The sequence below is a fragment of the Azolla caroliniana genome, unplaced genomic scaffold, assembly GCF_043228905.1.
Source record: "Azolla caroliniana isolate FFs.n. ecotype wild unplaced genomic scaffold, voAzoCaro1.0.p SCAF_2, whole genome shotgun sequence".
Taxonomy (NCBI): Eukaryota; Viridiplantae; Streptophyta; class Polypodiopsida; order Salviniales; family Salviniaceae; genus Azolla; species Azolla caroliniana.
This window is the reverse complement of record NW_028230437.1, coordinates 3,745,737-4,034,094: the sequence shown is the minus strand read 5'-3', so window position 1 is coordinate 4,034,094 and position 288,358 is coordinate 3,745,737. Positions and strand designations below refer to the sequence as shown.

The following is a 288,358-nucleotide window of genomic DNA, read 5'->3' as shown; positions in this document are numbered from 1 at the left end:
AAAGCTTGACTTCACATCACATCATGTGCTCGCGTGCCTTACCGATGAAGACAACATCATAGGCAAAGGAGGGTCTGGGACCGTGTACAAATGCGAGACCCCATCGGGCTATGTGGCCGTGAAGAGATTACCTTCGGGAACATACGGTAAAGAAATAGGGAGTGGTGAAGTAGGAAATAGTGATAGTAACAAGATGCATATGGATGATCATGGGTTTTCCGCGGAGATTCGAACCTTAGGCAAGATAAGGCATAGGAACATTGTAAGGCTTTTGGGTTGTTGCTCAAATAAAGACACTAACCTTCTAGTTTATGAGTATATGCCTAATGGGAGCTTAGGTGAGTTGTTACATGGCCCAAAGGGAGGTACTTTGGATTGGGAGAAGAGGTATAAGATCGCGGTCGAGGCCGCCCACGGGCTACGCTATTTACACCACGATTGTTGTCCGATTATCGTGCACCGGGATGTGAAGTCGAATAACATTCTTTTGGACTCGGGGTACGAGGCTCATGTGGCTGACTTTGGGCTCGCAAAGGCACTCGACTATCCCGAGTCTATGTCTTCGGTCGCGGGGTCCTATGGCTACATAGCTCCAGGTAACAAATTCTTCCGTGTGTTTCGCATCATTTTGATATGAAAGAGCAGTATTTTTACATAACCAAAAAACCCTAAATACTAATCTTCTAAACTTTGACCATTGCCTCCAAGCATGTGTGCTCATTCTTTTGGGGGTACATTTTGTTTGCAAACCTAAACCTTGCTCCCATGTCATAATGTTTGTTATTTTTACTTGCTTTCTTGCAACCCTAAAACATCCCTCCCATGTCATAATGTTTGTTGTTTACTTGCTTTCGTGCAACCCTAAACCCTAAAACATCCCCACCATGTCATAATGTTTGTTGTGTACTTGCTTTCTTGCAACCCTAAACCCTAAAACATCCCCACCATGTCATAATGTTTGTTGTGTATTTTCTTTCTTGCAACCCTAAACCCTAAAACATCCCCACCATGTCATAATGTTTGTTGTGTACTTGCTTTCTTGCAACCCTAAACCCTAAAACATCCCCCCCATGTCATAATGTTTGTTGTGTACTTGCTTTCTTGCAACCCTAAACCCTAAAACATCCCCCCCATGTCATAATGGTTGTTGTGTGCTTGCTTTATTGCAACCCTAAACCCTAAAACATCCCCCCCCCCCCCCCCATGTCATAATGTTTGTTGTTTTACTTGCTTTCTTGCAACCCTAAACCCTTGTAAAGCCTAAGGAAAACCCTAAAAAAAAAACCTATACCCTAAAATCCTTGATATGTTGAACAATGACAAATAAATTTTTGGGTTTCCAGAGTATGTATACACATTGAAGGTGGATGAGAAGAGCGACATCTACAGCTTCGGGGTAGTGCTCTTGGAATTACTGACAGGGAAGAGGCCATTTGAGCCAGAGTTTGGGGAGGGTGTGGACATAGCTCAATGGGTGAGGAAGAAGGTCCAAACCAGAGAAGGGGTAATGCAAGTGTTGGACAAAAGGATGAGTGTGGATCTAAGCCAACACATGGTGGTCTCCGAGATCATGCTTGTGCTCAAAGTGGCTCTCCATTGCCTTGTAGACTTGCCAATGCAGAGACCCACAATGCATGAAGTGGTACAAATGCTCACCGACCATCGGCTTCCGAAGAAGACGAAATGCGCGAATTCTTCTTCGTCTTCTTCTTCTTCGAGTGCTTCTTCGTCTTCGTCCCGAGGTCTTCCTCTTTCTGGGGATCTAGCTCAGGCATCATCGGCACCTGCACAAGGGGCATCCATAGCCATAGCCATGTCCACATTGGTGTCCCCTGCTCCTGACCTAATCTCTATATGACTCTTGTGTGTGTGTTTGTGTGAGTGAGTGTGTCTCAGAGAGAAGAAAGACAAGTTGAATCTGATTTGGGTTGCCTTAGGCCTAGGATTCCTTCTGAGGTCAATGTTAGATTCCATTCTATGCTGGATTCCTTTTTGGGCAAGGTTAGATTCCCTCTTGGACACCTTCAGATTCCCTTTCGGGGTAGAGTTGGATTCCGTTCTTCGGACACAAATCCGTTCGGGGTAGAGCTGGATTCCTTTTTGGGCAAGGTTAGATTCCCTCTTGGACACCTTCAGATTCCCTTTCGGGGTAGAGTTGGATTCCGTTCTTCGGACACAAATCGATTCCTTTTGGTAGACACGAATTCCATTTGGACACCTCAATCCCTAAACCCTAAACCCTAAACCAGCTTCATATTCAATTTAGGCACCCTCGTATTCGAATTCATTCTAGGAGTATGTTGGGTTCCGTCAAGATCAAAATTCGGGCACCTTTGGATTAAGTTTGGGCATGTTCAGAGTATTCCAGATCGGGCGACAGATGGTCATCAAGATTTTGTTTGGGCATTGGTTGGATTCCGAAATTGGGCACCCAGGTGGACATTGTTGTTGTTAGATTCCTTCACTCTAGGAGTATGTTGGGTACTCTCGGATTAGATTATGGGCACCTTTGGATATGTTGGGCATGTTTGGATTATTCCAAATTAGGCATCAAATCGTCATCAAGATTCTATTTGGACATTGCTTGGATTCCAATTGGGCACCCCTTTGGACATTGCTCTTGTTAGATTCCGACATTAGTGATGTTAAATTCCATTATTCCATGTAGGGCAACTTGGACGATGGATAAATTTTGGACGCTCTCTAATCCCACATGGGCATCATCCACAGATTCCACGTTAACATTTTATGGTAATTCAATTATGGCACGCATTGATTTCATTCGGACAAGTTTGGATCGAATTACGCTCCATCATATAATATTGCAACATGATTTGGGGTTTGATTCAAGGCACACTCAAATTCCATTGGACCCAATTCAATTACTATCAATTTGAGCTCCATTTCAATAATTAAGACACCTAAGGTTCCATGTGGATCTAGTTTTTCACCAATCTCCGATACTTTCGAGATTCTAGCATTTTGGTCATTTGATACACATTTGGGAACCAAAATGATGTTATTCTATTATGTACATCATATATGCTTGAATGTGAGATTGTAGCCCTAGTCTCAACCTTACCCCTACTAAACTATATTTCGACACTATCTACATTTGGTCCAAGAAGGTCCATGTATAAAGATACATATAAAAAATTAGATTCTACATTTGTCTTTATAAAAAAGTGTCTACCACTTTTTTTCGATTCCCAATATGTACTAGAATGCTTTATAGGATAGGGAAAAATAAATAACAAGAAGGAATATGTGCTCTCGCGGTGGTATGTGTGAATCTTGTTTGTAGTAACCAAAATCCGTCAAATTGTAAAAAAACAAGACCGAAATAATAATAATAATAATAATAACGTTTGTTTCACAAAGGCATATTCGAATAACATGGATATATGTTACAATCTTTGATAGACGAGATGAATGTCCTTGCTAGCTTTCTGGTGCTCTTGCGAGCACAACATTTTTTACCATGTGTGTGTGTGTGTGTGTGGGTGGGCATCTTTAATTTAAAGAAAAAGAGACAAGCGTGTTTCGTTCGTCCTCGTCTTTGGTGTAGACCTAGTGGATAGGTTGTGTGAAAAAAGTAAATGAATTTCAGAAGAGCATCTCTACTATGTCAAGATTTTGGGGAAGTGCAATGCCTTTCTTGTTTGAGCTCTTGCTCGACTATATAACACATATTACATATACATATTTATATCTATATATAACACTTTGTTTAATGTCAGAAGGGGAGAGGAACTGTTCGTGAGTACTCATGTACGCAATTTTCGCATCGCGCGTTTTGCCCCCAAATAACCCTTTTTAGTCGCACATTTCTTGCCCCTACAAACACACGCGTCTGGTAAAAAATCAATCCAGGCTTTTTGCAATCTAATCGTTTCCTTGCCTATGGACATAACACATGCAATGCATCTCAAAATAAAAACCACTCTTCACATTTCCATGTATGCATTGAGAAGATTAGATGCTCCACTCATTTGGAAGACTCTTTGGATGTTCTACATTGCAATTTGCATATGTTGAGGACATGATATTTCATAGCCGCTCAAAAGTTATCAAAATAGAGGAGCTCTAGAATGAAGCACGGGAAAATGATCGATTTGTATGTATGTGCATATACGGGCTTTCATCTCATTCAATCACACAAGTTTATCCAATATAATTATTTCTCTAAGTGAAAAAATATGGAGCCTCTTTTTACTTCTTCATCTTGTTAAGTGAAAATGGGGGAATCTCTATTTGGAGCTTTTCTTTTCTTGTTTGAATGTATGTGTAATGATTCTATTATTTGTACCTTTCACTTGCGTCTACTATCTTTTATATTTGATGGATGTATTTCTAGTTTCGGAATCTCTTAGATAGTCCTATTGGACAGACTTTTATCCCTCGTCGATTTCTCGAGCTCCCCCCATCCTCAGTATTGCTAATCTTTCGGGGATATTTAATTTTTCTTTTTTCACAAATATCCATGTGATTGCTATGTTTCGAATCGTTTACTTCCAACCTTAAGGTAAAACCATTAGCTTTACCACTACACCGTTGTGTTTACATGTCCGAGTCCAATGATTTGATAATGATGTGAAGTTGTATACCTACAAGCAAAGACGTGGTAGATAGGGACATCTAAGGTGTATTATATGTTGCATACAACAACACATTCACATGGTGTCCATGGTTGGCATGTACAGTCCTTGTTAATTTCTCTCAATTTATCCCAAAGTCCATTTTGCCCCATTAAATACCAATTATGAACTTTCTCTCTTTTCTCCCTCAATAATCCTTAGAACATCTGTGGGGAATTTCATCTCACCTTGTTTCATCTTGGTTATCAGTTTCTTAGTTTTGTTATACAATTCTTTTAATCTTCCTTAATAATTGAATAATCGTCCTAGGTTTATTGAACTTATTCTCTAACTATCCATGCCTCTTAACGTTGTGGATTTCTACATTGTTATGTTTGTGGACTACTAATTGATGTAATGCTAACAATGTGCTTGTAATGTTCATTCTAGAAGTTTTAAGTTCAATTCTAGTGTCTGTTTTGTCAATAGGTTTTTATTTCCTCTACCTTTCATGTAAGGCCAATGCTTTCATTTTCCATTCTTGTATTATGGTGCCCATGAGCACAACCTTAAACCCTCTGCTTGAGAATTGATGCAATGCTTTTCATTTTTCATTTGGGACGCGCAAGCTCAACTTTATCCATTGAATTGTGTATTGTTTTGGGAATGCCAACCACTCTTAGCATGTTTTTAGGAAATCCGATTGCCATCCCCCAAATAAGCATGAAACATATGCCAACATACTCTTCTATAAGTCAATATGGCTAAATTCTCACTATAATACTTAACACGTGAACCTTGAAAATGGTCATGCAATTATAATAGCCTATACAATCATCTACATACTCACTTGACTCGAAACTTTTGCTTGTGTTACACTACTCAATTTGCACACTAGAACTCAAAGAGTACACAACATCAAATGGTTCCAAATGCCTTATTTCTTATGTTCTTGTATCAAGTTTCACATATGGGCATAACAATAGAAATACTACAAAACATTCTTTCATATCTTGGTATAACTCCCAACTCTAGGCACATGAGCTTTTACACCATCTACCCTTAAACATGAATGCCCCTAAAGATGAAAATTCTTGTACACTTAAATGCCCATTCCGATAACATGAGGATAATGGCACATAATAGAGCCGTTTGGGAAGATATTGACTTGACTATCCTTAGTTGGTATTTTTATGAGCTCAATTTGCTTATCCTCATGATATTACATGGATATGCTCCATCTTTTAGAGGCTACAACATTTTGTCCTCATGCAATGTGGCGCAAGGAAGCTTGTGGTTATTGCTAAAATAAGTATCTATTGGAATTATAAATGAAACTGCTCCTTTGTAAAATTGCTTTGCATATTGTGCTTTGAAGGTTGAGAGAGACATCCAACAAATCACTTCATCAACTTATGTAAAGAGAGCAAAATGACATCTAGCATTGCAAACATTTTTGCCAAATAACAATCTATGTGCCCCAAAGTCACCAAGGTTACAGACATCATAGCAAAAAATTGAGATGTAGGATGTTATTATGATATCACAAGATACCTTTAATTGCTACATTATGTAGTTAACTACCTTTGTACATAGCATGATTCACTCACTACTACACCCATGATGTTGTAAAGATGGGTATGTACAATGTGTAGGGATGTTGGGTTTATTAGTAACATGTGATGGCCACTCCAAGGATAGAGAGTGAGTGAGTGAGTGATTGTGTCATAAATGGGAAATGTGTAGTGATTTTTTTATTTGGCCAACATGGAGTTAGAGTATATCTACGAAAGTTGAAGGTTGTATTGGTGTGACAATTTGTTTGTTGGAGTAAGTCGAAAATTTTCCCTTAGTGGAGTGTTTGTCTTCCCTATTGGTAGCGATTTAAACACATCACTATCCATATCGCAGTAATACCACTTAGTTGTAGTATCATTGTGGTGTTTTTCACACATTTATCGCTATATTTGTATGTTTTCACTTGCAAACAGAATAGTTTTATCACCGATGAGGAAGCCAATTTCGACCTATGGGACCAAACAACATATAATCTTGTATGTGACTCCTTCCTAAGAAGGGGGGTTACTACTCTCTAGTAAAAAACTTTGTGTGTGTGTGTGTGTGTGCTCATACATATTGAGATCTATGAGAACCCAAGTTTGGTGGCCTAGTCATGGAGAGGATCAAAGGTTCTCACAATTGTTGATGCTATGATGTAAACCACCAAGTACATTTGAAGATGTGGTTGATAATTAATCTCAAAGGTTGTCGGAATTTGAAGATGCCAAACAATGGTTATGTATTCCCCCAAATTATGGATTTATTTGGGAGAAACTACAAGATACAATTGTCGCAAGAATCTTTCCCATTGAAAACAAATGTTGCACCTTGGGTGGATTGGCAGTTACAAGATGGTACACTACAAATATATTGTATCATCATGCAATGACATCATTATCTTGGCTATCTCCAAAAGCAGAGAAGTTGTGGAATGTATGTAAGTCGAATACCATGTGGTAGAAAATATTACAACGTGGTTGGCATTCCCATCTACCATTTCGTGCAAAGGTATTCATATGGAGAGTCATGATTGGTGGGCTCCCATTAGGTTCGGCTTTACAGAGACAAGGACTAAGGTCTTGCACTTGTTTCTTTTGCACCATTCTATTAGAGGATAGTACACATAGGTTCATTAAATGTCATATAGCATGTACCATTTGGAAGTACTTATTGGACATTTGGCAAGTTTTAACCTATTGTTATTTGAGACCTCAACAATGGGTTTTTTCTCAATATGTTCAAAATGGTTCAAATGATGATGGAGATATTGTTCCAATTTTTACATTATTGGGGACTATAACACAATTGGAATATGTGTAATGCTTTTATGTTTGATAATAAACATGGGGTGAAAGCCTATATAAAGAAACTAAAAGGTATTCTCATATGGACTTTTTGGATGTTAGAGCATGTGGGGATCATTTCCTCAAATGCATATTCAAGTTTTTTAATGGCATTACAAGACGTCTCTCTCCTTACATAGGCATATGATAGATAGAGGAGACTAAGAAGTGTTGTAACTAAGTGGGTTTTACCTACAATTAATTTACAGAGAGAGGTTGATCCAGAAAGGAGATGTCTCTGAAGCAAGGGAAGCACTTGCGATCTATATGTCAATGACAAGGGTGGTGAGATCATCGTCCATGGGGCCAAGGCCTATGTGCCCGACAAATTGCAATTGCCCAATCTATTGTAACCCCTTTGTTATAAATGTTACTAAGTAAACAAAAAAGTAAAGAAGATAAAAAGAGACAAAAGAATCTTGTTATTAGCACATAAGTTAGATATATTGTAATTTTTGTCTTTAAAACGCTTCTAGCATAGGTTGATCCAAAAAGGAGATGTCTCTGAAGCAAAGGGAAGCACTTGCGATCTATCTGTCAATGACAAGGGTGGTGAGATCATCGTCCATGAGGCCAAGGCCTATGTGCCCAACAAATTGCAATTGCCCAATCTATTGTAACCCCTTTGTTATGTCCTGGTCGGGAGCCCATATGTGTAGCCCTTGATTGACCTGTAGCATTAGGAGTGATGGGGTTAAAGAAAGTTGTGATTGTTCTTTGTGGATGAGCTTGTGTGGTTGTATTGTTGTCCTTCAACAATTTTCCCCTATCTCTCTTGAGTTCTAGCAAGAAAAGTCCTAGGCACCATTGGTTCTCATATTCCAATACTTTGCATAGTGGGCCAAAGTCGTTTAAAGAGGCAATGGTATCTCCCTCTTATTTCATAAAAGATGATACAGTGACAAACATAGTGTTCATTGAATTCCACCCCTTGATGACACAATTGACAAATTCTTTTCTTCTAGAGGTATTCATGATATTTGTGTACCTTTATCTCCAACCAAAGTGATGAAGTTCACAACTGCCCTATCACAATAGATGTATGTCCATATAAGATGGCATTATGATTAATCCACCCTAGAATGTGTGTAAAAAGTACCAAGTGATATAGCACATGTTAACTTTTTTTCAAGGTTAATAATATCATGTTGGATTACTATATTCTTTTCCACTTTGGTCATATTTAGATGGGGACAATCCAAGCAATATTGGAACAAGGGTAGTGCATTTATGCTTATGCCATGTGGCTCAAACCATTGTTGCATTTCAACATACCAACAATGAATGCCTCCATATTTAGATAATATTCTTGATGACATAAACACCAACTTTGACTACCTTACTTTAGGGAGCTCCCAAAGATTTTGGATGTAGGTCAATAATTGGAATAATGCCTCGGTGATTATAGCGGTTGCTCCCATCTCTGCCCTAATTATATCATGGGACATGGATGTTGTGCTCCTTATCATACGGGTAATCATTGACACTAAAGGTCTCTCAAAATCTTTCCAAGTATTTGCCTTGTTAAGACTCAGTCACCACGTTTCTACGCCATAGAGAAGAGTAATTGTCACAAGTGCATCAAATAGCCAAGTTTAGTTTGTGACTCTTGGAACTGCAAATGTGCACATTGTCTTTCGAGAGCCCCAAGGGCTAAATATCCACAAGAAAGTCAAGCACAGACAACCTCCTGTAAGGAGAACCTATGCCCTTTAAATGATATTCCAAGGTAGGTGTATGAGCATGTGTATGCCACCTTTTCCCCTCCCAAGAAGAATTCTTGTTATGATCTTGTTCATCATGCTTGAGTGGTGTTAAACACCATAACTTTAGTTTTATCTATGTTTATCAACAAACCTTTGTCCGTAAAAAATAGTTTAAAGGTATGTATATGTCTTTGTAGTCCCTCCGGAGAGTGAGAAATCAACACAATATCATCAGTAATGATGATAGTTGTATAGTTATACCCGCTAGGCATTCTTTTGAACCCCTCAAAGCTCTCTATGTAATGTGATACCTCATCTAAATAGAGATCAAAGAGAGTGTGTAAAAGTGGGAATCCTTGTTTTACTCTGATTGGCTAGATATTGCCTCTAGCAAACCATTGGGAGACCACACTTTTCTTGACACATATTCATATAGATTCCCCTTTGCATATATGTAGGAACACCAAGGTCTTCTAGTCATTGCATAAAATGAGCATGTGACACATTGTCAAGGCTTTTTGGAAATCCACAAAGTAGAAAATCCTCTTATTACTAGCTCTACCCTCCTCAAGGGTCAATATGTGATCCAAAATGGTGAACCCCTTCCGAAAACCTACAAGTCCACTTTGCACTACCCATATACTCAATTCTAACTATAGGATCAAACCCATGTAATTTAACCATCATATAGTTGTTTGGCATCATGGGGTCTTCAATCTTGAGGATTGGCACAATGGTATGTTCTATCTAACTAGTAGGAAAACCTTCATGCATGGCTCCATTACAGATGTGTGCTAGCAATGGGAACAAGATGTCATGGGTATAGATAAAGTGCTCACCATCCAACCCATCATGATCGTGGGCCTTCCCAAATTGTAACCGATCAATGTCATGTCTTACATTTTGTGGAGTAATAAAGGTGGATTCAGGTGGGCATGGGCCATGTGGGTGGGGAAGTCAAGGCCCCCACGAGATATCATATAGTACCTTTGCATATTCATGCGATACAAATGATCTTTAATTTTGTATAGTACATCATGAGGTGTTAATTCACAATGCAAGCATCTCCTGGAATCACGACATTCCTCATCATACCAACTATTTTGTATGACAACACCAAGTTTTTGGGTGCATTGGCTGCTATATGGGGAAAGGCATTTGTGGCTTTTCTTTATGCAATGATTTTCACAATCCTTGTGTAACTTCATCTTAGGGTCCGAAAGGATCCAAATCTTGCATGCCATTATATACTCCACAGCTATACACATCAATTGCTTGTTCATCTAGAGAGAGAGAGAGAGAGAATTTGACATGTTACACCACCTTACATATAATTAAACAAGAAAGTCTTTACCCTTTCAATTGGTTACCACTCAAGGAGCCAAAACTTTGCCCTCCATGTCATTCATGTAGACTACTTCAAAGATTGGTGTTTAAGAATCTTGGTTTATGGTCTCCATGGAATAAATCAATATGCTCAACAAAAACAAAATTGACTTGACAATTTTCAACACTTTGGCATCTTAAACCTCAATGGACTTACCTTTTATGTCACCTAGCCTAACAAAACCTTCGAGGGTGTATTTACTATACTGGGACGAGCACGTGGGTTTACTGGGACGGGCTGATTGTATTGTCACATGTGCATGCACACATGGGTACACGTTGGCGCGCGTGCGCGCGTGCGTGCGTGCGTGCGCGCGTGCGCGGGTGCGCGGGTGCGTGCGTGCGTGCGTGCGTGCATGCGTGCGTGCGTGCGTGCGTGCGTGGGTGTGTGGGTGTGTGTGTGTGTGTGTGTGTGTGTGTGTGTGTGTGTGTGTGTGTGTGTGTGTGTGTGTGTGTGTGTGTGTGTGTGTGTGTGTGTGTGTGTGTGTGAGAGAGAGAGAGAGAGAGAGAGAGAGAGAGAGAGAGAGAGTTAAACGTTTAGATATCCTTTCATATATTGATGCAGATTTTCAATGAACAAAAAAATGATTGTGGTGCCATTTAGCAATGGAGATGTTGAGGTTAATAAAGATATTGTTAGGACTTCTCGCTATATGGGAAAGTAGGCTATCTTTTGTTGTACAGATACTGAGAAAGTAATGTACACATATTTCTCTTTCATGACCTAAGAACCTGCGTTCTTGAATTAATGATCCAATCCAAGGCCAAGACCTAAGGGAACAAATTTGGAAGAATGTTCATGGTTGTTTAGGCTACTTGATGATGCATGTTGGTGGTGATGATGTTGATATTTTGCACTACCATTTGAACTCACAACACTCGAGGAAGAAGGAACATTTGAATGACCTGAGAGCTGAAGCATATGCAACCCACCATTGTGTTGCAATGGTTGTTTCAAAACCTCTATGTCCTCCTTGTACCCTTGTATAAGGAAATCACTACAATTCTTGCGGCATCCATGATCATAAGGGTTGTGGAAATGCCCATCCGGACCTTTTAAGTAGCTATATCGCATGGCATTTGTAAGTTCATTAGTGGTAATGTTTTGTGCAACCTGCAATGAGGAAATAACCCATGGAACATGAATCAGTCAGAAAGCAATAAGATTTTCACGGTCTCAGGAACAATCACACAGTGAAGTGAAGCAACACAAAATTTCCATCCTAGTTTGTGCATATATGTATAGCCCTTGGGGGTCTTCAGGATAGAGATTGACTCACCAATTCACAGACCAACATCAGACTCTAGTGGACGCCAATGTAGCATTATTTTATTTCTTTCTTTTTATGGTTAACACTAAATTTCCCCAGTTCCCGGATAATCATGCACCTTTGGTGAAGAACAAAAAAAATCCTCGCACAACCCCTATGAGTCCATAGAACTGGATATACCAATGGCAAGGAGAAAAACCTAGATTTTTTATGACTACATAAACGGCTATCTACCCTTGTCTGCTCACCTCATCTGCTTTCTCAGTTCTCTCCATCATGAGTAGCACTTGACTGCCATAGCCAAATTTGAGCTTATGGAAATTTTCAGTATAGTTTTTGACGCATCCATGCCTCAAACCAGCTGATGGGAGAGTCTGTTTTTGGCTTCCCCTCTTATTCAATAAACTTTTTATTAATTAATTCTTCGATCTTAGACAGATAGATGCTTACTTAAGATAGCACCTTATGAGGATCTCAATGTACATTGAGAAACACAAGCCAAATTCACATTGACCAACCATCAATGCCAGAGTCCAAAAGACAGTAAAGTCCCCAAGGGTAAGGGTGCAAGAGCAGCGCTCATCGTTGATCAAAATGAAGGCCCTATATATAGGGTTCCTCAAAACACCAACCTCCTCCTAATGATACCTTCATGCACTATAGGTCTAATCCTTTATTATGGAACTTTCACATTAGATTGGACATTGCAGGTAAGCAAGCAAGAGTGGTGAACATTTAATGATCAAGAGGAGGGCGTGGGGTCCTATTTATATACTCAACCTCCCTCTAATTAGGGGTTCCTTCACACACTAGAGGTCTGATCTCTATTTACAAACCTTCTGCACCAGCTCGGCACTGACTACACCCATCAATCTGTCTCGTGACATAAAATGTGCTTATGGGGACAAAAACAAAAAAGGCTGATAACAGAGTATATCTCTCAGAAGTGAGATACCTGATTTGCCTGCATCACTGTCAAGGTTGAAACACCTGTGAATAGGAATATATCAACAATAAGAAAAGCCAAAGCACCAGAATGCCGTGCCCCAATGAAAGCAATCCATCCCCCTACTGAGGTGGGAGCAGTAGGATCGGTCCATAGCCCTGCAATGGTATTGAAGGAAACATCATATCCATTACAATAAGTAACACTACCATAGTACTCTCAACATTAACATCCACATAAGCCACTGCACTCCTTGATATTGACATTTACTTTGGATAGTTATAATTCCAGTGAGGAGCATTGCCGCGGTTTCTAAACAAAGGAAAATCATAAAGTCCCATTTATTTTTCTGCACCCAACACCAAAATAAGTATGGTTATCATAGGATTCATAGAGTACAATATCTAAGTAGCAGATTAGTAACTACCTTGCCAACACAGTTGGAAATCCACGGGCAGTGATGATCAAATTGTTCCACACATCTGTTACAAGAGGAGCAATGTTTGGAACGTGGAGGTCGTACTACCTGCATATCAGATATAAGAAAAAGTTGAAAAACAGTTATCATTGCATATCATTTGTTTCAAAATTAACACTCAAACAACCTTGCAAGTTGGGCATAGTTGTGACCAATGCCCTGCCCAAAGAGCTGCATTGCTGAATTCACTCTTCAATAATGGTTTCTGCAACAACTCGAGCAAAGCAAACAATGAGGGATATGGAAATAGGTGCAAAGCCTAATATAGCAAAAAGCCATCATTGTGCCATCCATTTGTATATAAAAAATTATGCATGCCAAAAATGGATATGTACAGTGGCTCAAACTTTATCAGAACACATGCACATTAAAATGTGCCTCATCAAGAACATCAAAGGAATGACAGAAAAAGCTGATACTAGGAATGATGCTTAGCTACAATGACAGCTGATTGTATGAAAAAGATTGTAGCGGAAGCATCAACCAGAGCAAATACACACTAATATACATAGAGAAAAAATAGTAAAGTCTGCAGAAGAGCAATAAACAATACAGATGTGCAGTGGAAGCATCAGACAGAAAAAGAGTACAATCTGGAGGCTTGATACCCATACATAAAGCTTGGAGCTTATATGGCTTGATAAATAAAATGAAGGTTCTATTAAAGGGTCAGACATAAAAAATGAAATGATCAGTTGCAAAAACACGTCTTGGATTATAAAATACAAAAAGTGTAGTCCGGAAAAGAAATCTCACCGGACCTATTCATCAAATATCATAGCACACAGATTAAATGCACCTAGATACTGAGGCAGTGATAAAGCCAGTGGCCACATGTTAAATGCTATGAAGCCAGAAGCCAGTAACCACAAAATAAGTCATTCGTCGGTGTTCCACTGATACTTGAGGATTCAACGATACCTGCAAGAGTACAACACTTGCTGCCCAGGCTGCGACAGAGAATGCCATATAGAAATCACTTTCACCAATAAATCATGACTATTTACCATTTTTACCATCACACAGTGTTATCATGTGACATGGCCTCATGAAGATGGAGTTTGTGATCCCAAAAGGGCTACAGGCCCATACATGCCCTTATGAGGATGCATCATGCAACCCACTAGGGCTACTGAGTTTGGCTACTGCATTGAAATAGGAATGAGGACATGGGGTGAGTGTATGATGGGGTACTGTATACATATGTGTGTATGTGTGTGTATATGCACACATATATATTTAAGTATATGTTTATACCAAAAAGTCACAAAATTTGTCATACCAAAGTTTATTTCCAAGAGAGAAATTTTTTTCTCGCTAACATATATATGAAGTATATATTTTTGTGTACGTATCACAAAATTTGTTCCGCCAAACGGCTATTTCACATCTTTTTCCACTGTTAGTATCAACAGGGCACTTCCAGAATGATCCAGCTCCAGTTCCATGCTGGAACTCGGATTACAGGTTCCACGTATTCAGAGTAATAATTCATAGCATATGTGTGGAAAGGAAGCACCACTAGCATACCCTCTAGTAGCATTTTGAATCATCCATCCTTGACAATGTCAGGCATGTACCTTTTTCGCTTGCTCAAACATAATGCACAACTCACAAAAGTTAAAGTTTATCCTGTACCATACCCACTGACTGCCATATAGAAATGGGGATGAGGATTTTATCCGTTACACAGATGTTAATGATATATCACCGTCATCACACCTATCTCATGATTTGCATTTCAAATATAGTGATACCGAATAAGTATTAAGAACTTACATCTTCTTTCTCTTCTTGAGATCGAAAATCAGATGCGTTGATATAACCAGGATCCTTGCTACAAAGACACAAATTTCATATCAGAAAAAAATCTTGAAGCTAATATTGTTTCGGTAGTTACATTTCAGAAGATTTAATTATCTTAGTAACAAAATGAAGAAGAAATATTCAAAACTATAGTGTTTCAGTTTCTGATCATCAATAACTTGTCGACAGATAAACCATTAGTCAATTGAAGTTTGCAATATCACATCAAACATAAACAGCACCTGATTCCTTATAAACAGACCTCCGCTCGTATGATATCATGCATATTTCAAGAAAAATGCTGGCAGCTAATTCTTGAAGCTATAAAGTTGGAAAGCACAGTCGCTTGAAGTAATTAGCCATTCTAAATTTTGTTTGAGAGTGAGAAACCTCAACGTGAAGCTAAAAACCTACCCAAAAAACTAGAATAAAGATTGCCTCAAAAGAACTATGTTAGGAGTCATGGTGCATGAATCTAGACTATACATGACGCCTAAATTTTAATCTATGAAAAAAGGATTGCCAAACGTTGGATACCCGTGTCCACACATCCAAACAGCATCCAAAATACCCTTGAAATTTGTCTCCCATACACAAAAACAAACAGAAAGATCATCAGTGGTAAATATATTAATGGTCAGGCAACTAGTAACCTTTGGACTTTGGATGAGCTCCAATTTGCTCATGTTGACCAAGACACCTGGGATCATTTCCAAGTCTCAACAAGTACATAGCACGAACTAGCTATGTACTTTTCTTCAAGGGGTCGTCCTAGCAAATGTAGATACTTTTTAGAGAATCTGACAAATTTGATCTGATCAGTGGACTATCTTTATATGTTGATCATTGGGCATATATATCTTTAAACTTTTATCTGATCAGTAATCTTTGCATTTGGACAGCCATATAATGTGTGGCAGCAATTGTATGTGTACACTTGTGACACTCAAGTATACCTGTCTCAAGTTATTTCTTTTATGCATGAGCTATTTAGAGGTGCCATGTGAAATCAGATACTCATGCCTACACTACCTTTTCTTCATATCCACAATATAAGGTTAGACCAAAATATCACTGAAACAAAAGTTAATAAAAAAACTAATCCACCGAGATTTTATACCCAAACATGATGAAAGCTAGGATAGATAAAAAGAGAAGAAAAGGTGATCCAAAAGAAACTAATGATAACAAATTTGAGATGGAACCAATAGTTGGCATGTATCTTTTCTGATTTTTGAAACCACCCGGAATTGTGAGCAGTCAAATAGAAACTTCAGAAGGGCATGATTTTTTATTACATTCATGCTCTTAGAGTGGATTTACTGGCTTGACTATGACAAGATTAATTCCCATGCAGCTTGGAAATCACCTGTCACCAAGTACCTAACAGCCTGATTTGAATAGTTGAAACCCAAACTATTAATAGATCGATTGAAGTAGCCACAATGTCCCCTTACATCATCTCTAGTATACCTTCCTGTGTGCAACTAATCAATGAGTGACTCTTGTGTCTGAAACGTTTATCCATTAGGCCATTTCCTATCACCCTGTCTATACTCCATCTGTTAGGTAGACCTTTAGAGCTCTTGAGTTCACATTATCCTCCCTTATTTACCTTCCAACCAATGAGGACACTGACAAAGATGTTCACAGTTCTAAGGCCCCAACCACAAGATCACCCTATGTCAACAAAAGCTTCCCTACCCACAAGGCATTCAGAGGAGAACCAAAATGATGCAAAAGAATGTTACGATGTGTATGTGCAAGATGCTGAAACAGATGCTACGTCACTTTTAGGCATTCATTCATGACGCTCAAGCTACACAATCAAGTTTGGAACAACTTGCCTTAATTACATTTCATGGCATTTATCAGCGCTTGATTATATTGCTAATATCTAATGCCTTCAATGTCCACGGAACGGAATACATTCACAAGTTGTTCTCACTTAACATAGGAAGAACACCTCATTCATATTCAACCCCATATTCTGAAACATTCTAGCACAAGTCAAACTAAACATCCATGTGTGAGTGATGTGCTGTAAATTTCTTTCTTCAATGCAGGGAGATGATTTCCTTACTATCAAAAAGAATGCAAATCGCATTGTTTATTTTCAAAATGTCGTGCTAGGCTTTACCTGCTGCATCTGTATAGCAGAAATAAACCACTTGTCGCAATGAAAACTGCTAGCCACGCCCAAAGGCCAACAACAGTTGGTATTCTAAAGAATGTTGGTGCTGCACAACACAAACAGTGACAGACAATGAAGTAGAAATATATTTTATTACAATATTATTCTCACATTGTTCTTGAATCTCAAGTTGCGCCATTTTAAAGAATGAACTTACATATGATAACAGAATTGACATAGGTTACAAGCAATCCAATTATTAGGACCCACAATATTGGGACAAGCCCAAACTTCGTTATTATCCTTATTCCACTCTTGGCACCTTCCCGCTTACGGAAAACCTCTTTTGCATTTGACTATATAGAAAGTAAACAAAGTCAATGCATACTGATAACAACACTTTTAACGCATTTGTAGTTTGTTATCACTTACAAGGAAAAGGGCTACGTGTCGATGGCCTTTGTCAGAGGCGAGTTTAGCTGGCGTACACCCAGTATTGTCTGTAGCTAATAGATCTTCTTTTGTGCCTGATTGTACCAGCACAGTGCATACTTCTAGCTTCCCTCTAATGGCAGCCCAGTGCAAAGGACTGCAACCTGTTCTTTAACATATTATAGAACATCATTGGCAATCCTCACAATAGGATATTACTGTCTCTCTTTTAACAGCGCTCAGAATAGGATAGTACCCCCACTTGCAACAAAAACTGCTGATTACAAGTAGAATTGTATGGCTTACCTTCTTTATCTTGTCGACTCCGGTTTGAATCCATGAAAAGGAGCAATCTCACACAATCCGGAAACCCATTGTATGCCGCCCTATAATGATTCACCTTACATAGTCAGTTTCATTATAAGGAAAATGGAGCAATTAGAAGCTGATTAAAATGTGAAGGCCCATCATTGTGAACAAAGACGCTACCAATGAAGAGGGCTTCGGCCATCATTGTCAAGAGCATCAATATCAGCACCCCATTTTAAGGCTACATGATACAAAAAAGCTGTCTGTCCATATTGAGCTGCAACATGCGTTGCCTGGAAATTTAGTTCAAAAATGCAGCTTATAAGCATTTTCCATGTTCATCTACACAGAATACTCAAGAGCATATGCAATGTCTGATGAAATGCATGGAGGTAGAATCCTAAATCACCGCCAGCATGATCACACTGCTTAAACAACCTTGGACAATATCCAGATTATTTAAGCATACAATGACAACAGATCTTCCAGAGTTTACACTTGCAAAACCAATGGCTACTATCTTTATATATTTCATTCATGTATTCCAAAATCCCAATATGATTGAAAGCATACATCATCGCATCAAATTAACCCATAATAAGCAACCACTATCCCTATACCAGACAGAGAACATTGCTAGAGTCGTATCTAGAGTCTTCCTGACCAGAGAATAATGCCATAATGCACGCTTCCTTCTTAAACATTTAGCAGGGCTCTAGAGCTATCCTTGTAAGGACCTCAATTGACATCATTTTCTGAAGACAGATCTTTGAAACTGCACAAGGAATGCGTCATAGCACAAACATATAAAAATTGCGAGTGTAATTTCTCATCAATTTCTTATTATTTTCATGCATGAAAAGAAAATTTGGGAAATAAGTGAAGAAAACTATATTCCCCGAACATTGTTTGTACCCGATATCCATGAGAATCTGCGTATTCAAGTTGAGCTCCATTCTGTAATAGAAGTTCTGCAACCTGGATCGATCCCCGGACAGCTGCCCAATGTAGAGCTGTTTGACCCGTACGATCACAAGCATTCACATGTGCTCCATGCTGATGTGATCTCCACACAAAGGAAAATTAGGCAATATGAAACAAACCATGACACATGGCATGGCTATGATAAGATGCATAGAATTGTCATCCATACAAAACAATATAAGGAAAAATCTGTTCCTTTTCAAGAAATAACGTTGATATCTGCAACCATATAAAGTTAAATGAAATAATTTATCATCCATATGAGTTGATGAATAAAACTATGTCAATTTAGCAATAAATGAAACAAATGTACATCCATATAAGACAAAATTTTGAAATAGATGAGAGATATTACAATTTTTTCCACAAAATTACGGCTTTACATATTCATACAGACATGAAATTTCAATGAAATGAGAGCAACATGCAAGCATACATATAATTTCCATACAATGATAGCTAGATATATAAATCCATTTGTACAACTTCCACGCAATTTTCATGAAAAGAGAGCTATATATACACACAATTTCCCCAAATTGAGAGGTGGAAACATACAGACACACAATTTCCATGAAACGAGATTTATGTATTTACAATTGCATGCATACATCAAATTTTGACAAAATAAGAGCTATATAAATACATACATGCATACAATTTCCATGAAATGAGCGCCATACATCTATAAGTAAATGCATATAGCTTCAATTGAATGACAGCTATATATACACGTGCATACACATACACACTCTCGCATACCATATTATACATTAATACACATTTATTCGTACATATATATGTGTAAAACAGAAAATGAGAGTATGAAGAAGGAAAGGGATATGCACATATCATATGCATACACACACTCACACACCGTGCCATAAATTAATACAAATGTATACGTACATATATACATGTAAAACAGAGAATGAGAGGGTGAAGAAGGGAAGGGGAAGCATACCTCGATGATGTACTGAGCAGTAGCGACGCGATTATTGAGAGAACTCCATTGCAAGGCAAAGAAACCTCCATTGTCGGGGCGAGAAACAGAGCAGCGTTCCGTCTCGACGAGGCGATGGAGCTTCTCTAGATCTCCATAGGCTGCAGCTGTGTAAATGTCTTCACGAAGGGCTTCGTCCGCCCCTTCTCGGGGTAATCCCTCCTGCTGCTTGGAGACGAGAGATGATGATGATGATGCCGGCTCTGAGACGACCTCGATCTCCGATGAGGCCATAGCCAGCAGGATTCGAACCTTCGATCGACCGAAGAAGAAGAAGAAGAAGCAGGAGGGACGAAATCCTTTAAATGAATAAACTACAAAAATAGGCCTCTTGTTTGTAGATTATTATGTGCTGCGTGTTATGTGTTATGTGTTTATGTGTTATGTGTTATGTGTTTATGTGTTATGTGTTATGTGTTATGTGTTATGTGTTATGTGTTATGTGTTATGTGTTATGTGTTATGTGTTATGTGTTATGTGTTATGTGTTATGTGTTATGTGTTATGTGTTATGTGTTATGTGTTATGTGTTATGTCTCATGTGTCATGTGTCATGTGTTATGTGTTATGTGTCATGTGTTATTATGTGCTGCATGTTATGTGTTATGTGTTATGTGTTATGTGTTATGTGTTATGTGTTACGTGTTATGTGTTATGTGTTATGTGTTACATATATGTGGTTAAAGAGTGTCTTTGTGATGGCTTGTGACCCCTCCTCCATCTCCTCTGTCTAGGTTGACCTTCAACCAATAATGTCAATCATAGTTTCTAGTCCTTGGGTTGTTAGCTATCTATCCCTCAAGAACTGTACGTCTAGGTAGTAGTACCCCATGTCTGAACTTGGTTGGTTGACTGGATTGTAGCTTTTTGTGGTTATCATATTTCACTCGTAGGTTCTATTCTTAGTCCTCAAACGTGGCATGCTAGCATTTGCTCGTGTGAACTTATGCTTTGCATATGAGTTGTGGCTAGAGTACGGTGTTCGTTGCCCATCTTTTGTGGATTTCTTCCTTGGGATTTCTAACTTTCATAGACACACTGCACTCTGTACTTCTCTTTTGTGCAACAACTTAGTTAGAGCACGTGAATCCCTGCCTCTAATTCCCTTTCTAAACTTGTAATTTAACAAGGACGTCTTCTCATTCCACGTAGAATGCCCTCATATTCATGTGTGAGTTCTCTAGTGTTGGTGTTACTATAAAGCAAGGAAACCCAACTTAACATGCGAGAGAGGGGGGGCTACATTTATGTAACACTAAGAATGGACGAGGTATGAAATGCCATTTATTTTGAATGTGATATTTATTTTCTCTCTACATATGACAAGATGACAAGGGTGGTTACATTTTTTTAAACCAAAGGCGTGATAAAGGAGGTGGTTTTTTTAGTGCACACGTATACCCCACCATGTGCATGTTCACTCACTCACACTACACAAGAATCGAGTTTGCTATCTTGACATAGACAACATAAGCTTCTCTTATGCTTTAGATGTTGCCGACCATTTCTTCATTCTCGAGAACAGTGGCGAAGACGAGACAAAGTGCAAATTCTCTTCACCTTATGACGATTGACGTGTGTTCTATTGCCATTTCTTGGGAAGGACAATGAAGGCTAGGCAACGCCACGTCTCTTTGGCTTATGGAGGAGGGGTGGGGTTGTGTGTCACATGATGGGCGTAGTCGTTGTTGGTGCATGAGCATTCGTTTTTGAGATATGCTCGACTAACTCTTAAGCGGTCGAAAAGATGTCTGGTTCGTTTTCAAGATACGTCAGCCAGCTTTGAGGCGGTTGAATGGATGCATGGTTCGTTTCCAGGATACACACGACCAGCTCTCGGGTGACGGAATGGTCATAATATGGCACCGTGCCGCCATACAATGGGTGTAGAAATTTGTAAGGAAGCGTGTTTATTTTCGAGATACGGTTAGTGTTGGGACAGGAGTGTTGGTCATAATATGGCACTATGCCGCCATACAATGGGTGTAGCAATTTGCAAGGAAGCGTGTTTATTTTCGAGATATGGTTAGTGTTGGGGCAGGAGTGTTGGTCATAATATGGTGGAGATGGAGTAGAGAGCAGAGGGCCTCTCATGCATGACCAATGGTTCATGGTCTTTGGTTCCTAATTCCGATTGCCAATGTCCGCTCGTGTTTTCATGGTCTTTTGGTTCCTTGCTTCCTGGCTCGGGCTGCCGATGTCCACCCATGTTTTCATGGTCTCTGGTTCCTTGGGTTGCTGGCGCGGGCTGCTGATGTCCGCCCCCGTGTTTTCATGGTCTCAGGTGGTTCCCTAGTTCCTGGCTCTGGCTGCCGATATCTTGCCCATGTTTCCATATATGTATGTACATATAGCTCACCACCTGAATCGAAGGAGTGAAGAAGAAAAAGAATGAAGAGGTTTGAATATGAAGAAGCTCAAGCCATTCTTCCCTCTAAATCCTTTCTTTTGCTCTTGTAAAAATTATGGATAATTAATTGATTAATTACAGTAGAAAATTAAAATAATATTCATTTACTGTATGTATTATAAATTATCCCATCGAGTGTAAAAAAAAGAAGAAGGAAAAAAAGAAATTTAAAGAGCCCTCTCAAAATTAGGGTTTGCTTTTTTCTTTTTTTTCTCTGTGTAAATTTCTCTGTTGCTTCTTGTCTAGGGTTTGGCTATCATCTGTTGGATTCCCTGTTTAGGGTTTCCATCCTTACGCACCCAAATTTTTTGTGCAGGGAAGGAAGACTGGGATTTTGCTCTGCAAATTTCCTCGCTTCTGCAGGCAGGGATAGCTTCGATGCAGACATTCTCCGTGGAATTCTTTGCTCTTACCTCTGCAGACAAAGTTGGACAGTATTTCTGTGCGAAATTTTAGGGTTCTCTCTCTTTTTTTTTTTTTTTTCTTTACAGTTCTAGGGTTTCTTTCTATGCATTCCAGGGTTTCTTTCTTTCTATGAAGACTAGAAACGTGATTCGCAAATTCCAGGGTTGTCTCTTCTCCGCAGAAGGTTGAGCAAAAGTACTGCCTGCAAACTTAGGGTTTGTTTATTCTCTGCAGAAGAATCTAGTGATTTTCTTACTGCCCTAAGCTAGAATAAATCTAGGGCTAGGGTTTTACCCGTTTCCTCCGAGGAAGCAAAAAAAAATTCTGATTCAGTAACAGACAAGGTTTGCTTTACAATACAATATAAAACAGTGTGTAATACAGAGCTCTTGGCAAAAAAAGAACGGTCATGGCAGCTTCACAGGAGCCTGTTTTGGTTCTTGAGCTTGAGCCGAGCTCTGATCCTAGCGAGTATCAGGAATTGTCTGGAGAGAATAAGAAGAAACGAGGTAGACCTAGAAAATATCCTCTTGTGGAAGGAATTCCTAGCGTTTCCGTGAAAAGGAAACGTGGAAGGCCCCCAAAGGCTCGTGTTGAAGAAGAAAGAGAAGGAGGAGAGGAATTTGACGAACCAGAAAAAGAGCGAAAAGATGTGGATGACGAGGAAGGAGAAGAAGACGCACTGAAGAAGAAGAAAAAGATGGTAGCGATGGACACGAAGGAAAGAATGGAGCAGAAGCGACGCGGGAGGCCTCGCAAGAACCCAGTTTCTGCCTTTGTTCACATTGCTGGTTTGAAACAAGGTAGATTTTTTTTTGTTTAATTCACTTCCCTTTTATTTGCTTATCTTAGGGTTTCTGTCATGGTCATCAAGATTTGGAGAAGGAGAAGGAAGAGAAGAAGCAGAAGATCAGAAAGGAAGAGGAGGAGAAGAGGGAGAACAAGAAAGAAAAAAAATAAAAGGAGGAGGAGGTGGAGAAGAAAAAAAGACTGAGGATGAGGAAGAAGAAGGCTTTGTTTTATTTAGCATTTTTTTTTTTCCTTCACAGAAGGAAAGAGAAGAAGAAGGTCTTTGTTAATTTTTTTGCAATTTTTTTCATCCACAGAAGAAACAGAAGAAACAGAAGAAGAGGAAGTTTTTTTGGCTACTACTTCTTTCAGAGACTGTAAAAGATTTTTATCTATATTTTCTGGTCTATATTTTCACGGTTCAGAGACTGCAAAACAGTCTTTTTTGCATCTTCTTTTGCTGTTTAATCTTCATTCAGAATTTGTTTTTTTGTGAGTTTTTCCTTCCCTTGTTTTTATGTTCGATTTGGCCCATTTTCCTAAACTCAGGGAATGTTTTGATTTAGAGTTTGTTTTAACTAATTTTCTTTCATCTTTTCTGTATTTTTTTTCACATTTCGTGAAAGAGAATAAACTTTAGGTTCCCTGTTCTGCAGATGGTTCATCGAAGAGGGGAAGGGGGAGGCCTCGACTGAATCCAATTTCTACTTCTTCTTCTCCTGGCCATTCCAAGATTATAGAGAGCTCAAAGAAGAAGAGAGGTAGGCCTCGCCTGAATAACACTGCTTATGTACTAACGACTGTGAAGAGGAAACGAGGAAGACCTCCCAAAAATCTTCTTTATCGACTGCTAGAGTTGGCTTCATCGAAGAAGAGGGGTAGACCTCAGAAGCACTTTATTGCTAGTGTTGGAAAAGGAAAGAAAGCAAAAAATACCTACGGTGTCGTTGATGAGGATAATATGGAGAAAACAAATAATGGTAGTGAAGGTGCAATGGTGAGCTCGGTGAAGCGGAGGGGTCGACCACCAAAGCAAGCTGTCCTTCTCAGACATGGCAATGGTTTATCAGGAAAAACAGAGGTAAAATTGCTTGAAACAATCAAGAACGATGAAATCCATAAAGAAAAAGCCAAGCATTCTTCAGACAAAACCATCTCTGTACGAAGTTTACATTCTCCAATGTCTTGTCAGGAAGATGTGATGATGAAGGATGTTGTGAAACGTTTCCCTTTTATGGATTCAGTTGTGAAGGTCTTTTGTATCCACACTGAGCCCAACTTCTCCCTCCCTTGGCAAATGAGACGTCAAGTGAGCTCTAACAGTAGTGGGTTTATTATCAGTGGTCGGAGAGTTCTTACCAACGCACATTCAGTCCAACATCACACACAAGTGAAGGTCAAAAAACGAGGCTCTGATACCAAATATTTGGCTACAGTTCTTGCAGTTGGAACTGAATGTGATATTGGTATGTGTGTCTGATCCTTTTCCATGGTTCCACATTCTCAAAGAGTAGCTCAGAAACAATGAGAGAAGATGTTATATGTGTTTCTGATCCTTTTCTATGGTTCCACATTCTCAAAGAGTAGCTTAGAAACAATGAAACACACTAAAGAGTAGCTTAGAAACAATGAAACACACTAAAGAGTAGCTTCTTTGGTTCAAATAATGAGTATCCTTTTATGGGTGATTGTAATATTCCATGTGTTTACAACCTCAACGAAGAAAGAAAGTACTGGAAAGATTGGAAGAGAGCACATACCCTGTGAAAGGCTTCTTTAGTTCAAATAGACAAGTACTCTTTCTTGGGTGACTGAATGTCTTCACATATATCCCCTCCTTGTCTAAGAAAAGGTCTACCAAAAAACCCAGGGAAAATTGAAAACACACCAAAGAGTTGCTTATTTGATCCAAATCACGAGTATTCTTTTCTAGGTGGTCTTATTTAATCTTGTGATAATTGTACTCTTCATCATGTACCATCCATTGCCAAGGCACAACAATCTCAAGCAATGGAGAATAAGAAGCATTTGTAATGTTTGGCTCTTGTTTGAAATGCTAAATGTCTAGGAAAATGGTTTGGACTTTGAGCATCAACATGGTTCTATTTCTCAAGTTTGCAACTCAGAAAGCTGTAAAATAACTTGAAATAATAGCAAACTGTAGAGGTTTCAGCATTTTCATGTGCATGAAACTTGGTCACAGAGAAATTCATTGATAATTGTGGAGATAAGAGTGTATGTACATTTTGGCTATTTTCTATGTGCATTACTGTTTAACGAGTCAATCAGCTTTCCTTTTGCAGCTTTGTTGACCGTAAAAAGTGATGAATTTTGGGAAGGAGTACCTGAAATGAAATTTGGCGGTTTACCAAGCTTGCAAGACTCTGTTACAGTTGTTGGTTACCCAATAGGTGGTGATACGATCTCAGTGACAAGTGGAGTTGTATCGAGGATTGAGGTTACATCTTATGCCCATGGAGCAACAGAATTGTTAGGAGTGCAGGTATGTTCTTTATAATAAGTAGGGAAAAACTCCGAAATACCTGCAGGTTTTTCTTTGTTTCCCAAATGTGCCCAAGTTTTGGTTATATCACCAAACAATGTTTAGGAAACCCTGATAGAAATGGAAAAAAAGAATTGATTAACCCAATCAACCTTGAGCAGAGGACAAGAATCAAATATAAAATGCCATCGGCTGACTATGGATTTGCATTATACTTTGTGTATCAGCAAGGCTATGGATCTGAAATATATTAGAGCTTTATCATACTACCAGAGTCTCAACAGTGTCTCTAAGATTCTGTTTTGAAGGGTTTAGCTAGTCCCCGTTATATAACTGACTCCTTAGGTTCCCAGATTACCATGTATTCTCAAGGGTCCTAGATCCTTAATGGTTTGCCTCAACTAACAAGATATATTCACTATCCCAATTATCCTACCCTTAAATCCATTGAAATTAGCCTTTTAAATTGGTTATTAAGGTTATGATTGTAATGTCCCTGTTTTCAGAACATTGCACTCTTGTAATGAAAAATCAAAGTCATGGAGGTTAGATTTAAGAACGTGCTCTTTCTCCCAAGTGGCATCATCTATATAGCTTGATTTTAGCTATTTATTTTTTAATTCTCGAATTTATTTAGTGTGAATATCAAGAATTTGTTTTGGTGTATGAGGCTTAAAAGATAAATTCTTGAAAGTTACCAGATCTTTAATGGATGCTATATTGCTGTCAGAATAAAAAAGTTCTTTTTAGACGACTTCCATGAAAAACTGGATGACTGTTGACACTCTTAACACATATGGGTCTTAATTCTATTTATGAACTTTATTATCAAAATCTGTGGATTTCCTTGGAAATATTGGTTCTCTGTAGTAGTCATGTGGTTTAGAGTTTGCTTAATGTTTATTTGGAAGAGAAGAAAAGTATGTATATTGAGAAATACTTACTTGATACACTCTTTCTACAAGAAACATGGTAAAATTTCCAGTTTGTATTTCTAATTTTGGAATACACTCCTCATAATACCAAAAATTCAGTTTGTCTGTGTGCTGAAGTGTTGTTTTGTTAGTTTATTTTACGGCAACTCTCCATTGTAGTTGAGTAATTCAGACTCTGTTGCAAAGTTTATTTGGAAAAGAAGAAGAATGTATTTATTGAGAATATACTTATGTTGTGCGTTCTTCCTAGAGGCAACATGGTAAAATTTCCTGTTTGTATTCCTAGTTTTGAAATCTATTTCTCGTAATAAAAAATTGAGGTGTATTATTGGTGGTAGTTAAGTAGCTCTCCGTAGTAATCAAGTAGTTTACATTTTGTTTTAATGCTTAGTTGGAAGAGAAGAAAAGTATGCATATTGACCAATGCATGCTCGATACACTCTTCCTACATGAAACATGGTAAATTTCAAGTTTGTATTTCTAATGAGTATACAGAATGTTGGCTGGCATAGACAAAATCCATAAATTTTGAAGTTAACATGTGGATAATGTCCTGTACATTATTCCATTATCCATAATGTGCGAATATGACTCATTACTCAAATAACATGTCAACATACAATTAAAAATGCTGCTGTCTACACAACTCAAAAGTTACAATCCACTGTAAAAGTCAACTGCCATCCATAATCTTCTCATAAATCAACTGATTCCATCCAACTTGAACTATCCTCCCAAGAACTTGGGTTAAAAAACAAATACAGAAATTGTTAGGAACAAACGAACATTGACCGCCCTAATGGCTCACCCTTGCTCATTTCTGTCCTAATTCTGTTTACTACATCAAGTGTGAGTGGGTGACCTTCCCTCTTTGCCTTTGGATGCTTTTTGAGTCGTGGTTGGGAAGAATATTTAGAAGCAAAGATCCATGTTTGAAATGCTTTTCTGGGTGTTGGACTATCATGATACTGATGTAAACAGTCTGTGTCATATAGATTGATGCTGCCATAAATGCTGGTAACTCAGGTGGTCCTGCCTTTAATGCGAATAGTGAATGTGTGGGCATTGCTTTCCAAGCTTTAAAGCAAGAAGATGCAGAAAACATTGGATACATCATCCCCACACCTGTTATCAGTCATTTCCTTAGTGATTATGAGCGCAACGGGAATTATACAGGTTATCTACTTGTTCCTAGTGTTTTTCAAATATGGCCTTCTGATTGCCTTGGGATTCATAAGACAGTGAAACTCGAAAGCCTAAAATGATACTGATTCAAAATAGGAAAACATAAAATAACCCTGTAAAGAAAGGTTTTTGAATATGTTCTATTTAGAACATTATTCTTCATACATTGTTTATTAGGCAGTTATCCTGAAATGTTTGTCAAACAGGTTTTCCGATACTTGGAATAGACTGGCAAAAAATGGAGAATCCAGACCTGAGAAATGCACTTGGAATGGAAGCTCATCAAAAGGGGGTCCTCATTAGAAAGGTGGAGACAACAGCTCCTGTAGCAAAATACCTTCAGTCATCTGACATTATATTGAGCTTTGATGATATCGATATAGCAAATGATGGGACAGGTCTGAATGGGTTGGTATTATAGCAGGTGGTTTATTGTGTCTATAGAAGAATAATACTTGGATTATGTTTGTAAATGTCTCACTATTCCTGTTCATTTTTCCTTCAATAATCCACAGTTACCTTCCGTCATGGTGAGAGAATCGGATTCAGCTATCTTGTTTCTCAAAAGTTTTCAGGGGAAAAAGCAAAACTCAAAATCTTGAGAGATAAGAAGTGCTTGGAATTTAGCATAGAACTTAAAACCCATAAACGTGTTGTTCCAGTTCACATCAAAGGCCTACCCCCTTCTTACTATATCATTGCTGGAATAGTGTTTGCTGCAGTCTCAGTTCCTTATCTACGCTCAGAGGTAGACTTGAGTGATGGGTTTGTCTAGACATAATGTCTTTGTAGTAGTTGCATAATGCATGAAATGTTGATTACAATGACACAATGTTTTTGTAGTATGGCAAGGATTACACCTTTGATACACCTGTAAAACTACTCGACAAGCTGCTATATTCAGTGGCCCAATCAGAGGACGAACAATTGGTTGTCATCTCACAGGTTTCGTTGTCTAAAATTTTTGTATGAAGCTATGAATGAATATATGAATTTGTGTTTCACATATAAGAAAGTCTAAGCTATTTAGAGATATCAACTGAAGCAGTGTTTGTAAGGTTTGGAAGTTATATTGCGACTCTGTATCTTCCTAGTTCTGTATAATACAAGAAAAGGAAAAAAGAATAAAAATAAAGTCTGAGCAATTTAGATATATATCATATGCAGGTCTTAGTGGCTGATATCAACATTGGATACGAAGATATTGTCAATACTCAGGTTATATACTTGGCCAATTTCACCAAGTATTGCTGCTAATTTTTTTTTTGTATGGCTATGTAAATGCTATTCACCATTTTAGAAAATGCTAGGATAAGTGTTGTCTTGATAGTTAGATTATTTCTTGAGAATATTGATATTCATTGTAAGGTCTTTGTGACAAATTCAACACTTGGGTTGGGGAACTTTTTGTATGTCTGTTTGCATTTGTTTAGCATGTTAACATTTTATTTTTAACAGTGCAATTGTTTTCAATTGTTGGGTTGTGGAATGCTCATATGTAAATCCATGTGCTTAGGTGTGAACTAGGATATGTAATCTTCATCTGAAAAAGGAAAGTGTTTTGTAAAATATTTTAACATCAGGTCCATTGGTGTTGCATTTGAACTAGCAACGTTAAGGTTGCAAAATGGTCTTTTCTACTACATTTTAAGAATTTTTTAGTAAGAAGAAGCTTATGAGCATAAACTTTGTTAGGATAAATTGTTTTGGATCTGTAAAAAATCTATTCATAATATATATGTATATATATATATATAAATGCACATTCCATTTTATCTTCTTTTTCTGTAGATTCTAGCCGTGAATGGGGTGAATATCAAGAATCTGAAGCACCTGGCGAACATTGTTGAGAATTGCCAAGACAGATTTCTGAAATTTGAACTTGAATATGACCAGGTCTCGTTGCCGATTCTTTCTTCTTTTCAATTTCTAAGAAAATTGTACTGTCAATTTTGGGAAGATTTATCAAAGTATCCCTTGTATTTTATGAAATTCACAAAATAAATCCCTCATTTTTTGAAATTCCTGAAATACTGCTCTCTTTACGAATCTCTCTCTCTCTCTCTCTCAATAATATCACTCTACAATTTTGAAAAACATTGTACAGAGTGGGAGATTGAAAGAAACAGAGATAGATATATTATTAACCACATGAGACCAATGCAAGCTTATTGGTGGGGCTGATCCCATGGTTAGGATTGAACTTGGGTTCTCTTAATCTTATGACTTGATGCTATGCTGTAAAACACCAGGCCAACAGCCAGAGAGAAAGAAATTGGTCTTCTAAGACCAAAATTGGTCTATGAGAGAATTGGTTTACAACAAAATGGGGTGTGTACCCAATCATTGAAAAATAAAAAATAAAAAATAAAACTTCGATGTTGCAGCAATGCTCATGGGGCCTCAACATGATCATGAGACCAACAAATCTTTACAAAGCATTCAATGTGATAACATGTCTCCTATGATTTGTCAGCATGGGTGTCTGGATGTGGGCTTGAGCATCGGCTTGAATTTTCTGAGATTGTGTATTAATGCAGCTGTCATAGTACTTGATCTATGTTGGGCTATCCTCCATTTCTCTGAAGTGATTCCAGTGTGGCTGACTAAAACACGGACTCATGTTCTCCTGTCCTTTTCTATTCCTCTATGTGCATGTTCAAATATTTTTCCACATGCCGTCTTGCAAACCATTTCCAGATGTCTTGGACTGACATAGATGAAAGAAGTTTGTTTCTGTAATTTTTCTGTGGTAAGCGTCCTGTTCCCCCATGTGGCCTCTGGGAGGCAAATGTGAGGCATTGTCCTTATTTTCAATATGTACTTGTAAACTTGTTAGGGGGTGTAAAAGTCAATTGGCCTTCTTCCAGGTTCTAGATGCTTTATGGAGTACAGGGTTGTGCTCTTAATCCCCAAGTGAAGCTGTAGAAATTTCTTTTCATGAGCTTGCTGAGTTACTTCCTCCCCAAACCTCGTTTGCAAATAGTAGAGTTTGCACCACGCATGTTAAGTACTATTAATCTAATCTTTTCTTGTACTGCTGTGCCCAAGTGTCACATATTCTCAAATTCATAGTGTTGAGTTGTGCCGGCTTTCATTCTTAAGTTAGATACCTGTTCCAACTGTGCTGAGGTTACTCTTCATTGTACACCATGGGCTGCTCACTTTTTGAGGTCAAATATGATATATGGAACTGAAGTGATCAATAGACAGATCTTATTTTAATATAAAGTTGCCAGCATGTGAAAAGTGTCGATTTGATTGATTGATTGATTATTTCTTGTGACAGATTCTAGTGCTTGAGACTCAAAAAGCCAAGGAAGCAACACCAGATATTCTTACGACTCATTGTATTCCGGCTGCAGCATCTGAAGATCTTAAATAAAATTCTTGTTACTTACAACACCTATTAACCAACACTTATTAGTTACTCTTAATTATTATCAATCGGTGATAAGTTAATGAAGATGAGACAAAAGCATTCTCATTGATGCTTTGTCTATTGTATTTTAAGATTATTTCTCTCTTTTAGAAAAGCATTGCTATAACCAATCCAAGGTTTCAGATTGAAGGGTTACATTTGATTTATTAAACTAGTGAAACAATGCACTCGAAGCTTTGTCTATTGTAATTTAGAGTATTGCTTTGCTAGAGAACACCTCACCTTCATAGCAAATTCAGTGTAAACTTTTGCGCAGATTTACAGCAAATTTAATGTACAAATTCATCTGGTTAGATTATAGAGAATAGTTATTATTATGCCTAATTTTTATGTGCAGAGAATGTAACTGTGCCATCAAGTTGCTCGTGTATTGTATCACTCGAGTAATGGAAACTTTTCATTAAAATCAGTCTAACTTCCAAAATACCTGTTTTTCACTTTCCTTCCAAATGTAGTTTTCTTTAATTCTACAAAAACGATATTGTTCAATGCATCGTAAAACCCTAAACCCCTCATGCAAATGTAATTCTTTCTGAGCTGCTTGACATGTCTGATAAAATAATTTTATGATATTTCTTTTGCATATTGGGAATGAAGAAAAACTTGGCCACCCCTAATCATTAGTTTTCGAAACAAATTATATGAGGCTTCTCTCTTTCTGAGGTTGATTGGTACGGTTGAATGGTAATAAAGGGTCACATTGTGGATAAATAAGACCTGGGTTTTTTGGATTTTGACCCCTACTTTCAGGGGATGAAACTGCATATAATTTTAGTTTCTTTTAGCAATTAGCAATCATTCTCCTCCAAACAGTTAATCACATCCTTGTTTCTTTGTTGATCCAATGCCACTTTGTCAAAGGATATTTATTTCATTTTCAAGGAGTAATATTATATTTAGATTTCAAACTTTCTTGCATCAAAGATAGGAGTAAGTTTTTGGTGGCATATTAAGGTTTTCTCTTCATTGAGTGTTTGCTCCCTGAAAGATAGAGAGTGCTAATCTAGATAGCCTTGTTCTACAAAAATGGCACAACCCTCAATTCATGCCAACATTTTAAACACACACAAAACTCTCATTACTATAAAGATAACAAAATCAAATGATTGAATTTGGAGTATTTGCCTTAAATCCATATTCAAATGCTACAAAAACTGGAATACAATGTCAGGAACATTAACGCAGTTAAGGGCTGTTGGACATGATGCAATTATCAAGGAAGAGATAGATCGTGTGTAGAATATGGAGCTGCTAGCACATATATCGAACACTTGAGGCGGAATAGTTAGCTAGAAATTTCACATAAAAATATCTATATGCTAACCATTAGTGTGCCCATTTGGAGGCATTGAATAGAGGACTTGAGGGTTCTTCCAGTTGGATGGTCCCAACCCGCAATAGAACCGGAAAGGACCATTGCCCTTCCCCCCCTTCGCTTTGGGTGAAGGAGTTCATATATGCTACAAAAGTTAAAGCCATTCTATTAAAGGAACAACAGAAAAGGTACATAAGAAAAGAAGAAAAATTCGTCAGACATGGTGGCCAATACCTCTATGGTTGGATGGGACACATGAAAATTGTTGGAATTATGTGCCACCACGATGGTTGTTTCCTCCACCTAGGCCTTTCTTATTTCAGTCTTATAGCACATAACACCATAACTTGTTGATAAACATAATAATTCTTTTCTTTGTTGGAAAAGGATGTTGCTATGGGAGGAAGAAGTGTTCCTATGGTGTGATAGGGAGATATTTATATATTTCTATTCAAAGTAATCTGTATTGTTTGATACTTTTCGGCGGGTTTTGTTACTTACCTAATGGACTATGAAGCAGTGTCGTTGGACATGATAAGTGATTATGTTGGTGCAAATCAAGGACATGGCAAGCCAAAATTTGGTGCCGATTAGCGAGATGCCGAGATGATTGTTGTGGACATAAGAAGCAAATTCTTTTTGAGCGATAAGGATGAGTGTAGATGGTGTGGGGGTTGAAGCATATTATTATGAGCAGGAATTTGGTGGTAATCGGCGAGAGGGTTGATGTGGAATTAAGAAGCAAAATTCTTTTGAGGGATAAGGAGGAGTGAAGATGGTGTGGGGTTTGAAGCATAGTATCATGAGTTGGTGAGGGAGTTTTTTACACTAATATGTTTGCTATCTATATGTCAGGATGCTTGATGGAATCTGAAAATGGACAGATGGTTGATGTTGAAAATGAAGCAGATTTTCTATAAAGATGGTGTTGGAGGGTGAAGCAGATTTTTATGAGTGTCTGAGGAGAGTGATTCATTCTATTTTTTGATGGTGTAGGGGCTGACGCATACTTTCATGAGGGGAGAAGGAGAGCACATTGGATGTTGGTCATCGTGTCTTCCAATCTCAAGGACCTTCATAGTAAAAGATGACATTGTTGATATGGACAACGAAGCACATTATCTATTTTTGACAAGGATGAGTGACAATGGTGTTGGGGGAAGAAGCATAATTTCATGAGGGGATATAGAGAGTAGTGTCATTATGTTTTTTGTATGTACAAGGCTTTCGTGGTCTACGATGAGAGATGGTTGAGGTGGACTTTGGTGGTAACTGGCTAGATGTTGGATGGGGAAAATAAAACAGATTCTTTGTTTGATAAGGATGAGTCATGAGGTTGGCGGGGGCTGAAGCATACTTCACGATGGGAGAGTACACTCATTTTCTTTTTTTGTTCTATGAGTGTTGATGGTGTGGACTTGGAAGCATTTTCTTGAGGGTCGACGAGAGTACATATTTTGAAGCTTGGAGATTTTTAATGTTTTTAAGACACAACAACTCAAGCCAAATGTGTTACTGTCATCAGAGACATTGCTTAACTTCAGACATTGGAAATAGTTGATAAACTGATCACATTACATGATTTATGAAGCTGGTTGATTTTGTAGGCATTTTTGTTGTCAAAGGTTGAGGGCAAATGTGGAAAAATGAAGTTTGAAAAAGCTGGATACTTTGAGATGTTGTTTATATGTTGACTATGGTCTTCAGTACTTTTGTCTACAACATGAAGTTTTTAGAAACCATGACAAGGGGCAAAGGAAGATGTGTTTCAGACGCTTCTAACTACAAATGTGGCCATTTGGAATGCAATCATGATAGAATGGACTTGTTTTTACATGCTGGAGATTGTTTTTACCTTTACATGTGGTCTCCTAGCTTGCCGTAGCAAAGGCTTGTGGAAGTGTAGAAGCTATTGACAAGGGAAAATAAATTCACGGTGACATTGCAGATATGGTTCTAGTGGATAATGATATGATGGTATTGGGAAATGCTTCGATGGAGATGTATGACAAATGTGGTAGGTTTGGAACAACCAAGGAAGTGCTGGAAAAGTTTGTTTTTCAAGATGTGTATAGCTTGGAATGCACTCATTATAACATATGTCCAGCATGGACAAGGCCACAAAGCACTTGATTCATTTGAACAAATGCAAAGCATGGGCATTTCTTTGATTTGGATATTGGTATGGCATCATTGTAATTTTTTTGCCTATAAAGATTGGCGAGGTTTTTTTTTCTTACTTATCTTACCTAGAAAGACTGGCTAGAGTCATTCGGCATGGCTTTACAATATTCAAAGTAATATTAGCCTATTTTGTACATGGTCTTTGGCCACTTTCATTTTAATACCAATGGAGGATATTTTTTCAGGAAAAAAGAAGAAAAGAAGTTAAAGCCATTCTAGCGAATTTAAAATCATAATATGAGCCAAAGACACATGCAACTCACATACAAACATGTGCTTTTGTATGCTATCAATGAAAAAAGAACATGTAGGTAAAGTCCTCATAAATTGGTAAAAGAAACTAGATGATACAATCAAGTTTGGATTAGAAATTGCTTTGTCTCAAGGTAAACACATGGCATGCACATATTTGTATCGACAATGTTTTGCCTCCATGCCAATATTTTAGGTAGAGGGGTCTAAACTATTGTATAGCCTATCAATGACGTGTTGGGTGAGAGTGATTGTCAAGTACTCTCAAGCTTCTAACCTTGCTGGCCCTAATTTTACGAACTCTAACTCACCTCTATCGAAGCACAAACTTCGCTAAGAAGCTCACTAATGCCTCATGTAGGCATAAATGCTAGATGCTACAAGGAAATAGATCACAAGTAATAAAACTATTTGCATTTCGATTAAAGAGAGAAGTCATCATAACATATACAAAAGGAGGGGCAATTAGGTTTTGGTTTAACACTTAACACTAATACGGAAATAGATCACAAGTAATAAAACTATTTGCATTTCGATTAAAGAGAGAAGTCATCATAACATATACAAAAGGAGGGGCAATTAGGTTTTGGTTTAACACTTAACACTAATACTCCACTTACAAGTACGAGACGAAGAGTCAATATCTTCAAGATTTTCCTCATTTCAACATTTTTCTCACTCTCACTCACTCTCATACTAGACTCTCTATGGATGCTAAAGAACCTCGCTCCCTCTCCCACTCCCAATCAAATAACCGATTGAATTGAGATTTTGGCTTCTCTTTTCCATGCCAATACAACGCTCGAGAAGAAACAAGCAATTCATTTTGTAATGAATTACAAAATTCTCGATTACTTGATGGTGCCCATTCAAAAACAGATAATGCATCTTGCCATGACCTTACCAATGATTGTTCGCATATAGAATGTCAAATCTTTAGAGGAATAAATCAATTGAGTAATGGCCACCACAATGCCTTAATCTTTGTTTTCCCATGCACCAATCCATCATGCTCAATAAAATATTTCATCATAGATATCCATGGTTGATTGATCTTGTTGACACATATCTCGTCATAATGCAAACCTACGAGCCATCAAATGCATTTCCAAATCCAATATTGTTGTACCACCTAACCGTTTGGGAGTAGCCAAATAGTCCCAAGAAATCCATGAACTCCCATTGCTTCTCCCTCCTGCCACAACATGAACCAATGAGGTAGCAACAATATTTGTAATGCCTTCTTAGTCCAAGGAAGATATGGTGAAGTAAAAAATATAATAACATGGGTATCTAGATACATTTACTCTCACACAATTGTGTGTGTGTGTGTGTCTCTCTCTCTCTCTCTCATCAACAAGTTAAACATCAATTACAAACTAAGATATCTCAACCAAGTGAGTCAAAAATCAAATAAAGACAATACACCAAAATTGTTGGATAGAGAACCATGTACATGCATCACTCATAAATGTGAATGAATCTCCTACTACTTAGTTTGCTTTCCTTTTCAAATGGATATGACCTCTACTAACTTTTCATTTTAATTATGTAACATTCCTGCTCATATTACAAACTACGTTCAATTATCCAATTTTTTTTTTTAACCACACCCTTATTCTTTTACCATGAATGCGTCTTTAACCATGTTGTTGTACTATGAATGAGAACCAAATCAGAGATTTATGTAATATATCATAATTTAATGTTATAAAGATAGATTGCCCCTCGGGCACCTTGACTTCATCATTTGAATGCTTATTGGTTGTCATCATTTGTATCAATTTTATGGTAATGGCTTAGGGCTTGAGTGACAACAAAGCTATGATAAATTTTGAATTGTGGTTAACATAAGGTGTGGTTGGCTTCTTCATTTGAATGCTTATTGGTTCTCATCATTTGTGTCAATTTTATGGTATTGTCTTGAGTGACAATAAAGCTATGATAAATTTTGAATTGTGCTTTTCAATATACAAGTTATAATAAGATTTTGAAGTCACCACTAAAACAATACATCATTCCAAGAATGAGGTAAAGTACCAAAAAAGAAAACAAAATTGCCAACACAAATGCATGGAAATTTAAATCTTGTAAATCACAAAGAAGTGGTGATCTGTCTTGCATAACATTGAAGGAAAAAATCAACATCAAATGAATATAATGATATTTAAAGTCTTACTCATAGGAATGTACCTAAACAAGCATTTTGGATATATTAGTAATGTTGCACGTGTAGTTTTTAATATTTCTCTATGTCAATGATAATTAGCCTAATCAAATACCTAACTGTTTAATTGATTTGAAATCACACATTTATCTTCTTACAACTCTTTAAAATCTCTATAAAGTCTTGGATTTGATTCATCACAATATAGGCATGTGTGAATGTGTTGATTAAACTTATGTTGTTGCTCAATGAAAACAAAAGCTTTTGTAAGATTAATATCTACCTTTACTATTATCAAATTGTAACCATACATCAAAACAAACGAACTTCACTATGGTACATGGATTTGTTGGTCATTCAATATCTCCAAGATCAAAACTTAATAATTCCGTTTTTTGTTTACATGTACTTGTGGCCTTGAATATCCAAGTGAAGATCAAAGACAAGGATTTATTGCTATTATTATTATGAAAATGAGCATACAAAGTTACCTCTCATGAAGGCCAATCTTGGGTACAAGCATGAAAGTGATCTTTAGGTATGGCTCGTGGGTCTTGAATGGAAGGCCCAGTTTTTTATGCAACATTATGAAGAGAGCAAGGGTACAAATTTGTGAGATTTCATTGTTGTTCATGTAATTGTAGACTTATTACCAATACTGAGGGCATAATAAATGTTATTTCTTCAAAGTAATATGAATATGGGTCCTTATGGTATGATACAAGTTGTTTGTTGGTTTGACATAAACTATGAGACATTTCTCCTAGACATAGCTTGATTAAGTCCCTATTATCAACTTGCTGAACTTGCTTGTTTCTCAAACCTTAAAAGCAAATGTTGCTAATGTGTTGTATTAAGAACATTCTCTTTTTCTCGGCAACATTATGTTATGTCAACAACTTTCTCCAAAGTGTGCACATCTTGTAGAATCTTCAAGTGTTGTGACTTGTTGTTGAAATGTGCATACACATCTCATCACATGATATTACAACCACAAGTCGAGTTAAATGCCAATCTTGGTTGACCTTTGTTTGTTGACGCCGCTAGAGGGAGAATATTTCTTTCCATATCTCCTCCTGCCACAACTACAACGTTATCTCTTTGATCTTTGTGTGACAGATTTGAAGGAATTTCCTTTGTTGGCTTTACGATTAGTTTCTTCAATATCTTTCCTTTCAATGAGCTTACATTATAGTCAGAATTAAAGAAGTGTTTTCTTTCTAGAGGAGATATGCCCAAATGAAGGTATTTTTCTTTCTCTTTTTCTTCACCTTTACTTACTGCCTCGTAAACAATCTCATGTACAATAGAAGTACATAAAAGTAACTTGTCACTTTTTTCTTTGAATGACATATTGGACAATGAAGAAGATTTCCAATCGGTATTATAATTCTTTATATTATTATTATTATTATTACATTTATTGCCTTCCAATGATATAATATTTGATGTGTTCGTTTTTGTACCTATATTGTCAACTACCTCCTCAACAACACCAATACTTGGATTTGGATCGATATCTGGTTGGTTGAAATTCGATATAATCCCTCGTTTCGGTTGATCGACGATGTTGCATATGTTGAGAGGGCTTTGCGAAAGAGGAGTTCTTGTAACATCGTCTTTCCCATCATGATTCTTCATTGAAATAGGTGAGTTAGTTTTCTTTTGTGAACCTAACATAGCATTCCCGCTCAGCTCTAATCCACTTTCTTCCACATTATCATTATAGAATTTGGATCTAGCACAACTTGGATTAACTTTCTTACCATGGTTTATAGTACCCTTCATAGAAGTGTCCTCTTGTATATCAATGAAATCCTCATCTTTGATTTCAAGTTGATGGTTATGTGAGACTATATTCTGATATTTTTGCATTTTGCATCGTGTTTGGTTATTATCTATATTGTCAAGTGTTTGATGATGAACTAGAGTGAAGTCATTCCTATTTTTCTCCATTAATTCATTGAATGACGTATCAACGTTTACATTGTTAGAGTTGAATCTATCAATGTGACCATTCCGTTTGTCCATGTATTCCAAACTCATCCTAATGGTCCCATTCACATTGATAATGGGTCGACTCTGCATCCTTTGCTCCTCTTCATCATTAGATAAAATAGGGCACGATAATATTTGAGAAATAGATTGTTGACGATGATGGCTCCCCTACATTTAAAGCTTAAGGAATTGAGTTACTTCCTAATTAAGTTGATAATAGTTATAACATGTACTCACAAGAAGGTTTAGACATATTTTGCCATGGGGGAAAGAGAGTTTTATTTGGTGAGCTTTTTTGGCTTTCCTAGTTTTTTGGGTGAGCTTTTCTGCGTAAATGGTGATTGTAAGGTTAAGAAAACAATTAAAAACATGATCTTTTCCTTCTTTTCTTTTTAAACTTTCCTATAATGATCTAGTGCTAAGAGATACCATAGTTTGTTTCCAATAAACAAACACAAAAAGAAAGCTAACCCAATTTCTTTTTCCCTCGAGGGAAATATGAGCCCAAATTGCCTGTCAAATTTCCCTACAATATTCAACATTATGAGCTCCACAAAATAACTTACCATGGATGGCATCTCCATGAGGGACTTCTTTACTGAAGCACCAAGGAAATTACTTGAAGTTTCCACGGAGCTATTAGACTTTTTATGTTGTTTTACGGTTGGACGACATATGTCCCTTACTTCATGATTATCCGACGATAATCGGCTTATTGGTTTAGTATGCTCCTCCTTGGAGCAGAATGGACCTAACCTCATGTTGAAGTCATGAAAATGTGGTTTCGCATTTGTGATGTCAGTTCCACCATCGTCAGATGAATATATTATACAAGACCCTTTAGTGCTCCAATACTCTTGGCTACTTAATACCGAGGTAGCATTAACTCTACATCCAGAAGAGTACCTAGGAGTACCAGACCTTGAATTTAATGTTGATCCTCTAGAGTTTGATAATGGTCTATCTGAGAAGGATGTGCGTAAATTTGGAGGAGGCTCTGCACTAGAGAATCCAAGTTCGGGTGATTGCCATGCGTGATTTTTTGGACCTCTTAGATTAGTTACTCCTCTAGGTGTAGAGGCAACATTATTTCTCTCAGTAGAAAATGATCGAGAACTTGGGGATGTATTCATTCTTCGCAATATTGTAGGCGATAACCTTGCAGATGATGCTCTATTCATGCTTGTGGATGACCTTGATAATGTCCTTGTTGGTGTAGGTGGTCTAACATTTATTAGCATTGGGCTTAAATCTTCCCTTGAAGGGTTCAACTGTGTTGTCGCTCCTTGTCTTATGAATATTGAATTTTGGTTTCGTTGTGTAAATGTGGTTCTTGTACTTGGTGGTGTGGGAGGGCGTGTTTTATTTTGCATCTCTCGCGTGTTTGGTCTTGGTATCTGCAACCATTTGGCATTACAATTGTTTGAAATTTTACATATGTGTAGAATAAGTTCCCTCCTAGTTATAGAGATAATTAGGACGCTTTTATTAGCTATGATGTTCTTATTGCGTGAGGCACGATTATGTTATACCCTTTGTCTCTATCAATTGTCCCCTCTTGGGTGATGTATCTTCTTTTTTAGATAGTGGAAGCATTTTTTTATCAGATATATTAGGGTAAAATACAAGAAAAATTGGCTTACTCTTGAAGGTTGAGTAATGCATGTGAGTATTGGTTCCACATGCTCCAAAGGCGCTTCTTTGTCGAGCGATGGAAACAATGGAGTCTCTGGGGGTGTTAGAAGCCTACATTAAATGCAACAATGATTTAGGTCAAATAAGCATTCACACAAAAGTTTAAGACACATTTCCCAAGAGGAAAAGACAAGACCCCATGTGGTAAAGAAATTCTCACTTTCCCTTATGTTTCCCATAATGCATAACGTTTTAATATGAGCTTGTGTATGGGAGGTTGACCTAGCTAGCTAGTGGTATGGAAAACCACTCTAGTTAAATGCCTAATCATCAGTATATCATGGTTGTGCAATTCTTCCCAAATACGTAGTTGTACAGTTCGTGCTCAATACATATATCGTGAAGCAATTGCTTCACGACAACATGGCCACTTGCATTTCCATGCCATTACTCGCTCTCGGTTATTTTGATTGAAGTCACAATTCATAAATTCCCGCAATAAGAAACTTCTCAGTTACTCAATAGGCAAAAAAGGTTTGAATCCTTGTGCTTGTTTAGGTGAATTCATTGTGTGTGTGTGTGTGTGTGTGTGCATGTTTAAAGCAAACGAGCTTGCAAATTTAAAAGTGATTATTGAATTTAAGTAAGCACAAATTTAATGAATATAGCCTTATACGACAAAATATGAACACTCACCAATCATAATCATTTTTTCCGGCGTCGGTTGCAAGAAGATCATTTCCTTTAACCCAAGGGGGTGTCGATGAAGGAGAACTAATGAAGCCAGTGAGACCTCCAAATTTACTCTCTAAAGAAAGTGTTAAAACAAATTTGATGCTTTGTCACTCTAATACAGCTCTTACATTCATGAATTACATGTCATTTAAATCTACACAAATTTGACGTATTATTTACAACCTTACATAATACATGCAATGTGTATTCACATTGGCATTTATTTTGTGCAGAATGTTCTCTATGCATAATGTAATGTGATATAATCTATTACATTTACATGCATGCATATTAACACATCATGTCTATTTGAGGATTATAATGTAGACTCACTTAATGAAGCATCGATATCATCATTCGAAGGATGGAGAAAGTTTTTGTTCTCATTTCTTCTCATGTCATGGAACAAAGCGAGGTCCTCATCTAAGCTTCTCTTGTTATGGTCGATGTTGTCGAGTGGCGAATGGCTCTCGCATTTCAATGGCCATTTTCCTTGTGTTTTAGGACCACAATTCCTTGTTGGATGCATTATCACAACTCTTACTAGGGATCTACACAACTAGATCTTGTTTATTTTCTACCCAATATGGTTAATGATGAGGTATGCAAAAGCTAATCTTGTTTGAAAGGTTATAAACTCCAACAAATGACATTGATCTTATGGGACATGGAATTGTAAGGTCGAGTATAGGCTTAATAAGTTATTTGGTTGGCTTCATAAGCAATGAAAATTCATTGGATATGCCTATTTTTTGTATGGTCAACCTTAAGATCTTCTGTTGGGGATGTGATGAATCTTACTAGGAGATTAAGATACAAGTTGAGCATTTAGAATTTATCCTTTCCAACTTATCTAGAGTTAAAAGATTAGGTTACTATGCTAAGTTCATTGGAGAAGATTTGCACAAAGGGCTTAGAGTGGTATAAGGGATGCTATTAAATTGTCCAACAACAAACAAATAGAAACAAAAAAATAACATTACATTTGTTTACACCCCCGAGAATTTGATAACCAAGTTGTGGCGTGTTTTGGATGAACAAGTTTCTTTGGGATTACAAAAATCCCAAGCTAGTTATAAGACACACACATACAAAGAGCTACCATGGCGTTTTGGAAAAAGAGTTCTTATTTTGCCCAAAAGAACAAAATTAATCTCAAGAGGAGCTTAAAGGGGTATAAATCTCCGATCCCAATAAATAACGATAAAAAAGAAAAGCAAAAAAAACAATAAACACTTCTTTTGTGATGCCACATATAATGGAGTTTGTAAAGGGGGAAAAAGATAGTACAAAAGGAGCAGGAGAAGGTTTCTCTCATGCCCTTGCTCGACTCCAATTGAAGAGCTTCAATGGAGGAGTGTTTCTTGGAAGGAAAACAAATGCCCATTAGCTTTTTGTCATTGTTTGCTTCAATGTTTGAGAGAGAGAGAGAGAGAGAGAGAGAGAGAGTATGTGTGTGTGTAATGTTTGTATTGGGTTGGCACATTTGCCAATATTAAATGGTTTAATTCTTTGGCAGTTTATGCTTGATGTAATTAGTCTGAAATCAGTAACCTGTCTAGATGGTCATTCCCAATCTTGTGATTCCTCACTTGGCAACACCCTTGGCCAAGTGAATCTTCAATGTATTTCTTGGTCCCAATGACATTTTCTATGGAGACCAAGTGATTTAATACTGAAAAAAACTCTTTGCAAATTCCAACAACATGAACTTCCATGAGGTTAAGGTTTCTAAATATGTCTAAATGTTATACATTCTTATCGATTTAAAATATATGTACTATGGATGGCTATTGATCTTACACAAGCCCTTTGTTAGCTTACGTTTTGTAACACACAACTATTTGATTTCAACTCTTTGATCTACGTTGTAAAGTCATTTGTTTAGGAGAAAAGTGTTCACTAATTGTTAGAGAAATTATTTGTAGCCATTACTTCCGACCTTGATGTTATAAAGCGTAAGCTTTTACTAGTATACCATCACATTTGTACACGTTGTATGTAAGCATGATTCTTAATGAATATGTAAAGTCAAATTACGCTTTGATATCGTGTTTTAGCACGTAATGTCTAGTTATTTCTTGAAAAAGGGGTTATGGATATGGCCTAATAAATATAAATAATTTGTGTTTTTATCTTCTAAATTTGAACCAAACATGAAATATCACATCAATATTTGTGAATTCTTTGAATCACAATCCCAAACTTTCGTGGTAAAGTTGTCTTGTAGCATTGTGTTCATGAAGCAACACATGTTGCATGCAATGCAAACAACATGAATATTTTTAAATATTTCCTAGGCATGCAAGATGTATTTCTTTGATGTGGTTGGATGATTATGGGGGTAGCGTAAAAGCTTATGTGTAGGTAGGAAAACTAAGTACCAAATTGAGATATATGTTCAATCATAGTTTATTGTTCATGAGAGTTAGGCTCCCCCTACCTCAAAACTGTGTGGTCATCGTTATTAAAATTTGCTATTTTAGAGCATATTTTAGGGTGATTCATCATCCATGAGAGCTTCAATAAGTCCACAAAAGAGAGCAAGTAATCGTTCTGAAACGTACACTTTAATGCTTGATGGCATGGGAAAGATACAAATAAGACTATTTATATTTTGTGCAATGTTTGCTTCTTCTCCTAAGTAATCTCTTTACTTATTTAGCGGAACTTTGTTCACTTACTCAACATTTTTTAATGTTTGATCCGAGGGTACACTTCAATTTGGCGTGACTTTAACCACGTTGCCATGCTAGGAGTGAGAACCAAATTAGAAACAAAAAGAATGTACCATAAGTATGATTTGAATGTAGGCTAGTGAAAAAGCCAATGGCGTAATTGAAATGCGGTTACTATATGCGTAAGTAAAGGCACTATTTCAATGTTTGGAACTTTATGAGCTTTTCAATTTGTGATTTTCGATTTTCGGGAACCCCCAAGTATATTATCCATTCCCACAACTAGCATTATATACCGTTTCAAGAATGTGGTAATGTACAAAAATTAAAAAGAAATTACTATGTAATGAAAACAACCTAATAGAGGCCATATCGTACCTAAAGAAAAAGAACATCAAAAGACATTTACATATTTTTAGTGTTCTTGTTAAAACACACGGGCATACCCCAAACTTCTAGGGACATTAATTCAAGGAGATGCCTAATACATGTCCTAGCATGTTGGTACTACCATGCAAATGAACCATATAGAGTTGTCACACCACATGAACATAATCATATGTTCGTTTATCATGTCAACTTCCATCATTGAGGATAAGAAAATCGAGTTGGTAAATGCAGTCACATTGACATGGAGACTTCTTATCCGAGTTGGTAAATGTAGTCACATTGACATGGAGACTGTTCAATTATCATTGCTGCTCAAATAGCTTTGGCATGGAGATTGTTCATCTACCATATCAGCATCCATCACTTGTAACAAGATTAAACCTTGATTAAGATCGAAATACACTATTAAGGGAATGTACAAGAGATTAAGACAAAATGTGACCAAAAATATACAAGGATCTCTTTACAAATTAGGCTTTACAACAATTAGAGCTAGAGTACCACGATTTTGGTGGGTTTTTACAAAATGATCCTACGATTATAGCACAAATGAAAACAAAACGAACAAAAGTGATGCTATGGAGTTTCCGGTGAAGGTGAGTCAAGTGCGCCACCAAGACCACGACTACCATTGTTGCCTACAACGCTCGGATGATGATGTAGTGTTCCCATGTCAAATCGCAACAACATAGTTTTCTGTGTATATTTTGTATGCTTTTAAATCTTGAAGACAATCAATAGCAATTCCCAAGCATGGGAGTATATAGATTGATGACTGATTAACCTTGAAAACAAGACACAAAATATATTCACTTTGTTGCCAAAGATGTGAAAGTCATTGTCCATAAAAAATTTAACCCGGATCAAAGAGGCCGCACAATAACAAAGTGGATCACAAGATTGTGATAATATAGGCATTGGGTAGACTGCCCACATTTGATTCACTATGCTGGAGAGGATAAATACTTAAGCCAACAAGATTGACACAAAGGGCAGCAGCCAATAGCAACATTGACAACATTTGCACCATACTTGGCACAAAGAGTTTGGTTGTTCATTTAGAGACAAAGATGCATTTTCCTTGTAGATGGTTTAACCCTGATTATTTACTATTCTTTATAATATTGGAACATGTACCCCTTGCTTGCTCAAACAAGATTGTTTACTTTCTGTAGCATGTGCAAATGTGCAAATGGTTGCAAATTGCATTTGACATTTCTTTTCTTGATCTGTTTGCAATAATGCAGGATTAAGTATGAGCCTTCTTTGTTTCATGGTGAGAGGACATTTTTATCTAAATTATTCTAGGTACACTATTTTCTTTGACTGAAAGCATTGAAGACGTCTTCACAATATATAATTTATCAGGGAGCTTACGATATAATCCACTGAAAATGAAAAACATACTTGGCACAAAGAGTTTGGTTGTTCATTTAGAGACAAAGATGCATTTTCCTTGTAGATGGTTTAACCCTGATTATTTACTATTCTTTATAATATTGGAACATGTACCCCTTGCTTGCTCAAACAAGATTGTTTACTTTCTGTAGCATGTGCAAATGTGCAAATGGTTGCAAATTGCATTTGACATTTCTTTTCTTGATCTGTTTGCAATAATGCAGGATTAAGTATGAGCCTTCTTTGTTTCATGGTGAGAGGACATTTTTATCTAAATTATTCTAGGTACACTATTTTCTTTGACTGAAAGCATTGAAGACGTCTTCACAATATATAATTTATCAGGGAGCTTACGACATAATCCACTGAAAATGAAAAACATCAATGGGTCCTTTAACAACAAAAGTATACCTTTCATCTTCTTTCTCCTAGTAACTTCATAATTCTACGACTTACTCTTACACAATGAAGACATTTTCCCTGAATTACATATATAAACAAGCTAACAATATAATCCATTGACAATGAGAAATTATAACAGGTCTTCTGGCAACAAAATTATACATTTTTCTGGTTACACAGTAGCTGTACAATCCAAAGTTGACATCATTTGCCCACAAGATTAACTTATTGTCCATAATTCTACATCTTAGGCTTGCACAACATTAATCATGACAATCATGTCAACATTAAGTAGATGACAATAAGCTTTTTCTTCATGAGTAAACCATAACATTTTTATCGAGGAATTGGACAATAAATCTGGCTTTTTCATTTGCTCTTAGTTTGGTACTGCTAATTACCTTCATATTTTTTACAAGGAAAATCACAAAAATTACGCCTAGTTTTTCACAAGATGCCATCCCTAGGTTCTCTTTAAGATTCATTTGGTTTTGAAGTATGAGCCACCCATTTTACACTCCCACTCAAGAAATTCTAGGGATTTATTCAAATACATTTTCTGCAAACATGCCAGTAAAACTCGACATTTCTTGCTTCCAGCGCATAGTCCCCAGTATGTAATGAAATACACAATGCTTATAATATCAAAATTTCTTGCTTTTATCGTACCGTTGAATACATGATGAAATCAGGTGATGTGAATTCGAATTGTTGACCTATTACAGACCGTCTGCATTTATAATAAACAAGTGAAGTTATTTTAACCCAAATAGTGTATTCACTTTAACAATGGTGCCTTTGGAAGTTACAGAAAAACACCAAAATACTACTAATTGTAAGAACACATCGACTTACTGTCGTGGACCATAGATTTTGATCTGGCGAATGTGAGTATCCCGCCCATTTTGATGATTTGATAGAACTGCAAGTTGAACTAGAAATGCCCGAAGAATTTCACTGTCCATTGAATCCCAAGTTTCATCAAATGTAAAACTTTATAAACATAAAACCACCCAAATATCCTGCATTTTTGGGGTATTTCAAGAACAGTAAAGACACTCTAATAGCTTTGAAAATTTTGGGTTATTTGATGGATCCCCAGCAAGTTAGGGTTATTTTGGTTTTTCCATTCTAATGCATGTGAGGTGATCAGAGCCATTGAAACCAAAGTTAATCAAATGCATACTTTGAAATCAAAAGTTCTTAGTAAGATTTGATTGAATACATGTGAATTCACAATTTAATTATTTGATCTTCTTCTAGGTCTTAAATTGACCAACAAAAATAGAATATGATAATATTTACACAATTGGACAGATTTGTTGACCTAGAGTTACACATTGCATTAACTTTCAATTGATCATATCTTTTAGAAAACTTGCTAGTTATGTTAGTACAAGTGTCATTAAAACAATACTACAGATTGCCTCGATTAGCACCTGTGTCATTAAAAAAGTTGGCAGAACAAGGAAAAGCTTATCGTTGGTATGCTATATGCAGGAATTGTCCCAATGAAAGATTGTAAAGATAAGTACTACCCCAGTTCCAGTTTAGTTTAGATTGTCCAGATATGGACATGACCAAAGTGAAAAAGAATAGGGTGACCAGAATATATATCATTAATTTATTAATGAAAGAACGTGGATGAGCCCATAATAATGCTTGCTCAGAAGAGGGTCCACTAGAATGCCCTAATTTTTATACTTAATTCTGATCATCCTCCTGATATATGGATACACATCTCTTGGGCATTCCTTAGTATGATAAGGAAGCTCAGGATCAGTTAGGGATTTGAGACAAGCAAATATAAATGAAAAGCTCAGGACTGCCAATTGTGTCATTGCGATGTTCAACCTAAGGAACACCAAGGGAGAGCTATCACTACCTCTTCAGACCCACCCTGCAAGTCTACAATAAAACCCTTTTTTTATACTTGTCATGGAATGGATACATGTCTCTCTTATGCACTCCAGTGTGGTAAGAAGCTCAGGATCAGTGAGAGATTGAGACAGGTAAATATGGACAAAAGAGAATGGGAATGGATCTGTCATGTGTCTTTGGGTTGTCGAACCAAATATGTATTAAGTTTGCCATTGTAGTTGTTTTTATAAAGGGAGAGCCCATTCCCCATGAGGTAATTGAATATATAGACCAGCAATACTTCAGAAATGATATTGTTCTTGTTAGAAATCAACAGACAGTGAGAAATGGTTGAACGATAAGATTATGGCCACAAACACTATCAGCAGAGAGCCAGCATAACCTTCTTTAGCAGCATCACTCCCTCTCTCCCATGCCATAGGTCAATTCAGTCATGAGCTACACAAGTAGGATCTTGTCACAACATTCAAAAGGGATTACAACATAGCAACCAACAGTAATTTTCAATGCACATACGAAAAATCCATCAAGACCCCAGTCCTAACTCCATTTTATTGACAAATCAAGGCCATTATCATCCAACACCAAATATGTGTCCCTTGATTTGGTGATATCGCAATCTTGGATCAGTCCATCAGGCAGAAGTTTCAATCCATGTAAGCTCACAATGTTATGGACTTGGCTGGGATCAGCCCACATTGGGGACCTTTCAAAGGCAGAAGTTTCAGTTGATATAAGCTTACAATAAAATATGAACTTGGCAGGGAGGAATATTTATTACCTTTGGTAGTTTCACTAATCTAGTTCCATTTATTTTGGTTTATTCTCCAAGAAGAAACAACATTTTCAGATGTGATATCTCAGTCTGTCTCATAGACAATTTGGGCCCCTTAGAGATGTTAAGTTAGGGTTAAGGTTTGTGTCCATTGTATTCTGTTTTACAGTTATAATACTCAAGGCAACATTCTCAATTCAGCTTCGTCGGCATCTGCTTGCCCTGGAGTTGCAATTTTTCGGTTCCACAAAAAGAATGATTATAACACTCCAGGTTAACTAATTCTATCCCTTAATTTTTCAATCCCTTAATTGAGTATCTAAAAGTCTAATGTAACATGTCAAATGTAGAACACTACTCCATACTCTATTATAGCACATCCATACAGACTTTAGAGAAGGACATTCATTATAGACATTAAAATACTTACATAGAATCGTTTGGGGATAAAGAAACACGAACCCATCCAACAGGTTCAATCAATTCAACCTGTTTTATTTCCTGAACGCAACCAAAAAGAAATATGATTTTTACTTTCAAGTTAATATACACACGACAGATATTCATACACTCGAATCATGAAATATGCACTGTATAAAAAAACAGGCATACCCTCAAATCATGAAATGAATTCCCAGCTCGAACTGATATTTTATTGGGAGTGTAGCTCTCATCATGCTTGAAGTCTACATAAATCGCAAGTTGCTGCAGTATAAATATGAAGGCGTTATACATCACATCTCGAGGACTTAATATGATTATTCTTATGCATTAGATGCAAAGCGATGTTGATCTAATGGCAGTGGAGAACACCTAATGGATTATATGGTATTGATATATATGCATAAAAAGCCATGAGCATTTGAATGATGCTAATGGATGAACTTTAGTGTTCTATTTCTTCATATGTGGTGCCATCCTCTACATTGAAGATTTCGTGATTAACTTTTGTTTGACATGTCAATGGAAAAAATATCAGTACAATCATATGGAAGTCCAAAACTACGTGACATGTTACAAATCATTGCATTATCATGATTAACTTTGGTTTTGAACAGAAAAAAACACCATCACATGGAAAGTAACAAATGATTATGTGCATTGAAAGAGCAAAGAGTTAAGTCCAAAACTATGCAATAAAGATAATCACCATATGATTGAGCAATTTCTTTTATGTTTGAAAATGCATGTGCAAATTCAGCAGCGCATGATTTTATGGCATTACTTGAACATGAATTTATAGCTATGTCAAAATTATATGAAAAAAGCAGGGGCTATTGACTTATGTTTCAAAAGTACATGTACAGTTTCATAAGAAAGAAATTGATCTATATCTTAAAAAAGAATCTAGAATTTCACAACAGAGCACGATATTTATGTTTTGAAAATGCACACTCAAAGAAAAAGGGAGCAAGTTCATTCACAGTCCAGAAAACACATGTACAAAGACAATTGATGTTTTGAGAGCACGTGTACTAAAACAAAAAACGAGCATATTCATTTATTTTTCAAAAGAAGACACAAGAACAAAGTCAAATGAGATCAAATTGATTGAGAAAACAAATGTACAAAACACAAAAGGGAGCAATTTGATTTATGTTATACAAATGCATTTGGCAAGATATCATGGTCTTCTTTTTTTGTAATGATGAGATGGTTTTTGTATATCGAATTCGAAGGATGCAAAAGAAGAGGAAAAACACCTGCAAGCGAACTTTCTTTTGGAACTGGATGTTGACAAGGTGAGGTTGGGCACCATCTGACCTAAAAAGAAGCATTAGAATTTAAAAGTTGGAAAGGTAATGGGTTATAAGACTGCACAAAACAAAAACATTAAAAAAGACGTACAACAGGATTTATGTTGATTCATCAGGTCGAAACCAAGCATTTATCGTTGAGCAATCCTATACGGAATTGAGAGCATAAAAGATAAGAGAAAGATAAAAAATACAGCGAAAATAGATCAATCTCAGCATAGAAGACATTTCTTTGAAACAAAATGAATTTTACCAGTGGGCAATCAAGAATTCATCTCAATATGTTGAAATTACTTTTCTACATCTATATATTTCTCTATCCATCTCCCTTATGCTTATTTCCTTTTTTACTTGTAATATTAATGGGCCCAACCTAGTTGTAAGCTATTTAACCTCTCCAAATCCTTATACTTTAACATACGGTGTATCAAACCAACACCTCACAATCTCCAAACAGTTAGGGTACATCCATCTCAACACTGGCCCAATTCATCTCACCTCTATTTGTCTCGTCTCTATCAGTATTGAATTTTTTGCCTCTATTATTTAGGGGAATCCATGTATATCTATAGCATGTATCTCAATTATCCAAAGATAAAACATCTTGAGAGCTTCTGAGGAAACAGAAAAGATAAAGGAATTAGGATTATATCAGACTTTAGCGTTCACTTTCTTACCTCCATAACTCTCGAAAATAGACATAACATAAAATAACAGAGAAAATAAAGGGATTAGGAGTCTTGTTAGCGGCTATGTGCTTTTCTTCTTACTGCCAGTATGTTTCAAAAACACACAGATCTAAAACCAGAAAACAAAAGAAAACATGAAGTAAAATCGGTTCTTTTTTGGGGGTTTTCTTGTTCCTGGCAGTAAGTTTCGAAAAAAACAGAAAAAAGAGGGGAGCACAGAGAATCCAGTAAAAGGAGGGAGAAAAGAAAAGATAATAGGAATCAGTGTGTATTGCTAGGGTTTCTCGTGCTTACTGCCAATAAGTCTCGAGGTTGGAATCACGAAGGAGATCGACGCCATTGCCAGGCTTAGCAGAGCTGACGCTCCAGACTGCGAGCTTCCCGATCTCACGCTTCTCGCTCTCGTCTTCCCGCTCTGATCCTTCTTCGGCCATCGCCATCGCCATCGCCATCGCTATCGCTCTAGCTCCACCTCTCTCTCTCTCTCTCTCTCTCTCTCTCACACAGAGGAAAACCAGAGCAGAACAAAAAATACAAATAATAATAATAATAATAATTGTTATTATCTTTTTCATTAATCTTTCTTATTTCTAATTCTTTATTACTTATTTTGATTTCTAATTCTTTATTAATTATTTTGATTTCTAATTCTTTATTACTTATTTTGATTTCTAATTCTTTATTAATTATTTTGTTTTCTAATTCTTTATTAATTATTTTGATTTCTAATTCTTTATTAATTATTTTGTTTTCTAATTCTTTATTAATTATTTTTATTTCTCATTTTTTATTAATTATTTTTATTCTTAATTTTTTATTAATTATTTTTATTTCTAATTCTTTATTGATCATTCTTATTTCTAATTTTTTATTAATCATTTTTATTTCTAATTCTTTATCATTCTTATTTCTAATTTTTTATTAATCATTTTTATTTCTAATTCTTTATTGATCATTCATATTTCTAATTTTTTATTAATCATTTTTATTTCTAATTCTTTATTGATCATTCTTATTTCTATTTTTTATTAATCTTTTTTATTTCTAATTTTTTATTTTTTTTATTATTACTACTTCTATTAATATTATGTTTTCTTTTACAATTAAATGTTTTTATTTCTACTATTATCATCAACACTGTTAATATTATGTTTATCTTTATTATTACTTTTTTATTTCTAATTTTTTTTTTTTTAATTTCTACTATTATTATTTATTATTATGTCTATTATTGTTGTACAATGTAGACTGTAGTGTTGTGGTTGTTTGAATTTGTTTGGTTTTTTGTAGTGTTGTTGTTTGTTTGAATTTGTTTGGTTTTTCCCTCCTTTTACAGTTTCTTTTCTTCCTTCTTTCAGAAGCCCAACACTTCAATCTCTTTTAATCCCTAAATATGTACGTACGTACGTATATATGTACGTATGAATAGATATGCCCGCCCGCCACACGGCGTTGTGACCATGGTATGTATGGTTTCAATGTATCAAACCCATAGTCTAGTGACTAGTCAAGTCTGGTTTGGTCTGGTTTGGTTAGGTCAAGTCATGTCGGGTCTTGCCCTCTGTGCAGCAGGTTTGACTCTCGATGCCTCGTTATTGTCTTTGTAACTACTCTTCTAGTAACTTTCATTCTTGAGCCCAATTTTTATTTTCTTTTTGTCACGAACCTTACAGAAACCTAAAGGTGGTTGACATCTCGAACAATTTGATTTGTAGATCTAGAATCTGTCTTCCACCAAAATTTAAGTCTCGCTCCGTGCACATATCTCCGAAGCCGAAAATTCTTCTGTGATCCTTGTTTGATAACGAATCGGATGAACCTAGTTTACAATTCCATTTGTTTTCCCAAATACAAGAAATATTGGTTCGTAGATTTTTGAGAAAATCCTCAACCCATTAATTTCAAAAGCTAAAGGGAAAAATACATATTAATTTAACAACAAACTACCCTATGCCAGTAATTTCTAAACGTCCAGATTTCAAGAGACAACTATGGATAAAATCCTCAACCTTGTTAGATGGTGTGGCAAGAACAGGACATCGGTCAATAAGATAGAAATGGATCAATGATGATGATAGAATGTCGGGAGGTGATGCTCTAGCTTCGATTTAGGCGGCCTACAATAGATGACCACATCACCTTTTGCCATTGTACGTCTCTTGCACACCTTCTTATTTCACAGTGGTGAATAAGGTTGCAAGAGAAGAAGGATTGAATTCCCCCAAATTGATGCAACATGTTATCTTATTGCTTCTATATGAAGATGATGTGGTACTCTTCTCGCACGATGTTGATAGTATGCAAAATTTACTTGGGGTATTAGAAGAATTTTGCCATAATAGTGGACTAGCAATGAAACCATACAACCTCATCATTATGCTCACATATAGAGATGAACATATACAATTTGTTTGAAGCTTTAAATATCTTGGTATTGATGTACCTGCCACAAATAAATTGAGTGCATGCTTTGATTCTAGGCTCCAAGCCGGTTGGAAATTGTATTACCTTTTGGAGAACCAATGCAACCAAAGTGATAATTGTGGATGGGAAGTAAAACTAATGTTGTTCAATGCCATGGTAACTCAAGTATTGCTTTATGGAGTAGACGTATGGGGTGGCACCATCTCTCTCAATGCATGGAATCAGATTGAGAAAATTCAAAAGATGTTTTTAAGGAGGCGATTAGGAGTTAAATGCACTACCTCTTACCAGGTTATGCTCTTAGAAATTGGTGTTCGACCCATAGAACTGTTGGCACTCCAAAGAGTATAGAAATACATTACAAAAGTCAAGAATATGCCGAATCATCGATTACCACATATTGCTTGGAATGTTGGATGTAAGCTACAAAAGAATCGTAAAAGTAAGATTCTCTCATCCGGTTGGATTGTTGACATAAGGCAATGGTTTAGAAGATGGGGTTTGGATGATCTTTTAGAGCTTTCGGGCAATGCTATGAAGAATGTAATGATCGAGGAAAGCTTGATGGAATCATTAAGGATGAAGTGGAAAGATGCTAAGAGGAAAATGCTAGAATACTACATTGCAAATGTCAACCCTGAATGTTGGTCTTAATATAAAACAAGAATGCTTATTGATCATATCCAACCTTATCTCATTACCGATATGAGTAGTAATGCTCGTAGAGCCCTTACAAGTTAGGTATTGAAGTTGCATCATGGTATCAAAATGTAACTAATTTGAAGACATGCAAAGTATGCTATGAAGGCATGGTAGAGGATGAATGTCACTTGTTCTTCACATGTGCGACATATAGTGCAATTCGTTCAAGATATGTTGACATACTAAGAGGGAGTGATAACTTAAATCCCATACTTAAGACACCACCGAGAAGGTTGAGCTCATATGTGTATGCTTTATTCACACATATAGACCTTGTGCTTCAATGTGTGAATACCCCTTCTTAGGAAGGAGACACATATCAATAACACATGTATACTCTAGTCCCATAGGTCAAATTTGGCCTCTTTATGGACAATAAAAATTCTAATTCACTGAAGCCCATCTACTAAAATAGTAAGTTTCTTTTTGTAGCACTCGACGTTCTCAAGACTCAATTGACTCAAAATTTATAATTTCCTTTTTTGTCTTTATAACATACCTCGCTCATACACCTTGCTTATTGTAGATCACTTTTGTCCATTTGTCACCCCTAAGGAGAAACAATGGAAAAAAACAAAATCGATATACTAACAATTCTCCTTCAACACTTTGTGTTGTAGATTGATATACATAGATTTTTTTCTATTTTATTTAGCGCCATTACCACTAAACCACTTTGTTGCATGCCAATGGCCGAATCGAGTTTGATGTAGTTAACTCTCGCAAATTGAACTATAGCTTTTTGTTGTTTTGATTCACATGAAGCTAAAACTCATCCTTGCTACTTCTATGAACACAACTTTGACTTATCATAAACGTGATTCCCAACATTTTCCTCCACTATAGCTAGCAATGTGCAAACATGTGGTGGGCTATATAAAGGGAACTAGCTGCATGCTTCATTACAACATTTGGAGATGTCGTTCAAACTCCATTCGTGATTCTAAGCTCTCTTCGTCATATTCATTATTCAACAACCAAGATATAACATGCGGTAATATTCAATGTCATGGGACATCGATGATATTTTATGTTTGTCTTGTGTTCTTCACTCGGGGGTAGTTGGTGGGGTTAAGCACCCTTAACCTATTCTTCTCATTAATCTCATACTCTTTTTTCTCTTCACTAATTCAAATGTAACACACCCTCCTACTTTGATTATAAAAGGAGATAATACAAGCCTTGGATGGTAACTCTTCCATTGATGTATTAAATAGTTGAAACTTACAAAGGTGGGTCTGCCAATGTTTTCAAGTTCAATTTGTTAAACACAGTGCTCGGCCGCAACCGAGGAATAGGATCAACTCACAGAAAACAGGAAATACCAAAATGCACGAAGACAATAGAGAGAAGAGTACACAGGATGTTTTACGTGGAAAACCCTAAATGGGAAAAACCACGGGAGTCCTCAGACTCCAACTTTCACTATGCACAAGGAATGTACAATGGCGAGCTGCAAGGCGACGACCTTGAGCTCGCTGTCCTCGCCACAGGCGGCGGTATTACACAGAGGCGTCGACCTCTTCCTTTCTCTCTCTCTCTCTCTCTCTCTCTCTCTCTCTCTCTCTCTCTCTCTCTCGGCTGCTCTCACTTCGCTCCCTCTAAGTGGAAAACAGAAAAAAATGAGCAACAACAACAAACTGTTTGCCCTAAGTCATATTTATACACATATGACTTTCGGGCTATTTACAAATATAGCCTCGGGGGCCCTTGCCAAACATATTCACAAATATGTCCCCGCATCCAGATCTCTCTCCTGGTACATTCGTCATCCGGCTCCGTAGTCGGGGTCTTCATCATCCGGCTCCGTAGCCGGGGTCTTCATCATCCGGCTCCGTAGGTCTGACCATCCCATCCGGAGGGACCGTAATCCCAACAAACTCCCCCTTCACTTCGGCATGGGATGTCTTTCCAGTCCGACCCTCTTCCGGCACGCTTCCAGCTTGTCGGGTGTGAGCACTTTGGTCAGCATATCTGACCCGTTCTCGTCCGTGTGGATCTTCGTCAGCACGAACTCCCGGTCTTCTATCCTTTCCCGGATCCAGTGATATCTTCGCTGGATGTGCTTCGTCCGGGAGTGATAGGCCGCATTCTTCGCAAGGTGGATGGCACTCTGACTGTCGCAGTAGAGTCGGTACTCCTCCTGCCGGATACCGAGCTCTCTAATGAAGTCCTTCATCCATATTATTTCCTTGCTGGCTTCAACAGCCGCCATGTACTCCGCCTCCGTGGTTGACAACGCAACCGTCTTCTGCAGCCTCGACTGCCACGAAACAGCTCCCCCTGCATACGTCATCACATACCCTGATGTGGACCGGCTGGTATCTGCATCAGCCGACATATCCGAATCGGTAAAGCCGTCGAGTTCGGGCTTACCGAAGCCGAATCGGAGGCACACGTTTGTCGTGCCCTTCAGGTATCAGAGTATCCACTTGGCCGCGTTCCAGTGCTCTTTGCCGGGATTGCTCATGTACCGGCTCACCACTCCGACTGCATATCCTATGTCCGGTCTTGTACACACCATTGCGTACATCAAGCTTCCGACGGCAGAGGCATATGGTACTTTCATCATGTCCTCCTTCTCAGCCTTTGTCTTGGGGCTTTGCTTGCTGGACAACCTGCAGTTTGCCGGGAGGGTTGACCCGACCGGTCTTGCTTCCGACATGTTGAACCGGTGAAGCACCTTTGTCACGTACTTCTCCTGTGACAGCCACAACTGCTTCTTCTTCCGGTCCCGGATGATGTGCATCCCTAGTATTTGCCTTGCCGGACCCAGGTCCTTCATTGAGAAGGTTCGGTGAAGCGCTTTCTTCAGCATCCGTATCTTGACCTGGTCCCGTCCGACGATCAACATGTCGTCCACGTACAGGAGGAGTATTAGAAAGTCTCCTCCTTCGAACTTCTTCACAAACACGCAGTGATCGGACTGCGTTTTGTGGTACCCTTCGTCGGTCATGAACGAGTCGAACTTCCGGTACCATTGCCGGGGAGCCTGCTTCAGTCCGTAAAGGCTCTTCTTCAACCGGCATACCAGGTGCTCCTTCCCTTTCTTCACGAATCCTTCCGGTTGCTGCATGTAGATCTCTTCTTCGAGGTCACCGTGAAGGAATGCCGTCTTCACGTCCATCTGTTCTACCTCGAGGTCCATGCTTGCCGCTATGCTCAGCACCGTCCGGATGGAGGTCATCTTCACTACCGGGGCAAATATCTCGTCGAAGTCGACGCCCTTCTTCTGCTGGAACCCCTTCACCACGATCCTGGCTTTGTATCTCGGGGGGTTTCCGGCATCTCCCGGTTTCAGCTTGAACACCCACTTGTTTCGAAGTGCCCGCTTTCCTTTCGGCAACTCCACAAGTTCATATGTGTGGTTCTCATGCAGGGAATCCATCTCCTCCTGCATGGCACTTAACCACCTGCGGCTATGGGTGTCAAGCTTTGCTTCTTCAAAACTCTCCGGCTCCCCCTCGTCGGTTAACAGCACGTGCTCTTGTTCCGGAAATCTCCGGGGGGCCCTTCTCTCTCTTAGAGGATATCTCCGTTCCGGAGCTTCGGTAACCGGCTCCTCCGTTTCCTCTTCATCCGAATCCATTTCGGGATCGGGGCCGGTTCCGGTATCAGTTTCATCTTCCTCGGCCGGTTCTGTTTCTTCACCGTCTTCGGCCGGATCCTCGAGTGCTAACCGGTCCCTTGCCGGTCGGGACTGCTCCTCGTAGAGTTGATCCTCACCGGTCGACTTGGAGCTCTTCATCTTCTTCTCCGACTCCCAGTCGGCGAGTGTCTTGTCCTCCATGAAGATGATATCACGACTCCGGAATATCTTTTCGTCGACCGGGTCCCATACTCGGTAGTCGAACTCGTCATCGCCGTAACCGAGGAATATGCATGGCCGGGTCTTTGGATCTAGCTTTCCTCTCCGGTCCTTTGCCACATGCACATATGCGAGACACCCGAACACCTTCAGATGCCGGTAGGATACTTCCCTACCGGTCCACACTCTCTGCGGCGTGTCTCCGTCCAAAGGTACTGAGGGTGATCTGTTTATCACGTATGTCGCCGTCGACATTGCCTCGGCCCAAAACCCCTTGGGTAATTTCGCATGCGCCAGCATACTCCGGACCCTCTCCATTATGGTCCGGTTCATCCTCTCGGCCAGCCCGTTCAGTTCCGGCGTCTTCGGCACAGTAAACTCGAGCCGGATTCCCTTCGAGCGACAGTACTCCTGGAACTGCCCCCGGTATTCCCCTCCGTTATCCGCTCGTAGTGCTTTCAGCTTCTTGCCGGATTCTCTTTCCACTCTCGCGTGGAGTTCTTTGAAGACGGACAATACTTGGTCCTTTGTCTTCAACGGTGCCGTCCACAGCTTCCGGCTATGGTCATCTATGAATGTTACGAAGTACTGGGCTCTGCCATGTGACTTCGTTTCTACCTGACACACATCAGTGTGTACCAACTCCAATGGTACACTACGTCTCATCGGTGGTCTTGAGCGAAAGGAGGTCCGGTTTTGCTTACCGGCCAGACAGTCTGTACACTTCCCCAGGTGTACGTGCTTTACCGGTATCAGGTTGTCTTCGGCAAGCCTCTTCATCCCCTTCTCGCTCATGTGGCACAGTCTCTTGTGCCACAGCTCACCGGTAGTGTCAGCTGCCACGTTCAGCTCCTCCGGACATAGCCGGGAATTCATCAGGTACAGTGTGTTGACCTTCCGGGCCCGAGCCACTATCAGGCTCCCTTTGCTGAACTTCATGACACCGTTCCGGATGCTACCCGTGTAGCCTTCATCGTCTAGCCTCCCGGCCGAAATCAGGTTCAATCGAACCTCCGGAACGTGTCGAACATCCTTCAGCAGCATCTTGCATCCGGTTGATGTCATCAGCCACATGTCTCCTATGCCGGCAATCCGGCATGTACCTTCATTTCCCATCCGGACACAGCCGTGCTCACCGGCTGTGTAGGATGAGAAGTATTTCTTCTCCGGGGTCAGGTGGAACGACGCTCCGGAATCGACCACCCAGGTCATCTCTTCACCGGCAAGGTTCAGCTCCCTCTCTTCGGTAATGAGCATTATCTCTTCTTCACTTGCCGCGAGTGTCGTCGTTCCTTTCCGGTCCTGCCCTCGCCGATCCGGACCTCTCCGGTCCGTGGCTCCCCGGTATGCACCGTTTCGCTCCGGTGACTTCTTCGAATCGGTACCGTCGGTTCCGTTGTCTTTCCGGAAATGCCGACAGTTCTTCTGGAAGTGCCCCGGCTTCCCACAGTAGAAGCATGTAGGTCTTCCCCTCGACTGCGACCGTGTCCCCGACTTCTCCCGTCTTTGCGGACTCCGGTTCCGTTGTCTTCCCCGTTCCGATTCGGTAAGCAGCGCCTTCGAGTCGGAGGCCGGTTCTTTATCTCTCCGACGCGCTTCTTCATTTAGAATACTTGTCTTTACCGTTAGTAAAGACAAGTTCTCTTCCTTACAGGAGGTGCTGAGAGTAACTACCAAGTTCTCCCAGCTCTCCGGAAGGGTACACATCAGCATGATGGCTTGCATTGCGTCATCCAACGGGAACTTGATCGCCGCAAGCTGGTTCACGAATCCCATGAACGTGCTGACGTGTTCGACCATGCTCTCGCCGTCCCGGTACTTAAGATTCACTATCTTCCTCATCAGGGAGGTCCGGGTCAGAGCATTCTTCCTCTCATACAGTCCGGACAGCTTCTGCCACATCTCATAGGCGTTCGTATCGTTCGCCACATGTTGTAGAACACTTACATCGACATATTGCCGGATCGTCGCTACAGCTTTCCGGTTCAGGAGCTTCCACTCCGACTCTATTACCCCCTTGGGTATCTCGGCATTGTCGATCGGTTCGTACAGGTCTCGGACGATGAGAAGGTCTTCCATCTTTATCTTCCAATCGGCGTAGTTCTGTGAGTTCAACACCATCATGCCCGGAGGCCCACTACCGCCGCCTTCCATTTTCTGTGTTAACCTTGCTCTGATACCAGTTTTTTAAACACAGTGCTCGGCCGCAACCGAGGAATAGGATCAACTCACAGAAAACAGGAAATACCAAAATGCACGAAGACAATAGAGAGAAGAGTACACAGGATGTTTTACGTGGAAAACCCTAAATGGGAAAAACCACGGGAGTCCTCAGACTCCAACTTTCACTATGCACAAGGAATGTACAATGGCGAGCTGCAAGGCGACGACCTTGAGCTCGCTGTCCTCGCCACAGGCGGCGGTATTACACAGAGGCGTCGACCTCTTCCTTTCTCTCTCTCTCTCTCTCTCTCTCGGCTGCTCTCACTTCGCTCCCTCTAAGTGGAAAACAGAAAAAAATGAGCAACAACAACAAACTGTTTGCCCTAAGTCATATTTATACACATATGACTTTCGGGCTATTTACAAATATAGCCTCGGGGGCCCTTGCCAAACATATTCACAAATATGTCCCCGCATCCGGATCTCTCTCCGGGTACATTCGTCATCCGGCTCCGTAGCCGGGGTCTTCATCATCCGGCTCCGTAGTCGGGGTCTTCATCATCCGGCTCCGTAGCCGGGGTCTTCATCATCCGGCTCCGTAGGTCTGACCATCCCATCCGGAGGGACCGTAATCCCAACACAATTATCCCATTTCTCTCCATGTTTAGCGAAGCAATATGTAAGCTTTTGTCACATGATTCACTTAGGACCGATTAAGCCCTAAACATAAGATATCCAATTGGTAATAAAATAAAGTAGTTTGCTTAAATGCATAACATGGAAGCTTAATCAAGTATGCGCTTGAGCAACACTAGCCATGTTCACTCATCCCAAAGCCCCATGAGACTCCTCATGTCAATAGTACAATAGATATTTCAATATTAGTCTCATTCAAGTGTTATATAAAACAAATAACCAATTAGTGTCCTTTGAGTAAGCAATATGGAACAAATAATGCATAAAATAAGTTTGATGATGGTTGTGCTCAATGATGATGACGACAAGATATGTGGTTTTATATGCAATATTATTTATGTAAGTAAACATATTATAGGGGAGTGAGTGAGAGAAGAAGTAGTGGCGTATTAACTCCTACAAAGAGGTCATTGACAATTGTGGCCTACAAAACATAAAACTTCTCTAGAGTCTAGAGGCAAGAATGGCCTATGATATGACAAGAAGTCTCATCTATTTATACATCTAAGGAAGAATAATGTTGAGAGTAAATGTGATGACAATACACGAGATTAGTGACGACAATGACGATGAGATGAGGTACATCCCTATATATCCTATATGATGATATGATGTGTGATGCACACATGTTGTGTGTGTGTGTGTGTGTGTGTGTGTGTGTGAGAGAGAGAGAGAGATGACGTTGATTATAAAGATATTTTAACCACATGGAGGGGAGCCTGGAGGGAGGGAGTTCGAGGGACATGAACCAAGGAACCAAGTTCCAACAATTGCTACAAACCACTCTCTCCAATAATGGAACAAAAAGAAAACATAATCAAGAGTTTGAGAGAGAGAGAGAGAGTATTGTGCTTCGGTAATGCAAGCCAAATCCAAAGACACGAACAATTGCTACAAAGCACTATCCTCAACAGTGGGAAAAAAACAAATCAAGATATTTGGAGAGAGTATTGTGCTTCGTTAATACAACCCAACCCAAAGAAATTGCATAGAATGAACGTAGATGACAAAGCGATGACACATCATCAAATTGAGTATTAGGGTTATTCATATGAATAAGTATATATCACATAGTTTATGTTGCACATTCATGGATATTAATCTTGCTATTGTACAACAATATCCAATTGTCATTGTTGTGTAATTTATGAGGGATAAAATGAACAATGAAGTAACTAACATTTTACTGTTATTTGCTCTCAAAATTCACAAAGCACCATTCAAAGTTTGAAACCGATAAAAAATGTGAAGCAATAGTTTGCATCCTATTGTACTTAATTAATATTAAAGTAGAGATGATTTATTTCTTCCAAAAACTAAAGTAGAGATGATTAACCTCAAATAAGATGTGTCCAACTCAACTGGAGGTGATTTGTGATTAATGGGATATGATGTTACCATTAACTTGGTGTGTATAGGTGCGACAAGTGGAACTTATTAGTGCTCCACTATAAATTATTTGTACTTGATTGGGGCATTAGCATTTGCTCAACGATGATTAACAGTAAACTTTTAATGCTCATTCACAGGTGATTATTTATTTTGTGGTATGGTCTTATGACATTTTGGTCCATTGCAAGCATTTTGGGTTTTTTTATGGATGAGATGACACACATGATCCGACACTTATAAGTTTACACTATCCTCAATTGTGAAATGGCACCAAGTATAATTATGTATAGTTGCATATGTATTGAATGTACAATTATTAGAGTGTAGACATTTGAAAACATTGCAACCACTAGATCATGTAATCAAGATTTGACAACAAATATCTAGAAAAAATATGAAAGATTTACAGTCAAAAGAATCTTTTTTTGAACCTTGTAAATGACCCCGAAGAAAAGGGTCAAAATACCATTTGAATAAAAAAAAAAAGGACAAAGGAAAATGGATGTAGAGTAATAATTAGACTCTCCTCACATCAGATGGGAATAAGAAATCCTCAACAAGTCCATCATTTCACACTCCTCCAAATAGGTTGCAATTGCAACTTGAAAGAGAATCACATTTACATGTTTTTCAAAAGACAAACAACTCTAGGTAATAATTAGACCTTCCTCGCACGAGATGAGATAACAATCCTCAACAAGACCATATATCTTCACACTCCTCCAAATGAATTGCAATTGGAACTTGAAAGATAGAATCACGTTTTCAACTAACAAAATATAAAGGGCATGCCTCAACCTTAATAGGTTCAGAGTTTACGTTGCCTCTTTCCCACCCTACTTACGTCCATTCACAAAAATTCTCCTCCACGACAAATTGACCATCTTTCCATCTTTATATGAACTCGTACCCCAACATCCTATTTGCTCGTTTAATAAAAAGCAATGTTAGTAGTATACACAACATCTAATACACATTCAAAATACACGATAATTTCATACATGTAGTAAAAGTACAAGATGCATGATATGTTGACACCTTGTCACAGTTGGAAATACATGGAGCTAGAGAAACAAGTATGAGGAACAATAAACTAACCATAGATTACTTGGGAGTACATGGAGCTAGCGAAACAAGCCCTAGGAACAATAAACTAACTATGGAATACTTGGGAATACACCGAACTAGAGAAGCAAGCCCTACGAGCAATAAACTAACCATAGAGTACTTGGGAATACACAAACCTAGAGAAACAAGCCCTACGAACAACAAACTAACCATAGGATCACCTTAATTGAACAAGCAATTGTGAAGAAAAATAAAGGAAGGATCATGACTTGTGAGAATCAATGTATGCACTCCAAAGAAAAGTGGTAAATCAAAACAATCCAAACATTAAGTGCAAAGGGCACATGAATTGGTTTGCAATGCAAAAAGGTCTCCTCACCATCACATCAATCATGAGGAGAGAAAAACTTGAATACCTATAGAAAGGTAAGTAAGGAAGAAGAAAGAAAGAGAAGCGAGAGAGGTTTAAGGATTGTTGGTTGTTATAGAAATCTTATATAGATTAATATGTAATCGTACTCATTAAGGTCATGATTTGTTGTCGTAAGGATTATTCCATCTTAATGACCATACATGCATGTTTCTTGTAAAGCTTACTTTATTTAATGAGAGATTGAGAAATAAAGAGTGATATGTTTGATGTTTAAGAAAAATCCCTCGTTGGAGTGTGTTGGGTTTAAGAGGGAATAAAAAGAATCTCTTAAAGAAGCTTAATCAAATAAGGAAAATGAGTGTATAGTGGTGTGTGTGTGAGTCGTAAGAAGGAAGATGCAACGAAGTGAGATTTGATCAAGATCTATCAAGTCATATTGAGGATGATGACTAAACTCTTGGTCACCACCCATCTTGAACCAATGTGTCCATCAATAAGTTGGGTTAATTATCGTATGGAACACCATGTTGGATTCTAAATGAAGTATAATGACATTTTGAATAGCTAGGAAGAGATTTCTCACTTATAGAAACTATAGGTAAATTTGTTCTAAGATATAGGGAGTGATAGCTTTGTGAAACACAATTCTAAAACTCCTTGAGTCTACACCTACAATTGATTGGACATTGGTGTCTTCCCAATATAAATCATAAAACCATTCATAGGAATGAGTGGATGGATGAGAAGGTTATGAGGGTATGAGTTGCAAAGTGTGTTAGGCATGGGTTGGCCTTCTTGTCTTCCATTTTTAAGAGCTAAGGTTTTTCTTTTGAGCTTATGGTCTAGGTGTTATTACCCATGGGAGATGCTTTAAAGAAGAGGGTTTGTGGAATGTGTTTCTTTTGTACCATGTCATTGGAACCTAGCAAACGTCCCTTGATCACTTGTCTAGTGTCACAATATGTCCATATACACATACATCCATCCATATATATACGTACGTACATATGTACATACATACAAGGCTTCCATAAATGGGGTTTCAAAGTCCTCACTTCATGTATGTTTCCTTGGTTGGATAAGAGATGTTATCACAAGTTCAAATGGTTTTTCACTTCTTGAGATATTGGAGGTTATGGAATATTTTGCCCAAATGAAAGGAATTTGTCTTTGAGGCACAACCTAGGGTGTAGAGACATATTTAGAGGTTGAAAGCTAAGTTGCTATGACAATCTCGTTGTTAGGAACTTCATGATTGTTTTTGCTTTAGGAGGTTCAAATGTCAGTTATATTGGTAAGACCATATTCACCAACTATGGTGGTTGTTAAATAATATAGTTATGTAGGTCATGAGATTATTTATATTATCTTTAATTGTTCATTGGAGTCCTTTGTGATTAATACATCATTGTTCATGAAAAGTTAAAGGTAAATATATATACAAACAAGGGGGGTCGACATAATGGAATTCGACAAACAAAGTTAAGAGACCAAGAAATGAGAGTGTAGGGGAGACAAGAGCATAAAATGGAGTAGTGAGACATATGATAAAACAACCGTTGGCAAGATAACAATACAAAGAATGATGACTTCAACTAGTGTTTATCTATTAGAGATCGATTAGGGGGTCACTAGCTGAACGAGAGCCTAGGAAAGCTTATTTTTTAGCAAAGAGAGGGCTAAAATCAATTGCAGATGTGCTAGACATGTCGTTATACACAAAACGTACACAAAATGGAACCTACACAAAACGTAGTCCTGGTGGAAAAACAGGCTTACAAGCTTATGGAGCTCTAGTCTTCCACTTAAGCAACGAGTATTCCTATGGAGATGCCTATTGGGTGTGCTCCCGACTGGGTCAAATCTTCAAAAGAGATTGATAGCCTCGCCGCATTGTGCAATATGTGGTCGACAATTGCAAACGATCCCACACTTATTATGGACTTTCTCATTCACTACAACATTTGTACAAAGACCAAGTGCATTTCTTTATCATAGATTTCTTGGTCGAAGGTTTGGGAAACACTTTTGGATATTTTGACAAATTCTGTGTGCCCTATCCAACAATGCTTATTTTCTCCAATGGACACGATTTTGGGCACTCTGACCATTTGGACAACCCACAATAATAAGGTATTTGATCGAAACCAACTACATGAAGTTAGCTTCTTTAAAGCAATCCCTCAGGCAATCTCTATTTGATTGTCTGCAACTTAGAGACATCACATTGCAAATTTACAATCTTTACTTTGAGTGCTTTTAAGCTCTTTAGTGTCTAACTGACACTTGTATATTTTTCTTTATTCTTTGTGTGTTTTCACCTCACTTTGAGGTTTCCCACAAGTAATAAAAGTGTTACTAAAAAAAGATCGATTAGGGGAAACCCTCCTTTTTATACATTACATACGTAGGGGCAAAAAAACTTTTTTATTTATTGAATTGGGAATCTATGTGTTAGCATGAGCTTTACTTTTATTCTAAAAATAGAGAACCCTTATGTGATATGTGAGCATGATCTATGGTTTTCTCCTAAAAATAAAGATGTATTTTTTCACTTGAAAATAGTACATATTCTTTTGGAGGATGGATGCCACACCCACCAATTCAAAGCTTTTGTTGTGTTTTGGTATGTCTATTATTTTTCAAGTTTCGCAAAATCAACTTACAGGTTCCTTCATGAATGCCATGAACAAAGTGCTAAGAGATTGTTGTCTTGAATTCACCATGCCTTTCTTGGATGATATCATGATAAAGGGTTTCTTAGAAAAAGGAAGATATGAGTTTGTGAAAGGTAATGGGTGTAAATACATCATGGCTAAGCACATTGAAGATTGTGAAAAAATGTTACAGCAATTAGAAAATCTACACCTAATGTTTTATGGCAAATAGTCAAAATTGTAGCAACCCAAGATTCCAACATGTGGATAGTTAAAGGAAGGCTGATTCTAACTAATTGAGTGATAGATTATTTGTTGTGATAGTGGATGAAAACCTCATAAGAACTAGTTGGTTCATCAACCAAGAGAGCTTGGATGGAAACCATTAAGCACACCAATTTGGAGCAACATTATTAAGTTGAATTCAAAGAGGATACGTGCAAGCTATAAGAGATATTTATGGGGAATCATGATGACAAACAAAGTGATCAAACTACTTCGTAGAGACGGAGGTAACCATTAAAAATGGATTGTCTCTCTCTTTTATGGGATGATCTTTCAAGTTTGAGTCTACATATTCCCATGTTTTGGTAGATCTTTTGTATGGAGGGCATTTATAGAAACACTTGAGGAAGAGGATTGGTTCCGTATAAGAAGGAACATCGTTCAAAGCTAATAGCTGAAATCTATGACAGTTTGTGTGTTGGTAATAGAGGAATTTGGGCCACATTTGTGAACCTAAAGAAGAATCATGAATGCCATGGGATGAACAAGGGTATGGTGTATTCTATAAAAACATGTGGAATTAGCCAAATGTATTCTAGCATAAAACATAGAAAAATAGATTGCATCCACTTATCCTTCATGTTATAGACATAACCATAAGAACCATTCCTAAAGCTAATTTTAATGTTTAAGAGTATGAGGACTCTGAAGCAAGGTGACCCTCTTACTCAAGAAAAAACCCATACGGAGTGGAGACTTAGATTTTGTGCCATATAAAAGGTACTAACTATTGAATACAACATATTGAGATGCTACTGAGACTCTATTGATTATATATATGTTATTTAAGTTCCAAGTTATGACATGAGGTAATATTCAATGGTGGTTAGTGTAGTCAACTACTTTTCCTTAATATCTTGTTATATTGCTTATCATCAATATAATTCATAACGATTAGAACTACAAGTGGACGATTGATACATTGATCAAGCCCATGAGTTTATGGTCGATGAAGTACTTTCAACTTCAAAAAAAGAACTAACATGATTTCATTAATGTAACTCTAATCAAAGGACATGTTGGAAATGTATACCCATGACCTGTTAGCTAGAACTTAGAAGTCGCATATGTGCTGATTTTAAACTTCCTTAATTGTGTGTTATATCTTAAATTTCCCTTGATCAACAACATAAACTTTGACCAAGCACAACAAACCTAATTTTGTATAAAAGCAACACATATAAGCACATTTAGGCATATCATTACCATTGCACATTAATATCAATTATCATAATATACAATGTGTATATAGATGCAACCAACATGTATTAGTTGGTAATTGGCAACAATCTGGACATAATGTCATATATAGCATATAATATAGACCCTAGAATCTAGACGATGCAATCCCCAAATATATAAGTGATACATAACACATGCCACTTATTGTAGACACATGAGTGCTTGACTGTTGAACATGCACATACACATAGAAGTAGCTTTTGCATGTACACTTTTTATATATATAGTTCTAGATGTATTGTATGTACAAAGGTTTAAAATCGTTAAAGTACACACAACCTTTAAAAATGTCACAATCCTTGGATCTCATAAAACAATCAATTTCACAAGGAATACATGAAGGAAATATTAAAGGCAAGGGTTCAAATATTTTTGAATGGTCAAAACGACAACCAAAGCGAAAGAATGAAGAGACCGTTTAGACCAAAGAAAAAAAGGACATAGGAGATTGGAGCCCTTTGATAGCCGTTTCAAAAACCATTCAACTTTTCAAGTGACATAATAGTTCATGTGAGACGAGCGAAGCGCGGAACCATCATCTTCCCAATTCCTTGTAATGCTTTTGAATCACTTTTTTTTGGGGGGGGGGGGGAGGGGGGAGAGTATCATATTCTCGTCTCGAGTGCCCATAGAATAAATTTTGTTCACGGGAAAAGAGTAGAGTTAAAACGCGCATGTTTTATTTATTTTATTTAAAGCTTTAATCCCAACATTAATCCCCGCGTAAATCATCCTTGTATTTTACCTCATGTACTTACGAGATGTTCAATTTCGTCTATCGATGTGGAGTCTGGACTATGGAGTATGTATATCTACATTTTTTTCTTTTGTGTTTACCAATGGCATGCATATAAGGTGATGTTCTCCAAAGATGCCGAGAGGATTGGACCAATATTACCCCCCTTAATGTGAAGATTAATCTCGAGATTTCCCCTTCAAATTATTTATATGTACATGGAACAATTTAGGAGTCACATCACGACATATCGATTAATTCTTGGAAGAACCGACAAATTTCTTTCTCATGTTTCCTTATTTTTTCCGATTATTTTTTCCATAACAACTTGTTTCCAACTTTTTTCATGCTTGTGAAGGAAACTTAACTCTATGCCCAAGAAAATCTCCCCTGATATTGATGATATTAATCGTCCTCTAGAGCCCCTTTGTATCCCTCGTGTGTACTTGATGATTCCATTTGAGTGCACTTATAGTTGTCGAAATGTATGTGCTTGTATGTGTATATGTATTTGTCTTTTGTGTTTGCATGTGCATTTCCATTGATGTTTGTATCTGGCTTTGTATGTGTGTATGTATCCGCAAAAACTCTACAAAACAAATTTCACACAACCTTTTTGTCACCGTGCTCACCTCATCGCCCCTTAATCACATCTTTTGCTCTTCTATAGTTTAATAATGCTCTTCATGTTTTATTCATTGCAAGTGTGTGCATGCATAAGGTCTCTTCCAAAGTATGTGGGCAAGAATATGCCATCCCATTGAGTTAGATAGGTGATGGCCTATCTAGTCGTCAAAAGCTTGATTGTGCACATGAAATGACATGCATAAACTATATGTGAAAATAGATGAATACACCATGAGCAAATATAAGCCATTGTCGCGAATCGGTAACAACACAATCTCAAATACATTGGATCTCACACATGCCAAATTGTGAGCAATTACCAACATCTACCCTACTGTTGTATGAAGCCTAACATGCTTGTGTGTATTTGTGATTCCCAATCAATGTAGTTTATATTTGGACCCCCTTTGTATGGTATTGGCTTCTTTACTTTACATCGACAATCAAGGTTGCAATGATGCACATATGGAGGATGATCAAGTAGCTTCAACGCACATGTTCTTCACGTGAGCTTGGCTCTAGAAATGTTGTTCAAAGGGGTTAACTGTGCGGACAATCTAGAATTAACACATCATTATGATGGTATGACAAGGAGAAGCGCCAAGAAGAAGGTTTGATCAAGGTATTATTATGATGGGATTCTTGGAGGAATTATGTTATTGGAAGGGTAGGGATGGTTATTAAGGAGAAAGGTATGGAGGGGTATTCTCAGAGATTTCTCATAAACCCTCCACTGTCTACATTTGAATGAAAATTAAAAAGTAAAACAATTGGAGTCAATAGATTGCTAAATGAAGAACTAGAAGTTAATCCAAATAATTCAATTACCCACAATTATAGTCATAAGTAAATCAATTGAGTCATAGATTAGCTTAATGGGGAACTAAAATTTAGCCCAAATAATTCAATTAACTACAATTATGTCATAAGTAATTATTGAATAATGATGGAATTTCGTTGACTTTTAAGTTAGTTTTGGACTCAAATTTGAGATTTTCTTGAAGATTTCGTTCAATAAAAAAAATCTTTTGGGGGATAATTGCAGCAAAAGAAAATCATTCAAAAATTTTTTTTTTCTGTTTATTTTTTATAGTTTTTTTAATTCAATAAAATAGAAAGGAATTACTCGTTCGGGCAAAAAGAAGGAGAAAAAACACAAAAAAATAAATGAGGAGAAGAAAGGAAATAGAAAAGAAAATGCTTAGAAAAAAAATCGGAGCGGAAAACGGTAAAAAAACAGGAAGTTTTATGACTATAAGTGAAAATCGAGAAGAAAAGCAAAACAGAGGAAAGAGAAACGCAGAAAGCAAAAAGCAAAAAGCAAAAAGAAACCAAAAAAGCGCAGCTTTAAAAGAAAAGCAAGAAATCAAAACAAATAATAATTTTGAAAAAGCAGGAAATCCAAAAAACGAAACAGAAAAACAGTAATGATAGGATTTATTTATTTATATTCTTTTTTTTTTCCTATTTAAAAAAGATAAAACTGCAAAAGAACGAAGTGGTGGGATATTTATTAATGTATTTATGTATATACATATATTATTATATATATACATAAGACCCAGAAAAACAAACAAATAAAATTTGCTTCTTTTTTTTTTTTAAAGGAAAAATTTAAAAACATGATTTTATTTATTTATTTATTTATTTATATTTGTTTCTCTAGTCCACTAATATATATATATACATATATATAATTTTAAGACTTGATTATTTTGTTTTTTTAAATAAATAATAATATTTGTATTAAATTTTTTTATTGTTTTTTTATTATTTGAACAAAATGCAGGATTTTGGGAAAAGGCAAGAATAAATAGATCATAGTATGAACCATACGTAACATACGCACATGCGCATTCGCGAATGTTTCAACCATTCGAGTCTGGTAAAACACCCTCGAAGTATGGTAAATACCATGCTTTTATATTTTCATTATTTATATTATAAGATAAAATTTTTTAAAGGTAAGAATGTTAAAGTAAAAAGTGTAAAAAAAAACAACACAAGAATGTTGTGATAACATACGTATTCGTATGAAAAAGAATGTTTGCCAATGCATTTGAATATGAAATAGATTTAGAAAATGAGACCATATGTATTTTCGGAAAAAACATAAAATAAAAAAATGAAAATGATGGGGGATTTTTAGTAATTGCTTTAAATTAGAAAATAGAATATAAAGCAAAACATCTCCCGAAAAAACAAAAATAAAAATAAAAAAACTGAAAATGCTGGGGTTTTTAATACATTTGTTTGCTTTTTTGGCTCATTATTATTGTTATTTAATAAATAAAATAAATAAATAAATAATTTTATTTTCTTACCGTTGCGATAAGGATTAGCTTCCATGGCCAGAAAGACATCTGCAGAAAAAGGAAGAGAACAATAGGAAGAAACAGATTATGGTTAGGGTTAGGGTTAGGGTTAGGGTTAGGGTTTCCTTTTCCTGCAGAGCAGAAGAGACCGCGAAGACGAAGAGTAGAGACAGAGAAAGAAGGCCTTCGCATACACAGGTTCTTCTGTAATCGCCCCCCCTCCCCCCTCTTTTGCTCTCTAACCTAGCTTTTTCAAAGCTTCTGTATCGCCATAGCTGACAGCTTCTATTCTAGCCGCAGCTTGTAATCAATTGATTAATTGGCCTCAACTTCTGTCGCCATTCGCTGATTCATCAAGTTTCTCTGTCGATCGCTCCCATCGCCACTAAAGCTTCTGTGATTTCCATAGCTACTTAAGCTCCTGTGAGTCTCCTTAGGGTTACTTTTAGGTTGTTTTCCTCAGAGAAGAAAGGAAAATTCGGTTCTTTTTTTATCTCATAGCAGAAAGATTCGATCGCCATAGCTTCTAATTAAGCTCCCTTTGTACCGATACAAGGAAATCCATGGTTACTACGCTGCTTCTCTCGCAGATCTCTGTTGTCTTCTGAAAAATCATTACAGAAGAACCTTTCATCATCGCCATTATCTTTTAAACCATGGGAGCTTGCTTCAGTAAACACTCTCAGACAAAAGTTGAGGATCTCGACACTCACCCTACTACTGCTGCTACTGCTGCTGTTGTAGAGGAGGAACCCTCTGATCTGAAGAATCAATGGCGATCTCCAAAACTAGATCTTACGAAGCAGCGGAATGAAACAATTCCTGCTTCTCCGGTGATTTATCCTTCTTCTTCTAAACCTAATTCTTCTTCTGTTTCTCTTTCTTCTTCCGGTCATGCTAGATGTGATCGCCAGAAACAAAGCTGCTATGGTGTCAACAGAAACAAAGCTTCTTCTCCCCTCAGACCCATGATGCGTACCGTTCCATCATCGCCAGATCAAAGAAAATCTCCGATCTCAAACACAGACGAAGACGAAAACACAGATGGCGATGATGACGAAGAAGAGGAGGAAGAAGAAGGAGAAGCAGAAGAGATAAAGGACTATAAATTCCCATCATTTGCAAGGAAGCAATGGCTTTCCCAACAAGCAGAAAGCTTGAAAAAATCATCGTCTTCATCTTCTCACACAGCCATGAAAGCAGAGATTCATCCTTCATTAAGACGTGGCTATGGCGGAGATGAAAACCTAATGTCATACCAGAACGGTCTGCCTTCTTCTTCTGCGACAAGAAATACTGTTACAGGAAAAAAGAATACGTCTTCTCCTCATACTGAGAAGAACTCAGAGCTAGTAAACAACTCCATAGCTCTTACTCCCAAGAAGAAGACCTTTCTTCCAACATCGTTACCATCTTCATCTGCAACAACCGAAGTAGTAGCATCGACTCAGAGATATTCTTCTCCTTCTTCTCCATTAAAACGAGTTCAGAGTGTTAGAGATAATCACCCTGGAAGCCCTCGCTTCTCAAAGAACTCGTCTCTCAGAGGATCTATAAGCCCTAACACAAAGCATCAAGAAGCCATTAAAGCTCGCCCATTACAATACAGTAATAACATAACCAAACAAAATGCTCCATCAGATCATCATCAACATTATCAAAATCCTCCTTCCTTGTCATCTTTCAGTGCTTCCCATAGAAGGCATCCTAGCAGAGAATTGGCTGAGCTAGCTCCACTGACAGAAGGATATATGAGAAAACCTTCACCGCCAAAGAAATCATCTCTTGTTGTTATACCACCACCACCATCATCATCGACATCATCATCATCATCTTCTGCTTCTGTTGGTCTAATGAAGAGACAAACTCAACAGAGTAAGGTATCATTAGGCCATGAATCCTTCACTTCCTCGTGTGCTGCACCCAGAAAAGGAACAATTACCACATCATCTATGGCTGGAATTGACCAGAATGATACTAACCAAAAATTCTTGAGAAAAAGAGAGAATTCACCTCTTCGAAGAACCACAAGTGCAGCCCGCATTGTTGATGGATCGATGGAAAACTCAATCAATTCTGAGATTGGCCATCTTGATTTGATCAAGGTAAGTCTTTCTGTCTGTCTTCTTTGTAAACCACGGTTTTGTGCCAAGACCAATTCATCTGTATGTATCTTCATGGATTTGTGTCTAATGCATATTTGTGTGTATTTGCATTGGTTTGTCTACAGCAATGTTTATGTGTATGTAAATCTATGATTGCTGTCAAGATCAATGCCTATTTGCATGAATTTCCTTGGATTTGTGTTTACATGGACGCTTATTTGTAAGCATTTCCATGCATTTGTGTCTTAATTCAGTGTATAATCATACGTTTTTCATGAATTTCTATTAAGATGTGGCCGTTTATATCAATCAATGCTATTTGTAAGCGTTTCCATGGTCTACATTATCGAGTTGTGTTAACAGCATATCTAGATTTGTATATGTATGTCCATTAATTTGTGACTAAATAAATCAGTGTTTTTTTATGTATTTTAAATGGATTTGTGTCTAAAATCAGAGTCTATTTTTGCGTGTATTCTCCATGGGTTTAGTCTAAAAATTCCATGCTTATTTGGATGCCTGTTGATCACATTGACATGGTATGATAATGTTCTACAAACAGGATAAAGAGATGGGAACAACTGGATTGAAGAAGTCATATAACAGGACACCTCTCAGAGAAATACAAGTCTCAGAGAGAGAGACTGCTAATGGAGTCCATGCAAGATCTAACAATTTACTAAAGCTCCAAGCATCATCAAAAGAGAAGTTTTTGGTCCCCATGTCCAAGACAAATGATGGAAATACCAAAGAAACCATGCCTACAAATCTACAGAATGATGATCCGAAGAGAGAGCATAGAGACGACGAAGGGAAATATATCCAAGAAAATGACTCGCTTGAGCTGAAAGCAGAGAAATTAGTGAAGGGTGGGAAATCCGTGCTGAGTGCGTTCAAAGCATTGGAAGAGTATCGATCGAAGAATCATCATCGCATGTTCACTGAATCCGAAACATTACAAAGCAAAGAAAAAGAAGATCATATTGATGATGATGATGATGATGATAATGATAATGATAATGATGAGAACACAAAGTATAGGAGGCAACAAAGTTATTCAACAATTATCGAGCCTCAAATTCAACAGCAAAAAATCCCAAATCATGATAAACAAAACCAACATCTACATCTACAGCAGAACCCAAATCACGCGCATCATCCGACACGAGATGCCGAAGCCGAAATGCGGAGGCTTTTCACTAAGAAAGAGAACGGGGTTCCAATGCAGTCTTCTTCACTATCAAGCAAAAGGTCTTCTTGCGAGCCTTTCGTGTTCCCCGACGTGCAATCCGGAGGTCTAACCATTCCGGCATCGGTCTCTAAAGCCTGCTCGATCCTCAAAGCTGTCGCCGACCTTAACATGGGAGGAGGATCTTCCACGTATTCTAAGGAAACGAGAGATGAAATCGAGAAGCCGAATCTGTCGAGTTTTCAATTCGAGTGATCCTCATCATCCATTCAATCATCTTTTTCTTCTTTTATGAGCCCTTAGCATATAGCAAGCAGCATAGCATGGCTTCAAATTTTTTCCAGCTTTGAAAATTTGAAGAATGTATGGATAGATGATACAAGGTGTAAGTTAAATCATTTCATATTGTCTAGTTAATCATTTCATTGACTAGTTGGATAGATGATTGTGAAGGTTACTGTATCATCATCATTAATATTAATGTATTGGATTGAAAACTTAGTGAAATTTGATTCAAAGTTATTAAAGATAAAGAGTGAGTGAGTTTACTTCATTCTCACATTGATCACACCCTTGGTGGGCATCCTCTTGTCCCATAAAAATGATCCAATCCTACAAAAGTTTCGACAATAATTTTCAATTATATACCTGCATGTTTTTACAGTAAAATCCGGTGAGTCTTTTGTAAGGTTTCCATATATATCATGCTTATCGACAAATGTCTTTCTTGAATCATTGTCAATGTCAGTGATTTTACCGCAAAAAAAAACACTGCATGACATGAATGGAGAACATGGTTCTGTTCCAATTGAATTATTGACATAAAAACATATAACCATATGACTGTGTTTTGATACCCATGTAGTGATTTTTAACCACGAACAAACATCCAATCCCTTCATGTGAAAGTTTCTATTCTATGTATACACAACGTTGTTCTCTAGACTGAGGAATTGCTTCGATCGAATCATTGGCATAGTAAACATGTTATCATGGATAGAATCTTGTAACATTGTCGCCTACAGTAAAAATCATTTTGACATAATCATTAAATCTTAGAGCCTTTGCAAAGACCGTGGTCTTCTTCATATATAGGTGTGGTCTTGATGTATAATGCTACCTCTTTAACAAGGATTTAAATTTATTTTTTTAAGGGTACACAAAGCTCGATCAAATGGTAATCACGTAATAACATAACGCGTACAAACCCATTAAAATCTTAATATTAAAGTTGGTCAATGTCGTTATAATAGAGATTTTCATATCTTTGTGCTGAATCTTCTTCTCCCACTCCATTAACTCACTAGCTTTGATAGCATTCAACACACATAACTTCATTGAATGAGGTCTTACCTCTTGTACTTTAAGCCTATGTAAGGCTCTCTCATTTCATGAATCCAAGTAACGTTATCACATTTTATCTCGCGTCCATATGAGTATGTACTCTTGTAATGTTATTACATTTTATCTTGATTCCGTAGGACTTCGTACCCTCACCGCGATTAAATGACATTGTGTGCACTGTTGAATGACTCGTAACTTGGGGGGAGCTAGACTTGAATAAGCGTTTATAGTTCAAATCAATAAATTGCGGAGGATATGTAATCCATCTAGAACTATTGATGAGAGTCACTTCTTAGCCAAGCTCTTAGATAGCACATTGTACTCTTTGCAAGGAGTTGCTTTTCCTTTACTGGCTGTTTAGTCATCATGATGAGGTAACCAACACTAGTTGTACGGTCATCACGGCCCTGTGCACGACAAGTTGTTTCTTTGTTTGGATTTTTATGCATAAAAAGAAAAAATGCAAGCACTCCGTTTCGAATTCCAACATAAAGTGGTACTACACCCATACCAATGTAAATGTGGGCATTTGTTCTGATATCAATGTGAGAAGGACATGGGCTTTTCAGCTAGGAATTGGTGGTTTGGCGGTTTGGTTTAGGCTTGAGCTTCCTCAATTGCTTTGAGCTCAATTTGGGATTGCTCAAACCGGTTAAGCCTAAACCGGCTACCAAGCCATTTAAGGCTAAACCGGTTTAGGCTTAATCGTTTTGGTTTGGACAAGGCCAAACCGGTGAAGCCGAAACCGAATCATTGCTGATCCCTATTTTCGGCCCCCCCTTCAGGCGCCAACCATGATCTTTATTTCCTTTAGCTACTATTAGCTAGCATTGGTGGTGTGTTCATTATTCATACCAATGAATGTGTGCTTTTTTTACCCATGAACCCTGGGTCACACACAACCTGCCCTACTTCAAATCATCACTTCAAAACAATTTGTAGTGAAACACTCAAGTGGGTGTTTTTTGCCATCTAATTATTACTATATATTTATATGTTGGTATGTTTAATCTCTGCTAAAACAGATCTTATTAGATGTGTCCATGGAAGGACAGTACAATGAATCTATCTCTGTATTGCAAATACAGTAAGAAATGCACAGGTCAAGCTAGAGTTTTAGTTTGTTCATGCCACATTTTGTAATGAACAGAGTGTTAACACTAGAAAGGGATCAAACAAGCTTGGAGAAATTAAGGTGGTTCATGACTTAATCCCCAAATACCAAATAGTTTAGCAAATGTTTTTCAAATTCTCACCATTGATCAAATAAAGCTTCCACCCATCAAGAACTAGCTTGGAGTAATTAAGGTGGTCCATGATGACTTAATTCCCCAAATCCCCAATATAATTTAGCAAAATTTCCATAGAAGCTCACCAATCTCTCAAACTTATGATGAAATGGTTAAATATGGATGTATGTATGCATGGTAATGGGGATGCATTCAAGCTATTGCTCCAAGCCAGCCACAAAGCTAAAAGACATAGAAAACAGCATGCCAACATGCATGAGAGGATTAGCAAGGAACAGATTTGCTGAGAAAACAAGCCTTTTCTTAGTACCACTTTGATTAGATATGTATGCCAAAAACCTGGTTTCTTTCTCTAAAGCAAAAGATTAAAAGCATTTGATGTTTTGTTTCTATGGAGTTGGGTCAAGAGTAATGGTTAATGTCGACCATGGATGTGCCCGAGAATGCATCGGTTCGTTTTGAACTATGTCATGTGTTTGTACGCCGAAGGCATGTGTTTCTCTAAAAACTTTGTGTTATGTACACATAACGTGGACGAGGGTAGATAGCTAATATTTACAAAACCTAAGTGAAGGGTATGTTTATTGATGTTAGAAAGGGGACTCATGTGATTGGATAGAGGGAATGATAGATGCATGTAGTGTTCAATGGATATATACTCATTTAGAGGAAAAACATATCCATTCAAGGGGCCTAGGAAGAAGTATAAATACGAGAGGCCTAGCTACCCTCATTAGACACATTACATTGCAAGACTCGTGGTGCGGGCAAGGCTTTCATCATGATGATCACATTACCACTTCTAAGGATACTAATCATCCGAATATCTGTCGGTACAAGAGGTTGGTGGTAGGCTGGCTATGTCTTGATCATAACTCAGGGGCGCTCTGGAGGATGGGGTCCTACTATCCAATCTATTCACAGTTTTTTTACTTTAATTTGGTCTTTTGATCACTAAGAGATTCTTAACAAAACTAGATGTTGAGGACAACAATTCCATGCTCAACAAGTTGGTACCAAAAGAAAGTGGTCAAAGTTTTCCTAGAAGGTGGTGTAAATGTGGTTGAAAAATGATCTAGATGAGTATTTGAAAAGTGGCCTAAAAGCAGGCTTAGAACGAGGTGATTAAAAAGTGGTTTAGAAGTGGCCTAAGAGAATGCCCAAAAAGTGCAATGTTGAATATGTCAAGAGTAAAGAAGGACTATTGTGCTTTGAGAATATGAGACATGAAGAGGTTGCTTCAAATGTTCTAACATATGTTGGCATCTTGAAAGCTTGCGTTACAACTGGAGTCAAAATATCCATGGCCATATTGAAAAGAAAATCTTGTTAGTACTATATTGATTGTTATATATGCTAATCTTAGTGCATTGGGCATGTGTTCCACAAGTTTCAATGTCAAGACAGACTTTCATGAACTATCCCTATTTTAGCTTATGCTAAACATGGCCATATTGAGGAAGCTAAAAAGAGGTTTTTGTGCAAATGTTGAATATGGCCTTATTCACCTTGTGCTAAACATGATGACCATGTTGCCAAAGTGATTGTAACATTACCACTCCTATAGTATATGTACATGGAAAATGTGGCTTATTAACTATAGTTTAATATTGATTTGACAAGCTTTTAGTTTGTAGTATAATGTCATGGACAACACTTATAGTGAAATATGTCAAGAATAAGAAAGATGTAGAAGGATCCAGTGCTTTACACAAATGAAGCTTGTTGGTCTTTCTCCACATGTTCTTACTTTTTTTTTTCAAAAGAACATATCCTTCCATTAGTTTTTAGAAAAGTCATAACAACAACATACAAAATATTTTTCCCAACTCATCTTTATAAGATGATGGTTTGAGGAAGGCAATCTATGTACTCCAAAGTAGAGAAAACTAGTCAACTAATCTGAAAGTTATTCTGTAGACACATTCCAAGCTATTCCAAGCTATCCTGTAGACACATTCCAAGCTACTTGCAGTCCCATATATCTTAAATAACTTGCATCTCCCAAGTCCACATGTTCTTACTTACATTTGGTTGAATCTTGAAAGCTTGTGAAAAAATGGCAAAAACATGAACCATTTTTTGAGATGTTTCATTTTGGGATAAGAACCATCATTCTTCTTGACAAAGAAGATTGGTGCACCTATTGGGCTTCTAGAATGTTGGATACATCCATTTGTCAAGTTCTCATAAATATCTCCTTGAAGGACCTCGAGCTATGATGGTGACAAATTCTAGATTAACCCCCATGAAAAAGACCTCAAACTCTTTGGTTGTAGGTTGATAAGACAATCATAAGGGACCTTCGCCTTGTTAAAGACATCTTGATAGTTGATGATTCATTCTTCAATAGTCCACAACCAAAGAAAAATATTTTTCTTCATGATAAAGAGTATAGGTGTACCCACTAGTCTTCTAGAATCTTGGATACATCCATTTGATAAGTTCTCATCAATGTATTCTTTGAGGACCTCGAGCTTTGACAATGATAAATCATACATTGGTTCCCATGGCATCTCTTTCCTTGGTTGCAAGTTGATAAGATAAGAATAAGATTGATGCATTAAGAGAGTATTTGCCTTCACTTTGATAAATACATCTTTGAATTCTTGATACTTTTAACCTTTATGATTTGGGAGATGGGATTTGTGAACATTGCAAATACAAACATTTCCTTTGTTTGGACTCTTTGATTGTGTGGCTTATCTACTCAATCTTCAAAATATGAATTTCAAACAGAGGCAGTTGTAGAACAGTTGAACTCTTAGAACTACTACTAATGTTAAAGGAGATTATACACATCAACCTACCTACTACCACACAAACTAGCTTAGATTTGTCAAATATGTCTCCTGGCGTGATGGAATGTCATCATTTACTATTGTAGAAGTTGGGCAAGGACACTTGCTCAAGAGGATTTGTCGTGTCAAGGCAATATTCCAATCCATAAATTAAGAGTTGGCTTCTAAATCTAAGAGAGAAAATAGAAGGACTCCATGAAATCAAGGTTTATTAACCTTCTTAAACACATTCCAAACTCGATTCTATGAAATGAAATCAGTAATAAGGATAAACTCTACAAGTTCTGGATTATCTAACAATGGTTCCAATGTTAGCATGACTTAGTTATCTAACACCTCATGTAGTTGGCATTGAACTTCAAAACATTTGGATTGGTATTTTAGAGATGAGGTTATCCTATACACTTCCTTGGTCATTCGAGACCAATCATTGTTACATGCCATGGATCACCACATTACAAACATAAACAATTTGTTTTTGTTGCTTCTCCACTTCAAATAACGGTCTTTGTTGATATGTTGCTCTTATGTTTGTCAGAGTGGGACCATCCACAAAAATTGGGTTGGCTGCATCCATTGGCCCTGAGGGTGAAGCTACTTCCAAGCATTTGCTTATGTCGACTAGAGTGTGACATTTATTGGCACTCGGAAACTTGAAATATCACATTGCTCTACTCAACTAGCCTATGTAAGTGACTGGGGTCTTCATGGAAGATAACAGGCAAGTCTTTTACATCATCATGACAAATTCCTTGTAAAAAATGATCCATTAACACTCCCTCGCCCCAAGAAGGAAAAAAATTGTCACACAAGTTGTGGCTACAGAATTGGCTTGTCATAACCTTCGAATAATATTGATTTATGTTCTCATGATCGGAGCCTGGAGGCATATGGCATGTAATATTAGAGAGTGGCTTGTAATATCAAGTTGGATTTGATATCGATGAAGGATTCAACAGGAATCTAAAATTACAATCATTACCTGACATTACGAGCCCCAAGTAGCTAATAAAAAATAGAGATAATATTATTTTGAAATATAATCCCATTTTCTTTTGCATATTTAGTGTAACAAATAGTTTATGAATGGGTTCCGGCTTTTGGACCATCTGGTACTCAAGGTGGCCTTTGTATCGCACTTAAAATGCAATGGCAGTCTAATGTACAAGCTAAAGGAGTATTGTTTGGTGGTAGAGTTCAATATATGCTTATTCTTATCTCCGGAAAATTGATTGGTTTTTTGAATGTATATGCTCCGAATTCTGTTACTGGAAGAATTCGTTTGTGGAATAAGTTATTGCAAGATCTTCCTGTGGCACAACATTGGTGCATGTGTGGTGATTGGAACATGATTGAAAGCCCTAGTGATAGATTAGGTGGATCTTCTACTACTATATCGGGTTTAGAATTGCGTGAGTGGGAAAAGTTAATTTTCAAATATGAAGTTACTGATTTGTGGCATATTCCAACCTTCTCTCGCATGCCCGATTCCTTGTTATACTCACGTTCCAATCGAAGAAGTGTTGCTCTTAATCTGTCGAGAATAGATAGGTTTTATGCAGATTCTTTTTTTTGGGATCGTGGAGGATATGTGGGTATTATATCAGGCACTTCGTTCTCAGATCATGCCCCGATTATGCTCAAATTCTGTATGAACAGCCATACTTCTATTTCTCGATTGTATGTGCCAAGGTTTATTGTTGATGATATGAGTTTGCAGAATACAGTTTTGTCAATTTGGAGAATGGCTGTAGGGGATTCTAATTGTCAAAAATTACAGAATGCTCTTCTCGCAGTTTCCAACTTCTTTATACAACAAGTTAAGTTAAAACAAAGTAGCTACACTAGAAAATTGCTGAATGCTAAGAGAGGTTTGGCTTCTCTTCAAATTTTGCAAGAAAAACAGCCTCATTCTCAATATATTCATTGTGAATTACAGAATGTTATGATGCTTATTTCTTTTCTGCAGCAAAAACGTGCTCAATTTTTTCTTCATGCATCTGCAGCAAGATGGTGTACAAAAGGAGACACCATGTCAAAATTCTTTTTCCAACATGTTACGCCTAAAAGAAATAAAATTCAGATTGTACAATTGAAAAGATCTGATGGTACAATTACTATGGATAAAGATGAAATGAGTAACATTGTTGCCACTTATTATGAGTCGTTGTTATCAGCAGATACTCCAAGTGTTGAAACTCAACAAATGCGCCAAAAAGTATGGGCTGTTACTGTGGTTAAGGTAACATCTCGGATATCTCTTCAGCTTCTTCGTCCATTTTCATCCTTTGAAATATTACAAGCTATTAAAGGTGTTGGGCCAGATGTGTCCCCGGGAGTAGATGGAATGGGAAGAGATTTTTTCATTACATATTGGGACTTGATTGCCGAAGATCTATTGGCAGCATTTCAAGAAATGTTCAATACAGGTATTATGCCACAAAAGTGGAAAGAGGGATTAATATGCCTCATTCCGAAAGGTGAGGTTGTTACGGATGAGGTGAAGGGTTGGCGGCCCATTACTTTATTGAATACAATTTACAAAATCTATGCTAAGTTATTGGCTTTGAGATTACAACCTTTTCTTTCAGAGATTGTGCATGACTCACAGACGGGATTTATGCAAGAACGTAGTCTTTTTGACAATATTTTTTTGTTTTGGGAATTAACAGGGATGGCAATGAAAACTAAAGAAGATCTAGCGGTACTTTTATTAGATTTTGAGAAGGCATATGATAGAGTTGATTGGGACTTCATGGAAGGTTCATTATTGAGATTAGGTTTTCCTGCGCAGTGGATTAGGGCTGTAGCTTCCTTGTATCGTGAGGCCTTTAGTTCAGTGTTGGTCGCCGGTGGGCAAACTAGAAAATTTTCTATCTCGCGTTCGGTTCGTCAAGGTTGTCCATTGGCCCCATTCCTGTTTTTGCTAGTTATGGAAACATTCTCAATGTATTTAAACTCCTCTCAAGTTGCTTTGAAGGGTTTGCCTTTGCCTGCCACGCAACAACAAATGTTGGATGCAGAATTTGCAGATGATACTGCAATTTATGTTCAAGGTAATGATGAAAATTTAAGTAAATTGCAAGAAGTAGTGGAGGAATTTTGTTTGGCCTCTGGAGCAAAGATAAATTGGCATAAATCTCTTGGCTTTTGGGTGTCACAAAATTCCTTGCCTAATTGGATGCCTTCGCAGGAATTCAAGTGGGTTCCTAATGGAACCACTACTCGTTACTTAGGCTGTCAAGTGGGACGTCATGTTACTGCAGATATGTTAGTTGCTCCTCTACTTGTAAAATTAAGAAGAAAATTGTTGCTTTGGGATTCGGTTAACCTGTCACTTGCAGGTCGTATACTTGTAGCTAACCAAGTGTTGTTAGCGACTATTTGGTATGTTGCTTCAACTACATTGTTTGCTAGATCATGTATTTTACAGGTGCAACGCCTCATTCGTAACTACATTTGGGGAGGGAAAACAGGTCAAGGTAAAAGGCCTAAAGTAGCTTGGGCAGTATTGATTGCTCCACGACAAAATGGTGGGATGGGGCTGGTAGATCCAGATGCACAGTGTAAGGCTTTGCTTTCTAAATTTGTGTGCAGAGCTATGCTGCCAATGCAAGGTGTTTGGAGTCGTTTGATGATGCATAGGTTGTCTACTATGTGCCCATCAATAGGAGGAAAGTGGCAACCATCTTTAAGATGGGGTTTTATTCAGAATTTTCATTTGTTTAAAACAACCTTATTAGAAGATAGGTTTTTTAATGGAATTCTCACAAGTTGGTCAGCTGTCAAAAAGTTTCTAATTCGGAAGGTACCTTCGACAACGGATGACTTGTTGAGACAACCCTTGATCTGGAACTTTCTCTTTTCAGATTCAAGGGGTTTTCTGCTTGGTAGCCGTCCTCGGTTGAATTGGGCTTCTATGGATGCATCAATAGCAGGTAATGTTCAAGCATGGGGATGCTATGTTATGAATCAACAGTTACAACCTTTGTCGAGGCCTTCAGTTCGAGGAAGTGCTATTATGTGCGATAATATGCAAGTGGCATTGGGACAATTTATGGCTTCATGGTCCCCCTCTAGCAATCAGATTTGGTTTGGTTATTTCTCTCCTCTAAAAGTGATTTTAGGAGCTAAAGTAACTAACACTATGGGTGATGTAATATACTTTAATGTGGATGATGATGGTAGGTTGTGGCATGTATTTTCTGAATCAGAGGTGTGGATATCCGCCAATGTTTCAGCGATTCGAGTAGTTGCAAGATCGGGAAAAAAATGGCTCTTGGATCCACCATTTCAAGAATGCTTACGGTGTTGTTCGTTGTGGGTTTTTCAAAAAAAGCCGCTTTATAATTTGGATTGGGATCCAGCTGATTATCAATGGAAAAAACCGAATGCTAATGGAAATGGTAAACACTTAGAGTTCTTTCAGTATTCAGTTAAGTTAGGTAGAAATTTATTATTGCAATCAAAGTATAAATGCCCGGCTGCCATGAAGCATTGGATTGCAAATAATGTGAATGAACTACAACTTACAAAATTTTGGAAATGGTTGTGGAGTATGCAGTTGCCGAAAAAAGTTATTTGTTTTCGTTGGTTGTTGATACATTATGCTCTTCCTGTTGGTGATTGGTTGAGGCAAAATCAACAATATGCTTGTGGAATGCATTGTGGTGAATCGACGGAATCTATTTTGCATTTGTTTTGGATGTGTCCCAAAATCAAGCAATTCTGGAGTAAGTTGTTTTTATTACTAAGAAACCACTATGCTCGTTCTACTTTCTCGTGGGGTGCAGTATTATGGGGTGTCCTTCATGGAGATGTTATGAATTACGAACGTATGCATGCTTCTCATGTTTTTTACTTTTGCAATGGGTACATCTATCTCACTTCATTTCCATCTGTTATTCCTCGGTTTAGAACTGAAAATCTGGTTATTTGGCGTACTGTTACGTCACTAGCGCTGTGGACAATATGGAAAACGAGATGCGATGCTGTTTTTAATAATGCTCACATACATCTCAATAATATGCTTATTGAATTCTGGTGGTTATTTGTCCACACCATACGTGGACAATATGATGATTTGCAGGGTACAACTGATGCTCAAAGGCAACGTCAAGTGGACTTTAAGAAACGGTGGCGAGGGCTTCACTTATTTTCAGATACGTCTCCTGGTATGAAGTGGAATTATTCCATTCCTCCTTTTTTATTGCATAGCTTGTAGATGGTGTTCCATTTGTTCCTATTGTGATATCATCTGTATCATCAGATGTTGGTATTAGGTTTTGTATTACAATAGAGGTGAGATGAAATGTCTCCCTCTGTTTTCTATATGTACATTTCTCAAGTAATTTACTAAGGTGTATCTTTTAAAAAAAAAAAAAAAAACAAATAGTTTAGGAAGAATATTGGTATTACTGTTTAAAAATATAACCTAAATTTATTATACCTATTTTTTGTTTTACTCATCTTTTATTTCTCTAGCCTACTTCCTACCCAATATTACAAATGAGTTCCTGATATTACAAGGAACCAACTTTCTTTGAACCCCTTGAATTATTCTCATGCTAGATAGGGAGGATGGTGCATGACAAGGGATCATAGTAGGTTTGTACTACAATGTAAAGGTTTTGTTGCCATATCGATGCTTAAAGGAATTGCTCATAAAAATATCGTAACAATGATAGGCGTATAAAGGAGCAATAAAACATGGCATCAAAAAGCACAATTACAAGCACTACAAAAATGTTGTTACATTTATGTTGTTCATGTTCTCGTTGTACCAATTAAGCATATGGTAAAAGTCATGATAGAAAGGATATGTTTTATTGAGAGACGAGTCAAAATTCCTACGTGATGCAATTTAAGCCATGTTTGTCAGTTCTGTAATATGCCCAACTTGATTTGCCAGACACGCTAAAGACATCATTCAACCACATAGTTTGGTTTGTTTGTTTTAATTCAAAGACGCTCAAGTAACACGGCCGAATGGTTATGGTAAAAAACGTCATGGTGTGGTTAATGACACTTGAGTTAGAATCATGTGTCACATACTTTTACAGTATGTCCACACGTTCCATATATATTTCTTGTTCATATCAACAATCATTATAAAAAATTTAAATGCATCAAGCATGATTTTCCTAGAACCAAATAATATGTGCCACATATACTAACTTGATGCATACTAGCTTAGTTTGAGTGTACATGATTGATGATTGTAGGATAAAATTCTATTTGGTTTCAGAGTCATGAATATGGGCAATGTATGGCGCCACTCAATCCAAGCATTTGTGTGGCTTGTGATACCAAAGAAACTTTTTTGACAATGAATATGCGCCACATTTGCTTAAGGCAACAAACAAACATACATGTCTATATGCGACCAAATCATAAAGAGGTCAGGCAAGGGAATTGTGGCCGCAGATGGTTCAGGGCGCTCAACTGAGGGTGTGTGTGATTTGCATTGTCTGATCTTTATCCAAAAAAAGTGTGCCATCCACCAAACGCTTGATGCTGATTGCGTATGTCACTAAACACCCTACTCTTTGACTGTAGTCGCTCGACTGTCTTAGGGTAGGCGTTGCTCAGAGGTAGACGCCCGACTCAATTGGTGTAGAGTTAGAATTTTTGTTCCATATCGAAAAGAGGGCTTATTTTGCATATTGGTAAATTTTGGGGTCTTTTTGGTTTTCTTATTCTTTTTTTTTTTAAAAAAAGATACACCTTAGTAAATTACTTGAGAAATGTACATATAGAAAACAGAGGGAGACATTTCATCTCACCTCTATTGTAATACAAAACCTAATACCAACATCTGATGATACAGATGATATCACAATAGGAACAAATGGAACACCATCTACAAGCTATGCAATAAAAAAGGAGGAATGGAATAATTCCACTTCATACCAGGAGACGTATCTGAAAATAAGTGAAGCCCTCGCCACCGTTTCTTAAAGTCCACTTGACGTTGCCTTTGAGCATCAGTTGTACCCTGCAAACCATCATATTGTCCACGTATGGTGTGGACAAATAACCACCAGAATTCAATAAGCATATTATTGAGATGTATGTGAGCATTATTAAAAACAGCATCGCATCTCGTTTTCCATATTGTCCACAGCGCTAGTGACGTAACAGTACGCCAAATAACCAGATTTTCAGTTCTAAACCGAGGAATAACATATGGTTTTCTTATTCTTTAGCTTGTTTCTTTTTAAGGTTTCAACATTTGGTTTCTAATTCTTATGCAAATGAGTGTGATCTCCATATTATACATACAATTTGACATTACACTATAAGTTTCAACATATTTTTCAATGGGTTATTTACTAGAAAATTCCTTGCTTTGGACTTCCACAATTGTTTGCAGTGATTCCCCTAATTAACCAATTATGATCAAATTAATGTCTAAATTCAGCCTATGTTCCTATATATGCTAAATCACCTACAATATCTTCTTTGATGTACCTTGCATATGTGGTAGATTAGTAAAACCACCATTATTAGTGTTATTCTTGGTGGGGTCATCTCTAGGCATTGTCTTCTTAACTTCGATAATCTCTAGCACCGATTGCACATGAACCACATCACAACCTCTATAGCCTCCTCGGCGATGGAGAAGACGGAGAAGAAGGAAGGAAACCAAAGAGATTGTAGTTGGGGCATGATTTTGCTGTCCATGGATCATGTAGCATCCCCAATTAACTAACCCTCCGAGTTGAAGAGCTTCTAAGACCTCTGAGTAGTAGTTGAACTATACATCCATATATATATATATATATACATAGAACGTAATATTTGTTTTCCTTAAAAGATATCCTTTCATTAGTGTAAACAATTTACAAGGTTTTGAAGACTATGTGATCGGCGAATGAAACAACCATTTTGGTGGTTGAAAATGCCAGAAAGGAGTGTCATTCTTGAAGGTGATAAGTGGAGTAGTTGTCCACAAGGTAAAAAACTCATCACATTGATCAGTTTTATCGTCACAATCTTCAACAATACAATCCCCTTGACCCTTTAAAGTATGAACCATGTCCAACCAAATACTACTCAGTATCTCCCATACTACTGCAAAGACAGTAATGGAAGTGGACGAACACTTCTAGATTTGGTGTAAAACCCATGGTCCATACATTCAACGTCGTAATGGAAAGTAGAGCGAACAAGTGACGTCCAAACCACCAGGCTCCATGTGAAAACCAATGCGGGAAAGTACTTAGCAAATATTCTAAGGAGGCATTGCCATACCAGTAGAGACTCAATGGAGTCCCATAAACAATGTTTTTGAGTTTCAGGTTGTAAATGATAGCAATCACAACTAGAGGATACACCCATCTTACACAACCATGTGCCAACAAGTAACGCTCGATGTACAAGTAACCACTGTACATGCAATATTTTGTGGTTGAGTTCTTGCCCATAGATCAACCCAGAACTTCGGAGTAATACCCTGCTGACTCCAATATTTAAGTGCAGTTGGTAACACATCCCGTCTATCCATCCGAAAGCACATGTCTTCCCAACTATACAGAATACTTGATAAAAATTAAAGTTATTACCAGTGAATGGATCTGTCCACTAATTGTCAACTGGTTCCCAATCTAATCTGAACAAAGGTTGTTTAGCCAACACCTACAACTTCCAATGTGACCTTATATCCTCTGTTTAACATTGAACGTAATATTCACATTCTTCCGCTCAAACATTCTTTTTCATACGTTTGCTAACGAATCCGTATGTTATGAAAACATACTTAATGTTTTTTTTCTTGACATTTTTAAATCTTTTTATCTCACTTTTTTACCTTAGTACAGTGAATAATGAATACAAAAGTATGGTATTTATCAGACTTCGAGTGTGTTTACCATTACTTGAAGGATCGAAAGCTACTAATGCACCTATGGTTCATACAAATAAATAAATAAATAAATAAATAAATAAATAAATAAATAAATAAATATATATATATATATATATATAAATAAATAAATAAATATCAAAATAACATATATATAATGCTATCATTTGTTTATTTCCTCCTTTCAAAGACATAGCAATCTGCAGACAGAAGTCTAGTGACCACAGTAGAGATCACCACATCTTGGGTATGGAAGAATGTCCCTTGATATAGAGAAGGCTCCCCTTCTCATCCATCAGACAGATCTCTTGGACTTGATCAAGAGCTGTGGCAGACAGAAGGATCTCCACAAAGCCAGAGGTTTACACAGTTTTCTCCTCCAGCATGGCTTGCTTGTGAAGCGCGATACCAGAATCAGCAATGCTCTTCTCAGCATGTACGGTAAGTGTGGTTCTCTTCTTGATGCGAGGAAGGTATTCGAAGATCTTCCGATGAAGGATGTCGTCTCTTGGAATGCTTTGCTTAGTGGCTATGCCCAACATGGTTTCTTTGATCAAACCCTAGAATGGTTTAGGCATATGAAAGATGCGAGCATTTCACCAGATTCAGTCACTTTCAATTGTGTTCTGAAAGCTTGTGGAAATTTAGGGTTTATTGAGATGGGAGAAGAGATATACGGTGAGGTGAAAAAGCAAAATTTATTGAATAGAAACGTATTTCTTTGTACAACAATTGTGGATATGTATGCTAAATGTGGCATGTTGGAGAAAGCACAAAAAGTGTTTGATGATGAGATTATTGTTCAACATGATATTATAGCATGGAATGCTCTCATTGGTGGATATGCTCAACATAGATATGGTTATGAAGCTTTGAGAATTTTCAAACAAATGCAAGAGCAAGGTGTCTTGCCAGATGTCGTCACTATTGTTTGCATCTTGAAAGCTTGTGGAAGTGTAGAATCTTTGAAAATAGGGGAAGAAATGTATGCTGTGATTATCAAGCAAGGGTTATTGGAAGTGAATATAATTCTTGGTAATGCATTAGTGGACATGTATGCAAAATGTGGTGTGTTAGGCAAAGCACAAGATGTGTTTGAGAAGCTTCAAGTTCGTAATATAGTGTCATGGAATATATTGATCTCTGGCTATGTCCAACATGGCCTTTTTCATGAAGCTTTGAATTGTTTTAAGCAAGTTCAAAACCAAGGTCTCTCACCGAATTCAGTCACATTTGTCTGCATTTTGAAAGCTTGTGGGTGTATAAGATTGCTTGAGCTGGGAGAGGAGATACATGCTGATGTCAGAAAACAAGGTTTACTTGAAAATGATGCTCTTCTAGGTAATGCATTAGTTGATATGTACGCAAGATGTGGTGCTGTTGATAAAGCACAGAGGGTGTTTGAAACGATTCGAGTAAAGGACATTGTATCGTGGAATTCGTTGATAACTGGGTATGTGCAACATGGACTCAATGATGACGCCCTAAAATGTTTCAAGCAAATGCAGGAAGAGAATGTTTCTCCTGATGTAATCACGTTTACTTGTATATTGAAGGCCTGTAGCAACAATAGCTGTATTCAAATAGGGGAAGCCATACACACTGAGGTCCAGGAACAAGGGTTGTTAGAAAAAGAAGTAGTGCTTGGAACAGCTTTAGTGGACATGTATAGTAAATGTGGGGCGATGGAAAAAGCACAAAAATTGTTTGAAAAGCTAAAAGTTCAAAATGTTGCATCTTGGAATGCCTTGATTTGTGGGTATGCCCAACATGGATCTAGTCATGCAGCTCTAAAATGCTTTCATGAAATGCAAGATCAAGGGGTTTTTCCAGATGTAGTCACGTTTATGTGTGTTTTAAAAGCTTGTGGTAACATAGGATTAGTTGAGTTTGCCGAAGAGATACATAGTGAGTTAAGCAAACAAGGGATATTAGAAAAACATATTGTGGTTGGTACAACGTTGGTGGATACTTATGCGAAGTGTGGTGCTCTAGGGAAAGCACAAGAAGTCTTCAATGGGCTTCAAACCAGAGATCTTATAGCTTGGAATGCATTGATTTCAGGGTATGTTCAACATGGTCGATGTGTTGATGCTTTGAAACTCTTCAAACACATGCAAGACGATGGCATCATTCCAGATATAGTCTCTTTTATTTCCATTTTGAAAGCTTGTGCAGATATACGATCCCTCACGGCAGGAGAGGAGATACATGTGGAGATCATTGAGCGAATGCTATTAGAAACAGATGTTTCACTTGGCAATGCATTGGTGGATATGTATGCAAAGTGTGGTGTGATGAGAAAAGCAGAAGAAGTGTTTGGAAATCTTCCAGTAAGGAATGCTCTGACATGGACTGCATTGATATATGGTTATATCCAACTTGGTTTGAGTGAAGAAGCACTTCGTTGCTTCAGAAAAATGCAAGATGAATGCATCATTTTTGATGTGGCCATCTTAGTTGGCATTTCAAAAGCTTGTACAAGCATAGGATGCCTTGGGATGGGAGAAGAGATAGCTGTAGAAGCGTGCAAACAAGGATTGTTAGGAAAAGAACTAATTCTTGGCACAACATTGGTGGATATGTATGCCAAGTGTGGTATGTTCAGGAAAGCTCAAGAAGTATTTGAGAAGCTTCCACGACGAGATGAAGTATCGTGGAATGTTCTTATGGCCGGGTATGCCCAATTAGGGGAATCCAAGCGGGTTTTAAACTTATTTAGAGCAATGAGACTAGAAGGTAACATGCCGGATCTAGTGACTTTTCTTGTTTTGTTGAATGCATGCAATCATGGAGGCCTAGTGGATGAGGGGATATTGGTCTTCGATCATATGATCAATGTCTATCATCTTAATCCAACTTTAGAACATTATACGTGCATTGTTGATCTCTTAAGCCGAGCAGGACATTTTGATAAAGCTGGAGCTGTGATTGATCTTGTGCCATCATATAATTGTCTTCAACTTTGGTTGTCTATATTAGGTGCATGTTGCAAACTGGTGAATCTGGAGCTTGGTATATGGGCCTTTGAGCAATCGATAAAATTGGACCAACAGTGTGTGGTTGCATATGTCTACCTTGGGAATATATATGCAACTGCTAGCATTAGGGCAATATGAAAATGTTGCATGGAAAATGGTTTCGTATGTTGATTGTATTTGAGCGACAACAACCATGGGTAATAGAGAGATGAACTGATCACAAAGGTAGAATGTTTTTGCCCAGGAAAAGGAGAGAAGGAATTCCCCACGTCATCAATGTTACAAACAATCTAAGAGGTGAAAATTTGTCTTCACATATACCTTGGCATTATTCATGTTGATCATTACGGATGGAAGAGAAAAATGTATTTATGAGGAATTTGAACCAAAGTGAGCCACTCAAGGTGTGTTTGGCTGTTTGTTCCCAAGGCTTTCTTACATTGACCCTTGTGTAGCTCCTTGCCTGGTCTCCATTAAGAATGGTGATATCGATCCCTATTACTAAGCAACAAAGTGTTGCTATTATAAAAAGTAATAGTTGGAATTTAAATCTCACTCTATATATCTCTTCCTGCCCTTAGTTTCTGCAGTAAATGGGATTAAGAGAAAACTATGTTGCAAGTGGACCCGAAGTATAAATATTTCGTATCCGCCAAATGTACACACCATTCTGAAGTGATGAAGAGGATAGTGTATGTGACAGGTTAAGAAGTTTGCTGGTTTTATGTATGTTTGGATCAATATGTGGCACTATGGCATATCCGCCAAATATCAAAGACAAAGGAATAAGTATCTTTGAGCATTGAAAGCTTCATAGATTTTTCTCTCCAACTTCAAGTAGCACACAACATCACAAACATGTGTATTGTCTTTCTCAGTTCCTAAATCGTTACGCCTTTCATGCAGGTTGGGGCTTTCTGTAAACCATAGGACCATTATAATTAAGGTTGCCGTTCATTAGAGCTTTGCTGAGAGACTCCATCATCGGATCATCAAGACTTGTATTTATGGTGAACAATCGCATGGGATTAGTCAACATGACCTGTTGTTCGAGAATACCTAGGATCATGCTCCTAGGTATATTCTCCTCCTACCCAAAAGGGCACAATTTGAAGTTTTTAAATTTTAGAAGAAACAAATCTGTATGAAAAAAATAAGGAACATGGAATTTTATGTCAATATGTTCATAACAGTCCACTTTAGTCGTGTGGAATTAATTTAAAGTTAAATTTAAATCACCTTTTTCTTATAAATTTGAAGTTGATTGTTTTCTATTGCACGTACTTGATCCATGCTGGTTTCCTAAGAAATTTTGCAAGCAATGGTTACGGTGAAAGTAAGTAATGTCCTCAAGAGTACTTGTGTCGCAGTTTTATTTTTTTTATATCTTACGATTCATCACACAATTTATTTTTTAATTTTAATTTTAATTTTTTCCACATCTTATAGTTATTGAATTTGAGTTGTGCTTATTCATATGCCCTCAATAGCCATTGATGCCAAGTAACCTTTCGTTTTATGGTTTGAGGAGTCATTAGACCACTAATTTGTATATAGTGATTTGTTGGTTTAGATGTAATTCTAGATGTTGAATTGTGCCTAGTGTCAATCTAGCTTTGTGGTCCATTGTTAAAAGAGGCGTTTGTCAAAATAGAATTGCATCCCACTAACTTGGATATAATGATATGTTGGTTTAGATGTAGTTCTAGTTGTTGAATTGTGCTAGTATCCATGTATCTTTGATATCCATCATTAAATGCGTGTGTTAGCATTATAAAACTCTTCAAAAAGAATCTCGATTTTGTCACTATCCAAAGTTGACTTTATCCTATGTGAAGCTATTTCCTTCTTGTATGCTTTAGTTAAGATCATGTTGTGAAATATGGGCATGAAAACCCTATTAGAATCCCCATTTTGTCACTTTCCCAAGTCTACTTAGCCAACATTGTCATGAAAACCCTATAAGAATCCCCATTTTGTCAATTATTTCCTATGTGCAGTTATTTCCTTTTAATATGCTTTAGTTAAATTCATGTTATGAAATATAGGCATTTGAAAATGACATTGAGAACTCAGTTTTTGTGATATCTAGAAACATGAGATTGTTTTTACCGAAGTTTCAATGTAAAACATCATCTCATTCATGTAGACAAATTTAGTTGGCCAAAGTTATCTGAATAATAACCACCTTGAAATGTTAAAGAAACCCAATTCCCAATTTCCAACATCAAACTATTGGATCTCACATGTATAAATAATTGTAACAAAATAACGACCTTGAAATGCACCAAAAGTTTTCAATGATGGATCTTAATCATGATAGTTATCAAACATTTTCTTCTATTTACATTATTTGGAAGAGCAGAGAATTATGGAAGAGTAAAGTTTTGCAAACATTTTGAACTTATTTATGTATGTATTCACCAAGATGCAAATTAACTCTCCATACCAATGGAAGGTGTATTGAAGATGTGGTATGATATATAACTAATTGTAATTTGTATAATTAGTACCTTCTTATATATATATATATATATATATATATGAATCACATGTATGTAAAACGTAGTTAAAATTGAATGATATGTATAAACATATGCTTTTTGTCAAAATTATAGCCTAAACATGAAATTCTTGTTAGATTAACCTTGGGGTTAGTTGTTGGCTAATGAAGCTAGTGAGTAGAAAAGAAAAAGAAACAAGTTACTGGACATGGCACATCTGGCCTAAACAAGGTCAATTGATTTATTTTGGGCCAATTGATTGATGTGACATGTTGTGATTCAAGAATATAATATGATGAATGCAATGTAGATTTCGTTTTCATCCTCTAAAATTGCAATAAAGAATACCTTTTTCTTATGCATGACCATTGTTCTAAAGTCACTTTTGAGCAACACACTTGTGGTAGGGCCGAGTTACATGAAACATTTAACATTATACATACCATTATATGTTTGTAAAGTCACTACAAAAAGTTGGGCCACATATCCTCACATAGAATTTTGTAATTATATGCAAGTTTGTAGTAAATTCTGATGTGTGTACTTATATACATTAGTATTGATGTAATGTGCATGCACATAGACCTCATTTAATTCAATGATGCTATAACTTATCATTTGGCTGATTTGAGGTTGATATGACCAAAACAAAGTGCAATTAGCAACTACAAAGTATTCGGGTTTGCCTTAAATTTTAACAACCAACCTTTATGGGAAAAAAACGTTTAGAAACATAACAACTTTGCCCCCCTCCCCCCGAAACACACATCGATGATTGGCCAATATTGCATAATTCAACAATATGCTTTCATGTTCTAGCAACCTTTGTGGCTTTAATGAGTATGTCAAGTGGTTTCCACTCCACCTACACATTTTTTAGGTGTTTGGGATCCTCATAAACATTGAAACATCACTCGATTGAAGTATCAGTGTGTAAACTTAAATTCTTTAGGAAATCTCGATTGTTACATGTCTTTATTATTTTTCATTAACTTGTACATTTGCATGTTTCACAATAATAAGCAACCAACAATGTTTACTTCATGCACCATGTTAATAAATTTCTTCCACTTTCATTATGGATGACATATTAATCAAAATCATGTGCTAAAGGAGACTACAAATTTACATTGGGGGGGTATAATTTATAAAGTTGGAAAAAGGTTTCTTACTAGCCAAATCCAATACGATGCTCTGTCAAATAAAGAATGTTATGGTAGAAGGTGGTAGCAAGGTGTGATGAGACTTGGTTGGTAGGTACATGTTAGCATTGCATAGGTATAACATAATATATAAGTTCAATATGGTATGACCTTCACATAAGTTGCCACGAGGAATGATTACCATCACATTTGTAAACAAAGCTACTTACCAACCATGTACTCTCTAGATCAAAGTTGTTAAAATTTGTAATATCCAAAGGTGTAAGTGTGTATGTTAAGCTTGAAGCATGATATGAAGAGGGTATTTCATGATATGTAAAGGGTATGTGTGTTAGCTTAGACAAGAGATGTAACTAATAGTTTTGTCGTCTTCGATCTGAAGTCGTTTTGGAGGAGACTATGGGCATTGGATACGCCAGAAAATATTAAGGCTTGGTTGTGGCTTCTTAGCCACAAGGCTGTACTTGTAGGCGAGTGGTTGAGTTCCTGTGGTGGCGAGGCTAGTTGTAAGTTATGCGGACATGCTTTGGAATCAATCTCTCACAGTTTTTGGAATTGTACAAAGGCGATTAGCATTTGAAGTAGAAGCCTTCGAATTGTGGCAGCCTGTGGTGTGAAAGTTGACAATTACAAAATTATTTGGTCTTACCTAAACTAAGACTAGCAAATATCATGTTTCTACAATCAATAATTGGTGTATTACAACTCCTCTAGTAATGTTGTGTAATTACCTAGCCAATTACGTATCGGGGGAACACTTATAGGACCAAGAAAGTAGTAAAGTGTTGAGGATTGCAAAGGGTTTTTATTCATTGTTTCAACTAAGGATCATCAACAATTGGATTGATATTGCAATAGTGGACCTTAAGAGATATCTTGGTAACAAGAGGAAAACAATTTCAATAAGTATGAAACACATTGCAATGGAAGACTCATTTACAACATTTGATTATATTGTTTCACAACCTATTGTCACCTCATGGAATTTACAAAATTCATCCTCTTCCCTTCTTTTATTGGGTGTCAGTCTCATTTAATGATTTTTGTGGTCTATTGCCTCATTGTTGACATTATTGCCCTCATGTTCATCCCTAGGATGGCTCCTTAGTATATAATGGAATATATTTCCCACTCTGGATAGAAAGTTCACACTACTTGCATCTAGTTCCACATTTCTTAGTATAATATCACACATATAGACGATTGCACATAAATTCAACTACATTGATGAAGTTTAAAAATGAGGTAAAACATTCCAAAAAACTACCCTTGTTAAGTATCTCAGGAGTGTAACTTTTTTATATGAAAAGTTTCCTTGGGTGTCAAATTGAAGGCGTGCTACAAAGTATTGATGAGGATGAGAATGTATTCTTGGACATGTCATTTGTGCTTTGCTTGAGAAAGAAGAAGAAGAATTTCTGAGAAAAGGGTGTCGAAGTGGCTATAGGCATTATTAGGCATTATTATGTTGTAAAGTAAGATCGAAATAAATTGTAGAGCATCTTCTGATACAAATGTATTAAAGATCCAAGAAGCCTAGACCAATTTGAATTAGTATCTACAAGAATGCAATCCTCATTGATATTCGTGTTTTGTTGTGTTAACCGATCACAATGTAGAAGATGCTCCGAATAACCAAATACACAATGAATTAATGAATCAATGAAATTTAGTTATTACTAATAACAGAACTAAGTGAATGGCTAGATCCACAATATGTTATGCCAATGTTGTGTCCTAGCAAACTAGCAACTTCATTGAGTGATGTTTAACTCTCATTCTAGAGATCGATTCCCCCAATCTAGCAATCCCCCTGCCCAATGTAAAAACAACACTAACAAAGTCGTCTCATGCCAGTAAACAAAGCCCACAACTTCAAAGTGTCGACCGACCACAAGAAACTCTACAAATATATCGACAGATCATTTTTTGTGTTGGCTGCAAACCGAAACATATCAGGGAACTCGCTCGTTTTTTCTTGAGAAAACAATCGAGAGCTCACGTGTCATCGACCGTCCCGTCCATTATCTTCTTCTTCTTCTTGTCCGAGGTTGCGATTTATCTTGGCAATGAGGCCCTCGAGAGCGACATCGAAGGCATCGGAGAAGCGCTCGAGCCGGCTCTCGGGGTGGGCATAGGCCAAGCGGGGCACGAGGCCGATAAGCGTGTCGCGCATGGAGCGGGCACGGGCGGGGGGGATTGCGCGGAGCACTTCTTCGATGACTACCGAGCCATTGCGGATCGAGTCCTCGGGTATGAAGACTGAATAGGATTCGGGGTCCTTGGGGAGGTGCCATAGGTATTGGGTGTAGGCGGTGTGTGGGTGGAAGAGCACGGGGATGCACCCGCACATCATCGCGTCGAACACGGAGCGGCGCGTGTACGAGTCCCCCGGTGGCTGGAGGCAGAACACCGAGTCCTCGAACAAGCTGAAGACCGCGGTGGCCGAGAAGCGGGGGGCCGTGGCCCCCCGAACAAACTCCAGGAGCTTGCAAGAGGCCCCGGCCGATCGGCATTGGTCGATGAGGTGGGAGCGTATGGACGAAGGCATCTCGGGCCGCTTGGCGCCCGCGAATGAGAAGAGGTTTGGGCGGGGGGACTCCCGGAGCCGGAGCTGCCTTTGCATTATGTCCGAATCCGTGCGCGGGTGGAAGTAGGTCGGGTACGGGATCGAGTCCTCGTACCGCTCGTACTCCGGCATGTTGGTCTTCTCGACACCTAGCACCGACATTGTCCGGCCGAACTCCGGCAAGCTCAGGAAGACCGTGCCCCAATCCTTCTGGTCCGGGTCCGGGTCCGGATTCCTCCGGAAATCCCAGCCGATCTTTCCGGTCACCACGAAGTGATCCATGCCTCTCCTCCGCTTCCACTCGTCTTGCTCCGGCAGCCACTTGGCTAGCTCCCTCGCCAGTCGATCCCTTTGCGTCGCATTAGGGTTGAAAAGGTTTATGTTGCTGTCCACCCCTGCATAGAATGGCACATACACAACCTTGGCCCTCGAGGAGTCGCTCGTCAAGCATCGGTATCGCTTCATTCGGTTATGGAAGATCACGTCTAGGCCGAAATGATCGGTCTTATACCAGATTGCATCATCATTGCTCCTGTTTTCATTGCCATCCAGCTTGAGTATAGGTCCTAGGCCTTGATTCGATGTGATCGAACAAACATCTAACCAATCCAAGGACATCTCTCGGCATTTCGAGATCATCTCTTCGTTGAACATCGGTGGGAGCTGAGTATACATGTATACATACTTCCCATGACACGGCGATTCATGGTCATCCTGTAAATGGCTAGAAATCGTGGTATTATCATTCGATGCCGGTGATTTTTTATCATTATCATTAGGAATTGGCATGTAGGCCGATCGACCATCATCATGGGACAAGTGAATTTGATGGGTAGTTGGTACGTGGGATGTATCAATAGATGTGGGTGAATTGTCATTTGAAGATGTGGGTAAATGATCATTAGATGTGGGCAGTTGAAAGGGATCAATGTGAGTGATGAGGTTGGATGAGGCTAAGATCTGGTTTTCATAGTGGGAGGATTGGAAAGGATGGAAATAGAGCAATGGAGGCCACCACAGAAGCAGCAAAGAAGCAGTTACAATGAACTTGCTATAGGAATGTGGAGGGATCTTGAAGAGAGGTTTATAATGATGATACAATTTTAGGAATGGCTTACAACATTGGTGATCCATGAATATGTACACCTCTATGGTTTGGTTTGGTTTGATTTGGTTACCTGATTAATGAATCAAGTGAGGATTTTTGGTAATGGAAATGGTGAATCTGGTGATGAATTAGAGATGATGATAATTCATGTAGATGTCATGTATATATGTTCATGATTGACCAATGGTTGGCAGATTTCTCTTTGCATTGCCCAATGTTTATAGGTGAGAAATAACTAGGAAGCTAGGATGATGAGGGTGTGGATGGCAATGGTGATGGATGTATGCATGCATGTATTGTATAGTATGTATGTATGTATGTATGTATGGTATTGTATGTATTGTATAGTATGTATGTATGTATGTATGGTATTGTATGTATGTATGTATGTATGTGTGTGTGTGTATGTATGTGTCTATGTATGTATGTATGGTATTGTATGCATGCATGCATGTATGTATGCACGTATGTATGCATGTATGTATGTATGCATGCATGTATGTATGTATATCTGTCTATGTATGTATGCATGCATGGAGTCGGTCACCATCCCATGATGACTGAAAAGGGCTTTTATATAGTCAACACGTATACTATTGTAACAAGGTCTTTAGACGTTTTGTTTCCATTTTTTTGTCACTATAAAGTCCCACATGAGAGACCTTTTAATTCATTCTTTATGATCACCATGCCCTGGCTTCCCCCTCGCTACACTTGGTCATTACAGATTAACCCAAATCACCTCCAAAGCCTCGTAACACATTAAAACTGCAGTCTTTCTAACATCGTCGGGGGCCTTCGATTCACCCACCACACCCACTTAAGTATGCCAAGCCCTCAATGAGGTCAATCTCTCTCCTCATCTTTTAAAGCCTTCATTGTATACATTCTTTTTTACAACACACACGTGTACAATTCAAAGGGGGGTTATATACAAATTCTGCCTTAAATGTACGAGACATTTAAGGCCAACTATTGCACTTAAGAACGTAGGGTGACTCTCACCTTGTGATGGACATTGTGTGGTTCATCCCCATACACATCTAGAAGCTTGCCATTTTATGACTATAATAGGGAAACTAGGAATTGTCCTTCCGTTGGACCCCCACCACACCTACCTAGGCATACATATCCTCATCTTCAAAAGCTTGTAATATTGAACATTGTAGGGAAAGAAGATGACATGAACCCGCACCACACCTTATAGTATGTGGAGCCTAGGATACAACATGTCTGAATGTTGTAAGTGAACATGAAGGAAAGAGTTGTCTAATGGGTCATCCATCTTAGCAAGTTACTCTAGGAACATCAAGTAGGATGCGTCAAAACTATAACTATGTAATATTACTACATTGAAGTAAGAAAAACATCAAGAACACACATATTACATGTGGATCTTAAAAACAAAAATCTATCTAATTATAAACTCATGTGTAAATTTCTTTAAGATCTAGGAACTCCCTTTTCATGGTTCTCATCATTTGGCGTTTTCTTCCACCACATTACCTATATTTCATATCGTTCGACATTTGCATGTGAAATTTGTGCTCATATTCTTGTCATTTGATGTTTTTTTAGAACTGTAGCATTCTAGTTTTCACTATAGTCAAGGCAAATGTGTGATAGGAGAAATATAAATCATTGAACACAAAAAGGGGATTTGCTCAAATATTATATACTATGGAAAGAAAGTGTCATAGGTTGACTATAACCTCAATCATGCAATTCAAAGAATTTACTAGGAAGCTCTTTCAAAAAGCAAGCCAACTCGTCACACATAATAACAACATTATTCAAAACGAAATACATGGGTACATGTGCCTATACTACTTTTCTGTAGTCGGTTCTCTCTACTGTCCTCAAAGACTATTTAAACATCAGTTTCTCGTTAAACTTGGTTGCATTTCCACGGGGATCGGTGTTGATAGCACACTTACAATTAATATATTACGAAACAATGAGAATTATGAGTACATGCACATGTTCATTCGACTTCAAAGTCATGAATAAATGTACAAGTGAGGTAGCAAAGTCGCAAACTTGCACATATTAACATTAAACTATATATGCATGTAGATCGATCTATCAAGAATTTGAAGGTTTCAAAAGAGACGGAGACAATTTTCAATCCAAAGCATCACTTATTATACAAATTTGCATAAAAAAAGGTTTAAAAGCTTGGCCTTGTTTTGAGAACATGCAAGACCCATTGAAAGGTGTGACCTCTTCCATGTCAAGCAAACACTAAATAATAGAAAATATGTGTCCTCACTACGTGTTCACATGTGTTTTCACATAACATTAAAACAAACACATAAACATCCAAACTACCGAGTCCAACTCTTCAATAATCCAAAGTGCAAGTTAACATGCAATCAACCCGATCAAATACATAGCTATATATTAATTTCGTAACAAGTGGAAGGCAAAACAATATTATATTTACGTGGAAAGCGAAGGCATACTAGTAATGTTTGTCCCTTTAGGCTTTAAAGGTGTCTAGTCTCTCTCAAGCTGACTAAAGTATGTTTTATAGCAAAAATATCATAAAGGTAATCGGCCCTCACATTTAGGGGAGTATCAATTCCACCCACCCCTAGTTCGAGTGATCGACCCAATTTACCCATGCTAAAAGATATAATATAACTAATTTAGTTTAGCAACAACTCATCATAATGAATCAAAATCTCTCTCTCTCTCTCTCTCTCTCTCTCTCTCTCTCTCTCTCCATACATATAAAATCTGCTTTTAGCTTGAGAACACAATGTCATTCTTTTGTTAACCTTGCATTTGTCTTTGCCTTGTCCATACAATGATCGACCCAATTTACCCATTCTTTTGTTAACCCTAAACCCTAGCGGTAAGTCATTCACACTATTAGCACTACATCTTGGATTCGAAACCTAAGTTCCTCACCCCTCTATTACTCCATAGATATATCTTATTTCCCTAGATACCACTATGGAATGTAGGGGTTGAGCCCATGACCACCTGGTCTCCATTGGGCAACCTGACCAACTGAGCTACATCTATCTCTCTCTCGTTACATACAAATTTCCTTTTAGCATGAGAACACAATTTCATTCTTTTGTTAACCTTCCATTTGTCTTTGCCTTGTCCATGAAGATCGTTTATAACTTGAATCTTTCGACAACGGTAAGAAAGTGGCATTTGCATTTGAAATAACCGAGTTCATAATAAAAAATGGCTTATAAACTAGAGACATGCAAGCAACCAAAGTTAACAAGAGCATGTTACATGCAATCAAACATAAATGATCAAGATATTGAACCTCGCAAGAAAACTAAACCTGTTGGTTATATTTCAATAGTTGCCGCCAAAGTACTTATGGTTTTTTTGGACATATTTTAATAGTCATAGAGAAAAGTATGCATAGATAATCATTCATATATTACATCTAGGTGTCAAGAGCATGCACAACATGGTGTGAGATGCCTTTATATTATTACATCCAAATGTCAAGAGCATGCACACCATTGACAATTGTCTCATATAGATTTGTATGTTAATAATATAGTTAATAAGTAGACCAATATCAAAGAGATATTTGATTCAATTTAGAAGAAAACTCTTTCTTTCATTATTACACTAATAATCAACAAACATGTGCTTGTAAGGTCTATTTCATGAATTTCAAATAGCCAATGATGTTTAAGTTTTCCTTTGAGAAAATAAAACTTATGGATTGTTATAAACAATCATCTCGTTCAATATTTTTATCACCATGTGAGATCCCCATTTAATATAAAATGTCCAAATTTCCATACAATTCTAGATTTAATACTTACCATGTCAACATATTGAAATCAACTAACCCATCTTTTCTTTCTTAAGAGTTACATTTTTCATATCAACTTTTCATTTACAATTATCATTATTGAGGAAACGCAATCTTCCTGTCAATATATTTAGTTACAGAGAGGATTCACAAACTATGTGAAACCCTAAGATAAACCTTTTGTATCCTACTTCCAAAAGAAATACATGTCCATACTACCCTAAGTCGACATAATTATGCTATACAATATTTGAGGTCATGGATACCACCTCAAAACAATCGAGAAAGTTCAATAAATAATAGTGTACAATCATCAAATCCAAAACAGCACAATGTTCCACAATGGCACAATAATTGATAATGTTCCACAATGGCACTACAATGTACAAAATGAAGGGTGCTCTTGCGGGTTGAGTTTGGGGTATGCAATCTCCAACCTTGCTATCTACTAACGTGAGAAAATCATCTCTGTGCGTACATGACTAAACCATAATACAATGTAGATTGTTTCTTAAAATGGATGTTGGATCGCCACTACAATGTTGAATTTTCTGGCATAAGACATACAAGTACTTCAGCTGTGCAATTAGGTCTATATTTATGCATCTCCATAATATTGAGAGAATTCTGTGAAACCTTTGTGGCATCATTTATATAGATCTGATTATGTTGAAGATTAGTATGTACCTTTGTTAAACAGCGACCAACTTTTCATGAAGCCATGATTTCATGGCCAGAAAGGCATTTTCAGCATCTCCATCCTCCTCAAGAGATTTAGGACGATGAGCAAAGCCATGACCACGTCCTGAATACAAGAGTGTTTTGGTGTTCCTCATCTGAGTTGCGATAGATTCGAGCATATCTGGGGAACACTTGTCATCATTGTCACCACAAACAAACAACAAAGGAACATGTATCTTAGTAGTTATAGTTGAGTTGAAATTCGTCGGATAGAAGCATGCTGCGGTAATAAACCGTCGGCCATCATCTCTGGCCAACACCTCAAATATAGCGCCACCTCCTAATGAGAAACCAATGAGTCCCACTTTCATGTTCATTCCTGCAGCAGCTATCTCTTCCACCAACCAATTTGCCGCGGTGTCTATGTCCTTTACAATCCTTTCGAGAGGATGAGTAGCCGCCCAATCCTCATACACGTTCATTGGGTTATCTTTCATCCATGGCCTTCCACGAAATAGATCAGGCACAAGAACACTACGATATAGCAGAGACAAAATTTGGTCATTCTGTTACCGCAAAACACATTGAACTCAAGAGAGAAATCCTTAAACTCAGAAATCATATGGGTTACAAGCCATTTGTGTATTTAACATTTTTATTTGTAGTAGTGAGTTTTCCAGGTGTAATGGAACTTTGTTCACTAACATCCTCATATTGTAGTAGCATAAGTTATCACTACAAAAGTAGTAGCATAAGGTATCACTACAAAAAAGATGAAGTAATTATGGGAATTTTTGTACATTTATTATTCTTTAGTGGATCAAACACAAGTGTAATATAAATTAATATGAACAAAAGAAAGAAGCAGAACATACTTGTAGCCGAAACAAGACAACCGATAAGCGAAGTCCCGGGTATCATTGTCATTATAACCGAAATCATCAGTTAAGAGTAACACAGCAGCACCATTGTTGTTCTTCATGGCTTTCACTAGGTAAGCATCCATTGCATCTTCCCCTGCCCCTAAGGTAAGCTCAAGCCTACTCACAAGTTCACAAACATCGTCATCATCATTTGTATCACCCCTGTTCTCTAGATCATTACCCAAAGCCTGTTCCACTGTTGCTCGAACCGCATAAGCATTTTCTTCTTTAACAAGTCTCATACATGGCCCAGCTGTATGTGAAAATATATATTATGAACATATAGTATGACCATATAAAGAAACACGACCATTCTGCTATGAAATGCACACACAAAGCAACCTTGGTTTTTTCTACGTACAACATCGCTGGAACTCATATCTAAAAGAAAGCACGCAGATGAGGCTGATTTGCTACAATTTAGATACAAAAAGGGAAATAAAACTATGAAAAGTAATCTCATATCCGCCTGATGGAAATGACTCGTTATATTTTCACATGCATGCAGAAAAAACCATTACCATTTGCTAACTGCCAAGATACCTATGGCTACAATCTCCCAATTAGCCCTAACATTTTGGACATTTGCAAAACGTTAGGGATAATTTGGAGATTGTAGCCATAGGTCGGAGTAAGCACAAGTATTGAGCTCATCCTAAGTCTACAATCTCCAAATTACCCCTAACGTTTTGGACATTTCCAAAATACCGTTCTATGGTCCAAAATTGGGGCATTCTTGTAAAGTTTGAAACCTTAGGGCTATTAAATGGATAGGCTAAACTTTAAGATTATTTTGGTGTCATTCCCTTAAGTTAATTTTTCACATGGAGGATATATACTAGTTGTAAAACCAAAATTTTTACAACCCTGTAGATTCCCACAAAATTATTATATCAAGGTGGATCAGGTCTCATCATGGTTTCAAATAAGGTTTAGGCCCAGTACATTGTTTCTTAATGTGATAAACTTTACAAGCTACATGTCATGATTGTCATCCAAAACCATAAGTTTCAGTGGCAAGTTCTTACGTTTGCCCAACATGTTCTTCTGTCTATCCGATTAATTGGTGTAATACTGCATTGTAACGCATCCAACTATGTCAATGACCTTTTTCCAACAACGAGTTGCGAAACATATCCAATATTGACATACCAAACATATTGCCATTACACTTTTCATGCAAAGCATCACACACTATCATTTAGTAGTAGTCTAGTATGCATGACACATTAATGTTGGCAACAATAATTGCCAAATTATTTATTAGAGGTCGGTCAACTAGGTCATCGGTCATAGTTTGGACTCTATACAGAGGCAAGGTTAATCGGTATATAAAGGGCTAGCTACCCAATCACTACTGGTATCTAGAGCTCCCTTCTCTCTAATAAGAGAGTTTTTTCGAAGCATATAGAGTCTTCTTTTTGTACTAGGACTTCCTCTTGACAAATGTTTTCGGGTGTTAAATCAACTACATTCTTTCTGGAGTCGTTTTTTTGTGTAAGGTTTGTTTTTCTATAATTACTAAGTACTTGAGTTTAGAAAGTTATTTAAATACTTTGTGGTGAGTCAAAATGCATTAGAATAAAATTATGCCATTTTAAAAACATGAATATATACTGTTGTCAACGACAACAATTTATCATCATGAAAGATCTTGATCTAAATATATATACATAGATGTATATTGGTACTCTATAATTAGATTTTACTACTATTACTAATTATTGGTTATTTATTAGATTAATGTTTATATATCATTGGATCAATATTTAATTTTTACCAATGAAACCCTAATTAATCCCATTGATTAAATACAGCTACTGGCATATAATTGTTATTACTATTCGTTGAATCCTATGCATATGATATCCTTATATATACATATCTATTTATGTATTTATGTATTTATGTATTTATGTATTTATGCATGTGCATATGTATACACATATATAGACATGTGTATATATTCTTTCAATCATTTGGAAACCATAGATTGAAAGCCCCATTTCTGATGCCCACATAATGCTTATGCAAAACTTTCACTGGCTTTTCTCTCTTCATTAGCTCACTAGAATGAAATTGTTTACAAAGACCCTGATTCAGGATGTCTATACAAATACTAAATTCCTTTAGAAACACAGAAAGAGTGATAAATCAATTTTTAAAATGGGTTATTGGGAATAAAATAAGAAACAATCATATATTTATTTACTCACCTGTGGACAGAGCAATATTGGTCAGAGAAGAGACGGGCATGAGCTTTGGCCTGGAGTGGTGGGAGAAGCTGAGGAAATCCGGAGGAGACCATTTTGTGAAGGAGCTGGTAGTGGCCATGAGGGGATGAGCCCAAAGCTAGCTCTAAAAAAACAAAGAACAAACAAATATCACATGAAGAGAGAAAAAAACAGAAGGACCAATGGAGAAGGAGAAGGAGAAGGAGAAGGAGAAGGAGAGGGAGAGGATAACATATTGCCATGGAATATCTCTTAAAATATCACGTCTAAAAGGCCATGGGTACCTTTTGGTCCATGGATGTATGTACACGCGAGCGTGTCCCTCACTCACCACACTTGTCGCGCACACCTTTGCCTTGGGCACTTTGCCACTCGAGGTGATAGAATCGATCTCGAGTACCATGCACTGTGTGTGTGTGTGTGTGTTGGATAACTGTATTCATCATGAATGCAAAGTGGGTGTTCTGTACTCCAGGCATATGTGCATGCACGCTCTTGCAGCTCATGCATGATATGGAGGAGTCCCTTTGGAAGTGCTTACCTAGAGCTTTGCCTATATGATCATCTTCACATATATGTTTGTGCACGAGCGCGCGCGCGCGTATGTGTGTGTGTGTGCATGCTCTTGTGGGTTAAGCACAATATCGAAATGCTTACATGGAGCTTCTCCCTATATTATCATCTACATGTATATGTTTGTGCACAAATGTGTGTGTGCACGCTCTTGCGGGTTACACACAAAAATGATTGAGCTTCCTTGGAAGTGCTTAACTAGAGCTCCACCCTACACGATCATGTGTTGCTACAATCATGTAATTGTTGTTACTTATAAGATATGTGGGCATGGAGATGAATCAATACTTCATCTATTATGCTCTTGTTGAGAAACAACTGATCTACTACAACGAACTGTTCCTTATCTCCGATTATAGAATTCCCTCATGTTGTAAATTTTCTAAATGGTAGGTGCAATCACCCCAATCAAAGACTCAACAAACCTCATCATGTAACCAATATGTTGAGATGGTATGACGGCAAAGATTGTCTAACTAAGTGCACATGGGTGGGAACGTTTGACTCTTGGTGCTATTACAACGGTCCAACATTTCTCTAGGTCCTCCATGACTTCGCACTTAACATTTAACACTCTACACGTGCCTTTGAAGCTATGGATGTCCATGGAAACTTCTAGCACAACATAACTAGTTGACTTCTAAACTTATCTCGCTTGGGCTCATGGTGGGGATGTTAAGAGCAAACTTGCAGCAAGATTAGCACGCGTAGTAGTAGGAATGTAAAGACCCGACAAATTGACTCCACATATTGGATATACATACAAAGGTATACAGAGATAGCAAGGAAATTGACCCTACGATTATATACCAGATATATGGTACAATATAATGCATTTTACAAGAAGGCCATGATCATCTTTCATCTTCAATTGAAAGGAGGATAATAGTATGCTTGCATCATTTGACAATTTGTAACCTCAGGGAGGCAGAAACAGTAGTAATGTTACCATAAAATAGATCACAATCAGGGAACACAGAGATTGAGCAGCTGCTGGAATATCATTCCATCGCATATATCTCAGCAGCAATAGAATTGTCACTGATTCATCAAATGTCACATGATGTTTCTTTCGTTTCTACCTAGAATACCAGAGAACATAACAAAACACGGAACAGCATAGTACTATGCGGACAAGACCATGAGTGGTGAAAAACTATAACTAGCAAATAATCCCAGAAATAGTGAAGCCAGAACAAAGTAAGCAATACAAGATTGAAATAATGAAAGTGTTCAAAAATGTTACAATTCAATTTCCTTCAAAGGTTATGTATTTGTCATATCCACCCCAGTTTCGTTTCTCATGGCAATCAAATTATACCAGAGAATATTATAATCCAATTTTAAGTAGATTATTCTATGAAAATGCCATATCAGAAATATTTGTAAAAGCTTCCAAGATCCGGCTGAAAACTAAATCAAATTCAGTGCTACATAGATGATTTCACATTGAACTTGGAGCCATGTTTATATCAGATTCAACTGCTCTTAAGATTTTTGGACGTCTTCTGCTCTTCTCATATCCAACCCAGATTCATTTCCTAATGGAAAGTGAAGTCACACAAGAAAGAAGATCATCATCCGAATTTAATTATATTATTGCATAAAAAAATGTCATTTCAAAAATGATTACAAACCCGCTTCTCAGCTTTGGCTGTAAGTTAAATCAGCCTAGTTATATGCTACTGAGGTGATTTCATTCTCAGTATGAAAGCTCCATTATACCAGATTTTTTTATTTCATGTTCAATATTATACCAGATTCAACTAGGCTTACAGATTTTTGACCTCTTCAATGTGTTCTACTTGTATATTGGACATCTCCAATAATGTAACCCTAGTATATTGTACATCTCTGTATGGATTCTTCAAAAGAATGGATTTCAAGAGTAAGCTTGCCACCCAACATCTTCCAACCTTTCAGCTTTCTCCAGCACTGTACTTTTCATATTGTTTTGGTGCACCAATATTCTGCAACATACTTTAGTATGAGCAAAGATTACTCTCGTGAATTGATTTGAAAGCATAAGTAAAGATGCATACTTATTTCTCAGATTAACATCGGAGGAGCTCAGTATTCGAACTGCCAGTAATCCTGCATTCATTGCATTATTGATTGCCACTGTAGCAACAGGTACCCCTGTTGGCATCTGTGCTCATTCACAAACTTTACTTAGATATATTACGGTCAAATATCATGAAATAGAAATGGTTTAAAATGTATGCATTTTATCAATCCAAGAAATTGTTATTTTTCTAGTATCAGATATAGCTGCCACTAATAGCTGGCCACTAATCTTATTCAGTGCAGAAATAGATGTTTAATATCAAAGACCTACATTGTGGAAAGTATAGTTAGACGTATGAGTAAGTATAGATAGTTGCATGGTAAGTGTAAACAGATATATGAGTGTGCCTAGATTTTGGTAATACCTAGAGCTATTGTCAACTTTTCTGTTAATCAAAGATGTGAGTACCTGAACAATAGATAGAAGTGAGTCTAAACCATCCAGCGATGAGCCTCTGACAGGAACACCAATAACCGGAAGAGGGGTCATTGCTGCTACCATGCCTGATGAGAAATTTTCAAACCCAGTCAATTGACTTTATTATGTCTTCATACACAGACCATCTATCAATGGCAAGTAAGTAGCGCAAGCAAGTCATATTTACCAGGTAAATGAGCAGCACCACCAGCGCCAGCTATAATCACCTTAATTCCTCGTACATGTGCACTTTTAGCATACTCAACCATTCTTTCAGGTGTCCTATGTGCAGAGACTACAGTCAACTGTACAGTTCACAAAATCATAACAAGACACCAGTTTAGGGCACTCAACCTTGTATACACATGAAAATAATGGAATACAAATGAAATTTGCTTACTTCATACGCTACATTAAATGTTTCAAGTATCTCTGCTGAAGCTTTCATTACTGGCAAATCAGAGTCCGACCCCATGATGATGCCAACTAGCACTTCTGTTCCAGATAAAATGCTGTTTTCTCGCATCATCAAGGATCGGAAGGTTAACAAATTTCGTTTCCACACATATTGCCTAAATCATTTCTTGAAAAATTGAAGGCAACAAATGAGAGTTTTAAACCAATGTTTATATATACATAACCTGCAACATTTCTTGAAAGAAAACAAAAGCCAATAACATACTAATTGCAGCCAACAGAGAACCTAAACAAACATCAATACAATTCTTGATAACAAAAGCGGAAAAATGCAACAACAAATGGAGAGTTTTAAACCAATGTTTATATATACATAACCTGCAACATTTCTTGAAAGAAAACAAAAGCCAATAACATACTAATTGCAGCCAACAGAGAACCTAAACAAACATCAATACAATTCTTGATAACAAAAGCGGAAAAATGCAACAACAAATGGAGAGGTTAAAAAACATCATATAAATATTACCTGCAATTTTGCTTGAAGAAATGGGGGAAATAATCAACAAAGAGTTTTAACAAACTTCATATACATATAGCCTGCAACATTTCTATAAAGGTAGGAAACAGAGAGTTCTAACAAACTAGGAGGTTCAAAACACATGATATACGCATATCATATATAAATTGCCAACAACATTTCTGAAACAGAGGAGGAAACAACATTTCTTTGAGAATAAAGCAGCAAATTGAGAGGCTAAACAAATCACATTTATATTACCTAAAACATTATTTGAGAAGATGGAAAAAAGGGCAACAAACTAGGAGGTTCAAAACACATGATATACGCATTACTTGCAACATTTTCTAAAAAAAGAAGAAAAAAGGCAACAATATAAAATGAGAGTTCTAAGAAACATAGATCTACTAAGAACAATATTTATTTATTGAGCAAAAGAAGAAGAATAAAAACAACAAAAATAAATGTATCATATACTACTAACCCAAGTTATGCAAGAAAACACACAATCATAGTACATTAATCACACTTCCTCTTTAACTTCCTAAATCATGAAGTCTACTCACTCTCAACCTGTCACAAAAATAATCCAACTACGGAAAACCTAGCAAACACCCTACCCAACCTTCAATAATGAAGCACCAAACCATGAAATTATACCCAAGTAAGATATACTACTCGAGATAGCTTCCAACCCACCCTAGAATGAAGCACCATACCATGAAATTATACCCACATAAGATATCCTACTCGAGAAAGCTTTCACCAAACTCTAGACATTCAAATTTCAAGACAATTGTGAAAACAAGTCACAGAACCACATGGCTAGTATGCTCTAATAAGTGGTTGATTCGATGAACAAAGGCTTATCAAGGGCGTGAAGAACCTCAATGGGAAGTGGTAATGAGATCAGAAATGAATTCTACTAACAAAAAAGATACATCGATATTAATCAATCACAAAGTAGTCAAATTTACAAAAATGACTACTGAGAAGAAAACTCGACCACGATGTACCTTACATCGACATCAAGCTCTTCTAATTATTCTCCAATACTTTCAATGACAACATTTTGTGTTCTTTTAGGTATTTGTATCAACTAAACCTGTTGATTCATCTACTAGACATTCAAACAGCCTTTCTAAATGGAAACCTAGACATTGCAATCTATATAGAATAACCCCAATACTTTGAAGATCCTATGTTACCAATTATGATGATGACATAATATATCTTCGCAATTATATTGAAACCATCAAATAGGTCCAATTAGAACTTTCAATAAGATTCAGCGACATCAACTTTGCCACAGCATAGGTATGGAGGTATACTTACGAAGCATGACATGATGGATTGCAAACAAGCATTAATTCCTTCCAAGCATGGTCTAAAACTAGGGTCAGATAAATTCTCAATAAAAAATAAATATAGAACTGAAGGCAATTCCTCATGAAGAGGAACTAAACAATATATGCTACTTTGTTTCCTGTAGAAAACTTGATCTATGTTTCATCAGGAGATATCTTTAAGATGTATGAAAAATCAAGACCACCTGATTGGAATACATTAAACAAAGTAATAAGGTACCTCAAACATGCACATCATCGAGTAAACTTGTCGGAACATTTTGGCCTACATGGATGGTGTGAATGAGACTACAATGGCAACTTAGACACGAGGCAATCCACAACAGGTTTTATGTTTACTTTGGCTGGAGGATCAGTATCATAGCAATTTCAGAAACCAGACAGCGTAAACTTTCTTCCACAGAAGCAGAATTCATGGCAGCTGCTAAAAAAGAGTATGGCCACAGTAATTTAAATTGGCGCTCGGTCTTGTATTACACTTATCAACACACCAGAGGATAGAGAAAATACAAAACACGTTGACTACAAAAACTCATCAAAGAACTTGTAGAAGAACCAATGTTAAACCTCCAATCCTCACAATCAACAATGCACCCACATCCACCCCAAGTAGAATACTATGTCACCAAGTTCATCCCAGCTCCAAAGTAGAAATGGTGCTCACAAGCTTCAAGCTTATCAATTCACAAATAACCATCTAAATTACAAATTATATGAGCACTATAGAATACCCCTTCAAGTCCATTGTACTTGTACCCATGTAGCAATCATTAGATTTTAAAAGGAAAAATAGGGATTCTGTGAAAAAAATGATTTTAACTCTTGTTCATGGGAGGCAAAATGCTTGTATAATAACCAAATTAATTGAACATGTATTTAAACCAGATTTCCGTCATAAATCATTTGAGTTCTTCCTTTCAATACTTTTTCCCTCAGATGTGCAACATTTATCGAGAAAAGAAGAGAATATAAAAAAGAAAAAATTATCAAAATTTCTTGGAACAAGAAGAGAGAAAGAAAACATGCAAAACCATCAACTTAAAACTGAGAAAGCAAGGATGCGTTTTGGAGAGGTACAATGTCTGTTGTTCACCGTTGGAAACGGCTCTAGGAGATACATGATCAGCACAAGTACTCATTTTATAGCGATGATGATGATGACGACGACTATGATGATGATGATGATGATGATGATGATGTTGTTGTTGTTGTTGACAACGATGTGGAGAGCTTCTGATCAGGCTGCTGCCATTGCAGAAGATACGCTGAAAAGAAGTCGGTTTTGAAGAAGAAGCAAAAAAGCAGGAGGAGGAGGTTGAAGAAGTTACAAGGTCGCCAAAGCTCAGAAATAGCGGAGGATGGCAGCAAGACGACTCCATCTCTGTCTTGCGCTCTTCCTTTCACTCTAAAATAATCCTCGAATGCAAACCCTAACCCTAACCCACAGGCTCGTCACTGTTTGATGAAATAATCCTCAGCTAAAATCAGAAGAGAAAGAGAGAGACAATCCTTATTTTGGGCTTTTTGCGTTTTGCTTTCTGCGTTTTGCGTTTTGCGTTTAGGGTTTAGGGCTTTGCTTTTTGATTTTAGATAACGAGTATTGGACGGCTCTGATCCGCCCGCCCTTAGTTTTGCCCAAAGTTAGGGTTTTCTTTATCTCTCTCTCTTTTAGAACTCTTTTAGCTTAAGCTATTTTTACTTTACTTTTATTTTAGTTTTGATGATTGGATAAATACCCATTTTTGTTGTAAACCAACTGTCTCATGGGCCAATTTTGGCCTTAGAAGACGTTAATATATCTTTCTTTCTTCTTTCTTTCTTTCTCCCTCTCTCTCTCTCTCTCTCTTCTTCTTTTTTCTTTTTTTATTTTTAGTTTTTCTTTTTCTCGTTTAGTTTTTTTCTTTTCTATATTTCTCTGTTTTATTTCCGGTTTTATATTATTTATGTAAATATTAATTATGTGGACGGCCCTGATCGTCTAAGATTCCCCCAAACCACTTTAGGGCCGTCCGAGCCCTAGATTACTTCGTTCTTTCTCCTTTTTCCGAAACAACAATTCGTGTAAATTACCAAAATGCCCCCTATATACGTTTGTAAAACTACCAGAATGCTCCTACATTTTTTGTATAAATTACCAAAATACCGCTGCATTGTCATATAAATTGCCAGGATATCCCTATATTTTCTGTAAATTTTCCAAATGCCCCCACATTTTGCATAATTTACCAGAATATCCCTATTTTTCTTATATCCTGCCTCTACATTTTTGTAAATTACCCAAATTCCCCTTCATTTTCATATAATTTAGCATAATATATCCCATACATTTTCCTATAAATTACCATCAAAACCCCATTGTAAGTTACCATAATACCCTATATTGTTGTAGATTACCACAATACCCCTACAATTTCGACTAAACTACCAAAATACAACTATATTTTCACATAAATTCTCAAAATGAAAAATAAATTCACAATCGAACAATAATTTTTTAGGTCCTTGGTGTACGCTTCACTATCAGTTCTTTATCGATCTACACATTTAGAAGCCTTTGTTTGCGTTGGAAGCCCGTGTGCTCCCGATCAGAGGCTCACTAGTGCCTACGTGGGTGTGTTAAGAGCTGGAAGCTTTGTTACCAATAGACTCCAAGTGTATCTCCCTCTATTACAAATTTAATCGATTATCTTTCCGTATTTCTCTATGGTGTTGTGCGTCTCTCTGTTTCTATCCACATTCTCACCTCCGCTTCCTCTTGCTTACGTGCATATCCGAGTCTCCGAGCCCGTTGTCATGAAGGATTCCGGCCATATGGAGAAAAGGGAGTCGGGTTCGCATGAACAGGGGTGTACACGAATGCACACCAACTAGTCTTTATGTACAAACATGTGTAAGTATCATAGTGTTAGTTTGAGTGTTAATGAATACTACGTAGGAGTGATTTAATAGGTACTTTATGGCCAAATAAATACGGGAATAAATGTAATTGACCGGAGGAGATTGAGGAGAGAATCAAGGATTGAAAGCGACCGTCTTAACGGCCTGATGTAACGACTCCCCTCTCTCTCCTTGAGATATAAAAAGGGGAGAGAAGACTTAGAGAGGTATCCACGATTTTGGAGAACGAAGTGCTACTGGACCGAGCTCTAAAGATTTCAGTTCTCTATTTTCTATCATTGTGTTATGAGGCCTCCGTTTCGCTCTGGTAGCCTGTGTGCTCCCGATCGAAGGCTCATTACCGTCTGTGTGTGTGAGTGTGGGAAGCTCGAAGCTCTGTCACCGGCCGAGTCCGGTTGTATCCCTCTTCCCTGTTAATGCCATTTCGTTTTTGTTGTATCCAATTGGTCTCTCTGTGTTGGGTTCGCATCTCCATTCTATTCCCATCTGCCTACGCGTTTGTCTGAGTCCCGAGTCCATGTGCTCGCCGCTTGCTACAAGCAACAAGTTTGGAACAGTACTCGTGTCTAAGCTCGTGTGCTCACCATCCTGCATCCGGAGACTGGTCCGGATCGGATATGTGTCCAGACCACGCTCTGGCGAAGATATCCTAACAACCTCTCTTCCCTTGTCGGCTCCTTTGTCCGAGATTCCGGTGGTTCCACCTTGTTTCAACGCATACCCCAGGATTTCTTCGACACCATGTGCTCATTATTCGGAATCCTGTAATTGGTCCGGATCAGATTACATGTGAGGTCCCATTTGCCTGCGAAGATATCTAGTGGTCGAACCGGACAATCTCTCTCTCTCTCTCTCTCTCTCTCTCTCTCTCTCTCTCTCTCTCTCTTCGACTCCTTGGTCCAAGTCCCTGGTGGTCTTGTCTCATTCTGACACGTACATGCGGAATACTATGACATCTTTGGTGAACCCGACGTGAAAGAGGCGCCAAAGGAGTCGAGATGAGGGGAAGCAAGCTTGCGGAAACGATGGCGGTGTTTGTCGATCGCTTGGTGAATGCTTGGGAAAGCGCGGGTGGCCTCGACAAGGCTATTGAAACGATAGTCGGCACAACAGACCGATTTAATGGTAAAGACGTGGCATGCTACTTGGAGGCCTATAAGGCTGAAATGCTAATGTGGGACATCCTAGAGGACATGCGGCTTTCCAGATTTCCCCAAGTCATCACGCTGAGCATCCACGCGAAGGTGCTTTAAATAAAAGCCAACTTTCGTAACTGGTCGGAGTTCGAGGAGCAAATCCTCAAGAGGTACGACATCAACGACTCGCTCCGAATGTCGAAATGGGGGCTCATGGAGTGGGTCAAGAGCCCCAAAAAAGGAAGGAACACCTCAACGCTTCTCTAGGAATTTAAGAAGCGGTTTGCACTGTCTTTCGGCGTTGGAATGAACCGTGCTCAATACGAGCAAGGTCTTTCTTTTCATAAAATCGATAGACTCGCGTGATCGCAAAAAGGTAGGTCTCCTCCTCGAGACAGACGACGGCCTCACAACCGATTGGGTTGTAGTTAAGAGAATATGCAGTTGTTTCGACAAACGGAGGGATTGGAATGATGAGGGGTCATCGTCGATCGGCTTGGCTGCGAGAAGGATGGCGGAGGAGATTCCAGCTCTATCGAATGAGACAAGAAGACGGCTCGAGCCGGGCCCAATTCCGACCAACGTGGTTGAAGGGTCATCCGGGAGCGCGGCTCTTGAAGAGTTGAGATGTTATCGATCACATTCGAAAGGAGTGTGCTGACTTCACCGACGCACTTAAGAGCAATGTCATGTACCTATGGAACGGTCAGGTACATGCAAGCGAGACACGCAAGCCCCTCGAGATGAACATCGGTTGAGGAGGGATGAAAATACTGATGGATGAGACTGTGGCGCGTCACGTAGAGACCGTCCATTACTCGGCGCCGACTGGCATTCGTGTCGGCAAAGAGAAGAGCATTGGCTCTAGAACCGACACCGGATTTTGGCCAGTGGTGCTTGAAGACTTCTCAAGGGAAGAAGCTAAGGAAGGAAAAGGCAGACCATTGTCCCAGTATTCCATGAGTACGTGTAGGATCCACGACAGGACCACCAGGGTCACCATTGAAGGGGTCGTCATTTTGTCGCTAGAGGTAGACCGTTAGGTTTTCTTCTTCACCTTATCCTTATTTCGTTTTAGGGTTTCGGTTTTAGGTTCCCCTTTCATATCATTTTCCTTCCTCTCGATTACGGTTTAGTTCTTCTTCCTATCCGGTTAGGTTTTCTAGTTGTGCTTGAGTCCGGCCTATATGGCCGTGATTGTAATCATATTGTGGCTTTGTGCCTCGGTTAAGCTCCCATTTTATCCCTTCTTTTACTCCCTAGTCAAAGACCCCCGTGGTCCCGCCCAAGCCGACACGCACGCGTGGATTTCCACGACAACGTTTCCAAAAATGGGAAATAAATGGTGCACCATGATGGAAGAAAATGTCAACATGTAACCCATGGAGGCACACAACATTCGCTAAGATTAGATTCATTGTCTCTAGGCTTGAGATGACTTTGGAACATGGTATAAAATGCGCCATTTTGGTAAATCAGTCCACGACTACCATGATGCAATCATGTCCCTTAGATGGTGGCAAGTCGATGATCAAGTCCATCGATATGGATGACCACGGCTGATCCGGGAGTGGGAGAGGTCGAAGTAGTCCATATGGGCGATGATGGGTTGTTTTGGATCGAGCACAGATGTCACAAGTCTTGATGAAGTCTTTGACTAGCTTCCACTGTTGGGGCCAACAATAGGTCCGAGAGATCAGTTCTAAAGTGTTGGCGACCCCAAAATGGTCAGCAAGCGAACCATTGTGGCATTCAGTTATGAGGCAAACTTGGCACAACCCTTCCAGGACGTAGACTAGATTGTTCCTGGTGTAACCCATCTCGAAAGGAAACTTTTTCAAGGTCATGTCGATGTGATCAATGAGTTAGGTCATCGAAACATGCATTGATTTCTTGAGCAAAGTGATCGATTGAAGTGGTCGTGATGATTTCAACAAGGAGGGTCTCGTCTTGGAGTACATATGTTGCGAAGATTTGAACTTGGCTAGGTGTCAACAGACATTGGGACTGTTGGTTGTATGCCTTGTCCCCGGGGCAAGGTGTTAGCATCGGCCACCTAGAAAGGGCATCAGCTTTGCTATGTGTGTCCTAGACGAAATGTGATTTCGAAGTGATAGTCAGGCAAGAAATTTGACCATTGAGCTTGTCGATGATTCAAGGTGCGGGTAGAAGTAAAATAGAGAAGGTTTTTGTGGTCGGTTAGGTGGGCCCCAGCTAGGTGAGGCCTCCATTCCTCGAAAACATATATAATGATTGCAAGTTCATTGTCATAGATTGGGTAGTTGATTTCAGGAGTTGTGAACTTGCACGAGTCATAAGCTACCGAGTGGTGTACCCCATCGTTGTCAAGCTTTGAGAGGAGAACGCCGATAGCATAATCTAGCGCATCTGTTTCCACTATGAATGGCTTCATTAGGTCGGGGTGAAGGAGTATTGGGGCGGTCATAAAGGCAAATTTAAGCAACATGAATGCAGTTTGTTCTACCAACGTCTGATAGAAAGGTTGGTCCTTACGAGTGAAAGCAACCAACAATTGCACAATACTGGAGAACCCTCTAATAAATCGACGACAAAAATTTGCAAAACCAAGAAAGCATTGAACATCTCTTACCTAGGTGGGAGGTTTCCATTGTTGAATTGCAGCCACTTCCCATTGATCCATGGAAATACCATCGGGGGACACAATGTACCCCAGAAATTCCACAAAAGGTTGAATCGAACGTGCACATTTCATATTTGGCATAAAGATTGTGTTCCCAAAGTCTTAACACCAAGCAGACATGTTGCTAATAGGTGTCGAGATCCAGAGAATAGATGACAATGTCATCTAAATAGGCCACCATGAATTGGTCAAAATACTCCCAAAAGATATCATTCATCATGTGTTGGAATATGGTAGGGGCGTTGGTTAGACCAATTGGCATGACACGATACTCGAACAACTTATATTGACTTTGGAATGTCATATTCCATTCGTCTCCCGAACAGATATGCACTAAATTGTAAGCCTCTTGTAGATCGATTTTTGAGAACACTTGTCTGATCCGAAGGTGGTGCAAGAGCTCTGGAATTAATGGTAATGGGTAGTGATTGTGGATCGTTACCTTGTTAAGTCCTCAATAGTCGACACATGGAGACAAGGAGCCATCCTTGTTCTTGATGAACAAGATTGGTGCCCCAACCAAAGATTTTGAGTGGCGAATGAACCCTTTTGTCGTGTTTTTGTCGATGTATACACGAAGCGCATACAACTCCGGCTCTGATAACCCATAGATGGGACCAAAGGGGAGAGAGAGAGAGAGATTATATTATCATCTTTAGTGGTCAAATATGACCTATAAGATTAAAAATATTACATTTCACGTTATATGTGTAAAAGTGAGTAGTGACTCTCGATGTTCAAGAATCGTACCAATGAATGTTCCAATCGAGAGTGCACATTATGGTTGTGAGAGAAATTAATGCAAGGATTAGGTTTGGTCAAAGATGTGTGGAAAGCATGGTCGAATATGATTAAAGGTAGAACATTGTATCAAAGTGTGATACTTAACTTAAACTATCAAACTTGTTTAAGGCAAAGTGTGCATCGTCGACCACTCTCATCACTTGTGCACCAACGCCCTATCTCACATCACAATGCATGAAAGCTAAGTTGCATGGAAACAATGGTTCAAATGGAAACCAACAGAATGGGCTCTAACATGTATCGTTGTGTACGATTTCCCAGTTCCGCAAAGAATACGATTTTGTAGTTAGGTTCAACATGTGTAGTATAATGTGTGAAGTGTGAGCCTCCACATTTTTCCTATATCATGATACATTCGCATTGCAAAAAGCCTTGTTTACATAGGAATCTAGTAATGCATCATGAAGCAAATGTGTTACTACCATCTACCAAAACCACTTTTTTATATCTTGCATCCAACGAGAACACAAAATTTTGCTGGATCTATTTGCTTACTTCCCATGCAATTCTAGGAAGTCGATGTGAGGGACTTTTTTGAGCCTTAACCATGTATTCAACAACCCGTTCCATGGCCATGATCTCAATGGGAAGTGATCCCGTCTCAAGGAAGACAAGGACGTATGGTGTTTGTTTTTTAGCTTATAGAAAATTTGTAAGAAAATTGTTTTGGACATTTTCAAACTCTTTCCAAGTAGATTTAGGGATGCTACCACCCCATACTTTCACTCCATATAGAAGCATCGATGTCACCAAAGTGTCCAAAAGGTATTTCTTAAGGACCCAACACTTAATATTGTCACAAATACACCAACCGTTGACTCGGAACTCTTCACACTAGAAGCATCACCCATTGTCGTCATCGGCCTTGCTTCTAGAGTTACCATCATCACCATCCTTGCTTACAGAGTTACCATAATCGACATCCTCGGTTTTAGAGACATTGTCGTCATAGTCGTCATTGCTTCTAGAGACACCATCGTCACCATAGTCATAGTCATTGTTTCCACCTCATCATCATCTTCGTTGCCTCATCTTCGACATCATCATTTTCAACAGCTCTCGTTGTCTTCATCAAACGCTACTTCGCCCAACCTTCATTATTATCAACATTACTTTGCATGGTCTTTCATTGTCATCATTGTTCCGTCCTCTTCATTGTCACTGTCATCATCTAGTATTGTTTTGCATCACGATTTTCATGAGGATTGATTTCAATCGCTCACCTTCCCAGTTTTGATGGGGGTTACAATTACTCACTTTCTTGGTGGGAATCGAATCATTGTTTGCTTGCACTCCATTTTCATTTTGGTTTAAGTTTGGCTCCACTTTCCTTTGGCGAGGACCGATTTCAATTGTTCACCTTCTAATTTCAATGGGGATCACAACCGCTCACTTTCCTGGTGGGGATCGCGTCAATTTCTCACTAGCACCCTCCTATCATAGAAGAAGCTAATTAACACTTAATTACATATTCATGCAAAAATTTCCCAATGCCTTCATAAGCTTTTGATAAGTATGAAGTTCAATGCTTACTATGTTACGGTCATATCGTGCAAACAATGCACGCAACACATTCCAACAACAATAGTTTGCTTTCTCGAGGCATCTCTAAAGGGTCAATCATGACCCTCCAAATAAATACTTCAACTGTAAATGCAAGATGGAACACCAAGCCATATCTACAACACACCACCGCCACATCATGGGCCTTGCATTTGCCTCTCCACCATCCACTTGTCTTTAAATTAACTTTGGCAATATGCTTATTTCCTACATATTTACAAACAACCTCAAATGAAAACTCAAAAAATCTGCAATCAAGCATTGTAACTTTGACAAAACTTGTATAATAGACAAAAGAGTTTGTAACTTTTAGGAATACTAAATCAATGGAACAACCAGGCTATCATTGTCACGCAATCTCCAAGTAATTTTGACAAATGACATTCGGTGATTGATCCGCCCATGCAAACTCACCACTTTGATCTACAATGTATGTTGTTATTTGATGGAATTCACAGCATCAACAGCACATCCACGCCATCATTGTCACACAATCTCCAAGTAATTGCGACAAATGACATTGTGAGCAATCAGTTAGTCACGTATGTGGAAGAATCATAGGTCCGAAGACATGTGTGATCTGCTCTGTACGTTGTTTCTTCAAAGGAACCCACAACATCAATGGAACAACCAAGCCATCGTTGACACACTCGTCTCCAACTAAGCACAATGAATGGCATTGTGGGCAGTTAGTTAGTCATGCATGTGACGAAATTGGCAGTCTAGAGAGATGCATCCAATGATCTTTTATGGACTCTGGCACGTAAATGGAAAATTTCCCTGTTTTTGGGTATCCTCAAGACCAGGAATCTGGAGCTTCATTTCCGATAATCGCTTTCACTTTGTTCCTCACAACAGGAACTGATTGGCCCACGACAGTGATATGACCCATCTTCCTCTTCTTTCTCATTTCTGCATGATGCAAATGCATATCAAGGTAATGTTTAAAATCCAACAGGGAAAAGTCAAAACTCTGTACAATACAAGCAAACATTTCTAGATAAAAGCACAACAAATCTTTAAAATGGAAGGGAACTTCAAACAGGAAAAGTTCAGCACCCTGGCCAATACGGGCAAACAAGCTAAATAAACATTAAGAATTAGACTGCATGGCACATGTAGAAAAATATAAGCTTTTGATCACTCACATTTAAAAAAAAGAAATGAGGGGGCAGTGAGGACAAAATTCAACGAGATTCAACTGGGAATTAAAAATCACAAATATTTTCTCATGTGGTACACAAACATGTATACAATAAGAGATCGCAGAAATAATAGAGCAGACTAGAATACCAACCTGGTTTCCCATACCAGTGAACACTTGCACCAGAAATACTTATAGCTTTTCTCATTTTTTCTTGAGCAATAGCAAAGCCTGCTTCCCCCTATAATAAGAATTGAAAAAAAATGCTTTTTGAGATTATCCTAAACACAAAACACAAAAGCTTAGAAAAAACATGCACTGCAATGGACAACAATATTGCATTCCTCTAACAAAGATTACTCTTACAAAACAAAAATAAATAAACCACACTATCCGCCTGGTGGCTGAATTAAAACAAAAAATGATGCTCAATACAACTTTTGTAGATTGCAACAAAAATGAATGCTTTCTATGCACCCACTGAAAAACCATATAAGAAAATATGGAGCATACATCATCTTCACCGAGGAGATTGTACATTATTGCTACAGGAACTTTCATGGCCGAAAGGCCTAATGGAAGCCCCAAGACAGCACGAAGATGTTGCTCATACTGGGAACAATAAGATGCTTCAATAGTATAGTGTCCACTATTATGTGGCCGAGGGGCCACTTCATTCAATAGAACCTGCAAAAAGACCATTAATCTCTCTGCCGCTCTATTTTTTGCAAAACTCTCTTTTCCATAAAGGTGTTAAGAAACATTACAATAAATCGCTGGTAATACATTAACGCATTGAACAAGGGTGCAATTGACACATTGGTACCTGTTCCAACATCCCAAATAATTTGGATGATCAAATAAAAGACATCACCCTCTTACATTGCAGAGAATCATTGCCAGAGATTGACCATTCCTCAGGAGTATTGGCATTATGCGGTATCATTCAATGAGAGTGTTGAGGGTCTGATCCAACCATGACCTATCTACCCAGATTTATTTGTTTCACACATTATAAGCCACATATTACTTGTATCCATTGTCGCAGCCTAGTTATATAGGTCTGCTACCTAGGTTAGGTACATTAGATTTTACTTTATTTTACCAGACATTACACTAGATACGCATGGATGCAACTATTGGTCACTTCAGCATTTTGAACAGGTTTGGCATTCGATATCTGGTGGTTTTACCCTAGTCGTAAGCCATCTCTTTATTACCCTGTATTTTCAGCCAAATCCCACCTGGGACGAACTTACAACAATGTTAGATTTCTATCGTGTTGAGGAATTGAATACGTGACTGTCTGGCCTCACTCCTAAGCCCATTGAGGTGTAACCCCATTCAGTTCGTGAGAGCCCTTGACATAGATGAGCAATTTGAGTATTATTCATGACTCATCTAATGACAATAGCAGCAGCACTCGTAGGTACTCAAGGAGAACCAAATATAGGGAAACTCTTCCACAATTCAAATATGAAATTCAGTTCAAATAGAAAGGAGCCAATGTGGCTCAATTATAGTACCTGCCCATCTGCAAGCAGAAACAGTTCAACACCAAAAATGCCAGCACCTTTAAGAGATCCTACTGCTGCCTTTGCTACTTGAATTGCAGTATGAGCCACCTTTTCAGATATTTGTGCAGGAGCCTCAACAATATGGCAAATGTTCTCTCTGCAAGTGAGTTAACCAAACATATTCACATGAAAAAAAACACAGTGAGGAAAGCATATAAATATTATTAAATGATTTCTCTTACTTATGAATGGTTTCGACGACGGGAAAGCAGTCCAAGCTACCATCTCTTCCCCTTGCTACCATGACAGACAACTCCTAAGATTCACACAAATATAATCAATTATAAAATTGAAGAAATGTCTCGTGATTATTGTTCTAATGATGTATATACAGTCATAAGAAGTACATATTTCTAATCAACAATCAACAATTTTTGCTTTGCATATAAGAGATGATTTCAATTTAATATTTATTTATAGCTACTTGCAATGGTGAATGCAATTCAATGAATCCTGATTTTATAAATATTTATGACAAGTAGGAACAGCCAAAGAAGTATGAAAACAAAGTGCACCGGCTCAACTAGAAATGCATGAGAATTTGAAGAAAATCCATGCATTGTACTAGAAAATAGAATGTACTGTATTGTGGGCATTGTGCTAGAAATTCTGGATATTATGGCTTTCATCCTACTCTGATTAACCACATGTTAACTCTACTAGTGCAAAGAGTGCACTTGTTTCTCACTCATTGCATCAGGTCAAAATTTTCTACACAAATGCATCAAATATGATCTGTACCTTGACAAACGGAGCCCATTTTTCTGCGTATAGACCATGCTCGAATCCTCCTAATGCTGTAATAGACATTCCTGGTGTTTTAGTATTATAAACTTAAAAAATGATGTATGAATACATACCTTAACATTCCCATGAAAGCTTACAAGAGATAGCCTGAAGTAGGTCTCCTTTGCTATGAGCCACTGCATTTCCACGTCCATCATATGCAAGGTATCTGCTCTTCACCATCAAGGGATAACCAAATAGAGATCCTGCTTCCTCCGCACTTTGTAAATCCTCTATCTGTAAAGTATAAATATTGTCATTGAGAACTAAAATGCGGCATTCCACACCGAAATGGCGGTAATGATTATTATTCCAAACTAAGCAGTGAATCCAGACCTTTTGGAAGTCAGCCAGTGCGACATCATGTTGCTTGAAATGTACCTTCTGAAGATATTTGTCCTGCATTATTGCATCATTGTAAGTACTTTCTTGCAAACTGTGAGACGTTAAAAAGGTCCATAAGACTTTAAGAACACAACAGGATATGTGATCTTGCACAGGAGGTTGCACCTGAATAATGCGTATAGTGAAGGGCTTCGGTTCGATATCAATACCCTCTCTTTCAAGTTCTTCAAGTGTGTTGACATCAACATGCTCAATTTCAACGGTCAATACTCCACACCTACCATTAAAACATCTAAAATACATGAACATCACTTGTTTTTGTCTAGAAATATTTGGATAAAATAAAATGTCTTTTAACGATGTGATGCCATGAAACATATGAAAATCCCATTCTTATTTATAAGAATCATTTTGACCAAAAACGAATTTCTTTAATATTGAGATGCTCATGCATCACATGATGCTCTATTGGAACTAGTTAAAACGCCACAATACACGTGATCTTCCTGTGCTAATATTTAAAAAACCTTTGGGCCATTTTTTCTTTAAAAAACTCATTAAAACATCATTAAACATATTAAAATCTCATGTTTACAAAGCAATTCTTTTCTTTTAAAGCTGGGATGCTCATGTATTGCATGGTGTCTTAAAACAACATGAAATACATGAGGATCCCCTTCCGATATTTAAAAACATTAAGAAAAGGAAAGAGATAAAAACTGTAGTATTACTCTTTAACGAATTTCCGAACAGTACTTGTATCTCGAAAGCTACCAATAATATGTTTGTATGCAATACTACTAGCTGGACAGTCTCTTTCAGGATCAAGAACAGCTATTTTCAGCCCCATAGAAGAAGCAGCTTGACAAAGCATCCTGCCGAGTTGTCCTCCTCCAAGAACCCCTATGATGGTATCGCATAATCCAACGGGAGATCTACATATCTCCATGCTGTTTTCTCACATCATCAATGATAGGAAAGTTAACAAATTTCATGTTCAAACATATTGCCTAAATCATTTCTTGAAAACTTGAAGGTAACAAATGAGAGTTTTAAACCAATGTTTATATATACATAGCCTGCAACATTTCCTGAAAGAAAAACGAAACGCCATAACATACTAAGATGTTCAACAAACTTTATATACTTGCCGCAAACAGAGAAGCTAAACAAACATCAATACATTTCTTGATAACAAAAGCGGAAAAATGCAACAACAAACGGAGAGGTTAACAAACATCATATAAATATTACCTGCAATTTTGCTTGAAGAAATGGAGGAAAAAATCAGCAAAGAAGTTTAACAAACTTCATATACATATAGCCTGCAACATTTCTATAAAGGTAGGAAACAGAGAGTTCTAACAAACTAGGAGGTTCAAAACACATGATATACACATATCATATATAAATTGCCAACAACATTTCTGAAACAGAGGAGGAAACAACATTTCTTTGAGAATAAAGCAGCAAATTGAGAGGCTAAACAAATCACATTTATATTACCTAAAACATTATTTGAGAAGATGGAAAAAAAGGGCAACAAACTAGGAGGTTCAAAACACATGATATACGCATTACTTGCAACATTTTCTGAAAAAAGAAGAAAAAAGGCAACAATATAAAATGAGAGTTCTAAGAAACATAGATCTACTAAGAACAATATTTATTTATTGAGCAACAGAAGAAGAATAAAAACATCAAAAATAAATGTATCATATACTGCTAATCCAAGTTAAGCAAGAAAACACACAATCATAGTACACTAATCACACTTCCTCTTTTACTTCCTAAATCATGAAATCTACTCTCTCAACCTGTCACAAAAATAATCCAACTACCGAAAACCTAGCAAACACCTTATCCAACCTTCAAAAATGAAACACCATACCATGAAATTATACCCACATAAGATATCCTACTCGAGATAGCTTTCACCCCACCCTCGAATGAAGCACCATACCATGAAATTATACCCACATAAGATCTCCTACTCGAGATAGCTTTCACCCAATTCTAGACATTCAAATTTCACGACAATTATGAAAACAAGTCACAAACCACATAGCTAGTATGCTCTAATAAGTGGATGATTCGATGAATAAAGGCTTATCAAGGACGTGAAGAACCTCAATAGGAAGTGGTAATGAGATCAAAAATGGATTCTACTAACGAAAAAGGTACATCGATATTAATCAATCACAAAGTAGTCAAATTTACAAAAATAACTACTGAGAAGAAAACTCAACCATGACGTACCTTACATCGACATGAAGCTCTTCTAATTATTCTCCAATACTTTCAGTGACAACATTTTGTGTTCTACTAGGTATTTGTATCATCTAAACCTGTTAATTCATCTACTAGACATTCAAACAGCCTTTCTAAATGGAAACCTAGTGTAATTTATATAGAATAACCCCAATACTTTGAAGATCCTATGTTACCAATTATGATGATGACATAATATATCTTCGCAATTATATTGAAACCATCAAATAGGTCAAATTAGAACTTTCAACAAGATTCAGCACCATCAACTTTGCCACAGCATAGGTATGGAGGTATACTTACGAAGCATGACATGATGGATTGCAAACCAGCATTAATTCCTTCCACGCATGGTCTAAAACTAGGCTCAGATAAATTCTCAATAAAAAAGAAATATAGAACAAATGAAGGCAATTCCTCATGAAGTGGAACTAGACAATATATGATACACTGTTTACTGTAGAAAACTTGATCTATTTGTTATCATGAGATATCTTTAAGATGTATGAAAAATCAAGATCAGCTCATTGGAATATATTACAACAAGTAATAAGGTACCTCAAACATGGACATCATCAAGGAAACTTGTCGGAACATTTTGGCCTACATGGATGGTGTGACTGAGACTAAAATGGCAACTTAGACACGAGGCAAATCCACAACAGGTTTCATCTTTACTTTGGCTGGAGGATCAGTATCATAGCAATTTCAGAAATAAGACAGCGTAAACTTTCTTCCACAGAAGTAGAAATCATTGCAGCTACTGAAAAAGAGTATGGCTGCAGTAATTTTTAATTTATCATAGCTTCAACAAAACACTCCAACATTTGACCTAAACATTGGCACTCGGTCTTGTATTACACCTATACAAGCATATAGAAAATACAAAACACGTTGACTACAAAAACTCATCAAAGAACTTGCAGAAGAACCAATGTTAAACCTCCATTCCTCACAATCAACAATGCACCGACATCCACCCCAAGTAGAATACTATGTCACCAAGTTCATCCCAGCTCCAAAGTAGAAATGGCGTTCACAAGATTCAAGATTATCAATTCACAAATTATCATCTAAATTACAAATTATATGAGCACCATATAATACCACTTCAAGTCTATTGTACTTGTACCCATGTATGTGAAAAAAATGATTTTAACTCTTGTTCAGGGAAGGCAAAATGCTTGTATAATAACTGAATTAATTGCAAAATTTCTTGGAACAAGAAGAAAGAAAGAAAACATGCAAAACCATCAACTTAAAACTGAGAAAGCATGGATGCGTTTTGGAGAGGTACCATGTCTGTTGTTCACCGTTCGAAACGGCTCTAGGAGATACATGATCAGCACAAGTACTCATTTTATAGCGATGATGACGACGACTATGATGATGATGATGATGATGTTGTTGTTGTTGTTGACAACGATGTGGAGAGCTTCTGATCAGGCTGTTGCCATTGCAGAAGATACGCTGAAACGAAATCGGTCTTGAAGAAGAAGCAAAAAAGCAGGAGGAGGAGGTTGAAGAAGTTACAAGGTCGCCAGAGCTCAGAAATTGCGGAAGATGGCAGCAAGACGACTCCATCTCTGTCTTGCTCTTCCTTTCACTCTAAAATAATCCTCGACTGAAAACCCTAACCCTAACCCACAGGCTCGTCACTGTTTGATACAATCTCTGTCTTGCTCTTCCTTTCACTCTAAACCTCGACAGAAACCCTAACCCACCCACACAGGCTAACCCATATCTGTTCACAAAAATTCCTTCGTTGCTTTTCCTTTTTTTCGAAACAATAATTCTGGTTTAACCGATTTACCGGAATGCCCTCACATTTTTTGGTGTAAATTACCAAAATGCCCCTATATATGTTTCTAAATTACCAGAATGCCCCTGCGCTTTCCTATAAATCGTCAAAGTATCCGTATGTTTTCTGTAAATTGTTAAAATGCCCCCCACATTTCGCGTAAATTACCAAATTATCCCTATTTTTTTTATATCGAGAGACTGCCCCTACATTTTTGTAAACTGCCGAAATTCCTGTGCATTTTCGTATAAATTCGCATAACATGTCTCGTACATTTTCCTATAAATTACAACCAAAACCCCAATGCTTTCTTTTCTTGTAAACTACCATAATACCCTATATTGTTGTAGATTAGCATAATACCCTTGCAATTTCGACGAAATTACCAAAATACAACTATATTTTCACATCATTATTAAAATGCAACATAAACTCACAATTGGACAAAAAGAAATTAAGTCCTTGTCGTATGCTTCAGCATCAATTCTTTATCGATCTACACATTTAGAGTCGACATGATGAAATAATGTACAGGCATGCATGTGAAATGTGAGTGGGACTATCAAGGACCTGAACCAAGGAGGATTGGAATTTTAGGATAGAGTGTTTGATGATGTCGACATCTTCTCGAAGAGAAAAGTGTTTCATCATATCTATAGTGTGATTGAAAGATTTCACACATGTATATATACGAGTGTGTATATATATCAAGGTATATTTGAGTATTTGTGTGTGTGTAAGTGAATGTATTAGAGTAGGCATAAGTGTTAAATGTAAATATCCATCCATTGAATGGTGGTGTTTGGAGATATCCATCCGTTTTCTAAAATAAAATCGCTTCATTACCAATATTATAAAAATACTACAAATGACATCGGGATGTGAGATCTTAGATTGTGAGAAGCTATGCGAGAGAAAGGTTGTTCCAATAGGTGGACATGATACCTACATTAAATTGGGATGTGAATTTAGATCTTAGATTGTGAGAAGCCATGCAACAAAAAGGCCAACCCGATAGGTGAACATTATGCCCTCCAACTCAAATATTTGGAATTCCTCGTGTCATAACATCTAATGTTTCCGACAATGAAAATTGCTAAAGCAACCTACCCAAGCATCAAACACGAAGGCATTACACATATGCCAAATGTGCCGTAACCCTCAATAACTCAATAACTATTTGAGAGTGTGATGAAGGGAAACTTGTCCCAAGTTGTGAGAGGACCTTTTGAAATGGGAAGTTCAACCCATGTATAAAGAAGCCCACTAACCAATAATATATTTCCAAATAGATATTGACACTAGATAAGTATGAAGTTTGATGCCTACTATGTTATGGCGATATTTGTGCAAATGATGCACAAAACACATTCCAACAACAGTAGTTCACTATCTTGAGGCATCTCCCAAGGGTAAACCCCCAATCATGACCCTCCAAATAACATAATAACTATTTGAGAGTATGGTGAAAGGAAACTTGTATTGAGTTGTGAAAGGGGGATTTTAAATCCCATCTAATGAAGCCCAATAAACAATGATATACGTCTAATAGATATTGACACTAGATAAGTATGAAGGTTTGACGCCTACTATGTTATGGTCATATCGTGCAAACGATGCACATAGCACATTCCAACAACAATAGTTCACTTTCTTGAGGCATCTCAAGGGTAAAACCCCAATCATGACCCTCCAAATAAATACTTTAGCTCTAAATGCAAGATGTAACATGAAATCATATCTACAACACATCGCCACCACATCGTGTGTTAGAGACATGAACTAATGTAAGCATTAGATAAGGATAGAATATAGATAGATAGATAGAAAGAAGAGAGAGAAAGAAGGGTGCTGATCCACCCGACCACCCCCGAGCGAAGGGATCGAGACGGACTCGAGCCTTGATCGGCGTCCCATACCATTGTCGTGGCATCGAGTCGTACATGGTGCTGGCGTGCTTGCTACAAGAGTTGACCCACCACAAGAACAAAGTCTCGACGTAGTCAACAAGATGATCAAATAAGGGTAGCTAGGCCTCTTATTTATAGCGATGCCCGAGGCCCCCAAGCAAGTTCACACTTGGCCTAATGGGTTGTCTCAATCCCGAGGATTAAAAGTAATCCTCCCCTTCTTTACACTCTCGTTTAACCCTCACACATATCCATGTGTATAGAATACTAAGGTAAATTCTGACCATGAGATATTATATGGTCATGCCCGTAACATCGTGGGTCACATATTTCCCCATTCTTTTAGCTAACCCTCTCCACCATCCACTTGTGTCTTAAAATTAACGTTGGAAGATACTTAATTCCTATAAAATTACAATCAACCTCAAATGAAAACTCAAAAAAATTGCAATCAAGCATTGTAACATTGGCAAAACTTGTAAAATAGACAAAGGAGTCTATAACTTTTAGGAATTCTAAATTGATGGAACAACCGGGCTATCATTGTCACACAATCTCCAAGTAATTTTGACAAATGACATCCAGTGATTGATCCACCCATGCAAACTCACCACTCAATCCATTGTGCATGTTGTTATTTAAAGGGATTCACAACATCATGCCATCATTGTCACACAATCTCTCCAAGTAATCGTGACGAATGACATTGTGAGCAATCAGTTAGTGACGCATGTGGAAGAATCCCTGGTCCAAAGAGATGCATGATCTACTCTTGCTCTGCATGTTCTTCCTCAAAGGAACCCACAACATTGACGAAACGAACAGGTCATGGTCGACACACTTGTGTCCAACCAAGTGTAACGAATGGCATTGTGGCAGTTAGCTAGTTAGTCATGCATGTGACGGAAATTAGAGATGTGTCCAATGATCTCTTCTGGTCTTTCGCACGTAAATGGAAAATTTCCCAGTTTTTGAAGGTAATGAATTGTGTTGAGACACTTAAAAACAAGTTACAACACACACAAATGAGAACAAAATAAAAAGTAAAAATTAAGATGCTCAAATAAAAACAAACAAACGAGAAAAATGAGGCTAATTGTTTTTTTTTTCCCCTTTCTTTTTTTGGGGGGCTTTTTATTACAAATTTTATTTATTTTTAGAAACGCTTTTTAATTTTTTTTGTACTTCTGAGTGTGTTTCTCGCTCGGAGACGTTCTTCCCCGTTTCGTCCGTTTCGAATCGCTGCGTTTCCGCCTTCTCAGTCTTTAGCTCCCGTTTCTCTCGTTTCGTCCGTTTCTGCGCTAACCCTAATCCATGGCGCAGATCCATTCGTTTCATTGATCGAATCGCTTTCATCAGGCTCAGACTTTGGGACTTCATTTTCTCTTCTTCTCTCTCTCTCTCTCTCTCTCTCCCGCTCTCTTGTATGCACATTTCTGCAACAGCACGGAAAAAGCCATCGTCCGTTCTGAACTATGCTCATTCTATTGATGGGAGCAGATCGGAAGAAACAGCATTGTTAAACCTCTCCGATTCCTTACAATCCTCACTATTTTGATGGGAGCAGGTCGCCAGAGAAGTCATCAATAAACCTCTCCGTTTCTGACATATATTCTCTAAGACATGGTACTTCCCATTCTCTTCTATTCTCTTCTCTTTTTGTTCTTATCGTTCTTCTCTTCTCTCTCTCTCTCTCTGTTATGTGACCGTTTTTCGTATCTTCAGATGTATATGTAGTCACTTGCTTGCATCGTATATAAAAAAATAGATGAGATATAGTGATTTCATCGTTAGGCATCAGATATAAATCAACGGTTTTTCTATGTTGATCAGTAAGAACCGAAGTTTGTAAAAGCCAAACCTTTTCATGGTAATTATCATGATTAAGAACTGTAAATAATTTGACAATAAACTAATGCCAGTGTCTCTCTCTCACATCTCCTCAGTATTTGGGAAAAATTTCTTTCCTACCGTCAGATTTTCCTTTCAATGACTAAAAAGAATAGGAAATTATGAGGAAATACCACTAAGTTATACGAATTTTCTAGAATATGTATACAAAATACATATACATACATGTACGCATATGCATACACGTACATATATTTTTGCCGTATATGCTCCCTCAGTTTATGAACTTCTTCTTCCTTTGATGCTCGAGGAAGTTTTAGAACTATGGGGATTTAGAAGGAAATTTATACATTGGTGTTGGATTTTCTCCCTGAGTGTTTTATGGGAGTTCTTTCTACTCCATGAAATAATCAGAAATTATGAGAAAATATTACACATGTATAAGAACTTCATAGAAAATGTATTTATCTCATTCTGATTTTGTTCTGTTATTGTTTGGGGAAGTTTTCCTTCACACAAACTTATAGGAATTTAGTAGAAAAGTTACATATTTGTGCTGGATTTTCCAATGCTGCTATTTCAGAATCTAGTAATCAAACTTATCTCACGGATATTTTTAAGAAATTGCACCTGGTTTTGGTATGGAAGAAAGCATCAGTTTTCTTTTAATCTTCCTTCAAGAATATCCAACCGTTTATGGATTCTAAAAGTTATGCAGATAGTTATAAACTGGTCCCCCACAGCACACTTATTGGGGATTGGTTCTAGGTGGAGATCTATTTCTTAGGTTTTGCCGAGCAATGTAATCATACCTACATAAAAAGTGCTTTGCCAAGCAATGTAATTGTATTGGTTAGAGGATGATTTTATATATATCTCGAGTTATACCACACTAGATTCTTTATCCTCTATAAGAAGGCAAATTGCTCATCTTTTTCATGCATGTGGCACTTATTTGTCAGTAATTTAAGGTTTCTAATATGTTAGTAAGTTCATTTAGGTGCACAATGTAATTGTATTGGAAGAAGGCTTGTGTATATATCGTGAATTATGAAACTAGGTTTGTTACCGTCTATAAGAAGGCAAGTTACTCATCTTTTTCCTGCATGTAGGATTTATTTGTCAGTATTTAAATGTTTCTAATATGTTAGTAAGCTCATTTATGCTCACAGTGTAATTGTATCTGTAAAAGGATTGTGTATATATCTTGAATTACGATACTAGATTTGTTACTCTCCATAAGAAGGATAATTACTCATATTTTTTCATCCATGTGGGATTTATTTGTCAACATTTTAAGCTTTTCAATTGGTAGTAGCTAATGAAAATATCTGGTACCTTACACAGTTTTACTGATCCATCCATCCATCCATCCATCCATCTATCTATCTATATACTTGCTGTACTCCAAGCTGAGACACATTTTAATTTGTTACCTGTTATTTGGTATCATAGGCCATTTTGGCCTCTTTAAAGACGTTAATGCATCTTTCTTTCACAGGCTAGTGACAGAAATATAACAGTTGGATCTCAAATTTGGGTGGAGGATAGCCAGCTGGCCTGGCTAGAGGCTGAAGTATTGGAAATCAATGGAGATGAGTTGAAAGCTCAGACACTAGCAGGGAAATTGGTAAGGAAACATGTTTTGGGTCGTCATTGTGCTTTAAAGAGTGATCTCACAGTTCCAAAGTTCTTCAAATATATGTATAATCTGTTTTGAAGAATTTCTTTGCATATCACAAAATTTCAGGTAGTTAGCAACTTGGCTAATGTTCATCCAAAAGATTCTGATGCACAACCAGGAGGTGTGGATGACATGACAAAACTGGCTTATTTGCATGAGCCAGGTGTTCTACACAATCTTGCTGCGAGATATGAACTGAATGATATCTATGTAAGCATTTCTGGCAAACATAGTGCTCTATTCCATCTTAATTCAAAACTTTTCAAATATCCATGAAGATTTGTTTTGGAATTTCATTATTGTAGTATTTAATTTGGGCTGCATTCTGAGCAATTTATACATGCTGAATTTGGTTGCATGCTCACATGGAGCTAACTTAGGTATAGAGTTATTGGCATTTAAAACACATCACTGTCTAATTTAACTCTGGAAACATTAACCAATTTGAATTCACAGACATATACAGGAAATATCCTGATTGCAGTGAACCCTTTTACCAAACTTCCACATCTATATGACGTCCATATGATGGAACAGTATAGAGGAGCAACATTTGGTGAATTAAGCCCACATGTATTCGCCATTGCAGATACCTCTTATAGGCAAGTGGAACTGTAATCATGCCAATGATATTGAATATGATTGCATTTTTAGGTTTCTTATGATTTTGCTGAAAAACAGAGCCATGGTCAATGAAGGAAAAAGTCAATCTATCCTTGTCAGTGGAGAAAGTGGAGCAGGAAAGACGGAGACCACAAAGCTGTTGATGCAGTATATTGCTTATATGGGTGGTCGAGCAATGACTGATGGCAGATCAGTTGAACAACAAGTTTTGGAAGTAATGATATTATGATTTAATATCAAATTTAGAAATTCAAATATTATCAAGTATTATACCATGAACTGGTTCTGTGGGTTTTAAATTGCCAAAATTTGATATCTTAGTACTATACTTGGCATTTGCAGAACCTTTGATATCATCTCAAAATTAAAAATTCAAATAGGATTTTGATTTATTAAATATTGTAGTGAAATCCAGTTCTGTAGGTTTTTAGTTATAAAATTTCAAAATCTCACTGGTTTACTTGGCACTTGCAGTCAAATCCACTGCTTGAAGCCTTTGGTAATGCAAAAACTGTTAGAAATGACAACTCCAGGTAAGCACACTGGAATGGGAATTGTTTTTTCTGTTTCGTGCTTGATGCTCTATATTAGGTAGATTTATCTGCCAACAAATGTATCATTTTTTGTACGTGGCATCTGATCCACATTCAGTTCCTTGGGGTTATATAAATGTTTACCTTTTAGGTTCCTTGGGGATCTGAAGATTTGGTCAATTGCACCTTTTCATGATGCTAGTCTATTTAAGCATTTTTGTTGATATGAAGATGGGGTTTCTTGTGAAAAAGATAACGTGTTTCATATCCAGGGGCATGTCTGAGTCTAGCTTCTCATGGAAAGAGCTTGGACTATTGGCTTTGAAACATGAAGGATAATTGGTATCCCATCTTCAGTCATTTAGAAGTTGGGTATTCATGCATGATCACATTTGAAAAGCATACAGATCATATTGTGTCTCAAATGCCAATGAAACCCAAAAATTCTGATGTGAACCTAACATGGACCATCCTCATAAATATGCATATGATGGTATTTCTTCCTTCCGGGCATTGTGGTTTTTGGTAGTTGTTATTTGAGCTACCTTAAACTTTCCCAATTTATGCCTAAAGTTGAGGTAGACAGATTTGAGTATTTTATATTCTAATGCTATATTACATTCAGGCTGATTAGGTAGTAAAATGTAATTTTAATATGGTAAAAATGCTACAGGAATTTTGTATGATTTGTAGTTGGTCTCTTTAGAAATGAAAATATAATCTTTTTTTTGTTGCCTACTACTTTATCAAGTTTCGAAGACCTATTGTATATGTTGGACTTATATTAAATGATCATTTCTATTTTATTTACTCATACTAGATGACATATGTAGGACCTATAATCCACACACCTGAACAGCTCTTCCAATGAGCTTATGGAAAGTATTCTATTCATTGGGCTTTAGCTAGGCATTCCTTGACTGTTAAGTAATGAAGGTGAACTTGAGTTTTTTCTTCTACTTATGATTTGGTGGCTTTTATCTTCTTCAGGCTCTTCCACGCTCACACTTGAAACTAAGTGTGCTGATTGTCAGTCATATTCATGCTTTCACAAGGAATATGCTGATAGATATTCATAGTCATAGACTCACCAAACTTAAAACTAGCTGTGCTGATAGTTAATCATAATCACAGATTCACAAGGAATGTGCTGATATGTTGCTTGACTGTGAAGTAATGAAGGTCAACTTCAGTCTTCTCTTCTACTTATGATTTGGTGCTTTTTATCTTCTTCAGGCTCTTCCGTGCTCACACTTGAAACTAGGTGTGATGATTGTTAGTTATAGTCAGGGTTTGACAAGGAATGTTCTGGTAGATATTGATTTTGATAGACTCATGAGGGATGGCCGGAACCTGGGAGGGATGCAAAATGGTGCTTTACTTTCTTTTTATCTGCTACTCGTATTAGGTATGTGGCACCTATAAGCCACATACCTCAATAACTCTTCCATTGAACTTATGGAGGTTATGCTATTCATTTTGCTTTAGTTATGCATGACTTGACTATTAAATAATGTAGGGAAACTTAAATCTTCTCTTCTACGTATGATTTGATGGTGTTTATATTCTTCAGTCTCTTCCTTGCTCACACTTGAAACAAAGTGTGCTGATATTTAGTCGTAGTCACAGACTCCCAGAGACTGTGATATTATACAAGTAAAAACATTGCACATTTAGATTGTGATTTATTTATTTTTCTCTATCGTGCAGTCGATTTGGAAAATTTGTGGAACTCCAGTTTGATCAAAGTGGGAGAATATCAGGAGCTGCTGTTCGCACATATCTCCTTGAACGATCGCGTGTTGTGCAGATTGCTGATCCTGAAAGGAATTATCACTGTTTTTATCAGCTATGTGCTTCAAATGAGGTATTACAGACATGAGCTGCTGTAGATAGTTGTCTTTCCAAAACTCTTGCACTTACATCTATCATGTCTGTTTATAGGATGCCGAAAAGTACAAATTGAGAGAACCTCAATATTTTCATTATCTAAACCAAAGCAATTGCTATGAACTGGAGCACACTAGCAATAGCCGGGAGTATGCAAAGACAAGAAGAGCTATGGATATCGTGGGAATAAGTTTAGAAGAACAGGTAAAATTTTTATATTTCATTTGCAACAGCAGGAGGTAAGATTGTTCTGATTTTCATAATTATGCAGGAGGCTATTTTCCGTGTTGTGGCTGGAATTCTTCATCTAGGAAATATAGATTTTGTCCAAGGGAAGGAAGCTGATTCTTCTGTTCCAAAGGGCAAGGATTCTGATTTCCATTTGCAAGTAGCAGCTGAGCTATTCATGTATGCATAATGCATTCTTAAAGTTAAGCTGGTTTGAATGTCAAGGAAAACACATATAAGAATTATGTGGTCAATTTTAGGTGTGATGCTATGGGACTATTGGATGCTCTTACCACACGAGTAATTGTAACGAGAGATGAAAACATTACAAAAACACTCGATCCACAGTCGGCTACAATAAATCGAGACACATTAGCAAAGACTATCTATTCTCGTCTATTTGACTGGTAATTGAACATCTCGTGATTCTCAATTTGTTTAGGTATGGCAGGAAATATGAATTACTTTTGTTTTGTATGGTAAAACTTTTCATCTTTTGCCTTATTCCACTCACGGCACAGGCTTGTTAGTAAAGTGAATAAATCCATTGGCCAAGATTCTGAATCGAAAATGTTGATTGGTGTGCTTGATATTTATGGATTTGAGAGCTTCAAGTGTAACAGGTACTACTATTATTTAATTTCTAGTCAATTTATATATTTGGTGAATTATATCTTAGCAAAGTTATCTACAAAAGAGCGAAAGATATGGAAAGATACAGCAATCTAATAGAGTATATTGTTATGATGTAGATACCATGCTATCATATTGTATAGTCTATTATAGATTATAATCAATGTGTGATCTGGTAACTAGATTTTACATTAGACACATTATCATGCTGAACTGGGATTTAATCTAGCCATTAGACGATGTATACAATTATTGTGGAAATTGAAAATGTCCATAGTCATCAGCTGGGTTATGCTAATTGTACTGTATAATGTATTCCCCTAAGAAGAGCATATACGGCTATATTTAATCTAGCCATTAGACAATGTATATAACTATTGTGGAAATTTAAAATGTCCAAAGTCATCAGCTGGGTTATGCTAATTATACTGTATAATATAATCCAGAGGAAGTATTCACAATGCCATTTATTCTAAGACACAGTGTCCAAATTATATTCCTTGTTGCAATACTTACATACTTGAATAACGTACCATCGCTTTTTCCAATACAGCTTGTCTTACCTTAAAGCATCTAAAGTTACATTGTTTGACATAATTGCAGTTTTGAGCAATTCTGTATCAACCTTACAAACGAGAAACTACAACAACATTTCAACCAGGTTTTGCGTTGACAGATCATCTGAAATTAAACTGCTTTGATTTTCCTTAAAGTATGTATGGGGTGAAGTGTTTGACTACATCTTATACACTGCATTCCAACAGCATGTATTCAAGATGGAGCAAGAAGAATACACAAAGGAAGAAATTAACTGGAGTTACATTGAGTTTGTGGATAATCAAGATGTGTTAGATATGATAGAGAAGGTATAGAATACATCTGAGGGTAAACAGTTGATTTTCTATCAATTACTTTATCGATTATGCTTATAGCCATGCTACATTTTATTTGTTTATCAAAACCATCACTCTATTGTAGAGAGTTGGAAGATAACTTGTAATATCAATGACAAGCTGTTTCTTTAAATTAATGAATAGCTTGCTAATGTCCAACACTTTATGTACTTTTTCCAGAAACCTTTGGGGATAATTGCTCTTCTAGATGAAGCCTGGTATGAAATGCAAACTTAGCAATAAAGTAATTTATGTAACATAATGCTTGTAGTCAATTCTATAGTATGATTCTAAGAGTAATTATGAAACACGCCATTTAAACTGGTTTGAAAAATTTCAGTCTTAACATGATTATTGATGCTTGCTTCATGGATAATTTGGATTAGTTGGATATATGTATTTTATTGGTAGACTAAGGGAGTACATAGTTGTCTTCCACTCTTTATTTCATCCCTCAGGTTGAAGCTGACAAATATATGCCACAGGTCAAGGCAGGTGCTGGTCAAGTCCTATGTCAAGTGATAGATAAGGCTCAGTGATGGTAGTTCTTGCACAAGATCTCTATTACGCTTTGCATGGTGTTTATCTGATGGATCTCCTTAGAATAGGATACCTCCATGAATCATCAATGTCTACTTTCTCCCTCACCTCTCATGGTCAACAGTTAACATCCACATTATCTTAACAATGGTCTTGGACTGCATTCATGTACCAAATGTCAGGAATGCTTATTGATTAAGGGGGCTTCAATAGTCTCAGGAGCTAGTTCCTCAGGCACCCACAACACTCTTGTTTCAAGAAGGCTAAGATGATATGTTTTGGCTAGGGAGTTCCTTCTTATATCAAGGGGTTTTCTGGGAACCCATTCACCACCATGAGGATATCTGTAACCTTCGATTGCTTCATTGAAGATTGTATTACTATGCTGTTTGTAGTCGGTTGCCTTTTACTGGTTTCCACGTTTCTAAGTTTCCAAGTTTCCAAGTTTTCATTTGAGCATGAACCATAGGCTCTACAAACTAAATTAAACACAAGATAAGAACAGAGTCTCATATTGTGTATTTATTTAAGGGATGCTGGAGTAACGGAAAAATATACACTGAAGCCTGTTGTGTTTTGAATAGTTTAATCAATTGATTCTGTTTTATATTGAACTGTTAAACTCTGAAATACCCATGTGTTCACCCCAATGCCATGGCTTCTCTTTATTTCCCAAAATGCCTATGGACAACTCTGCCAGAGCAACTATATGGTTTACTTCAGCTCCCATCTTTCTCAATTATATGTCCCGCTTAAGCAATTATCAAATCAATTTATACCCATTTTCTCTCCTCTGAGGGTTCACCAAGAGCATTTGCTGAAATAATGAAAAATCATGGGCATATTGTGAATGCATAAAACCTCGGGGGTATTTTGGAAATATTCTGTGGATAAATACCTTTCACTCCTAAGTTCATAAATAAGATGGATACAAATAATGTTTTTTCTTTGAATATCAAGTTGATTAGAGATCTCATCCAATTGTTTTCCAGCATGTTTCCAAAAGCCACTCATGAAACATTTGCAAGCAAGCTTTTTCAAACCTTCAAAAATCACAAGCGGTTTCTCAAACCAAAGCTCTCTCTTACAGATTTCACCATTTCCCACTATGCTGGCGAGGTAAGACTATTTAGTTGTTTGCACAATGCCATTCTATTGCTTTTGTATGGACTTTCTTCATCGCCTAACTTTGTTATTTTTTGTAGGTTACTTATCAGGCAGATCTATTCCTGGACAAAAACAAGGATTATGTTGTTGCGGAACACCAGGCGTTGTTGGGGTCCTCAAAATGTCCATTTGTCGCTGATCTCTTCCCTCCACCTGAGGATTCATCAAAATCTTCTTACAAATTCTCTTCAATTGGTACCCGGTTCAAGGTTCAAACCATACAAATATTATTGGATTATATCTCACAGCATGTGGAATAAATACTTACATATTTAATGGTCCATTAGATTGATCTTTATTTGATGGTTTGATTATAGTCAAATTGCAGGGGATGCCATTTCATTTGGTAGTATTTGTAACTCTTATATAATTTTTGTATTTTCAGCAACAATTACAATCACTTATGGATACACTAAACTCAACACAGCCTCACTACATTCGTTGCGTGAAGCCGAATCAATACAATAAGCCAGGGCGCTTTGAGAACCAAAATGTCCTACAGCAACTCAGATGTGGAGTATGTGTAAAAAACAACTTTTAATGCAAGGAGAACTATCTAACATGAGGAATTAATGTTTTTTACAACTTGTTCACCAGGGAGTACTTGAAGCTGTACGTATCAGTTGTGCAGGTTATCCTACAAGAAGGTCATTTGATGAATTTCTTGATCGATTTGGTCTTCTAGCTACTGACTTGCAAGAAGGAAGGTAAAACTGCTGTTTTTACTTCTGCTTCCTAAAGTTGAGTTGAGGTGTGGTCTGGAACCTCATTCAGTATTATAGATAAACATGCTAAGGAATCCATCCTTTCAATGCAGTTATGATGAAAAGGCTGCTACAGAATATATTTTGAAGAAGGCCAATTTAAGTAACTATCAGGTGTAGATCTTATTTGGAATTCTAATTCAGTCTCATGTTGTTTTATAAATTCAAATTATGAGATGTACTATCCATGCTGGGGGACAATGGATTAGGTGTATGTTTGCACGGCAATTATCATATGCCTGATATAACCTAGGATGTATATTCATGGAATGAACACCAACCATTTACTCATAATCACAGAAAAAGTGAAACGCCACATAACCAATTGGCCCTAAAGTCTTAGTTGTTGACCTTTGATTGAAGGTCGGAGATTTCTGTAAAAACATATCCTAATTTGAGATATGCAACGCAATATCAAGTCAACGCAGTGCCCCATAGTATTTATTTATGTTTATTCTAAACTTGGCAGTTTATGGGTCATAAGCTGCATGGTACTACTTTGTAACATTTCTAGCGTATATCTTTGACAGTATTATTGACCAAGTCAATAGGTGTTCCTCACTTCCTGACGGCATTCTCTCCTTTTCTTTAATTTGTCTCCCCCTGAAGCTGGATTGTAAATGTTGGTATTTGGTTGCTATTTTATGTTGAACTATGAGTGTAAAGAAACACATACATAGTGTCATAAAATGGTTTGTTATTATGAACTGGTATCCAACTTTCTGAACGGATCTTATATCTGGAACATAATCAGATAGGTAAAACAAAGGTGTTCCTTAGAGCTGGTCAGATGGCAGAGTTGGATACGAGAAGAGCGGAAGTTTTAGGGAATGCTGTGAAAGTGATCCAACGAAGAGTCCGTACATTCCTTGCCCAAAAGGAACTGAAATCTGTACGAAAAGCTGCTATCTGTACCCAGGCTCGATGGCGAGGTAAGCTATTATCTTCTAAATATCAATAATCCTATATTAACTGGTTGGGATGTTATTAATTGTGAATATGTATTTTTGCTAATTATTTATTGCAGGTAAGCTTGCTCGCAAGCAATATATGGAGATGAAAAGGGAATCTGCAGCCATCCAAATACAGAGACATGTTCGTTGTTGGCAAGCTCGTAAATTGTATAAAAAAGCTCGGGCAGCTGCTATTGTTATTCAAGCTTGCTTGCGTGGAATGTGTGCTCGTAAAGAGTTTACATTTAGACGCCAGACACGGGCTGCTGTTAAAATTCAGGTTTTAATGATAGTGATAATGCTAGTGCTAGTCCTTTTAACATTTTAAATTTGCAGTTTAATTTTTGCTCTACAATTCAGCTTAATGTATTTCTCTGAATTCCAGACATGCTGGAGGGGTTATAAAGCACAATCTGATTATATGAAGCTGCGGAAGGCAGCACTTAGAGTCGAATGTATATGGAGAGGACGTATTGCTAGGAAAGAGCTTAAGAAGCTAAAAATGGTAAGCCTTGGATCATTAAAACTAAAATTCATGTCTGTGCAAAGAATGGGGATTAATGAGCCATAATCTAATGTAGGATTTTGTTTAGGTCAGAACTGTTTTCCTGTTATTAACATGATTTTTATGCCTTATGGTTGCTCATTTCATGTAAACTTATGAGAATGATTGTGAACATTGATTCAAACTTCAGAGAAATTTAATTATGAGCTGTAAAGCTTTTCTATGTAAAGGAAACTTAAATAGATGAATATAGTATATATCAATCATATGAAATTCCTTTCATGAGTTGGAAGCAGTCACATTCCTAAATGCTCTGGTTGGAAATTATAACAAATTTACACAGCTTTGGTTGGATTGAGTTGGTCATCTCTATAAATGCATTCACACAGCTTGTTTTAATGGCAGGCTGCAAAAGAGACAGGTGCACTGCAAGAAGCAAAGACAAAGCTTGAGAAACGTTGTGAGGAACTCACATGGAGGCTGCAATTGGAGAAAAGGCTACGAGTATGTTCCATGTTTATGATGTCCACTTCTTCATCACATCTAATATCAACTCTTCATTGCTCACTCCACTGATGCGATTTTCTCTTTTCTTTATTGAATGATGACATCTACAGACTGACTTGGAGGAAGCAAAGGCTCAGGAGGTATCAAAGTTACGGATGAGTTTAAATGAGATGCAGGCCCAATTAGAAGCAGCAACAATGCTTGCGGCTGAAGAGAGAGAGCTGGGTAAACATGCAGCAGATCAGGCTGTTTCAACAATGAAAGAAGTGGAAGTTATTAAAGTTATGGAAGTTAGCAATGCGAAAATTGAGAAGCTCGAAGCTGATAACGAAAACTTAAAGGTCGAAATGACTTGCCAATGGGTGTAATTGTGTGAATTGAAAACATTGCACGTAATCTGCATTGTCTGTTATGTAAGATAAAATAATGTGAAAAAGTAGCATTAGAAATTGGAAATCATTCCATCCATAAATTCTTTACTTATCTTTTCTTAGTTGTTTATATACGTAAGTGATGGTTTATATCAGGCATTAGTAAACTCTCTAGAAAAACGGGCAGTGGATGCAGAACAGAAACTTCTGGAGGCCAAAACAGATAGTGATGAGAAGATCAAGAGTTTGAAATCTTCTGAGATTAAGTTAGATCAACTTCAAGAGGCCATGCAAAGGTATTTAGCGTAGATTTTACTCAGTTTGATAAGTGTTCCAATGTTTTAAATAAGGGAAAACTCGAAATCTCCCTGAGTTCCTGTTTCTTTCCCTGAATACATTATTTTCCCCAAACCCCTTGGTCAGCGTCCACAAGATTTTCTTTTTATATAACCAATTGATTCTCTCCTGTCATTGAAAAGGTAGTGAGGAATTGTTTCCTGATATAATACTTTTAGATTGGAAGAGAAATTGTCGAATTTGGAATCTGAAAATCAAGTCCTTCGTCAACAAACTCTTGTTATATCACCAGCTAAAAGTCTGAGCAATCGGTTCAAAAGCACAGTTGTGCAGGTGAGAAACCTTACTTTTCCGGATATCTTTTAAATAAATGCATATATCAGAAGACTTAACTCTCTTTGTAAATACAGAGAAGCCCTGAAAGTAGCGTCCTTGCAGATGGTGACATGAGAACACCTGTAAGTAATCTACCTTTTCTCTAAATGTGCGATAAAGAACCTGAGAAGAAAATGAACTTAGAAGAAAGTTGTTTTTATGATGTAAATAGTTTTTGATTCAATGCATCATTCCCCAATTTTAATGTAAATGAATAGAAACTGCAACAAAACCAATAAGAGATGATGTGCATGATGTTAATTACACTTAAAAGTTACATTGAATTCAATGCCTAAACAGTCACAGCAACAAAACCAGCTTGACACTTATAAATGCATATTGATACAACCCTAAACAATAACAGGAACAAGAGTATCAGTGCCAGTTCGTTCATGAAGCTTGTTCATGTATTTGTAAAGGTTCATTAGTTTTTTTTGTAAAAGTGGCATTCTATGTTCTCCTCCAGGAATCTCCTTCACCTATTACTCCTGAAAAGGAACAACCTGCAGCAGAAGAACAAAGGCGCCAGAAGATCCTTACACCAGACAGACAGCAGGTGATTACATCTGATTGTCTTTGTTCACTAGAGTTGAAGTGATTTATGTGCTTAGTTTGCATGAATCTTCTTGTCGAAGTATAGATTAGATTCTTAAGTACTCGATTTCATGTTTTTGACGATATTAGTACAGCATTCATGTCTGTCAAGAACCTTTGTCTATTTGGACTAATATCTCTACCCTGTCTATAGGAGAATCTGGAAGCACTATTGAAATGTGTTGGTCAAGATGTGGGATTCAGTCGGGATAGACCTATTGCGGCTTCGATTATCTACAAGTCATTACTACAGTGGCGTTCCTTTGAAGCAGAGAGAACAAATGTTTTTGATCGCATAATACAGACTATTGGAACCGCAATTGAGGTATGAACTTTTGAGTAGGCTCAGAGGAATCAATTGTGCATAGATAGTACATTTACTTCAATGAACTTGGCGTTTCATAGAGCCAGGAGAATAACGATATTCTAGCATATTGGTTATCCAACACATCAATGCTACTTTCTCTTCTTCAACGCACTTTGAAAGCAAGTGGTGCAGGTGGCCTTGGTCAGCAGAGGCGAAGAACACCGTCAGCTACTCTTTTTGGTAGAATGACTCAGGTAAAAATCTGTTGTAAACCTAGCTATAAATTTAGCACCAATGCAAATAGGCAAAAATTTCAAATTCTAAATATATATTTTTCTCAGGAATGCCCATAAGTTCTGTTATTCCCCCAAATGCCCTTTCTTAACTCCGTCTGGAACAATTATATGTTCTATTACCCCCTTAGTTCTTGTTATTCCCTCAAATGCCGTTGGTAACCCCTCCTGGAACAATTACATGTGGTAATGAATGATTATGTGATCAATCTATGTTCATTTCTCCATTACATGTACTATTTGACCAATTGTATTAATCATTTACTTTGCTCTTTCGGGGTTTGACCAGTCATACCATAGAAAGAAAAATTAGGGGTATTTGGGGAACAAAAGAATAGTTCGGAATTTCAGAGTTTTTGCCATGCAATTATAGATGTATTTAAGTATTTCAGCATATTTTATGATTACTCACATCAATGTTTTTCAGAGCTTCCGTTCCTCACCTGGAGGTTTGTCATTTTCTAATGGCAACATCATAGGTGGGTTAGATTCATTGAGACAGGTGGAAGCAAAGTATCCTGCGTTGTTGTTCAAGCAACAACTTACCGCATATGTGGAGAAGATATATGGAATGATTCGAGATAATTTAAAGAAAGAAATAACACCCCTGCTTGGGCTTTGCATCCAGGTTGGCAAATGTTTGTCTGGTTCATTATACTTTGTGAATGGCCATTGTCTTTTAAGAAGGTTCATAAGTTTTGGTTGCATCATGATTTTTACAGGCACCTAGAACATCAAGAACAACACTAGGAAAAGCTGCATCAAGGTCTGTACATGCCAGTAGTGCTGCACAGCAAATACTGAGTAGCCATTGGCATGGCATTATTAAGAGTCTCAGTAGCTTGCTGAGCATCATGCGTGCTAATAATGTAATCAACAGCTTTGAAACACTTTGTACATTTGTTTTCTCAAAGTTTGGAATTGAATAATTTTTCTATTAACTTCTGTTTGTATATGTTCATATCAGGTGCCATCATTTTTCATCAGCAAAGTTTTTACTCAGATATTTTCCTACATTAATGTTCAGCTTTTCAACAGGTGATAACATGTTGTTGGCATCACAAACCCTAAATTTGTACCTATTGGATTATTTTATTTTATAATGAACTTTTTTGTGGTTCAGTCTGTTATTGCGAAGAGAATGCTGTTCATTCAGTAATGGGGAATATGTCAAAGCTGGGTTAGCAGAGTTAGAACGTTGGGCGTATGATGCTTCAGAAACAGTAATTGGAATTCATGCCATGTCGTTTTTTGGTTATATGAGTTTGGATTCAATACAAATTGCATTCTTTTTGTAGTACGCTGGAAAATCCTGGGATGAGCTAAAGCACATAAGGCAGGCTGTTGGATTCCTGGTAACTTTTGTAGTGTCGTATGTGTGCCTGCACACTGTTTATTTCTATTCCATTCTTAATTTCTGCTGACCTGATTGTTATGATTTTTGCCAGGTTATACACCAGAAACCAAAGAAATCACTGGATGAGATAACTCATGATCTTTGTCCTGTATGTAGAACCATATATTGTGCATTAGTTTGTGTTAGGTCATGTGTTGTAAAATATTATCTTATGTTGGGTTACATGTGTGCCTTAGGTGCTAAGCATACAACAACTTTATCGCATCAGCACTATGTATTGGGATGATAAATATGGAACTCACAGTGTTTCTACTGAGGTGAGGATAAATTAATGAACATCATATGGACAACTGTTGTGCTTGATCTTTGTTTTTGTTTCACCTCCCATTTTGTTGATTGTTAACATTTTAGGTTTAAAATAATTAATATTGACATTAATCTTTGAGAATCTATTGTTGAAAGTATATTAATTCAAATGCATCATGAAATTCATCAAGGAAAACTATCTCTAGTTAATTGTGAAACTTTTTCTTGGAAATTTGATACAAGGGTGTTAAATCTGGGTTCCTCTGCCAGGTTATTGCAAGCATGAGAGTCTTGATGACAGAAGATTCAAACAATGCAATGAGCAACTCTTTCCTACTGGATGATGACTCAAGGTTCGTCATAAGTTGATGATTTATGAAAAAGCATTTGAATACTTGGAAGCAGATATTGACATTTTTTCCTTTCTTTGTGCATTGCAGCATTCCCTTTTCTGTTGATGATATATCAAAATCGATGCCAGAAACAGATCTATCTGATATTGATCCTCCTAATGTTCTTCGAGAAAATCCTGGTTTCTTTTTCTTACAACCTCAAGCAGCATAATATGTGTTTTTATTTAGCAGAATAAAATATCTGGACTCTGCCATTTTTTCAAGAGTTTGGAATCTGCTAATACCCTTTATTGTAAAATGGATTGTAAAGTAGCAAGTAAAATGTAAACTCCATTCAGCCATTAGTCATTCACTCATCATTATCCTTACCATCCTCATCCTCATCCTCATCTTGGCTCAATTATTCTTTAGGCTTTGATCGATTTCGATAAGATCGATCAATGCGTTTTTTTGGTTATATTTATAGCTTGATTCCATTGATCAGCTATTAGCAATGTTATTAGATAAGAGGTACAAATAGAAAGAACGCGGTTTCAATATTTTTTTAGCTTGGCACACTTGACTGACTGGTTTGTGCTAGCAGAAGTTTTGGATTTTTGTATCTTTTTTTACATGTTCCTATTACATCTGAATTTTTTTTCGCTGGTCAAATGAATAAAATTTGTGGACAATTCATTCATGATATTTCATTTGTATCGCCTTTTCACATTTAAAATTTATTGAGGTGCTATTGGAATTCAGTGATTTTGGGAGTGTCGGATTGGCAACCCCCAAGAATCTTAGCAATTAGGAAGGTTGGCCGTAGAATCTTGGCAGACACCAAAGTAAGGGGGCCTCTTCCTGTTGATGACTCTCACTACATACAAACAAGGCAAACGGTAATTAACTGATTTGCAAGACAATACGTAGACATCGAGTGATGTTCCTCCCTTTATTTATTGTTAACATCTCGGGAAGAAGAATCCAAACCAATATTTTTTTACGTTGGCCATATGCACTCAGAAATTTACTGATGACCATATTGTTTGGGTAGTCAAAAAGTGATTGGGAAACACTAAGGTATGTATACCGTGGTTAAATAAGTTATTTGGTAAGAAGGTCAAGTTGTGGAAGATAAATGTATTAATGACCTAATGTTTTTAACTAGCTCATTAGGAAAGTGGATGATTGTGTGTGGGGTTGAGCTTGTTGAAAAGGTTGTCACCTATTATACAAGACGGGATGGTGAAGGTTTTGATGTATTTGGTAGCATCCCTCATCCCAAGGAGACATGGAATACATGTATATCCAGCCATGAGTTCATATTGTAGTAGAGAAAATGGTGGTCTTTAGGACCCTAGCATCCAATAGATGCTTGCCATATATTGTGTTGTTTAGCTCCTAGAAGTTCCTGAGTTCTCTAAAGATTTGGCAACATCATCTCTCGGTCTTCCAAGATAGAAGAATCACATTTTTGAGACAAAAATTCATTAAAACTAAGAACCACATAATGTTCTCGAATAAGTTTCTTTCATTCCCTCATATCCTTTACTATTGTTACATATCTTCAGACCTTATCAACGAAATAACATTATGGTACGATTTAGAGAGAGAGAGAGAGAACACGCTAATGTAAACCAATCATTATTGTATAAATACATTTATACGTAGAGATTAATAATTCTCACATTTATATGTAGAGATTAACATTGGCCAAATCAGTGAGACGATATGTACTCTGTTTTTTGATATAAATGGGCTATGCGGGTTTATACATGGGTAATGCATATATGCACACCACCCATAATGACAAAAATATACATAGTTCATTTAATAGTAATAAAGAAAGAGAAAAGCGTAGGTCCTACCGAGACTTGAACTCGGGTTACTGGATTCAGAGTCCAATGTCCTAACCACTAGACCATAGGACCACATTATATTCGCGAGTGTAAAAAGATATTATATATAGTATTAACATTAGAATCACATGAAGTTTATAGCATTTCTAACATCTTTAGGCTAAGCTTCCTTTTAATTTACATAGTCACATCCAAAACCTATATGAGTGCTACCAGATGGAAGTAAACGCAAAAGTCAACAACAAACAACCAATGATTTAGGAAATGAGATTCTTATTTCAACTCTAGTCATGAGTCATGACACTTAAGTTTGTATGCTAATGCCCCTGGTATAATTGAGATGAGGAACTCTAAACAACATATTTCAAGGAAGAAGTTGAAATGATGCCATTGCACTTAACACACATAATGTGAAGCAATGCTAGATATTGTTTATTAATCGCTTAATTGTAACATATATCTAGATTAATGAATTCTTTGTTGGAATAGAAAATTAATTGGGCATTATAAATGGTCACCTAAAAATTAAATCTTGAGTTTCGGTAACTTAAAATTAAATGTTTTCATATGCCATACAAAAAGAGTGGCATTCTAGCAAGCAAATCAAAAAGTTATTGAACATTTACTAATTTTTTTATACTAACCATGCATATGTAGATTACCTGACATTTATAAAAAGAAGTAGTTTCCTTTTTCTTTTAGAGTGAGAGAGAGATTTTATGGTCTTCTTCAAAGGTCAAATACGACCTATGAGATAAAAAATATAACATTTTCATGTAATACACGTGAAAGAGAGTAGCAACTCTCGATGTTTAGGAACTTAAGGAATAGGAGTGCACAATGCAATTGTGAAAGAACCTTGTGTGAGGATTGGGTTTGGTCTAACAATCGGCAATGGTTCGGTTCGAGAGGGTCCAAACCGAACCGTTTAGAAAATTTGAAACCTGAACCGAACCGAATCACAAAACCGTTAAACGGAACCATTTTGAAAAATCCAATTCGTTAAGCCATTAAATCGGTAAAATGCGGTTTTGTTAACCAAACCGAACTGAACCACAAAACCGTTTAACGGAACCATTAACAAAATTTAAACTGTTAAGCCATTAAATCGGTAAAACGCGAGTTTGTGGTCCGGTTTCGGTTTTCAGCTTGTGTCAATTTTTAAATTTTAAATTTTAGAAATTAAAATATTTCATTATTTAAATTTTTTTAAATTTAAAGATTTTCCTAAAATGTGAGAATAAGGCGTGAAAATGAAAAGATTATTTAAAAACAAATTTTATTATTTATTATTTATATTTTTAAAAGAAAATTACAAAAATAAAAAAATCGCGAAACCGTTTAAATCACAGTTTCTAACTATTGAAACCGAACTGAACCGTTAAAAAAGCCCCAAACCTGGACCAATCCTAACCGAACCATTTAAACCATTAAGCCGTGGTTTCACGGTTCGGTTCGGTTCAAACCGAACCGTTGCCGATTGTTAGTTTGGTCAAAGGTGTGCGGAAAGCATAATCGAATGTGATAAACCTAAAGGATTGTATCAAAGTGTGATACTTAAGACACCCCAACTTTTTTTGGGAAAAATGTGTATAGTTAGTTGACTACTATCATCACATTATTTGAGAGAGAGAAAAGTAGGCTTTAATTGAGTTGCTCATGTTGAACTCTTTGGGTCCATGATTGAGATTATTAGTCGCAATTGTTGATATCTATTGTATTTGGTGATATGATGTTGATATGTTTTGGATATATGTCAAGAGTATTTTATATTCATGCTAGCTTTTGAGATTGAAAATCCATGGTCTTGACTCTTGTAGGCAATACATTTGCATGATAGATGTGTAAAGATGTTTTCTTACCATATTCGCAAAACTATAACTTAATCATGGCAAAATTCTGGCACCATATTCTATGAAATGAGAAAGTTTTGGGTAGGTGTGGTGAAAAGTTGATGAAGTGTTTATGTTAAATTACTAAAATGGTCTATAAACATATATCTTTCTTGGTTGTGAGGATCAAAATGACAAGAGCAAAACAATTCTAATTCTCAAGGAATAGAAAACCAAGAAATTGTAGAGTTTGGTGTTTTGACACTAGGGAATCATGACAACATCATATGATTGCAGCAACAAGACACAAACTAGGAACAATAATGGGGTTTAAGTCTTTTAGGTGAGTTTCAAGTGGTCGATTGGAATGAATAAATGTGCATCGTTTAGCATTGTCATTTGATAAACTATTTATCATCAACATGTGCTTAACATTAACTAATCATGCTTATAACACCCAAAATTGAAAGAAAAGAATTGCAACATGTCCTCTCATTGTACTTGTAGTCCAAATTGTTTAAATCATTTTATGTTTTCGCATTGCCCTAAATGCCCTTGTGCTTATAGATACATTTCTAAATAGTATGCACATGGTGGTGGCTCTCCACCATGACAACTTAGTGGCAATGTTATAACTTAAAAATAGCCCTCTTTTGACAAGATTCTTTTGTTTGGTTCATTATGGAGAATATTGACAAAGTTTTGTATGAGCATCCTTGAAATGTAGTTGATTTTGCATAGTGCAATCAATTGGTCAATTATTAAATTCCTTTTGGATTACACTACTTCAGGAGATATTTACAAAACAGATGGTGAAATGTTGATATGTTGCAAGGAATGCCTTGTATGTCTGAACTCAAAACTCATATCCTTTCATTAAAGTGGTAACTAGTTATCATGAAAAATGGACTCTAGTTGTTCACATATATTTTTAAGAGTATCCCAAACATAATTCGAGCTTAAATCTGATTTCAAATACAAAAATTGAATTATATATGTGCTTGATATTTTGAGTACCTCAACATTCGTTGTCTACTTAATGATGACTATCAATAATCTCCAAAGCAAAGGTGTTGGTCTTTTAGTTTCACCACTAATGATGTACTTAAGCCAGATTGAAGGAATAAGAAAAACATAATGTCAAGAAGTCATGACAAAAATAAGAATATTAGCATATATATTTGCCTAAATTTGCATTTCTTTCAACATGGCCTCGATAAATGAGGTCATTGGCTCATTGTAACCATAACATGTTTCCAATCCCATATCCCGGCCCTCATTTGGCCAATACACAATTCAAAACGTGAAGTTGAAACAATTTCATGCAACACTACTTAACTAAGCACACTAGAAGGCCACTGAAATCTTTGTGCCTAACAATATAGGTCCTATGTTGGATCATGAAGATGTCGTAACAATCTATAACAACCCTTGTCTTTGACCATACCCAACTAGGTTGTACAACCCCTTTATTGGTTTGTCCACAACTAGTTAGGAATATTGTATTCTACAGAACAATCATGAATATTTAGAAGTAATGGATGACCGCGTGAACAAGAAGTAATGTATGGTTGGTTTGACAGTGGACACTACATAGTTCAAATTCCATTCCGTAACAATTGTAGTCAAGTGTCACTCCAAACCGTGACCATTTTTTGGTAGCCATATTATTTGTCATCAGACTTCATTAGAGCTCGCGTTTTTCCGAGGGCAACCACGATGGAATGAAGTACACATTGCGGAAGTTCAAGATGGTTGCCAGATATAATACCCCCAGTCTTTTGAGAACCCAATCGATCATTGTCATGTCATGTCAACACCACACAATGCCCATTTCCCTATGCTTTCCTTCTAGCCTCAAGCTTGCTCGACTGCTTGTACTGCCAGCTATCTTGTACATACGTTTCGCTTGCCAATTGTGTGTGACCACCATATGAGCACAATGCCACATTTTCAAGGCTCGGTAATGGCCGCCCAATAAGTGGACCTCGGACTTAAACGACACACTCGGGGGGTGTGCGGGAAACCCATTCGCAAACTCGGGGTGCCAATGGGGAAGGTTGGGTTACTATTTACAGTCCAGAAATGAACAAGAATCTCAGTTTTCATCAGATTATGTGGATCTAAGTAGTAGTATGAGAGTCCTTAAATTGGGGTTTCCTAATTTGGGCAGGAGGATAACTTGGGTCTCTTTCTCTTTTCTGTGTGTCTGTCTGTCTCTCTCTCTCTCCCTGGCATCATGCTTCCCTCATCAATCCTTTTCCACTACTTATTGATGCGATCCACACACTAAGTCTTCAAAGGAAGGAATTAACACCATTGATGTTGATTTCACCATCCAAGGTAATGGCAATCTCTCTCCCCTTGTCATCAATTTAAAGGCATATCATCTTAATAGTTTTTATCCTCTGTTTTGCTTTGTTTTTTTAAATTTTATTATAGACCATATTATTATGATGTTCAATCGTATAGCCACAGTATCATGAAGTGGTTTAATTCACTTTCAATGCCAAAAGACATGATACGTGCACACATGTACATGTAGATGCACACATACACATGTACAAGTAGATAGATAAATAGACATGTACATACCCTTATGCATATATGGATTTAAGGATTAAGCATATTTGATTTCTGTCACTACAGACATGGTGGATTCCTCCTTTCTTCCATGTTTCTCTCTTTGTCTCAAATTTGATTTTTGGGCCTTCTTTCATTTGGAAAGGCTGTATATGAGTTTTACTTGATTGTATATGTTATTCCTATATCAATAAATAACGTTTCTATGTCATTTTAATTCAGAATATGTTTCTCTTTGCTATTTTCATAACAAATGTTTGTTTTCTTCTATGATGATTAAAAAGGTTTGAGTGACAAAAGGTCATCTCATTGAAAATTAGGATCAGTACGATCAATCGATGGAAGCATCATCTTCATCTTCATTATTGCCATCATCGTCGCCGATGATAATGATGATAGATGAGCAACATTTAGCAGAGATTTTCTACAGGTTTGACAAAGACAAAGATGGAAGCCTTACAGAACTACAGCTTGGGGCACTCCTAAGATCCCTAGGGTTAAAGCCAGATCAACAACAGTTAGAATCCCTCCTAGAGAGGGCTGATACCAATAACAATGGCATGATCGAGTTCCAAGAGTTTGTAAATCTGGTTCTAACAAAGCCACCTCATGACAAAGTAAGCAATCCTATAATAGGAGAAGAAGAAGATGATGATGATAATGTGAAACGATTACCAATGACAGCAATGTTTTACACTGAGGAGCAGTTGCGTTCTCTTTTCCGAGCTTTTGATAGTGATGGGAATGGCTATGTGAGTGAAACCGAACTGGCGAATTCTATGGCCCGGTTAGGACATGTTTTGTCGGAACAGGAGCTTGCGGAGATGATGAAGGAAGCTGATACCGATGGGGATGGCCAGATAAGCTACGAAGAGTTTGCAGCCGCCATCACATTTGCTGCTTATGAGGCTCAAAACAAGATTTGATTGAACATGTATCCTAGACTTTAGTAAGAACTTCTTGAATAATAAGTCCCAAAGTCTTGTATTTTTCATATTGGGGTTGTATTTATCTAAAACAGGGTGAATCTTAAGTAATGTCAGTAAAATGTAGCCTTTCTATTGACCCATATGTCACCGAGGCTCAAACATAAAACCTCACTAACACCAGATCAAACTTTGAGAACGTTCTCTAATTTACTGTATGACCCTGTGAAATGTAGGGATTGGCAATCATGATATCGGGTGGTGAGAAGGCAGACATCAAATCATGTCTTATTGATCAGTCATATACTTCAAAATGGAACGAAGATGTCGAGAATAACAAATTATCACATAAACCTAGCATGTTGAGATAGCTACATGGAATGACAAGTGAGAAGAGCTATTAAACATGAGGTTCCAACACATCATCTTGCTCATATGCGATTTAATGTGAGAGGAGCAATCACCTTCCTCCACGCTTGTGGTTCACTAATTGTCAATAGCTTGGTTTGAACTCCAGCTTAACAGGGTTTGGTTGGAAAACAGTTTGGTTTGAAATTGTAAAATCATAGTTCACTTTGGCTTGTAAGGTTATATTTCTGATATGAAAACAGTAAGCTCTGATATATTTAGAAGTTTCATTTTCCATTTCAATTTTTTCTGCAAATTACTAGCTAAAATTGTTTAAGAGGTTTACAACAGCGTTGTTGTAAACAATTTATAAAGGTTAAAAAATTTAGAGTTTGGTCTTTTAAAAGATTTTTCGAGTTAATGGACTCCTGAAGCAAATGTGCCCCATAGGTCTTTTCTTTTTACCTTTCAAGGATGGTAAAACTCTCTATGTGTGAGGCATTGGCTTTCCTAAACCCCAAACCCCTAAACTTTGGAAAGCTCTATTTCATATTTTTTTCACAGAAATTTGTTACATTGCTCTTATAGCATCAACAAATAAGGACCACCAAAATACACAATTTGCACAGAGCAAATCAGGTGATTAACAATAAAAACTGTCGGGAATGAATCATTTCTACGGCCTGGACATTTTGGAATGTGGCCTATTCAATCAAAGGAAAGGAAACTTGAAGAAAATGATGCATGGGTGGGAATGACAAATGAATTAAAGATACATGAACCCATAGCAAAGCAAATAGATAGATGTTCAGAAAGCTCGACTCAAACCAATGTCTGGAGTGCAAGCAAGATACATACTCAGAACATCAATCGAAAATAATTGATCAAAAAGGGAAAGTAAACTCGAAGAACATGATACATGGGTGGCATGTTTTTGATCAAAAAAAATGATGATAATATTGATGTCGACACAGATATTGATACAATTAAGAATATGAAAAAATGAGCAAATAAATGCTGGAAAAAGAAAATTTTACACAATATTATGAAATAATAGCTGTTTGGTGAATACAGGTTTTTAAGTGTGATCATCAGGCTGCATATTATTTTTCGACGACTGTGATAGTCGTAATCTGGCGAGCCTTTCTTGTTCTTTTTGGATTAAATCTTCAGCATCCTTCAAAGCTTTATGCCTCTTCAACTCTGCATCTTGACTACATGCTCTGATTTGTGTTGCAAATAGATATAGTGCCTTTGCTGCTTTGATCCTATGACATATTATCATGAAAAAAAAAAGATGGAATATTTAAATTTTGCATCTTGCTTCATTGCCCTTTTTGTATTAAATATTTTTTATTGCCAATTTTCGTTATAACTCAGCCTCATCAGCATGCATGAAAAAATGAAAAAGAGTATCAGCTTTTTTGAATCTGCCGTCTTTTGAATTAATAACTTTTTTTGTCAGCATTTTACATGGAGTTTTTTTTAACAGGCATTTTGCATTAGAACTTTTTTAGTTGATATATCAAATTAAGCTAGGCTTTGTATGTAGTTGTTCCATTGATGACTGAACAAATAAAATTAAGAGATGTACCTTGCATTTGATTCACCAGTAGTGACATGGACAGAATTTTCAATTACACGAGATGCCGCTTCTCTGAAGGTGAGATGGAGATTATCCCACTCTGTTCCCATAGTCTAGAACAAACATGCAATATTATTATCATTATCACTGTCATCATAAAGAAAATAATCACCAAAAAAACTATGGATTCCCAAAGAGGGTCGATAAAAATAACCACAAAATCCATATTCAAACATTTGAGTTGAGGAATAAGAACTAAAAGCCTCATTTCAGTGAGCCTATCTATAATTGAATGTCTAACGACAGTGAAGAATGATTTCAGAATTGAGTTGAGGATACTGAATCTGGTCTGCTTCTTATGCACAAACATTTTGCGCAAAAAGCTTCTCTTGATGTCTGACCAGAAAATCTTTCTGATGCTCGAAGCAACATCACCACAATTGAAATACACATGAATCAATCAATTCAAGCAAAGATGAAACCGAGAGAAGCCAAATCTCAACATAAATAAAACCAGTGACAAAATTCTGTAGCTTGCATTTATATCACATCAATAAGTTCTTGATTACAATCCTAAAAACCAGAACTTCAAAAGAAACTCATTAAAACCAAACCACGACTTCAAAAACATCCAAACATAATCTATGAGTTCAAAAGATCAACAGGACTCACTAATGACCTTCACTTCAGGTTGTCCACTATGATAACAAATTGGGTTCAGCAATGCTTGCAGATTGTACTTTTGTTGTATCAAGCATATGAAATAGAGATTAGCCACAATTTCATCAAGCATTTAGCATTAATAAATAGCCCCTACTCAACAAAATTATTCTGTTGACTTTTTACAATTTTCAGAACTATCATCATCAGAGTGTATCATCAGAGAATGTCGGCCAATGACAATAGCATTATTAATTGATGTCTCTGGATGAAGAATGAAAGCATAATTGGATTCGGGACGTACATTACAAAGAGCCTACTTTTCATTACAAACCATTCAGTTAGATGGTGATCCATTCCTTTCAGTCTTCTCTAATTAGCAAACATCTTCCCTCCAACAAGCATGAGTTCACTGAATCAGAATTTGTTTGAATCACATGTTTATACCATCTGTGTCTACTAGTGTAGACAGTAGTACAACGCAAATGCCAATGGCAATATAATGCATATAATCTACAATTGACGATATGATGCACTTGCTTGTATCATGTTTTCTCTGATCTTATTTAGGAAAATTCATCATTTATCAGGATTGGGATCAGGTGCACCACCATTGTCATCAGAACAAGTCTGAGAAGCATGACATATAGTGTGCACAGTATGCTGCGGGATTCGAGGGAGATTCCACTGCAACTTTAGCCAGGAATTTGAGCATATTTCCTGGGCCGTGGGGCATGAACTTCTATGATAAAAGATCTTTGGGGTTGTTTTTACTGGATATCTATAGATTTAGAGTCTACTCTGAGTATACAGCCAGCATATAGTGCAAAGGCAAAAGTTGGAATTCTTTTGAAGGACATGTCAAGAGACCTCAGAGCAACAACAAACAGCACCTCATAGAGGTAAATTTCTTGGCTGAGCTATTTAATTGGCATGCTCCAGCGCCTGAGAATATACAGATCATCGCTTACAAGATTTTGCTTCCATCAGAGGATACAGAGTATCATTGCACAAAAGAGACCATGATCCCCCAAGTGAGCGGTTCACTATGGAGGAGATTTATGTCATATGGCATGAGCCTACAAGAGTGTACATAGCTGATTCACCCACGGCATCACAGTAGTCTGTTGATATTGGGTGTACCATTGACATAATCACATATAGCGTGAGTCTAAGGCGCACAACACTCACAATTCACACTATATTGTGAGATTATTATGAGTTCAGAATATACTAATGATAGGCAATGAATACTTAGATTAATAAAAAATGGTGTAATGGCGGTACTTAACCACACAAACAACCCCCAAGCACAGGACAAGAGACCAACATAAAATATCATCTGTATCTCATACCACGGAATATTATCTTATGCTATATATTGGAAGTTGAGATGAATGGATCTGATAGAAGAGAGCTTTGCCTCACCAATAGAGACTTGACAATGTCTCAAGATGCCGTAATAATGGGGGTAGCTAGTTCCCTTTGTATAGCCCAACACCTTAGGTTCCAAAACCACCACAAGTTTCCATTTGTCATTATTTGTTTGTTCAATGTCCTACGATAATGGTTTCCTATTTATCCTACACCTAAACCATTAAATTTGGCATTAGAATTGGTCCCTCAGGTTATGCGCATAGCATGTATTTGGGGATAATTCCACTGCAACTTTAGGCAGGGATCTGGACCATTTTCTTGGGTCATGAATTTCTATAATTTAGAGATTTTTGGAGTTATTTTTATTTAGAGATTCGTGCAGCCAGCATAAAAAGGGCATGTATAAAGGCAGATGTCAACTTCTTCTGACGACTATAGCAATAGACCTCAGACCAAGTAAAAACTTTACCTAATAGAAGGCATGTACAAAGGCAGATGTCAACTTCTTCTGACGACTATAGCAATAGACCTCAGACCAAGTAAAAACTTCACCTAATAGAAGGATATTGCTTAACTGTGCTGTTTCATTGGCCCGCACCAGATGCTCAAGAGCATGCCGATCATCACAGAGAAGATGTTGTCGCCATTAGAAGCTATAGGGTACCATTGCCCAAGGGTAGCCATGATCCCCTACACAGTTATATTCAGCGGAGATTGATACTATATGAAATCCGCCTACACGGGTGTGCATGGTTGATCCACCCATGGTCTACCTATGTCTTGCTTTTGTACATTGTATCCTAAGTATAACTTTTATGTTTGGTTGCTATGTGATTTGACTTTGATTGCAGCCTAACTACCTAGATTAGGAACAATTGATTTTTGCTTAAATTTACCAGACATTCTATAAGATTCAAATCGCAAGTGTATGTAACATTTAGTCTCATGGGTTACTTTGGCCTTTTGAAGATGTTAATGTAAATATTCCATTTCTCTCCCATTTGCAACTTTAAAGGAAACCAGAAATGTGTTAGCACTTACCTCAGTAACAATAAGCACTGCATAATAGATGTCATGGACCAGACCATCACGATCAAAATGCTCCTTTCCTATCCTAGTCTTGTTTATGAAGTCCTGCACACCTTGTTGGAATTTTCCTTTTTCGAGGTCTCCATATTTGAGGCATTCACCACACACTGTACTGCTAAAGATGCCCACAACATCAATTGGCACACTACTTTTCTCTCCATCTGTCTGCAAACAGAACTTTCTTTAGGAAAAAGTTCCGTGTGGATATTTCATAGATTTCTTTCAGGACAACATGAATGAATCTTTTGAAGCTTTCCATTAGGAAAAAATATATGTGGATATTTGAAACAGTTTTTCAAGAAACGGAATGAAGCAAGCATTGGTTCATGAAAACTAGCCTTTATAGAAATTTATTACCAGCTGAAAATATGTAAAGTCAACAGTCCAAAATCTATAAAAAAATAAATTTGTATGTCTCTCCACATAATTTTAGATTTTCATGAAATTTATGTTTATATAAAAGACAGTTCATGGTTAAAAAATAATGTCCACAATCTAGACTCAAGCACTCATGATCCAAGGAAATAAAAATGTATCGTCACTCAGTAAAACTTCAGTACACTTTTTAATGTTTCTTATAAATATTTATATATGTGTAGATAGATAGAGATAGTTATTTGTTTACATTTATATTTATGTGTGTGGATACACACTCACACACACACACACACATATACATATCGTGAGAGAGAGAAAGAAAGAAAGAAAGTTATATTAACGTCTTCTAAGGCCAAAATTGACCCATGAGACAAATGGTTTACAAAAAAATGGGATATTTACCCATTCATCGAAAGTAAAATTATAAATAAATAAATAAATAAAATCCAACAGAAACACTGCTTGAAACTAGATTTTTGTGATATTTCTATTGGCTGTAAAAGGTTTTGACAGATCCCAATGTACATAGATAATTCCAGACTTTATGCATTCGAATAAAATGTTAACCAAAAAGTATGTCATATGAGAGTCAAAAAAATTACCAGGCGTTTTCCTGCTTGAAGAGCACTTGCAATAACTTCATGTTTATACCCAGCCATGTAGAGAAAGTATACTTTTAAGAGAGCTGAAGACATATATAGAAGAAAAACATAATATGAATACCTAAGAAGAAAGATAACACGCTAAAGAGAGATAGACTAAACTATCCCGCGTGCATAACATATATACGCAGGAGAATTTACAGTGTTGTATGTGTCGTGTCTAGAGTGAATAAGAAATCAATTACAGATTTATTCAAGTTACAAAAGGGCCAGTAATCTATATTGTTGCATGATACAGTATTCTTTACAGATTATAAAAAATAGAATTATTTATGTAAAAAAATGAAGAACGTTTGCAATATGTTTTAACATATTGCAGTTAAAAAGAGCGAAGCTTCTGATGTATTATATGAAAAATGACCTTCAAAGACATTATCTCAGAGAAAATTAGACCTTTGCTTTAAACCAAAAAAAATACTGAAAAACATTTAACTTTAGTCTTTAAAGACATGCTCTGCGATAGAAAATGATTTGCTTAAAAAAATAAAATAAAGTAGGTAATAAATATTAAATATTATCTAAAAGACCCTTGTTTGTTTTTGTCTATGAGAAAGTGAAAGAGCTTCTTTTTCTAAATGCAGCTCTAGTTTCCAAAATTCACACAATACCCTTCATGTTTTCCTTCAAAGACATAATAATCAGATAGTCACCTTCACTGGTAAAATATCGAAGAGAGAAAAATCTTTGTTTAAAAAGAATATAATTATAAATATATACATGTGTGTACATCTACCTGTAATTAATCAAGGTAATCTTCAAAGACATGATCTTACAAATATAATTTTTCAAGTTTTAATATCGAATTTTAATTATTAAGTAAATATAGGAATCTGTTTTATTCAGCGACACATCTATTACTGAAACAATTAAACAGAATAAGGCCAATCAATTTTCATTTCTGCTAATTTTGTTTTTTTTCTGGGAGGTGGGGTCTAAAACTGACCTTGGAAAACATGGTCCGAGGGAGAGAGATCTTTGTTCTTGAGCTCTGAGAGGACACTGTTCTCATGCTTTGAGGCATAGCTTTTCCTGGCCTTGCTGACACCATCAGAGATTGCAGAGAGCCCACTACTGAGAAGCTTGGTCATTGACATGATGAAAGAGGAGAACAAAACAGGGCAGATCAGGGCAGTAAAATCATATGTCAAGATATGGAAGAAGAAGAAGACCTCTTTTTCTCCATATGTACCTGGTAAAACATATGTATACATATTACAAACATACACACATACATATACATATACATATGCATACACATACATATACACATATATGCTATACATATACCGTATACATATACATACATACATACATACATACATACATACATACATATATATATATATATATATATATATATAAACATGTGTGTCTGTGTGTGTCAATGTTTTCTAGAGTAAGGAGGTTTCCATTGGGGTCATTCACACACAGAGACTTACTGTCTTACATGCATGACCTCATCACACACTCTCTGACCGATGTGCTTTTTCTCGTGACCAGTCGTTGATATGTGTATCAAATGGCGAGTCGGGCTCCCGCATTAGGCATCTTCTACCTTGGGTGCTTTCTTCGGCATTGGTCAAATTGGGAAATGTTCCTCAAATCGCACCCGATATGTTTCCTCTCATGGCCTAAAAAAGCATCTCATGATCAAATGGACATTTTGATTGATAATATGGACATTTTGGAACGTACGGACCAAATGGGTACATCCCCCCCCCCCCCCCCTAGGCTGGGCACTTTTCTTTGGTGCATTCAATCGAAAAAAGATATCATGTCCACGAGGTGTGTGTGTGTGGGCCCGACGCTTTCTTTAGACACATATAAACTTTTGATTTTGCTTGCGATCCTCAAAATGGTTCTGCAAGACCCAAAGAATATGTTGGGAGGATTTTATGTCCATTGTAGGGACAAAGGATCATGTATCATGTAACATGGGGTCGTGTATGAGGGAGTCATAAGAGGGAGATTCATCCAACGACACCAACAAAGACACAAGGGTGCGTATCCATAAATGGTAATGACCCACATAGTGATAACATGTGTATGATCATTTGAATTCCGAGTTGGTGCTTAAATTTACTTGCAAGGTTTTGGGAATCAAAATAAGATAATTGGAGCGAAACATTCTGCCATTGAGTTGTAGTGGTCATGCTCAATTTTCTAAGCCAATATCTCGCCTCATCCACGCATTGAATTGTGTGTTGTCATCAAACACATATCTTTCTAGTATTCTCTTAACATCTTTAAGTATTTGATCCGTACATCTAGTGTGAAATGTGTTGGTAATGACATATGCATTAGAAATGAATATATACATACCTGGAGGTGGAATATAAGGATGTACACAAATCTACCTTTTGGAGGAGCATCAACATTTGATGGTTGATGTTTTGGTATTGGGTCCGCTATTTTCAACCTCCAATTTGACAAATATGTTTGCTTCTGACACCCCATCTTACAAAAACCATGCAACAAAAACCGAAGTTAGCATGCATGCATCATAATTATAGTGTCGTATACATTGTTGAAGAATGAATTATGCCACACCTCCCTTCGATGGGTCTTCTTTCACCCCAATCAGAATCAAAACTTAGGGAACTCTGAGGACCTGACATCCATTTATGCAAGCAAGGTAGAATTCCCAAAATTATGAAAACCAATGACCCTTGCATGAACATCATATACTAGATGTCAACAAACATCCAATGCATCCACAATCTGCATGCATACATCCATAAGAATCTGAACCCTAATACCATATTTCAACAACATTTTCCCCAACCCAAAAATTTCCTTTCACTCACCAACATGCAGGTTTTTCAAAATCATCCAATGCATGCGCAATTTGCATGCATATCACAAGAATAATTTTGGAGTCAGGTTACTACTACGAGCCAAAATACTGCAATTAAAATTTGAGTCACCTTACAACAATGAGTCTGGCTACTACAATTACAAATTGAGTTAGCTGAAACAAATGAATTGGGCTACTACATCAAGTCGGGACTATTGAGTTTTTTTGCTAAGTCGGGTTATTGCGACGGGCCCATCGGGGGGGTACTAAGTTTTTTGCTAAGTCAAGTTACTAATGATGAGTCAGGCTTATCGAGATTAAAAATTCGAGTTGGGTTACTTCTTCGAGATAGGGCTACTGAGTTAGGCGATTGTTATTTCAAGGGCCGGGTTAGCAGGGCTACTAGAAATGAGATTTTACAAGCGCACGTTTTTTCTTTCTTTCTTCTGGATAATGATCTAACGGTGGAGATCGCACGCGCCCATTCAAAATGAGTGCCGTGTGCATCGTCGGTGGCCATGATTCACTGGCGGGGAAGGAAGGAAGGCCTCTTCATTATATGATTTTCTAGGTGATAGATAGATAGACAGACATGTCCATTTGTCTATCTATCTATGATCTATCTAATCTATCTAATCCATCTATCTATCTATGATCTATCTATCTATCTATCAAATCTATCTAATCTATGTACATATGTATGTATGTGAAAAAACTTGAGAAAAAACTTCAGCTTCAGAGACAGAGACAGACAGAGACAGAGAACAGAGAACAGAGACAGAGACATCCATCCATCCATCCATCCATCCATCTCTCTCTCTCTCTCTCTCTCTCTCTACCTCACTTGTGGGAGACAGATTTGAGAGGGGCAGAAAGACACCCAGACAAGAGATGGGCCCCTTGGCAGGAGGATTGCTTGGCTCCTCTACATCCTCCTCCTCTTCTCCTTCCTCTGCTCGCATTGCTTCATCCCCACCCCCCCACACTCCTCCCACCCTTCCTCACAATCCCCACCATTTTCACCAACAGAATCAGGTGAAACAGCTTCCTCTTGTCTTTCTTTTTATATGTACACACACACACACACACACACACACACACACACACACACACTTGTCTGCTCTGTTTCGGCCTCTCTACATTTGTTTTTCTTTCCCTTCTTGCTTCAAGGTTTCTCTCTTAGGATTTTGTGAAGAGGAATATTTTTTTGTGTTTGTATTTGTTAGAGGGGGAATGCCACTTAATGTACACAGTAGTCTCAATTTGTGAGGTAAAATGGTTTGTATATACTGGCTTGTTTTTTTTGTATCACTGGCAGAAAATAATTGATTATCGACCACACATTTTTATATTTATAAGAGGAAGGATGGTGGGGGTGATCAGTGTTTGAATAAGCATTCTTTCTTATGAGGTTCATGGAAGTGTGTGTGGTGGCAATGTCATTCTAGCGTCACCAGAGCTGCATATGCTCAAGCAAGTTCATCTTTGGTTGCTTTGGTCATATACAAGCGCTAAATTATGCTTGCAAATGTGGTTTACCGGAGAGAAATAGGATTCCACGACTTCAACATGGCCTCTTGGTATAGTTGACGAGAAAATTTTAGTAAGTCAGTGTGAGAAGATCATGGTCTTAATCTTTCCCTGGATCACTATTCAAGATATTAAGATGATGATGTAGACCTGAAGTGCTGAGTTCTGCCTTTATACAGCTCCATAGAATCTGCAAGTGTGGTCAGATTTGCTTGTCCAATAAATATTTGGTTTAAGGGGGTTTCTTGACTTATGGATAGGCGCATTTGTGTGCATGGTTCATGTGATGGGAAGGCTCTCAACCAAGATCTCATTGAACATGTTTGGGAGGATAATCATCCATTCTGAAGAGGCTGGATGGCCTCCTAAACCTTGTTTGAAGTGAAGAAGGTGGATGCAGAGGGGTGAGACTCTGATGGTTGTGGTATTGAGGGTTGGTGAGGGACATGATATAAGCTCTCTCTATAGGAATGCCAAAGTTGTGAATCCATGAATGGGTTCTCTTTTATGTCCCCATGCAGTGGCTGAGTATTTGCTCATGAAGAGGTGGTATAAATCCCAATATCATGCTTCTTCAAAGATGTGCCTTATTCGTGGATTAGGGTTCTTATTTGGGTGCAGGCTATTGTCCAACAATTTACAGGCATGTTGCTAGGAAAGTGGTGTTTTTAGGGTGTGGTGTGGAAAACCGTTGATGGAGGAGGTATGGAATACGATGTAAAGTTAGGGGGTGAGGGCATTGAGGGGTGGTTATGGAATATGATGTTGAGTTAGGAGGTGAGGGCATTGAAGGCTGTTGTTGAATTGGATAGTACATTATGTGATATATGTTTTGATCATAATTTTCTGCTAGGTGATGGGATGTAGTGGATGACAGTTCATGGGGACGAGGTGATGATGGGTTTGAAGATGGTGGTGTTTATGGTGTGTCTTTGGTGAGGGTTATGGCAAGGTAAGTGTGGCTGTTCTGATTGGGCACGATAGGATGGCAAACCTTTTTTTGCTTTAGGTGGCTTCCCTTGTCCCGACAATGTTATCAACCGTGCTTCCGCCACCTCCCAGTGGGTAGCAGGTAAAACGGCTAGAATCTGACCATGAGTTCTTCCTTTTCTAGATAACTTGGTGGTATCGAGATCAAACTTATTATAGATGGCTATATCCTGGTGTTGTCTAGCCTTGATCAGCTTAGGTCTATTGTATCATCTCCAGGTCTTCCAATTCAGAGATATCAGATTGTGCTGTTTGCGTCATGGTACCTTTACTAAAGTACCTCATAATGCTCTCAGATAGAACTACATAGGATGACTTGGTTTGTCTACATTTCTCACTTCCTTGATTGTCCTTGTTTGCTTTCACCTAATTTGATCCCTTAGGAAGAGATATTGAATTATTCTTCATAATGTCATCAGACTTTATTTCTTTCTTTGTCAAACATTTTTGTTTTGTTTGGCTGATAAAGAATAATTTTGAGTGAAGTTTTTCATTCAATGCATCCACAGCCAACACCGTTGAGGTTCCCGATTTTGACATCAGAATCTCTTCAGCATAAAGATCGCAGATGGGTTGTAAGAGCTGCACCACCAACAGAAAGCAGAAAAATTGGCAATGACCAAATGCTGGTATGCTACAATGTTTTCAAGAATATATGGAAGACATATGATTATAGTCTATACATGTTATTTCATATCTATCATCCATATCTGAGTGTGCATTTTACATCAAGTTCTCTATTTTGCTGCTCAGTCTTTTTTGCGTAGATCATATTTCACATGGAATAGATAGGCTCAACAATGGGGACAGGTCTGGTTGTCATATAGAGTATAACAACTTGTAAATGGTTTTTAATACTGTACATTTTTAACAGGCAAGGCTTGTCTTTTAACTGAAACCAAAACAACTTGATTAAAATAGGAGTATTCTGAAGAGGTAATCTAATGCCAAGAGCCCAAAAACAGAAAAAACATAATATTATAAAACACGTTGCTCAGCAATGTCGTTGAGTCTTGTCTCTCAGCTCAAGTTTCAACAATATTTTACTCAAATACTACTGGCAAAAGATATAAACATGTGCCATCTTCTGTGGAAGGATGATCACTACTGAATCAAATGGCAAAGGCTCAAGAGTTGGTATGGTTGGGGTGTTTAGTCCTATTGCTTCGAGGAAGGTGGTGAAGTATCTCCTTCCCTTTAAAGGGAATCATTGCACTCTGATGGAATCTTTTAATGAAATGGGCCTGATCTGGTAGTTCTGAAGAAGTCTTATTCTTCTAAAACCTCAGCAGGTAAAAGGGAAATGGTATTACTATATGGCATAATGACACTCTTTCATGAAATCCCAGTCTGTGCTTTTTTAGACTGTTCTAGATTTAAGGCTTAACAAGCAACACTTTTATAGCTACCTATGTATATGGATATATGTTGTATTTATACACCCCTAGGCATTATTTGGATTTTGAATGGATGGAAAACTGCCCTAGAGCTACATTGGATTTTCTTTGTGACTTAACTTGATGATATGGAGCAGGTGTATGTGCCTCCTCACCCTTTGATCAAACATTGGGTATCTGTTCTCCGCAATGAACTGAGTCCACCTGCAATATTCAGTAAGTGAAAAAGTTTTACTGAATTTCAATTCTCTTTCAATGGTAATCTGTATGAGTATCTTTCTTTTAGAAAGTGCATTGGCTGAGCTTGGGAGATATCTCATCTATGAAGCATCAAGAGACTGGTTGGTAAGTTCTTAAAAGTGATCCGTAGATTCTCTTTTCAGTTTGTTAATAGGATCACAATTGTAAAAAGTTGTGTATGTAGGTAACCATAACAGGAGAAGTACAAACACCATGCGGGGTGGCAAATGTGGAGTTTGTCGATCCAAGAGATCCAGTGAGGGTCAGTGAGTAGTCACCCTTGTATTTGGAAGTTTAAAATTTGGTATTTTTGCTGATAGTTAATCCTTCATCTAGGTAGATTGATGTGCCTTATAAGAGTTGTATATGCTATTTATAAATTTGAACCTTCAACTTAGTAATGCTGTGATTGAATTTTGTAGGTGATTCCAATTCTGAGAGCAGGCCTTGTACTTGTTGAACACATATCTTCTGTACTACCAGCAACACAAACGTATCATGTTGGTATGGCTTTGATATGATGCAATATCAAATAAGAGGGTAATTTCCTCAATGGGACCCTTAATATTTTCTCCATATTTTTATGCGTGGATAGGATTTCAGCGGGATGAAACAACACTGAAACCGAAACTTTATTTAAACAAGTGGGTTTATAGAGGCTAACAAAATTCATTTAATACATACTGATGTCACCTGATGTGTTTCCGTAAAAGTATGACTTTCTACGTTTTTAGGTTACCAGACAAATTTCCAGATAATGCACGTGTCATTGTAGCCGACCCTATGCTGGCAACAGGTACGTTTCCATGAAGATTACATCTTGATTCTTCATTTATGAGCTAAGCTTCATGATAATCATGGCATGTCATACTTATAAGATTCCACTAGAGTTGAAAGGGGATTTATGATCCTTTCTAGAGGTAACATGATGGTTGCATGATCTTCAGGGGGAACTATGGTTGCCACTATAGATCTTTTGAAGGAGCGAAATGTTGATCACAAGTTGATCCGTGTGGTATGAATCTCACATTTTGGATTATTTAACTTGTCTGTCATATGTAGTATAAAGTAGGTGCTATTAAATTGTTATGCAATGAATTCAGAATTTGAAAATATTAGTTCCAATTGGGAGATATGAGACCAAACCATGCATTATTATATGTTGATAAGAAAACAAAATTTTCAGCTTACCTTATTTCACGACACCGAAATCAACAATTGGGCTTATATATTTATGACACTGTTTGTGAATGTGAATTTTCAAATTCATTTGTATTATTCTCTTAAATAAATAAAAACATGCAAATTCCCAGTTAGCTCCTTTTAAGGAAAAAACAAGCACTTTTAATAGTGATTGTAGCTATAAAATTTAAACCACGTCGAGAAATGTATAGCTCTTGAGACAAGAACCCTACACATGTATAGAATCTGCAAAAGAAACAAATTAGCTATGGCAAGGTAATGATCTCATAGTGCGGAGAGCATATGAGATAGCTATATGTGTGGCATCAGAAGGGTGTATCTTATACCAAGGATTGAGAAATTATCTGAATACATCTAGTCCATGCCATACATAAAACCTGTAACTGTTGAGATGGACCTCCCTTGCAAGCTTGTATTTGTCTAGTTTTTGTTATTGAGAAATATACTGTGCACATAGGCTATCACCATTTGGACCATGGCTTGTCACCTTTGTTATTGAGGAATAAAGGTCACTATCACCCAGATACGCTGTTTCCCTGCCTTCGAGATCTCTCTATCTTAAAGAGGCTCATGATGGAGATTTATCATAGGTATATGTTTCAGTCTAAGTTAAGAACCTTATATTCTTAGATTTCTAGATTCTTGAGGACCCTTTGTTCAGTTATATTTAGTTTGGTTTGTCATTCTCAAAGATGAGAAAACATTTTAAACTGAACTCTCTTGTTCAGCCTTACTGGCCATTTTGGCCTCTTAAGAGATGTCAATATTTCTTTCTTTCTTCTTTCTTTCAGTCACTGCCATTCTCACTTGTAAATCAATATCAATCAAAATATACCTACATAGACGCAACCCCCTAATATCTAGAAACGCCAAAGATGTAATTGTATAGTATATTGTAACCCACCATCTTATAGTATATTGTAACATACATGAGATGGTACAGCTAGCAAGAGATGATTGAAAGCTATATCTTGAGTTACTTAAATTGCATCAAGTTGACTATTTGTTAGAAATAATAACCATTAACTGGGAGAAGTGTAAAATATATGAAAGTTAAATCATTGAGATGATGTGGACATTTGATTTGGAATGTTTTTAGGTCTCTGCTGTAGCAGCGCCACCAGCTTTGAAGATTCTTGGGGAGAGGTTTCCTGGGTAAGCTTTTGATTCTATATTTTATGCATTTAAGTTTTATTAATAATTTGGAATGCTATGTGATGACAACGTAATCCTATGGTTGATATTAACTATTGTGCTGGTTATTTTGTTGTATAGCTTGCGAGTATATACTGGAATTATTGATCCATCTTTAAATGACCAAGGGTGATTCTTTCTTCCAAATCGCAATATGTACCATATTCTTTTTGAGGCCTTATTATATCTAAAATGTGAAACATGTCATTTGTAGGTTTATTGTTCCAGGTCTTGGAGATGCAGGAGATAGAAGTTATGGAACCTAAGGTTTTGGTTGCTTGTATGTGTAACTCCCTTTATTCCAAGTTCTATTACTCTAGATTTTTTTGTCTCATGAAAATGATTTTTCCCAGGGTTTAAAACCAGGTCTTTCAACAGAGAATTCACTAGTATCCCTTCTGCCAATATTTGTGTTCTATTCTTTACTCAGGCCCAAATTATGCCATCACTATTAGCTTTATTTTTATTTGAGGATGCATCCCAATTTAACATTCGTTCTAATGTTTACATTAGTACTTACTGGGCCTGACTTTTAATGTCATTGGTTAGATCTCACCTTTCACCAGATTATTTCTTAAATGTTAACCAGTTTTTAGTGTTGTAACCTGTTATGAATATTATATATTTGTCATATCATAGTTCCAATCTGCAGATCCTATTAACTTTATATGCATGTTAATGGTTAAGTATATTTTATTGGTTGATGATCTTGGAAGCTTTTATCATCATTTGCTATTTGCATTTATTTTGACCTCATGATGATTTATTTTGACTTCATCAGTCTTCTTTGGTTGCACCTTGTTTAACCTTCCCTTGAAAGTGCTTCAAGCAAAATGATAAAAAAGTAAAGATGATGCGTTTGATAGAATACTTCGCTTAAAAGTAGATATATGAAGCAGAATTGCCAAGTCCAAAAAAATGCCAAATAGACATAATTTAACAGAAATAATTCATGTAAACATAGCAGACATTTTTAGTTCAATTCCTGCCTTTATTAATTCTCTCTCAGAATATTGACTAAATCTAGGATTTTTCACTCAAAAATATGAAGCAGAATTACAAGTCCAAAAGAATGCCCAATAGACATAATTTTACAGACAAATAATTCACAGAATATTGACTAAATCTAGGATTTTCCAGCACGAGTACATCAGATTAAATATCTATTCCACCAGTATTCCCTACTAGGTATAACATATTTTGATAGTTTAATGGGAAAGGTACTACATTACAAAAATGTAAAGCTACGTGTGTTGTTTCGAAACTGCAAAAATCCTTTGTTAGCATAATATACATACAATTATACTAACCTTCATGATCTGAAAGATCAAAGAATGACAAGAGTATCACCTTCAAAATACCCTTTTCAACACTAGGAAGAATTAAGCCTGTCTAATACCTATCTCACTAATAACTGATATAAGGCAAAACTTGATAATTCACAAGATCAAAAGCTTCAAAATAGGCTTTTTCATCACTAACAAGAATTAAGCGACCGACATCCTTCTTGCTCTTGATGAGAAAAACACATGAACCTAAAAAACCTTATCCATTTAGTAACAACTCATATAAAGCAAGAAAGTTCAATCACATGTAACATATCTATGCTTTTATACATTTGGCATAGTTAAAGATAATGAAATACAAGTATATGTATTTGATGTTGTACACTTTTAAGAATTTTACTAAATCTAAGCTTAAAAATTATAGGGGTAAGGGTGGATTTCGGTTTTTTATAGTTTTTTAATATGAATGAAAGGGGGTATCCATGTTTACTAATCGACAAAAAAAAAGTTTTTTCATTTGATAGAAACCTAGTGGGGTGCTTTCTCTAACTAGATACCGTCTTCACTCATTAGTGATGAAATGATTCTTGATGTGGAGGGGATGATATGAGAAGGGTAAGTATTCGTAGGAATTCTAAAGCTTTTGAAAACAATTCAAGCAAAATAAGGAATTCTTTAGATTGATCCATAGGTCTAAGAAGGGTAGTCTAGAGGGGGATGTTTGGATTGTTAGCTTGATACAATTGTTAGTGTCTAGGGTGTAGAATTGTAGATACTCGAGCAGTTGGGTTTTAGTGCCCGACCATACTCCAAAAGCACCATCAATATATCAGGTGAAGTAGAAGAGGTGAAGGGAGGTGGGGGTTGGTTGTCAATTCTCTATGTATGCTAAAAATAGGCAAGCATGGACAACCCACAGATGTACCTTTTATTTGTTGGTAGACTGTCGTCAAAAAGTGGTATTTTAAAACGAGGGCACTAAGAGTATAGATGAGGTTAGTTTTAGAGTGGGGGAAGTGCTAGAAGTTCTAACTTAGGGGGATGCTAGGATAGAGCGATTGTACGTCAAAAGTGAATAAGAAACTATTAGTTTTAGTGGAGGAGAAGTGTTAGAAGTTCTAACTTAGGGGGATGCTAAGATAGAGCGATTGTACGTCAAAAGTGAATAAGAAACTATTAGGAGGTGGATGAAGTTCTTCTAGAGTTTGGATTAGTGTGCGTGAATCTTTCAAGCATTGTGGTTGGAGGAGTAAGATTGGTAGGAGTTCGTGGTGTAGCAACTTTGAGGTTAGTTCAAATAACGAATTGTTATATGAACCTATGGGTCGGAAACCCATAGGGGTTTTGTATAATTTAGGGAGGAGATATTGCTATCTTATATCCCCAATTCTAGTGGGGAACCCCTTCTATTTGACGCAAAGACCATACTTTGAGCTACACTTCAAGATACAACATTTGAAATGGTTCTAGCTACTTTTATAGAACCAAGGGGGCTTGTTGCCATATGTTTTTATCTTGCATGGTGATATGACATATATGATCTCCATTATCCCAAGTTTGGCATGTGTTGCAAGAGCACCATCCACGTGATTGGAGTTTCACCTTCTGCTACGTTTTTGGGGCCGTTTGCATATAATTGGAACATCCAGAATGTGTTCATCTTTCGTTGCCAATCGCAATTGAATTGGCAATTCTAGTGAGGATGCACATTGTCCTCAAGGGTTGTTCCTTCACATTAGCTAGACTTACGTCTTAGAGGGATTTCTTGTGTTGTCATGTTGTTTTTATATATACATTGATTTTAAGGAGAGGGGGATATAGAAAGAGAAACCAAATATTATATTAATGTTTTCGAAGAGCCAAAACTATCTATAAGACCAATGCATTATAAGTCTATGTGAATCTTGTACAATGTCTGGTAGAATAAGGAAAGATGTACCTGTGTATCATCGTCAAGATATTTGACAGGTTTGTCTAGTTCCAATTTGGAGGAAAGTGTAAACAATTGGGAATCCACGAAGGAAGTATTGAACCAGAAATAAAGAGTTGTCTGCATTAAAGAAAACGACCACTTTCACGTGAGGTTCATTATCCATAAATACACATACCTCTATGAAATGTTTAGAGATAGCTATATACTTAGGGGTATTGTTTGTCCTACTTTCATTCATTTAAAAGAGATTGTGATAAATGTACACAATGCTAAGTAAAACATGCGATGTTCACTTCTCAATTCAACTCAAATCCATTGTGTGATAAACATGAAGCTCTCCATCTCAACAAATTCACCATGATTGACCATTTTAAAACGGTTTGGTTTGGTTCAAGCTTGAGCTTCCTTAATTGGTTTGAGCTCAGTTTGGGCTGGCTCAAGCTGAACCGAACCGTTTTGGGCTAAACGGGTTCCTAAACCGGTTTAGGAGCTGGTTCGGCTCAAGTTTGAAAACCCCGAAACCAGTTAAGGCTTAACCGGTTTGGTTTGGACAATGACAAACCAGTTAAGTCGATTCCGAATACTAGTCATATTAACATCTTTCTTAAGTCTCCTTTCTCTTGCCATTAGGCAGAACAACAAGGATTCTAAATGGACTTAGTAGGCTATAAAAGTTGATTTAGGAAAAGAACAAGCAGCAATGGAAAAATGCATCTCCAAAATTAAAGACAATGTAATTAAGGAAATCTAAACATGGGCAAAAATAGCCGAAGATGCCAAAGCTCAAGCTGAACATGCTGAAACACTCCCTAAATAGAGAGTAAAAAAGCAAAAAGGAACATCAATGTATAAGATGGAAATGACAAACACTACATTAGAAGAAGTTTTGGGGTGAAAAAAGAGATTTAAGGCATCAAATATTCAATTGGCTTCAACATAGAGAGTGGGAATAGATTAGTCTACAACTAAAGCCCTTATCAACTAGTTCATGGATATGGAAAAGAAAAAAGCTTTTCTATCCAAAAGGGCACTCGAGGCTGACAAAATACATTTACATCATGACCTTACTCCAACTCAAGTAGCACAACACAAGAAACATGCACAAGTGCTCGACACACAAAACAAAGGAAAATGGGTTGTATGTAGAGATAGTAAGGTCATTATTATAGAGAAGAGAGTCATATGACGATGTAACATAACTATATAGAATTGAGATGGTTCTCTAAGGACAGATGTCAAGTATTGAAAAGATACCTTAGATAATGGCCTTTATATATGGATGGATAATGGCCTTTATATGTCAATGACAAGGGTGGTGAGATTATGGTCCATGAGATAAGGACCTATGTGCACAACAAATTGCTATTGCCTGATTTATAGTAACTCCTTGTTATGTCTTGGTCAGGAGCCCATTTGTGTAACCCTTGATTAACTTGTAGCATGAGTAGTAGTGATGGGGCTATAGAACATTGTGATTGTAGCAGATTTCATAGATGAAAGAAAGATAGATTAATGCCTTTCTGAGGAAAAAATGTTGTAAACAAGAGATCACAGCTTAAAATGTTGTCGTCTTTGAAAAAAAAAACCAAAATAAGACTGTGTTCGTCAAAGGATGTATTACAGTGTCAAAATGCTTTGTTGAATTATGGATATACATGTAACATACATAAAGAAAGACACAATGCATTATATATGTAGAAGATGATTTAACCTTTTTAGAAAAACCTGCTTCACATATCGAAATTTTAACATCACCAGAGATTCGAACTTCAGACGAAAAGATAAAAGATAAATTTCTGCCTTCTTGTACAACATTTACAGCAGAACCTGTGCACTGAAGATTGCTTGAAACTAAGAAAGTGTAAACAATAAATAACAACATTACATTGTAAATGCTTATCACACATACATGAAGCCTGATAGACCAAAATATAGCTACAGAATATAACTAGACAACTCCCATCTACAAATTAAGACAGGTAGTTGCAAGTTATTCATTGATCAAATTACAACTCTTCACATACAGTCCTCAATGCGTGAACCAAATAGACAATGTAATTGCACAACTCCCATCCCAAACATAAAACAGACAGGTGCAAGTTACTCATTGATCAAATCATAATTCTCGTTCATTTGCAAACAGACATCAGATACAAGTGTGTGTTGAACTTGTTCTTATATCAGCTAGCATAAAAAGGGAATTTTTCTTTTCACTACTCCCTCATGGAGATTCATGGACCCTCAAGAGTGATTCCTAGGTATAATTGTGAATCCATATACCCTAGTAGCTGCCCATCACATGTGAATTGATACTCTTGACTAGCTACCCATGTTCATGTCGTTTTAGACACCATTACCTTAGCTTTAACCAGTACTGACTTTGAGATCTATGTCATGCAAAAAGTCTCTCGCGCTTCTCGATGGGCTTGTACTCCTCATGTTAACCTGAACTGAGTATCATCCACAAATGAGACAAATTTGGTATCAAGACACCAGCAAGGTTGACTCCGATTCTGCTTAATCATAGCCAGTTGCAAAACCATGGTCTAGGCAACTGTTCTGTGGGGCTAGTAAATCAATCGCCATAGACCAAGACAGTTTAACAAGTCAGCCAAGTTTTCTGCAGATCTTAGACTCAAGAGTATCTCTTTAGTAATCTCAAATCTGACTTTTGAATTCTACATCCAAAGAGGCGCGTTTGATGAAAGAAACTTTTGCTGATGTTGCAAAGTGGTTCATCTTTTCCAAAATATCCTAACCAACTCATTTATCCCACTCTGTATAGCCTAACCCCTACCTTCAGAGTGTCTCAGTAAGTGGCACAAGCTTTGCAACTGACATACACATCTCCACACATCGGAATACATTGATAACTAGAATGAAATATGGCAATCCTAGGGCCTACCAGCCTTGGCTCATCCAGTCTAGGGACCACTGGCCCTCAACTGTTTCACAAGAGCTATGCAATGTTTGTCTTGCCCAATTTCGAGAGCACCCAGCGAAATAAGATTGTTATTAAATAATCTCATGAAAGAAGAACAAATGCAGCTGTCCTTTGCAACACTTACTTTTGATTCCAAGATGGAGTTTAACTTGAAACTATTATTGCCCCCGTTGCAAGCTATAGATACTCGAATACCTAAATCATAAAGTTATTACATACAGAAAGAACAAACATGACAACACTTTAGCTCATAATTTAGAACTAAAATAAATTGAAAAACCAATATATTTTTAGCATTGTAAATTTAAGCCGTACTAACCAACAACAAAAAAAGATCCACAGTTTGAACATGCCTGATTTATGTGAGATATTCGAGTACAATACTATCTTTGATATCATCAAGGACACAATATTCCGAGGTCCATTCTTCCAAATATCATAAAAATAATCCAGGTAACGTCTTTGACTAGGGATAGTCACACCCTGAAATATTAAATTTTCCTCTCTATTTTGTTCTCTTTCTCTCAGAAATAGAAAAAAAATGTATGCTTTTTGAATAGAGTAAACAATTCATCTTTAGAAACCAATAAGAGGAATTGGCAAGAGAGATAAAAATACAAATACCATAGCATGAGAAGTCCATGTACAGGAGTATGCATTTTATCATGAGCGCATAAGAGTTATATTTTTCTTGCTTGCTTCTTTATGACCAAAGTGGAAAAGAATAGAGTGATCCGAACTGATATTATTAACTCGGAAAACAAGATAACATGGATCAGCTCCAAAATTTCACTTGGTATGAATATGGCCCACTACAAGACACACTTCATACACACATCAGAGGATGGATTCATCATCAGGCCACCTTATATGGACATACATCTATCCTATGCGCTTCACAGTGTGATAGGGCAACTGAGAACTTCATCACATCAGTTAGAGATTGAGGTAGGCACATATACACATATACCTGTAGAAGGAAGAATTTGCCAGTTGTGTTAGCAAGGAGTGGAATACGAAGAACACTATGTTTGTCACTATAGTGTCTTTTATGAAATCAGAGAGAGATACCATTGCCTCTTTAAACAAGGCTTTGGCCCACTATGCAAGGTAATGGAATATGAGGACCAACAATGCCTAGGACTTTTCTTACTCGAACTCAAGAGACATAGGGAAAAGTTGTTGAAGAACAATAATACAGCCACACAAGCTCCCACAAAGTAAAATCACAACTTTCTTTAGCCCCATCTCTCTTACTATTGCTACAAGTCAAACAAGGCATACACAAATCGACTCCCGATCAGGACATAACAAAGGGGTTAGAATAGATCAGGTAATAGCAATTTGTCGTGCAAGTAGGCCCCGGCCCATGGACCACGACAGCATCACCCTTGTCATCGACAAATAAAGGCCATTATCTCCCACCATCGCAAGTGCTTCCCTCCCTTTGGAGACCTCTCCATTCTGGATCGACCTATGCTAGAGATCTTTCGAAGTCAAAAGTTACAATATATCTAACTTGAGAATCTCACATGTGCCGAAAACCAGATTCCATCGTCTGTTTTTATCTTATTTACTTTTATATTTACTGAATAATACTTATTCTATTGTGATTTGTTGTTCTCAAAGACAAGACAACACTTAAGATGTAATCTATTGTTTGTTCTTATAGGCCATTTTGGCCTCTTAAAAGATGTTAATATATCTTTCTTTTTTTATGTATGTATCATGTTGGATGTGTATACCCAAGTAGATAAGCCCCCTTCTTGGTTCATATAATCATACGAGCATTTTCCCTACACTATCAGCCTCAAACAATCTTCATAGGAAAATATGAGGTTGCAATCTTAGTTCATGCAGTGAACTAGACACCAGTACCATAACCTTCCTAGAGCCTTTTAAAGTCCAAATACACAGACTAAATATTGATGTCAGCTTTACAACTTAAGACCTCTTCGATAATTTGCACAGCTTTAAAAAAATGTTTCCTTCTTCAGAAAAATGTTTACTCAAAATTCTGCCTTTCATTCTAGACTTCCCCATACCCTTAGTATTCAATTGCTAAGTAAACCTGAGGAATCTGAACAGACATGTTTACCAAGTTTGCAGACTATATCTATGCTTTAATCATAAGCTTTAGATCTCTGCATGTAGGTTGGTGCACTGGAATTCAGAGACAGTACTCTGATCATTGCCAATACACACCATGCAAAATTCGTTGTAACTGATTTTTCTGATAAAAAATCAGCATGCATTGCTAGATTTATGTGGAAATACAACAGAGTCAAATTAAATGAAACCTAAGTTTTCCATGTACATGATTTTACCTTGCCATTTTTTGTTCTCTTCTCACCATAAAGCCTTAGGGCTGTTATGGGATCCCCACATTCCTGGCTGTATACTAGGTATGCACAAATCATCAATCCTGTCCGACCCTGAAGAAACACACTGGAAGTTTTTAAAGGCGCTTCCTGAGAGTAATCAATATATTATAGTACAAGTTTGACAATTACACATGCACATGCAGACACAGACAACTACAATAAAAAATCTAAACAAACTCATCTGAGTGCTTCTAATAAATAGAACTATAATAAGTCTACGTTGGTATAACACACAAACACTTGCCTTCCCTGCTTTACAGTGTACAGCGATTACATTATTTGGATCTGACATAAGCCATTCACACTGCACAGTAAAGTAAATTAAGAACTTAGAATGGATTTTAAAAAAATAGGTAGCAACTCATTTATACTGTAATTTCTATGCATATTAATGAAAAAGTCATTCCTAACAGATTTCCATACTCCAATCTCTGCAACATTAGAAATACAGTGCTACAACAATAAGATCAGATCACTGATTTGAGAATCACTTCCTGATAGATCAACACATTCGTAAATCAATATAATACTCAAGGCGTTTACTTGGGTTTAAGATGATCCTCAAACATACTAGTTGGCAGTCAGTAAAGGTCCCAATGACTCTCTTTCTTAATCATCTATAGTCTGGGTCAATTTGATGTTACTTTCTCTAATAGCCATGGAACCAGTATAAGAGAGTTTGGGTACAAATACCAAAGATAAAGTTGCAATCAACTTCACAAAGATTTAAGAACTATATTTTGATAGGACTATACACTGAGTTTGAAGTTATGAACGAAAAACAAGAACCCCATGAAAGGGCACAAAGATAAAAGAAATGCAGTTTAATAGTTAAATGAAAAGAAAAGAAAATGAAAACATACATGCATATGAGAATGCTGAATGTGATCTCCACCTCTAGCCACATGAATTCATTTATGCAGGCTCCATAGTGATTTGAATCATCATCCAAATTCAAACCATTTGGTCATTATGAGAACATTTGCGTTAGTCACCTATTAGTCACTAGCCAAGAATAATGAGATGCATAGATCCATTAGACGTGATATCATTCTCACAAATGGGCAGAGCTAATAGTAAAACCTGAATGGAATGCATATGATATAGGATCAGATCAAGCCTTAACATACTAGCATATCACAGGAGATATTGGGCTATACAACCATATGCATAGAAGATAGGGCTAGTTTATGGGCCTAAAGATTGTTAAGACCACACTAGGATTCAGAAGAGTAACTTGAATCTCATTCAACTGAGAAGACATGTCATGCCAATTGAAACAAATACATGCATTTTGATAGATTTAAGTAGCATTAGCTGATTCAGAAGAGTACCTTGAATCTCATTTTACATTCAACTGAGAAGGCATGCCATGCCAATTGAAACAAATAAATGCATTTCAATAGATTTAAGTCGCATTAGCTGTAATTAATCGTATGAGATATGGCAGGCATCACACTATAAAACAACACTAATATGCAACAAACAGTAGAAGCATGAAACTTCAACTACATTCATGTTGACAATTATCAGCACATCCCAATCCATTTTGAGACTACAAAATTCCAAGATTGAAATATGCATTTTGCGCTAGGTGACCATGCACATTCCATAATGACTGATATAATTCTTGTTCAACCAAATGTCTTATCAGGCCTCCAAAAACAATATTAAAGTGCAACAAACAGTAGAAACATAAAATACAATTATATTTATGTTGATCATTACCATTGGATTTTGATCCATCTTATTCCTACACAATCCCAATATGGACATTTGGATAGTGTGCTAGTGACAAAGCACATTTGAAAATCATTAATATGACATTCGTTTAACTAAGTGCTTCATGGGACTCATAAAAGACACCTATCATAATTGCAAACTCCTACAGGCAGTTATGATGACTCGGACCTAGTGATAATGAGATTGGGGCAAACTGCAACGTTCATTGAATGATGCTAAAGCTTACTGCATTCCCTTGCAAGTCCCATCCTTGTAGTGTTCCACAATTTACTCTAAGCAACAAATATTTAGATATCAGTGTTGCTTTTTTCACAAGAAATTGTCCATAACATGTAAATATTGTTATAAGGAGATCATTATCATGTTTTAACTTTAAAGTAAAACCTAAATGAGGTTCCAAAAATCAACAGAGGTCCTACCGCTCGTTCGCAGAAATAGAACATTAGTTCAGTGGGAGCAGGATCATGATCTGAAAAGGGTATCCACTCCACTGCATGAATAGTAGAGAAATTTGTTAGTTAACACCATTCGTTGATATTATGTTTTAGTGTTTACGTGTGATGCTAAAACATAAATATCATACATTCAGAGAAAGATGTTGGATTGTCTGTTGCCTTTATTTAATTTAAAGCGCATCTGGTTGAATAACAGGAACAATATTAACATGCAGTTTGTCATAGTGAGCTTTCATGTTCTCCAACTATGAGAACTCTTCAATTTCATTGTTCAAGTTGGCCAGGCCATGGATGGCAACCCATATTAGAGTCTGTTAAATGAGTAATTTGCATTTGTGCTGATTCTGTCAGTTTACACTAATGCTCTTTTTAAGCTATTACTTCTACTTCAGATCACTAAAAACACTGTTCATTTTGACTTTAATAGCTACTCCATCACAATGGAATTCAGATTCTCAAAACAACTAAAAGTTGGACTCAAGGTTCTGCCTTAAACCACTGTACCAAGCACATATCTACTTCTCACTATTATCTTTGTTCAATACTAAATAGACCTTAGACTTGGGCATATTCACATTGAGTACGGTTGCACCCAGGAAAAGCTCCAATTCTGCATGGCAAAAATTTCAATGCCACATTGAGTAAAGTTCCATCTTTTCCTGTTCCCTTACGGAAATCAAGGGTAAATCATACTCACAACATTTGGGTATAATTTCGCCAAAGAAAATTCCAGACTACAAATACCAATGTTTCAGATTTAGGAAATTAATTCACATTGAGTATGGTTTCCCAAATAAAAAGCTCCAATTATGCATACCAAGATTTGGGTTAACATAATGTCTGATCATCATTGCCAGTCACAGTCTTCAATAAAGATTTGTTTGGTTTTAAGTTCAAGCTTCCATCTTTTTCATTTTTCATGTTTCATGTTTAACCTTAGCACATTAAGCTACATTTTTTATTCTACTTCTATATCAACTATAAGTCATTGGTATAAACAAGAATCACAGTTTCAAACATGCACAATAAATAAATACATTAAAAATGACAAATCACATCACAAACTTAACACAGCAAATAATAAAGAAGATTGTTTCCATATTACATAGCGAACATCCTTACATGAATCGAACCTATATGCCAGATGTATAACAAATTTATGATCTTTTCATGTACAAATAAATAGGAACACCTAGAAAATGTATGGAAATCGTTGGTCTAAGCAAAAGTTCAAAAGGCACACAAACAAACTACTTTGTGTTATGAGTGACGAATATGATACATGTGAAAGATATGCACATTTGAAACACATTTGGTTCTAATCCTTTGGACTCCTACCAAACCCCATACTAAAGAATAGTGTACTATGATGAGGTGCTGAAATAAGCATACTGATCTCTATTGGTGAGAAATAATAGCTCATATGTGTACAATCCATTGATACTGAATGCAAGTTAAATCCATAAGCTTCTGCGGTAAACATACTCCCCTAGAAGCTTGTACCATGTATTTGTTGGATCTATGTGAATTTTAACATACCATTTCCACCAAGTTTAGCTGGATCATAAGTCCTCTCTGCGCATCTAATCAAACCAGAAAAATAAATTAAAACCCTGTCAAATAATCTCATATATTGTATTCCATTGTTTCTACAAATAGTAATGAGCATCATTACTTATCCATGGTACACTTATAAATTGTTACATTTGAATCATCAACCTTACTTCCCTAAAGATAAGGTGAAGGAAGAATGGACCGTTGCAAGTTGGAAAGAAACTTTATACTAATTAGTGCATTTCCACCTTTCAAAGGCCTTAAGTTAACTTCAAAAAATGTATTGCCAAAGAGATAAAAATAAAAATAAATCCATAGTATGTAGGTACAAAGAACCCAAAACAGAAAAAAATGTAACAAAGCTAAGCAATGAAACATTGCATACATGCAGTGTGGCCCCTCGTTCTCAATGATAGTCTCTTTAAAAAACATATGGGAAACTTTGATCAAACTAAAGTGATGGTATTTAACACCACTATTTGGGGATTGGGCCTTCATAAGAGACATAGCTCAACAAATTTGGAGAGACCTTTGGTCTCAATGACTGCCTGCATTATAAGGAGCAAAGCATCAGTACACCATGATATAATCCTGGAAAAGATGAGAGCAGCCCCAATAATAACCGAGACATTATTCTGATAAGAAACTGGTAACCAATGGATTTGGGGTCTGCCTTAGCAAAGGTACTCAGGTTTAACACGTATGTCATCCAAATAGCTTATTGAACATGAAGATGACCATTGTGGGTATGTTGAAATGCAAGAATGGTTCTATCACATGGACGAACTATAAATAAACCAACCCCATTTCAATATAACTTCTTAGCAATGGGCGTAGAGGACAGCATGCTCTATTGAGGTATTCCTTCTTAATAACAATAGTGGAGGATAGATGACTAGGGTGCCCACCTCACCTTTCCGTACCTCGGCCAAGTAAGGAACTGATTTCAACTGCTTTGGCTGCCAATCAGCATCTTCTAGCTTATTCTGGAAGCCTTTAAACATGGTCCTTGATAAACATTGTACCATGTCTTATGCATCTAGTCTCTGTTTCTTGTACTTATTCTATGATTTTACTTCTTCTCAACCTTTAATGGTATGCTCCCTGTGAGAACAGGGCAAGGCAGCCTTCTTCTTTTGTCTTCATGGCTTCCTGCTTTTGAATCTCTCCTTCCTCCTCGTCTGTGGGTTAGGGTTAAAGTTAGGATGAGGTTCAGCAGATCCAATCATTTCAGTTGACATGGCTGCAGGACTGGATACTGGAGGTCACAAAGGAATTCTCACCTATTTTTCAAACTTTGACACTGAGAACCAGCGTGAGAACCCACCAGTCGAACAAGACATGCCACACGTCAACCTGATTGTCTTAGACGAACAAGCCATGGCACATGGCAATACAACCAGCCCAGCTACAGCTGTAATTGCAGTTGAGCCCAAAGCCGAACAATCCAAGCCAAGCATTGACACTGTCATACAAGTGTGCCATAGTGTTAACCGAACAGTACGGGACAAGTAAATCTAAAAGATTATAGGATAGAAGAGTAAGGCCATGGGAAATATATAGTAGGAGTTATGGAAGGGACAATTTTGGAATCACAGAATTAGCCTCTTTCTAAATATCAATCAGTCATCTTAAAAGTTAGATATATAATTCAAAGGCAAATTCATGATTCGCTTAGAATCAAGTGGAAAGGGATACACATAAGTCGATGATTATACCAAGTGGAAAGGGATACGCACAAGCTCATCCACAAAGAAGAATCACAACTTTCTTTAGCCCCATCACTCCTAATGCTACAAGTCCATCACGGGATACACAAATGGGCTCCAGACCAGGACATAACAAAGGGGTTACAATTGATCTGGCAATAGCAATTTGCCGTGCACATAGGCCCCGGCCCCATGGACCGTTCTCGACACCCTTGTCATCGACAAATAAAAGCCATTATCTCCCGCCACCGTAGGTGCTTCCCTCACTTCGGAGACATTTCCATTCTGGATCGACCTATGCTAGAGATCTTTCGAAGACAAAAGCTACAATATACCTAACTTGAGAATCTCACATGTACCAAAAACCAGATTCGCTCGTTTCTTTTCTTTTCATCTTATTTACTTTTATATTTACTGTGTAATATTATTTTATTTTGATTTGTTCTCAAAGACGATACAACACTTAAGATGTAATCTCTTATTTGGTCTTATCGGCCATTTTGGCCTCTTAAAAGACGTTAATATATCTTTCTTTCTTTCTTTCTCTTCCTCTATATAAAATATTTTGTAATAGTCTTCAAAGGAAAGAAAGACAGAGACATAATATGACAGTGCATCACTGATATAGTTCATTACTTCCTTTGTCATTCTTACTTTATTATATTACATAATTATCCCTAAAAATCTTATCCAAATAAATAATTTACTGAATAATAGATTTGATACTCAATTCTGCTGGAAGGAAAGGCTATCAAGGAGGTTCGATACCATGATATAAGGGAAGGGAAGAGCAAACCCAGTTAAACATTCCTGAAACACATCTTTGCTGGAGACAGGGGCACAGACCAGAATAGTGCTACTTGGATTCGAACTGACATGCTCTAGATTCTGAAAGCAGCATGTCTAGCAGTTTCATCATAGGAATGTATGCTTAACCTGGATTGATTCTATCATAATCTCGTATAAGAGATTATCATTACATTTCTGTTTTTAAAAGGATCATCAGAATTGGGAAATGTCCTTTGTTACAAAGAGCGAAATCAAAAAGGAAATGATCTTTCTCCACGATAAAGAATCTAAACCCTGATTGAAAATCAGTCTATGCAGCTCAGCCCTGGGAGAGAAATAATTTCATTTGCTGCAATAGAGTTATAACTTGCTCTTCCTGGTGACTGACAAAGTAATTACAGTGGTTCCAATGCAGCCACTAATGCGAGAACAGTGAATTGTGCTATTACTTCTAGATTTATATCTTCTACCTCTAAAATTTCCTTTTAAATAAGACTCTTCTTCTTTTTTTATTCTCCGGTCATTAGTATGTGTGTTGAGCATTGTTCATTGTGTGATTCTTAATCAGATTGCCTGAGTGTGTTTGCCATTCCTATCACTGCCTATTCAATTGGTTGCCCTCATGTCATCATTTGCTTCAACTGTCAGAGTCAATCTTAGCACCCGGCTGACTGCCTAAACTACACTCAAAAGTCCAGCAGTATTTAATAGGTATAAACATATCTAGAATTAAATTGAGTGTAGTTTTTATGTCAAACTAGGTTCAGGTAAAAAAAATACGCCTTACAAGTTAAAAACTTTGAATCGGTTTTCATGAAACTTTTTTAAGAAGTTTGAGACTTCAGGCATTGCATTTCGATAAATTCCTTCTGTGCCTTCAGAAGGACATCCCATTGCTATAATACGGGGCGTTATATCTATTTCATACAGAACTCAAGAGATGTTAGAATTTATCGAAACAAAGTCTGTATTCAACAATTATCCTTTAAATATTCATTCTTCAAGAGGAGAAAGACTCAAATAGCAGATGCAACTACGTACAATGCCGCATATCCAATAACATTGCATAATTTGAATACATTATTTTGAAAGTTGACATTGTAGAACAAAAACTTTCAAAGAAGCAAAAACGAGCATTTACCAAGCTCAAGATTCCCAGTTACAAATAAAAAATTTGCCATGTTTTTACTATGCACATTTTAGTATCTTGAAACTATCATAGCTATTAAAAGTTGTAGTCTTGCTGAGGAAACAGATAAGGGATGAGGAGGCGTATTTTTCTGTTGATCTTCAATGAAGGAGCCCTTATGCAAATTTATGATTCATCTGTTGTGGAACTGGCCACAGACATCCAGCATATTACAGCGAACCACTCATTACCTCTGATTAACATTTCTTGCTCGTACAGTCAAAGACTTTTTGGGGTTATTGACTTCCTTTATTGGGTGATTGGTTTCATGGGATAATTTAATCTTTTCCCACTGGTAACATTATGTAACATAACAACATATGAATTTCCGTTGATTTAATGGCATTTCAAACCACAGACAATACCATGTAACCTTAAGAAGATTACTATGGACTACCACATAGAAAGAAATCGCATATATTGGATTATTACCTCCAATAAATGCAGCGAAGTATTTAATTAAAGATGAATGGCATGTATTATTCTTTCGTTCTTTTTTAACAATCTGATGAATCCTTGTTTTCCTTTAATATCAAGACTATACTTTTTATACCACTGTATGACAGGGCTATTAGTTTGGCATGCCCACTTCTGACCCAAATTTTGCTCTTACTATTCTGCACCCAAACGACCTATGACATTCGTTTATTCCTTTTCTTAGCATAATGAGATGGATTTCGCAGCTAAGGACCCGGATATTTCATTTAAAAAAAGGGCAATATAATTGCAAAAAAGAAAATATATATATATTTCCAGCAAAACAGAAACCCACAAGCATTTTCCCCTGAAGAAAATAATAATAATAATAACAATAATCCACCAAAGAAAAAACAAAATTATCTATATAAATCACAGAAATAAACAAACAAAAATGTACTATCTCCACCAGAACAAAAGAAAAAGAACTCTCTTACCACCAAAGCAAAAACAAAAATATCAGAGTCTAGGCAGAACAAAATCAAAATAAATGATAAAATCCCACCAAAATAACAACATGAAAACAAGATAAGGTCATTCCCATGGAAATGACCATTTTTATTCCTACCAAAAACCCAATTAAGTACGATGTGCATTAAAGCGCAAAAGAGAGGCTATAGAAACTTACAGCTGAGGTCGAGGTTGAATCCATGCTGTGTGTAGCGAAGTTTCTCCTTCGAGACGATCTCTCTAAGGAAGCATTTTGCACGTACTAGAGGCGCCGTATCTAACCAAGACGAGCCCATGTCTTCTCTCTCTCTCTCTCTCTCTCTCTCTCTCTTCTCTGTCTCTTTCCTCTCTCTTCTGTCCTTTTTCTTCCTTTCTCCGTCTCTGTGTCTGTGTGTCTCTCTCTGTCTCTGTCTCTCTCTAGAACTTCTTTTCTCTCTCTAGACCTCCTGTCGAGGCCCCCTTCCCTTCCCTTCGCCTTCCCAAAAACAGATTTCCATAATTACAGAGATACCCCTGCTGGCTTTAAGGACCAAAACCACCCCCTTATTTTATTTTGGCTTGGTTTTTCGGTTTCCCAAAATTACAAGAATACCCCCCCTGCTTATAAAAATAAAGAGCCACTATGCTTGTAAGTTGTAAGTTCCCTTTCGTTTAACAATCGGCAACGGTGAACCCCAAACCGAACCGCGAAACTTCGGCTTAACAGTTTAAACGGCTCGGTTTCAACCGTTAGAAACCACGGTTTAACAGGTTTTTTATTTTATTTTATTTTTAAATTTTTTTTAAAAAAAATGTTTTTAAACAATCTTTTCATTTTCATGCCTTATTCTCACATTTTAGGAAAATCTTTAAATTTAAAATAATTTAAATAATGAAATATTTTAAATTTTAAAATTTGACCTACGCTGAAAACCGAAACCGAACCACGAAACATCGGTTTTACCGGTTTAATGGCTTAACGGTTTGAGAAAATTTTAATGGTTCGGTTCAGTTCGGTTTAGGTTTCAAAAAATTTTAACGGTTCAGTTTGGACCCTCTCGAACCAAACCGTTGCCGATTGTTATTTTCCTTCACAAAGAGAAAAGAAAAGGTGACAGTCTGTCTTTTACTGACCATATGGAGTAGTACATCTCCATCAGGTCCTTTTAATTACTCGGTATACCCCTACATTTATCGTTGGTTTTAAACCAAGCTTCAACACTAACCCATACTCTATGAAGACCTACCTCAAATACTTATTTTTACTAATCTCTCATAAGAATTGAAAGCTTTGTGGTACCTCCTCGTTTGTCTTTTTAAATTTTAACCACTTAATAACCCCTACATTTATACCACTCGGCTTTTTGCTTGAATTTTCTGTCGTTGACCCGCTCTTTTTTTTTGTTCTTGTTTTCTAATTTCGAGATTGTCCCTACATTTCTCCCTCTCACCTTACCACAAACACCCTTCACTTGTTTTCTTCAAAATTTTCGAGATACCCTCAAGTTCACCTTTAGTTTTAAAAAGTCTTAACATTGTACCCCTACATTCTTGGGGTAATGGATTTTACACAGAGAGAGAGAGAGAGAGAGAGAGAGAGAGAGGGAGGGAGAGAGAGAGAGAGATTTAACATACATAGGAGACTGATTGGGATCTATGAGATAGGACCTAGCCCATGGTTGAGGAGGATTAAACTTGGGCTCCAAATTTTTTACTTCGATGCTCATGTAAATCATCAAGCCAGCAAAGAGAGAGGTTGGCATAACTTTTTCATCCATTCTATGTTTATGAGTATTCTTGGACTTGTTTGTAGCTTATTTTTATTCTTTTTTTTCCAAGCTTGGTACTTTCCAAAGTTATATGGAAAAATCTCACATCTTGAAGTACAAACTGAAACATTCCAATAAGAACTACTTTAATTACTATAGTTAGATGTGTGTGTGTGTGTGTGTGTGTGTGTGTGTGTGTGTGTGAGAGAGAGAGTCTGAAGTATTAAACAGCCAAAAAATTTAATCAGGTTATGGATCATGAGAAGATACCATATGTTGTGGTTGTACATGGGATAGATGGAACTGATATAAACATGATTTTGTTGATTGGGATCAACATTGTGGTATTGTGAAATTGTGAATGCTATACTTTCTCATTTGTGAAACAAAATGAGGATGATGCCAAGCATTGTGCCAACGAGCATGGTATGGATGCACAAATGGAAACTAACTCGTAGTTAAAGTCGAACAAGGTATTCTAAGACCATGTTGTTATATTGTTTTTCACCATTAAACTTACTTTAGTTCCGTGGCACAAGCAATGGTTGAATGATATTTTAGTGCCTAGTTGTCAAAAGCATGTACATGTGGGTCATAGAGGGTTTTATGATGTACTTCTCTATTCATCAAAACATTTACCTACACTATTAGCGAAGATACTCATTTTTAAAGAAACTAGTACAAGTGATGCAATGGTCTCCGATGGTGCAATAATTTTCAATATGGGTGATTGTAGACAATCATTATTGTGGTCACTATTACTATATTTAACGGTTCAAATGGGTAATATTTTGGTTTGACCTCACACAAATTATTTGACTAAATGTAGATATATTGGAATGTGAGAGGGGCTTGTTCTCATAAGAAATACATCTTATGGCAAACTATATTTAGTAAGAAATGCAATAGATGTGTGGTTGCACCATAAGTGACATGATTTGGTAGGATTCATTATACATTTGAGGGGATATTCAACATATTATGTTAGTCGACTATCTCATCACTATTCTGTTGTCATATAATTATTCAAGGTAAGTTTTGTTCATGAATTGTTTATAAACGATCTATACAAATGATTTTGTTGGTAGAAATCAAATATTTTGATGTGGTGATATGATTAGTTGGAATTTATGCCCCTAACTATTGTAGTCAATGCATTGAGGTATGGTTGTCCATGTATAATATTCTATCAATGTGTTGTCACGGTTTGTCGATTCATCACAATCCACTTCACAATTCTCTCTAATGGATTCTAGATGACCCTAGGTTTACCTTTCAATATATATAATACAAGCAATTTTGGAGTAGCTAAGATAGAATGCATGAGACGTATGATAAATCATTTTTGCTCGAGTGTCTTAAAATGTCAATTGAACAAGATGTGGATGTCACCTAATAATTTTTGCTAATGTTTTAAGCTCAAAACACATATGATACATATGTACATATCTTTGCTTGAAAGGACCTCTTTGCAATTTAAGTCTCTTTTATCGTCACATTCTTAATTTGATACCTATATTTTGGTTGTCTTTACACCACAAATGAATGTAATGGTTTTAGAAGCATGATTTTAGGGTTACGATCGAGCGTTATGACCAGCATATGCCTCCATCTAATTATGTGGTGCAAGTTAACTGCGAGTTAAATGAAGTGTGGTTCTTATCGATACCGTAAAAGTCATTGAAATTTGCATTAATTTTTTTGAAGGAATTGATGGGACCAAAGTTGATTATTAATGATGATGCAAAGTGGATTACTATTGATTATTCAAAGTGGATTATTAATTATGAGGTGCCATTGTTGTTTTTGTAATACTACTAGAAGTGATGCTATTTTTAAGGAGTTGGATGATGTTTTTCAAGAAGAAGAGGTTTTGTTTCACCTTCCAAATGGGGAAAGTCTTGGTTGGGATGATATAACAAACGAGGTAAGGGAAATTTGTATAATACTTTCATGTTTGAGAGCTGACATAGAGTAAATGTATACATTACGAAGTTAAAAGGCATACTTATGTGGTAACTATGGATGCTAGAGCATGTGGAGATTGTTTCATCACGTGGTTGATTGTTTTATGGCATAAAGGCATGTTCCTTCTACCTATGTAGGGCGGGCAACAATATTGTAATGTTGGTTTTTACATACAATAATCATCCGTGGCTATGAATTAGATCCTTCTTCACAATAGATTAAATCGGAGGGGTATACGTACAAATAGAAGAACCTTACATTGTCATTCGTAACCCTACTCATCACACATTGTGGGCCTCTTGCATTGTATTCTTCATCTGTTTTCAACCTCTTCAAATTGGTGAGTCTCTTATTTCATTGTTTGGGAAAGTCACAATCATCCTAAAATAGGTTTGTCAGTTGCACTTCTAGTACATGAAAAAGTTTGCATGTATTGCAAAATCGCCACTACTTGACCACAACATTTTACATGTTGAAAGATCTTCTAATCTGGTTCTTTACATTGTGATACGTTACAATGTCATAAAACATACTTCCATTGAAGAAAATCCAAACTCAACTTTTCTAAACACCTGCATTCCACTTCCGAAGGTTCTAATAAATCTCATGAAACACTAGTTTTTTAAGGCGCATTCAGTGTTTTAAAGTGAACTAGCAAATTGGAAACTTTTTCGATAAGTAGAGCCTTCTATTCTTCTTTCTTTCCAAAAAAAATGTCTGGGTAGCAAAGCTCTTACAAATGAGAAAAATCATACACAAGGAAATTAAACAGATTTATAAGTTCATAAAACTACAATATGGCAAAACCCATTACATTTTCCATAGCTCTCTTTGGTTGATGAACCCAAGATGACTCTGTTCCAAGAACACTTGGCTAGGCCTTTGGTTAGATACATAAGTAGCCCAGATCAAGTGATTCTTTTGTGCCCCTTTCAAGTTGGGGCTTTGCAACTCCTTTGTTGCTACGGAGCATTTGTTTCCTTGCTTTATTACTTAATCCTTCGGACAAACTGTTAACACAGATAAAAGCCATGCCCATTTAATAGAGCTCTCTCTCTTCCTCTCAGATTTTTGCTACTATGGGGGATATAGTACTATTAGGAGACTTTAGTGCACAAACCAAGGATGAACATACAACTATGTTTGACTTTAAAAATTATGGTAGAAAAAAAGGAAGTCACACCAGGATTGTCGAAGTCAATTGTGTAAAGCACCCACAAATGCCTTTCCTCACAGAACAGACAATGCACCCAAACCCAAACCTAGTAGAGTGATACAAATAGTTGGTATGATTAGGAATGCCATGATACATACAAGGAGATGCTTGCAACACGAAGTAAGATAGGGCATTTGAACGCACAAATAATCAAGAACAACCTTCCAACGGCTTGAGAGGAAAAAGAAGAGATCATATTTGGCTAAATTTGAAGCACACATGCACTGCTTGTTACTAGGACAACAAAGTAAAAGAGCACGGAAAATGTATAATAAGAGGCAACTGATAACACGATTGATCTCACCTCTGGTGTAGTGTGAATATGCAGGTGCTCTATGATATTCCAGGAGTTCTCCCACTCCCCTACCCACATAGCTCATGCCCATGTGAATCAACCTTTTTTACTCTAGAAAATGTAAGGAACGCCATTCCTCAGTTACAACTTGGGAGGACTCAAGATCATGATGGATTGGTTGGTGAACACTTATCTCTGTCTGTGAAACCTTGCTGCGTTTGCCAGCACACATATTTAATAGAGCTATGTGTGAAAGTTTCCCTACTACCTGGACAGAACATACCATTGTGCTAATCTCCAAGAGCGGAGACCCCATGATGCCGAGCAATTAATTATAGGACAATCACTATTAACCATTACTTGGTTAAACTATATGGCTCAATCCTAGAGTCGAAATTGAGTATATAGGCAGAGAAGAATGGTTACCATTCAGCTGGACAAGCAAGCTTTTGAAAGGGGTTCAAAAGCTTGGATCATATATTGAACCTCTGAGCCCTTATCAAGGAGGAAAACGTCCACACAAAAAGATTTATTGCTGCTTTGAGGATTTCCAAAAAGCCTTCAACACTCTACGACACACTCAACTCATGCAGCGGCTAGAAGCACTTGGTGTCCCTGTAGAAATGCAATGGGGAATGGGGAATCTATGGACTATGATTCAGTGTCAGAGAAGTGTGATCTCCTAATGGGTTGTCGGAGGCTTTGGCTAGCACAATTCGAGTAAAACAAGGATCCCCACTATTGCCCACTCTTCAGTCTCCATATAGATGAGGTATTGCATTACATAGAGAAATTCGGTGGTTCGGAAGCATGCCTAGCAGGTATAGCCGTACAAGCATTAGCATATGTTGTTGATATTTTAGTGACATCCAACTCCCCAGAGGAACTACAAAACTCCTTTAAATAATTTTGTACAGACAAAGCTAAGATATTCTCTATATAAATAAGGTATTACATTACATAGAAAGATTTAGTGGTTTGGAAATATGCCGAGCAGGTATAGGCATACAAGTATTACTATAGGCTGATGATATTTGCTGATGGACTTAAAGGCATTTAAATGAGTTCAAATAATTTTGTAGGGACAAAGGTTTAACGGTAAACCTAGATAAAACTAAAGTGATGGTGTTTAACACCACTCAAGAATGAGTAACAAGATCAGAACCAGAGTCCATTTGGGGGTGAGGTGGCATACACACAATCTACACATAACTAGGAGGAACATTCATAGGGCTTTAGTTCTACTGATGGGAAGCTGCCAGTGCCTCAACTTTCTCATGGATATCCAGCCATTGGTACCCTTGAAAGACAATGTGCACACATATAATTCCGCGAGCCACTACCTAAATTGCATCTATTCGATACATTTGCCCCACTGACTCTTCTCTACAGGGTAAAAACTTAAGAAGTGAATCTTAACAAGGCAAATAACTGGAAAGACTTTCGTCTCAATGATTGGTCACATGATAAGGAACAAAACATCAATGCCCCATGGCATAATTTGGGTGGAGATGAGGGCAGCCCCAACAATCACCGCGACATTATTCTCATCAGTGACCAGTATACAACGGCCTTGGTCTAAACAAAGATACTCAAGGTTGACACTTACATCAAAGCAACTGCTAAACATGAAGATAATCGTTGTTAGTATGCTGAAACGCAATAATGGATCAAGTCACATGGCGTAACATTAATGCACTGCAACATTCCAATATAGCTTGGATTGTCCCCATCTAAACATGACCAAAGCAAAGACTAGAGTGAAGCAAACCAATACTATCAAATTGGATAACCGAAGAACATGGATCAGGCCCACTGCATCTCTTGGTCCAATTATAAGGCACACCTTTTACACACATCAGAGGATGGATTTATCATCAGGCCCTCTTATATGGAAAATACATCTATCCCATGCCCAGTGCAGTGTGATAGGGCATCTGCAGACCTCTTCACATCAGTTCGAGATTCAGGGAGGCAGTTATGCAGGCACGCCTCTAGAAGAAAGAAATTGCCATTTTGTTTTGCCCCTACACAACAAGTTAATGGAATGTGAGGACCACCGGTGCTTGGGGCTGTTCTTGTTAGAATTCAAGAGACACTATGAGAAGTTGGTGAAGGGCAACAAATGTAGCCACACAAGCTCACCAAAAAGAGCAATCACAACTTTCTTTAGCCCCGTCGTTTCTACTCATGCTACAAATCAATTAAGGATTACATAAGTGGCCTTCCAACCAGGACATTCCAAAGTGGTTACAATAGATCAGGCAATACCAATTTGTCTCATACATAGGCCCTGGGCTCATGGAGAATGATCTTGCCACCATTTTCATTGAGAAATAATGGCTATTATCTCCTGCCATCATAGGTGTTTGCTTCCTGCACTTTGGAGATCTTTCCATTCTGGATCAACCTATGGTAGAGATATTTTGCAGAAAAAAATTAAGATCCATCTAACTTGAGAATCCTATATGTTTCAGCAATGGTATTCTTTGGTCAATTCTCTTTTATTTAGTTACATTTATTTCAAGTTTTCTGTTCTCAAAATTCTTGTTTGGTCTTATAGACCATTTTGGCCTCTTAAAAGATGTATGCACATAAGAAATGTGCATACATCTAACTTCCAATAAGAAATGTGCTATGCACATAAGCCATGAACATTTGAACCACAGCCTGGTCACCCTTGCATTGATAAATAAAGGCCATTATCACACCGCACCAAAGGTGCTTCCCTTGATTCAAAGATCTCTTCGTCTTGGAGTGGCACATGTTGGAGATTTTTCGGAGGCATAAGTTCCATTCTAAGTTCAGAATCTTAAAGTTCTTAGACTAGATTCTTTAGTACCCTATGTTTAGTTATGTTTAATTTGTTTGTAGTTCCAAGGTAGAGAAACATTTAGGATGAATCTCTTGTTGTTCGGTCTTATAGGCCATTTTGACCTCTTAAAATATCTCAATCTCTCTCTGGTCTGTATTGAGGCTATATACCCTAGTGGTATACTGTAGTAGGCCAAGATTCAAATCCCACCAATTTACAAATGACCTAGCAGACCATATGACCTTCTAATCTCCTCTAGATCTCTCTCATGCTTATATAAATGTTCATTATGTTGTCTTGTGAGGCAATGCAGTAAATATACATAAGATTGTAGAAATCAAATATGATAAAGGATCATACCATGTGATTTCTGGAGGATGGCTTTGCAACTTTACTATGCCGCAACAAGCTTTATACTTCTTCTTTGAACCACATGGACAGACTTTATTCCTAGCTATTTTCTACAAAAAATATGTTTCAAAACTCTCACCATAATTCCAAATTTCTTTGATAGAAGCTGGTAACTTTAAATATCATGTTGAAGACAACTAAAAAGGATAAATTATCAATTAATGAAAGAGTTCTATACTCTACCTTGACTTCCTGTTGTGACGTGTGACCATTTGCATTGATAAGTGATGAGTTTTTCTCCAAGAGAACATGTTCATTACCACCTTCATTTTGTATTTCCTCTATTATATTAAAGCAACAGGGTGGAGTGTCTTAAAATTTTATAGGAGTAACAAGAATTATTTTCAACTATGATAATCAGAAAGTTGAGCCAAGAAAAACGATTGTTTCTGCATCGATTTTCATAACCCAAACAGTCTTATCTTACCTTAGAAATAATGCGTCTTGATAGCATTTATTATTCATAAAAATAGGAACATATCAAGTCTACATACTTTCCTACACCTGATTAATCCCAAACAGTCTTATCTTACCTTGGAAATAATGCGTCTTGACAGCATTTATTATTCATAAAAAAAGGAACATATCAAGTCATATAATGAGATGGTGTAAGAAACTATAATTGATTTAAAAATACGAAACTTACTGCAACTTACCGTTTTGAGAACATTCTATCTGTGTCTCCAGCTGATCTCTCACATCATCAACCACGTGATTACAGCCCTCCTAGGAAGAACATGATTTAGAATTTTGTCAACCACAACATGGACATAATTAAGAAATATGTCCAAAAATAAAACAATACCTCCTGCAATATTTCCTTCGCTATTGATGCTGAAGGTTTCTTCGGTGGGAGTGCAGTTTTAGTAGGGCGCCTTTCTTTTCCTCCTCTATCCTTGGCATCCACTTTCTTGTCTGGAGGAGCCTATTTCATAAGTACTGTAAATTCAGAACTCCAGAGAAGTCTCAAGCTATGCTTATTGGTAACAGAAACAGTCATTTTGCAAAATTCTTACCAACCTCCAACTCGATTGTCTTTGCAGACCCGTCTCCAGTATCATCTATCTTACGTATACTATTGTAATGCTCACCATCATGGTATGATCTGCCCAAAAGTTCACATATACTTTTCATCTAGTGACGAAAACCCACAAATTTCATTTATTTTTGGACAAAGAAGAAAATCGCCCCCAAAATAAAATTAAGAAATTAATATAAGGAGTTTTAAAATGGAACAAAATAAAACACCCATGTTCAAGGATTGAAAATTAATGAAAATCTAACCCGTTTACTGTATAATCTTTGACCTGCATGAAGAAACTACCATTAATTATCTTAGTACAGGGTTGATATCAAGTATTAAGTCAGAAATATTTCTGAGGTCAATGACAATTAACAAATAATTTCTTGCCTGACCCAATCTGCATGATGATTAATCCCTCCAGGAAGAAAAGAATGATGAGTTTTGTGAATATCACAAGGCATGAGTTATAAAACAAATGGACTGACACAGAATTGCTTGCCTAAATCAATCCAGTCCCATGTGTAATCCCACATGGAAAGAAAACAGTGATGTTTTTTGTTAAGTTCACAAAGCACTAATAAACGAATCTTGGTCATGTGATAAACACCAAAGAGAGGAAATTAATTCATAAATCTCATATATTCATTCTTGTCTAGTATTATCTAGTATTGTTGAATTTTATTGGACAGTCGTGACATTAACCTATTTTTATAATTTCCTAACCTATGGCATGTTTTTACACCAAAAAAACATGTGATAATTTTGGATACTTAGTAGTATATTGTATAATACAAATAGTAATTATAGTATTATGAGACTTTATTCTAAAGACTCTAAACTATATGTAAGTATTTATCAAAATACATAACTCATCTAACCCCAAGTTTTCGAAATGTCTGGTAACTTTAATTCCATGATACTGCATCTCTATAGGACGAAATCATGTTCCACAGAACCTACAACTATCTATATTTGATCTCATCCAATTAACTGGTGCCCTATTTGTATGAAATGTACTGTACCTATGTTCACAGTATGAATGGACCATCAAAGTTTTTAACAATTCTACCTTCACTTGAAAGCTTTGACATTATGATTATGACTAATATCTCTTACAGAACTTACAGATGGATGCAACGACATTCTGAGTTTTTGAAATTTTGGATGTGCCATCGTGGATAGGAAATCTGTTTAAATTAAAAAGGATTACAAATAGATTCAAAAAACTTAAAAATAAATACATAAGAAGGAAAGGTTTGCAAACCCGATGTATGCAGATATTTGAACCTGTCACCAATGAGACAGCTTGCAATTCCATATTCCCAGCCCATGTACTAACTTCTCGCATACTTCTACAATATTCCTCAAAAGGAACCTCATCCTCTATAAAAGGTTCAAAATCTTCGCGATGCGCCTACGAAAGGAATATATTTCAACTACTTGTAATCAAACATCACATTTTTGTCCTTGTGTCAATGTTAAGTTGCACTAGATTTACGATATTCATCCTCAATTGCTATCTAAATTCCAATGGAACAATGATTTACCTAGTACTCGTGACTCAATAAAATATATAAATAAGTACAAAAGTCACCATGCTTATAAAAGTTCTTACATTAGAAACATGGCTGTTGGTGCTGCTGTATACAATCATCTTAGCAGAATCATACCAAAGTACACAAATGAACTCATCCAAAAGTCTTTCAATCAACAGATGTAGTTTTTGTTGGTTATATTTCAACCTCCTCAAAGATTACATCATGGTTTAGACAGCATAGACAAATATACGACATGTTATATAATAGAATTATATACTTCCCTAATCATGTCCCACTTGCTCGAGAGTAGGCATAAGTTCATATAAACAAACATACAATTATACTTCCCTAATCATGTCCCTCTTGCCCAAGAGTAGACCCAAGTTCGCATCTAATAGATGCGAGAAACTGCACCTTATAAAGATCCTTCAGGTAAAATCACTTAAAAGTGAAATGAGTGGATAAGAGAGTGGGCTAAGATAAATTTTGACAATATCAGAATTGGCATTCTTTAGAGCAAGCGAAATTAGAGTGTTGAAAACTACAGGTCATCTAGTTGATATGCTCTCATTTCTACTATGCTCAGCGAAGAGCACCTTCAAAGCTCTACATGCAGGTTTTCGTTGCTGAAAGAAGCTTAAACTACTGGATTTTTCTTTACAGATTGGAATCTATCTTATGGCATTCTCTTCTATTAGCTATAGATAATAAAAAAACCAAAACAGCACTAGCCTTTGGAACCAACAAAATGTTGATCTCCTCATTAAGGAACAAACAATCTAGCTCCCTTTGATGTTAAAACTAAGCCTTTTAGAGCATCCAGAATATTATGCATATGTTTTTATATAAGATTTCTCTGGTCGTAAAATTTTAGTTGAATTGCTGGTTCCATTGGTGCTTTGACACTGGAAGTTCTACAGGCCCATTTCACAAGGCATATAGCTTGATTCTTAGAAAAATATCTATTGTTAAACAACAGCAATTCCTTATTATTCTACTTTAATATATTTTATAGGCATGTGCCAAACACCTCAATGAAGTCCACCACCATCTTCCGATACTTCAAGTGTTCCTCCTCATTGCCTTCAAGCTGGTCAGCAACAGCTCTGAAATTATCAAGACATTTGAATCAGCCTTCTGTGAAGTCAATATGTACTTCTCAATTTAAAATATGTACCTAAACAAGCAGTTTCCATCGGCCGTAATCTTAAGAACCCTCAGTCCAATATCTCGCAGCTGGGAATTCAGTTTTGTTCCATCTTTTGCTTTTGTAGATGCCTTATAAAAATAAAAGCTAATATCAATAAGCTTTGCTTTCGGGCATAATTAAGAGTTCAACTGTGTAAATCATGTGAATTTGGTTAATTACAGAGTAGATGTACCTGAACCTTTGGATTATTCTTTCGTCCCTTCTTCAGAACCATCTCATGCAATGTATTTTCCACTACCCATCTAGGGTCACAAGCTAAATAAGGACTTTGACAACTACAAGAGATGGAATTGAGAAGTTACATTGTTGTATTCAGGCCAGAACAGGAACATAGAAGCATTTACCTTTAGCTACTAATTCAACAGTCACCCACAAATCATATTCTAATTCAGACCAATATCATTCCATCGATAAGATTAACCCGCATTTTGAAACAATGGAGGAAATTTTCAACTCAGCCATGAATATCATACAATTGCCAAGGTCATGTACACATGATCTAAGTTAAAGTAGTCTCATGCTCACTACTGGGCTTAACAGACAAAAAAATAAAGTCCTTCATGTTATTGCAATCTAGTGATGTTTTGAACCTTGAATTATTCTTTCTTTAAAAACCCACACATTGTGTTCTTTCAATTAATTAATTCCTTTATTTGATCATGATCTATTGTGGTGAATTTCTCGTCACTTCCTTTTTATAATTAAATGATCTTATAATCCATCTCGAGCAAAGATGGGAATGAAACAATTATCAACCAAAGAGACAATCATAATCTCAGAATTATAAGTGCAACACCGTGAAATTAATCATAGACGGTGTAGGAATTTTATCCTGCTCAGCAAAGCTGAAATGCATCAATAAAAGAAACTAAGAACAAATCCTAAAATTTTCATTTTGATGTCAACGTAAGGTAAAGCTACAAGATATTAACAAAAGAAAGTGTAACGCCATATTGAATATAGGATTGGATGAGCCAGTGATAAAATATTATAATCTCTTTCATTATGAATTCAGATTTAGGGATGAAACTACATGTACCTGATCAAAAGTAGGGTATGATATTTTAACATACATACGAATCTGAGTCATATTCATTTATAGCATACCGAAAAAAAAAACTCCAAAAAATCATAGGATTTTGAGAGAACAATTGATTGTTCTTCACCCATCAGAAACGAGCACTGTAAAGTGGGAGGAGACGGTGTTTCTGAGCTGCCTCCGTTTCCATATACCAGAAACGATGCCGTTTCGATCCGATTCTCAGAGAGAGAGAGAGAGAGAGAAGTTTTTTTTACCTGTTTGAAAGAAAGGAACCTTGAGCTTCCTCGATATGTATTTCCAAAACAGAAAAGCAAAGGGCTGTGGAAGAGAGAGAGAGAGAGAGAGTCAAAACTGTAGAAATCCGAAGGAGAGGAAGGCCCAATGGCCAACTTCTATCTTCTCTGTCTGCAAAGCCCAAAGAAAAAGAGCCTTTGCAGACAGATGGGCACTCACTCTCTCTCTCATATGGCCACTCAACCTCTATGACCGACTATCTATCTATACACTCTCTCTCTGATGGGCACTCACTCTCTTATCTATACACTCTCTCTCAAATGGGCACCCATACTCTTATCTATACACTCTCTCAAATGGGCACTCACTCGCTTGCTCACTCTGTGTGTGAGATGGGGGGGATGGGCGGCAGGCCTCCGGCACTTTCCCTCCTTCATTGGCTCGGGACACTGAACCCCATGTACTCCAGTCCTCCGACTCCTGCACACCTCCCGACAACCCACATAAATCTCGACCCTCAGTGCTCCGGCCTCTGGATCCGCCTGGGCAACCATCTTTCTTTCTGCACCCACCACACTCTTCTTGTTGGCCGACCGCTTCGATGCCAGCCTTTCCTGACCCATAACCTTTCGTATCTTCAATCTGTCCCCCCCCCTGCATAGCCTCACGGCTTTTCTTGCTCAGATAATGGTCATATGGACATCATCCAAGGGTGCTCTAGGAACCAACCCCAGAGAAAGCTTGTATGTGTATCACTATGTGTCAAAGGGTGAGCTAGAATTAAGGGACTCGCAAATAAGTCTAGTCCCACTTTCCGTGCCTCTTTATATCAAGCATTTTAATGTCGTCGTATGTAACTGAACATGTGGCCTCATACGAAACAATCATGTCACGTTCATATGAGTCTTGTGAAATGCCAAGTGTATAAGGTTAAAGATACACAATGAGGAGTGATGCATTGAAGAAACTAGTGACGAGGACAATATGCATGGATAAGCACATATGTCTTGCCATAGGGGACCTCTTCTCCTCGATGCATGCGGTGCATGTATTCCAAAAATCCAAAACTCTTTCCATATATCATTCATTGTCAAAATGCCTACAAATGAACCACAAAATTCGGTTGTCTTGTGTTCTCAAATTACAAACTACACCACTTGTGAAGAGATAACATAACATGTTTGATATATATTTCTATTGTTTGGGTGCGCTCACTACACCATTGGTATCTACGTTGCCGCATAAATTGGAGTAACAATGTTTGAATCTTGTCCTCTTCAAAATTTATATTTTATGTCCAAGTGTTCATCAACTTTAACAATTATGATTTTGTACGCTCGTTTGCAATCAAATGTTAAAACCTATCCTTGGTCTCAAGGTGGTTTTATATTGTGTGCCAAGGGCAACATTCCACGAACATGGCAAAGAAATAGACAAACAATGCCTAACTAGTAAGTTACAAAACCAATTTGATCATTAAATTTTAAATAAGTAATATACCTTAGGGTTTGCCTTACGGCTTTGCAAGGAGTGTTGGTCGATATACCGCTCGAATACGGAGCATGTCCACTCTTGATAGCAATGGGCCCCCCCGAACCCATTACTACCGTAGATGTAACCAGGACTTCCCGGGAGGTCACCCATCCCAATACTGTTCTGGCTCAAGCACGCTTAACTTGCAATGCTTGAAGCATCCAAACAACCACAAAACTCATGGCATGCATCTCTCTCTCTCTCTCTCTCTCTCTCTCTCTCTCTCTCTCTCTCTCTCTCTCTCTCTCTCTCTCTCTCTCTCTCTCTCTCTCTCTCTCTATAATTCTCACTCTTAATCTCACATTCACCCACCGATTGTATACCGTTCGCACTCCTTGTATTGACCTCACGGTCTAGAACTCACAATTCGTAGTAATTTCTATGGAGGACCAATCCACAGAGACGTGAACCCATGGTGGCATATGATCGACGCCCTTCGAGTATCCATTTCGTGTCGAGTTCCCTCATTTCAAGTGGAAGGCTTTTGCAACGGCATCATCGGCATCCCATACATGCCTTCAACATATTATCTCTCACTTCCTTACATCTTTTCATTGTAAGCATGGGACTACATTCGGTAGCCATGCATTCCCTTTTGTCTCTTTTAGTATGTGTGCATAGGACTACTTTCAATAGTTGGCATTTTGCATAATCTTAGTATTTCCTTTCCAATGCACGGGGCTACATTGTAGCCGGCATTTGTATTCAACATATGTTCTACCCTTCCGTTGTAACCAATATACCTTGCATCACTCTCCCTCCCACTCACTTTCTCTTGCATGATATCCTTCCCCCATAGTCTCTCTCTATATTAACTTTACCCCTCTTTTATTTTTACCTAATTCTCATCATACCCTTACCTATTTTCAACTCTACCCCTTCCCTAACTTTTCAATATTTTCACTATACCCTCCCCTTACTTTTCCTTATCTTTAACTCTACCCCTCACATTTTAACTTTTAGCATCCTCCCCTAATTCAGTTTCTCCTATTTTCCAATTCTACCCCTCACCTCTTAATTTTTAGCATCTTCCCCTCATTCTCTTTTTTCCTATTTTAATCCTATCCCTCCCCTTACCTTTTATTGTTTCCAAATTTTTCTTCTAACCATCACCTCCCCCTTATTTTTTCCTAATTTGATCGTCTACCCCTCCCTTTACTTTTTCATTGCCACTCTAACTTTACCCCTACCCTTCCCTAACTCACGCCAAGTATATGAAACGATTTGGGTGCACTTGAATCGTTCTTGGTGACCTTTTCACTTCATTCCCACTTTGTCAATTTACTCTACCCCTGTCTCGTTCATTAATTTCAATCTACCCCTTTCCCCTTTCCTTTTTTCTATAATTACATTCATACCCCTCCCTCTTTTAGTAATTTTTTCGTACCCCTCCCCCTTTCATTCTTCTTAATCTCACTCTACCCTTTCCTCCTCCACTTTAATTTCCAATCTACCCTCCAATTCTTCTCAATTTATCTTCCTACCCCCCTCCTTTTTTCAAAGATCTCCATACAATCTAACATGCTTCACCATCCCTAACTCCCACCTCACACGCTTCTCTCCTACCCTTCCTCTCTCTTTCTCTCTCACACTCCCCTACATGTTTTTCAAATAAGCCCATAAAATCTTCTATCCCACACCAAATATATCAAACCCCATCATCAAATTTGAACACACACACTCTCTCTCTCTCTCACTCTCTCTCTCATCCCTTATCTTCCCTATATAAACCCCTCTAATTCTATATGGTCATGTGCACTGATGAGTTCCTTAGGAGCGAAACTAGTTTGCCACATTGACTATTTCTTTGTATTACTTTTTAAGTTTCTCAATATGAATTAGTTTTTAGTCTATTTCTCTCTCTCTAAACTTTGTACATCTCTCTCTCTCTATCTCTCTCTCTAAAATTCTCACTCTTAATCTCACACTCACCCACCGATTGTATACCGTTCGCACTCCTTGTATTGACCTCACGGTCTAGAACTCACATTTGCCCAAGTTATGAGAAACTGTTATGTTTGTTTTGTAAGCGGCATCCCAACCACACAAAAAAAAATCATATGAACGATCCCGTTTTGAGAGTTATATTAGCTACATGTATGGGACAAAACTTTATGAAGACCAATGGATCTACAAGGTTAAGTTGTCAAACAAACAATTATTTGCAATACTCAAAGGATAGTGAGTAGACACCCAATGGTTGATTAATCATGTAGTTGGTTATGACAATACAATGTAGAATGCACAAAAGGGGACCCAATAACAAATCTCTATCACTATACTCAACCATCATACACGTAACACATTACAAACACAAATGACTATAATCCTCAATCAAACAAATAAACATAGATGCCGAGAAAACATTGTATGATCAACAATGCAATATCATTCTTTTATATTATCTCTCTTGTTGGTTAAGGTTTTTGACATGGATTTTGTAGCCGAAAGGGAAGTACACCTCAAGCAACATGTATGCACTATTATCCTACTCTACTTAAACTTTATCTTGTTGAACCTTCCCATAGGGTTATATCTTCAATTGCAAGCTCCCAAGCTCGCACTTAAATAGCATTTATATCTACATCTTCAAAAAGTGGTCTTACATGACCAACACATGTTTGGGAAAAGGTTGATATTGCAAGTGGGTAGATGTTGGAAGAGCTCTATTAGCTATGAGTTAGTTTATGCATTTTTCTAGCCATGTATGCTTGATCATAAAAAAACTTTTAGTGGTTTTAGGATGACACTTGGTTCTACCATGTGCTCATTTGTATAATTGTGGTAATGCCGAGACAATAACATATTAACAACATTAAAAGGTCAATGTGTAACCTTTGTGGATTGAACTTATGACTAGGTTCAATGTGTAGTGTTTTGAAGTTGTGAAGAAGCTTAAATAAGTCTAGGTTCAATGTATGTACGAAGGATAGTTATGTATAAGTTGGCCTAGAAAAGCTCATACACTCATGCAATAGTTTGTATATATTGGATGCTAGGGTGAAAAGTTTGCTCAAATGTGTTAAATGCCACTTTTTTGTATTATTCTCGTACATTCCATGTATTCTTTTGTTTTTTTGTGTTTATGTACTTACCCAACGTGTAAGACTGTATTGGTCCTTCTCTAGATAGGAAGGGTTACTATGATGGACAAAGAGAGAGAGAGAAACTAATAAAAATAGAAGTTGAGAGAGATACCAAATGAATAAAGAATACATTAATAAATAAATAAATAAATATAGTTCATTGCTTAGTAGCAATGCCCTTTATCGGAACCAATAACATTCTATTGCTTGACATGGATTGTGATCTAAATATTACATGTCTATACTTCAAATGGTAATGTTCTAAGCATTCACCTAGGCCAAATTCCCAATCAAAGAATAAAATCACTAGTATAAACATGTTTATTATGCCAATGAGTAGATTTGCTAGTTTTATGTACTACATATAACGGAAACCATTGAGCATGTCAATTTGTTTTGATATCCACAATTAACCTAAGTTGTTTTGATACAAAGCATGACGCTTCTCCAATGTGCTTATTCATCTTATGCCTAGGGCCCACGTAAATTCACCTATCATTGATTCTTGTAGTGGTTAGTGACATTCTCAATGCACCTAAAGTTATATTTGATATAATGGATTATGCTTCTTGAATGTACTTATTCCTCTCAAGCTTAGAGGAGCACCTACATTCACCTGTCATTGATTCGTGTGTGGCTAGTCCTCGATATGCTTTCGCTACTTTTTTTCATAAGTGCATCTACAAACTAATGTGTGCCCCTCTCCCTATATTCCCTTGTGTTTGCGTTTGTTGGGCATTTGTGCCTTGACTATTTAAGGCTTGTTTCTATTGTACCACATTCTTCTTGCACACGTCATGACTCACAAGTCATGAGGTTCTACCAATTAACACCCCTTCTTTGGAGAGTAATAGAGATTGGACATATATCTTCATATTCTTTTGCAACGAATAACAAGGCAATAATTGAATAAAAATGAAAAGTCAATGTTTTTAAAGTACATAGTGAAATGTAAGAAGAGTTTGTGTTCCTCCTTCCAACGTATTTCCCAACCATTTTTAAAATTAGAGGAAAGAGAAGAGTGATAACAAAATACAATGGTGCAAATTTTGAGGAGATACATCATAATATATAAAGTACTCTCAAAAAACCAATAAGATGCTATGGAGGAAGGTTGTTGCTTACCTTGAATAATATTGTTTCGTTCTTGTTGGCTATCATATGCAATGTGAAACTTTTGATTTTCTCATCAAGGAGGCATGCATTCATGGTTTTAAAAGATTGTAAGGCATGTTAGATTGCCAAGTGTATCATCAATATGTTTCATTCATTATCTAAAAAGGGCTCGCGGTTCGTGCTTACATCAAAAGACTAACCCAATGAATCATGCACAAAAAAGTTATGCAATCATATATCGACAGTTTGCCGATTATTCAAATTTCATATAATGTATTATAAAACTTTATTAACATTGATTGAACACCTATGTATTTATTCAACTTTACCTTATTCATTAGTCTTGGACACAATAACAAAGTTTTCGATAACATTAGATGTCAATGCGCAACAACAAAGTTCACTACAGTATTAACTTTTAAGTAAGTTTTGCATCATACGATTAAGAAGGGTATAACAAATATTCTTAAGTACTATATGAAGTGTTAAGACCAATATTTTTTTCGAAGCAAGTTAGGATTTATGTGTCGATGTGATATTGGTCAAAGTTAAATTCTCAAGATGTTCAACGAGAAACCCATTAATCTTCTAAAAAATATTATGATACCATGATCGTTGAAATGAAAAAGGGGAAATTTGTCTCTCTCTTCCCCTCCTTGTTTGGCATGTTTCATATGTCCTGAAATCATACACCCCTACATGTCATTAATGACTCGAGCATTATCAGAAGCTCACAACTCACAAATAATGGCAAACACAAATTTCTCTTCAATATCAAATGATGATCACGCAACACGACCCTTAGCTCTTGTAAAGTAATTAAGTGGAGATGCGAAAATGGCTGGTTGAAGAGGTTCGAAAACGAGGAGAGACTTGCCTGGCCCATTTCCTTTCCAACAATGATTTCATGACACATCACCCATGGCCTCTTGTTTCTAGTTACTTAATTTGGAAGGCTAAGCAACACGATGGATAATGGATAGGAAGGAAAGCACCCCACACATTCTTTTGGCCACGAGTTCATGCCACATGACTGAGGAATCTTGTTTTAGTTATACAGTCCAAAAGCCTCAACAAGAAGGAATCTATCTCCACACATTCTTCAAACAACTGAATTTGTGACACATCCGAATGGAATCTTGTTTCAATTATCTACTTTGAAGGCTTATGCAACACTATTGAATCAGTCTCGTAGATCCTACAAACCAATGAGTCCATGCTACATCCACATGGGAACTTGTTTCAGTTATTTGGTTCAGAAGGATGTGGATGTGGAATTGCATTTCAGACGGTTTGGTCCGAAAGGCTAATTGACACATGGCAAATATATAGACAGACAGACACGAAGGAAGGGGCGATCCGGCACGTTCAATTTACGGCCGATGATTCAATTCACATAGGGATAAATGAATTGTATTGCGAGGCAGAGGCGAAGTCAAGGCAAGTGAGCAAGTGGCGCAGGTGAAGGGGTGGGGAGAGACCTAAACCCTAAACCTTCTAATGAGGCGAGGCACCCAAAAGAAAGCACAAGCAAAAAGGCACTCTTAAATTACTACTTGCATCAAACATACATACATGTAATGAAATGTTATACACACACACATGTCACAAATAGGAAGCCCATAAGAAAAGTGTTAGGTACATACATACACAATGCACACATACATACATACATACATACATACACACATACACACATACACACATACACACATACACACATACAAACACACATACATACATACATACATACATACATACACACATACATACATACATACATACATACACACATACATACATACATACATACATACATACACACACACATACATACACACATACACACATACACACATACATACACACACACACACACACACACACACACATACACACACACACACACATACATACATAGCACAAAAGTCAAGTGCTATGTATAAGGCTCTCTCAAATTACTGCTTGCATCAAACATACATACATGTACTATGTACATAATGAAATGTTATGGCATACATACACATGCCACAAATAGGAAGCCCATAAGTCAAGCGTTATGTATTCTAATTCTATACATATATCAATATGTGTGTGTGCGTGAGATGAGCGGTGACGTGGACTAAAGTGCTGACACGTCACCTGCTGACTCATCATGTCTGAGTGTCCTCCCCTCCCCCCCCAAAACAGAAAAAAAAGAAAACACTTTGCCCTGTTTTGCTTAATGCAAATTGGATTAGCAGAAGCCTTTAATCCTTTTTCTTTTTCTTTTTTTGGCCCTTCCTCTAATCATAAAAGTTCTCTCTCTCTCTTCAATTTCGGTTTAATCTCCCTCTAATCTGACTTGGGTCACCTCTTAATCCACTTCTAATCACATGCTTAAGGCCTCCTCCGATTAATGTCCCTCTAAGGCCTCCTCCGATTAATGTCCCTCTAATCCCACTTCCTTCCTTTAATCATCATTTTCTTCCTTAAATCCCATTCCCAAGGCCTCCAAAACACTCCCCAATCTTCCTCTAATCCCACTTTGATCCTGCTTAATCCCCCTCCAAACCTCCTTAATCTCCCTCCAACGTCACTTTTGATCCTTCCTTAATCCATTCCAAACACCCTTAAATCTCTCCTTTAACCCCATTGAAACTCCCTTAATACACTTCATATTCTCATTAATCCTCCATCCTCTTCTTTCATCCCATGCTTAAGCTCTCCAACCAAAATCGTGCTTAATCTCCCTGTAATCCTATTTTGATCCTCCCTTAATCCACCTCCAAATCTCCTTAATCATATGCTTAACCTCCCTCCAATCTCACCCAAACCTTAATCATATGCCTAATGTCCCTCTAATCCAACTTCCAAAACCGTAATCATATGCTTAAGCTCCCTCTTGGATCCTCCTTGATCCAGCTCCAAGTGTCATTAATCCTACTTTGATCTTCCTTAATGATCTTGCCACTTTAAAATCTCTTCTCGAACTTCTCCTTAACCCTAAACCTAACGCTAATCCTAACCCTAAATTTTGTCATAAGCCATGACCTATCTTTTTAAGCCCATTTTCTCACCATGTAGGGAAGATTTTATCACCATCGATAACAAACCTGTATATAATCCCAAGGGATCTTCATTTAATTTTGAGCTTCCATGGACTACTTCTAAATCTAGAGTTGTTTTGACTTCCTCATTTTCTTATTCTTCACCTGCATCTTCTTGCGAATCGAGGGATTTATCATCATCGTCTTCTTCTTATTTCAAATCTAGGGTTCCACGATCTTCCCTCTCTTGTTCCTCTTGCAAATGTGGGGCTCCTTGTTCTGATTGCAAATCTAGGGTTTCATCACCACCACCATCTTATTCTTATTGCAAATCTAGGGTTGCATCAATATCATCTTGTTATTGTAACCCTAGGGTTTCATCAGCAGATTCATCATTCAAATGCAGGGTTTCGTCGTTATCACCATCATCATTCAAATACAGGGTTTCATCATCATCATCAGCATCATCATTCAAAAGCAGGGTTCCATCATTATCACCATCATCATTCAAATACAGGGTTTCATCATCATCATCATCATCATCATCTTCTTCTTACAATGGAGTGGAAGAGACATCTCTAAATTTGGGATGGTTTCCGCTATCGAGACGAGAGGCGGAGATTGTGGGAAGGGCAGCAAGCACCATCATCTTTGCAGTGGCCAACAAGATCCTCTACAAGATGGCCCTTGTTCCCCTCAGAGAATACCCTTTCTTGCTTGCCCTCATCACCACTTTCGGGTAAGAAAATCAACCTAACATTATAAAATTTCATCATTCTATAAGCATCACCATCGCAAATTGATCTCGATCTTTGTCAATGTCAATCATCATTTTCTATTCTCTCTTTTTTTTCTGCAGAATGTCTGAGCAAACATTGATTACTCTTATTGTTACTATTGCCCATAGATGTCTTCCATTGAATCACATGTGTACAGCTATGGCGATTAATATTTAGGATTCAGGAATACCCCCCCTTTTGATCCATATGTTATGAGCTATAATGACTCGCTCTTTTTTTTTCTTTTTATCCTAGTAAATTTGTATTGTCTTAGGTTTGAGTACCATTACCTATGGTCAAACTATACCCATTATTATTTCTCTGTCCAAACCGCATGACTTACTCTCATTGGGAACCATATATAACTGAATGAATCTTCTCTGTTTGAGCTGTAATGGGATGCCTCAGCCATGACTTGACTTACTCTCATTGGGAACCATATATGAATCTCCTCTGTTTAGAGTTGTAATGATCACTATTGCTCTCCATCCATATGTATAAACTACTGTTTCAGCTCAAATACTGTCTCTTAGGATGATATCGAATATGTGTTAGCTATTTGATGATGATTATTCCTCTTGTTCTAAATCATATGTATCATCCATCACATGAGTTATTGTAATGGAGTCCCTTCACCAATGGCAAATGATTAGAACCATATGTATTATCTACCATATCATTATATGGAAAAATATAACCTTTTTGCCCTCTTTGAACAATGTTTATGTGAGGTATATAAAACAGAGTCTTTCGCCAAGGATATGACATAACATTATGAGCTTTTGTAGCTATTGAGATTTGCCTCCAGAAGCTCATAATGTTGAGTTTGCTGACACGACGGAAGCGCTGGGCCAATTATTGTCACCTTAGTTGTGAACATACAAGTAACCATCTAGTACATTAATGGAGCTAATCACCAAGAAACTACGGAAAGCTCTGTAAAGAGAACCAGAGAAAGAGAATGCACAATGGGATAGCTAGTAGACCAATCATGCATCATACAAACCCATAATTGGGGTGTTGATTACAGGTAAAAGGAACTATCTTCGGCCATATGTAAGGCAGCCCTTTCACATACCAATAAACCTGAGGTCTATGATCAAACCATAGGCATCCAGGCTCTCACTAACTTAAACTCTGAATTTGGCCAATTGGGATGCAAATTCTGGCCAATGGGCTTATCTCTGATCCAATTCATGCCCATCTATCCTAGGTCGATGCATATGATGGAAACAGCCAAGCCACGGCATTGGTCAATGGGATATGGTGTGGAGCCATAATTTTTCTCAAGATTCTTAATTTGATACGAAGCTTATTCTTTTGATGGTGCTTGTAATATTTGTTGTGCTTTAGGTATACCTAGCAATGCTCTTGGTCTATGAGGCATGCAGTAATAAATGTGGTCGAGATCAATCCGTTGATAAGAGCGCGAACATTTTCATTTTAAAAATCTTCTTTTCTATTGCTTGTTAGGTATGTGTTGGTATACTTCTCCATTCTATGCATGCGCTATCAGGCGGGGATAGTAACTGACGAAATGCTCGAGATTCCAAAATATTATTTTATTCTATCAGGTGCCCTTGAAGCATGTGGTGTTGCTGCAGGAATGGCAGCTGCTGGTATGTATGTCTGTAATGTATGCATAAATGTATGTGGATGTCTTCTTTGTTGAGGGTATGGGTCATATAATGTCACCCATACATACTATGTATATGTGAATGTGCTAACATAAAGTATATACTTGATGATTTTTTGGCATGGTTTTCAAACAAGCAGCAGTCCTTCCAGGCCCAACCATATCTATTTTGTTACAGGTAATGTCTTCTACCATATTGCATGGCTTCTATTGATATGTTCAATGATTCAAGGTTTATGTAATTATCATATAATTGCATTGATATGTGATGATTGAAGGGAAGGTTTATGGAATTAGCATATGGCTATGCTCAGTGATTGAAGGTTTATGCAATTATTGTACGGTGTATATGGATATGTTTTTTTTAACGATTGGATTCTTTATGTGTATATGGATGTTGAAGACATTTCTAGTATGGCAATTGCTTCTTTCTATGGTGTTCTTGAAGAGGCAATTTTCCTTGGGTCAAATTGCTGGATGCATTATGGTTCTTGTCGGCGTGACTGTTGCTCTTTCCGGGTAACAAACTCTTTTGCATCTTAACTGTTATTTTTCCATTGATGTTGCCATGAAGTAGCATGAACCAAAGAAACTGCTTGTGCATGGTGCTAGAGTTGGATCAATACCGCCCACCACATGACATATATACATGTATATGTATACACATGCATATCTAATGTGTGTATATACATGCATATATATATATATATATATATATATATATATATGCATGTATATGTGTACATATTTACATACTAGGTTTATGTTATAGCAAATCCTAATTCTTGAGTGGTGTTTTCTTATTGCATTATGTGCACAGGAGTGGCATTGAATTAAGCTTTTCTGGAGGGGGTCATCAGATGGCTCTTTTCTGGCCATTGCTTATGATTGTCTCATGTGCTTTTCAAGCTAGTTCAACTATTGTCAAGGTATCTTCAGGTTACTTTGTTGATCCCAAAATAAATAAGAAAAAAAATCAATAATGATCATATAACACATGAAGATTTTGTTTGAAAAGTTATTGTGGGTGAGAGGCTGAGACCTTTATTTTAACCTAGTCGTTCCTCGGTTTTTTTTTCCGTCTAAAGCTTTTTAATGGTGACAGGAGTTTGTGTTCCGGAATGCTTGCAAGAACTTGAAGGTTTCAATATATTTTCCTCATTGTTTGTTTACAACTTACTTCTCTAAGAAACTGTGTTTGAGCTACATTGTTTTTTGTTTTTGGCTGTAGGGTGGTTCAATTGATATCTTTGTCGTGAATTCATTCGGTTCGGCATTTCAGGTATGTCGTATAAAAGAAAAAAAGAGCATTATTTCTAGAGATTCATGAGTAAAAAAAGTAAAACAAAAAGTACTTACAATCTAGAAAACCAGAAAACCACCAGGGATCTATTTGCTGAAGTGAGATTATTGTATTTGTCTGATCTATACATGGCAGGCAATGTTTGTTGTTTTGATGCTACCATTTCTATCACATTTGCGGGGTATCCCTTTCGGCCAGTTACCTACATACATGAAGGATGGGGCTGGTTGTCTATTTAACATTGGGTCTGTGAGAACAGGTAAAGTCATCCATATCCAATCATCCACACATGCATATACATATGATGCATACCCATACCCATCCACATATGTACATGTAAATTTCTAGTCATCCATATCCAATCATCCACACATGCATATACACATGATACATACTCATGCCCATCCATATATGTATATCTAAATTTCTAGTCATTCATATATAATCATCCACACATGCATATATGTACACATGATACATACCCATACCCGTACCCATCCACATATGTACATGTAAATTTCTAGTCATCCATATCCAATCATCCACACATGCATATACACATGATACATGCCCATACCCATCCACATGTGTTGTACATGTAAATTTCTCATCCACACATGCATATACACATGATACATACCCATACCCATCCACATATGTACATGTAAATTTATTTATTTATTTGTATTAAAATTTGGTGTGTTTTCCAGAATGTTCCGGGGCAATGCCGCTGGTTTTCGGTTTTGTTGTAGTTAACCTAGCATTCAATATTTCTCTCCTCTCTCTTTTGAAGATGTCATCGGCTGTCGTTTCCTCGTTATGCTCCACGGTTGCAGGTTAATACTTGTCAATTCTTCTCTCTCTATATATATCCGTTCCCGAATGAGTAGTAAAAATAGCTTTTCAATGTTTTTTATATCGACAATATAACATGGAATTTGAATTCCTTCCTTTTTGTTTTGGGTTGTGGGTGAAATCCAGTGCCGATCACGATATTCATGTTCACTCTCCCCCTTCCATACATTGGAGCATCGGCTTCACTACACCCGAGGTTTGTGGTCGGCACTATCATACTACTTAGTGGCCTTGCTTTCTATAACTACTATGCTTGTTTCAAGCCCAAATTGAAGGATAGTTGTGACAATGTTTACGATCCCGAGCTTTTCCACCAAGAGAAGTAGGTTTTTAATTATTCACTCTCCCCTTGCTCCCCCCTATATTTGCATGGTAAGAAATCCATGTGAACGACAACAAAGGTTTATGTTCAATACATTCATTTCCCCCCGTATAAGAGGGTCGAGTTTCCCAAATAAAGCCATCTTCTTGAGGGAGAGAGAGAGAGAGAGAGAGGAGGCACCCAGTATGCCTAGAGCTCACATGTACCAAGTAACTTGATCCATGGAGAGCTTTGTATAAATCGAATTCCGTCATAACATACAAATATGTTCATTGAGATATTTTATTATATTTATGAATATCTACACCTTGATTGATTATTTCTCGAATGAGTAATCGTTGGCAAGAGCATGTTGGATCTCAAGCATTAGACCACCTAAGAAATAGTGTTTTGCTACAATCTTTGGCAAATTGTTTTGAGATTTTGTACGCGTGTAAGGTGTGTTGGATTCATAGAGTGAAATTCACTTGCATTATGTTGTCTCAAAATTTCTCCTCTTTTTCAAGTGTTGGACTTTTTAAGGTCATTAATCTTTCTTGTTCGCACTGCTTGGTTACCATATCTACGCCAATTTTTTGTATGCCAATTTACGATGTATTTGCCTTGGCCTAATGGTTGAGGCATTGATTTCGTGTATTCTTTTGCAAATTTAATGTCAATGTTGATGTGATTTTGTACAATGGTTTGTTATTGATCAATGGAATGATACCATGTAAGTAAGAGATTAATAACAAAGATTTGAGCAATGGTCAATGAACAAAAATGATGGGAAGCCAAGCAAGATTTTTCATGTTGAATAATAAATTGCACAATAGAATTTTTTCATAGGAAAACATTGAACACAAAAACGAATAAGCACTTCAATGTTCTATGAAAACCAACTAAATGACAAGGAGCAATAAATATTTCTACTTGGGATATCATGACTACGGTAGAGCCTCGCCACCCATCTCAAATGGTTTTGTGTGGTTCCTTGCCCCTTGAGGTGCTAGAATGTCAAGTTGTGAAAGAATAGCATGGAAGAGTGAGTATAATGTATTTGTTCTTATGTTATCAGGCTATGGTCTAGTTTGAAAGGCACCCCAATGTAAGGGGCGTGGGATTCATGTCAATCTGGCAAGGTAAAAGACAGTTGCTTTGAAAAACAATGATACTTGGATATCAGCAAAAAGAGAAAGTTACAGAATTATGACAAATTACAATTACCCCTTTTGTAGTCCATAAGCATGTGTACCATGGAAACAAAAATATCGCAACTTGGCATAACATTTCAACCATTTGCGGAAAATGAATGTCCTTATGTACATGGAATATTTGTGACTCTTTGTTTTTCACGTGCGCATTATCTAATTTTATTGTGCATTGCTTTGAACCAAATTTACTAGAATATTTTACACCGGACACATCATTACCTTTCAAATATGACATTGTATCATGGAAAATGAATGTTCTTAATGAACATAACAAAATCGTGACTTTTGTTTTCCATGTGCATATGTTAGAGTGCATGGCCTCGACTAAGATTTTGAAAATATTTGATGCCAACAACATCAAACAAATCGCCCAATGCTTCAGTCCATAACACTAGCTTCACCACTTTCAACATCATGTTTGCTAATTTAAAATTCAAGAGGTCAATAAACATAACCACATACACAATTTGGTTGAATATAATTTACGTAAGAATTGGTTTAAGGTTTAACCTTTGGCCATTATGGATTCAATGTTAGAGTGGAGTTTATGACAACCATATATTATGGGATATCTGATAAAACAATCCAATGTGCTACAACAAGTATTGTGATTATTATCCTACATTATTATGTTTGCACCCCACTTTCCTATTGCATATCCTTTAGCCTAATTGTTAAACACCCCCCCACATAGAGACACAAGGTCAATCAATGTTGGTGCCATGTTGTACTTCCAAATTATTCGGTATTAGCTCTCTTTAATATTGATAGTAGGACAATATTGAGTTGCTTAATTTTGATGGCCAATTATACTTTTCCTCAAATTTTAGTTCTGATAAAAACAATGTAAAAGATAGGTAATTTGTTGTGATTGGGCATATTACTCATGCTTTTGATCAAAATTAAATTATTTTGACAGTGACTCATCCATATGCACGTACACACAGAGAGGGATCTCCTCGTTTATAATGTGATGACTTTCATATTACAAGACTTGATAAAACATGGTCCATAATGTTAGAATTGCATCATTGTAGTATACAATTTGAAGACTTTAATTAACGTTTCTTGGAATATATGATATGTTCAATTCCTTCAATAAAGAAATGCATGTACCTCGAACTTCATTTAACGTTTTCTAAAAGAAAAAAGACTACTAATGCTTTACTTTCCATTGTAGCTCAATCATCTTGTCCTTTGTGCGACGATGAGAAGCTATTTGTGGAAAGCGACACTCATAAAGAAAGAAGAATCGTTTAGAGGTCTTAAAATAATTGGTCAAAGTGTTTTGCCTTTATCGTCCTTTTATTACGAAATCTTGAAAAGCTACATGTAAATGTAGTTTATTAAGGGCCATTGCCCCTTGATGTCTTGGATGTGAACTCGTTAATATGTAGGAAAAGTCGTGATGTGACTACAAAGGTGTTTACAATATAAAGCATGCTTCTTTAAACACATGTTTTGTAGTCAAATGCATCATCATTCAAAATGAATTATGAAGGATAGATTCAAATCAACAAAGTAAAATAGGTTTTCATTAAAACTTAGCAATGTATACCAACATATATTAGACAAGGTTTAGGTGAAATAAAAGGAAGGTGGAAAAAAGGAACACAACCCTTAAAGAATGTTCAATAGGTTGTGTGTAACAGAAACTATGTTAGACTAACCACGAGCCACATTGAACAACGTAAGCATTTCGATTGGAATTGTATCCCATGTGCTTTATAACTTCATAATGAGCCATCATCATCTTGAATGACAATAATCTTTCCGAGATAATGGATGATCTTCCCAAAATAACAACATTTCATTTGTCTTCCTTTTTATTTGTATTATAGGGAATTTTTGGATGATTCTTAAATGTTACTTTCGTTGTTTTGTAGGTATTTAAAATTTGCTCCTAGATTTCTTCAAGGAGAAAGCGCTTTTCGCTTGCCCAACTTCGTCATGTTTTCTATTGATGATGAGGATGTTTGTTGGTGGTGATTGTCGATGGACTATTACTTATAGAGTCTATAGACTATGACGTGGTTGGTGACATCTATACACCTATTAAGTTATGTAACATAGTAAACCTCACACTAGAAACATCAATACCTTCTTGAACTACAATTCAAACTCTTCAAGCAAGAGTGTGTAGTGTAATGTTCCTGTGTGAGTACTTAGCACAAAACCAATTTGAGATTAAAGATAGACATGTTTATCTCAATTATAACTTAACATACCTAAATAATGTGGCAAATTGCAATAACGACAAGCTAATTGTGTCACAAAAATTTGTGGACCAACCGAACCCAAAGTTGCATTATTCATTGTGGATCATAGCCAAGGTTTGTAAAATATTGGATGTTGATTCAAAAGATGATTATTTTTCGTATCAACAATAAATTAGGGACATCTTTAGTGATGTAATATGTGAATGAATAGTTGTATTATTTTGATATGGATCTAAGACTTACGTTCATAAATCATTAGATGTGACATTTAATCATTGCTTCTTTACACATCCAAGTGAGTGATGGAAATGACTTACGAAACCCTCACCTTTTCACTTTGTCTTCATATACTTAATCGTTGTGTTATTCAAATTATGTTTTATATAACTTTAAGGGAAAAGTACCAGGATACCCTTGGAAGTTCGTCTATTTACCAGAATGCCCTTGGAAGTTCCAAATTTACCAAACTACCCCTATGTCCAAAAAAATACACTTTATAAAGTAATTATACACTCAAATCTTTGGTAAATAGGGCTAGTTCGGGTCCATTTCTTCCATCTTTGGTAAATAGGGCTTGTAGATTTGACCGTATAATTACTTTATAAAGTATAATTTTTTGGACATAGGGGTAGTTTGGTAAATTTGGAACTTCCAAGGGCATTCTGGTAAATAGACAAACTTCCAGGGGTATCCTGGTACTTTTCCCTAACTTTAAAGCAATGATTTGTTTATTGGTTGTCTATGGCAATATTGAGATAAGAAATAAACTTACTTATGTGTTTAAATTAGTTTCTCTATTTAAAACATGGTTCAATCTATGTTGAATTTATGCTTGATTTATTAGGTATTTATTTTGTCGTTCACAAGAGAGGTAATGAACCAAATAAAATATTTCATTGAAACCATGAATGTTTGTCCATTGAAGACACCCATAATAGATTATTCCCATGGAGAAGACTCCAAATATATGATGACCTTGACTTTACAATATCTTCCTCTTACTTATCTCACTATGGTGTAGTGCCAAACGTTATGGTTTTCTTATTCTCTCGCTTGCTTACATAGCTAAGAAATATTGTTCTTCAAATAGGTTTGTGCTTATAGGAATCCATTTCTTGTGCGAGTAGATGTATAACAACATTTATTTAAGAGAGAGAGAGAGAGAGAGAGAGAGAGAGAGAGAGAGAGAGAGCATAAGGTATACAAAAAACTTGAAAAACTGTATTAACAAGAATGAACAACCAACAGTTACAAAAAAGAGGAGAAGGTGCTTATGTAGTCAACTTCTCTCTATATTCTCTCACTACAACCACCTATTGGGAAAGAGGTGGAGCCTAAACTACCTACTAACTATGACATGTCATAGGACTAACTTCTATGAAACATTACTTATTATACAAAGTGGTGTCTGTTCACACACTTAGATGCTCCTAAGGTGTGTTCCCACGCTAGGGAAGTTGAGTTTGATTCTCAACACGCCCCTTCGAATACAACTTCCAATCGTTGGAAAGTGGGCTTGATCTTGGTTGCTATTTGGGTTTGTGTTCGGTTTAAATAACCATTTCACTTTGTTTGCTTTGTTCATTCAGCTCTATCCAACTCCGTATTTGGCGGCTCACTCCCTCTCAAGCTCAGTTGGTTGGCGGTCGAGAGTCCCAGGTTTGTCGTGAACTACCGCAACTTGTCGGCTCCCATGGCCTTTGTGAAGATGTCGTCCATCTATATGTTCGTACTGATGTGTTGCAGGTCGGCATCTCCAGCCAAGACACATTCTCGGATGAAGTGATAATTCACCTCGATGTGCTTAGTTCGAACGTGAAAAACCGGGTTGTGAGCCATGTGGATATTGCTCAAGTTATCGTAATAGAGGAGGATTGGATCTTTGATGGAAGTGTTCAGATCCTTGAGAATCCTCTTGAGCCATACGACTTCACATGTGACCACGGCTGCGCCCCTATATTCAACTTCTGTGCTCGACAATGTGTCTGTCAGCTGTTTTTTGCCACTCCATGATATGGCTTTGTTGCTGATGGAGAAGACGAATTCAGAAGTCGATCATCTGTCGGCCTTGTAGCCGGCCTAGTCGACATTTGTGTACCCTTCAAGTTGAATTGGTGTGGCCAATTTGTAGAGGATGTCGTAATCCATCGTCCCACTTATATACCTTAGTACTCGCTTAACACAATCCAAATGGATATTGTGAGGTGTCTGCATGAATTGGCTAAGGAGGACGACTGGATAATTGAAGTTGGGTCGAGTAATGGTGAGGTAGATCAAACTTTTGACTAGTTAACGATAGTGAGTCGTCACACACTCTTCTGTGCCAGAGTCAACATCTTGCTTTAGGTTTTGATTGAGAGGGGTTGCGACAGATTTGCACTCAGTCATCCCCCATTCATCGTGAACTTATACAATAAGATGAGGATGTAGTGTCATTGGGAGATCAAAATCCCAGTTGGGGTCCGAATTACTTCTATACCTAGAAAGTAATGGAGCTCCTTCATATCTTGCATTTCGAATCGACTAGAGAGAAGCTTCTTGATTCTCCACCGATCACCAAGTTGTCGATGTATATAATGATCAATAGGTGTCCTCTGGAGTCGCTCTGGATGAACAGGGAGTTGTCGGACTTGGACATTTTGAAGCCGATTTGGTGAAGATATTGGGTTATTTTTTAGTGTCATGCTCTGGGTGCCTGCTTGAGGTTGTAGAGAGGCTTTTTGAGTCGGTAAACCGCTTGTGGGTGTATTCTTGACTTGAAGCCAGGAGGTTGTACCATGTACACCTCCTCATCCAATTCACCTTGAAGGAAGGCATTATTTACATCCATTTGATGGAGGTGCCACCCTTTGGTTGTTGCAAGCGTGATAACGGTCCGAATGGTCATCATTTTTGCCACCGGGGCAAAGGTCTATTCATAATCGACCCCGTGTGTTTGTGCGTACCCTTTCGCGACTAGCCGGGCCTTATACCGATTGATGGTGTCGTGAATGTTGTGCTTCACCTTGTATATCCACCGGTAACCAATTACCTTTTGATGGGGTGAAGAAGGAACAAGATCCCAGATGTTGTTCTTGTTGAGGGCTTGAATTTCTTCATTCATCGCCTCCACCTATTGTGGATCCTTAGCAGCTTTAGCAAAGTTTTCTGGCTCACGAACTGATGCCACGTTCATCATAAAGGCATAGTGGTATGCTATATAGTCGTTGTCTCCAAATCAACTGACAAACTTCTTTTCTCGGGTGGAGCGATGGAGTTTCTCATTTGCCGTTGCAATGGCTTTCTTCGCTCCAATTGTTCGCATATAGGCATATCAAAGCCACCGCACGCACTATTGAGTGAGTGAGTCAATTCGTTGCCGTCAGATTGATCATCTTCATATTCTGGCATTTTGGCCTTGATTTTGTCCAATCTCGGACTTGGCCATCATATGCTTTGATCACTTGGAGGCTCTTGAGGTCCACTCAACCTGGTCGTAATTGGACTTTCTTGTAATGTATGCCTCAATTGATAGTCCTCTTCTATCTCATGATCGACCGAGATTGGTTCGAATGGAGTCGGCTCTAGTTTGTACCATGATGCCGATTTGTCGAATACAACGTCTCGACTCACTCGAACTTTTTGGGTAGAGGGGTTATAACACTTATACCCTTTTTGTTTGAGTGAGTACCCTACGAGGCGACATTTCTCCGACTTGGGATCTAGCTTTTGTCACTTGTCATCGAGAATGTGTACGTATCCAATTGATTTGAATATCTTGACGTGGGATAGGTCCGACTTTCTTCCGTAATACTTCTCACTAGGTGTTACGTCTTGACTCCAGAAGTTGTACACCTGTTCATTAGATAGATGGTAGTGTTTGGTAGGTTCTTTTCGTTCATCATTGCCCAAATCGCCTCTAGTATGTGCCGATTCTTCCGTTCGGCTACACCGTTTTGTTGTGGTGTTACATGTCGGCAAGTGAATTTTTTGCTGAATTCCTTCTTGTCGAAGGTATGCTATGAAGGCGCCAGAGAAATATTTTTTACCTCTGTCCGACCATAGACATCGTGCATGCCAATCAGTTGCCTTTTCGACTTCGTTTTTAAACTTCTGGAAGTGTGTGAGTACTTCACTCTTTTGCTGCATAGAAAAGATCCAAGTGTGCTTGGAGAAGTCATCAATTAATGTGACGTAGTATCGGCAACCACTGAATGTTGTCGTCTGAGCTGGCCCCCATACATTTGAATGTATTACATCTAGGATTCTTTGCTTACGTTCCTCTCTTTCGGGAACGATTGTCGATGTTGCTTGCCTAATTGGCAAGCTTCGCACACTTTGGTAATCTCCTTCTCTATAAAAGTTGGGAGTTCGATAATGACTCCTTTCGTTTGCATGCCTTTGAGCTTGTGGAGATTGATGTGGCTAATTCTTTTGTCATGTCATAGCTCTATGTCGATGTCAGCTTTATGGCCCTTTGTGTACATGGCTGATTTTACCTCATTGACTCGAGGATAAACATTTGGCCTTCCCTTCGACCACGAGTGATGAGTCGGCCTTCCTTTTCAATGAATCAACATTCTTGATTGAATTGGACTTGCATGCCTTGCTCCATGATCTAGCCGACCGAGACCAAATTCTTCGTTATAGTTGGAACATGCAAGACGTTCTTGATGTACGTCTTGTTGCCCTCTTCACCAAACGGGACATTGCCGATATGTTGTATCGGATGCGTGGTGTCATCTCCGGGTCTCTACATAGTTGGGTCGTTCCAGCTCTCTTAGGTCTCGAAACCATTCTCGGTGAGACGTCATATGATTCGAGGTGCTTGAGTTGATAAACCAAACATCTTCAGCATTGGATGTACTAATCGGATAGAAGACCGTCATGGAGTTTGCTTTATGGCACATCATGAACATTTTGTCATGATGATCGTAGTCGGAGTTTGAGGCGAAGTTGGTAAGTTGTTGGCTTGTGAAAGCCGATTTACTTTTCTTCTTTTGACATTTTCCCTCATAGTCGCCGAATTTGCCATGATATCTGCATTGGACGGAGTTGTTTTGTCAGCTTGGTCTAGCATGATGGCTCCCCCTTCTGCTAGACACTCCTCGTGTGTTTTCAACGTCTTGCCAGTAGTAGAAGTTGTGATCATGGGATTGCCTTTGATTGTTTCGGCCTTGGGCAGATTGGCTCCTTCTTACATGGTTGCGCCCTCTTCCTCCATTCGAATTCGAATAGAGCATATGTCCTTCGAATGTATTGCCCTTTGGTTGGATGTGGTTTTCTTAGACCAACAACATCGAATGGAGATTGAAGGAAGGAGGATTTTCCCTTGCGAGGAAGACTATCCTTATTGCACCGAAAGGGGGTCTGAAACTTATTTGCACCATCTCGTTGTCCTCAATGTTGACATTGATCGAGCCAAGGGAATTGCCAAGCTCCTTGATCTTCAAGATGTAGCTCGTGATTAACATGTCCCTTTGTTGAATACTATTCAACTCTCGACGGAGTTGAAGTTTTCGTGTAGTCGTGTTGGCCGCGAAGATCTTTTTGAGGTTCCCCCACGCCTCCTTCGGCATTCTGGCCTCTCAGATATAACTGAGCATGTGATCATGAACGCATGATGCAAGACAATACAACACTTGGCTTGTTGCTTGCTCCCATGTTGGGTATTCATCATGTGTTGGGTTGGGTTGAGATTCTTGTGCTCCTTCAATATAACTCAAATAGTTTTGGCTGACAAGGTATTGGTGCATCTTATATTCCCAAGATGTGAAGTTGTTTTTGTCAAGTTTTTCACTGGGAAGAGAGCTGCCCATCTGAGTGTTCATGATGGTCGACTTGGTTGAAACAAGTTTTCTTCTTCGTCTTCTTCTCTGTGATACGAAATGTGTAGGATTGCTACTACAACGATCGGCCGTTTCTTCATGAACGTTGGCGTATACACAACACATGCGGATGGGCTTAGATCAATCTACCAATCACTTTGATACCATGTAAAGAATTGAGTGTGATTCTGTGTAGCGGAAGAGATATGTGTGTGTGTGTGTGAGAGAGAGAGAGAGAGAGAGAGAGAGAGAGAGAGAGAGAGAGAGAGCAAGGTATGCAGAAAACTAGAAAAACTGTATTAACAAGAATGAACAACCAACAATTACAAAGAAGAGGATAAGGTGCTTATGTAGTCACCTTCTTTCTATATTCTCTCACTATAGCCACCTCTTGGGAAAGAGGTGGAGACTAAACTACCTACTAACTATGTGTCATAGGACTAACTTCTATGACACATTAGTTATAAGGTGTGTTCTCACACTAGGGAACTTGAGTTTGATTCTCAACAAACATAGTTGGATAATAAGCACATATTGGGATGACATTAAGCTAGTTTTTAGATTAAACTTTTCTTTGCTAAGATGATTTTTGCTCACTTTGTTCTTCTCTACTTTGATGTGTAATGTCTATGTTGCAGCATTCTAAGTTGCATTAGACGATGTCGAGCATTTACACTCATGCCACGAGATCAAAATCATCATTTTGATGGAGCATTCCAACATTTCGTAGTACAAGAATGGAAATGTATGATGACACAACGAGCTTTAGTTGTGCATAATAAAAGCAATGTGGGAAACCTCTCGCCTAACATGTTTACCTCGATGAAAAACATTTGTGTAGACAAGCCAAAATGGGGCAAAGAGTAGGGTCAACAAATCTAAGGGGTTTTAACCAACCAATCAAACATCCATACAATGTGAATCACACACCTATGAATGACCTTAATCTCTTTTACATTTTATTTGGGTAATTATCAGAAACCACAATGCCAATTCATTCCATGCCACTCGTAGGTCTAGAATAAGTACGCCCAATCATATTACCTTATATACATAAAGGATGGTTAAGATTTGAAATGACATGCACGCTCCACAGGGAACTTTTAAGAATCTCCTACTAATTGACAAACCAAATTAAAGAAAGAGAAATGTGAATAGATTGGATAGGAGAACTTGAGATCCTCTCGACCAACCTTGACTATGGTCGAGACATATTGTCAGATACTAAGGTGACCCACACCACTAGTGTCTCGAGACTTCCGCCTTCCGATCAAGTTCTTCTGTCCAATCTATTCACTTGTCTTTTACTTTTATTTGATCTATTGCATAGTAAGAGAGTCTAAACAAAAACATTGTATTTAAGTCACGAGAGTCTTAGCTCTGTTCCTTCTATGGTTCCGTGGCTAGTGAGAATGGTTAGGATCTGAGCCTACCACGATCAAAGCTTGTTCATGGGGCCATTTCGAAGGAATAGAGAGAAACTACACTTGTCCTCTTCAACACTAAGCTGGACATATACTTTAGCTCTAGTTAGAGATAAAGGAGAAGTGAGAGTGCCCTTATTGGGCACTTTGTACTCTTACTTTCGTCCAACAAAAACCCACAAAAATCAGAGAGAGGCTAGGAATTGGCGACGGTTCGGCTATGGCTTAACTGGTTTGGCACTGTCCAAACCAAACCGGTTAAGCCTTAACCGGTCTAGTAGTTTTCAAACTTGAACCAAACCGGTTAAGGAAGCTGAAGCTTGAATCGAACCGTTTAAGAATAGCTTATTGCCAAGTTCCAACTCCTAGAGGCTAGATATAAAAGGAGATGTCAGATTTGTGGGCACTTTTAACAATCAGCAACGGTTCGGTTCAAGAGGGTCAAGACTCAAAACCGAACCGTTTAAAAATTTTGAAACCTGAACCGAACCATGCAAATTTTTTTCCCAAACCGTTAAGCCATTAAACCAGTAAAATTGAGGTTTCGTGGTTCGGTTTAAAAAAAATTCCAAAATGTGAGAATAAGGCATGAATATGAAAAGATGGTTTACAATTTTTAAAAAAAAAAAAATTAAAAAAGAAGAAGAAACCGTTTAAACCGTTTAAACCGTGGGGTTTGACTGTTAAAACCGAACCGAACCGTTAAAAAAAACCCGAACCTGAACCTAACAGTTTTTACCGGTAAGCCGCGGTTTCGAGTTTCGGTTCAAACTGAACCGTTGCCAATTGTTAGCCGCACTTTGTCCTTCCCACAAAACCCCCACTAAAAACAGAGAGGCCGGAGACAGAAAGAAGAACTCTGAGAGGAGACAGATTTGTGGGCGATTTGTACTCTTTGTTTCCCACAAAAAACACTGAGGTAGACGGATATCTGTGCTGGTAAAAATAGAGTGATGATGATGATGGACTCTTGGCAGAAGACATCAAAGTCGAATAAGAAGAAGAAGAAGAGGAAGAGAGAGAGTGGAATTCACCCCGAGAACAAGTATGCAGAGAAGCCTCCTGATTTCTCGTATCTTGCTTCTCTCTACCCATCCTTTACACCCTTTGTCTCCTTCACAGAGAAATCTTCTCTTGCCAAGATCGATTGGACCGATTTCAATGCTACCAGAGAGCTCACACGGACCCTCCTCTTTCATGACTATGGCATCCAATGGTAGGTAAATAACTTAAATTTTTTCAAATTGTTTTTCAATTGATAAACTGTGTTTAATCATAAGTTTTTCTTAAGAATTTCTTATGATCAGAGAGATATAGAGATAGAGAGATTTACTGCATTCGAGCACATTACAAATGTGTGCTAATCAAAGAACCGAGGTTTTGATGTCCAAGTATGATCAATCATCATGACCTATGAGCAATTTTCAATTCTATACCTCATTGAAATTCAGGTGCTTTTGGTCTTAGGCATTATAGCCAGTATGAAATATTTTACACATAGTGTACATCATTTCTCGATATGCACACAGATACGAACTGTAAACAAGTGTATATTTAGGGACCTGCGTATACACACATTATTACTATATATGTATCCAGTGTCCATGTACGTTCTGTGTATTATTTCTGAAGGTGGTCGCTAGTTCAAAAACATCTTGATGAATGCGGAGAGATATGAACCACATTAAATTCTCCAAGCATAGGGAGATTACTAGAAAGATGTTTCTTTGAAAAGCTTTAAGTGTGTATACTAAATCATGTTTCCAAGGAATCATTGCTATTTATAATTTGGTCGACATTCTTATCTTTGGATGATTCAATTATTCTCCAATTCACTATTCATTCATGGTGCACCTCTGGTAAGAATTAAAGCTGAGTAATGCTTATGTTTGGAACTTTTCTTATCCATATGAAGAGAAAATTATGTTGGATATCTCTTCCAACAAGACTTTGGTTCGGTCTGAAAAGTAATGGAATATGAAGACCAATGATGCTTGTCTGTCACTGTTGATAGAAATCAAGAGATGTAGAGACAAGTTGTTGGCATCCATAAAGTTTCCTTAGCAAAGAACCTTCAAAACCTTCTTTAATGCCGTCACCCCTCTTTCCCATGCCACAAGCCAATTAAGGGCTACACAAGTAGGGTCTTGTCCACAACATTTTAAAGAGGGTTATAGTAGATCAGGTAATAGCAGTTTTCCGTTTGTGTAGGCCACATCCATACTCACTGTGGTTCCGTCTCCCTTGTTATCAACAAATCAATGCCTCACCACTGGATAATGAAGATACATTCCTCACTTCACAGACCGCTCCAGCTTAATATTGGCCCATGTTGAAGATCTTTTAAAGCCAAATTTTAGTCCATCTAAGCTTATAGTGTCAAGTGCTTGGTAATGGGAATATGCAATACCTTTGGAGTTTTTACTAATCTAGTTATAGTTTTTCTGGTTTGTTCGCCAATTCAAGAAAACATTTTAAGATATAATCTCGTGTTTGATCTGATGGCCCAATGGTCTCTTAAAAGATCTTACTATGTATCCTTCTGCTATTCTTTCTCTCTAGAGTTATTTATGTCATTGATTGCAGGTGGATACCGGATGGTCAATTATGCCCAACTATTCCCAATCGAGCAAACTATATTCATTGGTTAAATGATTTATTGACATTCCATCCATCACCCTGGCAAACCACCACAGATGAAACATGGGGAATGGACATTGGAACTGGAGCAAATTGTGTTTACCCACTTCTTGGTGCTGCCATACATGGCTGGCATTTTGTAGGCACAGGTAATGAGTCAATGGTAAAGCGTCATTGACATGAGTCTACTTGTATTTCAAGGATCATTTCAAAGGCTCATGGTTGTAGGATGTCATCATTTGACTTCATGTGATATATGGCTGCATGAAACTGTCCAAGATGTGCAATAAAAGGCACAATTTGCAAGTCATGGCGTTTTTTATTCTACAATTACAAAAATATTTTGTTTGATCTGTTTTGGTGCAAATGCTTGCTGAAAATTTCAGTCAAATGATAACCAATTCATTGGTTTGGGATAGGCACTCTAAAAGTAGTAAATATCTTGTTCTATGTGCAGAAATCACTCTAAGGTCTTGGGTTTTTTGGATCCTCGCCTTTGGGGAAAATTATAATCTGTAATTGAGAATCTCATTAATCTTTATGTATCTGATATTGTGTTTGTATGTTTTGAAGGAGGCTGCCTTTCAACCTCAATGGGTCAATAATTACTGAGGAATCACCATCCTATTCAAAGCCATCATATACTTTTGTACTTGACATAGAGCTAAGCACATTTTGTGGCATATGGGGTCTGTAAATGGTTTTACACCAGAAATACAGTGAGATTCAGAAGGTAGAGATATAAATAGATTATATTAGCATCTGCAAAGAGGCCAAATTGTTCTCATGAGAGCCATTAAGATTACCATCATTATCTCATTTATGTCCTGATGAGTGAAATGGAACCTACAAAGTAAGCATGAAAAACTTCCTTGGTTCTGAAGAAGGCTACCATAGGATGCGTGATATAAAATTTAAGTTATAATCTACTATCGTAGCGGATTGGTCATCTAGATCATCATTTACATCAAACTAGTTCTGTGGACATCAATCTTAAAATGTCTCAATTGTCTCTATAGTCTGTTGACTTTGATCTTAAGGGATACTTGATGGCAAACCTTGGAAGCAAGTGATGATGATCTGGATCTGTTTATAATATTTGCATGTCAATCTCGGCGGCAAGTGATATGATATGCAAATTTTTGTGGTGTATCACTCTTTGAGGTTGGCTTATAACCCCCCCCCCCCCCCCAGATTTGGAGTAACACTATTGAAACTGTAATTGGAAGGCTCAAATGCTAGTATTAGTGCGTGTCTAGCCTTTGTCTAGGTTATAGCATCTTTGCATGCTATCATGAGGACCTGTAACTCTGTATCCTGGTGACTGGAGGAAGAGTTCAAGGCGTTTTTGGTATGGGTTCTCATAAGCACTACAAGGGTGGGACGCAATAAAATAAGGATGCAGAGACCATGGCCATACTTAGTTTTTTACCTTATCATTTCCAACACTTGAAATAGTCTCGACAATGACTTTCCTTATCATTTCCAACAGGAATACAAACTTTGGTCTCGACAATGACTTTCCTTTGCCAATCAGTTTCTTTCTCAGTCTCTTTTGTTAAAGAGCACTTCTGAGCTATCCCATGTGTTTTCCTCTGGTGCTGCCCTTCATGTCATGTTTCCGACTGCACTCACTTCTGTGGTCTCCCTGCACTCGAAATAAATAATAATAATAATAATGTCATTTGAATGGTAATGTTTCTTCCAATTTTAGCTCAGTTCCACACCAAATGAAGAAAATTCACCAAAATGATCTTACCTCCAAAGTATGAAAAAACTTGCCAAGCCAAGTGATGCAAGATTGTGGCTTTTAGTCTAGGAGACTTTTTGAGAAGCAATGGCATCTGTTCAAATAAAAAGCTTATTCGTAAGTCTCTACTGTGATAGTTTCATTATCTCTATCTGTTTTTCCAGAATCTCAGTAATATTCTAAGAAGAGATTTTTTTGAAGTGTTTATATCTGTATCGTGAACTTGATCAATTGACTAAGGCTGCCATTAAATAATGCGGCTTTATTCTCTTTTATATTTCTATCTTGATCCTATCAATTGACTAAGCACTAGAGCCCAGCAAATAAAAAGACTTTATCTGCTACAAGAAGCACTGCGTCCATAATATGTAGCTGAACCAGTCTTAGTGCAATCTAAATGCATGCGAGGGAAAAACATTTATCAATAAGCTCAAGGCAAAAGCAGACTGGCTAATGACAAGCAACTGAAAATATGCACATCACTGGCTGCCATCTTTCATTTAGGCAGATTTGATCTGCATTTGGAGCCTTGCTTCTGCATCAAAGCCAAAATAGAAATGTAGTTGGATCACCTCCCGCAAAATACCGTATCTGGAATTATAATAACCTAAACTGAGGGGAATATGGTAGATATGACACGCCATACAAGAAAATATTAAATTTAATATCAGAAATATCCAAGTTACATCCTTTACAGAATTTAAAGATACCAAAACCTCCAAGACTGTTACTACATAAAATAGTATGTTGTAGCTAATTGAAATACATGCTACATATTTCAACATTATATAGTATAGCTTTTGTAACACATTCAAGTATCATTGGTCTAGCCTCTCATCTTCTTAATGCATGCTCTTAAATTGACATTAGTTTACATTGGTAGCATATGTTCCATTTCTCACACAATGCCAATATGGGATTGGAAGTATACCAATTTTTAGGTATTTGAAACTGTTGAGCAATTCAAATTTTTTATCTCAATATGTGAAATTTGTCCGATTTTTTGAATTGTGAGTTCTAACTTCCATAACTTGTGTGTTTTGTCTTTGAGACAGATATGACAAGCACTGCACTTGGATGGGCACAATGGAATGTACAGCAAAACCCACATTTGGCTAATTTGATTTCGATTAGAGATGTTAAAGAAGTAAAATATAAGCCTGATATAAAGTTGGATGAAGCCATACAAGGTGGTCCAATGCCTCTTTCTGTTGATGCATTTGGAAATGGAGTACTAAGTACTGTATTTGTTGAGGCCAAATTGTCACCCAATATGAATGGTTGTAGTAAAGAGGCAGATAAACATGGTGAGGAGAAGAATGATATTAATTCCCAGATAAGTGAACCTCTCGGGTCCAAAGTATCACTGGTTGTCAGTGAAGATTTAGAAGAACATGATGAGGGGTTTGTTAATATTGATTCCAAATCAAAGGACAAGCTAATGATAATTGAAGATTCTAAGGTGGAGAATTTGGCTGGAAACTTGGAAGAATTTCGATATGCGGATCTCCCTGTGCTTGTAGGAGTTGTGGAGGAGAAAGAGAGGTTTGATTTTTGTATGTGCAATCCTCCATTTTTTGAGAGTATGGAAGAGGCAGGAGCAAATCCTCGGACGTCATGTGGAGGAACTGCAGCAGAGATGGTGTATCCTGGAGGAGAACTGGCATTCATTACGAAGATAATACAAGATAGCACAATGCTAAAAAACCAAATACAGTAAGTAAAAAAAATGAAGCTTCTCTTATTACTTGGTGATATACGCCCTCAGGGGGGTCTATTTTAAATGGTACCTGTCTGTGGTATAGTGAGCAATGTTTTGCGAACATAGGAATGCTGAAGGATTTTTATACAGATACTATACAGCCCTGTTGTGGTAAATGAGGGGTATTTTGGGAATTTCATGAAAACTTGGGGTATTTGGGCTTGCTTTTTGAAAGGAAAAAATAAATGAAGTGTTTTCCATCTAGTCACTTCTATGACTTTGATTGCTTCCAATGTATTTGCAGCTGGTTTACCACCATGGTAGGAAGAAAAGTAAATATCAAGATATTGAGTTCAGAACTTCGGAAGAAAGGAGTTAAGATGCTCCGTACAACAGAATTTGTTCAAGGTCGAACGTCTCGATGGGGTCTTGCTTGGACCTTCAACATGCTAGAAGGAAATTTGCTTTCTGAACGAGCAGTTATCGCAGATAAAAGTAACTACTTTTTCATGTTAGAGGTAAGTATCCCACATGTAGATGAAATGCTGAGGGGAATTGACACATTTGTGAAGTTTTTTGAAATGAAGTACTTCCCTTTGATGATGGTTTGTTGTTGTTTCTGTCTAAAGTCACATTATAAATATGTAAATCGATGTCTCAATATTAATTATGTAATAAAGTTGAAAAGATTTTGTTGTTCTCTTCAGTACCTTGAAGGTACTGAATTTGAGATATACAGTAAGCGATCAGGAGGGATTGACACATTTAATGAAGTTTTTTGAAATGTAGTACTTCTTTTTGGTGATGGTTTGTTGTTGTCGTCTAGAGTCACATAATAAATAGGTATATAGATGTCTCAATATTAATTATGTAAAATGGAAAAGATTTTATTGTGCTCTTTCTTGTTAGATGTGGAACCATTTTGAGGTTTAAGGTACTGAATTTGTGATATACATTGAGAGATCAGGGAATTCCTCGGCATTGTAGAGCACATACTGTGTTAGAAGAGATGATCAATAGCATGAGTGCATTCCAAGTCACTTGCGATGTTGATTCAGCACAATTTTCTCTCAAGGTAAAAAAATATGTTTATCATCAATGTACATACTTTAATATAAACACATTTTTTGAATCTTTATAAATAGTATACTCAAGGGAGTCTAGGGGGAGTCAATCAATATGAAAAATCTCAGTTACGAAGATTATATGCATTTGACCCTTATTTTTCTATCCATGTATTAGATTATATTTTCTTAACAATGAGACTGTGATGATTGTGTTTCAACTTGATTCTTTTAACTAGGGCCTTTTTCAAGATCAGACAGAAATTAAGAAGCATTTGGATAATGCAAATGGTCCGCATTTCATCTTATCTGTAAGAAATGAGGATGAGAAACCCATTGTCTTTTGAGATTTGATTTAAAAATGAGTGTGAAACATGTATGTTCTAAACCTTGGTATTTTACAGATATTTGAACAAGCGCCTGGAACACTCTTAATTAAAGGCATTCTACGAAAAGAACACATCAAATTTTCAGGTAACTATTTAAAGCATCATTTTTTATCTATCCCAAACATTGATATGTATGAAGCATGCCTGAACTGTATAATGTTTATACATAATTATGCATCAACATTTTTCCGCTAATTTCTGTGTTTGTGGGAGTTTTATGACATTGCATTTTGGATTTCCAGGAAGATTTTGTACCCTATTTAATTCTATTGAGCAGAATCTGAAAGAGTTGTTTTGTAAGAGACTCGAACCAAAACAATGATTTTTTGGTATATCGAAGGTTGTAAAAAACATTGTGTGGGCAGCCATGGGATGGTTTGATTCGCTGAAATATTCTTTATGTAAAAACTTATCTTCAGCAAAAAGAGGTTAGCTCATATCTTTATTGGCATACAAAAAAGTCATTGCAATTTTTGCTTTTTTTGATTGTAATGGATTCCGAAAATGAAGAATTGAGTGATCACTGTGAATGAATGTTTCTTTCCACCTTAAATGTCTTCAGTGTATGAAGGGATGCTTGATTAATTAACGCATGGGGTTCTCCAAATGAAGGTTGAAGGGCCGTGTTTTGCTGCTCAATCAGAAATTCTACAAGAAATTCACTAACGAATTGCGGACTGCTATGAAGACAAAATAGTGAATGATATTCGTGAGCTCCTAGTGTTATGGATTCAACACATGAATGCTCCGGTAGAGATGGCAGATGTTGAAGCCAAATCAAGTAACATGTAATATATGCTTACAAAATGTTCAAACTCAAGGCATGTAATCTTATGTATGCTGTAGGAGTGTGTTTGAGAGTATTTGTTATTTCTTTCTCAATGAGGGATTGATTGATCTTGACATAGGCAATTCAATTGGATATGCTAGTAGAATACATTCTCTTTTCCAGATTGTGTGAGTGTATATAAGCATTCACGAATAAAGATCAAATATACATTTAGATGGACAAGATAAAATTGATGTAAATGCACTCATTTGGTACAATAGACTTAGAAAATATTGTTTTTTATGCTTGGTAAACAAATTTGTCCCTAACATCATGGAAAATATGTTAGCAAATTGGTTAAGGGTTCAATCATCGTCTTGGCCTCAAGATTGTCTAATAATTTGATGGTATGAATTTGTAACTCCCGATTTGGAAGCAAGAAAATGTGTACTTTGATTTTGAGAATAATTGCAATGAAGGTTAAATCTAATGTCAGATTCTCAAGAATTATGATGTTTTCGGGGTAGTAACATCTTGAAGTTCATTAGCATAGAGTTTGAAAATGTGGGCAAACATGTCATACTTGAGGCTAGATTACTTTCTATTGTGATTGTGTCATGGTTGTAACATAAATAGCATATCATACATGTACGATATGTATATTGTGTGTTTATCAAGTATTGTACATTTTTTTGTGAGTGCTTAGAACATGTTCAATATAGAGAATAATTCCTACATGTATACATTCAATTGAGAAGCTCACTAGTAAAATTATTGAAATGTTTTTATCCGACTTGGGTTGTGAAGATAGTTTGCACTTCAGTTTGCAACAAATCAAAGTAGAAGAAGCAGCAAAAGGAGGATTCATAGTCACATTAAGACTTATATTCCTTCAAAAAGACGAAGAAGAAAAAGGGTTCTTTTTTTTATAGAATCCTTTATGATTGAGTTTTTTTTGTGACATCTATATGTTACATGTGTTGCACCAACCCATAAACCAATAATTTTCTTGGAATGGACGAATCACACTAATTGATACATGTTATGGAGCATCCTGTTGTTCAAATTTGCAAAATCACTTCTAGTCATGCATCCTCTTTGATGAGAGATGGGACTTCGACTATGCATGTTTTGCCTGGGGCCAATGCCTTGAGTTTGATTATTATAAGTTATAAAGAATTGCATTATCCCACCTTTCTTGTTTGAGTGTTTTTTTCTCCCACATTGTGTAACCTATTCCTATGCATATTTCTCTAATAATAAGTCACAAGACTCGTCTGTGACTTTGTGACAATATGTTACTCTCACAATTTTTTGAATGTCACGAGCTGCTTTCAACTCCATACATTGCATGAAAATATTTCATTTCAGTCATATGTGTCATATTTAACCTGAGATGGTAATAATAAAATATCCTCTCCATCGACACAAAACAAATTTGAGTCCCGTATGGATGCCCAAATGAAATAAAAGCAACAACCTCATTATTGGACTCTCACTTAGAATTAGGAAGCTCACAATATTCATCATGATTCATAACAAAATTGCACATAGAATTGCTTTTACAAACTTTATTCTCAAAATATTCTTCATGTGCACCTTTGACATTGTGCAACGTTGTTTATGCAATTATGTTCCCCATGCTATTGTTCCTCTTCATGCCCTTCATATTATTTCTTAGCGTGTTAATAATGGGATTGTCATTTTCACTCCACGTGGTATGGAAACTTTGCAATACCAAAACTTTAGGAGAAAACTAAAACTAAAATTATGAAAAGTTCTTACACGAAATGTGACATTGATGTCATTGCTCAAGACTTCATCAATATAATCACCAAAAGCATTGTTAAGATTGATGGCAAAAACATGTAAAGTATAGATGTCATCCACCTCCTCTAATACAAGCCATATATTTAGTGCTTGAATTTCAAGATTTTCCACCAATTTTCCATCAATTACTCATTTTGTAGGTAACAAATCATTCTATGCCCTAAAACAACACATAAGCCTTGTTTGAATCTTCCAAAGATTCAACTCCATTTAGTAGAGGACATTGCATTGATTTAGGCAACACGAAGATGGTCAAACTTAATATCCATATCTATAGTTGCAATCCGAAGGGCAATTTGGAATGCCAAGAACTCTAATGTTGTTGATCGTACTCATGACGGGTTGTGACAAGGATGTGTTATCAACGATTTCATGCTTGAGACGATTGTTGACGACCATTCTCTGATTTCGACAATAACACTCATGGGCAGAGTTGTTGCGACTTCTAAAAAAATATAGATGACTGCATTGTTCACATACAAACACACACAAAGCATACGATACATATATGCTTTCCAACTAGCAAAGTATACCCTGGCTCTACCGGACCACGAATTCACAACAAGGTGGGACATAATTTTCATTAACCCCACGGTAAGACACCCTAACAAACAATACGCGTGGCTAGAATAACTACGAGTTTTTATTATTCCTTCCCACCCCCTCATAAAGAAAATGCTCACGGCATGGCCCTAACAACATACACACATCGGACAAATATCTCCCGAGTTGTCGTTGTCCATAGGAGAAAATGATGCATTCGCATTTGTATTCTTATTCATATTCATGTCGGTATTGGTATTCTTATTCATGTTGGTATTCGTATTCATATTCGTATTCTTATTCATGTTGGTATTGGTATTGGTATACCGTATTGGTATTAGTATTAGTATTAGTATTAGTATTAGTCTAATGCTTTAGGGGGGCCGAGGGTATGTGGACGAAAATAGTGAAAACTCATCAGGGGTATGAAAGGGAAATACCTGCTTTCTTCTTCCTTCTTCCTTCTTCCTTCTTCTGCTTTCTCCTTCCTTCTTCTCCTTCTGCGTCACACAGGATTCCTGATTTCTTCTCTCTCTGGAGCGCACCCCAATCACTGACGACTTTCCAAGGTATGTTCCTCTTTTCTTCCCTTCCTTTCTCTCTTCTTATTTTGTTTCTGTTATTTTCTTTTTTTATTTCTTTTTTATTGCTTTTTATCTCCGGTTCATAGCAGTCTTCCCCCCCCCGAGATAGAAAGATAGAGGCGATGTATTTCCATCTTTTGAAATGGCTGTTTCTTTGACCTTTACCTGTATGAAAGCCTTATTAACTGCTCTGCTTATGTTCATCTCCTCAAATCGAAGAGTAATACAAGAACAGGAAATGTGCTTTGCTTTTGAATCTAGTTCCCTAAAAGAAGAAAAGGAATAAAAGAAAAAGACACAAGAAGAAAATAAAAGAAACTTGCATAGACATTGTTAGAGAGAGAGAGAGAGAGAGAGAGAGAGAGAGAGAGAGAGAGAGAGAGAGAGAGAGAGAGAGAGAGAATGTGCACAATCAAGGTTCAAGCCTTGGAGTTGTGTGAATCGCATGAGAATTTACTCATTTTTCAATATGGGAATATGGGAATTCTCATCTATAAGCGACATATTTTGATGGTGATGATGTTGTGTCCCAAAGTATGAAGATAAAGAATAGGAAGAGGATTCTGAAGACATGGTCAATGGGACAAAATTCCTAGGAATAAAAGCCTGTACCTATATCTCTTCGTTGTGTCTGGATTATCAATAGGGAGCCTCAGGGGAATGCCACTAAGGAAGTAAGTGATTTTATAACAGTGATTAAAGCATTTGCGTTTTAAGTTGGAGGCCTTCTTGGGTGTAATGCAAATCATGACCACAAATGTTGAAAAGCCTGAAGCTCAAACTATCATTGAAACTCATAATCGTAGTGATTAAAGTATCTTCCTTTGAAGTTGGAACTTTCTTGTTCATGGTGCAAACTACGAGTATTTTGAGAATACTCATTCCTTTTATCTTTGTTACAGCAGTAACCAACCTTTGTCAGTCATTGATCAATCAGCAATAAATCCATTTGTGAATTTATCATTTAAAGTCTTTGAAAAGTCAATCATTCTGTACATAAAACTATGATCCTAGGGATCGGCAGTAGATGATGGCAAAAATAAAAACTGTCCTATTACATGAATAATGAAGTTTTCTTCTTATGGTGGTTCTGGTTCTAGATCTATCTTAAGTGTATACTTTAAGAATCCTAATGGTATTTTCATGCAGTTCTTCTGAATTTCTTGAAGCCTGTCTGATTTTCCTTATGGTGAGTTTGGGGAGCAAACATATTTCTTTTTCAAAAACTGCCTGTTTGGATGTGCTGATCAAGGTGCCTTCTATCAAGAATTGGCTTTGAATACCCTTGAAATAACACAAGTGGTGCCTGAGAGGTAGAAACGCGGCTCATTATATGGCCGAGATCCATGAGAAGTGGCTTGTGGAGGCTCTCAGGACCCCATAGTGAGAGCTTTGTGAAGAAATCCAGAGATCCAGAGAAATTTACTAGTGATCTCTCCAAAAGGTGAAAAACTAGACAGTTGAACTACCATTCGAATTCGTGAGTTTAGTGATTTAAGTGTCTGTCCGTTGAGTTTGGGGGGTTATTGAACTTCATGCAAATCAAAACCACTAAAAAGGCTGAAAAGTGAGAAGGTCAAACCACTGTTCTTAGCAAGAAGATACTTTGTAACTCTGGCTTAAAGAACCACTCTTTAAAGAGAAAGAAAAGGGAGAGGAAATTTAGCATCCTCAATATTTTTTAGGTAGTTGCAACCATAGTTGTAGAATACTTAACATACAGAATGAGAACCTTAGTTGTAGAATACTAGCTTAGCATACAATAGGCATAAAATACATATGCTAAGTATTCTATCTTTTTCTTGAATATGTATTCTACAGATAAAATGCATTAAAGATGTGGAGAATACGTTAAATACTTCTTAAATTTTAAAATTTTTGAAAAAGGATATATATATTTTTTAGTTCTTTGGAAATGTTAAATACTTGTTAAATATGTAGAATACATAGAACACGTGGAACATTTTTAAATAAAAGTTCTAAAACACCGAATACATGTAGAATACTTCAGAGTATTCTAAACATATAATATGCAATGTAACAACTATGGTTCAACCTAGAAGTTTAGTGGATGTCACGGAAGGAAGGAGAAACCATGAGAACAAGAGGAGGGTGTTGATTGTAAAGAAACTACAAAGGAGAAAATGAGCAAAATCTAGTGTTTAAGAACTAGTTTAGGAAGACATTGATAACTCTAAGAGAATCTGAGTATGGCATATCTAATGCCAATCTTTCTTCAATTGATTGTTGTATTGACATGCTCTAGTCTCTAAGATAAAGTAAGCTGAATATACTGGTTGATGATGGGATTCCAGAAATCAAAGAATATAATGAGATTACGAGCTTTCTTTGAAGATGGTATGGTCTATGGAAAGAGAATATATTCCTACTCTGGTGTTTCAAATGCCAATCTTGATGTCCACTCCAGTTCGGACCATGACCCTGATGTGCACATCTACATACGATCAAAGCCATCATCATAACAGTGCATCAGAGGCATATTTTCCAGACAGCAGAGATTCAGTTTAAGTAATCAGATAACAAGCTTGCTTGGTATCAGCTACTCCTGAGTACATATATTTGACTTGTTCATTTTGGGAAGTTAGATCAAAACATATTTTTCTTTCTTTATGTGCGTTGATGAGTTAATGTAAGCAGTTCTAATATTTTGTAGGTTTTGTAGACATAGTTTTTTAGAGATATTAATTGATCTTTCTTTCATTCTGCATCTTTGCTGATCGTAGCACTAACATAAGTCAAGTTCTTCTGATTGCTCCTCCCTGCAACTGCCCTTGTTTCTCCCTTTGTACCATAGAGAAACAACACCTTATATTCCAAATTCTATAATGCTAGCATTATGAATGCTAATTTCAGACTTTTTCACATGATGATGGCCCCTACCTTTAAAATACTCCTGACCATTTATAGATTTGACGATTATTTATTGCCCAAACATGACTGCAGGAACTAGAGAGATGTAGGTACTGACTCAGTTCCACATGCCATGTATTCAATTGTGGCTATATGGTGCTCTTGCTACCCCTACAATTCTATGTGTACTGCAGATTTGGGGGAGTAGTTTGAACCGTCATTACAGATCTGGAGGCACCTCTGATGGGTGGAAATAGATGGAGAGATCTCTGGTGGATGCTCAGGGATACATGATTATTGCAAATAAGATATATCCTACATTGGAGGACACATAGTATCATTGCTTGAGATCAAACACAATTCCCATGCAATTCACTGCGGAGGACATTGATATCATACAACATCATTCTATTAGAGCATTCATGTGTTGGTCCAATCCACTCATATTCTACTTCTCCTTGATATAAATATATATTTGTACATTGTATCCTTAAAATCACTTGTACCCGTGATTCCTATACAAATCATTGCACTCTGATCCCAGCTTAGTTACATGAGGATGGTGCCTGGTTTAGGTACAATTTAATATTGCTTTATTTTTACAGAATTCTATAAGATTCACATAGACGTAATGTTAGGTCACATTTCAACTAGTCTTATAAGTGAGCCTTGTTATGCCAACCCCATCTTTGCAAGGCTACTCTCATTTAAAGTAACTCTCTTAATGAGATGCAATTTGTGCTGGATCATGAATGATATTAATATACAAATATAAATAAATAACAAACAAAAAAAGCATACTTATGTGCTTGTGCATGTGCATGTGCATGTGTGTAAGGAATGAGTAAGTTCAAATTTGTTTTAGAGGCTTGCACAAATTTAGCCATCTGATTCCTATTGTTCTCTTTTGAAACTTATTAACTCTGGTAACCTTGAGCTTTTTGCCAGTTGTTCGATCAAACTGGAGTCATCTTTAGTAGGAAGGGGGAAGGAAGATGTATCACTTCCAAAAGGTATGCCTCAAAATGTTTCCACACCAGTGACGTGCATGTTCAATAAAAATACATAATGATCTAAGTTGAGTATGTTTTTTAATAGGCATGTATATACTTTAGTTTACGTTACATTTTAAGGTCTTTTAAGTAGATATTTATGGAAATACATAAATATGTTTGGAAGATTAGTAATTCTATGCGATGAGACAGGAAAAGGGCCTTTCACACAAGCAGATAGAAGAGGATGAGAAATACATGTCTCTTAAGCATGTGGCATGATCTTGTATGGATAAAAATTCCAATTTGAAAGTCTTTTGTTTGATGCAGGTTCCAGAGGGAAATCCTCCAATTTGAATGCATCCTACAAGAAATTGTAGTTTTTCTATTAGAATTGCTATATCAATTGAAGCTTATATCAGAATTGGATAACATTTTGCACACATGCTGGTGGTATAGAAACTTTTGGTCTTAAAGGTTTATATATTATTGGTTCCATCATGTGATCCCTGGAATTAGGGTAAGCAATGACAAACATAGATCAGTCAATGAAGGTTAAGGTCGTTATTGATTGTAATAACATATGCCTGTCAACTTTCAAGCCATACAAGGAATGATCTGGCAACTAAAATCTTTGTAGATTTTCCTTGACTACCCAATTTTCGTAAGTGGGGCGTGTGAACCTTGAGCACACAATATGAAAAGCGCACCAACGTTTTAGGTTAATTTGCATTAGTTTAAGCACTTCAGGTAGCACTGTGCCAATGAGGTGGTTGCCAATCTATTCACCATATGAGTTCATTATCTAAGTGCTCTGAATGCGAGAATTAAAAGTTGTAATTTGTGAGATCAGTAGTTTCTGAAGTAAGTTACGTTACTGGAGCTTGTGTTTCTGTTTATAAATTAATTATGAAAGTCTTTCTAAAAACGAAGAGCATAATTTATTTGAGAGGTTACAATATCTTGAAATATGGGCTCTATGAGGGTCAAGGGCGTTAGTATGCAACCCTGGCCCCAATATAGCACATGTAGCTTAAAGATTGATTACAAATACTGGAACAAGTAAGTATTTTGTTTCATTAATAATTGAAATAGACTAGCTGAGGATCTCAATAGTGCTATTTGTAATCGTTTAAATAACTATTATGTTTTTGAGTGATCAAATGTGTTTTGCTTATTTTGGATTGGATCAATTTAAAGTTCCATCTAGATCTAGAGACTTAAGTTTGAAAATATTAATACCTGCTGTTCTTCTTATTTATAGCAACAATGACAAAAATTATCAAGGAGATGCTTCCACGACATGTACGAGTAGCACGAGATGCACAAGATCTACTTGTTGAATGTTGTGTTGGTATGTTTGAATATTTATTGTAGGAAGATTCTTTGTGAAACTCAATTCTGGTGATGCAAACTAATTCTTACTCTCAATTCAACTAGTTTTGACTTTCCCTCTTTTCAATTTGTAGAATTTATCAACCTTATATCGTCAGAATCAAATGAGATTTGTAGTAAGGAAGAAAAGAGGACGATAGCTCCTGAACACGTTTTAAGAGCTTTGCAGGTAACACATTTTCATTGTACACCATATTTATAAGGTTGATGAATATAAAATGTAGTTATTTCAATTGAGATGCTACTATATGAAGTCTGAATATTGTTTTAAATACTGATGACATCGAAGAAATCTTGAATCTGTTAAGAAAAATCGAAGCTTGCAGCATAGCATCATCCATATGTATGTCTATGTGCTCTCATATAGGGACGACATGCAAACTCCACGAGAAAGTTCTAGGGATCATCTAAGGGATGTTCATCATGAACTTGTTTACATAGAATATTTGTTGTATGTTTTAAATAAACATTTTAAATTACAGCTACTTTATTGATTGTAGCATTTTGTTTGCTTTTGATCTAGTCTTAATATTGGGATATTTTTATGCTTAAATTTATTGATTGGATTTTATTTTCACCCTATTTTCATTATCGTGTATGATATAAGTCTTAAAATACTTAAATATACTTTATTGTCACACATTGCATCCTATGACTGTTAACAACATAGCTAGGGAAGCACATTTTGTTATATTCATAGAGAGTATTTGGTCCTGTGCTTCGCTAAAGATCATTTAGCATGGTATTGGTAACTCATATGTGTCAGCATAAATGTTTTGTTGAGTCTTTTACATTATTTATAAGGGCATATAAGACATTGATTAAGACCATGGCTGTTGACAATCGTGTACATCATTTGAAATTTGTATCTCATATTTTCTTTTTGTGTTTTGGCATTGGAAAGTGACCATATATTGCAATGGTCTATAGTGTACATATTTGCAGGGAGAGACAAACCGAATAAACATCTTAATCTTAGATTTCTGTAGACAGAAGATTAATTTCATAAGATTTCTGATTTAAATAGGTATTGGGATTTGGAGACTACTTGGATGAGGTCCAAATTGCCCTAGAGGAGCATAGAAGAGATACTTTGGTAAGTTTAATTATGTATTTAATCTAGTGAATTGTCTATTGTAAGTTCAATTGCTTATTTTATTTTTTAGGTTCATGTTTATTTTAAATCTAGTCAGTTGATTATGTTGTAAATCTTGTAAGTTTATTAAGTGTTCGTAAGTTTAAGAAAATTCTTTTCATTTCAAGTTTATTTGCCAAAAGCCACTTTATTTTTTGTCTTCCCAAAATGCCACACTTTTTTCTTGACTCATCAGAAAACGACCTAGAATCAAATATGCTAGTTAAGTTATATAATCATTTATTGATAAGATATCAATTAATCTAGTCATGAGCACCAACTAGAAAAATACTAATTACATATTGCGAATTGCTTCATTATAGCCCAGATCTTGATCAGTCTCATTCATTTTACCCAATCAAGGTGTTTGATTCTAGGGGTTTTCAGATTATTAAGCAAAATACAGAAAACATTTAGACTGGGGATTAATGAAGCAAAAGACATGAATTACACACCACACATAGCTTAACTATTGTTCAGATTTTAATAACGCATTGCGTTACCTAATCAAGGTATTTGATTCTTGGAATCTCATGATGACTCTTTCTTATGTCACATCATCTCTCCTTCAGTTGATTTTATGGTGCTTTTTCTTGCAATGTATACATATAGATAATGTGTACAATATCTATCCTTGAGTTGATTTTATGGTGCTTTTTTCTTATAATATATATACATGCCTACATATACAGGATTCGCCAAAAGGTGGGGGAAAATGGGGAAAAGATAGCATGGAGATGACAGAGGAAGAAGCTGTCGCTGAACAACAAAGGATGTTTGCCGCGGCACGAGAACGTATGAAAAGTGGAAACTTGCCAGCCCCTAAACACGAGGGCGATTAAAAATTAGTCTATCCTTTTGCAAAATAGATATAATGCTAATTGTTTTAGCGTTCTTTGGATGATATCAAACTATCTACTAGCATATCATTCTTGTACATGTGCATTAATTTGTCCATTTATTTTCTCACACCAGAACACTTGGAGCTTAATCAGTCTTCAAAAACAAACTCTGGCTTGTAGCAAATTCTAGTAATTGAGAATTGATAATGTGTTTGTTTGTGTAAGAGTAGTTTTCAAAACATATTTACATGAATGTTCCTTTCTCCTTTTATGCCAGCAAAACATGGCATTGTTTATCTTCAGTTTGACGCGGAATTTGATTTTTTCATCATATTGCGACCAAGGTTTCTCCATCTTGTTACTAAGAACACCTAATGCTTTGATTAGGAAGAGCACCTTGTGGTATTTGTGATAATTTTCTTTGATTCATTAGATTTCAAGACATTTGGTTTTAACATTTGTCAATTTTCATAGACTACTATGATCTTTTACACATGCTCTCTCTCTCTCTCTCTCTCGGAGGTGCAAGGCTCAAACCTTGCTTGTACCCCTTTGTATGCACTCAAACGTTACCAGGCTTTAGTCTTGATCTCATAGGTCAAATTTGACCTCTGAAGACAATAATATAATCTCTCTCTCTCTCTCTCTCTTTGCTTGGTGGTTTACACTATAGCATCAAAGTCATTAAGTTGAGAACTTAAGAGTTTGATCCTTGCCATGGGATAGGCCCCATCTCATAGATCATAGTCACTCTCTCATGGATGGTCTCTCTCTCTCTCTCTCTCTTTCCTTGGTGGTTTACACCAAAGCATCAAAGTCATAAAGTTGAGAACGTAAGAGTGTGATCATTGCCAAGGCCTAGGCCCCATCTCATAGATCATAGTCACTCTCTCATGGATGGTCTCTCTCTCTCTCTCTAGCTAAGGGATAGTTATGAATTTGCAAAACGAAGTCTATGCTTGCAAAGAAAGTATATACTTACATATAGTATATGTTGCAATGGAAAATATGTTTGAAGTACAAAATAATTGGATGCTTGAAATCAAAAGTAAAATGCTAAATCTAGAGGAAGAAAAAGAGATGCTAATGAACACATGTTAAAATGAAATCTACATGCAAAGGAAGATGTGACCTTGACAAAGTGGAAAGATGTTCTCTTAAGAGAAGCACCAAAAACCATAGTACATGCAAATCTTGCAATGAATTAAAACACTACAACACTTTCTCTTGTAGAGAATATTACAAAATTCTTCAAAGATTGTTTTGTTGTGTGAAATGTTACTATAAATGCTACATAAATTTGTACATTCCTAGCTGAACGCAAAAGACCTATCATTTTATAACGTAGTAGGGTGTATCTCAAGGGTACAAGTTACTTTATAACGGAGGATCAAACTCCAAAAGAGCAAGAACGTAGAAAGCAAGCATATGCATCTAGGAAAGGAATTCAAAATGTGCAGCAAGTGATGACCCATATACTGGATGTAGAATTGTAGAGGATATCCATTGAAGAGGGGGTTAGGACTAAATCATGTAGCTCAAGGTATTAACATTATATTTTTGGCTAAAACTAGGGAAAATGATGCAAACCACATACCTTAGATAGACGGTTACCTTATAAGATTGATCTGGCCTCACTCCAAAGCATAGTTCCTAATATTCGCGTACGTCCAATTTACTGGACGTACGCGAACGTTTGCAAACGTACGCGTATGATACGCGATATTCGTTTGGCTTTTTTTTTTCTTTTTTTGACTTTTTTTTGGTTTTTTTAATTTTTGATATTCATAATATTTTGTGAATAGAAGTGACATCTGACACACATACACACACACTCTCTCTCTCAAGACTCACACGAGAACTGACAGATTTTCTCTCTCTACAAAATCTAGATATCTAATATACATATTACATACTCCCTCACACAGACAAAACCCATAGCTCCTCTCTCTCTCTCTCTCTTTCTAGAGTCTAGATATACACTCAATCACTGTCTCCTCACACAATCATTGTCTCCTCACACATGCAAAACAAGGCTTCTCTCTCTAGACCACACACGCTCTCTCTCTCTCTCTCTCCCCCTCACACACACACACACTATGTACACCATATACACCATATGTATATATAATATATCTATGTACCGCGTATGGATTTCAATCATACTTGGAGCCTTTTCACGTATGAGTATGATACGAATATTGGCGTTTGAGTATGACACGAATGGGACGTATGGCTAGAACTATGCTCCAAAGAGAATTTTAGATGTGTCGTGGTAACATGCATTTACCATGAGAGCTTGGATAATTATATAAAGTTATGTAAGTATGATGATTATAAGCAATACCAATGGTTTGAGATTAAATTGAGTAAAGAAAACCTTTGCATAACAAAATGCTAGATTCCTCATAAAGAGTCAAACTACTATAGTAGATTTTGGTTGGAATTTGACCATCCCTTCAGAGACTTATGTCAAGATGTACTTGTTTTTTAGAAGCTTGGTAAAGTGTTGATTATGGGAAATTTTAATGCGAGACTTGCAAAAAACCAAAATATGGAGATATCAAAAGAAAATATAGCGGATCGTCTATTATGTAACTCATAAAGGATTGTATTGTGATAGATTAAGGAAGAATTCATATAGATATGCTTCACTACACAAACTTGATTGTCTTACATGGTATATGTTGAGAATCAAGCTCAACATAGTGCAACGTGTGAACACACCTTTTGAGAATCTATGATTACTCAAAGGTCAAGAGTCACACCACTACTCTCTACACATTAACTATGTGTCATAGAATCATATTCTATGACACATAACTAATAAGTTATATATTCCCCATGACTATGAGTCTTCATATTCCCCAAGAGAGAGAGTGGTTGTTGTAGTTAGTTAATGAAGAGAGATGGTGACTATATATAAGCACCCTCCTCACACTTTATACTAAGTCAGTTGTGACTCCTTGTTATGCTACATTTTGTAAATCTTATTCTACTTGTGAAATATACACCTTCTTCTTGAGTATTCTAATTTTCTCTCATTTATCTATCTTGAGTTCTCTTTTATCTCCTCTCTTTTTCTCTCACACATATACGCACATAACGCACATCTATTTCGCTGCACAAGAATCACCATCGATTCTCTACAGTATAAATGTTTTTTCTTTAACGATTGCACTCACATGTTTACTAGCCTCAAGTGGAGGATCTGTAGTAGGTTAGTACTAATGAAGGCATGTGATCTATCCATGGTTAATGCATTTAAGATGGGTCATCTATCCCCTTACTTAGACAACAAGCCCTTGTGCTTTGATCTTACATTCTCACACTACATCAACAAATGTGGTAAAGTGAAATATGAAAGAAGATACATCATTCGACCTAGTGACAATAAAGCTAGGATATATACAAAAGTAGTTGAGAACCATTTGTCAAAGCTCTCTTTAGGTAATGATAAAGAAAATTTGAGACATTTGAAAGATGTCATTCTTGAGGTAGGATATCAATAGTTTGAAATGCATGTTGGTGGACATAAAAGATTTAGTTTGTAATTCTTGGTTTTAGTAGGAATGTAAGATGTATCTCAAACTATATAAGTTTGAAGTCCCTTTGAAGTAGGGAAAAGTGAACAGGCCATGGCATGGCACCGATATAAAAAGGTAGTGAGGAGAAAGAAAAGACAATACTTCTAAATACACAAAACAAAAAAAGAAAAAGTTGTTTAAGCTCGAACTAAAACATATTGGAGACAACTCATTGGTAAGAAGGAAGACACAAAAGGTGAATTTAAAAATGAGGAGATGTTAGAATATGTGTAAAGGCTAAATATACACGAAGGAGTGACTCCTATGGTTGAGAACATTGAAATACCTTGTAATACATGCATTGATATTGAAGATGTCAATAAGGGAACAAAAAAGATGGCTAATGGCAAAGTAGCAAATGTAACAGTCTTTACAATTGAGCTCTTAAAATGGACAATGCCATGTACTTGTCATTGAATAATGAATATTATAGATCAAGCCATTAAACAAGGTTTGCCAAATCATTGGCTCATGAATTGGATTAATAACGCAATTTTCAATGCATGAGATAAAAATGAGGTATCAAATTATTGCGCAAACATGGTGAGCTAAACTTTTATTGAGCCGTAACACTATCATGGAGCAAAAGGTAAGTGCATGGAGCAAAAGTTGAAACAAACAAGCACTTGGGCAAGGAAGTTATAGAACAGAACACTCCAATGTGGATCATTTGATTACATTAAGAGTAATTATTTACGAAAGTTGGGAAAGACACTCTATTGTTGTTTTGTTGACTTTAAATGTTTTTGGATATAGTGGCATGAAGTAACCTTAGGAATAGAATGGTGGAAATTGGCATGTCAATAGAGCATCAAGTTACTATTGCACAATTAAATTAGCGAGCTATATGCTAACCAAAAACTAAGAATAGATTTGTAGAATACTAAGTCAAATGGGGTTAAGCATGGGGGAAGGTTAACATAACCACAAGGAAGAAGTGGGAAGATGCTAAAAGGACAAAACTAGAATGTTACATAGCAAACATCAACCATGAATTTTGGGTTCAATATAAGGCAAGAAGGCTTATTGATCGTGTTTAACCATATCTCATTACTCATGAGTATTAACTCTAGTAGAGCCCTAACACTCCTTTGCAGCCAATTAGACAAGCTTGGTATTGCAATTGCATTATGGCATCAAAATTACCAAATAGAACGGCATGTAAGGTATGGAAGGATGATCCAGTAGAGAATGCGAGTCACTTTCTTTTTACATGCTCTGAATATAGTGCAACTTGTGAAAGTTATGAGGACATATTAAGTGGGGGTGATGCTTTTGAGTGTCACACTAAGGAGAACACCTAGAAGGTTGAGCTCATGTGTGTATACCTTATTCACACATAAAGACTTTGTGCTTCGAAGTATGAACATCCTTTCCTAGGAAGGATACACACAACCATAAAACTAATGTATTTCAAATACAATTGCAAAAAACTTTGCCTAATCTCTACAATCACCTTAATCTTTGCGTTCCTCCCTCTATGCTTTGCATTTCTTTAACCTAATCCTTGCACTCGCTATCCAAGCTTTAGAATACCATGGATCTCAAATGGACAAGGAATGAAGATATGGATTACAATAGGCATAAAGATGGTCCAAATATATAGAAGACCCCAATAAGATACCATAGATTTAGAAAAGGGTGAGTTTGGAGCACCTAAGTGGTGTCGGAAGAGTGCACAAGCCACTGAAAATGCAAGTTCCATTAAATGTTGAAAAAGGGAAAAGTGATATCTTAAATCATTAGATTATGCAACATATCAAATGTATCAGTATGAGAGACGACATTGAAGGAACTTTAAAAGAGGAAAGGCAAAAGGAGTTAGAGAAACAGAAAAAGAGTTGGATGCCTATAAAAAGACATCAGAAGTCTCATAAAGAAATCAAACTTAAGGGCTTAAAGATGACATGTCATTGTACCTATAGAATGAAATATCCTCAAATAAGATCGAACTATAGCTATTAAAGTCAATTTAACAAGACACAAAGATGTGGAAAAATGCATCTCTATAGTTTAGGAAAATTCGCCACAATAATGTCGCCCGACCTCCCAATTTATGTATTGTTAGAAGTGATAATATTTGGATTAATTTTTGTTGACTACATTTTGTGTTTGTACTTGTTATCTGAAAGATTCTCATGACGTTTCATTCGATCAAAAAATAGAATTCATGGAAGGAGGGAGTGTTAATGACCATTTGCATCAAAAATAAAAGACACTGTGAAAGGAAATACAAACATGGGTAGAGATGGCCAAAGTGCCAAAGCTCAAGATGAGCATACTCTCAAAGAAATTAAAGCTAATTCTACCTGGATAGAGGTGATGAAAAGGCAAAAAGGAACATTAGTGGATAATATGGAAATCACAAATGCTACATTTGAAGAAGAAACCAAAAGGAAGGCTTATGTCTTACATGTATGAGTGGTTGGTCAGGCTAAAAAAGGAAGCTCACAAGCAGATACCAAGAATCTTAGAACAAATATGGGGGGGCATTAGATATTCCATTTGCTTTGGCCTAGAGAGTAAGAAGGGATGAGTCTAGAGCTAATACCTTGACCCTCCGATTTATGGATATGGAAAAGAAAAAAGCTTTGAAGTGTGGAAAAAAATATAGGGTTTAGGGTTGTCAAGAAAAGAGCTTCATGATAGAGGGCATGTTGTGCATAAGGTGTAAATGCATACTATATGTGGATACAAATCAAAAGAAGGGACTTAAGGCAACAATACATTGCGATTTGTTACTTTCCAAGATTTAAACCTCTTAGAGAATCATCATATCTATTATTTAAATGATGATACCATAAGATTTGTTGTTATGCATGATATACTAGGAGACTTCAATGTGCAAATCTATCATGACTAAACCAAGGATGAACAAACAACTCTGTTTGACAACCAATGAGGCTATGTATGGAGAAGTTATTACGGAAGAAGTAAAGCGACAAGATCAAGACATGAGTGAAGTAACACAATATGGCAAACACTTTCTAGCCTAGGGAAGTGCGCATGGATTTGTGATATATAACATGGTTTGTCATAATGGCCTAAATTAGATGATTTGAAATGTTGGAATCCCAAAGGAAGTGCAAACATAGTTGATTACTTGATGGGATATCTATGTCTCTTATGCTTGAAATAACAAAATGCACTATATTGGGTAGACCTATTGGCTTGGCAGTGGATCATGTATATATGCTTTGAGGTGAAGGATGGATGTACAAGGGATATATGCTAATAAGGATAGTGGATTGGCTAAATACCAATTTATTGGGTAAACAGTTGATGTGTATTGTTGTGGAATATATAATTGCATTCTAGAATTGGATCCTTTCGCACCTCTAGACAAAGTTACAAAGGATTTGTCAAACTCATTGTATAACGCAGCCACACGCACACAATGAGAAATGAACCCAACCATACAAACCAATTTGTATGATGAGGAATATCGTGATACAAGGAGATGCTTGGATTGTGACGTAACTCGGGGGATTTATACTTATTACTCACAAACAAGCAAGAGAAACCTTCCAATGTCTCACGAGGAAGAAGAAGAGATCCTATTTAACTAAGTTTGAATATCATAGTAGTGGTTGTTTGTAGGACGAGAATAAAGTTGTCTGGAGAATGTTTAATGAGAGGCAACCTACAAACAAGTGACCTCACCTAAAGTGGGGCATGAATATGCAAAAGTACTACATGATAACCCCAATCCACCCACACTTCATGCACATGGTTCACACCCAAATGAATCTAGCTTTTTTACTCAGAATGAAAGAAACACCATTTATCAATAACAATTTAGGAAGGCCCAAGATCATGATGGATTAATTGGTGAGCACTTTATATATGGTTGTGACATCTTGCTTGTATTGCTAGCACACATATTTAATAGAGCTAGTGTGAAGGTTTCCTCACTTTTTGCACAGAACATACTGTTGTGCAAATCTTTAAGAGTTGGAAACCCATGATGCAAAGAAATTATAGCAAAATCTTGATTGGTCATTACTTGGTTAAACTATATGGCTAATGTAATTCAAATTTGAGTATATGGGTAGAGAGAAATGGCTACTATTTAGCAGGGAAAGTAGGCTTTTGGAAGGGCCCCACAACTTTGGATCACATATTGACCCTTTAGAGACACTTTAGAGGATAGATTCATCATTAGGCTCTCTTATATGGACATGCATCTATCCTATGCATTGCATAGTATGATAGGTTGTTGCAAACTTCTTTCGAATAATTAGAGATTGAGGTGGTGAGATATGCACAAATACCTATACACGAATTGCCAATTTTTTCATTAGGGAGTGGAATCTAAAGAATACTATGTTTGCCATTGTATTGTTTTCTATGAAGTAAGAGGGAAATGCCATCCTCTTTAAGCAAGGCTCTAGCTCACTACGTAAGATTATGGAAACTGAGGACCTAATGTGCTTGGGACTTTTCTTGCTAAAATTGAAGATACACATGGAGAAATTTTGGCGCACAACATCTCAGCCACGCAAGCTTAACAACAAAGAACAATCACAATTTCTTTAGTTCCAACACTCATGCTCATGCTATACAAGTCAATCAAGGGGCTACACAAATGAGCTCCCATGAGGACATTGCAATCACAATATGCCAAGCATAGTATGAACCATACGTCCCATACGTGCATTTCGCATTCGTGAATGGTTCAATCATTCGTGAAAGAAAAACACCCTCAAAGAATGATAAATACCATACTTTTGGATTAACTATTTATTATGAGGTAGATAAGCCTAAAAATAGAAAAAAAAAACATTAAAAAAATGGGAAAAAAACAAAAAAAACACAAGAATGTTTGGATAACATTCGCATTCGTTTTCCAACATAGGAAAACGAATGTTATACTAAACGAACACGAATTTTACGTACTATGCCAAGCACATAGGCCACCACCTCGTGGGCCATGATCAACTGTTTAAAGATATTAACTATCAATTATTTAAAAGAAAGCATAACAATTTGAAGCTAATATCTAACTTATGATATATTGAATGATGCCTTTTATATGGAATAACCTTATGTATGTTTAAAATGTGACAAGACGTTGAGGTATGGCACCATTTTCTTCAAAGATGTTGACTTGATGTAACAAGCACTCTTTTTAGTTTCATTTATAAAAATAAAACAAATGCATTTGATGTTTCCCACTAACCCACACAATATGGTTAATCCTCTCATATGATGGCCTAAAACTAGTAGTCAACTCAGCTAGTATTTCCTTTTTGTGTTCCTTTGATTCTCTCATATTATAGAATAAATCTTTTTGGAAACTATATTGTGCTAATGTTGTGGAGTGGTGAAGTCATCATTGTTCTCTCCTGATTGCACACAGTTTGTAGTGCAACATTGCCATGTTAAGATTGCAAGTTGTCCTTTGATGAGTATAGAATTTAGTCTTCTAACATGATATTTATGGTAGTATGGCATGTTGGGTTTCCTTCGCATATATCCTTCTGGTCTGACTTCTTGCTCACGTGCCATGATTAGATAGTAAGATGATTGATAAGAAATCAATGGCACATCGGGGTGAGTGGTTACAATGCTATTTTTATAAAGGATAGATAGAGATTGCTAATATCCTCAAATGACAATGATCACTTCCATAGCCGCTATATAAATCTTGAACAGTTGTAGTCTTCTTTGGTTGCATTCCCAAGGTTTCTCTTGTCTAGAGCCTTTCCTAAATTCGGCCATTTATGAAAAAATTTACCTTTGTAAATTCGCATATTGTTTTAGCACCAGTTTACAATGATCCGATGCTTGGATTATCAGCATATTCTCAATTTACAAAGGTCGAGCTAATGCTTTTCAATTTACAAATTATTCAGCTATTGTGCTTTGATGCTTGATTCAGCCTGCCACACCCTTTCTCTTTATCATGTCATTACCAAGGATATCCAGTGAGTGAAAGCAAACTCAAAGCTTGAGCACAAATTCATGAAGAGGCCTTTGGTTCACCAATTTAGTATTCACCAAATAACTTTTTACTCATTCACAACCAGTGCGAAAATAGGCATCATAACTGGTGACTCATCTTGTGCATTACCGTTGGACACAAGCTTTACCACTAGACCATCATGAAAGCCCTTGATGCCTCTTATCTATGCTTGCCTTCTGGGTCTCTCAAACCATATTTAAATCCAGTAACCCTAAAAACTCTTCCTTGAGTTGTTTTTTAGGACTGACTTTTTAATTCCACCCTCGCTTATGTCCGCACTTCAAGAATGCAAACATCATTTTGACAACGCCTCATAATCTATCTCTGAACCTTAATAAGGGAGATGTCCTAATATCCAAGGCTGAAGCTAGAGACAAATTAGATATAAAGACATCAGCTGGAGTACAAGTATCATCAAGGCCCACCGTATGATCAAATGCTAGTCTCCCAAACTTTGCATTCCCCAATTTCTTACAAGAGTCCAACAGTGCAAGCCAAACTGGAGCATATTCAGAGGATGGCATTGTCTTGATCACGGACATTGCATTATTGAAATATCCCAAACATCCCAAAACAAGCACCATATGCATATGGTGTTTTAGGTTTGGTGTGATTCTGGTTTCTTTATTCATATACATGAAACACATTTGGGCTTCATCCAATAGCCCTGAGTGGCTACATGCACTTAAAACACAAAGTAAAGTGACTCCATCGGGAGAAAGCCCCTCATCTTTCATGTGTTGAAAACATTCCAGTGCTTCATAACCTTGCCTCTTCTGAGCATATCCTGCTATTAATGAAGACCAAGACACTGCATCACGCATGGGAAGCTCTTCTAATACTTGGTATGCTCTTGCAAGAGCACCACATTTTGCATACATATCAACCAAAGCATTGCCAACCATGATATCTTTCTTAAGCAAGTCCTTATCCACAATCATACTATGGATTTCCTCACCCTTGCCAATAGTCCCTGTGCTGCCACATGCTTTCAAAATGCAAATAAACGTGACCACATTTGGAGAGACTCCTTCACTTTGCATCAGTTCAAAGCAGTTCAATGCTTCATGGCCTAGCCCTTGTTGAGCATACCCTGCGATTATTGCCGACCAAGAGACCACATCTCTAATAGAAAACCCTTCCAATACTTCATGTGCTTTTACAAACATACCACATTTCACATACATATCCACCAAAGCATTTCCAATTGTGCCATTTTTCTTGAGCAATCCCCTCCTAATAATCTCGTAGTGAATTTGTTTCCCTTTTTCAATAGCTCCTATGCTGCCACAAGCTTTTAGGATGCAGGTAAAAGTAACTAAGTCTGGTGACAGACCCTCGCTTTGCATCTCTTCAAAACAGTCAAATGCTTCGTAACATAGTTCTTTCTGGGCATACCCTGCAATTAATGCATTCCAAGACACTACATCTCGAACATGAAGCTCTTTAAGAACTTGTCGTGCTTTTGCAAGAGCATCACATTTAACATACATGTCCACCAACGCCGTACCCAGAACAATATCTTTCTCCAGAAGCTTCATATTCTCAATTTCATCATGAATTTGTTTACCCTTATCTATAGCTCCTTTTTTGCCACAAGCCTTCAAAATGCAAAGGAAAGTTACAGAATTCGGAGAAATGCCTTCGTCTCTCATACGATCAAAACCAATTAATGCTTCATCACTTTGTCCTTGATTAGCATACCCTGAAATTAATGCCGACCACGAGACGACATCTCTAACAAGAAGCTTATCATGCAGCTTTTGTGCTTTCGCAAGTGCACCACATTTCGCATACATATCCACCAAAGCAGTGCCAAGCACAAGATTATTTTGCTCCAGAAGAGTTCTATTAGCAATCTCCTCATGAATTTGTTTACCCTTGTCTAAATCTTTCGTGCTTCCACAAGCCTTCAGGATACAAAGGAAAGTAATCACATTCGGAGAGAAACCCTCCTTTTGCATCTGTTCAAAATAGTTTAATGCTTCATAACCTTCACCTTGCTGGACGTATCCTCCAATCATTGCATTCCAAGTGTATATATTTCGAACGGGAAGTTCTTCGTGCACTTGTCGTGCTTTTGTAAGCATACCACATTTGGCATACATGTTGATCAAAGCACTAGCTAAGTAAGGGTTCTTTACAACTAACTCTCTTTCAAGTAAGCCCCATTCCAGAATATCGGCATGTAATTTGGTTCCCTCAATTAGATCTTTCTTCTTGGCACATGCCTTCAGTAAATCCACAAAGGTGAAATCATGCCTTTGACTCTCATTGATGATGTTACCTATCTGTATCTCTCCATCAAACATTTTTCTCCTCCTAAGCTCTTCATATATCCAAGAAGGATGGAAAACTTCACAAATCCATAAAGACTTTTTGGTGATCCTGTGTCTAAAGTCTGGCAATGTGGAGCTTCTCTAAGTAAAAACAATTGAATCTAGTTGATAAAAAGGTGTTTGTATTTCTATACAATAATAAAGGACAAGATCATGTTAAAACATAAAAGGCAAGTGTCACACCAGAAAATTGGCATGGCAAATGTGATGTAACACTAAATATTGCTTTGGGGTCAAACACGTGCAACAGGAGAAAGTGCAAAGAGAAGTGTTGACCTTGGTACTATTTTTTTCTTTAGCTTTTCAAATGGCATTGGTATCATATACGTAAAATTGCTGTAACTTTCGTCACACAGATCATTTTGACCTTCTACTACACACATGTGAATACATGGATTCAAATCTCTCTAATTTACAAGATGGGTATGTGGTATATAGGGGTAGAACCCGTAATGTTACAAGCACAACTGTAACCGTAGTTGTGGGCTAATTTGAAAGGATGAAGAACTGTTAGAATCTCAATTAACGTTAAGTAAAAGTAAAGAGGAAACTAAGGAAGAAAGGGCGCAGTCCACCCCCTAGCGGAGGTGAGAGACAGATCCAAGTCCCCTGCCAGTGTCCCATACCACCGTGTACAGACATGGATCGTACCTTGGGTTCAAAGAAGAAGGAAGCACACATGTATGACGCTAGAGCTTTGCCGCACTATCAGAGCCTCTATCTAAAAAAAATAAAGAAAAGAGATGCCCCTTCATGAAGGTAGCTAGCCTTCTTATATAGGCTCAAACCCTAGACCCTTGGGTGTGTTTCCCACTTGGTTTCTTTTTTTATAAAAGGTAGCCAAGAGATTAAATACTCTAAAGTTATCTTTCACCGTAGGATTGAGATAACTCAATCCTCACCGTTCATCCTTACAAATTAGCCCACAACTATGGTTACAAATATCAAACATACATTGACTGGATATAGACCTTTTATGTTGATGCATGATTTTCAGCCATGTGCCCCGGTCGATGTCAACATTCATCGTGATGAGCTACACACTACACAAAATTTTCTAAGGGATGTGCAAGATACGTTGCATATAGCTTGAGACAATATAAAAACGGCTCAGGATAGAGCTCGCTTTTATGCTGACCAGCATCGACAACCCCATGTATTTGTTCTTGCATGTGCCTCGTGACTCTACGACATTATCTATGGGTAAGTGTGCTTTTTGTGGACCTTTCACAATCCTCAAGCGTATTGGTTCATCTGCCTATCGCCTCGACCTTCCAACTGGCATCAAAGTTCATCATGTCTTCCATGTTAGTTGTCCCAAATAACTCCTACTAATAATTGAGTTTTTATTAAAACTTTGGATAGCTTTAAGGATTTGTCATCTAAACCTCATAAGCCAAAAAGAATTCTCGATTCAAAAACTAAAAGTTTACATTATAAGTATATTCAAGTGTTTAAAATTAAATGGATAGATTGTTCTATAGAATATGCTACTTGGGAGCGACGAGATGCTCTTAAAACAAACTTCCCTGACTTTTCATTGCAAGCATGCAATCTTTTAGACGGGGGGGGGGGGGGGGGGGTATGTTAAGAGCATAACCGTAATTGTAGTTGTGGGTTAATTTGTAAGGATGAAGGGTGAGGATTGAGTTATCTCAATCCTACAGTGAGAGATTACTTGAGTGTTTCATCACCTGGCTACTTTTTATTAAAAAAGCAACCAAGTGGGAAACATACACAAGGGTCTAGGGTTTGAGACTATATAAGAAGGCTAGCTACCTTCAAGAAGGGGCATCTCTTTTCTTTATTGTTTTGAGATAGAGACTTTGATAGTGTGGCAAAGCTCTAGCTTCATACACGTGTGCTTCCTTCTTCTTCGAACCCAAGGTACGATCCATGTCCGTACATGATCGTATGGGACACTGACGGGGGACTTGGATCCATCTCTCACCTTTGCTAGGGGGTGGTCGGGTGGACTAGCGCCCTTTCTTTCTTATTTTCCTCTTTAAGTTTGCTTAATGTTAATTAAGATTCTAACACATGACATTTTGGTTTACCAACTATGCCCTATATGGTTTTTGTAGACAAGGGTTCGCAATGAAGCTGGGAGAGACTGACACCATGATTTTCCACACATTCACACCATTCGCTAAGAAATTGTCTTCACTATAGCATGTGGGCAATTTGACATTGAATTCCTAAATCTATCTAGGATTCACATTTACAGGAACCATTGAGTGCTTCTCTATGACCCAAGACGCCAAAGATAGACTCTCTCTAGGACCACCAAAATATCAAATCGGGAGCACTTTGCATAACTTTGTCGAAAGGCTTGCAGCTTATGTAGTAGAGAGGTTGATGGCAAGGAAAACTTCATATGCAGTAACCCAGCCTATAAACGCTTCAGAAGAAAGAAACAAAGAAAGATATATTAATGTCTTGTAAGAGGCCAAATTGGCCTATAAGAGTAAACAAGAGATTACATCTTAAGTGTTATCTTGTCTTTGAGAACAAGAAGCCAAAGTAAGTGTTATTAAGTAAATAAGTAAATAAGATAAAAGTGACTAAAGAATCTTCTTATCGGTACATATAATAAGTTCTCAAGTCAGATAGATTGTAAGTTTTGTCTTTGAGAGACCTCTAGCATAGGTCGATCCAGAATGATTGTGATTCATGAGGCTAGGGCCTACGTACACGGCAAATTGCTATTGCCCGATCTATTGTAACCCCTTGGCTATGTATTGGTTGGGAGTCCATTTGTGTAGCCCTTGATTGACTTGTAGCATGAGTGGAGTGGTGGGGCTAAAGAAAGTTGTGATTGTTCTTGGTTAACAAACTTGTGTGGTTGTGTTATTGTCCTTCAACAACTTTTCCTTGTGTATCTTGAGTTCTAGCAAGAAAAGCCCCAAGCATTGTTGGTCCTCATATTCTATTACCTTGTGTAGTGGACCAAAGCACTTGCCCAAAGCTGCAGTGGTATCTCCCTCTTACTTCATAAAAAATTATACAATGACAAACATAGTGTTCATTAGATTCCAAAAAGGCCTATCTATAAGACCAAACAAGAAATTACATCTTAAAATGTTATCTTATCCTTGAGGACAACAAGTCAAAATAAATGTAACTAAGTAAACCAGTAAATAAATAGAAATAGAAGTGACTAAAGAACCTTGTTTTCTATACATATAAGATTCTTGCGTCAAAAAAAAGTATCCCACACTCTTTGTACCATAAACAACTCTTCGACAGATGATTGTGAAGGCTGACCTACATGACTTTGGCCACGGCTTGCTTGAGCTTCATAAGCATAGGGAAAGGCCTGTATTAGCACATGGGATGCTGATGCAACCACAGATCATTGACTTCTTCCATAGGCCCACAACTCCATCAAGCATGTGCCAACAAGTCACATTGAGCAAGCAAAAGAACTTTGATGAGAATGTAGGCTGAACGTGTTCTACTATCTCGTGGACATGCAACCCTTGGTACTCTTGGAACACAATGTGCATATATACAATTCCAAGAGCTGTGAACTAAATTTGTAAGTATTCAATACACTTGTGACACTAACTCTTTTCTATAGAGTGGAAACCTAGGGGAACCGAGTCTTCACAGGCAAATAATTGGACAATTTTGGAGAGACCTTTAGACTCGATGGCTGCACACATGGGTAACAAGATCAACTCCAGAATTCTTCTTGGGAGAGGATATGGTGGCATACACATGATCCTGCACATATCTACGAGTACCATTCACAGTTGCCTTGATTCTCCTTAAGGAACACTGAATGTGCTCAACTTTCTCATGGACATGCAGCCGTTGGTGCTCTCGGAAGACAATGTGCACATATACAATACCAAGAGCTGTGAACTAAATTGTGACTATTCGATACACTTGTGACACTAACTCGTTTCTATAGAGTAGAAACCTAGGGACCGAACCTTCACAGGGTAAATAATTGCACAAATTTGGAGAGACCTTTAGACTCAATGACTGCCCATATGATAAATCATTGATATATTATTCTGATTAGTCACAGGTATCTCATGGCTTTGGGATACACAAAGATACTCAAGTTGGTATTTATGTCATCAGAACAACTCGCTGCCTACAGAGATAATCATTGTTGGTATTCTGAATGCAACAAATGTTTCATTCACATGATGTAAGAACACACACACTATCGTTGTTCCAATATAGCTGAACATGACCACAATAGAAAAGAATACACTGATCCGAACTAATATTACCAATTTGGACAAAGAAGAACATGTCTCTGGGTAGGAGATTAAACCATTATAAGGCAAAACGTTTACAGAAATTGGACGTTGGATTCATCATCAGGTTGGATATACGCATCTATCACATGTGCTCCGCAGTGTGATAGGGAAGTTGGGAACCTCTTCACATTAGTTAGAGATTGAGGTAGGCAGATATGCACACACCTCTAAAAGAAAGAACTTACCAATTGTACTATCAAGCAGTGGAATTAAAAAAACACTATGTTTTGTATCTGTACTGTTTTTTTATGAAATAAGAGGGAGATACCGTTGCCTCTTTAACCAATGTTTTTGCCCACTTTGCAAGGTAATAGAATCAAGATCATTAGGAAAGACCAATCACAACCTCTTCAGACCCATCACGCCTACTCATGCTACAAGTCAATCAAGGGATATACGAGTTAGGTCTTCCCCAAGACAATGCAAAGGGGTTACAATAGATCGGACAATAGCAATTTTATAATGCACATAGACCTTAACCTTATGAACCACAACCTCCCCACCCTTGTTATTGAAAGATGAAGGCTGTTATCTCCCATCATAACAGGTGCTTCCCTTGCTTCACAGATATCCCCATTCTAGATCAACCCATTTGGACATGTTTTGAAGACAATACAATCCATCTGACTAGAGAAGCTCACATGTTAGATAACAATATTCTATAATAAGTTTCTTTTATGTGGTTACATTAGTATTGGGTTGTTCTCAGAGACAAGAAAACATTTTAAGATATCCTCTCTTGTTTGGTCTTATAGGCCATTTTGGCCTCTTAAAAGACAATAATATCTCTCTTTCTCTCATAGAACATTGCAAAGGGGTTACAATAGATCACGCAATAGCACATTGCCCCGGCCTTGTGGATCATGATCTTGCTATCCTAGCCATCCACAGATGAAGACCATTTTATTTCCCACGATGGCAAGTGCTTCCCTTGCTTTGGAGATCTCTCAAGCCAAGATCAACCTATGCAAAAGACCTTTCAAAGATAAAAAATACAATCTATCCAAATTGAGAACCTTACATGAAGGACAATGGGATTCTCTAGTCGCTTCTCTTTTTATTTAGTTACATTTATTTTGGTTTCTTGTCCTCAAAGAAGAGACAAAATTTTAAGATGCAATCTCTTGTTTGGTCTTATAGCTATTTCGGCTTCTTAAAAGACATCAATAGATATATTTCTTTCTTTTCTTTCTCTGTGAATGTCTCCAAGGCAGAGTGGGCAATTGAATGCTTACAACAGAAAAACGCACTAAAGAAAATTTATTTAGTCTAGCTGGGTTCAAAATATCCAGAAATGGTTTGCAAGATAGCTTGTTGAAGAATATGCGGATGTGCATGTAAAGGAAAAGAAAAGAACAGGATAGCTTGAGTCAATGTTGTACTCGGCCACTGGAAACCCTCCACATAAACTGAAGAACTGTCTAATATAGATTTAAGTTTGAGAAATATTGCAGTAGCATTGAAACTGAATATTGGAGAAATTACTAAGAGGATGTTTGGTGGATGCCCAACTTCACATCTGGATACTCATACCCACGGGAGGGTGAGATGTGCAATCAAAACTGATGCACACACGAACACACATGTTGAAAATATAAACTAGGAGTTGGCAATAATATTGAAATGAATGTGTGTCCTATGTTTGCCTCAAACATACCAGAACCAAAAATAGAAATCACTTTGGAATGCTTTGGCATATGAAGACTTCGGGTGAGATGTTTTCCCAGGAATTGCTACTACAAGGTTGGAACTAGCTTTTCAAGAAATCATATTGAGGAATCAACGCAATGACACAAGCCACTATGCTGTTTTTTGCTCAAATGATGACACTAGGCATTATGCTTTTTTTTCCGGTCTATGTAACATAATCAAAATTCAATTCGAAGATTAGAAATGTCAGAAACATCAAGCTTCTGTGTCATTGTTTTCTCTTTCTGTTCCAATTTTTTTACATTTTATTTTCATTCGTACAAGTTTTCAAAAATCATCATGGGCCCATGATTGTTGGGACTCATGGGTCATGTATGCTTTCATGGATCATCATCCATCATCATCATCGGTCGCCATTGATCATCGTCATCAAGATCATCATAATCTCTCTCTTCTTCTTCTTTTTTGGTGAAAACACGCAATTATATTAATAAATGTGCATAAAAAAACACTATTTACAATGGCTGTCACAATGGAGTATGGTCGGTCACCCACTACACTACACGGGTAGTGGAACGTGTTGAATTGCCAATAGGCAAGATGAACACTCCATGGAGGAAAATCATAATCTCTCTCTCTCTCTCTCAAAGACAAGACAACAGTTAAGATGTAATCTCTTATTTGGTCTTATAGGCCATTTTGGCCTCTTAAAAGACACTAATATTTCTTTCTTTCTTTCTCTCTCTCTCTCTCTCAAGTTAAATCCTTGCCATGGGCTAGCCCTGTCTCGCAGATGCATTCGGTCTTTCCATGGATGTTAAAAAACTATCTATCTATCTATCTCCCTCTCCCTCTCCCTCCCTCTGAATCTCACCTTATTGATGCGATGATCCAACCACAGCGATGGGTCGTAGAAGAATTCCTTCCAAAGAAGATCCATTCTTCGGTTTGATTTCCATAGCCTTCCCATCCTTTCTCTTCTAAGTTCTTCATACGCCCATCAGTCAGTCTGTTTCCTCTCTCATTTCGCCCACAAGCTTTAACCAGTAAGAAAATACAAATTACAATGTGCCCCTCAAGGTTTATTTTATTACATAAAGAATACCCCTCACTTTCTCTTATTTACCCAAATGCCCTTCACCTCCCCCCCCCCCCCAACACTTAGGCCCCTGTTTGTCTCTCATAGATCGCAATGAGTCTCCTGTGGACATTAACAAGATATCTAGGGTTTAGGGTTTCTTTCCTTCCTTGCAACATCTTGATAGATATATCTTATGCACCACTTGTCTCCCCACATAACATATAATGTTGTCTATTCACTTGCACAACCATTCGATGTGTTTTATACGTATCGTCAATATTCATTCACCTGGAACGTTTTATGATATTTGTGTATGTATCCACTTCCTTCACTTGCAACCTTATAGTGTACATATCGTTGGTCTTCACTTGATTAAGTCAAAGGCGTCGCATGAGTCTACTACTTCCCCCAAATATCCACGAACGAGTTAGCTCGACGAATCAAGTCTGTTTCTTGAGAATTTCGTGAGTTCCCTTTTCTGAATATGGTTGTTTCACAGATACATATGTCAAAGACACAACGATATATGTTAATGAATGAAACAAATGGAAGTTATCAAAACGTGGCGCGTTTATTTTAGTGGTTCATTTTCACATACCATTCACACATTTAGGTATATGATTAATTATGACCCTCAAAACTTTATTAAAGTTATTACTACATGCCCCTAGTTGAAAAGAGATACAAATTTTTTTGCCCGTATATTTGAAAACCAATTCCCATCAATGCTTGTGACTCCTTTTCATGTCCTAACCCAACATTCCCATTCATATTTCACAATCATTCATGCCATCTTGATTGCTTCTTCTAGGCAAGGTACCATGTTGAGTCAAGCAAATGTGTAACATTCTAGAATGGTATCATGGACAATCATGTTACTAGGCATCAATATCGCAAAATTAATCATTGAGGAATAGTACAATATGTATCAAGCTTCCCAAACACTGCAATAATCGCCAATTTGCTTTCCCTTTCAACATCGTGGTGATCAAACTCTATATACATGCCATGAATGAACATTTTTACGATTGTCTGTGATATCCACATTGCCATATTTTCAAAACTATAATGAATTTACAATATAACTTCATAATAAATATTATATTGTGTCGTCAACATTTTATTTATTTTGCAATGGAACATCCAAGAACACATGGTGTTCTTTAATAAAAGGCAAAAGAACAGTTCAACTTGTGCTCATCAACTAATTTTTTGTTTTTAAAATTGAAGTTTCGCCTTGCCCTTGCATATAGGATAGCTAAAGAATGTCACCTCACTCATGCTTTTAGTTCCCTTTTCCACTATGGGTTTAACACACAATTGCTCAAATCATATTCATAACATCTTCTCTAACGAAAGATATCATGTTAACTCAAGAAGACACGTAAAATATATGCATATCATGCTTATCTTTTGGCATGGTATTTCATCACACAAACACATATATTGGACAATCATATTATTCAAACATCATAATTGCACAAGTAATGATCAAGAAATAGTATGGTCGTCGTCAAGTTTTCTTACAATTGTGCAATTTACCAACTTATAGTCGATTTCAACATTGTTGTGATCGGACTGTGGAATCTATGTACATGTCATGGATTAACAGTTTTCTAGCATTTGTGGTGTCCTTCTAGCCATATTTTCAAAACTAACATGATTTATATGTTATGATTTCACATTACATATTGCATTGTGCTTTTAGGATTTTTGTTGTTTGTAAATGGGTCGTCGAAGTTATTCCAATGCCCCAAAATTTGGGGTTGGGTGTTTGCAAAAGAAGCAACACATGTAATTATTTAGAAAATGGCAAAAGAAATAGTTCACTTTATGCTCGACCCACACTATCCCAATGAAGTTCAATGCCAACTAAAGAAAACATACTCCAATTATCTTAGTGACAACGTGTTCTAGATATCACATGATCTTTGTCATTTAGAAGCAAGTGATATTGTTGTGCCACGTTTGAAAGAAAATACATATGAAAACGGCTGGAACTAGATACATCAAAGTCATGCATGTGCACTATCTGCGAGTACAAAAAGGAAGCTATAGACATTGAAGATCAAGCCCAATGATAAAACGACCATAATAAAGGTGAAGCTATCTATGAGTCATTAGAAGGAAAAACTTTCATTGTTGGATATATATAAAAATAGCTTAGAAATTGTTCATCTAATGGGATTATGCAATAACAAATATTTGTATTAGGAGAAATTTTTAATCCCAATTGGTGTGGAAAAAATTTAAATGCAAAAGCTCTTACAATAAATATGTATGTACATGTATAAACTTTAAACTTTAAACAAAGGGGGGAAAAAAAAATACAACATAAAAAGAAAATTATATCACAAATTTATCTCTATTCTTGACCTTAATTATTATTATTATTATTATTTGCTTTGTATATTCTCTTCTGTGAAGGTCTTGCGATCTGCGGGCGATGGCGGCCGCAGCAGCAGCAGCAGCAGCAGATCAAGTAGCAGCACCAGAAGATATGGAGTCTCGAGATCAAATCTTGTCTCGCCATCAGTAAGCCCCTCCTTCCTCTCTCCATTTCCCATTTCTTTTAAGCATAGTACTACAGATGGTTGGTTAAAATTGTTTGAGACAGAGAGATGGAACGAATTGAAATGATAAGAGAGAGAGAGAGAGAGAGAGAGAGAGAGAGAGAGAGATTAACGTCTTCTAAGACCACAATTGGCCCATGAGACAATTGGTTTACAACAAAAATGGGGTATTTACCCATTCATCGAAAGTAAAAATAAAATAAAATAAGACTCAAACTAGAGAGAGAGAGAGAGAGAGAGAGAGAGAGAGAGCGCACTCAAACTGCCACCTATGGGCTTTAGACCAAAGCGAGCATGTCCTGAATGTTCTGGGACATAATCAAAACATTTTTGCATTGTGTGTGTGTGTGTGTGTGTGTGTGTGTGTGGAGTTGAGATGTGAACTCCCGATGCTCATGAGTTTTATTAATGAATGTTGCAAGTGAGGTTGCACATTATATGTTGGCTAAGAGTGTGTTGAAAGAAGTGTGTAGAGATTAATGTGAGGAGAACTAGTCTAAATGTGATTGAATAAGGAGCATTGCCGTAGAGTGTTACACTCAGAGTGTATCGCAAGGGGATGCATGAAAATAAAGCAAAATTAAATGAAAATTAGAAGTAAAATTGAAGGAGACAAAGGACCTCGTGACTACTGGTGCTGGTGATTTCTGGAGAGATAGACACCATCAGAACCTCAAATCTCGGATGATGGCTTGGCCACTTATACTATTAGCTTCTGGAGTTCAGATTGTGAAGGTATGACCTCTTCCCAACAATCCAAAACCATGTGCCCTTAGAGACATCCTGTTTGTGAGAGAAACTGATCACAGCCATCCTGCCTTGAAGCTTGAGGATGGCGTGATTATTAGGAAGAAGGTTTCCTTGACTCTCTCAGGGAAAAATGGATATGTTTCTTTCCAAAGCCTTGGATGATCATCGACACGATGCTACATTTGCAACCATTTCTAGCATCACCTCGTGTTATATTTATGACTCTCATATTCATGGTCACGATCCTCAGTCAGTTGCAAAGTTATTGCTCATCATATGGAAGGAGCGCACAGATAACCTTCCGTAGCTAGGTACATTAGTTTTTCCAGGGCAAGCAGCCAAAGAGAGAAGACATGAAATACTTTCATTGCAGCTTGAAGGCATTTGCTTCTATCCTGTGATTAAGCTTTCAGTGTGATTACTTGGCACTATGATCCCCACAGTGGTTTATAGAACAAACTATTTCGTGGAGGCATATTTGAACACATCAGTTTTTTATTATCTTCAGAAGTAGTGTTTATCATTTTCCTAGATTTGTTACTTACTTTCAAGAATCAACATTACCAAAAGAATGTATCACATTCTCTGATGAAATGCATAATGATGATTTATCCTAAAGATTATCACTAGACTTCACTTGATGGATTAGATTTTTGTAAAGTCATTAACAAGGTATTCATTGGGATCCAAAGCCATGAATATGACATAAGGGAAGGTCGAATCTATCTCAAACCAGACCTTGCTCAAATTTGTATAATACTAGTAAAGCATGATGGAGGCAAGGCTAGGCCATCTTTGACTGGTTAGGCAGGCGGATCATGAACGAATTCATCTTTGGCCCCTTCTCACATTGAAGTCACCTGCATGGGTTCACCAGGGTAGAGCACAGTCACCCAAAATCAGCATAGGCCAGATGCCATAAACTGTCTTGAACAACCTGTGGAGGTGCGCTTTTGGCCCCCACCATCTCAATGGTTTGACATATAAAGTTTAGCAAGTTCAGGGAATATACAGATCTTCCATCTTTAGGCCTCTCCACTATCTGTTTTCAATAGCGAGATTAACATATCTGTGTACAGAAGAGAGACAGTTATCTTCCTGCTTCAAATGGTGTGGGGATGCCAATGTGTGGTTGGAAGCGGTAATGGTTGAGATCATTGGGATTAGATGGTTTTGGCCAACTTAGAGCATGGTTACTCTAACATAATGAGTTAGTTCTAGGACGAGTACTACTTGTGATGATCATGGGGTGTATGACTTACTTCTCATAGACTGTTGGGAACATGGAATTAGTACGATGAGCTGATTCTTGCTGACTTGTGATTAAGCTACTCAAACTCGTGGATACTCTGAAGCTATTAACAGAATATGCGAGGTTGCTTGTCTTCTTGAAAATATGGAAACCGTTAGGTTATTGATCTGATAGAATGATATGTCACTTAGTTTATGAGGGCTAATCTACCCATGTTTGAGGTGATCATGATCAAACTCACAAATATATTGATCAGACTATAGTTTTGTATTGTCTGATCAATCAATCCATGTGTTGGAATCATCCCATTACATCAACAAGAGTAAAGAGTATTCTATTCAAACATACTCTGATCTTGTTGATTTAACTCGTTAGTGAGCAGATACAGATTACACTCTGGTCATTATTCTATTGTCTGGTTACTATGGAGTGGACCATCTGATCTACTCAGTTGGTGAGGCTTTGGGACATCAAACACTAGATTGATCAGTTGGCCTCTGAGAATCATCCATTCCCGACCTTGATGCATCATCATGACTTCACTGGAAAGCTGTTTCAGCTTGTTACTTACACCATAAAAGATGTTATTGAGTGATGCCAGTGGAGGATTTCCTCAAGTAGATAAAATGTGTTGTTAACTTCATTACTTGAGGGAGTGTTCCATGTGGAAGGGAGCCCTCTTGGTGTACCTTGAAAGTAATTTTCTTTTGTAGGCAGTGCTCACGAACTTCACCACTTCTGCATGTCGTTACTTTGGTGGCAATCAGGCACCAAGGAGGCTTACTTATCACGTTTCTTCATCACACCCTCTACCTTCTCTATAGTGAGTTTGCTCATGCTGTGAAGCCCATTGTCTTCTTGAATGTCATCAATCTCTCATTGAAGAGATTCAATACGGTCTTGCTTGATCAGCGCCACAAGGTGGTGGGACATGAAATCCTTGGTGTGGCAGCGTAGGTATTTTTGGGAGGCGATCTTGGCCTTAAAGGAGATGACTACGTAGCTTAAGATGGAATCACCTGTGTCAACCAATGGGATGGCATATTTTCTCTTTCTTTGCATATTTATTATTTCTTTGGAATATTTCAACTGGGTAGCTTAACACAGTGTCACCTATGCTAACAAATTGGATGGCCGGTTTTGGTCTTCCTTTGGAATATTTAAGATGAAGGAGATAGGTATTATTCTTGACCTTGTCTTCTAAGACTTCTGCTTCCTGATAACTTTCAGCAACCCCAGCCTAACAACCCCTTCCACTTGAATCTTGAGTTTGTTATCAGCTTGATTTTTGGTTTCTCCTATATGCTCAATATATATATATATATATAGAAGCATCTATTGGGGCCCAAAATTTTATGTGGGACAGAACAGGAGGCAGCATCTTAAAATGTTGTCTCCAAATAAAAATCAAAGAAAAAGTCGTAATGGGAAACTAAAATTGTTTCCATCTTCCATGGTTTTGGTTCTGGGGTCAAGAAGAAAAGCAAACTGCATGCCTATTGTTGTCAGTGATGGTTCCACACTTTTTAGGAGTTCTTGAAAGGTAATACAACCTTGTAAAAATTCCTGAGAATAATGTCTGATTTCCACATATGCGCATTCCAAATTCACATGCTTATTTGCTTCTGGTACACTGAAACAAGAAAGGCCACACATTTTTTAACATGCCACCTTGCAAACATTCGACCAGAGTGGAACATTTTGACGTAGTGTTGGTGACGTTGGTAAGTGACTCCCAATGTTTAAGAATTTTATCATGAATGCTGCACACTTGAATGGACGTTGTCAGTGAGAAAGAAATGTGTAGTGATAGATCGGGGTTGCAAAATGTGGGAGAGGAAGTTTGAAAATGATCATAGGTTAGAGCATATCTGAAGGGTACAATGCCCATGTTAGTGAACTTATTCAAGGCAAAACATGCATAGTCAATTAGAGAGACAGCTTTGGAGGTAGTGAGGTTGTCATTGCAATGCACTGATTTGGCATGCAGTTTAAGAGAAATGGTATGTTGTGTGACAAGAATTGGTTAGACAGAGAGACTTGAATGCACTGATTTGGCATGCAGTGAGGTTGTCATTCCAATGGACCGATTTGGCATGCAGTTTAAGAGAAATGATATGTGGTGTGTCGAAAATGGGTTAGACATAGGGATGCTCATAGAATAATAGCTTACTGCTAGGGTAAGCCCATCTTGATAAAACAGAAAAGGGTGTCTCAGAAAGAGGGGGCAATATCGCCCTATGAGGCAAGTCATGGTTACAACTATGGGCAAATTTTTGTAATCCATACTAAATAAAAATGCTGCGGTTAGGGCTAGAGAGAGATTAGAATAGAATTTTTATTGTCCACAAGCAAGCCAAATTTTTATCTATGGGACGAAATAAACATATCATCTTGTATGTGATGATTCTTTCCTGAGAATAGGGGCTACTATATAGTAAAAATTATTTGTGAAAATAATGTACACATATGTGCTTACTCTTCTTGGTGAGGATTCGATTATGACACTTAAATTATTAATAACTCATCATACTTCTCACAAATTACCTTATACGCTGAGCAGGCAAGAAGTGATGTTCATCCTTCACTATGTTTTCATTGCATACCTTGCTTATCTTCATACTAGGGTGATGAAGCCATGATCCTATCTCAACACATAGCTTGTGTGAGCGAGTTTGGAGAAGTGTTAAGGCTCTAAAAGAGCTATGGGGTTAGTAAGATGTGGTTGGATACATTCTGGCATTTTGACCTTGTATTGGGGCCAACATTGGGTGGGGGTAATATTTGCAATGTAATATTCCCAATTTTGACATTTTAGCGTCTTGTCACTTCATCCTTAGTGCTTCTTTTAATCTATCCTTGACGATCAGACACTTCATAGCATCACTAGAGAGCTCCAATAGATCTTTACTCCCTATTTTTAAACCATTTCATAATGTCAAGCACCTAGGCAGGTGAAAGGATTTTGCACTTATTGGTTTTTTGTATCATGCATCCTATGTTCCAGGCTTGTTTTAGCAATCGGTGATCAGACATATTCTTGTCTTTTCCGATAAACTTGTATACTTTTTGCATGGCTTGTACCTTTATGGGCCAAGCACCTGTTTCTAATATCATGACATAGGATGTTGAGGAATTTACCCCCAATTGTCTACATATAAACAATTTTTGGATTTTCTGTATTTTATTCCATGCACTAAGTGAGATAGTGCTACTCCACACTTCCATTCCATTAGGCATAGCACTGAATGACATGAAATCTCACTTCCCATCTTCGTGTATCACTTTGATTGCATTGGTTCTCAAACATATAATTATTATTCCAACCACTTGAAGTCTAGACTCATAGCATACATTGAGCCTATTTGTCGATGGGACATTAATACCAAGATATTTGAAGTTTTGCACCACTTGTATTGGTTCTCCCTTGTATCTAAAAGTGGGTAATGTCTTGGTTGTATTGCCTTTATTGCCATCATTTTTTTTTTCCACATAGAGAGAGAGAGAGTTGTATGTTCAGGAAAGAGATCAAAGAACTTCAAAACCGAGAGATAGCTCTAAAAAAAGCAGCAGCGAAAGGGAGCAAAGCAGAACAAAAGGCAAAGAAAAGACAGGTGGAAGAAGATATTTTGAAGCAAGAGACAAAGATGCGTGAGAGGCATGCAAAGGAGTTGTCAGAGTTAGGAGCCAATAAAGAGGAGAGCAACACTAGTATTGACGGACTAGTAAAAGAATTTGGTGCTATTTCTACATCGTCTGGAACTCAACCACTAAAACCAACCAAAGCCCAGAAAAGGCGTGACAAGAGAGCAAACCAAGAAGCTGAAAGAGAACAAAGAATTCAAGAAGAGCAGAACAATGTAGTGAGTGATCGGATGGTGGAAAATGAATTGCTTGAAGGAAAGCTACGACCACTTGGGTTAGCACTGAAGGAGATGAAACCGGATGGGCATTGCTTGTATAGAGCATTAGAGGATCAACTAGCTCTCTACCCAGATACTTCTTCTATACAGTTCTCATTCCAAAAATTGAGAGAGATAGCAGCATCTTATATGCGGAGTCATGCCAAAGATTTTGCTCCATTTGTTGTGGTTGGGGATACTGATGAGAATGATGTTAATGAGAATGAAGAAGCTGTATTTGAGAGATATTGTCATCAGGTTGAGTCAACAGCATCGTGGGGAGGACATCTAGAATTGGATGCTCTTGCACACTCTTTACAAAAGCATATAATTGTGTACTCAAGTAGCCTTCCTGAGGTTGAAATGGGTAAACAATATGGCAAAAATATGAATTCTAGCCTCCGGCTCTCATATCATCGTCATGCTTTTGGGCTTGGAGAACACTATAATTCAGTTGTTCCTTTATTGCTAGACAACTCAGAGTAAAAAGACATTTGATAGTAGCTTTAGATGAGAATGAAATTGTGGAAACCATATGTTTTCACAGCTATTTAACTCATTTAAAAAAAAAGAAAACTTGTTAAACCATTGCATATTCCATTTGTTTGTAAAAGTGAAAGAGCTGTTGTATCGTATGGTATAGCAAGCAAACTGTATTGTTTGTCAAAATACTAAAAAAAAAAGAGGTTATTTGTAACATGGTGAACTAATAATTCATTACTTACGAAGCCTTTGCCTCTACTCCATTCAATATTATATGCAAAAGCTTTATTAGATGAAACTCCATGAGCAAATAAGATTATTAATTGTACATGTTTACTTTTTGGAATTTTATGAGGGGGTTGATTTTTGATATCCTTGGCTTTGTTAATTAGAAACATTTACTCATGTAACTGTTTTTCTATTAATACCGTTCATATTTTTTTTATTTTTTCCAAAAAAATTCTACTTCCATTAGTTAAGAAAAAGTACGTGGAATAATATACAACTCATATGTTACAAGCCACTTTGCAATGGCTACAACAAAACATCATGTATAAATGAAGCAACTAAGCCTCATCACATAATTACTCGACAAACGCCCATTAATATCGTTCATTTATGATGATAACTTTTAAAATGGATTGGCACACTGGTTAAAGGATGGAATTACTAAACCAAATGATGGCATTCCTCGATATTAACAAAGTAGTCAGATCAATGCAACATACAACATAAATGATAAGTATTAGCCCACCAATCATCACACATTTTCGTTAAACTTTAGCTCAATGGGTAAGCTAAAGTAGTATTGAACAAGAGGATTGTGGGGCTAGCAAGTTTTTGACCTAAATACAATGATATTGATCATCTTGCTTGTATATGGGTCATAATGGAGGAGAGGTTATTTAAAGGAAAACCTTTGTGTTGATTTTTCTATAGATTATTGAGACATGGTTAATAGAATGGATGGAAAAACTCAATGTGGAATATCTATAAGTCGGATTTCTCTCTTCTTGAGAGTACCAATATGTGTGAAAGAGATGATGGCTTGCTTATACCAGCAAGTAAGTTGTAACATGAAGACTTCTCAAAGTTTTCTAAAAGATCTCTTAATCCCTCTATCACTTACTTTATGAAGCCAATATATTGTCCAACTTTGAAAATTTTCATATGAAAAGACCTAGGAGAAGATGAGGACAAAATCAGCCTTTGGGAACTCCACAATATTTCCTCTCATTTATGCAAATGATGTCGTGCTTTTGATCTATACTAAGAGGAGCTTGCAAATGCTTTTAGATAGGGTAAAAACAATTCTATAAGCATAGGGGCCCAACAATCAAACTTGACCATGATCAAAAGTTGCAATTGAAACCAAAGTTAAAAGAGACTAGGCAATGATGTATTATGACAAAGAGGCAATTGAAGTGGTTCATAAAGTTTAAATGCCTTGGAATTGACAATTAGGAGAATGGAAGCCAACACAACCAAAAGAATTGAGGACCTATGCCTCTTTGAGGTACAACTCAAAGATGAGGCGCTAGAGTATTTGTATTCAATGGCAAATGCATGAGTAATGCACACTATACTTAATGGAACATAGGTTTATGGAGAAAGTAGTTTGAGACGCTTATGAATGACATGGAGAAAATACACAAGAAAAAAGTTTGTGCCTCCATTTATGTGTTAAGTTTAAATGCCTTGGAATTGACAATTAGGAGAATGGAAGCCAACACAACCAAAAGAATTGAGGACCTATGCCTCTTTGAGTACAACTCAAAGATGAGGCGCTAGAGTATTTGTATTCAATGGCAAATGCATGAGTAATGCACACTATACTTAATGGAACATAGGTTTATGGAGAATGTGTTAAGATGCAACCCGGAACTTCTTAATGCTTCTAGAGACAAAATGAAGGATAATGGAGTCTATGCATTCTAAATATTTTAGAACTATGTAGTAGAGCATAAGAGAAACGTCATAAAATCAACTTCGCAAGGTTGCATGAGAAATTGGATGCTTATAACATAAAACTCGAGAAAAAGGATGATGGAGTCTATGCATTCTAAAGATTTTCGGACAATGCACTTGACACAAGGGCAATCTCACAAAATCAACTTCCCAAGGTTGTGTGAGAAATTGGATGCTTATCACATAAAAACTTCAAACGCAAATTTCTTTCTTTCACCACATGGATCTAAGACATCCAATTACGGTTTGGAAGATGGCATGGCAAAGAATATTAAAATGTCCACTTATAGGAAAAGACAAAGATAAGATAATGTGAGTACTTGTTTTCACTCAACTAGATTGGAAATGCTCCACACAAAATGAAGACACAAAATAGAGCTATGTTTAAGATCTTGCAACCACATGCCTAAATCAACAAGATGTGTTGTCACATTAATGCATGTGCGCTCACTTACATTCAAATTGGAGGCTAGGGGTTGGCCAATTATTGAGCATCAAACCAAAAGACGTGACCTATGTTGCCGTAACGTACCAAAAGAAGAAGAACATGTCACTTTGTGATGCTTCGTATATGAGGATACTATATGATTTTCAAGAATTCCTACAAAGTTGTAGTACCTTTCAAGAACTCGTAACCTTCTCTTTGCTCATCTACTTTACCATAGCAAATTTTATGAAAGATCTAAACAAAGAAAATTTCAAACGAGCTTAGCTCTTCATTTCAACTTTCCGTTTTGTCTTTTTATCGTTACATTACAAACAAACAAACAATGAAATATAGTAAATATAAATGAAAGAGAATCATGATGCCTAATGTACCCCACATTTGGTTGGTCATATAAGTTCTTGAACTACATACACAAGTCCTTTCAAGTTTTATAGCTCTAAACAAGCTTCTCAATTAGGTTTGTTGTGTCAACCAATATGTTCTTTTCTTCTTTCTTATTGTCGATGCATTTACTTTTTAGCGTGCTTGAGCATTTCTTGGTGTGCGACAAAGTTGGGTGCTCTTTGTTGAGATGTTGCTTCTCAATTTTAAGGCTTTTGTGAAAAGGAGAAATTTATTGGCAATTCATTGGACATTGATTTTCATGCAGAATTACGCATTTAACATTACAATATTTGGCCACAATGACTTTGGTATTCCTTGTCATCTTCTACTCTAGATCTATATTGCTTTACTTGATATGTTTATGTCATCCTAACTTAGTATTGTGCATATTAAACTGATGGAGAACACTTGTATAAACCTTCGACCATAGGAGATTCACAATTGTACCAACCACCTCTAGGAAACCTCCTACTAATAGTCCTTTCGAAACCTTGTAGACAGAAATACCAGATCCATGAAGAGTTTAAACATATCTAGATCACATGAAGAGTTTAAGCATATCCCATTTCTTAAAGTTTATCCCAATCGAAGTTCTGACATTTCATAACTTCGTTAATTTGGAGAAAGCATTTGTTAACAAGTTATTTTAATATGTATTGTTCTTTCCACCTAAAACCTTCATGATCAAGAATCAAGATTATGAAAGTTATCCTTTCTTTATTAGTATTTTAACAAAGACATTTAAGACAAGGATATGCTTACATATTGCTATACAAGAAAATGATCTCGATTTATTTATTAGCCATACACATATCAACCAAGCCATTAGAGATTTTGGTAGAATGAGTAGCATATGTAAAGCATGTTGCACATGTGTTTGTTGTTACACAAACACACAAAAAATATGGTAAACTATAACATGTATTACACTTTTACTTAGGTTGATAGATTCGTGGACCAATTATTGTGTATATGACCATTGACAAGCATGCATATAAAAAAAGACATTAAATATTGATAGATTGAAATAATTATTGTGTTTGTTTGTTGATATTGGATGGGTGCAAGGATGGTTTGGCTCTAACATCCTCTCATTTGTCTATGTATGAAAGTTCAAAATATCAAATCAATCCACATGTAGTAAGACATGTTCCTTTCAAACAAAGGAATCTTATATCTCTTCACAAAATAAATATTGTGAATCCAAATGAGCAAAATTTTGTCTTTAAGTTTTTGTTATAAATCTTAATCATCATATCCTTAAAGAAAGTATTAACTGTTTGCATTAAGTCGGCATAATAGCAATAACGATAGCACGTGAGAACTATGTCAAACTTCTGGTTCAGCTTCCATTGATGGGCCTCATTTTCTACTTTATTAATGTCAAACTTAAAATTTACACATATATGCATGCATAAAGGATTCAATGTCAAAATGTAGTCGATAAAATTTGAAGCAACTTACGTGCACAAGCAATATTCTCATTCACACCTTTTAAAAAACACTTTATCATGTCTATTCTCAAGAAACTTACATAACCTTTCTACACTTCTATAAGAGTTTATGGATAAGCAATCTTAGAGGTGTGGTTTTTTCTACGTTGGTTAAAAAGAGCCACTCTTAGATATGGCGATCTATAGTATTTGTTGTTATAGATCAACTTCCTTTGGTAATATGTTTAGGTGAACACTTGTATAATATCCTTATGCAATCATGGATAGAACAAATGGCACGGCTACTATTGTACTTGAGATACACTTGTTTTTATCTTGCAAAGCTGAACAACATAGTTTCTTACATTTCATGTGAGGAATGTGGCACTAGAAAAACTCTCATTTAGGTCAACAATCTAAGCAAGTCTCAAGTTCATTCAAAACTTGCAATATATGTAAGACTCCTAAAGATTAGAATAGACTAATAAACAATTCAGACAACTAAAAGATTCTCACATGACCAACCACAAGATTAAAAATCAAAGTTCTAGAAAGCCCATATAATATAATATATATATATATATATCAGTGTAAATTCCCAACCTTAGTTATTATCAATATATTCAAGTTTGACTTGTAACTCTCATTTCATGACAACCCCATCATTAGTAGTGACCATTATCACTATTATAAAGTGTTTTTTAGGTTAATAAACTTAATGCAACATAAAAACATTTGTCCTTAAATGTTGTACTAAATTCATAGGACTTGAATCGTGCCATGATAAATTAAAGAAGTGTAAGCATCGCCATTTGTGTACCTACCATGCACTTCCATAACACTTTCTAGACCAATCAATGTCGTTTAACATGCATAGGCAAGGTCGCACAGTCAATCAATGTGAATATTGTGAACATTGGTCACTGATGTTTTCTTCCCTCTATGCTCGTATTTGATATGAAAGCAAGTCCTCGATTTTCATACTCCCTAAAACATGTCGTCATGGGTTTTCTAAGTTTTAAATGGGTCCTTGATGGTTTATAGTAGCAAATACTTGGCCCTTGCATGGGCTTGATTTTACTCGAAATTGATCACACAAAGGTACATTTGGTAACCCAATATGATTCTAGAAAAACTCTTCCAATCATGCCTCGAGGATACATGATGTTTCTTTCTGTTGTATCATAAATGTTTAACTTCAAAGTGTTTCCCTTTGAGGCCACACTTTCACATTTGTAGCATTCCTAATGATTTTTTAATTTATCCCTTGTTTACTACATTCTCTAACATTGACATATCAAGTGCTTCCACAACTCGTTCAATAAGAATCATATGCCATAGCTAGTTTGTTAGACTTTGGTGACCCCTAAGTGCTACGGATTGTGATATTGATTATTGATGTGGAACACTTTTTCGCATGAAGTAGGTCATCTATTCCTACACGATATTGCATAAACAATATAATGTTATATTGTGAAGGGTGGGTCCATCCATGCCCATTTGCATGTAGACTATATCATCTTAAAGAAGCATTTTGACTCTTTCTTCATATGGACCACATTATTGCCATTTTAGGATTTGAACCTATCATGTAGTGCATTAATGGGTTTCACTACAAACTAATTAATTAGGCCATGCTCCTCAAGTAATAATAAAGCTTCTCTTAACAATGAACCGTTTTTTTTTCTTGTAAGTTTGTAACTCACAATTGTTCTTCTTGAACAACTTCGATGTTGGATGTATGTATGCTTGAATGGTGTATTGTTTTTTAGTTATGCTAAAATGACACCTAGTAACACATTGCGGTTTTACAATTTCAAAGAAGAATTGGGGCAAATTACAATAGAATACATATATTTTTTTTCTTCAATACAATATTATCAACTATTGGAAATAACTAAGTTCTCAATCCCAATAGCTTTATCCATATCAACTTGATCATGATTCAGCGCTACGGTTAATACCTATGATTATCATGTTAATGTGTATGGACATAAATCATGTGGGTTTGAATCATCGACATATTTAAGGCTTTTGTTTGAATGTCTTTCAATGTCATGTGAAAGGTCCTAGGAAGTTCTATGTGTAACCGTATCGCAATGTGAGAATCATCCCGTCAACAAATCAAGAAGCCATTGTTAGTTAAAAGTTTGCATTATCTAGTAGTCTTTTTCTCAACCTCAACCTAAAGGGGCCCAAGGGGAGGTGGGTCATTGACCTTATATCCACTCTTTGTAAAATCTACATTAAAATATGGCAGGGTGCCTTATCGTGATAATGATTGATCAAGCTTCATGACTTGTGAAAAAGGTGGATATTTCTCAAACATACTAAAAATCATTGTTGTAAAATAGTTAGCATAAAATACGCGTACAATAAAATACGTATTCTACAAGTATTCTAACTTTAAAAAAAAAATACTTAGAATACGTATTTTATAGATAAAGTACGTTAAATACTTAGAATACATGTAGAATACTTAGAATACATGTAGAATACTTGTAAAATACGTTAAATATTTCTTAAAATTTAAAGTTTTTATTTTTTAAAAAAAGATTTTATTTTTAAATGATAAATACTTGTTAAATACGTAGAATACATCAAAAATTTAGAATACGTAGAATACATCAAAATTTTAAAAACGGCAGTTCTAAAACGTAGAATAAGTGTAGAATACTTCAGAGTATTCTAAACGTACTCTAAACAACTATGCTAAAAATAACTGTATTATGTGTAAATGGTGTCGATGATAAAAGCTTCTCAACTTTACTAATATAAACTATTCTTTGTTGGGCAACCAAAGTATTAAAAACCCCAAAATCATAAATATAAGGGACAAGTAAGTAGGTATTGGTTGTTGCATAGTGAGAACAAATGGGAGTGCAATTCCCCAAGCTAGGAAGTACAAAAAAGCATGAATGGCACAATGGTCACCTTTTCTTGATGGTAACATATGCTAAACACATTTACAAATTTGTATAGCCACGACTTTGAGTTCTCATATAAACTTTACTCAATTCAGAGAGGTAGTTGGTAAATGACGCACTGAATTGGATTATGAAATATAAAGCATTGGATGTCACTGTTTGACTGACAGTGTGAAATTGAAAACATTACGCACGTAAGTTGATTACACATCCCATAAAAAGCACTGGATGTCATTGTGCGACTGACAGTGTGAAATCGAAAAAGTGGCACATATAAGTTGATTACACATCTCAGAAGCACCTTGTCAAATTTAACAACGTGAAGGGTGAGGTGTGGTGTGTATGTATTGGGCACTTTTGTGGAAATTCTAGCAAATTAATGTCAAACATATGGTGACTTGGGAGTTTCCGTCTTCCGCACGGCAACAACATAAAAAGAAGAAGCAAAAGTGTACTGTTTCCCCTTTGCTTTACTGTGAGAATAATGAGTTAGGTAGAGGGGACACACTCGTTGGCCTTTTGGAGGATCAGGAACAGAGGTCTACAGAGCGCGCCAAAGGGGCCACAAACATTGTTGCATGTCTATCTCTCCCAAGGTGTGAGAAGACAGAAGTAACTTACGGACCGTAGTACCAAAGGATCAATCGTGGGGCCCCGGTTGTGGAAGAGCAAGATTGAGTTAGACGCACGCACAAAAACACACACGCATATACACACGTCTCTCTCGATAAAAGATATTCTTGTCTCGGATTCGCAAACGTGCTACAGAAGAAGCCACCCAGAAGAAGAAGAAAGAAGAAGAAAGAAAGAAGAAGGATATATATACATATATGTCACAATCGGCAACGATTCCTGAACCGTGAAACTGCGGCTTAACGGCTTAATGGTTTAAACGGTTCGGTTCATGTTCAAGTTGTTTTAAACGGTTCGGTTCGGTTTTCGATAGATAGAAACCACGTTTAAATGGTTTAATAGTTTTTATTTATTTTTTAATTTTTAAAAAGGATATAATATATATGTCACAATCGGCAACGATTCCTGAACCGTGAAATTGTGGCTTAACGGCTTAATGGTTTAAACGGTTCGGTTCATGTTCAAAATTTTAAAAACGGTTCGGTTCGGTTTTCGAAGAATAGAAACCACGTTTAAATGGTTTAATAGTTTTAAATTTTTAAAAATTTTATTTTAAAGTTTTAAATATTTTTTAAACAATATTTCCATTTTAAAGCTTTGTTCTCACATTTTTAGAAAATCTTTAAATTTTTGGAAAATTAATATTTAAAACAATGAAAATTTAAACGGTTCATGTATGTATGTAGTAGGCCTCTTCTTCTCAAAAGAAGAAGTACACCAAAAATAAATACTTTAAAAAGGAGGGCCAAAAATATAAATACAAAAACCTTAACAAAAGCAAAAGCAAAAGCAAAAACTTTTTATTCGACCATTACTCTGTTCCTCTCCTCTGCAGAAGAGAAAAACAGAGAAGAGAGAGAGAGAGATACAGGAATGGCCATGTCTCCATAGCCCGCTGAAATCATAGAAGTAATCACTATCGCCCCGCTTCTGTAGACAAGCACTTCTTGAGACTTGACAGAAAAAGAGATATAGCTCTCACTCCCTTTGCTTCTTCTTCTTCTTCTTTCTGATCTTAGCCTAGAGATTAGTCATGAAGATGAACATCTTGTCTTCTTGTAAGAAGCTTATAAATCATTACATTCAAATTGGTACAAAAGTGATGGATTCATGCCATCCTCACCCTAACCCTACCCCTAACCCTAATCATAACCCTAACCCTAACCATAACCCTAACCCTAACCCTAACTATAACCGTAACCCTTCTCACCTTCATCTTCGAGATGATCTTTTGTGGCATAAAGATATCGTCAAGAAAGGTTCAGAATTGAGCTCTGGAGATAATGTTGGTTTCATCTCCATGGCTGTGGTGCAAGCTAATGCTTCTCTTGAAGATCAATGCCAGGTTAAGATAGGGAAATCTGGTACCTTTGTCGGTATTTATGATGGCCATGGTGGCCCTGATGCTTCGCGATTCATCTCCAAATGCCTGTTTCCGAAGATCGAGTGTAAGAAGAATTCTTAGGAATTCACTCTAGCTCTATGCCATATGCCTTCATGTTTTAGCCATTGTTCATTTTTTTTAACCACAGTTACCATGTTTCTTCATGGTTTTTTTTATCATAATTACCATGTTTCTGCATGATTTTCACATCTCATGTTGTTGTTAATCATAGTTAATAATATTCAGGTTCTTCATGATTTTTTAGTGTGTCTTAACCATGTTTATGAGCATAATATGTCACCACTTTTTATCCATGGTTACCATTGTTCATGGCCATGTTTCTCCATGATTTAACAATGGTTATGATGCACATGAGGATGTTTCACCATGTTTTGTCCATGGTTACTGGGGTCATGTATTCTTAATGATTTGACAATGGTTAGCTTCTGTATGAACATGTTTTACCATGTAATAGATTTATCCATAGCTTCTGAGGTCATGACCATGTTTCTTAATTATTTAACCATGGTTTACCATGTTTCTGAGCATGTCTCATTACCGGGTTCATGACCATGTTTCTCAATGATGTAACCAGCTTACCATCATGTCTTAAATCTAGTCACCATATTCATGAGCATGTGCAAGTTTTTTCTTCTTCTCTTTTAACTATAGGCACCATTTCCCTTTTATGTTTTGTCTATGATACTTACTACTTACAAGTGTCATGAACCAATTCTTAGCCATGTTTACTGTTTCTCTGGCCATGTTTCTTCATGTTTAAACTTAGTTAGTATGTTCATGAGCATGTTCCATCATCATGTCTTAACACACTGATTAGTATATGCCAACATGATTTTTAACTGTAGTTATCATGTTATTACCCATTCTCCTAATGTTCATTATCATCTTGTTTTATGTTTGTTATTTTTGAGCCAGTGTCTCATTGGCATGTTTCTGTTCATGTCTCAACCATGGATTTGTGTATATTCCTGAGCAGTTTTCACAAGAGAATCAGGAGGCATGATATCATCCAAAGTTCTCAAGCAAGCATTTGGTGCAATAGAAGAAGAGTTTGTGGCTTTAGTACAGAAACATGGGCGGTCTAAACCTCGTATGATGTCTGTGGGATCATGCTGCCTCGTTGGGGTCATATATGGAAATCATCTATATATCGCAAATCTAGGAGATTCAAGAGTTGTATTAGGGACTAATAAGCAAAATGATGGAATGGTAGCAGTGAGGCTATCACAAGAACATAATGCTAGCTATGCTGAGGTTCGTGATGAGCTTAAAGCACAACATCCGGATGATTCAGACATAGTCACACTTAAACATGGTGTGTGGAGAGTGAAAGGCATTATTCAAGTGAGTAAAAAAACAACTTTCGAGGAGAATTTGCAATTAAATCATGGTTTCAATAAATCAATCAAAATTAAAATTTGCCCAAGTTATTTAAAATTTTGAAAAATTTACAAAAAAAACATTTACAAGTTTTATCTGTGATTTTGCTTTTCAAGGATTTGTGTTTTCATCACTTCTTACCAAACTCCAATTTGCAATAGCTCCTGTCTATGATCAATGGTCTCTTCAATATATCCATTAATCAATTCTTTCCATATTGTCGAATTACTTCTTAATACATCTAATCTACGATCAATATCCTTAAATTTCCTCTCAGGTTATTCTGATTGCGAACACTTGCCTTTTATTCCCTGCATTATTTCTGTAGTTAATTGCGTCTTAATCTTCTTGCATTTTCCCTATCATTGCCAAATCCAGATTATTTGGGTCTCAGTTGCATCTTGGTTAGTACTGAATTTTCCTTTTCTTTTATTTGCAAAATTTGGATGGTGTTTTTGGTACACATTTTGATAATGTTGATGGTGGCTAAAGCATTTTATGTTGTATGTGATTGTTTCTAAATGAATACAGGTTTCAAGATCCATCGGGGATGTGTATTTGAAGCGTCCCTCTTCGGATACGGATTCTCTTTTAGGTACAAATGCGTGTTGTGAAAAGGGTGTGCTGTCGGCGAAACCATCTGTTCACGAAAGGCTGCTCAGCTCTGCAGATCGATTTCTAATCTTTGCGTCCGATGGATTGTGGGATGTGATGACAGACCAAGAAGCGGTTGACATTGTACAGAAAGGCCCAAGCAATGTAAGCAAAATAATGCATTAGCATGTCATGGTGTTTGGTTTCTTTTGCAGTAATCAAAGCGATAGTTCATCGAGATTTCATCTAATCTTTTGTGAATTTGTAGTGATTGTCTTTTACTGATCGGATAGGTTAAGCTTCCCTTTCATATTTCATGAAGTAAATCGAAGCGATAGTTTATCAAGCTTTCATCAAATGTTTTGTGAGTTTGTAGCGATTGTCTTTTACTGATCGGATAGGTTAAGCTTCCCTTTCATATTTCATGAAGTAAATCGAAGCGATAGTTTATCAAGATTTCATCAAATGTTTTGTGAGTTTGTAGCGATTGTCTTTTACTGATCGGAGTGGTTAAGCTTCCCTTTCATGAAGTAAATGCAGGAAGTTATGACAAAGCTAAACACATTCGTTTAGAAGATTTTTTGTCGTATTACATTTTGTTGCATATTTTGGCAAATGACTTTTTCTTTAGTGCCATAATCAAACTTTTGTCATTGATTTACTTTCGATAAATCCCATCTGATTAATCCAACACCATTTCATGCTTACTATCTTTGCAGGGTATTGCTAAAAGGTTAGTGACAATTGCACTCAAGCAAGCTGCGAAAAACAAAGAGTTACATTATGCAGACCTTATACCAATAAGACCCGGTGCACGACGAAGTTTCCATGACGATATTAGTGTAGTGGTGGTTTATCTTGGAAATAACATGAGTCACACCACTTATAGCAGGTCGACCTCCAAGGAAAGAGTTTCATTGAGAGTCAATGCTCCTCCGGACATTTTCTCTTCTGGCAATCTAGATAATGTGCCGTTGATTAATGTCACCAGAATGTGCGGTTGATCACACATTAAGTAAAGCTAAATTAATCGACATCAGTATGCATGTATACACTATCTATGCTACTATCTAAAATGCACCAATTTTGAGTCAAGGCCATGAAAAAAGCTTCATGAAGAAAGAGGGGAACACCATAACTTTGCTTAAGCCAGCTCAAGGAAACAAATGTAAAAAACTAGGGCTCTACGAAAAGCTAGATAAAGAAGGGTGAGTTAGTGGAATTGTTGTTACAGAAGGCACATGTCTAAAGCAAGAACAAATGTGAGAACAAAGAAGAGTAAACTTAAACTTTATTATCGAATCCACTGCACACACAAATTGCGTAACAAACAATGATATCCACTTTTGCTCTTTATTTATGTGCCATAAGATCTTTAATCTCCATTAGGAAACAATGATATCCACTTTTTGCTCTTTGTTTATGTGCCATAAGACCTTTAATCTCCATTAGGATAACCTTCTTGTAGGACAGTTATCATTGTCGATATCTACTTTTGCAAACTTTATTCTACATCAACCAAGTCAAAAGATGATAGGCTAAAGAAACATTCTTGTCAAAAAACGACATCTCTATGCATGTAATAATAGATTATAGTTTATGATTCATGCTCTTTTCGGCCTATGAACATTGTTGAACCAAAAATGAAAGGTTGTGATGTCACATGTTTATTTGTCTATATATAGGGGCTTCATGTTGTTGAGCTTCTTAGAGTGTTCTCGAACACAATATATATAGGAACACAATTCAAATTGTATATATAGTTGTTGAATATATATTCACCGCTTATAATTTAAATTTACAAATTTAGAGATAAGATAGTCATAGCACATTCAAAATTGTCCAAGACAACCAAAAGTTTTTCCTAAACCTTTGCCCAATAAATATGGGTAAATTTGATGCACATATTCTTTATACAAATGTGGAGAGTGAGCAGGTTCATAATAAGTGTAAGATCTTGCCACAAAACTTATTATAACATCAAGTTTCTCCACCACATCTTGCACAATGCAATGAAGCTATTTTTCTCTTTTGAAGATTTAACCTATTACGTAGCACCATTAATCATCTCCACTTGAATACCCTTAGCGTAAGTGGAAGATTATACCTCTATATACATTTAGTTTTTTGTTTTTACAAAGATCATGGTTTCTGTAGTGCTAGAAAGATCATTTGCATGTCTGTGAAGGGTTCTAATAGCCTATATTCTAAATGCGTGTCAATCTTATCCATCGAAATAAAATATTACTTTTTTAGCATTCAATCATGAGTTTTTAAATTATTGTCTAAAGGAGGCATAAGTACTAATAAGAATACCAACTCTTGCACTTTATTTCATATGGGTCAATAATGTGGCCCATGGCTATATCACATCCTACATTGATTTTAGCCCCTTCTTTGTTGAAAAGAAGCTTAACTAAGTTTTTGTTAAGTTAGTCATCTTGGAACTAAACAGACATCCTTTGATATGTCCATCAAGGCTGTCAAATGTTAGATTTGGATAATGAATATTTGTGATGGTTCATGATAATATCTCATGATCCAAATGACTTGGTTTTCAAATTGACAAGTATAGATGGTAGCACTTTTGCCCAAGGTAATGTTCATTGAGCAAAATTTGGCGATATAGTCGCTTTTATGACTAACATATGGAGTTGTTCACTAGTTGTCAGAAATCCCACCTCTGATTTTATGGTTTAGGGATATATTGAAGACTGCTCGTAGAAGTAGAGATTAGGTGAACGCATATGTGAGAGAGAGAGAGAGAGAGAGAGAGAGAGAGAGAGAGAGAGAGCCTAGATGGATGTAGCTCAGTTGGTAAGGTTGTCCAATGGAGACCATGTGGTCATGGGTTCAACCCCTACGTTCTACAGTGGCATCTAGTGAATTAAGAGATATTAATGGAGTATATAATAGAGCGGTGGGTAAAATTGGTTTTGAACCCAAGACCTGGTTGCTTGTGTGAGAGAGAGAGAGCCTAGATGGATGTAGCTCAGTTGGTAAGGTTGTCCAATGGAGACCATGTGGTCATGGGTTCAACCCCTACGTTCTACAGTGGCATCTAGTGAATTAAGAGATATTAATGGAGTATATAATAGAGCGGTGGGTAAAATTGGTTTTGAACCCAAGACCTGGTTGCTTGTGGTAGTGTAACAACTTACCAATAGGATAAGCTAATTACGACGAGAGAGAGCCCAGATGGATGTATAGCTCAGCTCGTAAGGTTGCCCAATGGAGACCAGGTGGTCATGGGTTCAACCCCTACATTCTACAATGGCATCTAGTGAATTAAGAGATATTAATGGAGTATATAATATCATAGTATGAACCATACGTGCATTCGCATTCGCGAAAGAGAAACACCCTCAAAGAATGATAAATACCATACTTTTGGATTAACTATTGTTGAACGGCAAGCTCAACTGGAGCCGGATTGGCTGGATAAGCATGAGCCGGCAAGCGAGATGGATCGATAAGCCTTGAGCAACAGAGCCGGTGAGCTGGGGAGCCGGTTAGCCGGATCCAATCAATAACCGGTAGCCTAGTATTAGTGTAGACTACTAGGCAATTATAGTCTCGTAGTAAGTGTCAGATGCTCGTGTCAGCATTGAAGTACGCGATACTTTTGTCAGTCCCACGAGGACTTGTATAAATAATGCTACAAAGCATAGTTGTAAGACACAGAGTGATTATATTGTTTTTGAATATAGCTTTTACATTCTGCTCTCTCTGTCTCTCCCGTGTACTCTGTTTATTCCCTAATTTCTCTGTTTTCTAACGCTTCCGCAAGTAATCGTTTACAAATCATTTACATGGTATCAGAGCGCGAGGGTTGAGAACCTCCTCTGCAGCCAACAAATGCTTGAAAGTAAACCCTAACAGGTCGTAAAACAACAGACAGAGAAGTGATGGATAGAGGAATGGCTAGCTCACTCCTTGTGAAGAAACTCGACAGATCCAACGATGCATCTTGGTCGTATAAGATGCACCAGTACCTGCTTGGGCATGGCTATTGGAGTTTCGTTGAAGGAGCCAACGAAACAACACCTGATGCGGCATATAAGGACTTCCCAATGTGGGAACAATCGGCAAGCAGAGTGATGTACTGCTTCGCGTCCAGTGTCGGAGACCAGCTGCTGAGCCACATCCGAGACGCCAAGACGCCGAAGGAGGCTTGGGGGAACCTAAAGAAAGTTTTCGCCGCGAGCACTACAGCCCGGAAGCTGCAACTCCGACATTACATGTCGGTGGCGGATTACATGGCCCGGATCAAAGAGATATGTGACTCAGTTGCCTCTATCAACATTACCGTAGAGGAAGAC

At 37.1% G+C, this 288,358-nt stretch overlaps 23 protein-coding genes and 2 non-coding genes across 42 annotated transcripts in view; 12 read left to right on the top strand and 13 right to left on the bottom strand.

The window, feature by feature from the left end:
- LOC147867144 (uncharacterized) overlaps positions 1 to 3,273 on the top strand; it is a 5,161-nt gene extending 1,888 nt beyond the window's left edge. Inside the window, exons 1-2 of the mRNA XM_087314920.1 lie at positions 1 to 596; positions 1,344 to 3,273. The exon at positions 1 to 596 is cut by the window's left edge and continues 1,888 nt beyond it. Of these exons, the coding sequence (XP_087171046.1) occupies positions 1 to 596; positions 1,344 to 1,858 (1,111 nt within the window). The 3' untranslated portion in view covers positions 1,859 to 3,273. The remainder of the gene's footprint in view (positions 597 to 1,343) is intronic.
- A 7,874-nt stretch (positions 3,274 to 11,147) lies between these two features.
- On the bottom strand, positions 11,148 to 20,184 carry LOC147867143 (protein S-acyltransferase 24-like). The gene is made up of 13 exons (XM_087314919.1): positions 19,897 to 20,184; positions 18,864 to 19,004; positions 18,129 to 18,241; positions 17,946 to 18,025; positions 17,640 to 17,803; positions 17,425 to 17,563; positions 17,214 to 17,313; positions 15,047 to 15,104; positions 13,395 to 13,472; positions 13,217 to 13,315; positions 13,060 to 13,138; positions 12,799 to 12,947; positions 11,148 to 11,686 (listed from the first exon to the last, which is right to left on the bottom strand). Exons 1-13 carry the CDS (start codon positions 20,167 to 20,169, stop codon positions 11,318 to 11,320), a joined length of 1,842 nt encoding a protein of 613 aa, XP_087171045.1. The 5' UTR covers positions 20,170 to 20,184; the 3' UTR covers positions 11,148 to 11,317.
- Positions 20,185 to 23,087: 2,903 nt separating this feature from the next.
- Positions 23,088 to 31,899, top strand: LOC147867142 (protease Do-like 9). The gene is made up of 10 exons (XM_087314917.1): positions 23,088 to 23,552; positions 24,195 to 25,004; positions 25,842 to 26,041; positions 27,972 to 28,152; positions 28,368 to 28,559; positions 28,677 to 28,909; positions 29,005 to 29,106; positions 29,329 to 29,379; positions 29,953 to 30,057; positions 31,451 to 31,899. Exons 1-10 carry the CDS (start codon positions 23,159 to 23,161, stop codon positions 31,544 to 31,546), a joined length of 2,364 nt encoding a protein of 787 aa, XP_087171043.1. The 5' UTR covers positions 23,088 to 23,158; the 3' UTR covers positions 31,547 to 31,899.
- Positions 31,900 to 38,036: 6,137 nt separating this feature from the next.
- Positions 38,037 to 42,794, bottom strand: LOC147867141 (uncharacterized). The gene is made up of 5 exons (XM_087314916.1): positions 42,223 to 42,794; positions 41,851 to 41,962; positions 41,163 to 41,265; positions 40,086 to 40,916; positions 38,037 to 39,687 (listed from the first exon to the last, which is right to left on the bottom strand). Exons 1-5 carry the CDS (start codon positions 42,416 to 42,418, stop codon positions 38,497 to 38,499), a joined length of 2,433 nt encoding a protein of 810 aa, XP_087171042.1. The 5' UTR covers positions 42,419 to 42,794; the 3' UTR covers positions 38,037 to 38,496.
- A 4,226-nt stretch (positions 42,795 to 47,020) lies between these two features.
- APC10 (anaphase promoting complex 10) lies at positions 47,021 to 52,336 on the bottom strand. The gene is made up of 6 exons (XM_087314915.1): positions 52,154 to 52,336; positions 51,117 to 51,177; positions 50,026 to 50,118; positions 49,844 to 49,914; positions 47,613 to 47,714; positions 47,021 to 47,487 (listed from the first exon to the last, which is right to left on the bottom strand). The coding sequence occupies exons 1-6, from the start codon at positions 52,309 to 52,311 to the stop codon at positions 47,418 to 47,420; spliced, it is 555 nt and encodes a 184-aa protein (XP_087171041.1). The 5' UTR covers positions 52,312 to 52,336; the 3' UTR covers positions 47,021 to 47,417.
- Positions 52,337 to 72,788: 20,452 nt separating this feature from the next.
- LOC147867130 (uncharacterized) lies at positions 72,789 to 166,028 on the top strand. The gene is made up of 3 exons (XM_087314914.1): positions 72,789 to 74,452; positions 75,015 to 75,898; positions 166,009 to 166,028. The coding sequence occupies exons 1-2, from the start codon at positions 73,004 to 73,006 to the stop codon at positions 75,894 to 75,896; spliced, it is 2,331 nt and encodes a 776-aa protein (XP_087171040.1). The 5' UTR covers positions 72,789 to 73,003; the 3' UTR covers positions 75,897 to 75,898; positions 166,009 to 166,028.
- On the top strand, positions 90,091 to 93,843 carry LOC147867139 (pentatricopeptide repeat-containing protein At2g33680-like). The gene has a single exon (XM_087314912.1). It carries the CDS (start codon positions 90,160 to 90,162, stop codon positions 93,019 to 93,021), a length of 2,862 nt encoding a protein of 953 aa, XP_087171038.1. The 5' UTR covers positions 90,091 to 90,159; the 3' UTR covers positions 93,022 to 93,843.
- On the bottom strand, positions 98,184 to 100,464 carry LOC147867138 (putative xyloglucan galactosyltransferase GT12). Its single transcript, XM_087314911.1, has one exon. The coding sequence runs from the start codon at positions 100,251 to 100,253 to the stop codon at positions 98,556 to 98,558; it is 1,698 nt and encodes a 565-aa protein (XP_087171037.1). The 5' UTR covers positions 100,254 to 100,464; the 3' UTR covers positions 98,184 to 98,555.
- On the bottom strand, positions 104,299 to 108,032 carry LOC147867137 (alpha/beta-Hydrolases superfamily protein). 2 transcript variants are annotated; one of them, XM_087314910.1, is made up of 4 exons: positions 107,847 to 108,032; positions 105,583 to 105,883; positions 104,714 to 105,241; positions 104,299 to 104,577 (listed from the first exon to the last, which is right to left on the bottom strand). In XM_087314910.1, exons 1-3 carry the CDS (start codon positions 107,962 to 107,964, stop codon positions 104,719 to 104,721), a joined length of 942 nt encoding a protein of 313 aa, XP_087171036.1. In that variant the 5' UTR covers positions 107,965 to 108,032; the 3' UTR covers positions 104,299 to 104,577; positions 104,714 to 104,718. The 2 variants fall into 2 exon arrangements, with proteins under 2 accessions (XP_087171036.1, XP_087171035.1); XM_087314909.1 differs by having other exon boundaries at positions 104,299 to 105,241.
- Positions 109,637 to 114,633, bottom strand: LOC147867136 (phosphoribosylaminoimidazole carboxylase family protein / AIR carboxylase family protein). 2 transcript variants are annotated; one of them, XR_015529316.1, is made up of 7 exons: positions 114,304 to 114,633; positions 111,323 to 111,434; positions 111,110 to 111,227; positions 110,914 to 111,008; positions 110,480 to 110,586; positions 110,075 to 110,407; positions 109,637 to 109,978 (listed from the first exon to the last, which is right to left on the bottom strand). XR_015529316.1 is itself a non-coding variant. In XM_087314908.1 (6 exons), the coding sequence occupies exons 1-6, from the start codon at positions 114,603 to 114,605 to the stop codon at positions 110,320 to 110,322; spliced, it is 822 nt and encodes a 273-aa protein (XP_087171034.1). In that variant the 5' UTR covers positions 114,606 to 114,633; the 3' UTR covers positions 110,015 to 110,319. The 2 variants fall into 2 exon arrangements, 1 of the variants encoding a protein (XP_087171034.1); XM_087314908.1 differs by lacking the exon at positions 109,637 to 109,978 and having other exon boundaries at positions 110,015 to 110,407.
- On the bottom strand, positions 122,549 to 130,103 carry LOC147867135 (phosphoribosylaminoimidazole carboxylase, putative / AIR carboxylase). 2 transcript variants are annotated; one of them, XM_087314906.1, is made up of 12 exons: positions 130,085 to 130,103; positions 129,710 to 130,000; positions 126,873 to 127,091; positions 126,307 to 126,418; positions 126,133 to 126,195; positions 125,895 to 126,033; positions 125,752 to 125,807; positions 125,193 to 125,266; positions 124,960 to 125,107; positions 123,947 to 124,120; positions 123,587 to 123,674; positions 122,549 to 123,201 (listed from the first exon to the last, which is right to left on the bottom strand). In XM_087314906.1, the coding sequence occupies exons 2-12, from the start codon at positions 129,994 to 129,996 to the stop codon at positions 123,086 to 123,088; spliced, it is 1,476 nt and encodes a 491-aa protein (XP_087171032.1). In that variant the 5' UTR covers positions 129,997 to 130,000; positions 130,085 to 130,103; the 3' UTR covers positions 122,549 to 123,085. The 2 variants fall into 2 exon arrangements, with proteins under 2 accessions (XP_087171032.1, XP_087171031.1); XM_087314905.1 differs by lacking the exon at positions 130,085 to 130,103 and having other exon boundaries at positions 129,710 to 130,057.
- Positions 133,370 to 149,832, top strand: LOC147867134 (myosin-9-like). Its single transcript, XM_087314904.1, has 39 exons — positions 133,370 to 133,749; positions 135,476 to 135,604; positions 135,725 to 135,868; positions 136,115 to 136,260; positions 136,340 to 136,496; positions 136,757 to 136,815; positions 138,526 to 138,682; positions 138,760 to 138,909; positions 138,977 to 139,113; positions 139,194 to 139,340; positions 139,455 to 139,556; positions 140,170 to 140,227; positions 140,331 to 140,432; positions 140,640 to 140,677; positions 141,992 to 142,118; positions 142,205 to 142,375; positions 142,552 to 142,683; positions 142,764 to 142,873; positions 142,984 to 143,044; positions 143,685 to 143,862; positions 143,958 to 144,163; positions 144,269 to 144,388; positions 144,794 to 144,892; positions 145,006 to 145,236; positions 145,423 to 145,562; positions 145,782 to 145,896; positions 145,974 to 146,021; positions 146,405 to 146,494; positions 146,687 to 146,857; positions 146,938 to 147,093; positions 147,560 to 147,760; positions 147,855 to 148,001; positions 148,100 to 148,170; positions 148,256 to 148,355; positions 148,431 to 148,487; positions 148,581 to 148,637; positions 148,726 to 148,806; positions 149,066 to 149,148; positions 149,236 to 149,832. The coding sequence occupies exons 1-39, from the start codon at positions 133,747 to 133,749 to the stop codon at positions 149,357 to 149,359; spliced, it is 4,605 nt and encodes a 1,534-aa protein (XP_087171030.1). The 5' UTR covers positions 133,370 to 133,746; the 3' UTR covers positions 149,360 to 149,832.
- TRNAQ-CUG (transfer RNA glutamine (anticodon CUG)) lies at positions 150,987 to 151,058 on the bottom strand. The gene has a single exon. It is a non-coding gene; the product is annotated as a tRNA-Gln (tRNA).
- LOC147867132 (putative calcium-binding protein CML18) lies at positions 154,967 to 156,955 on the top strand. 3 transcript variants are annotated; one of them, XM_087314902.1, is made up of 3 exons: positions 154,967 to 155,161; positions 155,722 to 156,350; positions 156,564 to 156,955. In XM_087314902.1, exons 1-2 carry the CDS (start codon positions 155,141 to 155,143, stop codon positions 156,325 to 156,327), a joined length of 627 nt encoding a protein of 208 aa, XP_087171028.1. In that variant the 5' UTR covers positions 154,967 to 155,140; the 3' UTR covers positions 156,328 to 156,350; positions 156,564 to 156,955. The 3 variants fall into 3 exon arrangements, with proteins under 3 accessions (XP_087171028.1, XP_087171027.1, XP_087171029.1); XM_087314901.1 differs by having other exon boundaries at positions 155,722 to 156,955; XM_087314903.1 differs by having other exon boundaries at positions 155,686 to 156,955.
- On the bottom strand, positions 157,667 to 163,595 carry LOC147867131 (uncharacterized). The gene is made up of 5 exons (XM_087314900.1): positions 163,370 to 163,595; positions 162,367 to 162,449; positions 161,339 to 161,551; positions 158,270 to 158,373; positions 157,667 to 157,943 (listed from the first exon to the last, which is right to left on the bottom strand). The coding sequence occupies exons 1-5, from the start codon at positions 163,518 to 163,520 to the stop codon at positions 157,754 to 157,756; spliced, it is 741 nt and encodes a 246-aa protein (XP_087171026.1). The 5' UTR covers positions 163,521 to 163,595; the 3' UTR covers positions 157,667 to 157,753.
- Positions 166,029 to 166,094: 66 nt separating the features above from the next.
- Positions 166,095 to 172,110, top strand: LOC147867129 (uracil phosphoribosyltransferase-like). The gene is made up of 12 exons (XM_087314913.1): positions 166,095 to 166,258; positions 168,253 to 168,372; positions 169,278 to 169,356; positions 169,427 to 169,485; positions 169,565 to 169,642; positions 169,803 to 169,884; positions 169,976 to 170,024; positions 170,115 to 170,176; positions 170,328 to 170,395; positions 171,683 to 171,738; positions 171,859 to 171,906; positions 171,992 to 172,110. The coding sequence occupies exons 1-12, from the start codon at positions 166,115 to 166,117 to the stop codon at positions 172,041 to 172,043; spliced, it is 897 nt and encodes a 298-aa protein (XP_087171039.1). The 5' UTR covers positions 166,095 to 166,114; the 3' UTR covers positions 172,044 to 172,110.
- Positions 172,111 to 173,180: 1,070 nt separating this feature from the next.
- Positions 173,181 to 189,027, bottom strand: LOC147867128 (uncharacterized). Its single transcript, XM_087314899.1, has 11 exons — positions 188,869 to 189,027; positions 187,362 to 187,491; positions 184,062 to 184,105; positions 182,487 to 182,557; positions 180,569 to 180,628; positions 180,268 to 180,375; positions 178,294 to 178,423; positions 178,065 to 178,135; positions 176,708 to 176,830; positions 175,003 to 175,113; positions 173,181 to 173,312 (listed from the first exon to the last, which is right to left on the bottom strand). Exons 1-11 carry the CDS (start codon positions 188,984 to 188,986, stop codon positions 173,265 to 173,267), a joined length of 1,014 nt encoding a protein of 337 aa, XP_087171025.1. The 5' UTR covers positions 188,987 to 189,027; the 3' UTR covers positions 173,181 to 173,264.
- Positions 189,028 to 193,160: 4,133 nt separating this feature from the next.
- Positions 193,161 to 201,972, bottom strand: LOC147867127 (SEC-C motif-containing protein / OTU-like cysteine protease family protein). Of its 3 annotated transcripts, none has more exons than XM_087314895.1 (11): positions 201,088 to 201,972; positions 200,883 to 200,983; positions 200,736 to 200,811; positions 199,432 to 199,581; positions 199,293 to 199,354; positions 198,164 to 198,248; positions 197,949 to 198,068; positions 197,800 to 197,869; positions 197,327 to 197,454; positions 197,093 to 197,193; positions 193,161 to 193,416 (listed from the first exon to the last, which is right to left on the bottom strand). In XM_087314895.1, the coding sequence occupies exons 1-11, from the start codon at positions 201,127 to 201,129 to the stop codon at positions 193,293 to 193,295; spliced, it is 1,059 nt and encodes a 352-aa protein (XP_087171021.1). In that variant the 5' UTR covers positions 201,130 to 201,972; the 3' UTR covers positions 193,161 to 193,292. The 3 variants fall into 3 exon arrangements, with proteins under 3 accessions (XP_087171021.1, XP_087171023.1, XP_087171022.1); XM_087314897.1 differs by having other exon boundaries at positions 197,327 to 197,406; positions 201,088 to 201,971; XM_087314896.1 differs by having other exon boundaries at positions 197,327 to 197,424; positions 201,088 to 201,967.
- An 8,384-nt stretch (positions 201,973 to 210,356) lies between these two features.
- LOC147867126 (protein CLT2, chloroplastic-like) lies at positions 210,357 to 216,166 on the top strand. The gene is made up of 10 exons (XM_087314892.1): positions 210,357 to 211,694; positions 213,208 to 213,353; positions 213,511 to 213,548; positions 213,774 to 213,889; positions 214,191 to 214,299; positions 214,476 to 214,511; positions 214,602 to 214,652; positions 214,809 to 214,932; positions 215,384 to 215,509; positions 215,655 to 216,166. The coding sequence occupies exons 1-10, from the start codon at positions 210,955 to 210,957 to the stop codon at positions 215,852 to 215,854; spliced, it is 1,686 nt and encodes a 561-aa protein (XP_087171018.1). The 5' UTR covers positions 210,357 to 210,954; the 3' UTR covers positions 215,855 to 216,166.
- Positions 216,167 to 227,369: 11,203 nt separating this feature from the next.
- FIO1 (methyltransferase) lies at positions 227,370 to 234,989 on the top strand. Of its 7 annotated transcripts, none has more exons than XR_015529314.1 (9): positions 227,373 to 227,709; positions 229,080 to 229,282; positions 231,939 to 232,599; positions 232,890 to 233,103; positions 233,553 to 233,660; positions 233,889 to 233,960; positions 234,054 to 234,123; positions 234,281 to 234,466; positions 234,682 to 234,989. XR_015529314.1 is itself a non-coding variant. In XM_087314888.1 (8 exons), the coding sequence occupies exons 1-8, from the start codon at positions 227,447 to 227,449 to the stop codon at positions 234,358 to 234,360; spliced, it is 1,671 nt and encodes a 556-aa protein (XP_087171014.1). In that variant the 5' UTR covers positions 227,373 to 227,446; the 3' UTR covers positions 234,361 to 234,568. The 7 variants fall into 7 exon arrangements, 3 of the variants coding, with proteins under 3 accessions (XP_087171016.1, XP_087171017.1, XP_087171014.1); XR_015529313.1 differs by having other exon boundaries at positions 234,651 to 234,989; XR_015529312.1 differs by having other exon boundaries at positions 234,601 to 234,989.
- Positions 234,990 to 237,640: 2,651 nt separating this feature from the next.
- On the top strand, positions 237,641 to 245,223 carry LOC147867124 (protein Dr1 homolog). The gene is made up of 6 exons (XM_087314887.1): positions 237,641 to 237,749; positions 241,584 to 241,648; positions 242,892 to 242,981; positions 243,097 to 243,191; positions 244,050 to 244,118; positions 244,850 to 245,223. Exons 3-6 carry the CDS (start codon positions 242,897 to 242,899, stop codon positions 244,997 to 244,999), a joined length of 399 nt encoding a protein of 132 aa, XP_087171013.1. The 5' UTR covers positions 237,641 to 237,749; positions 241,584 to 241,648; positions 242,892 to 242,896; the 3' UTR covers positions 245,000 to 245,223.
- Positions 245,224 to 254,356: 9,133 nt separating this feature from the next.
- Positions 254,357 to 263,840, bottom strand: LOC147867123 (pentatricopeptide repeat-containing protein At3g09040, mitochondrial-like). Of its 4 annotated transcripts, none has more exons than XM_087314883.1 (2): positions 263,698 to 263,840; positions 254,357 to 256,969 (listed from the first exon to the last, which is right to left on the bottom strand). In XM_087314883.1, the coding sequence occupies exons 1-2, from the start codon at positions 263,814 to 263,816 to the stop codon at positions 254,866 to 254,868; spliced, it is 2,223 nt and encodes a 740-aa protein (XP_087171009.1). In that variant the 5' UTR covers positions 263,817 to 263,840; the 3' UTR covers positions 254,357 to 254,865. The 4 variants fall into 4 exon arrangements, with proteins under 4 accessions (XP_087171009.1, XP_087171010.1, XP_087171012.1 ...); XM_087314884.1 differs by having other exon boundaries at positions 254,357 to 256,974; positions 263,698 to 263,823; XM_087314886.1 differs by having other exon boundaries at positions 254,357 to 256,955; positions 263,698 to 263,821.
- A 1,152-nt stretch (positions 263,841 to 264,992) lies between these two features.
- Positions 264,993 to 265,113, bottom strand: LOC147867122 (U5 spliceosomal RNA). Its single transcript, XR_015529419.1, has one exon. It is a non-coding gene; the product is annotated as a U5 spliceosomal RNA (small nuclear RNA).
- Positions 265,114 to 266,302: 1,189 nt separating this feature from the next.
- On the top strand, positions 266,303 to 273,078 carry LOC147867121 (Cysteine proteinases superfamily protein). Its single transcript, XM_087314882.1, has 2 exons — positions 266,303 to 266,439; positions 272,000 to 273,078. Exons 1-2 carry the CDS (start codon positions 266,351 to 266,353, stop codon positions 272,865 to 272,867), a joined length of 957 nt encoding a protein of 318 aa, XP_087171008.1. The 5' UTR covers positions 266,303 to 266,350; the 3' UTR covers positions 272,868 to 273,078.
- An 8,520-nt stretch (positions 273,079 to 281,598) lies between these two features.
- On the top strand, positions 281,599 to 285,429 carry LOC147867120 (putative protein phosphatase 2C 63). 2 transcript variants are annotated; one of them, XM_087314894.1, is made up of 4 exons: positions 281,599 to 282,105; positions 283,039 to 283,406; positions 283,974 to 284,201; positions 284,756 to 285,429. In XM_087314894.1, exons 1-4 carry the CDS (start codon positions 281,691 to 281,693, stop codon positions 285,038 to 285,040), a joined length of 1,296 nt encoding a protein of 431 aa, XP_087171020.1. In that variant the 5' UTR covers positions 281,599 to 281,690; the 3' UTR covers positions 285,041 to 285,429. The 2 variants fall into 2 exon arrangements, with proteins under 2 accessions (XP_087171020.1, XP_087171019.1); XM_087314893.1 differs by having other exon boundaries at positions 283,036 to 283,406.
- The last annotated feature ends 2,929 nt before the right edge of the window (positions 285,430 to 288,358 follow it).

Excerpts from the sequence above, each read along its gene's own strand:
- LOC147867130 (XM_087314914.1), top strand. The coding sequence starts at position 73,004 with ATGGGAGCTTGCTTCAGTAAACACTCTCAGACAAAAGTTGAGGATCTC. Across the intron at positions 74,453-75,014 it reads GCCATCTTGATTTGATCAAG|GATAAAGAGATGGGAACAAC; the intron begins GTAAGTCTTTCT and ends TTCTACAAACAG.
- LOC147867127 (XM_087314895.1), bottom strand. The coding sequence starts at position 201,129 with ATGGTTCTGAAGAAGGGACGAAAGAATAATCCAAAGGTTCAG. Across the intron at positions 199,582-200,735 it reads TGGTGGTGGACTTCATTGAG|GCGCATCGCGAAGATTTTGA; the intron begins GTGTTTGGCACA and ends TTCCTTTCGTAG. Across the intron at positions 199,355-199,431 it reads CAAATATCTGCATACATCGG|ATTTCCTATCCACGATGGCA; the intron begins GTTTGCAAACCT and ends TAATTTAAACAG.
- LOC147867131 (XM_087314900.1), bottom strand. The coding sequence starts at position 163,520 with ATGTCAATGACCAAGCTTCTCAGTAGTGGGCTCTCTGCAATCTCTGAT. Across the intron at positions 162,450-163,369 it reads CTCGGACCATGTTTTCCAAG|CTCTCTTAAAAGTATACTTT; the intron begins GTCAGTTTTAGA and ends ATATGTCTTCAG. Across the intron at positions 158,374-161,338 it reads CAGTGCTTATTGTTACTGAG|ACTATGGGAACAGAGTGGGA; the intron begins GTAAGTGCTAAC and ends TGTTTGTTCTAG.
- LOC147867141 (XM_087314916.1), bottom strand. The coding sequence starts at position 42,418 with ATGCATCCAACAAGGAATTGTGGTCCTAAAACACAAGGAAAATGGCCA. Across the intron at positions 41,266-41,850 it reads GGAAAAAATGATTATGATTG|GCTTCTAACACCCCCAGAGA; the intron begins GTGAGTGTTCAT and ends CATTTAATGTAG. Across the intron at positions 40,917-41,162 it reads GCATTACTCAACCTTCAAGA|ATACCAAGACCAAACACGCG; the intron begins GTAAGCCAATTT and ends AAATGGTTGCAG.
- FIO1 (XM_087314888.1), top strand. The coding sequence starts at position 227,447 with ATGATGATGATGGACTCTTGGCAGAAGACATCAAAGTCGAATAAGAAG. Across the intron at positions 233,104-233,552 it reads ACTACTTTTTCATGTTAGAG|GGAATTCCTCGGCATTGTAG; the intron begins GTAAGTATCCCA and ends TTGAGAGATCAG. Across the intron at positions 233,961-234,053 it reads GTCCGCATTTCATCTTATCT|ATATTTGAACAAGCGCCTGG; the intron begins GTAAGAAATGAG and ends GGTATTTTACAG.
- LOC147867123 (XM_087314883.1), bottom strand. The coding sequence starts at position 263,816 with ATGAAGAACTTAGAAGAGAAAGGATGGGAAGGCTATGGAAATCAAACC. Across the intron at positions 256,970-263,697 it reads TGGATCATCGCATCAATAAG|CTCCACATTGCCAGACTTTA; the intron begins GTGAGATTCAGA and ends TACTTAGAGAAG.
- LOC147867120 (XM_087314893.1), top strand. The coding sequence starts at position 281,691 with ATGAAGATGAACATCTTGTCTTCTTGTAAGAAGCTTATAAATCATTAC. Across the intron at positions 282,106-283,035 it reads CCTGTTTCCGAAGATCGAGT|CAGTTTTCACAAGAGAATCA; the intron begins GTAAGAAGAATT and ends TATATTCCTGAG. Across the intron at positions 283,407-283,973 it reads GAGTGAAAGGCATTATTCAA|GTTTCAAGATCCATCGGGGA; the intron begins GTGAGTAAAAAA and ends AAATGAATACAG.
- APC10 (XM_087314915.1), bottom strand. The coding sequence starts at position 52,311 with ATGGCGATGGCGATGGCGATGGCCGAAGAAGGATCAGAGCGGGAAGAC. Across the intron at positions 50,119-51,116 it reads AAAAGAAAGTTCGCTTGCAG|CAACTTGCGATTTATGTAGA; the intron begins GTGTTTTTCCTC and ends TTTATACTGCAG. Across the intron at positions 49,915-50,025 it reads ATTCATTTCATGATTTGAGG|GAAATAAAACAGGTTGAATT; the intron begins GTATGCCTGTTT and ends GGTTGCGTTCAG.
- LOC147867135 (XM_087314906.1), bottom strand. The coding sequence starts at position 129,996 with ATGGAGTCGTCTTGCTGCCATCTTCCGCAATTTCTGAGCTCTGGCGAC. Across the intron at positions 126,196-126,306 it reads TCACTATACGCATTATTCAG|GACAAATATCTTCAGAAGGT; the intron begins GTGCAACCTCCT and ends GCAATAATGCAG. Across the intron at positions 123,202-123,586 it reads TCACTGGTATGGGAAACCAG|AAATGAGAAAGAAGAGGAAG; the intron begins GTTGGTATTCTA and ends TGCATCATGCAG.
- LOC147867121 (XM_087314882.1), top strand. The coding sequence starts at position 266,351 with ATGGCGGCCGCAGCAGCAGCAGCAGCAGCAGATCAAGTAGCAGCACCA. Across the intron at positions 266,440-271,999 it reads CAAATCTTGTCTCGCCATCA|GAAAGAGATCAAAGAACTTC; the intron begins GTAAGCCCCTCC and ends TTGTATGTTCAG.
- LOC147867124 (XM_087314887.1), top strand. The coding sequence starts at position 242,897 with ATGACAAAAATTATCAAGGAGATGCTTCCACGACATGTACGAGTAGCA. Across the intron at positions 242,982-243,096 it reads ACTTGTTGAATGTTGTGTTG|AATTTATCAACCTTATATCG; the intron begins GTATGTTTGAAT and ends TTCAATTTGTAG. Across the intron at positions 244,119-244,849 it reads AGCATAGAAGAGATACTTTG|GATTCGCCAAAAGGTGGGGG; the intron begins GTAAGTTTAATT and ends CTACATATACAG.
- LOC147867143 (XM_087314919.1), bottom strand. The coding sequence starts at position 20,169 with ATGGCCTCATCGGAGATCGAGGTCGTCTCAGAGCCGGCATCATCATCA. Across the intron at positions 17,314-17,424 it reads TGTCAATTCTGTTATCATAT|CACCAACATTCTTTAGAATA; the intron begins GTAAGTTCATTC and ends TGTGTTGTGCAG. Across the intron at positions 13,316-13,394 it reads AACTATGCCCAACTTGCAAG|GTAGTACGACCTCCACGTTC; the intron begins GTTGTTTGAGTG and ends TCTGATATGCAG.
- LOC147867136 (XM_087314908.1), bottom strand. The coding sequence starts at position 114,605 with ATGGAGTCGTCTTGCTGCCATCCTCCGCTATTTCTGAGCTTTGGCGAC. Across the intron at positions 111,435-114,303 it reads AACGGTGAACAACAGACATT|CATTTTATCTGGAACAGAAG; the intron begins GTACCTCTCCAA and ends GCGAGAAAACAG. Across the intron at positions 111,009-111,109 it reads TGGTGCTGCTCATTTACCTG|GCATGGTAGCAGCAATGACC; the intron begins GTAAATATGACT and ends ATTTCTCATCAG.
- LOC147867134 (XM_087314904.1), top strand. Across the intron at positions 138,683-138,759 it reads AGCTATGTGCTTCAAATGAG|GATGCCGAAAAGTACAAATT; the intron begins GTATTACAGACA and ends GTCTGTTTATAG. Across the intron at positions 142,684-142,763 it reads TACAGCAACTCAGATGTGGA|GGAGTACTTGAAGCTGTACG; the intron begins GTATGTGTAAAA and ends CTTGTTCACCAG.
- LOC147867138 (XM_087314911.1), bottom strand. The coding sequence starts at position 100,253 with ATGGATCACCAATGTTGTAAGCCATTCCTAAAATTGTATCATCATTAT.
- LOC147867142 (XM_087314917.1), top strand. The coding sequence starts at position 23,159 with ATGGCAGCTTCACAGGAGCCTGTTTTGGTTCTTGAGCTTGAGCCGAGC. Across the intron at positions 28,560-28,676 it reads TATAGCAAATGATGGGACAG|TTACCTTCCGTCATGGTGAG; the intron begins GTCTGAATGGGT and ends AATAATCCACAG. Across the intron at positions 29,107-29,328 it reads AATTGGTTGTCATCTCACAG|GTCTTAGTGGCTGATATCAA; the intron begins GTTTCGTTGTCT and ends TATCATATGCAG.
- LOC147867139 (XM_087314912.1), top strand. The coding sequence starts at position 90,160 with ATGTCCCTTGATATAGAGAAGGCTCCCCTTCTCATCCATCAGACAGAT.
- LOC147867137 (XM_087314909.1), bottom strand. The coding sequence starts at position 107,964 with ATGGCCACTACCAGCTCCTTCACAAAATGGTCTCCTCCGGATTTCCTC. Across the intron at positions 105,884-107,846 it reads CAATATTGCTCTGTCCACAG|CTGGGCCATGTATGAGACTT; the intron begins GTGAGTAAATAA and ends TTTCACATACAG. Across the intron at positions 105,242-105,582 it reads TTGTCTTGTTTCGGCTACAA|TGTTCTTGTGCCTGATCTAT; the intron begins GTATGTTCTGCT and ends GCTATATCGTAG.
- LOC147867126 (XM_087314892.1), top strand. The coding sequence starts at position 210,955 with ATGACCTATCTTTTTAAGCCCATTTTCTCACCATGTAGGGAAGATTTT. Across the intron at positions 211,695-213,207 it reads GCCCTCATCACCACTTTCGG|GTATGTGTTGGTATACTTCT; the intron begins GTAAGAAAATCA and ends ATTGCTTGTTAG. Across the intron at positions 213,549-213,773 it reads CCATATCTATTTTGTTACAG|ACATTTCTAGTATGGCAATT; the intron begins GTAATGTCTTCT and ends TGGATGTTGAAG.
- LOC147867132 (XM_087314902.1), top strand. The coding sequence starts at position 155,141 with ATGTTGATTTCACCATCCAAG. Across the intron at positions 155,162-155,721 it reads TGTTGATTTCACCATCCAAG|GATCAGTACGATCAATCGAT; the intron begins GTAATGGCAATC and ends ATTGAAAATTAG.
- LOC147867128 (XM_087314899.1), bottom strand. The coding sequence starts at position 188,986 with ATGGGCTCGTCTTGGTTAGATACGGCGCCTCTAGTACGTGCAAAATGC. Across the intron at positions 180,629-182,486 it reads TCTATTTCTGCGAACGAGCG|TGTGAATGGCTTATGTCAGA; the intron begins GTAGGACCTCTG and ends TTTACTGTGCAG. Across the intron at positions 173,313-175,002 it reads ATCTTGACGATGATACACAG|GTTCATGTGTTTTTCTCATC; the intron begins GTACATCTTTCC and ends AAGGTTTTTTAG.
- LOC147867129 (XM_087314913.1), top strand. The coding sequence starts at position 166,115 with ATGGGCCCCTTGGCAGGAGGATTGCTTGGCTCCTCTACATCCTCCTCC. Across the intron at positions 169,643-169,802 it reads ATCCAAGAGATCCAGTGAGG|GTGATTCCAATTCTGAGAGC; the intron begins GTCAGTGAGTAG and ends TGAATTTTGTAG. Across the intron at positions 171,907-171,991 it reads CCATCTTTAAATGACCAAGG|GTTTATTGTTCCAGGTCTTG; the intron begins GTGATTCTTTCT and ends TGTCATTTGTAG.